Source organism: Ostrinia nubilalis, chromosome 4 (genome assembly GCF_963855985.1).
Source record: "Ostrinia nubilalis chromosome 4, ilOstNubi1.1, whole genome shotgun sequence".
Lineage (NCBI taxonomy): Eukaryota > Metazoa > Arthropoda > Insecta > Lepidoptera > Crambidae > Ostrinia > Ostrinia nubilalis.
Genome location: NC_087091.1, coordinates 10,144,080 through 10,432,437, shown reverse-complemented (window position 1 = coordinate 10,432,437; position 288,358 = coordinate 10,144,080). Strand labels below are relative to the sequence as shown.

The 288,358-nt window shown below is 35.8% G+C and overlaps 24 protein-coding genes and 2 long non-coding RNA genes across 33 annotated transcripts; 7 read left to right on the top strand and 19 right to left on the bottom strand.

Moving 5' to 3' along the window:
• Window positions 1-129: 129 nt before the first annotated feature.
• LOC135071120 (endocuticle structural glycoprotein ABD-4-like) lies at window positions 130-9,374 on the bottom strand. The gene is made up of 4 exons (XM_063964891.1): window positions 9,265-9,374; window positions 2,737-2,864; window positions 2,143-2,317; window positions 130-571 (listed from the first exon to the last, which is right to left on the bottom strand). Exons 1-4 carry the CDS (start codon window positions 9,268-9,270, stop codon window positions 473-475), a joined length of 408 nt encoding a protein of 135 aa, XP_063820961.1. The 5' UTR covers window positions 9,271-9,374; the 3' UTR covers window positions 130-472.
• A 12,990-nt stretch (window positions 9,375-22,364) lies between these two features.
• Window positions 22,365-24,481, bottom strand: LOC135071117 (larval cuticle protein LCP-22-like). The gene is made up of 4 exons (XM_063964888.1): window positions 24,375-24,481; window positions 23,810-24,057; window positions 22,907-23,078; window positions 22,365-22,591 (listed from the first exon to the last, which is right to left on the bottom strand). Exons 1-4 carry the CDS (start codon window positions 24,384-24,386, stop codon window positions 22,505-22,507), a joined length of 519 nt encoding a protein of 172 aa, XP_063820958.1. The 5' UTR covers window positions 24,387-24,481; the 3' UTR covers window positions 22,365-22,504.
• Window positions 24,482-37,479: 12,998 nt separating this feature from the next.
• LOC135071118 (larval cuticle protein LCP-22-like) lies at window positions 37,480-38,743 on the bottom strand. Its single transcript, XM_063964889.1, has 4 exons — window positions 38,638-38,743; window positions 38,321-38,430; window positions 37,949-38,120; window positions 37,480-37,651 (listed from the first exon to the last, which is right to left on the bottom strand). Exons 1-4 carry the CDS (start codon window positions 38,647-38,649, stop codon window positions 37,562-37,564), a joined length of 384 nt encoding a protein of 127 aa, XP_063820959.1. The 5' UTR covers window positions 38,650-38,743; the 3' UTR covers window positions 37,480-37,561.
• Window positions 38,744-42,177: 3,434 nt separating this feature from the next.
• LOC135071112 (uncharacterized) lies at window positions 42,178-43,783 on the bottom strand. The gene is made up of 3 exons (XM_063964882.1): window positions 43,684-43,783; window positions 43,156-43,460; window positions 42,178-42,804 (listed from the first exon to the last, which is right to left on the bottom strand). The coding sequence occupies exons 1-3, from the start codon at window positions 43,696-43,698 to the stop codon at window positions 42,261-42,263; spliced, it is 864 nt and encodes a 287-aa protein (XP_063820952.1). The 5' UTR covers window positions 43,699-43,783; the 3' UTR covers window positions 42,178-42,260.
• Window positions 43,784-46,142: 2,359 nt separating this feature from the next.
• Window positions 46,143-49,842, bottom strand: LOC135071504 (uncharacterized). Of its 2 annotated transcripts, XM_063965282.1 has the most exons (4): window positions 49,648-49,842; window positions 49,412-49,521; window positions 46,744-47,267; window positions 46,143-46,413 (listed from the first exon to the last, which is right to left on the bottom strand). In XM_063965282.1, the coding sequence occupies exons 2-4, from the start codon at window positions 49,427-49,429 to the stop codon at window positions 46,257-46,259; spliced, it is 699 nt and encodes a 232-aa protein (XP_063821352.1). In that variant the 5' UTR covers window positions 49,430-49,521; window positions 49,648-49,842; the 3' UTR covers window positions 46,143-46,256. The 2 variants fall into 2 exon arrangements, with proteins under 2 accessions (XP_063821352.1, XP_063821353.1); XM_063965283.1 differs by lacking the exons at window positions 49,412-49,521; window positions 49,648-49,842 and adding an exon at window positions 47,565-47,692.
• A 2,287-nt stretch (window positions 49,843-52,129) lies between these two features.
• Window positions 52,130-54,682, bottom strand: LOC135071503 (larval cuticle protein LCP-30-like). Its single transcript, XM_063965281.1, has 5 exons — window positions 54,590-54,682; window positions 54,345-54,388; window positions 53,928-54,152; window positions 52,939-53,109; window positions 52,130-52,786 (listed from the first exon to the last, which is right to left on the bottom strand). The coding sequence occupies exons 1-5, from the start codon at window positions 54,602-54,604 to the stop codon at window positions 52,306-52,308; spliced, it is 936 nt and encodes a 311-aa protein (XP_063821351.1). The 5' UTR covers window positions 54,605-54,682; the 3' UTR covers window positions 52,130-52,305.
• A 7,668-nt stretch (window positions 54,683-62,350) lies between these two features.
• On the bottom strand, window positions 62,351-63,997 carry LOC135071502 (larval cuticle protein LCP-14-like). Its single transcript, XM_063965280.1, has 5 exons — window positions 63,895-63,997; window positions 63,398-63,648; window positions 63,008-63,083; window positions 62,792-62,878; window positions 62,351-62,594 (listed from the first exon to the last, which is right to left on the bottom strand). The coding sequence occupies exons 1-5, from the start codon at window positions 63,904-63,906 to the stop codon at window positions 62,487-62,489; spliced, it is 534 nt and encodes a 177-aa protein (XP_063821350.1). The 5' UTR covers window positions 63,907-63,997; the 3' UTR covers window positions 62,351-62,486.
• A 2,470-nt stretch (window positions 63,998-66,467) lies between these two features.
• On the bottom strand, window positions 66,468-67,328 carry LOC135071501 (endocuticle structural glycoprotein SgAbd-8-like). Its single transcript, XM_063965279.1, has 2 exons — window positions 67,233-67,328; window positions 66,468-67,056 (listed from the first exon to the last, which is right to left on the bottom strand). Exons 1-2 carry the CDS (start codon window positions 67,242-67,244, stop codon window positions 66,676-66,678), a joined length of 393 nt encoding a protein of 130 aa, XP_063821349.1. The 5' UTR covers window positions 67,245-67,328; the 3' UTR covers window positions 66,468-66,675.
• Window positions 67,329-70,103: 2,775 nt separating this feature from the next.
• LOC135071500 (endocuticle structural glycoprotein ABD-4-like) lies at window positions 70,104-70,871 on the bottom strand. The gene is made up of 2 exons (XM_063965277.1): window positions 70,805-70,871; window positions 70,104-70,592 (listed from the first exon to the last, which is right to left on the bottom strand). Exons 1-2 carry the CDS (start codon window positions 70,814-70,816, stop codon window positions 70,218-70,220), a joined length of 387 nt encoding a protein of 128 aa, XP_063821347.1. The 5' UTR covers window positions 70,817-70,871; the 3' UTR covers window positions 70,104-70,217.
• Window positions 70,872-77,432: 6,561 nt separating this feature from the next.
• Window positions 77,433-89,138, bottom strand: LOC135071368 (uncharacterized). The gene is made up of 8 exons (XM_063965158.1): window positions 89,064-89,138; window positions 87,731-87,996; window positions 86,839-86,929; window positions 85,436-85,511; window positions 83,509-83,816; window positions 79,170-79,324; window positions 78,064-78,184; window positions 77,433-77,826 (listed from the first exon to the last, which is right to left on the bottom strand). Exons 2-8 carry the CDS (start codon window positions 87,994-87,996, stop codon window positions 77,641-77,643), a joined length of 1,203 nt encoding a protein of 400 aa, XP_063821228.1. The 5' UTR covers window positions 89,064-89,138; the 3' UTR covers window positions 77,433-77,640.
• Window positions 89,139-94,645: 5,507 nt separating this feature from the next.
• Window positions 94,646-95,947, bottom strand: LOC135071078 (larval cuticle protein 1-like). The gene is made up of 3 exons (XM_063964829.1): window positions 95,838-95,947; window positions 95,599-95,726; window positions 94,646-95,120 (listed from the first exon to the last, which is right to left on the bottom strand). The coding sequence occupies exons 1-3, from the start codon at window positions 95,844-95,846 to the stop codon at window positions 94,922-94,924; spliced, it is 336 nt and encodes a 111-aa protein (XP_063820899.1). The 5' UTR covers window positions 95,847-95,947; the 3' UTR covers window positions 94,646-94,921.
• A 3,224-nt stretch (window positions 95,948-99,171) lies between these two features.
• LOC135071367 (uncharacterized) lies at window positions 99,172-100,178 on the bottom strand. The gene is made up of 2 exons (XM_063965157.1): window positions 100,130-100,178; window positions 99,172-99,809 (listed from the first exon to the last, which is right to left on the bottom strand). The coding sequence occupies exons 1-2, from the start codon at window positions 100,176-100,178 to the stop codon at window positions 99,172-99,174; spliced, it is 687 nt and encodes a 228-aa protein (XP_063821227.1).
• A 2,042-nt stretch (window positions 100,179-102,220) lies between these two features.
• Window positions 102,221-107,547, bottom strand: LOC135071499 (origin recognition complex subunit 3). The gene is made up of 12 exons (XM_063965276.1): window positions 107,228-107,547; window positions 106,976-107,122; window positions 106,716-106,894; window positions 106,439-106,547; window positions 106,042-106,262; window positions 105,784-105,931; window positions 105,442-105,567; window positions 105,034-105,351; window positions 104,558-104,941; window positions 104,144-104,377; window positions 103,271-103,455; window positions 102,221-102,374 (listed from the first exon to the last, which is right to left on the bottom strand). Exons 1-12 carry the CDS (start codon window positions 107,252-107,254, stop codon window positions 102,278-102,280), a joined length of 2,175 nt encoding a protein of 724 aa, XP_063821346.1. The 5' UTR covers window positions 107,255-107,547; the 3' UTR covers window positions 102,221-102,277.
• A 1,878-nt stretch (window positions 107,548-109,425) lies between these two features.
• Window positions 109,426-110,514, top strand: LOC135071366 (uncharacterized). The gene has a single exon (XM_063965155.1). It carries the CDS (start codon window positions 109,426-109,428, stop codon window positions 110,512-110,514), a length of 1,089 nt encoding a protein of 362 aa, XP_063821225.1.
• Window positions 110,515-115,159: 4,645 nt separating this feature from the next.
• On the bottom strand, window positions 115,160-139,058 carry LOC135071077 (T-related protein). Its single transcript, XM_063964828.1, has 8 exons — window positions 138,828-139,058; window positions 127,162-127,323; window positions 124,235-124,355; window positions 123,678-123,821; window positions 117,792-118,068; window positions 117,472-117,588; window positions 116,793-117,132; window positions 115,160-116,619 (listed from the first exon to the last, which is right to left on the bottom strand). The coding sequence occupies exons 2-8, from the start codon at window positions 127,320-127,322 to the stop codon at window positions 116,382-116,384; spliced, it is 1,398 nt and encodes a 465-aa protein (XP_063820898.1). The 5' UTR covers window position 127,323; window positions 138,828-139,058; the 3' UTR covers window positions 115,160-116,381.
• Window positions 139,059-141,043: 1,985 nt separating this feature from the next.
• Window positions 141,044-147,167, top strand: LOC135071075 (uncharacterized). The gene is made up of 3 exons (XM_063964827.1): window positions 141,044-141,261; window positions 141,735-141,916; window positions 144,835-147,167. Exons 2-3 carry the CDS (start codon window positions 141,890-141,892, stop codon window positions 147,076-147,078), a joined length of 2,271 nt encoding a protein of 756 aa, XP_063820897.1. The 5' UTR covers window positions 141,044-141,261; window positions 141,735-141,889; the 3' UTR covers window positions 147,079-147,167.
• A 5,195-nt stretch (window positions 147,168-152,362) lies between these two features.
• LOC135071074 (uncharacterized) lies at window positions 152,363-169,373 on the bottom strand. Its single transcript, XR_010257204.1, has 2 exons — window positions 169,339-169,373; window positions 152,363-154,423 (listed from the first exon to the last, which is right to left on the bottom strand). It is a non-coding gene; the product is annotated as an uncharacterized LOC135071074 (long non-coding RNA).
• On the bottom strand, window positions 155,487-160,005 carry LOC135071073 (coiled-coil domain-containing protein 6). The gene is made up of 10 exons (XM_063964826.1): window positions 159,771-160,005; window positions 159,571-159,700; window positions 159,321-159,411; window positions 158,764-158,913; window positions 158,494-158,637; window positions 158,182-158,321; window positions 157,867-157,944; window positions 157,576-157,783; window positions 156,458-156,571; window positions 155,487-155,750 (listed from the first exon to the last, which is right to left on the bottom strand). The coding sequence occupies exons 1-10, from the start codon at window positions 159,793-159,795 to the stop codon at window positions 155,568-155,570; spliced, it is 1,263 nt and encodes a 420-aa protein (XP_063820896.1). The 5' UTR covers window positions 159,796-160,005; the 3' UTR covers window positions 155,487-155,567.
• LOC135071307 (basic-leucine zipper transcription factor A-like) lies at window positions 160,522-165,815 on the top strand. The gene is made up of 6 exons (XM_063965099.1): window positions 160,522-160,730; window positions 161,320-161,465; window positions 161,813-162,034; window positions 162,472-162,582; window positions 164,367-164,486; window positions 165,450-165,815. The coding sequence occupies exons 2-6, from the start codon at window positions 161,334-161,336 to the stop codon at window positions 165,813-165,815; spliced, it is 951 nt and encodes a 316-aa protein (XP_063821169.1). The 5' UTR covers window positions 160,522-160,730; window positions 161,320-161,333.
• Window positions 166,568-182,090, top strand: LOC135071072 (uncharacterized). Of its 2 annotated transcripts, none has more exons than XM_063964825.1 (24): window positions 166,568-166,633; window positions 167,487-167,666; window positions 169,526-169,708; window positions 171,063-171,158; window positions 171,238-171,857; window positions 172,414-172,508; window positions 172,612-172,760; window positions 172,841-172,963; window positions 173,101-173,203; window positions 173,370-173,484; window positions 173,635-173,739; window positions 173,820-173,886; window positions 173,965-174,090; window positions 174,377-174,464; window positions 177,477-177,571; window positions 178,005-178,206; window positions 178,288-178,525; window positions 178,644-179,113; window positions 179,190-179,308; window positions 179,494-179,603; window positions 179,862-179,958; window positions 180,091-180,213; window positions 180,303-180,474; window positions 180,564-182,090. In XM_063964825.1, exons 1-24 carry the CDS (start codon window positions 166,571-166,573, stop codon window positions 181,097-181,099), a joined length of 4,275 nt encoding a protein of 1,424 aa, XP_063820895.1. In that variant the 5' UTR covers window positions 166,568-166,570; the 3' UTR covers window positions 181,100-182,090. The 2 variants fall into 2 exon arrangements, with proteins under 2 accessions (XP_063820895.1, XP_063820894.1); XM_063964824.1 differs by having other exon boundaries at window positions 173,367-173,484.
• A 1,281-nt stretch (window positions 182,091-183,371) lies between these two features.
• On the top strand, window positions 183,372-185,228 carry LOC135071070 (programmed cell death protein 2). 3 transcript variants are annotated; one of them, XM_063964821.1, is made up of 7 exons: window positions 183,372-183,422; window positions 183,561-183,745; window positions 183,829-184,008; window positions 184,113-184,265; window positions 184,434-184,526; window positions 184,642-184,938; window positions 185,018-185,228. In XM_063964821.1, exons 2-7 carry the CDS (start codon window positions 183,563-183,565, stop codon window positions 185,168-185,170), a joined length of 1,059 nt encoding a protein of 352 aa, XP_063820891.1. In that variant the 5' UTR covers window positions 183,372-183,422; window positions 183,561-183,562; the 3' UTR covers window positions 185,171-185,228. The 3 variants fall into 3 exon arrangements, with proteins under 3 accessions (XP_063820891.1, XP_063820892.1, XP_063820889.1); XM_063964822.1 differs by having other exon boundaries at window positions 183,383-183,517; window positions 183,600-183,745; XM_063964819.1 differs by having other exon boundaries at window positions 183,404-183,745.
• LOC135071071 (transmembrane protein 242) lies at window positions 185,158-186,246 on the bottom strand. Its single transcript, XM_063964823.1, has 4 exons — window positions 186,091-186,246; window positions 185,891-185,992; window positions 185,632-185,768; window positions 185,158-185,369 (listed from the first exon to the last, which is right to left on the bottom strand). The coding sequence occupies exons 1-4, from the start codon at window positions 186,122-186,124 to the stop codon at window positions 185,226-185,228; spliced, it is 417 nt and encodes a 138-aa protein (XP_063820893.1). The 5' UTR covers window positions 186,125-186,246; the 3' UTR covers window positions 185,158-185,225.
• A 10,761-nt stretch (window positions 186,247-197,007) lies between these two features.
• LOC135071069 (uncharacterized) lies at window positions 197,008-199,799 on the bottom strand. Its single transcript, XR_010257203.1, has 4 exons — window positions 199,477-199,799; window positions 199,137-199,290; window positions 197,567-197,762; window positions 197,008-197,158 (listed from the first exon to the last, which is right to left on the bottom strand). It is a non-coding gene; the product is annotated as an uncharacterized LOC135071069 (long non-coding RNA).
• Window positions 199,800-199,897: 98 nt separating this feature from the next.
• On the top strand, window positions 199,898-201,387 carry LOC135071068 (tRNA-dihydrouridine(20a/20b) synthase [NAD(P)+]-like). 2 transcript variants are annotated; one of them, XM_063964817.1, is made up of 2 exons: window positions 199,898-200,074; window positions 200,241-201,387. In XM_063964817.1, exons 1-2 carry the CDS (start codon window positions 199,953-199,955, stop codon window positions 201,295-201,297), a joined length of 1,179 nt encoding a protein of 392 aa, XP_063820887.1. In that variant the 5' UTR covers window positions 199,898-199,952; the 3' UTR covers window positions 201,298-201,387. The 2 variants fall into 2 exon arrangements, with proteins under 2 accessions (XP_063820887.1, XP_063820888.1); XM_063964818.1 differs by having other exon boundaries at window positions 199,987-200,078.
• An 11,226-nt stretch (window positions 201,388-212,613) lies between these two features.
• Window positions 212,614-232,329, top strand: LOC135071067 (zinc finger protein 583-like). The gene is made up of 8 exons (XM_063964816.1): window positions 212,614-212,751; window positions 215,433-215,543; window positions 215,923-217,128; window positions 217,741-217,872; window positions 220,955-221,175; window positions 221,888-221,973; window positions 223,912-224,079; window positions 232,015-232,329. Exons 2-8 carry the CDS (start codon window positions 215,433-215,435, stop codon window positions 232,209-232,211), a joined length of 2,121 nt encoding a protein of 706 aa, XP_063820886.1. The 5' UTR covers window positions 212,614-212,751; the 3' UTR covers window positions 232,212-232,329.
• A 1,665-nt stretch (window positions 232,330-233,994) lies between these two features.
• LOC135071066 (PR domain zinc finger protein 1) lies at window positions 233,995-259,675 on the bottom strand. Of its 3 annotated transcripts, none has more exons than XM_063964813.1 (9): window positions 259,366-259,675; window positions 242,572-242,651; window positions 241,542-241,799; window positions 240,984-241,100; window positions 240,673-240,714; window positions 239,859-240,007; window positions 239,639-239,739; window positions 237,343-239,553; window positions 233,995-237,140 (listed from the first exon to the last, which is right to left on the bottom strand). In XM_063964813.1, exons 2-9 carry the CDS (start codon window positions 242,578-242,580, stop codon window positions 236,836-236,838), a joined length of 3,192 nt encoding a protein of 1,063 aa, XP_063820883.1. In that variant the 5' UTR covers window positions 242,581-242,651; window positions 259,366-259,675; the 3' UTR covers window positions 233,995-236,835. The 3 variants fall into 3 exon arrangements, with proteins under 3 accessions (XP_063820883.1, XP_063820884.1, XP_063820885.1); XM_063964814.1 differs by lacking the exon at window positions 259,366-259,675 and adding an exon at window positions 247,635-247,764; XM_063964815.1 differs by lacking the exon at window positions 240,673-240,714.
• Between the last annotated feature and the right edge of the window lie 28,683 nt (window positions 259,676-288,358).

Sequence of the window (288,358 nt, the reverse complement as noted above, 5' to 3'; positions counted from 1 at the left end):
GACATCAACATTTAACACGTGTATGACATTTGATGGGCAATTGGGATGCTAATCAACAAACAATGTCAGCTCCTACAAAACATTGTCATCCGAATCACTTATACTTAACTATCAAAATCAAACTTCATATTATTCGCAATGCTTCAATGGCACTGAATATGCGTTTATTAATAAATAATAAATAGTACAAACATTTTCTTTCCGCTCTATCATCGGTAACTATCACAGTTCAGTCATTGTATGCGTTCATTTTTATTTGATTTTTTATTGCTTTATACATTGTTAAGATTATTGAGTTGTACCGCTTTGATAACAACGTGTTAAAATCTAATTTATCTTTATTGTTAGACTTAAAATAATTTGGAATAACAAGTACTTTAAATTGTTTCTAAAGCGGTATGAGCATTCGGTGGCCGGTTCGGTAGGGCAATGCGGTCATCGTAGACAAGGTCAGGGTCACTGTGGGTCCGGCTTAGTTCCTCGAGGGTGGCGGTGGCGGCAGAGTGGCTAAGTAGTCCAGGGCCTTCTGGATTGCTGGCGGTATTGGCGGTGGAGTCGGTAAATGGGCACCCTGGAAAAAAAAAATTGAATTGAATTTTCTTTTCCCCATGATAAAACTTTAAAGCTCAACTGACTGAGCGAAATGTTATAAACTTTATAACATTTCGCTCAGTCAATGCACTATAAGTATATCTACACTAATAATTTGCTTCAAGAATAGGTATACAAATATTAAAATAATAAAAAGGGGAGTGTAGGCCAAATCTTCCAATGGCCTCTGGTGCATTAATATAAAGAGGGTCGTGCTCCTGCAGTGGAGACTAAATGACCTGATGATAGATTAAAATCTATTTGTGAATTTTTTACAGTTTTCTACGAAAATTACTTTTAGTTCACTAGAAATAAAAGTACTTGAGATAAATGTGAAAGTTTTTGAATTATTCAGCAGTAATATGCAGGTATTTTGACAGCAATGCCTCAATGCCTCATCGCGTGGTATTCACATGTAAGAAGCGTTGACGCATAGGCTCAGTGGGACATCGTACAGCTTTGAATGCTTATTTTATTACTAAGCAAATGTCTGCGACAAAAATAACACTGCGTGCCCGTTAAATATGTAGCTTTTGTGTCTGCAATTTTATTTTTAAAGTGGAAATTGTTAAATAAACGCAACTTCTTTGAGTGCTTATTTAAAAAAGACCTAAGTTATATCAACTACGCGTAAGTTGATTGTTTTTTGACACTTAAGTAGAAAGGTTATTAGTGTATTTTATCAATACATACATTTTGGTCCGGATCTCGAATTGAAACTTCATCCAATTTTAACATTTAAACTACAATTATAATAAAAAATACATAAACTTGAACTTTTATTGTTTTTGTATGTAAAAAGAGCATTACATTTAAAATTAAATGTCAATAGTTCGGTTAGTTCGGTATTTTTTGCTTTGCCTAAGTATGACCTTTACAAGGCAATAAGAAGATCTACTTGTCATTTGATATGATAAGGCTAAATGATATGCACAAAATCATGTTCTTGAAGTAATTAATCTTTATAAGACTGCCAACATAATTGATGGAGAACAAAAATAAATTAGACGACGCGACGGTTGTATTTATATTTTGTTGATTATTATTTGCGTTCTAATACGGTTCCTTAAAATCTGGATGGTGACAGCCGCCGCCTACACCTTGTGGTTTGCGGTTGCAGCTTCGAATCTCGTTTTATATTAGCCGGCTTTGCTTAGGTAGGTAATTGATTTGGTACAGTGTGGGCACAATCTATTTGTTACTTCATCATTTAAATCTCAGAGATGTTCAAAAAGATTCCCAGAGATGTGTAGAGTCGACAGCACATTTTTGTTGAAAACCAGTACCTATCAAAACTGCCTGCGATGCAGTGTCCATAATACTATCATAATATACTAACATAAGTATTTTGTTAAAGCGACTGCGGAAGACCAGCTTCTTGACATGCCCTTACAAGCATGTCAAGATAAATGCTGAACGGCCTATTGGCACCGTAGTGGCTTAGTAATTGTTTTTGGTTTTGTTGCATTGTTGTTGTTTTAAATGTACTTACTGTGTCAATAAACTTTTTCTATTCTTTCTTATGTTTTCTTATATCTTCACTATAATTACCTCTGGCTTAAAACCGTTCTCGTCGTCGGCGATGTAGTTCAAGTTGATGACGGTGCCGTCGGGCGCCGTGTAGCTGAAGCCGCCTTGCGCTATGATGACGTCGGCGGCGTCGGGACCACTGGCCTTCTTCACAGACCCGGTCTCTTCAGCTTTGATACCGTTCTCAGTCTCGTAACTGAAAATTGATGTTACAAAAGAACTTTAAGCAAGTATGTAGTGATACGATACGAGTTCACTTGTACGAGTAAAAGACAAAAGAACAGAAATGTATTGGATAAAAAAGTTTGGATAGGATTATTGTCCCGAAGCAGTGGTAGGGTTAATACTGGGACGTGTAAAAGTGTTTTTAAAAGCCTATTTGCAAAAATTTATGAGTATTATGTTTTTTTTTTTACTTTCAGGATCAGTGATCAGTTTTTCGATATCTTGTATAGTTTCGAAATAATCGAGTGAGATCACTTATCATTTCCACCCTGTAGGTATAGTGCTGAACAGTTTTCAACGACACTGTAAGTACTGTAATGTAAGGCCCTAACATCAAGTTTTACATTATTTCGAAGTTTTCAATACTGTTTATTAGGATAAACTGGTGACCTGTATCTATATGATCCATCGGGCTGCTGGTCGAAGTCCTGATTGATGATCGCGATGACCTGGTCGGCTGGCTTCTGCTGCGGCGCCGAGCTCACTAGCGCCACCACTCCAAATAAAAATACAACTTTCTGAAAACCGAAAAAAACTTCACTTACTTAACTTCCTAATACAATTTAATGATAAGCTTACTCGTATGTTAGGATAAAGCTTCCTAAACTTTTTTGACTGTAACGCCATGGGAACTTGCCATGTTTTCGCGACTCAACGCGCACATTTTAGGAACCCCCGTGTTAGGTGATAACTATCAAATTGAAAGTATTATGAATACCTAATTATATTACCTACTTTTATCTAATCTAATGTGAAATGTTATTTAAAACGCCTACCTAAATACTAAGATCATTTTTTCCGTTGCTGTAGCATGCAGTTTTGCATTAAATGTGAAATTATAACACTGATACTAAATGCCTCTAAAATAATAAGATTTAAACAAAATAAGTATTACCTAATTATTTAGGTACTTTACACAGAACTTTTTGCTGTATTATTTTTAGATGACACTATAAACTTTAGTCAGATTTATTAAAATTTAAACAACAAACGCCTGTAGTTATAGTTATGCAAAGATTGAACTAGCTACGAACAAACAGTTGTATCTTGCGCAGGAGTTTGCATAGCTCAGGTACATAATTGATACTTAGAGGAAATTGATTGTAAAAACCAAATAATAACATAATAAAATGAAGTTCAATTAGCATAAGTTAATTAATTTAAATTATGTTTTAATCAAAACTTTGATAACTTCTCGCAAACTTTCTTTCTTTCAAACTATTTTACCGTAAGAGATCCTTGCTTATTTTTTTTATTATTAGACGGAACCTACTGAAAAAACGACTGTAGATAGGTACATTTTTATTAAGTTATCTATTACATAATATTTTGTTCAAGAGATTTGAATAAGTATTAGGAGTCATCCTGTCCCAACCTTGAATCTGCTAGATACCTCAGCGCAGGTCAGATGAATAAGATATTTTACTAAATGTCATGCCATTTGCGCGTCCCACTTGTGGTGATTTAAGTCAGGCATGCGCGTAAACAAACACTATGTCCACCCGCTAATTGTCTACAGAACAAATAAAAACAATTAGCAACTCGGTCAACTCTGTGTCCATTTGCGGCCTTCGGGTGATCACGCGAGTCGCACGCGTCACCTTATTCTAATTGTGTCTAAATATTTTGTTAAAACAAAAGATTCTTAGACCTTGTTAATGAAGAATGTTCACTAATTTTGTTTTTTAGCTTTCTGTATTCTCTGTTGAAAATAAAAAATACACGTAAGAATTATTTCGATACGTCAATTAGTTTCCAAGATATTGAATTTTAATGGTGCGGGCGGCGGCCGGCCCGCCATTTTATGCGCGTGACGTCATAATACAGCGACTGGCTCAAATTTGTATGGGTGGAATCTTGCAAGCTGAAATTAGACCCACTTCCGGACAACTGATTAAGCTGAAATTTCGCATACACATGTAATTTGGATGACCATGCAATATTATGATGACATGGAGCTGATCTGATGATGGAGCTGGAAGGTGGCCGTAGGAACTCCATAATAAAACGACTTAACTCCATCGAGTTTGGGCTCGTTCGTTTTGTATTGACGAGTACTTCAATTCTATATAGTAATCAGGGTCTGATGATGGAGCTGGAAGGTACTTCGCAATAAAACGACACAATCGCATCAAGTTTAGGTTTGGTTCAATTTTAATTTCTATGATGGGTCTAGGTGTTAATATGTATAATATGTATGTATTTACAAAAAAAAATGTATTTAAGTATGTTTATATCCGTTTTCTAGTGAGCGGACACTGTGAATGTACGTCACGCGGGGTCACGTGACCGTCGGCGGAACTCGATATTTAAGCGAACTTTGAATGCCTATAAAATCATAACTACTTGGCCTATTTTTGAATGAAATAAAATCAAATGTATTTGTATATGTAAAAGCTTAACTGTAACAAAGGTTTCAAGTGATTTTGCATACCTAGTAACATTCTCAAATAACTCTCGATATTAAGTAAATGTGACCGATGTTCTGGAGACAATATAGGAAGTACAAACTCACTCTACCTTCTAAAATTTAGTCTTTTGTTTATTGTCCCTCTTCTAACTTATAATATTGTTTTCTAGTGCGCTATCACTGGTAGATCACACGATTACATTTTACGTCACTTTTATGATTAATACTAGTACCAACTTTTTTTTTTAAATCTCTTAACATGAACCACTCACAATAATTGCTGCATGATGACCCAAAGATTGACTGGGAGAGAACGCTATTTTTACTCTCGCCTTGTACCCTGTTCTACATGGAATAAAGTTTTCATAACTTCTTTACTTTTTTATTGTCTTCATAAATCTTGGCATTAGTAACATAATATCAACAGCCGTGACATGGCCTTAGCTCTAATAGTACTTATAGTAGGTTAACGTTACACGACACGCGCACGATAGAGTTACAAAGGTTGTTACGCATCACTGTTCATTATCATTAAGTAATCGATTATACCGGAATAACTAACATTGTAAAGTTTCCGTACCGAGTGTTATGTGAATGGAATTTCTCGAAACAAAAGAAATTAAATTACCATACAATATTATTTTTGTTCCAAAGAGATAAGCTTTTACTTTATTGGATAATTCAACGCCAACGCTCTGCTGATATTGTTATGGGGTACAGTCAGCGTCAAATAGTTCGTGACACCCAAAGTGACCAGAAAGTTGACAACACAAACTTATAAAGTGAGTGGTGAACTTTGTGACTACTTTGGGTGTCAGGAACTATTTGACGCTGACTGTACCAATAAAAACGAATCAAATATTACCATTATCCTGACAATATTACATGTATTATGAAATCACCAATTCTGCTTTCTTGTTACATCAATCCGATGCCATTGATAAATCTAAATCAATACAATGTTACGTTTTCATAACCGAATTCTTGAGATTCCTCTAAATCTTGTGTTAGTAAACTCTTTTATTTTAAATAAGGCGTGCATAATTTTCCCATTACCAACACAGTCATAAAATTGGTAACACTGACGACACAATACACTTAAACCTTTGAATAATTTATTTAGAGCTTGTAATCTTGATGTTTTTGAAATTTGTGACATAAAAATGTATCTGAATTCAAAAGATCACTCTTAATTTGCAATTTCATCTATCCCTTTGGAAATGTCTAATGAGGATATTATATTTATAAAACATCATTAGGTACCTATGTATATGTTTTTATACAGTTCACAAGACATCAGACTACTTTAACATTTTTGTCTGCTAAAATCTTAAAATCTAGCTTAACTGAGTGCTTTTATTGGATCTCGAAACGCGTGCGGATCTAATCCGCGTGTTGGCTGTCCGCATTTCATTATTTCATACATGTTTTTCCTATCCGTGCGTGTAGCCTGCGTAATTTTGCAATAAGTTCTTTTTTTAATAAATGTGCAGAAAATTAGATACTGTCATTGAACTGAATTGCGTATACGAGAATTAGCTCACACATATTTGTGTCTTTCATGGGAACCATTTGACGAGTGTCAATATTTTAATTACTAGTGGAACTGTCTCATGCGTGGTATTTTGAAAAGCCACACGATAATATGCAGATGTGGTACAGTGTCGCGGTATTTCTCAATAGAGGCTGAGATGTGGGAAAAGGCTGAATCCACAAAAAGACAATGTACTTGACGCAAAAACAAAAGATATGCGACTAATTTTCGCTCGCACGCTCAAAAAACGAACAGGGGCGGATTCGGTTGCTCCGAAAAGTTTAAACAATATTATTTTGATATGGATATTATTATGCAGGACTTAATACAGAATAATATTATGTATTGTATATTTTTTAATTGTTACCTATTCTTTTATATTTGTTTTAACGTAATATTGTCCCATTAAAATCCCATGTAAACATTGGTAGCATTACGTACAACAACATAAATAACAAAAATATGATAAAATTTTGTAATAAATCCCAAAAGCCAAACAAACGTTATAAACATAAGCCAATAAAACTAATAGCCCTACATTGCCGCAATAAATCACAAAACTTTTAATTTTACGATACCTACCTACAGTACAGACAAAAGAATACTAAGTTATTTATATGGCTATTTTAAATATCAATAGATTTAATTTATGTGTAATAAAGCTAATATTTCCAAATGTGAATGTTTTGATACTTGAATACCTAAGTTTATAATACGTATTATTAAATTAATAATTGCTATTCAGTAAGCTTTTGTTTTCTTTTTTCGTCAAATAAACTCCTAAGTAATATTGTATTAAATCTAGCATCTAAATATCCGATTTTTTAAATTACAATAATTCAATTATGTTATTCAAGTTACCCGAGAGACGATACTCGCTTATCACTAAGGTAAACCTTTAGTATTGTGCATGCAATAAATGCACGAAAGGTTGCATAAGATGGACCGGCGACGAACCTATGCCCTATGCACCTACTATATTGGTGTCCTTAAAAACTGGCTGCGTCTAGTGATGTACACTTGAAAATTATTAATAATATTGATTATTTTTAAAACATATTAAAATATTTTTAATTATCTTCAGGTTATGTTTTTACGTGTAAGATTTTAAAATATAGATAAACAAGTACCTACCAACTTATTTAACTTAGTGGGTTAGTAGTAGTTTCGCACGATTTTCCTTCGCACGAATGTGCGAAACGTCGCCTTTCAATAATATTTTTTTTTAATAGGCGTTTCGCCCGCATGTATCAAAAATATTAAAAACGGGTGCGAATTGACCCCTTTGAGAACTAGTAATCGCATTCGTGCGAAGGAAAATCGTGCGAAACTAAACTGCTAACCCAGCTTAGTGAGTCGTAATCAGAAGATAACAGAAAATATTATATCAATATAGCCTCAAGGATGGAAGGACAAATTTTTCACGAAAAAACTACATCAGGGATATCAATTTAACTGTTATATAGTTTACATTATCAGATTAGCCTAGGTATATGCTGTAACTCTTAAAGATCGATGGATAATGGATGGAAATAAGGTTTAAACTTATCACAAAAATGATAACACGTGCTTATCCCAAATGTTTATTTATTTATAATTTATGGCATTAAATTTTAAATAAATAAACCCGTGAGGAACAATACAGGTAGGTACACTTGTAAACGACTCCCATCCCTACCGAAGTCTACCGTATATTGATTTAAGTTTATTTGAGACGCAACCTCAGCTCTAACATCTTTAATTTCAATGGCATTTGGATGAAAAAGGCATGCCGATTGCGAGATTTAGTCATTTTCTCGACCATTCTCAGCAGGATACGACCTTATGGTAATTTTATTGCAGCTCCTAAAACCAGTAGTTGGTCAGTTTTCAATTACAACCGAATATTTTCAAAATCGGAAAAGTTTTATTACTTTATTTAACCAAATGCGTAACTCGTGTCAGAGGCCAAATAGGTCAACGTCTGCTGGTGATTTTCAAACCGATTTATAGTAATTTAATAAAACCATTCTATAAGTAGCTGTGTTATCGTCCACCCCAAGAAATTATTTATTTTATTATCGATACTAATATTATAAAGAAGTCGTTTGTGAGTTTGTAAGGGGAAATCTACTGAACTCTTTGTAAAATTTCTTTTAGCAATAGATATTTAACCGGAAAAATAAACTTTCCGTGACAGAACGAAATTTATGCGGGCGAAGCCTCGGGCATAAGCTAGTTAGTTAATATATTTCTAGCAATGGCTTTGTGGCTAACACCAATTTTCAAGAATGACTAAGTTTTTTTTCCTCATCTCATTTTATATTTCTTTCGATGTTCACATCCTTGCTGTATAATTTATTACCTGGTTGCTTATTTATATCAAGGTCGAAAACTACTTCCATGTTAAGACATTAATTAATTCTAGATAAATGCGTGACCCGATGCACATTCTTACATATATTTCAATTCAATAGTTTAATTAATGCATTTCGATCTCATAAATATTCATAAAATGTCTTCAAACTGAATCATCAACATTAGTAAATGCTTTAGTATATTATTACTTTATACAGAGTATTTATTGCAGTTAGTAGCAAAATTAGCACCATTTGCCTATGATCTACGACCTTATATTATTCCATGCAATAAAATTTGTATCCAAATAATATTTCGCTAACGTGACTTTTAAGACGGATAAATTATTAGGTGACCTTTGAAATCGCGTTAAGTTATTAGAAGTCTATAAATTATGATATTTATGAAATCTACTTTGGGCAGCTGACCGTCTTTTTAACAATAATTATGTAGGCAATTGTGAAACGGATGTTGCTTGAATGAATGATTTGTGATGATGTTTGACAACTCTGACATCCAATTGATTTGAATTGAAAAGTTCAACAGTCGACACGCTCCGATATTGAAAAAAAAACCGGTCGAAATCTTTTTCTATTTGAATTTTTATTTTCTAAAGAAAAACAGCTGAAAAACTCACCATCATCGTGAGACGTCACAAGTGCAGGGGTTGCGAACTGTCAATATCCCATGTGGCGCGTCGGTGTCGTGTGCGCCGGATTGTACCTAGAGCTGTAATCACCTGTCCCTTTTATAGAGACGCGGGTTTGTCTAGCCATTGCATGCAGCTGGGGGAGCCTGCATTGCACAGGGGCGGACTTAGGACACATATCGAACTGCATATTTAAAAAAAATATAGTGTTACTGAGACTAAAATAATATAAATTCTGAATTCGGTGAAAAACACTAAAAATAAAATATTCAGAAAATTGTAAGTGCACTTTCTTTTTCCTGAAACCTTTATGTAAGCTTTGTTCTTAAGCAGTGTTAAATTAAACGTATTTACTTTTGATACTACCTGATACTAGTGTACGTGCTTTATCATATTCGGATCTTAAACAATGCTAGTAATATGTGTAATTGTTCCATACCTGACTTATTCAATTAATACGAGTAAGTAATAATATGTATAATATTGTGTATATTGTGGTTAGGTTGACTGCAAGTAAAATAAAACTGCTCATAAAACTTTTCTAGATTTTGTTCTAAGGTTTGAATTGCGGTCTAGGAATGAAGCAAAATTCACAAGATTTCAATGCGGCCCTATATGCAACATTATATCTTGGGCACAATAGAATAGCTCTCAAGATTCTCGTAAAACAACGAGCTAACAGTTATAGTACACAGTTTATGTCAAATGCATTTCAGAGTGCGAAGACGCCACTGGGTCATTTGAATTGATTTGATGTTTATCATGCATCTTTACCATTTGATTACATTAGCAGCTAAATTTTCATATCAAAACTATCACTGGATAATAAGCATTCATTTTACATTAATTCTAACTTCATAACTATCAATTTGAAACCGAAAACCCTATATTATGGGTATAAGTAGGTAAACGTTTTAACTTTTTTTTTGGTCAATTCCTACTATACTGCAGCTTGCAATGATCAAATATTTGTGATATATGGCTCATGAGTCGCTGTCCAGTGTCAGCTTGCCAATGACAGATATCAATTGAGGAAAAAACGCCAGGATAGCGTCGCTCGCGCCTTGCTCATTCTTGCATATCATATTACTCGTATGTGATTTATTGTAAAATAACTATAAAATCATAAAGTATATCTATTGAATTATTTATCAAATAACCACACTAATATAGCTCTACAAAATTCATAATAAACTTTGTGTTTTCCGTCAGAGAATCAAATCCTGAAACTCCCGAATCGTGAAGGTTTAACTCTCTTACCACATAATCACGTGGGCATTATGTAAACAGCTTTCTTCCCTAACCTGGAATTTTCGACAAGATGACTACGACTACACAATATAACATTTTATTCTACGGCGATCTTCACGGCAGACATCCAACCTAATTAGTTGTATTGTTGATAGAATATTTGTTGAAGTAACTTGGCATACAGCTTATTAAATTTAAATGCTTCTATTATGAGAAAATTCACTATATGAATAGGTTAATTACAATAGTACGTATAAAGATCTATACATTTAAGATGACAATCATATAACAATGAAACCTAATTGTGCAACCCAACACGATAAAAACATAAATAGTCATGTGTCTGCAGCGAACTTACATAAGTGAACCAATATAGGTACGTAGAGTCTAATCCCAAAGAAAAAATGATCAGATTGTTCACATATTATATTCCGGTTCTTGCATCACAAATGCATAGCAATGCACAAACGCAATGTTTCGGCAGCCATTGCTGTCAATTTCGTAGGTTAGTTTTTCCTTACGAGCCTGTGAACGTTTTTCTTTACAAGTGTAACATTAATCATACAATTTATGGGTTTATAGCCCTAGAAAACGATCAATAATAGTTAGTGATTATAAAAGTTTACTATGCATTAATTCGTAATGAGTAGATTAAAAACCGTGCGACGTCGTCAAAGAATGATAATTATCATACTAGGGGTGATGTATGTAAGCAATTGGCTGTAGCTACCTGACAAACGATGTTTCATATAATAGGTACATAAGTGGTTTACTAACTTAGGTACTGCCGTTTATTGATAAAATGATGTGCGCAAGAGAGGTTTATATGAGAAAGATAGTTTTGTGCTTCATGAACTCGTAGAGAGCGTTACGAATAAATTATAGCACTTATTTACCAAGTTTCTAGTGACATTGATCTAATGAAAATTTTGTAAAATATGGTTGGATCAGATACCTAAGGAACAATATGACTGAAAAAGGAGAGGATGAATTGATGAGGACCCACAAATCCGCATAGAGCAGGAAAATATACTGCGCTGACCCCACGTGACCTGAGAAAAGGGCAGTTAAATGCTATCGATCGTACGCGCATGACTGATATAATTTCTTATCTAACAAAATTCCAAATTCTATGCAAAGCCTTTTCATATTTCTCAAGAAAAATTAAGATAATAGTTACGACGAAGGTTTTTTAAGCATACACCCATACGTAACCATCAATTTGGAGCAAGTGTAGTGCTCATAACTATGGACAGAATTAATGGGCGAGCAAAGTTCAAAATAATCACCGATTGATTGGAACGCTCTTGGAAATCACTTTGATATGATTATCGTGTTAAAATTGGATAATAGCGAGTCAAAGTCAAAGTCAAAAAGTCAAAATTTCTTTATTTGTTTAGACTAATAAATAGTTCTTACAAATCGTCATTTTGCTCTTAAGGAGCCTCTACATGTCTCATAATCTTTTTACCCTACCAGCGCTTCGAGACCAACATTTGGCAAGTGCTGAGAAGAAGCGCCGCAACAAACTCAGTCACCACTGTCTGCCGGTTAATATAAATAAATAGAAATAGTAGTAGTAGGTACATTCGATTCAGGAGCAGTTCACTGAATTTACCATGCATTCTTGTATGGTGTATCTTATAAGAATGGGTATACAAGATTGCGTGGTATATTAAACAAGGTAGTGACGTGCTAATATCTAGACTTACATATTAAGATACTAGTAGAAATGACTCGCATACATAAATTTGAATAACTTGGATTGACCAGTCCCCGAAAGCAGCGCCTGTTCACAGACATGACGAGTGAACCAGCCATCGCTTCACTCGACCATATTGGAGGGAATGTAACGACCCGCCTCACTACGCCACCACCCCAGAGACATTTTAGTGAGAATGACAATTCCAAGTTATCTCTTTAAAAAAAACTAATAATAAAGCTAAGTAACAGTCCAGATTGAGAAGCATGACACTATAACATTTGAGAAATTATTATTAGTTTATACATTACTTTCCATTTTAATTATTTTTAGTGCGAGCATGAGAGGACCATAATCCTACTCCCAGGATGACTTATCATTAAGAAAATCTCGAGTTGTATAATAGGCTTTTTTAAGCATGTGATCTTTAACTATACCTTTAAATTTATTATACGGTAGCTCTTTATATTTATCAGGGACTTTGTTATAAAAATGGATACCTTGTCCCATAAAAGTGGCAAACACTTTATTAAGTCTAAAAGCGGGTATAGCCAATTTATTTTTATTTCTAGTGTTAATTTGGTGAATATCACTTTTCTTTTTGAATTCATTAATATTTTGTTGAATAAATAGAATACAGTTTAAGATGTATTGTGAAGCGGCCGTGAGAATGCCAATTTCTTTAAACAATTCTCTAAGGGACGCTCTTGCTTTCATTTTATACAAGTATCTTATCGCACGTTTTTGCAAAATAAATATTGTTTCAAAATCTGCAGCTTTGCCCCATAGCATGATTCCATATGACATTAGGCTATGAAAGTAGCTAAAGTAAACTAAGCGAGCTGTTGAAACATCGGTTAATGACCGTATCCTTTTTATTGCAAAAGCCGCTGAGCTGAGCTTTCCCGCCAGAGTTTCTATATGGGGGCCCCACTGGAGTTTTGAATCCAGGGTAATTCCCAGAAAAACAGTAGAGTCTACCAGATCGATGGCATTATTATTAAGTTCTATTTGGGTACTAACTGTTTTTACGTTAGGCAAAGAGAATTTTATACATTTTGTTTTCTTTGCATTAAGTTGTAAATTATTTGTAGTGAACCAACTTAAAACTCTTGTTAGTGCATTATTTACATCGTCAAAGTTATTTTTACTTCTATCAATATTAAAAATCAAAGATGTGTCATCAGCAAATAACACGATTTCGCAAGAGTCCTTAACAAAATATGGTAGATCATTAATGTATATAAGAAACAAGAATGGACCCAGAATTGACCCCTGCGGAACTCCCATTTTCACAGGTGACCCAGAAGACAAAACACCATTTATGTCAACTTTTTGAACTCTAAAGTTTAAATAGGATTGTATTAAATCCAAAGCCGAGTCCTTCACCCCATAAAAGTGCAGTTTGCGAATTAGCGTTTGATGTTCTACGCAGTCAAAAGCTTTTGAGAGATCACAGAAGACCCCTAGTGCATTTTGAGAATTCTCCCAAGCCTCGAAGATATGTTTAAGTAGTGCAACCCCGGCATCGGTGGTGGAACGACCCTTGGTAAAACCATATTGTTCACTATGAAATAGTTTATTAGAGCCAAAGTGAATCATAAGTTGCTCCTGTATGATTTTTTCAAAAATTTTGCTCAGAGCGGGCAAGATAGAAATGGGTCTATAATTGCCAGGGTCGGTTTTACTACCAGACTTAAATAATGGCATTAGTCTACTATGTTTCATGAGGTCGGGGAAGATTCCCTTCTCTATGCAATTATTGAATATTATCGCTAACTGTGGGGAAATTATATCAATAATGTGTTTGACTATCTTGACAGAGATGCCCCAGATATCAGTTGTACTCTTTACATTTAAAAGATTAAAAGTTTTAGTGATATCTAAAGGAGTAATATGTTTAAAAGAGAAGTGCGAGTCACAGGGTGTCACGTGGGTTTTCAATATTTCTTCAGCCTCGGAGGGAGATGACTTTAAGTTGGCAGTTGTTGCTGAAGCTATATTACCAAAAAATTTATCAAAAGCTTCCGCTACATCTTTATCTGCAGATACCAAATTATCGTGAACTTTGAGAGAAAAGTCATTATCTCTTGGTTTTAGTTTACCAGTCTCTCGGTTGATAACGTTCCAAGTTTCTTTTATTTTATTACTGGCGTTCCCTATCTTGTCCCGAATATAAAAAGACTTAGCCATGAAGCAAACTTTCTTAAAAATTTTTGAATACTTTTTTACATGCTCAAGAAAAGATATACTATTATTATACTTTTTCATGCCATAAAGTTCATATAACGTATTTCGACTTTTGTATATTCCCTTAGTAGCCCAGTCACTAAACTTAGATTTGGTATTTGGTTTTAATGGCTTTACCGTAAAAACTTTGTCATGTTCGGTTTTAATACATTCGAAAAGGTTATTGTAAAGAGCATCTGGGTCTCCCTGCACATACGGGACTAAATGCAATTTATTTTCAAGATTATTTTTAAAACGTTCTAGGCGACTAATGGTTACAGGTCTACATACGGCATTTTTATTACTTTTATTATTTAAATTATTACAAATAAATTCTACTTTAATACCACAGTGATCTGACGTAAGATTGTGTATGACAGCTTTATTGTCAGGGACACAGCTAGAGAAAATATTATCTAGACAAGTAGCTGTGGTTTCCGTAATTCTAGTTGGTTCCTTAAATTGACTAAACAAATTAAATGACTTAAAAAGGGAAAGTAGTCTTACAGAATATGATGATGAGCTATCTAGTAAATTGACGTTAAAAGCGTGAATCATTACATCTGAGATGATTAGCGTGAACAATTTTACGGTGATGTTAAATATTATGTACATACCTATTGTTATATGCCATACAGGATCTAAAAGGTTAGAAGAATATTTTAAAACAAGATTGGTTTAATTTTAATATTATGACGACTTCAGTAGGTGCGCCCTATCTCCGTTTCAAATGTCACACAGATTCATGATTCATCTTATTAGAAAGATATACCTATTATGTTGCCTACAAGAGTCTTTAAAGGTGATATAATATTGGCGTCTATAATGCCAGAGACAAATAGTGTCAAAATTAACAGAATTGCAGATGGCGTGCATAAATGACTTGGATTAGCCCCTTCGTTCATTCGTTCGTTTCAGCTGAAAGATGTCCACTGCTGGACAAAGGTCTCCCCGAAGGATTTCCACAAAGACCGGTCCTGAGCCTCCTCCATCCTTTAGCCCCTAGAGTTCGGATTCCGCGATAAGAGGAGGCGCGGGAGCGGCAGGATTTCCATTTGTCATGCGCTCCCAGCCCGCTATCCGCCCGCTACGTCGCTGATGTTCGAACTCCGGCTATATTTTATTTAACGCAAAAAAAACCTGCTGCTCCCGCGCCGCTACCGCTGAAATGATAGTGTAAACTACGGCTCTTTGACTTTAATTTTGATAATGATATTAGCATTAGAGACAAGCACAATAACTTCAAAGGTCTGTAGCATGTTTGATTTGTGACTCTACAATAAAAATAAATATTTTGTAATTTATCCTAGCTTTCGATAAGTTTAACAGGTCATCGGTCCATATCTTAGACAATAAAACTATTACAGTATTGTTTTCGTACACAAAAGGCAATTATAGTAAGCGCCTATGCGAAATTCCACTGCAGAGGTTAATCTCATTAGTAGATGGGCGATTACAAGGATCTTTTGTGTGAAACCGTTTTGGTGCAACAAGTAGGTACCTACTTGTGTAGATTAGAAGCGTGCGATAATAAATTGATGCCAAATAACTTGAATCCTTTACTTACAACATAGAAAATACTTTCGCATTCTTTGTAACTGATGTAAATTATTGTGTCAAATCAAAGTTCAAATTCAGCTTATTCATTTTGTTATTATTATTCTTTTCTAATTATGTAGCTATGCTGTACCTATGTATATCTGCATGTATTGAATTACTTCTGTTATGTATTTAATATAACATGTTAGCTACATAATATTTGGACCATTGAATACGCACTGCACACTAAGATAAAAGAAAAAAGAAAAAAAACACGGATCTGTTAATTTTGAAGACTTAATAAAAAAATGACATGTCTATAAAAGGCGTATTCCGAATGTTGATGAATTTTTTATTACAAAAAAAAACCGGCTAAGTGCAAGTTATTTTTTTTGCCGTTGCTTTATGGTTTGTATATTATAATCTCCTCTCAGTATAAGTGGATACTTTTCATTTAAATCAACATCAAACGTAAAATTACAGATTTATTACAGATTCCTATCGTTTATATGCAAAAATAGCACAAAATTGTAATGAGTAAAATAGCTTTTTCATGCTAGTATTTTTTTAAACTACAACTAAATAAGAAGCCACATTATGTTCAGCTTGTGTCGCTTATAATTTTGGTAGGTATCAACAGCTATAAAATTGATACATCTAGAAAAATTCTTGATGTAAAATGCAAATATGAGAACTGTTTTACATATTTTATAATAGTCCTAAAAAATTAACGCTTACTTAGGTATTCTATTACATGATATAACAAATTGAGTATTTATAGTCAAATTAATAATTTAGTTGAGTTATAAATTAACAAAGATAACATTTTGAAGCATATCATTATGCGTCTAAAAATTGTAAAGATCTTATGAAGTATTCCCCCGCATTGGATCTGATGATGATATTTTACACGATTATGGTGGAGACAGTACACGCACGATATTTAGCAGAAGGCTGACATTTTGGTGCGACTGCTATCGGACGATTCTGTACTCGGAACTATGCGACCGTGTGGCATTAACATTACCTACATTTGAACACTAGAGGACACGGCATACCTTCGACGGCCAGCGAGTCCGCGCATCCTTTTGCGTTAGTTCGTGTACTTTATGGCATTTCATAATGCACACTGTCCGGTCGATGCATCGCGTAGTGCTAACTCAATCGAGCTAGTCCATTGATTATTCGAAAGGTGAAGACTAATCTAACGACACTTTCCGAAATTCCATTTACCTCATTAAGCTGGTAAAGGAACAAAATCATAAGACTCCATCTCAAAATAATTGTACCTAAACATATTTTGCAAAATAATCGAAAAAAAGATAGAACCTCATGAAATGAGGTTTTCCGTCATAATTTTCCAATATTGAAAAATGATCTTTAGGATCTTACCAATTCTCTCTTTCCAATATTGAAAAATGATCGTTTTTTCTTAAATAACTAGTTTCTTTGTTTTTAAATAAAATGTTGTGTTAATTAGTCTACTTATATTTTAAAATAATTCAATTCTACATCACCGGTGTTATACAAAACTGTTATGAATATGATATGAATGAAATGAGGAGCAACAATCTGTTGATGGAAATAAGTACTTGTACCCGAGTTGGGAAGATGGCTGACCCTTGCACTTTGGCATGCGCGGGCATGGCGCCGCAGTTGCATTAACCGCGGCGAAGCGGTTTGGCTCGCCCTGCGATTAATGCTCGGCATATGGTTAAACTCATGTCAACATTGTACAGTCAGCGTCAAATAGTTGGTAAACTGGCCAAAAAGTTGATTTATCAAAATTCCAATTAAAAAGCGAACTTATTGGCTACTTTGGGTGTCACGACCTATTTGACGCTGACTGTACCGTACAGTTTGGTACATAAAAAATATTACTGTATTTATCAACCTGCCCATACTTCGCACGGGTACAACAATAATTTACAATCCTTCCCCATGAAGCACTCTACCTATTGCTAAAAACTGCACTAAAATCCGTTGCGTAGTTTAAAAGATCTAACCGAACAAACAACGAGAGTGACTTGGTTTCATGCAAATAGTAGGCAGTAGCCAAACCTTTTCTTAGTCTTAACTCTAAATTGGCCTTCTCGTATCTCTATGATTTTAAAACCAATAAATAAATTCTTAATCTTAGTGCTAGATGAGTTATCCGTGAACTCCTTACTGACCAGACGGTTGAGGTAAACAAACTACTCGTAAATAAAAATTTGAGCTCGAAATCTTGTTGAGCTTAGAGAATTTTATAAAAAATTAATGCACAACATCAACTTACATGACAAACATATTCTCTAAGCTTATCGAGTTATATACTTTAATAAAATTAATTTGCATAATAATTTAGCAAATGACTTACTCATTCATTTATTCTAATTATAGTTTCGTAGCACTAAAGTGTCGAGCAGAAGATTCAATCTTCATTGCACCTTGTGGCTTAAATAAATGACGCTAAATCAATTTCAAATTATGCAACACAATATTTAACCAAGCATTTGGAAATGTGGTGTCAAACGACTTCATATTATAAAATTAGTTGCACGTTGTTAAACGGCAATCGCGACTTAACTAGTAGAAAATTTTGAATTATGTTGGATACAATTTTGATCTTCTTCTTCTTATCGTGTCGACAACAAACCTACACAGTGTCAGCCCAAAACCGCTACAAGAGTGACGTTGTCAGCAGCATTCATTAAATCCTCCTGTATGCAGTTGCTCGGGTACTCAGGGCACGACATCATTTGCTTCATCGACCGGGTAACAAAACCGCATCTGCACTCCACACACACAATGCTGGACAATTTTGATAAATGGTGACTACGTAAATTAATCATGAATATAAAAAAAAACTCAAACAATTTCAATGTCCTCGCAGTGTGAACTATTTAAGGGTACTTACACCAATTTAATTTTTATTTATTATCTGTATTTGTATTTATTACCTATGAAATAAAAGACTATGTATTTATTTTATACATCCATTCAGTATTGTTAGATGTCATTACAGTGAATGGGCTTATGTTTAATAATAAAAAGCTGCGTGTTTGTTGAAGGATAAAATGTTAAGGTCGCAGAGCGTCCGCTGCATAGTTTTACAGAATGGAATAGCGATGATCACGCCTTAGCTCAATGGAATTCTAGTTTCTATTAACATACAGTCAAGCTAATATATTATCTTTTTTATCTGCACATATTTTTAAATCAATGCCTATAGTCACACCATTCCGAAAAATAATTATTATATTCCATTCAAATTCCGACACAGATTTTTTTTTCAGAAGTTAATATCAATAAAGAGTATTTTGAACAGAGTAATCACCACCCAAGAACAAAGATAACATTTTAACAAAAAACAGTTTAACAAGACATGTTGATTTACGAGTAAGAACTGTATTATCACTTTTATTTTGTATTGTTCCAACCGTATGATATAAAATTATCTTCGCCCATTTACAACAAACATTCCTTTCAACAACTTATTTAAATTAAGGCCGTTATTATGAAATATGAACAACAGACGAACTTAAACACATTTATTTTGGGCAAGCTGTCCCTGGCGGCATATAAGGAATATTGAAACAGACGGCGCGCAAGCATTATAATTTAATGATCTCAAGCAAGACGATTTATTGAAGAATGAACTTGACATTGAACTTTATCATGATTTGCATAATAACTGGTCTACATTACAAATCTCTTGGCACCAGACATCATCAGTTTTAGCATTTAAAACATAACAATAAATTAAACTTTGTCATGTAAGTATCTCAACAAGTCTTGAGGCATCCTAAACCGTCGGAGCTCTTTATGTCTGTATGTGGAAAATCGTAATCTATTATTGAGAAACCAACCACTCCTTAACAATTTAATAGCCTTTTAAGGATGATCGGTAACTTTAATGCAAAATGGATGCTATAAAGAGCGTTCACCGATGACTCAAAAAAGAAGCAAGTAAAAAAAGCTTATAAATTTCTATTTATCGCAACAGGTAAGGTCAAATCGCAGATCAATCTTCTAAAACCTGTTGTTTATAGCATTTCAGATTGCGTAATTGTTGGATGAGCACAGCCCAGCCGCGTGGGCAGGTCCTTCATCTTAAGCCGGAGTAGTGCGACACCTATAAAAACCAAGGACATTCAACCAGGAGACCTGGCGATCAGACACATCAATTTACGATGTCATTAGCAACTAAATCACCGCTCAATAAATTATAGAATCGAAGATGTTCGTACTCAAACTAATTTCAATATCACAGTTTACCATAAAATCTATTGTTCACACATCAAAATGATAATAGTCATTAACGAAATAACTTTGACAAATAAGACATCGAAATGTCGATTGACCTTCTGATTACAATATTGTAATCTCCAATAGCAATAAAATAAATCTGTCGTGTCATCAATAATGTGAATATATGTAACATTCTTGAGTCATATTAAATTGCAAAGACATAGTTGTGTATGAGCGAAAATGAATAATTTTAAATGTAGGTATAATATCATGCATGATGATGCAGAAAGCATCATGAAAAATTCTCTCCAAATTAAACTACAATTAATTTTTCTTCACTTTGAAACATTTGCGTTGTAACTTTCACTATGGAAATTAACACGATGCTATTCCTTTTGAAGATTAAATTAAGGTAAAAGTAATTACCTACCTCTACTACATAGAGGTACTAAGCGAAAAACTTTCGGCACTTTCTGAAAATGCACCTGTTCAATCCCCTCATAAATAAAAAGTTACACACTTGTTGAACACTGTTTTAAAGTGACATTTCCATACTAAACATGACTTTAAAACACTGTTCAACGAGCGTGTTAGTTTTATGAGTAAAGTGGTAATTTATTATACTTAATTATACTTATTTATTACTATTCAAAATATGTACTTTATCTTTAAAAATGGAACTCCGGTAATTCAACCAGACATAAAAATCCACATTTTATAGACTTCTGCCAGCGCGCTTCAACTACACAGGAAATGGCGCGTCGTAGTTCATTGCCTAAGCTTTTTCTTAGGCGTGGAAGCTTTTTCACGTTATGACTCATCAAAGTCTTGTTTTTATTTTAAATGCGGCACATCATTAATCCTTATCTTAATAAGCTGTCCGTAAAACAGATGAGCTTTTTATAATTTAGACTTTATATCTACGTCTTTTTTTATTATGCTAAGCTAGTTTGGTATACTAAGGCTGAGTTGCACCAGCTTAAACCGTGACATTGACAATAACTGGTGCTTTTTGTATGAAGTTTGACAGATTTTTGACATTTGTCAAAGTTAAAGTAAGATGGTGCAACCCAGCCTAAGCTTGGTAAAGCTAGCTTTGTCTGCAACTTTGCACACGTGGGATTTCATTAATTTTCTTTTTTATTAGGTAAGTTATTTTATATTCACTACAAATATTCCGTACATTCAACAACACCATTTGGAATGCGGTAAAGAAATGTAAAAAAAAATATTTTACATCGGATTTAAAGTTTTCATGCATGCTTTTATGACCTTCTTTATCACAAAGTTGAAGGTTTTTATTTGAAACCTGCACATTAATGTTGGAGCAGCATTGTGTCGATTATTGAGCCCATAAAAGGAATGTCGGATTTTATAACATTGCCGATAATACAAAAAGCACTGGTTCTTTTGGATCAGTGTCATTGACGTCACGTATTAAAACCATTTAGGACCCTTGCGGTTAAAGTTAAGACAGTTAGGAACTTTGGTTTTTTTAGTTGGCATATTACCTTAATTTTAATCTTGTTTTGGATCGCGTACTTATCTACTAATAAAAAAGAGATTTTCTAAATTCAGGTAGGCTGTTATTTGTCATCTGTAGAGAGGGCTCTCAATCTCATTTAATCAACACGGGCTTAAATAAAGTAACATTCGTGAGAGTTTAAATTTCAAAATCTCTTCAAGGACTGAATTGAAAACTTTCCCTTTAGTAACTTTGTCAGGACCCCACAAGATATACAGGGTGTTAGGTAAATGGGTATATGAGCCGACACTAGCCCATGTTAACATGGTCATATAAATGGTATGGTGAAGTCAGAAAATTAATATCTTCATTTTAATTATTTTAATTTACATACAAATCGGATTTTATAAAATTTATTTTGTATGGAAATTTAAAAAATTAAAATGATGATATCAAATTTCTGACTTCACCATACCATTTATATGATCATGTTAACATGGGCTAGTGTCGGCTCATATATCCATTTACCTAACACCCTGTATACGATTACTTCAGATGCCTAGCCAATCAACCATTTCCTATTGAAGCTAAAATATTTATTTTAGCTTTAATTCGAGTCATCTGATGATAATTAAGGTTAAAATATTTAAAAGAAATGAAATACAGAAATAGGTGTATTTACGTTTAAAGCTTTATTATCTACATTTTCGTGGGATCACTCATATAATAAGTGGTTTAAAATTTAACAGAATTATCACAATATTGCACGACGGTGACCACAATCACGTGTCAGTTATTCGATGGGCGGTTTACTGCCTGGGCGCGTTTTTGGCGATGTACTCGAGGGCGCGAGCGATCTGGGCGGGCACTGGGGGAGGGGTGGGGATGTGGGCACCCTAGAAAAAAGAATTAAAAATTAGCAATTGAAGTTAAAATCTCATCCACCTCTTTTAATGGTTGGCAGGTTGGCTCATTGCAGACCAAACCTTACTATGCAGGAGTTGCAGTGGTGGGAAAGACAAGATTACCTCTACAAAAAGATATTAAAGAATCGATACCTTTCCATAAAATCTGATCTATGTTTTAGGTTCTAAATATCGTAAATATTTCAAAGAACGTAATACCATAATAATATGTCTTTAGCTAAATAATGGCTATCTTTATATTATTTTTAGTGAAACATGCTTAAACAGCAATTAGTTATTTTTTACCTGAGGCTGGTATCCGTTCTCGTCGGCGACGTAGGAGATGGAGACCACCTCACCCTCAGGGGAGGTCCAGGAGAAGGATCCCTGGGCTACATCAGGCACGACTGGGGGGTTTCCTCCGAAGTTGCGGGGGGTTCCCTGCTCTTGGGCGGCGATACCGTTGTCAGTCTCGTAGCTAGAAAAAAATAAATGGAAATATTATAAGAGAAGGTATTTTTTAACTAAAAAAAAGTACACCATTGGATGGAATGGAACCAAGGTTCGTTTTGTACATCACGAGGTAAGTATGTGTATTTGATTTATGCGAGTTTACGTTATCGATTTAAAAGATTGTTACTGCAAACTGCGGTGTTTGCATTTATTTCGAAGTTTTGTAATAAAATCTTTACTAGTTCTGTAAACAATTAGTTAATATATTGTGTTCCGTCGAGAATGGAACTCATTATAAAATGACTTGTAAAATTCGCCTGCAGGGTATGTTTCTATGAGCAGTGTGACCTTTCAAAGCGTCTCATTATATTCGTGTAAGATTTAAATCGATCATCGTAAAATGGTTTTAGCAATTTTTTCGCATACAGTGCAGTAAAACGTTTTATATTCTATTTTGTGGACGCGATATTATATGTAAATATTTTTATTTTATGAACGAGAGCAGTAAAAATGCGTTTTGTTTTTCGCCTAAATACATTTTTAACATTAGGGCATTGTCCATTGTGAAGCTTTCATTGTTACTGACACAATTAATTGCAAAGTATATACTTTACCCCCAAAGTTATTCCCTATTTGAACTCTGGATTAAGTTGTCATTTAGTATGGAAATGTCATTTTAATCCAGTGTTCATCCTAGGTGTAACTTTTTATTAATAAGGGGGTTTAGTTTTAAGTTTATGGAAAAATGAAACTCACAAGTAGCTGTAGCTGCCGTCAGGGTTGATGTCGTTTCCGGACTTCAGGATGTTGGCGTTCCTGGCGTCTTGGTTGACGACGGCGCGGACTGGGTTGTAGGCGGGGGCGGCGACAGGGACAGGTGGGGGAGAGGGCTGGTACCGGAAGGGGCTGGCTTTCTGGGCAGAACCGAAGGCGCTGGCGAAGGGACGTCCTGGGTTACGAAACTGGGCGTTCGCCGCAGCTACCACGCAGGCCAATACAACAATCTGAAGGGCGAGAGGAAATTATCAATCAGAACAAAAGCTTTTTAGTAGAGAACACGTAGCGGTAATTAACAGGAATTAATAATAGCGTTTATTTGCTCAAATGAGAAATGTATAAAATATCTTCTAACTTTTAATATTATGTATTTTTTATTTTATTTTGTTTTGTTTATTAGGACACCAAAACAATGCAAATAAATGCAACAAAAATCATTTAGAAATAAAAATATATTAAGGGAGTTGGATTTAATTTTGTTACTTGAGGGTGCAATACCAAAATGGGTATATTTTTTAAATTTGGTAAGTATACCAATACTTACAGCGAATTTCATTTTGAATTGCTAGCTTACTAGTAGCTTCGATGAACTAGTTTGAATGCGTGGAAAAAATTGTGCGCTAGCTTTATATATCATCGATGGATCCACCCACTTTAGGAGCCGAATTGCAATAACATTTAAATAATTTGACGCCGAGACTGAGAAGCGTTATCAAATAACACTTGGACCAGCTATGGTATTGACCATAATGTTTCATAAGGTCACTCTTGAAAACATTAATCAATTAGAATTAGTCTTCCAAATAAAAGATGCGCCGTTTTACTGATATCAGGCGGCATGAAATAATTTTATCGAGGTTAAAATCATTATCTTTTGAAACGTTTGTTCATTTTGCTATCGAAAAGCTTGAATACAAGTAAACTTCATATTATTTTGTTGCATTTTAAAAACACCTCTTAGATATAAACAATTTTACTTTCCAAATATTGAAACAATATTTTCTTTTCCATTCTTACTTTTTTTAACAATTTCAATACCCCGCGCGCCCCGCGCCGAGCGGTTGTGTTTCGTCAGAGCTCCGTGTTAAAAAATTAAAACAAACGTCTAATGTCGTATTTGTGAATTAATTTTTGTATAGACATGAAGTTAAACGTAATTGCCACCGAACTGTGATTACAAACATAATACAAATAACTCAGTGAAGTGATATTGACGGAAACAGTTTTAAGACCTACTCGTTTCAAACAGTGAAAGTGACGGTGAATAACAAAATCAGCTGTGTTGTGACTCAGTTAACAAATTAAAGGTCAACGGTCAACGAACATTCCGACGGACCTTTTTTGAACTACTCAGATCCAGATATAAAATTTCGCCAACAACAGTAAACGTCGCTCAGCGCACTTGGCAGAGCGCAGGGCTAACGCTATCAGGACCCAAGATCGAATCACGAGTACAACAAATTTTTTGTTGTTTTTTTTTCAAGATCAATTCATTGGACTGACAACTTTTTATTTATTTTTGGTTTTTTATTTTTATTTTATAAATAAAAATTAATCATGGAGCGAAAAAGTCAAAGGGACCGCAAGACAACCGTTATTTGTAATAAGTGCAAGTGCAAAAAAGCGAAGAATGAAACCATACTATGTTCGCAATGTAACAAGATATACGACTTTGATTGCATTGGGCTATCCGAAAAGCTATATAGACTCATGCTGGCAGAAAAGAGAGAAAAAATAAAGTGCAGAACATGTTCACAAGCGCCAAAATCAATAAAGTCAACAGCTACTACGAGCAATTCTAAAGAAGTGTCAAATTTAACGCTAAGAAAACCACTATCAACAACATTAAACGAGTCTACAGTGTCTACAAATACATCTCAATCAAGCTTACAGGACACTCTTATCTGTGACTCTTTAAACCCAAATGACGAAGTGCCTTCTGACGAATTTCCGATGGAACGTCTCTCAAAAAGTGTAGACTACACCTCAATTGACTTATCCGATATAGAAGATCTTAAGGAACAAATCACAGATCTTACAACAAGCCTCTTGACGACACAAAATGAGCTAGAAAACGCTATAATTGAAAACAGCGATTTGAAGGGACAAATAAATAAACTGAATAAGGAGATTAAATTACTAATGAGCGTCTGTCAGGCCTCAACACCAAAAATAACAGACCTACCCTCAATAGCCACCCCTACCAGAAAAAGTAAAGCAAGGCGATCAACACTATGCTTTTCTCCCAGAAATAAGGACAATTCTGCCATCACATCGGAAATAATCTCCGCCCTACAAACCAAAGTAGGTAAATTACAAGATCAGTTGTTAATGGCTAAGGAGGAAATAACAAATTTGCATATGCAAATTGAAGAACTGAATACCAAACTGTTTGTCAACGAAACTCCCGCCAAGCATGAAAATGTTCCACATCGTTGCGACGACATTGACACCAGGAGAGGCGCTAACCAGCAGCAAAAACTCTATATTGTAGGGACTCAGCAATGTACTGGACTGGCAACAGCTTTAGATAAATCTAGGGACAAATATAGATGTGAAAAGTACCAAATATCATCAATAACAAAACGCAATGCACCTACAGTAGAAGTTTTAAGAACCTGCCAGAACTTAGATGTTAGCGACAAGGATAAACTAATACTATGTGTAGGAGAAAACGATTGCGATCCAAAGGTAATAATATTTGAATTGTATACAGTATTAAAATCAATGAAACACCGTAATGTTATTGTCATGAATGTAATGAATTGCAAACATATGAATTGTACGATGTTGAATAGAGAACTAGCAATGTTATGCAATAGGTTTCCAAATTGTTATTTCCTAAAAAACAAGCAGTACTATAAAAACGTTGCATACGACACGTGTTATAGCCTAAACTTACTGATTGACTCTATAGATTATGACCAAAAATTCTTAAATTATGACTTCATAAGGAAACAAATACATAGGAATCTTAATAAAATGACTGAACAAACTTCCAAAATAGACCTCCACATAAGTCCTGAAAAACTACAAGAAAAACTTAATGATGATTTTTTTCGTGAAAAACAATAATAATGCAGTACATTTAGAACTAACAAACTCTGAACCTTTCATTGTGTTGCATCAGAACATAGCAGGTATTATCTCAAAAAAGGATGAATTACAAATAATCATTTCTGAACTAGAAGGCAAACAAAGTAAACCAGATGCACTATGTTTCTCAGAGACATTTATAAAAAAGGGACAGGAAAAGAACTTCATTCTAAAAAATTATGAACTAGTTGCCCATTATTGTAGAGAAACAAAGCGTGGTGGTACATGTATAATGTTGAGGCGGGGACTCCTCTATAAAGAGCTTACCTGCTTCAATAAATATGTACTGCCAAACATATTTGAATGCTGTGGTGTAGAAGTTTTAGCACACAAATTGATTATAGTCTGCATATATACTTCACACAATAAATATGCAAACACTTTCCTCACTAAACTTGAAGCAGTAATATACGAGCTGCTAAAGAAAAAACATAAAAATAAAAAAATAATAATTACTGGTGACTTTAATATAAATACTCTTGTATGCTCAAAAGCATCCCGCCATCTGACAGATATTGCAAAACAATTCGATCTAACTCTTCACATAAATCAACCAACAAGAAAAGGAAATTGTATTGATCATATAATAAGTAATATTAAAAACGGGGTGGGAGAAGTACTTCCATTGCAACTATCTGATCACGATACCGCGCAAATGTTAACTATACCTGTACAAAAATTGCCACTAGTTCAACAATGGTTTGTTTTTAAAAGGGATTTTAGTATCGAAAATCAAATAAAATATCGTAACTATTTAAGATCACTTTCATTTCTTAATGTATACCAAGAGGAGGATACAAATAAAGCATTCGATAATTTTCACGAAATTTTGTGCTTACTTTATAATTTATGCTTTCCGAAAGTAAGACTGAAGCAAAGCAACAGACCTCTTTAGCAAAAGTGGATAACTAAAGGCCTCAGGATATCTACCAAGAGGAAACGATTGCTACGCTTTGCATCTTATAATAGAAATGCTGACAAAACTGACAAGCAATTGTACTTAAGATATTCCAAAATACTAAAAAAATGCATATACAAGGCACAGAAAAACTTGAATGACAAAATTTTAATTGGTAGCCAAAACAAATGTAAAGCCTCATGGAAAATTATAAAAAGTGAAACAGAAACCCACCCAATAAGACATGGTATACCTAAAATAAATAATAACGGCATTACAATAACAAGTACACCAAAAATAGCTGAACTATTCAATGACTACTATATAGGCTTATGTAACAACAAATATAACTATGACAAGGAAATTAGAAAAAAAATACAACTCGACATTAATCCAATCACCAATTCGATGTTTTTAGAACCCTTAAGTAATGAAGAAACCTCTAGAATTATTCAATCGTTAAAAAAATCCAATGCATGTGGATATGATGAAATCTCCACAAAAATCCTACAATACTGTAAATACGAAATAACCCCTATACTAACCTATCTAATAAACCTTTCCTTTGAAACAGGACAGTTTCCTGATATACTGAAGCGTTCTATAGTTAAACCTATATACAAAAAAGGTGATAAAGCTGATATCGGAAATTATCGTCCTATAACGCTGATACCTATTTTATCCAAAATATTTGAAAAGGCCATGCAAGTTAGATTGATGAAATTTTGTGTAAAATTTAATATAATAAAGCCAGAACAATACGGTTTCCAAAAAGGGAAATCAACTACGCTTGCCTGTTTCAATCTTGTACATGAAGTTACTCTTGGTCTTGATGCAAAAGATTATGCTACTGTGGTATTTTTTGACATGTCCAAAGCTTTCGACCGAGTGGTTCATGACGTATTGTTAGACAAGTTGGAAAGATATGGTGTGCGTGGAAACGCATTAAAGTGGCTTAGAACTTATCTTGAAAATAGGTATCAATGTGTTGAAATAGCTGGATCAGACGACAACTCTACTTACAGGTCTACCTACAAACACAATAAATTTGGGGTACCCCAAGGTAGTGTATTGGGACCATTATTATTCTTATTTTATATAAATGACTTGCCACCTACTATTAGGCATAAGTGTATTATGTTTGCTGACGACCTTTCTATAATTATTAAATGTAATCCTGACATGTTGAATTTGTATGAATATGAAATTAATAAAACTATCAATAATGTAATTAATTGGCTAAATATGAATAATTTAAATGTTAATCTTTCTAAGACAAAATACATACAATTTGGTGTAAAAGGACGTAAGGAAATCAAAATGAATATAAATTATAGTAACGAAATTCTAGATAGCGTTAACAGTGCGCCATTTTTAGGAATATCGCTAAACAAAACTTTAAACTTTACATGCCACGTGGATAATTTATGTAAAAGAATAAACAGATTTGTTTACGTCCTTCGAAGACTAACAGGAATCACTTCACTGAGTGTATCATTAAGTGCTTATTACGGCTATGTAACCTCCATTATAAATTACGGGCTTATAATCTGGGGTAACAGCACAGATATACAGAGGGTATTTATAGCTCAGAAAAAATGTGTGCGAGCTTTATGCTGTAAAGGGCCATATGAACCGTGTAAGCCATTATTCATCAAACTGGGCATACTTACTGTACCTGGAATGTATATATTAGAAATCTTTAAGTTTGTAAGACAACATCCAGAACTGTTCCAAACCGCGGCTGAAGTGTACCCCAGAAACACAAGGTCTTCAGATAGGCTAGCTCTTTCCTTTTGCCCAAGAACTTCACTTATTAAGAAAAATTGTTACTGCATGTGTGTTGAGGTGTATAACAAAATTCCTGATGTATATAAAAATGGCCCTACAAAATTGATGGTGAAAAAGCTTCGGGAATGGCTGACTACTGTTTGTTTCTACAGTGTTCGGGAATTCCTTACCCGTAAATTTGCATGTTAAAATATTTTAACAGAATAGAGTCCTTAATACATGTAACATCAACAATAACCTGTACTTACCTATTCTTGCAAATAAATATCTTTATCTTTATCTTTATCTTTATCTTTATCTTTATCTTTATCTTTATCTTTATCTTTATCTTTATCTTTATCTTTATCTTTATCTTTATCTTTATCTTTATCTTTATCTTTATCTTTATCTTTATCTTTATCTTTATCTTTATCTTTATCTTTATCTTTATCTTTATCTTTATCTTTATCTTTATCTTTATCTTTATCTGTCATCGATAAGTTAATATTGCAATAACTTACATTAGACTAGCTGTTTTACGTTATTTTCTTTGAAGATACAGCTGTTGAATTTAAAACTGATTATATTATTACCTTTGTTATTATGTTTTGCATACGATTTGGTACTAATTAATTAACTAATTCTGCACATACCAAGAAATATTTATTGGAAGAAAATCACTTTAGTTTTTGTAAAAAAAATCCTAACAAGCAATGCTTGCAACTGCACCACCACAAACATGAATTTTCTACTAAGGGATAATATTCTAATTTATCGAATTAAAATATTACATAATTTTAACTTTAACCTTTCTCATCCTTAAACTTCCTACCCTGTGATAGATCTTCGTCTATATGAAGTTGATTGTACAATGATTTTAGTTGTAGGTTTCGTTCCCCGAACAATACAAATATTTGTGTATGAAGATAATAGTGTACAGAATAAAATTCTTTTTGGACCACAACAAGACATTATGATCTTGGTCTGCATCTCACCTGATGGAAAGTTTAATCAAGGAGGAATAAGAAGCGAGTTTCACCCAGAATCCTCCCGGTCACAAATCCCGATCAGACGACTTTATATTTCAAAGTCCATAATAATTAGTAATTTTCTTAACATTAGTAATGTTTTTTCCAAATGCGAGATATTATGTAATAAAAAAATGTGACTTTGTTTAATGAATTGCCTAAAAATTTAACCTGAGACTATCAACATGAAAATTAAATTATCTACGGTTGTCTTTTTTTTAGATTCTGAATTATTTACGATTATCAAACTTGGTATAATGTAATGTGTGAGTAATAAATGTAGCAGTTCTGATTCAAAACTTTTGCGTTATTATAAATATTATAATATTCTAAAACTAAATTAGGATAACGTAGCGACCCAAAGTAAGTCTTAGCCTCCGACAATAAAAATCTCTACTCTGGTCTGCGTCATCTCTCGTCATTTATGGAGATCGAGCAGTCTTAGACTTTGCTGGGAAGACTTCAAGCGGTAACTACTGGGACAACCTTATATGACGGCCCCTAGGTCGTCCCAATTACGCTTGCTTCGCCAGACGATCCCATTCTTTCCAAATGTCTGAGCCAGCTTCTATTCCGCCAATTTATTCTAAAATTCTACTTACTTATTTATTCTAAAATAACTTAGAATTATAATTTTGCATTGCAGTTCTAATTCCTACTCTTTCTCATACCTCTTTGTTCACTTCAATCACAATCACACCTCATGGCTTACCATGACGATGTTGTGTGTGATAATGTTGAGACTTTGGATGCAGTACGCTTACTGAATAAATGCCTATTAGATGTTTTGTGAAGACACCCATATTATTAGAAAAATATAAATAAATCTGAGGCAGAACCTGTTTAAGACCATGCGATTGATTCGAATGGAATTAAACACTACATGGATAATTATATATCGTTATTTTAATACATTCTTATTAGTCATTTCATCTTATAACCTGTTTCAAAACGGTCCGCGGTCTTTCAACTTTAACCCTAAACCTATTGAAAGGACATTGTCAGAAACCGCCTAAAAAACCGCCAAAAAACATTAACCCATCATAATTATTTTCTATTTTTTTTAATACATTAAGCACCCTTTCGTTCTAATGGACACTTAAGCATTGAAAAATTAAATAAATAAGTCTTTTAACGTTTATTCTATAATACTATTACAACTTCCGGACGTTTTGGTGCGTGGCATGGTCTAAAACCTATCAAGTTCCATAATTTTTGCCGATAAAATCTGTACGAGGCATTACCGTACTTTATTGCTGGGAGTCCATGTATAGTGATGTTCCTGCGGCCATCATAGACAATAAAATATCGATTTTGAAAATAAAATAAATCGATTAAACTACTTTGAAGACTAGATTTGCGTTAAAAGCTAAAAAGATATTGACACTATTACAAGAAGCTATCTAAAGTGTCCAACTGGTCGAAGGTCGTAAATAAAATAAAAATAATTAGGACCATAAACTGATATTAATGGTATCATAACTGTAAAAGTGTCAGAATCCGATGTTGAATCCAATGTCAGTTGAAGTGTGAGAAACATATATCAACCTAGTATAGTTGCCAGTCTCTCATAATCTATGCCAATGAGGGTTTTCGCGATTGAAAAATCCGCCAGATGGCAATACGTAGACGTGAGGTCCAAATGCTGCATGATTGGTTATTTTTGACATGACATTGACAGATATCCACCAATCATGCAGCATTTGGACCTCGCGTCTACGTATTGCCATCTCGCGGATTTTTCAATCGCGAAAACCCTCATTCATAGCACATTAATAATAGACCAAATGAACTTTTATAGATTGTGAAAGAGAAGATAAAGATTTTATTATTTTATTAAAATCTTGCCACGAAGTAGTTTTTCAGTAGAAACCAGGATTGGATAATCGCTACAGGCAAGTATCAGAACATTTTATAAATATTTTTAATCGATTATATCCTTGTGAATCGTTTTAATAAATTGTCATTTTACTTTTTCAATTAAAACTTTTTCAATCCCTAGTCTTGTCAAACTGTCATAATGTCAACAAATTATAAATGTCACGTCAGTTGACTCAATTTCAGTCTTCTGTGCGTTTATTGTATTTTTATTTCAATGAAATAGTGCTAAAGGGTTAGTACTAAAAGTGAAAGCCTTTTTTCAGAAAGAAAACCAATGTGGTGCCCTTATTATTCATACTGTTTGAAAGTTACAAGTCAGTGATACAGAGTTGCCGACATTATAACTCCGTGGTGATACCATACCAAAGAAGAAGTTTTCCTAAACACTTGTGTTATTTTTGTATGTGATCAAATAAAAAGGATTAATGCTACTGCTCAAATGGAATAACTTATCCCAAGAGACCGAATATAAAAAAAAAACCTCTCCATAGAAATTATCACCATCACGAGGATGTGAATTTTTTTGAGAATTTGATATTGGTCCTGTAAGAAAAGTAGTTGTATTTCAGTAGTAGAATCAACCCTTCTTGTTTCATCAGCAAGAGTAACTATAAAAACGCCCTGTAGGTAGGTATTATTAAGCTGAAGAGTTTGTTTAGTGTCAAAGACTGTCACACAGTGTAACTTAAATTGGCATATTATGATAATGAACATAAAAACTTAAATAAATATTTATGTTTATATTTTTTGTATTTATTTATTTTCCCAAAGCTTCACAGTGACAGCTGAAACAGCAATACTGTTGTAAAACTAAACTTGGAACAAACTGTTACAAATATTTTACAAATTAAAATAAAACCGCATGTTGCTTTACTTTCTCGTATAGGTAATAAATGTAATTAATGGCTAGATTATTAATGTTACTTTGTTACCCTCAATAGTGAGGAGATCTTATAAAATGGTAACCCTGATTTTCATTGTCATTCAAGTGCTCTTTCTTCGCATAGGCTTCTGTGATTTGGCCAAGGGCCACACACATTGCGATAACATTATGCGACATTGATTTGACAGCAGCGGAGTGAAGTCTTGCGACTATGCAAAATGATACCCTGTAATCGTAGCGCATATAGACATAGACGGGGCGGGGCACATAGCTCGTAGAGCTGATGGCCGCTGGGGCAGGAAAGTTCTTGAGTGGCGACCACGAGCCGAAAGACGTAGCGTGGGCAGGCCTCCCACTAGGTGGACCGACGATCTGGTGAAGGTCGCGGGAGGTGCCTGTATGCGAGCGGTGCAGGATCGGTCTTCGTGGAAATCCTTGGGGGAGGCCTTTGTCCAGCAGTGGACGTCTTTTCGGCTGAAACGAACGAACGAACGATACGTATTACCACTATTTACCAGACATTACTATTTATTGCATACTCGCCGGATTACACGTAGGAGCACGCGCGTTACAGCTTCGGCCTTGCATTATTATAAGATCTTGTTCCGCCCTTTTACGAACTTCCTCCGTGAGGATATCCCCGCCGAATTCTATGATGAACCTATCAAAAGTCATATTCTGCAATGTCAACCCACCACAAGGTGGACCGACGACCTGATAAAGGTAGCGGGAAGGCGCTGGATGCAGGCCGCTACCAACCGTGCGATGTGGAAGTCATTGGGGGAGGCCTATGTTCAGTAGTGGACGTCCTGTGGCTGAAATGATGATGATGATGATGAAATGAATGAAAATGACAAATCTTCGAACGTGTATAATACCGTGCCAAAGTAATCATATAATTTTGGCACCTTAATAACTATTGCCGTTTTTGTTGTAAAGATCATGCAGCGCTACTTGCGGATATTATTGGAAAGAAAACTATGTGGGCTCTAGATCTGAAGTCGCTTTAGCGAACACGAAGTGCTCATACAATGCGGCGTATTTTCTTCCAGTCTTTAGTCAGGACTTTAGTCGAATTAAAACCCCGGTTGAACGTGATATAGCCGCACTAGAATACGATGCTTTTTTGCATAATCGCAAGACTTCGTTCCAGTGTCGACCGAATGTTATCACGATGTATGTGGCCCAGGGGTTACCGTAGCCGCTAAGGTTTGAAACTTCTTGCTTAAAATATTGTAGTCTTTGGCATAGACTACGACGGTAGTCATGGAGATAGGAGTTTGTTATCTCGTGTCAGATGTAAATGGTGAAAAGAAAACTCATGATTCGTGTTATTTTTATGCAATATGTAGGTATTTTATAAAAGTGGAACCCCGAGTGATCTCCAAAACCCATTCTATTATTATATACGATTCGGCTTCGATATCTATAATACAATAGGAGTTTATTTCATGTGTCAGATGACAAGGGTGGAAACAACCTACGATTCATGTTGTTTATTTACGTGCAATATGTGGGCATATTATAAAAGTGGAATGCCGAGTTGTATTTCTAAAACTTGTTCTATTATTTTATACTATTTGGCTGCGACTCGGCGTGACGACAATACAAAACATTTTTCGCGAATCGGTGTTCATACATTCACTTAATACATTAGACGCCATGTTGTCATAAACGACATATTATAAAATCGCTGTGATTTAATATTCTTAATCATTAATTTTATGGCAAGTGTCCATCAGGAATCATTGTTCTTACACACAGAATCGTATTATTTCGCTTTCGGGTAGTAATATGTCAAAATTGTTGGTTCTTAGGCGAACAATGTATGGAGAACGAACATTGTCCTTTGTTAATTTCGCTTCATATCATTAAATTATATAAATAGCGAAAAAAGTTGTAAGCATTTCAATTTCTTTAAAAAGAATACGTCTTAAAGCTAGATCGTGTTCGGAAATGCATTATTAACTTTTTTCTATCAAAATATCTTCACTAATCTATTTAAACTTATCAAGCCGCTGATAGCTTGTAAAATATCAAATTTTATATAAATTATGGCCTCTGAAAATAACATTATCTACAAATGACATTGGGAACTTTTTGCCCCACTTTTCGAAAAATAGCGGACACAAACGAAACCTATCACAGATGATACTTAATAATATCCAATGAATTTCCGAGCATTTTTTTTTCTCTCTTATATGGGAATATTGAGAAAATGAAGTTTTAATATTTTATTTTATTTTACATTTAAACTTTTTATTGCATCTAAATATTAATAATACCATCACAAAAATACGCCAAATGACGTCTGTCGTTGTGATCTGTGCGCTCCCGTGTTTTTTAACTTATTACTGAACCAACTGATTGCTTTGTTACGGACATTATCGAGTTTGCTCTTTGATTGGGTTTCGGTTTAAAATGGATAGACAAAACCGTTTTCAAGGTGTGCCGGGCCAATCCTGAGGTCCCGGGTTCGATTCCCGGCCGGGACAATATAGAAAACGATCTTTTCACATTGTCTCTGGTTTGGGTGTGTTGTGGTTCGTCGTTCCCGATTTCTATAACACAAATGCCTTAGCTACTTATTTTGGGTTGGAGTAATGTATGAGATGTTGTCTAATATTAATTTATTTATAATATTTTATTTATTTATATTATTTTATTTATATTTTTTTATTTATTTATATTATTTTATTTACTTTTATTGGTTACTCTGCAATGCCAAACAACATAACATGTAAAAATATCAAATCATTTTAGACAAATATATTTTCAACTTAGACTCGTCATATTTCAGAATTCCCATATGTCACAACATAGCGCTTTAAGTGAATATACCCACAAGTATAAAGCTTTGAAATAAAATACGTTTCATCTTTGTCCGCTGTGGGGCATTTTCTCATAGTAAAGTTCCCAATGTCCTTTCTAGAATCTGTCTGCGAATATTCGCGTTTTTTTTTTTCAGCCAAAAGTCACTTCACTGCTTCGCATTGAATTCTTCATAAAAACATAGACACTCAACACATCTACCAAAGATAATGTAGGTAATAGGTATGTAACGTAACTATGATTTTTACAATTGCTTCACGTAGCCGTCAATCTTTTTCTGGTATTCAAGTTTTGCCATTTTACGGCTGAGTTGCATCATCTTACTTTAACTTTGACAAACGTCAAAAAGCTGTCAAACTCCATACTAACACACCGGTTGACGTTAAAGTTACGGTCAAAGTTAGGTGGTGCAAGTCAGCCTAAATGTCATACTCGTACATTAATAATATACTTACTATATCTACAACTAGTACATGAAATGTGTACCATTACGTATCTATTGAGATATAAATAATATTAACAAATTGAAAATTTTGAACTAAAATAATATTAGGTCTCTACATTTGCAATTTATTGTCGTTTTGTTTTAGAGATAACTCATATTTCCATACAAACAGTTTTGCTTTTTAAACCTATGTATCATTTTATTTATCCTAAATTATATGAATTTTATTAATTTTAATGTTGTGGTAAATAAATTGGATAAGTAGTTATATACGACAACCTTATTGTAAGACACCAATAATTCTTGTACTCAACTTCTTTAAAATAACCCCCAATTCTAGCCCTAAAAACTACGTTATAAATAACGGTAAATAATTTTTGAAGCTGTAAAATATGTCAATTGATTTGGTGTTTCAGCCACAGGACGTCCACTGCTGAAAATATGCCTCTCATGATTTTTAGACTGGCTGGTTGGTAGCGGCCTGCATTCAACGCTTTTCTGCAACCTTCATGTAGGTATTTTTTTGGGTTAGTATCAATCTATCTATATAAATAAAAATGAATTGTTGTTCGTTAGTCTGATTAAAACTCAAGAACGGCTGGGCCGATTGAGCTGATTTTGGTTTTAAAATGTTTGTCGTAGTCCAGGGTAGGTCTAATCGGTGAGCAAATAAGGAAAAATTGCGATGGCTTATTTATTGCCTTTAAGGCGGAACAGAGTTCGCGGGGTCGGCTAGTACTAAATAGACGTTGGGAATAATAATAAATACATCATTATCATCCGTCATACTTTTATTCAATGAAGTTGTGCATTAAAATACTAGTTACAATGATTATAATTAATCACTCTTTATCTGAATTTTAGTAACTTAGACTATATTATGTTACGTGTCTTATGTCTATTTCTTCAGCTGGCCGCTTCTAGCGAGGTAATCCAGGGCCTTCAAGATTGCTGGCGGTGTGGGGGGAGGCGTGGGGATACCCGAACCCTGGTGATGAACATACACAGATATTATTATAACAATAATTGTCGTGTCGACAATAAACCTACACAGTGTCAGCCTAAAACTCCGCCACAAGGGTGGCGTTGTCATTAATTCTCGCTACAATTTTCTCTTTAGACATTTATATTTTGAATAAGGAACTTTCTTTAGTAGTGGTTTTTATGACCGCCTATTTTAAGATGATGGCCTGCATCTGATTTAACAAAGATTACAATGAAGGAGAACATCTCCTCTTCGCCCTCTTATTATTTTCTTTAGATAACAAAAAAACAATAATCATACCGATGCCTGGTAACCGTTCTCATCGGCAATGTATGAGATGCTGTTAGCTTGACCGTCTGGAGTGTAGAAGCTGTAGTAGCCCTGGCTAACCACTGGGACTACTGGAGGGTTACCACCGAAATTACGGGGTTCTCCTTGCCCGCCCACGGCTATGCCATTGCTGGTCTCGAATCTGATGAAAAACATAAACGTCAGCTGTTTTAGTACAGATAAGCTTTTAATTTTTCTGCCCTCTCATAATTTGTTTAGTCCTATCAGCGATTTGATACAAACATTTGACAAGTGCTGAGAGGAAGCGGCTCGCCGCAACAAACTCACTCTACAAATAATAAAATGAATCATAAAAATATAATATGAAATGTGATAACATACGAAAATTTGTAGGAGCCATCAGGTTGGGCGTCATTCTCAAATTTGACGATTTCGGCTGCCTGGTCGGCGCTGTCTGAGGATGCCACAGCCAAGGCGGCGACTAAAACAATCTAGAAAAAAATTAAGTTATGACACGAAAAGTTAAATGTACGAGTAATGCCCAAGAAAATATATGTAGGTTACCATCAATGATTTAAAACTTTAATGGAGTAAAAACCATTTCAAGCCAAAAACGCATCTCTCATTCATCACTATCTCATATATCAATTTCAGTTAAATAAGAAAAAAATCCGGTCAATTAAATAAAAGAATCTTACCAAAAACTTCATTTTGGTACAGTCGACTTGATGATGTCCTGTTGACCGATAACTAACTGACTGATGAAAAAAATATTTTTTTTTACTTTTATAAGTTTGCGTAGTCAATTTACGCAACTTCGCATTATTATTGTTGTGCATTTGCATTAATCGTATTAAATTAATAAAGATGTGACATTTACAACATAACCAGATCAAAATGTTTGAAACGCAATTTTGACATAAATGATAGGATATGCTAATATAATTATCTACAAAAGGCACCATTTGAGCTATATGCAATATTTGTGTTACAATACCAACGGATGCGGTTGCATAGTTTATGCAAAAATTTTAAACATCTATTTAAATTGCATAAAACACTCATACTTTGACATTTGCCGCAGCAGAATTATATTTTTTCACGATTGTTACACCAATTTCAATGTCCCGAACAAATCAGAACGTTCTGTAGCGACTAGGAAATAGATGATCGATCATACCTACTTAAATATAATTATTTTGGAAACTGACACTTTATACCTGTAACGAGATTCACATCTGCACCCTCAGCTTTTGTAGTTCAGCATACTACGGATTTTAATTAATTAATTAGTCTATATCAAGTTTGAATAAATAATTATAATTATGAATACTTAATTGTTATCCTAAGTATAAATATAAAAACCAAAGTCCTGACTTATTCAGACACTGACTGTTCATCGTTCAGTCTAAACTTATTTGGTGAGACATAGAGTTAGTATACTTATACCTATCGTGTAATAATTTATACAACAATTAATTTAAATGCACCAGAAAACTTGGTGACTCTGTCTCCGCTTGTCAAAGGCTTTTATAGAAGCTCTTGAGTAATCATTTTTTTTATTAATCCATTTATAATATTAGTAAGATTACAAAAATGTCAGTTTCCAGTCCACTGACGTGGAAATCCATTATTAGCTTCGTAGCTATGAAATTGTGTGTTGTTTTATATTGGTTTAATTTTAATAATTAGTCAAAATTCAACCCCATGGAGACAATTTTCGGATAATAAACAAAGAATTTAAAAAGCCTTTTTTTAAGGAAAGACAAACTAAATACTAATGACTATAAATACTAAAAAATATTAATTTTCAGGTTAAGCTTTCTCAGGACTGAATTTCATAATACTAGAAGAATAGAGTTTGTTTCAGCAGAAAATAAAAACAAAAACCAGTGGTGTGGCACCACATTGGGCATAATTGTGGAAATACCATTGATTAATTAATAACTTAATGTAATACGTAGTCTTTTGCAAGTTCAAAATAAACGTTTTAGTAAATAAAAACGGGCAAAGTGGATTGAAAATTAAACAAGTAGTCCGAGGTGTTTTACGTGAAAAACTATCAGCAATTTAGAGACGATAGATACTCTAAGCATACTCGTACTTAGGGTGTTTTATCTTTTTTGTGGATTTTAATAACTAAGATAAACTCCTTTTTCAAACTAACTTAATGAACCGCTGTAGGCCGTAGAGATAGGTAAAAGCAGTTTAGGTATGTGCCAAACAATAACACTGCACAACAAAATTGCAACTTTTGGCTGATGATTGACTTTCATTACATGATGTTTACTAATTTGACGTCGCTGATTCTGAATCTGCCGTCCATTTTTTCGTAGCAGCTCTTGTTTACGTGTTATAGCTTTCACTCAAAAATTGCTAAATTTCAGTCTTAATTCGCCGACAGTTCAAAAAATGCTATGTTTTCTTTGTATAATTTAATATGGTAGCATTAAGAAGTGTTTGTGTGAATGATCTAAATCAATTTTGTTTCATTTGCGGAGAGGATATGTTTAAATAATCCGTTTAAATGTGACAAAGTTCGTAAAATTGGCTTACAAAAATTAGTTTGGGGACCCAGTGGAAATGAAAGATAAGCCTTGAATTCCGCAAAAGGCGTGGAAAAGATGCGTTGAGTTTTTACGTTTATAAACAAATAAGAATATGTGTAGATTTAGGTACGAAACCGCTATGATCTGAAAGGAACCCTTGAACCATCGCGACGACTGTTATTTTTATTTTTGAACAGAAATGGTATTAACCAAAAAACATTGAACTAAATGGTAATTCCTTGCATACGTTTGGCATGTAGACGTCTTTTCAACCCTAAGAAGTCACCTGAACCTCATGTTGATACTTCACATGAGGATTTTGAGGCGAAAACTGTCAGTGTGGTAGAGACTTTGAATGTGACCCGAAATTTTCAAAACCATGTAGCCAAGATGGTTTAAACGATTGTTTTAGAGATTTAGGATCTTCAAGTCTTCCGAAAAGATATGGAATGAGTTATTTTGGCATTTTAATTTATTTTTTGGAAAATCCGAAAAAATCTTACTATTCTTACAAATCGAACAACGTATGAGTCACTTACAAACATGTTTTTTTGGTTGGATGTAATATAAACATCGAATTACACTCTCTTCGCAATCACCTGAACAATTTTATCACAACTCTTAAGGATCTAAGTGAAGAACATGGCGAGCAAATCCACCAGGGCCTTCGTACGATAGAGGGACGCTATCAGGGCCACTGGAATGCACACATGATGGCTGACTGCTGTTGAATCATTCAGAAGAGCTGTTTGCCTTCAGCATCAGCAAGGAAGTCAAATAAAAGAAAGTTTTTTCAATATAACAACTTCATAAAATAGGATCATATCTAAAAAAAGAGTGTATTTTTACAAAAAGACCCAAGTGTCATATTTTTTTTAACCAGAGCTGATACAGACATTTCAATCACAGATTTGAAATCGTCATTAAAAATTGGACTAATATCATGTAACATAACCCAATCATCAAAAATGCTGTTGTGCAGTGTAATAAAACATAAAGTGCGCCTAATTTAGTTTATGTAAGTGTTAAATATATAAGAGTAAAAAGTTCAATCTATAGGTAGGTATAGGCCCAAAAATTTAAAAAAAACTCTGGAATCAAGAATTTGTCACTGTAATAATTGATATAATTTTCATATGAATCATTCAAAAATTACATTGCCATTAATCAAACTCGATATCTAGGCATTTGTTATTTTTCGTAGAGTTTCATAGCTTACTGATTGTGTTTCTGATGATCATTGGAGTAATTAGTTAGGTACCTTAGTTTTAACTGATAAAGATACTACTGAGGCTGAAATTATTTTTCCCTCTCGAATGTCACTTAAACCCGAAACTCACGACTTAGAACCTTCTTTTGAACGTGAGTTATTTTTATAGCTTTATAACGAGAACTGCGGTGTCGTTAAATGGCCCAGGTAAGGGCATAAACCCAAAACATATTCCGAAAAGGTGTCAGATTATGGGTATATTAAATTATAAAGTTTAAGAAGTTTAAGTAGTCAAAAGAATGAAAATAATCGTGCTTGTAAAAGTTTATTTTAGCAAATTACTGACTGCATGGTTTCATCTCGAGTCTGATCTTCTCAAATGCATGATAACTAACTATGATTTCTATTCTTATAATAAAGTACACAATTCGGAATCAATACTCTCATGATATTAGTAACACGACAATTAAACAACCATATAAATAGCTTCTCGTTTATTTTAAAAATACTGAATCGTTTCTTTTGTATTCATTAAATTAATAATACATCGTCAAAAATATTCTTAAGGTAAATGCGCGCCTCTGGGGTGGAAGCCGTTTTCGTCGGCCGTGTAGTCCACTCGGTACTTCAGACCATCGTCGCCCACGTATTCGTAAAAACCACTTGCTCTGGTTCCTCCTCCATTAACGGCGTCCACAACGCCTACCTCCTGGGCTGCAATACCATTTTCGGTTTCATATAAGTAGCGATAAGAGTTGGCGTCGACGTCGGTATCCTGCTTGATGATTCTGGCGTAGGCCTCGTTTGAATAAGGGTGAGCTTTAGCATAAACGGGAACGCTCACTGGTACTGCTTTAGGAGCGATCACGACAGATTTCGGTGCAGCCGAGTATACAATCGGTTTTGGTGTAGCAGAGTACACGAATGGCTTCACTGGAGCGGAGTACACTACGGGCCTAGGCGTCGACGCATACGCGATGGGGCTGACCGTCGATACCACGGGAGCTACTGAAGACACTACAGGGCTAATCGTAGACACCACAGGCACCACTGGAGGCCGGTAGGTGACAGCAGACAATGAAGATCCGAATGGGTATTGTTCGAAACTGAAATAGAAAAAACAAACATTAATCTCAACTCACTTAACTAATTACTATGTGTGTTAGTTTTGATTCAAGGTGTTTCAAGAAAGTAAGTAGTCATTATACTCGTAGCTACAAAAAAAGTTTGTGAGAAATACGAAAGTAATTCATATTGATTAGATTGCCTCAAATATCTATTAGTTTAAAGTGAGGAGTTCTAAAATAATGTCCCTGCTCATCTTTAATAGGCAATACGCTTAGATGTGAAATGTAAGCATCAAAACTCCAAAGCATTTACCAATTCTTTGACTAAAGTAAAAAAAATATTATCACGACTGAGTGTTCTAAAACCCATTATTATTCAGGAATAATTACCCGCTTTCGGCTTCATAGTTGACGAAGGGAGTCAATATCTGCTGATACGGAGTCTGTGCCTTAACAATGACTGGTTGATACGCGGAGTAGATAGAGTCGTATTTGCCGTTCGGCGTGATCACGCTGTCGAAATATCTGTTGTCTACGGTGCTGTAGTATTTGTAGGTCCTATCCTTAGCTCCGTAGTAGCGACCTTCGTTAGTGGGTTTGTAGCTACCGTCGTCAGTCCCATACTTTCCTGGGTGGTATTGACCGTCGTCTTCAGCAGTACTGAAGTTCAGCAAGGCCAATGCCAGAAAAGCAATCTGTCAAGAAAAACTAGAGTCATTAACCAAACTCATTAATACTATTCTAAAACACTAATGTCAGCCTAAAAATTAAAATGTATGACCCCAAAACAGTCCATCCAAAATCAGGATCGCAGATCAACTTTTTGCCTAAAAGCAAGGAATCATATTTTGTATCCAACAATCCGGCTTATCAAATCCTACAATTTGCAAATCAAACTGGAAAATCACTAAAACTCACCGCTACAGACTTCATGGTTATCGTTAAAGAATCGAATGATACAGTCCAACTCCTGCTGTATCTTTTTATACAGTCGTCAAAATCGAAAATGGAGTATTTATTGCAAGAATCTATTGAGTCGAATTGCAGAAAATGTAAATTTTATTTGTTAAGCTGGCATTCAGATCGACTTATTTGGATCACACGGTGATATATCGCCGCGACCACGCCCGAGCACAGAATTAGATCATAGAGGCGATCAGCCTTCGCTCGTCCTTCCGTCAACAGACTCATCCATATATTTCGTACATTATTTCGAAAAACTTGCTCGAGACAATACTTTATAGGTGTTTTATGGTAATATAGAGGCACACTACATCATTAGCGTTAATTTGACACAAATGGCGTTTTAATTCAATTTACAAAAGGTCTCACTAAAATCTATGAATTTTTCATTGTTATTGAACACTGCGTAACTTTTTTAACAATTCGCGAATTCTATAAATATTACTTTAAAATGTTTTTAAATTACCTATCGATCTATATAATTATCATTATCTTTAACAACGAATATCAGTCCAATATCTATAATAACAAAATGTTTACTCGTCTCTGTAAAAAAAAACTACGAACCTATAATAATATGTATATAGAGAAAAGGAAAATCTACAGGCTGTTCTTGTAAAGATTTTCACTAAAACCTAGTCATTTTATTATACCATCTCAGTTTTTCCTCAATACCACTACAAACTAAGTTGTTTCCCACTTAGGTTTCCCTGAATAACATTTTTGCAAAAAGTAGAGAATATTGCATGTATGTGAAAAATAAGTAAGAATAAGACTTGAGTGTACAATGTAGTACTACGGTACCTTTTATCATCATCATCATCATCAACATTTCAGCCAAAGAAGTTCATGTACAAAGATGTCCCTCAAGGATTTCCGCAACAACCGGTCCTGAATGTGGCAGCTTTATGTTTTCTACGAGTATATGCTTACTTACTTTGACATCTTAAGCATTGCAAACAAAATGTTGTAATTTTTAGGGACAACAAATTGAGAATGTTACTAGGTATGCAAAATCACTTGAAACCTATGTTACAGTTAAGCTTTTACATTTATAAATACATTAGTTTTTATTTCATTCAAAAATACCCAATAGTTATGATTTTATAGGCATTTAAAGTTCGCTTAAATATTGAGTCCCGTCGACGGTCACGTGACCCCGCGTGACGTACATTCACAGTGTCCGCTCACTAGAAAACGGATAAAAACATACTTAAATACATTTTTTTTTGTAAATACAAACTTATTATACATATTAACACCCAGACCCCTCACAGAAATTAAAATTGAACCAAACCCAAACTTGATGCGATTGTGTCGTTTTATTGCGAATTACCTTCCAGCTCCATCATTAGACCCTGATTACTATATAGAATTAAAATACTCATCAATACAAAACGAACGAGCCCAAACTCGATGCATTTAAGTCGTTTTATTATAGAGTTCCTATGGCCACCTTCCAGCTCCATCATCAGATCAGCTCCATGTCATCATAATATTGCATGGTCATCCAAATCACATGTGTTTGCGAAATTTCAGCTTAATCGGTTGCCTGGAAGTGGGTCTTAATTCAGCTTGCAAGATTCCACCCATACAAATATGAGCCAGTCACTGTAATATGACGTCACGCGCATAAAATGGCGGGCCGGCCGCCGCCCGCACTTTTAAAATTCAATATCTTGGAAACTAATTGACGTATCGAAATAATTCTTTCACGTGTATTTTTTATTTTTAACAGAGAATACAGAAAGCTAAAAATCAAAATTAGTGAACATTCTTCAATGGAACTATAAATATTTGTACCTAATATGACCCATGTTTTTTAAACAATTGAAATTAATAATAGATCATTAACTAAGATAGAACATAATATAACTAATTTAAATTAATTACAATGTAAGATATCTTAGTCTAAACGTTGATATATCATTCAGGACACCCTGTATAAATATGACTCCTGACTACCAGTTTGTATAGAATTGATCCTCTCCAAATTTCATCCAACCTTGCTCTACATTGTTCTCATCCGCATACATGAAATAAAATCGGATAATATTCATGATGGCAACATTTTTGGAATAATTGCCCATTGAAATGCAAAGTTACCATTTCGGGCCTACCTGTTCGATTCTCCCACACGCAATATCTCTATATATACCTACCATTATCCTTCTTTGACTTATTTATTCTGTGTTTTAGTCAGGCTTTGTACATAATACGCACTTTTTGTTTCCTATAAAATGTAGAAGTCTTGAAATACTTATAAGAAAAATATTTTTTCAGTGCTTTTTTGATAGTATCATATTATGATGATAATAGAGACGTAATAATTTAAGAAATAGGTTTTTTTCAATTGTCTGAATAAGTACATTTTTTTTATTTCTCTTAAATAAAAAATGAAACAACCACATCACTCTAGCTTACATCATTTTATTTCAGTATAAATATTTAAATAGCATTCAGTATACATTCAAAGGTTATACAATTTTCATAGGCTTTCCAATAAATTAATTTCAATTAAACAGTCATTATTCTGTAATTTCTACAACTCTTACAAATACTTCATATTCTAATTTAATTTTAGTGCTTAGTGAGTTTTTGACAGTATTAAGTATTTTAGATCCCTTATAGCCGTAGTACGTGCCTACTTTTTCCGATTTGTTTAATTCCAATCGAGGTGGGTACCTGAAACAAAAGAATTGTATTATTAAACGAGCATTTTCTAGCTCGCTCCATCATCGATCACGCCTACACATCTTGATTAAGATTAAAATCAAGAATAATTACAATAAAATACCAACTATTACAAAGTATTGCTCTATGACATTTATGATACAAATCGTAGCTTCGTTTGAAACCACAAAAAAGTAAGGAGTATTTTTGCTAACTCAAAATAAATAAATTGCATATTAAGTTACGTTTAAAAGTTTCAAGCTTAAGATTTGCAACTTTAAGCTGGTTCAATACGACTTCGCCCGAACAGTTCTGAGAAAGGTAATCACAATAAAAACTTACTGAGTCACAAATTCGCCGTCTTCTTGATTCGGTGACAGATAGTGGCATTTAACAGCAGATTCCTTATCAGCGTGCACTTGACTGTAATGATTTGAGCTTCCTTCAGAGGTTTCCCCAAACAAGTTTTCTGTTGACACATATTTGTCTACTAAAGCCTTTATTACTTTGTGAATATAGGGGTATCTCTCGGCGTAAATTTTATGTCCAATATACTCAATTCTTTGTGATTCATCAATGCCATCAGGACCGTTGGGTCCATTACCTCCGTAAGAGCCATCCCCTCCATTCCCACCGTTGCCTCCAAACCCACCCGAAGGACCTTCCTTATGAATGTATGGAAACGCTGGATATAATGTGTTTCTGTAAATATAGGTATATTTCCCCTCATCACCAGGGATGTATTTGCCCTCATCTAGCGGCCTATAGTATTTACCGTCATCGTTGACTCTATATTTTTTTGGGCTATATTTACCATCGTCGAACGCTTTACATTGTATAGCTACTACCAACAACAGGATCAACATCTGAAAAAAAACACCATTTTTAATTTGAGATCCAATGACACATTAATTTTTATTATCATTCTATTCGAAAAGCATTTTTACTACCAAAAAACCAGTAAAAGGATGTGAATAGATCAAATCGTCATTTTATCTGATTTAGTTCAAATACAAAATATCTTTGTGGCCTCGCACCCATAACTAAACGCAAAAAATATTTTACGACTTGACGACATACAAAAAAAATTGTCAGTTGACCGGCTTAAGATGATGTCACTTAAAAAAAATGGTGGGGAATTTCCCTTTGCCATCCCTTCTTACTTTCAACTTTGTTGCGAAGAGGTAAGCGTTAAATTCTTCAAGAATCGACCTTTTTCACTGTCTGATATTTCAACCAGATTTTATTGCCGCGTGCTTGGTCCTTGCACCTCACCGTTTTAATGATAAGTTGTCATTGAAAAACCGTAACATTAACTTTAGTGGGATAAGGTTACATATCGACTCTAACGGTGCAACAAAAAATGTGCGGTGATTGAACTTCCTTTTTGGGATTGGCAAATAAATAAATGATGCTACATGCAATACTTGGCATTTGAGACAAACGGCATAAGCAAGGATCCGTTACTCATTTTATGAATCACTGCTTAATCTTTTAGAACTTGATTTTGAATTGAAAAAATCCACTCTTATAGGTAGGAACTTGACGACTGTAAATTAGTTATATTGGTAAAGTCTATTTCTAAAGATGTCATCGGGTGACACGGTAGAGCCTCCGCCAAGTCGAGCAAAATAGCGGCCCGGCTGTATCTTTTTCTTGAAACAGCACAGGCCATTTTCGACCCCCTATAACTTCATTGTGGATAAAACAAGAAGCCTGAATCAGGCCTGTTCATCTCCGCGAGTTTACATCGAAAACAAAACACGCACGATGGCCCACCTACAGGATACTATTCGACAAGGCCTCACATACGAGCGAACATTGACTCACGCACGCGTATTCTTGTGTATGATGGAAGAAAATAAAGAAAATGGTGTACTAAATACTGTGCAGTATTTAACTGTCTAAATAATAATAAAAACACAGAGTGTACTTTTTTAAGTTGCCTCAAGACACTGAGAGGTAAATAAGTAGTTAATATTATTCATGATAATTCATGCTAAATCATGTATTTCCTCCGCCATTTTCCGCAGTTTGGCACCTCACGTCACATCATTTTACCGAAGTCAGCCCTATAGCTTCGGCGCAGTGCCGATCACTGACGTTTGTCAACAAAATGGTGCTTGACTCTTGAGACAGGCTAAATTACACCATATTGTTAATGACATTGAGCATACATTTTTTTAAATACCTTCGCGAAGTAAAACTTCTGTACGTAGTACTTATTATTATTCTGTGCCTGAATTTTAAGTAATTTACAATTAGGAAGTCCATACAATGTTTTCTTCCGAAGGTGAAAACAAATCGTTGAAAATTATTGCTTTACTTTCCTATATCGAGTACTGGGTATTGATGATTTTATCAATTGGTAAGTATAATATTATAAATAAATAAACTATCGTAACTATCACACTTGAACAAATATAAGTGATAAGTATCACTTCAATTTGATTATTGTTACAGCAGACAAATCACACAAAAATAGACTAAAGATATTATAACTTTCTCCTACAGTAGGATTCGAACTCGCTGCCTCTCTACTCGCTGCTACAAAACCTCTTTAAACCAGCAAGTCACACAAGACCACAATTTTTCGCACCCATTTCTCTCAAATAATCTCTACAAAACTTGCAATCGTAGTTTTGGGTTGATCAAGAAACAATACTCGATAGGGCCCAGCTCTCTCACTCTCTTTTGCAAAATATAAATGACATATTTCTGTAAAGCAATCTACCTATCTAAAATGGTTTACAATACACACTTCCTACTACCAAATTTAGTAAGTCACAAAGCTCTTCAAAACTAAATGTCATCATCACAAATTGATAGACACTTAAAAAGTTTTTATGATTTTATGTAGATTTATATGACTTAATTTACCCTGCTTCGTTTACGACTATTAACTCAATATCTCCTTTGTGAACGAATTTAAGAGAAGCGTTTTATTTTGTATTCGTATAATAATTCCTTTAAAGTAAGAAGCTACTAAATACTTATAAAAAAAACTCACTCTTGACGATTGCTTCATGCTGAGTGGCGGTCGATTCTTCACTGTTATCAATAAATCACTAAGAATCACTGTCAGTAGCTTCCACCACAGATTATCGAGTAGATCTGAAACTGGAACAGGAAGACAAGTTAAGCCTGTATTATTCAGATACAGAATAGCCATCAGCCTGAGATAATGGCGCTTCTTTTGCATCTAATTAACATTTAAACACTTAATAAATTAGATTTTAGACATACCGAATTGTGGAACTCCTATCAAGGTGTGACGAGGTCAGATTGAAGAATTAGCATATTTTCAAATTTATTGAGATGAATTGGAGCGTCAGCGGAGCACCTTTGGTCGCTCACTCGCACAGAATGTGCGCGGTCCTGTGCAGTGCCCGATTTGAGACGACCGACTGCATGAGAGTCGTAACTCTCATATGGAATGCGTACGGGATCCGCTTCACACATCGATTTGCATAAAACAAAAATGAATTTTCAAATGCAACAATATGTGTAGGCACTGCATTCCTGATGCCTTACTTTATTTACATTTAAATTGAGATGACACGGGTAATCTCGTCCTCAGAGTCGAGTTCCTAGAATAATGGATATTATAAGCAACTGGTAGTAATTGGTAAGATATTTAAGCGCCTATCAGTATTCAAATTGTAATGAAGATTATCTTTTATACCTCGTATGATATGATTAGTAAAGTATGATTTATTATCATTTTATCTAAGCAAATAAGATGGGTTTCTAGAATCAATCTAAGAGCACTTATTTCCTATCAGAATTTGAAAATAGAGTAACCTAAATGGTTTAAATTCAAATTAATTTTCTTAATTGTTATGTAATGACATAATCATAACCTGATTTAAGTTTTTTTTTCTGAATTAAAATTTATAAAAACGTAGACAATAAATAAATCCTTGTTTTTTCTTAGATGCAGTTTTATTATATCAGCCATGTCTTAAACTGAAAAATTGATATTTTTTCCTATCACACTGAAATATTAGTACTCGTAACTTAAATAAATGTCGAACTTGTTACGTAACTGTATTTATTCGATACTTTAGAAGGAATTATTTACCTACGAATTATTTTTTTAGTTAATGTTCCAACAAAAACAAAAGACGACTACACGTGTTGATTAATTGTAATCCGATAAAAAAAACATTTATAATTCAATAATTTATTCTATGACGAAACTTTAAAACTATTGATTTTATCTAAATTGAATCACTATATACAAAAAATAAGATATTGTTCCGTAAACTGGTTCCGCGTATTGGTTTGAATAAAGTTCCCACAAAACAGTAGCATTCGTTCATTGTGTAATATATTTTATTAACATGAATCGGTAACAGCATTCATTATGAATAAAAATATTGTTGGTATAAAAGTTTTAAAGATTTTTCATTACATTGTAATATTGTTCATTCATTGATAGAGCATAAGCTCTACCTTAAAAAGTTCTCAGTTAGTTCTCACTTAGGTTGGCCTAAAAAAAGACTTTGATTTATTATTTAATAGCTTTCCGCCCGCGGCTTCGCCCGCGTGAAATTTTGTCTGTCACAGAAAAACATTATCGCGCGCGTCCCTGTTTCAAAAACTGGGACAAAAACTATCCTATGTCCTTTTCCGGGACTCAAACTATCTCTATGCCAAATTTCATCAAAATCGGTTCTGTGGTTTAGGCGCGAAAGCGAGACAGACAGACAGAGAGACAGAGTTACTTTCGCATTTATAATAATAATATTAGTATAGATATATAAAACTCAGTCAAAACCTGTGCTTCAGACGAGAAAAGCTTAAAGGTTTAATATTAAGGCTGAGTTAAACCACCTCATTTTAACCGTAACATTAACATTATCCAATGCTTTTTAATGGGCTTTGACAGTTTTTTGACGTTTTTCACAGTAAAAGTAAGATGGTGCAACTCAGCCGAATTAGGTATATTATCTAATTAAATTTAAATATATGAGTGTTATTTCTATTAATAGCTCCTCACAATGACACATCGTCAAGCGAAGACAATACGTCAGTAATTCAGTATCCATCTTGATAATGCCAAGTCCGGGATGACAACATTCCATCTGATTATCAAAATTAAATGAAAACGATCTTTTTTCATACATTTTATCGTTTAACTGCCATTTTATACAAAATCCTTCTCTTGTAGGAGTGATTTATAGACTTGACAGAAACATTAACCAAATGAATAATTAATATTGGTTGACCAAGTTTTTTTGACATTTAGCCGTAAGATGAACCTGAACTATTATTTGTATTATGCATAATGTATACCTATGAGTAAACAATCTAATTATAGTCATTTCAGGAAGTATATTAGGTATATCATATTACAATATAATTATATAATATAGCAATTATTATCAGCTTGTTTTTTCCACTGTTTGATAGATAAATCTCATGATAGTGGTGTAAATAGGACTTAAGTGAAAATTAAAAGTTAAATTTTAACAACAAAGTTTTGTTTCAAAGCTAATTTCACTACTTTTGTACTCTGAACGCGACAGCCAATATCGACAGCGAAAATAAAGTAGGTACTATCGTTGTCATCATAGCTGAAATTCAATAAGCTTGTACTAAAATCAGTGTGAATTCGATTTCACATCATTTTAAAACTCAATGGCTCAGCTCAGTTTTTTATTTGGGATTGGTTGGGAGTGGATAATAGATATGAACCACCAATATTAAATAAAAATACTCGTTTATTTTTACTAGGTATTTATTTACAACTACGATTATTGCACAGGTCAGGTTAACTACTAAGATGATCGTGTTCAACTTAACATAGTTTAGTTTTGAGAACAAGGTACAACCAACTATTTACATAACTAATAAGGTCACTGGGCAAGACTTAAATCAAATAGGACTAGTTCTGGATTACTTGGGCAAGTGAGCGCCGCTGGGCTGGAAGCCGTTCTCATCGGCGATGTAGTCTACCCTGTAGGTGATGCCGTCAGGCGCGACGAACTCGTAGAATCCCTTGACTCTGATGCCTTCGTTTTCGTTGTCAATCTTTTCAACTTTGCCGGCTTCCTCAGCGAGAATCTTGTTCTCGGTTTCGTAGAGGTAGTGGTATCCCTCAGGTTCGACGTCGTTTTCGAAACGGATGATACCGAACTTGTAGTCGTAGTGGCCAGCACCAGAGGCGGCGCCGCTTCCGGCACTGCCGCTGTATTGCACGGGCTTGCTGGCTCCAGATCCAGAGCCCTTGCCGAAGCCAGAGCTGGCAGAGGCGCCAGCGGACGCGCCGCCGAAGGCACTAGCACCAGCGCCGCTGCCGAAAGCACCAGCTCCCGAGCCGCTGCCGAAGCCACCAGCACCAGAACCGCTGCTTGCTCCACCAGAGTAAGCGCCTCCGCTAGAAAAATAAGATAAAACAGTTAAATTTCGCACAGCGCCGACCGCGGGCCTCGTCATCCCTTTAGTCGTAACTTTCACATTATGTGGGCTACCATTTAAAAAGAGTTAAATGTTAATTTATATGTATATGTTCTCTAAGTTAAATCTTACCTCTTGTCGCCCTTGTATTTGCCACCGTCGTTGGGTTCAGGCTTGTAGGCTCCACCAGGGCCGCCGGGTCCTCCCTTGTCTGAAGAACCGGAGTAGAAGCCTCCGGGACCTCCCTTGTCGGAGGAGCCGGTGTAGAAGCCACCAGCAGCACCGCGGTCACCACGGTCACCGCTAGTAAAGAAAAAACATACAATTAAGAAAATCTCTACAAAAAAAGTCTGCGCCCTGAACACATTCACATTTTATTTTGTCCAACACAGCACCTCTTATGTAACAGACTAAACAAACCCTGTTCTATGGCTATTGAACCAAATATTTAGAGATGTGAACCAATGACCTTTGGTGTGTAGCTCGGATATCTAGAATACATTAGCCTAAATGCAGCGTTTCCATTTTCCTGTTCAACTTATACTTTCAATAGAAACTGGATCTTTATTCAATAATATTATTAGCTCTTTTAAGTAGGTTAATGACCAAAAACATCTAGAGCTTCTTTTTTATTCTGAACTCTTCCTTCGAAACGCATTCTTGAACAATTTAACATTGCGAAATTCCGGACAAGCCTATGTTCAACGATGGGCGTCCTATGTCTGAATTAATGTTCATAATAATTAAGATTTGAGTTTAATTCTTTCAACTGGGGTTTCAAGTCCCTATTTTAATTCCAGTCCCAGTTTTTAACTTTTTCCCCGAAATTGAACGCACTGGACACGGCAACATTAGTTACCACCAGCAACACTTCCCGACTCTATTTGACTGATAGATATTTAGCTGATAGAAACTGCTTATTGGGATTAAGTTATTTCTACGAGTGATATAAAGCGTAAATAGCGCAGCATTAAAGAACTTAGGTTGAGTTGCACAACCTAACTTTGACCGTAACTACATTATAACGATAACCGATGTTTTTTGTATGGAGTTTGACAGATTTTTTACTTTTGTTAAAGTCAAATTAAGGTGGTGCAACCGAGCCTTAAAGTATTACGTACTTGTAAGCGCCAGAGCCGTCCGGGACGTAACGTCCGGAGTTGTCTTTGCTGGGGTCGTAGCGTCCGGAGTTGTCGACGTAGCGTCCGGGGTTGTAGCGGCTTGGGTCGTAGGCGGCGGGGTTGTATCGGCCCGCGGAAGAGGACGCGGTCGCTGAAGCGCTGGCTACATTGTAACGACCAGCGTTGCTCGCGAATTTGTTGGAGCCAAACTGGAAAGGCTTGAACCTAAAAATACGAAAGAACACAGGTGTTTTCAGGATACACCATTTCATAGGACACAATTTAACTATCATTTGTCTTAATAATTTTTTCACACTTGTCTATGAACTAGGTAACTTAACATATCTAAAACTGTTGTAAATAAGTAAAGAGCTTTCTAAAACAATACAAACTAATGTAAAGCCACGTAGTACTTACGGTGAATCAGCCGCCAACACGGCTGACACTGTGACACAAAGTACCTGTAAAAATTAATTAGTTTTAGTCAAAATAAAGTAAATATTCATTCACATTTAATGTGACTGTTAGGTACTAATCTACAACTTAGCTTTATAGCTTTTTGTATTCCTATAATTCAGCTCGTTAGGTACTTTATTTTCCCAAATTATATAATTTACTGCATTTTATTTTAATTAATATCATCAGTGGTCCGCAGGACTCACCAGAAGGCTCCGCATTTCTGTGTCTGTCAAGTAAGGCTAACAGAGTGTTCTTTTTTTAACGTTATATTGCCTTATATACTGTTTTTCACTAATTCGATGTAAAACTAATTCTTCTATCCTGCTCGTCTCATTTATAATGTGAGATCTGACGCTTTATTCATACAGCGCATCTCAATCTTTGCCTCAATGAAGACTTTGATAAATAACCTCGGACATTTCAATGGCAAATTAATCCAAAATAATATTACAAGTAATTCTAATCCAAAAGATGAAATAATCCATTATAAATTAGGTAACAGATTAGATACCTCATCGGTTCTTCAAAGTCAAATATCATTACACTTCATTTTAACACCCTTTTTTCATTGGACATTGATCATCTTAAGCCATTCAAAACTTTAATTTTGCTTTAACATTACATCCGATTGTATGGTTTATTCCGGCAGAATACCATGGGCATTTTTTAGAGAATCACTCATGAATAATAATTTGCTAATGTTCATTCATATTTTTAGCTGAAACTGCGTACTACCTGTTGAAATCTTAAAAATATTTGTTTCAAATCCCCAACAATGTAGGTATGATTGTAGTGAATAACAAGCGACACTCAGACTGAAAACATAGTCGCAAACTTTATTACTCATCTCATCATATCTAAGACGGGTAAATAAATAAAATACATTTAAGTATCACATAGGATCACTGAACTACGTAAATAGAATATTCTGTTAAGTAAGTTGTCGCCGTCAATCAACAGCCACAGCCGATAATGCTATCCCGAACTAAGTTTCTGAAAAGGACTTATAGGTCCTGTACAATAATTTGATATTTTTACAAATTGAAAAAAAATCCTCCGTATTTTTTTTCTGTATTAGGTAAAGGTTGGTATTTTTATTGCAAATTATCTTCCTTATTTTTCTTTGGGCTTACCTATGGTAAGGCTAGGTGGATTGAAAAGTTTGTTATCTAAAAAGCATGTGACTGACTTATCAGAAGTTTGAGAACCGATCACTACTAATTAATTATATGATGAACCATTCTCACCATTAGTAGGTATACATAAAAATCGACCTGACCAGTCCACATACAACGTAGAATACAATGCTGATCTGTTGCCAGTCACTGTCGCCAAGGTTATCATGTCAAAAGTTTGTTGGTTAAATGTTATTTTTGTCATGTAAATCAGTTTTTCTCGTCTATCTTGTCATTACGTCATTGGGAGCACATTTTTATTTAACCTGCTTGGTTATATCCGGAATAGTCACTTGTGGCGAGACCTTTTGACTTTTGAATATCCACAGTTTACATTTTTGTCTTCAAATTGCTTTTAGCACTGCTATAAAACTCATTAAAATACAATGGCATATTGCTTTTGTATAAATATTTAATGGAATATTAGTATTTTTTGATGGTTAAACTGTTATCGTGGTTGTTTCTTTGGTAATTCTGTTGATTTTAAATATTATTTATTGCCTTAATAAAATCCATTGCCTACTAATCAATAGATTACACATTGAAAATTGTTTTAAATGGGAAATAAACAATCAATTTGATTTAAATGTGTTCATTTAGTTTGAATCAATCAATAGTATTTTGCTACTGGATATTGAATTTGTATTAATGATGTTTACTTTATCATGATACATCATCAATTTAAGATACATTTTATTTTATATTTATAATTCATTGATAAACGCTATTCAAGGCAAATAAAAACTTACCAGAGCTTTGTAGGGGTCCATGATAAAATCGAACTTAAAAGCACAGAAGTTGCGTATTAACTACGTACCGTCACAATATTGCTTACGGTCTACAATTGTATGCTTCTCGGTTCGATCTGCTTCTTATACTGGACCCTACAGTGCATCAGTTATATGATTGCCTATGTATATGTTGTGAATTGAAATCTGTGATGTGTCAATGCCAGAATTAGGTATATCTTATTTACTTAGCGAAACATTTTGTATCTTTGAATTTAAATTACTAATAGTCACAAATAAATGTACTATATTATTGCTTAATTAATCAGTTAGACTAGGCGCATATTGTGGCGCAGACCACCAATTTTTAGTTGGCCGATAGTTGTGCCCGATTTTAAATTGTATGAACAATCGGCCAAATCGAATCGGTGTAATGTGCGCACTTCCATACATGCCCATACTGATAAACTACCCGACTAAACTATCGGCTGACAAAAAATCGATGGTCTGCGCCTAGGCTTAAACAGAATCTAAATATTGAAACAAAAAAGGATCGAATATGATCTATTTTCGATTAAGCTAGGCCCCTAGGGTAAATGATCGCTTTAGAGCACATGGTTAAAGCAAAAATTGTCCGCAAAATAATGAAGATTAGCAATATTTAAGTCATAATTGCGCAATCAGTATGGTATTCCTAGGACCTAGTACTATGTATGCTATCTTGCTAAATAAAATTATCAAATGAACATAAACCTCAAATGTTATGAATGCTACTTTAAGTTGTAATATGCAAATGCAGGCTTGAAAAACAAATTAACACGTCTTCTTTATTACTCTTGTTAGTAGACATCCTCGAGAACTAAGTCATAATCATATTATAAGATGCCAATCACCAATTACTCCCACATTATTAAATTAACGCCTTAGATAACACGCTCGTGTACAGTATATTTAATAAATCAATGCTTATGCATGCTGGTATAATAACATTTATGTTCTCCAAATAATGGAGGTCAAATGTTTGTATTACTTTGGTTCTTTCATCCCATTGAAACTCACAACACCCTATAGATGTAACCTCTAATTATTTATTGTTACAGTGTGTATTTTTTTTTTCAATATAAACTAAACCTTGTAGTTGGATTATTTATTGTGCTATCATATACGTATGAATAGTATAATTTCGATTTATGGTAGATTATTTATTCACTGATACTAATGAATGAGTCATATCATAAGCCGAAATGGTTGTAACGAAGTGATGGTACGGAAAACCACGAGTATACACATAATATAACTTTATAGGTCTCAGTGATCACATTATATACTGTTGCAATCAAAAATAGTATTTACTAGCGGCCGCGTACGCGTGGATCCCGTTTTACCCCCTTAGGATTTAGCGGATGCCTACGTCATAACATCTACCTGCACGCCAAATTTCAGCCCGATCCGTCCAGTGCCAGTGGTTTGAATTTTTTATTTAGATTATTGTTTGTTTGGTTATTAAGGCTTAAGGCTGAGTTGCACCACCTAACTTTGACCGTAACTGTAACGATAACCGGAGTTTTTGTATGGAATTTATCAGATTTTTGACGTACACAGCCTAAGCTAAATTATTGGCTTGCAAAAAAAAAACAAAGTCAATTGCCGGAATTCATATATAAAATAATCTGCTGTATTGTTTAGGACCTCATACATAATGATCAGCAACTGAAAATGACGAGTAGCCATGATCTGTAGCTTGAACGACAATAAATCAACATTTCGACTTGTCTATTATACACTCGTCGTCAAATAAATCGCACCTCCCGCGACAAGCACTTTGAAACGTATGCATCCCCACTTCCCACCAATATTGGCACTATTTAAAAGCCTAGTTTTAAACTTGATCTCATTATAGGAAAGGTTTTTACCCCAAAAATGTGTCTTTAAAAGGATCCAGAGTCACTTCTTAAAAAAAATAGGTAGTTACGCTTGAGCCAACTTTTATGGCTATAAAACTGTTAAGTTGGGATTAATTGCTATCCATCTGTTAAAGAGGACACGTGTGATCATTATTTGGTTTTATAACCATAAAAATTGGTCTAATTGATCCCAGAGGTGAGCCCAAAGTGAGGTCTTTTTTCAAGTCACATTTATGGTTTATGTTAATCATTTATTAAGAAATTGAATGTGTTTTTCTTTAAGCATATTTATTGGGCTTTCAAATAACACCAATATTGTTGGGGCACTATGATAGTGTCAGAAGAAAATCTTTAAAGTTCGCGTCGCGGAAGGTGCGATTTATTTGATGTTGAGTATATTTATAATATGCATAGTTATATTAACATAGACTAGTGTATACCATTTACCTAACATCCTACTAGCTATATTTAATACAAAATACAAATACAAAAATCTTTATTGTGAATCATAAGTGAAATGGTGGCATGTTACAGTACTTGACTTACCTAGTACCTAGGTACCTAGTAACAATAAAATTGCCAGTTACATAAATTAATTAGATTTATCGTCAAAAAATTCAGATTTATTACAATAGCATTTATTAATTAAATAAGTCCGTAAAGTTTTTTTAAGTGAATTGAAATGTTCAATTATTCTAATTTCCTTTGGTAATCCTACTAATATTATAATTGCGAAAGTTTTGATGTCTGGATGTCTGGATGTTTGTTACTCTTTCACGCAAAAACTACTGAACGGATTTTGATGAAACTTTACAGTATTATTGTTTATAGCCCAAAATAACATTGTACGCGACGATCTGTGATAAACGAAATTAACGAACAAAAGCTAGTTTATTTATAATTTATACATAAACGTCCATGGCTTCGGGTGTAAATGCCATTTATCCCGCATCGGCGGGTAAACGCTTTACATTCGCAACCCACCAGACTAGGGCAGTAGATAAGACATTATAGACAGAATATTGACAGGTTTATTTAAATAAATAAAAATAAAAAATATGCATATGTTCATAAAAAACAATAAAAGAAGTTTAGATTTTCCGCTCGATTTAAAAAACTACGCCGTTATTCAAATTTCGCCCGGCATCTTATTAATAAGCTTGGTAAAAAATCATAATCTCTATGTCCGGATTTTTTTGTTATGTAGAGTCGAGTCCGCTTTGCTCTTGGAACTTCATCCGAACTACTAACCGGTTTTGGAAATGAGATGAGTAACTGACCATAAGTCTAGCTGTCCATTGGTGTGGAGATGAGAGGAGCGGTAGTCAAAACCACTTTCAGCTGCAAAAAAAACAGTATTTTATACAAAGTGTTATGATTAGTGAAAATTACTTGGAAATCATCAAAAATGTGTTATAAAACCATTTTAAAGTCTAATTTTTATACCATTTGTGCACACAACGTGATCACACCTACCTTAGGTACTTTGGCAAAATATAAGTAAAACCATTACTTTGTATGAAGTTTGGTAAAATTTTAAATCAGGCGAAAGCACTTTTGACTAATTATACATTATTTTACAGTCAAAAGTGGTTTTGACCAAGGGCGTCAGTCGAAACCACTTTTGACTGGAATAATCAGTCAAAAGTGATATTAACCAAGAGCATCAATTAAAACGACTTTTGACTGATTTTTGCAGTCAAAAGTGGTTTTGACCGATTATAAGTTTTGATTGTAACATATCTACTTAGTTGAAAAACTCAACGATATCTTGTAAAATCAACACAATATTTTTTGGAGATCCTATTAATATTATTATAAATGCGAAAGTTTGTGTCGATGTATGTTTGTTACACCTGTATTCAGAAACATTACTATGAGGTCTCACAGTGTTCGTGGATGCACAGGGTGACACATGAACCAATCACAGAGCTGTATTCAACGCTGTGCGTTCGATTTACTGCTTCACTTAAGCAAGCATCGTTTGTGAATACGGGCATTACTCTTCCATGCAAAAACTTCAGAACTAATTTTGATGAAGCTTTACAGTATTATTATTTATACATCAGAATAACATACAGGCTACAATTTATAACGATTGGTACATATAGGCTAGAATTTATAATTATCTGTTTAATGTTAAAGTCACGCGGGCGAAGCCGAGGGCAAAAGCTAGTTACAAATAAATTTCCAAACCGGCTCTTAGAAAAGACTTCAACGCGTTAGGATTTTGATTAAACGCCTGACGTGAATTTGTTAGTTGAAACATTTGACTGTGCTTTAAAAAGTTTATGATTAGGAAGGTACGCAGATAATAATGCCGAATAAGTTAACATAGAATTATGTACTGCTTTTCAACTGTTATTTACTCGGAAATATAACCTACCTCTTTTTATTCTCTGAAGGTTATTAAATAAATCTGTGGAATACCTAAATAATGTCAAAAGTGTTTTAAAAATTCAATTATTATTGCAACCTTAATTTTTCAATTTCACGTATAAAATAAACTATAGTCAAAATCAAGTCCAGTTTTTGTTCACTTATAATATTAGCTAATGCAATAACAAAATTTTCCCCCTGAAAAAAACATTTACATACATATTGTGTAAGATTGCACTGTGATAACGGATAAATAAAAAAAATTACCTACCATTTACAACATACATTTATAACATTAGCTGTAAGTTTTCAAAACAGCGGTAAAATAAATAAAATACACTACAGAATATAAAGTCGATTACGATTTCTCAATAAAGGAACCGTTAACCTCCATAATAATATATCAAAATCTGAAGTTCACTTGACTAGATGTAATAAATAAAATGTCTACTAAGGGCGGTAGAGCTCCGAGTTTGGCGCCCGCTTTGAGTACCTACGTAGCAAAGTTTTGCTTCACAGCGAAACAACGATGAATAATGATACAGGGAAGTAAATACTTCATATTTTGAAATACCTAGTAACTTCCAACTTTTCATATTATTTATTTAAAATTAAATGTAATTAAAAGAAAGCTATTTCCACGCTGCGCCATTAATAATTCTAATATTCGTATTTTTATATATTATTTCAAAATGAATTTGCGTAGAATAAGAAATTTATTTATAATATTCATTACATGTCAAACGATACAACAATACGATTACCGTACCTACCGTATATCTTATTAAAGATAATTTTAAGCATATTAAACTCTATATTTTATATGTAATTAAAGTAGCTAAACTCGTAAAACATAGCTAAAACACCTTTCACTGTAAAAAACTAGATCAAAATCAATCAATCTCTTTGGGAGTTCCCATCGTAGCTACGAGGTCATATCCACAATTAGTCAAACTTATAACAACACTCCTTTTCCAGTGGAGTTTATAAGTTTCTTCTTGCTAACGAAGTCTAAATAAAAAATGTGTATTAAATTATTCATCTTTATTTTAATTCTAGTTTTTTGATAATTTTCAACATTTTCAACTTAAATCTAAAAGATCTGTTCTGATCACATCAAATAATTACAACGGTTAATAAGCAGTAGTTCTGTCTCCGCCTTTTGTGAACACTATGCCAGTAGTTTTTGTATAGGCGCTTATCGCTTATGAAAAAATAGTAAATATTGTATCTTTAAGCTAATATTCACTTCAATTAATAAGTGAGGATTAAGGCAATTAATTTTAAAATGGAGGATCCAAAAATGTTGTTACTTCTGATATCTCTATCATCGTATTCTGTGAAGTATACGTCAAAGAAACGTCGTGATAGTGAAGCTCATAGCTAAACATAACCTCCCCTTGCACTTCCAGCGGTCCTAGTTAGATCCTAGTCAATATCGGGAAATGACTTTTCCTACACGCTTAAACGCAGTGTTTTCCTCTGAGTAGTTCAATTAGAAGCTTTTTTTGTATTGTCTGTTAAAAACCGCTAATATTTTATGTAACATTTATTAAAACGACGCCTTGTACTTTTCTATGACTTCTTACATCAAGTCAATGATTCGTATCGGCGGGCATGTATGTATGGTGTGTAGAGGGTCAAAATTGTAAACATCATCTTATATCTTTTAAACTACGCATCAGATTTTAATTCACTTTTCAGAAAAAGGTGATTCAAGTGAAAAGTGTATGTGAATACATAGCACGAGGTGGGTAGATAAAAACAAGAAAACAGTGTTGTATGGCACTTCTAGAACTTTATTTACTATCATAATAAATTCAACTGTTTCTTGTCCAAATTACTGCTTTCTCTTTGTCCGGATTCATTTTCGCGCAGGTTGTAGGCGTTCACGTGTTTTGTAGGGAAGAGAGCTCAGAACTTCTTGTCGAATTTCTTCTCCTCGTAGTGGTGGGTCTTAATGTACTCCAGGGCGCGGAGGATGCCCGCTGGCACTGGGGGGGCGGTGGGGATGAGGTCGCTCTGTAAAGAAAAGGTTAAATAAGTATTTAACAAGCACGTGATAATAATTTTCAAAGAAACTAACAATCACGAACGAGACCTGAGTTCTGTTTTGAATACAATGAATAAAGTTTTAATATTTGAGACATTATTTTCATGAATTTGAAATTTAATAATAATCTGAAATCTAAAAATAAGAAACTGTAACCATCTTTTACCTGGGGCTGGTATCCGTTCTCGTCGGCTACGTAGGTCACTGAGACTGGGCCCTCAGGAGACTGGTACTGGAATTGACCTCTGACAACCTACAAAGTATGCAAAAGAACAAGTAAATTCCACGAAAACATTTTAAGAAATGCAGCAGTTTAATACTCAACAAATAAAAAAGTACATTAATTAAAAAACGAATAAAAAAATCTTTTAAAAAGACAAACCAAGGTTTGGACACCCTTTTCGAGCTCCTTCACGACACCCTGGGCTTCAGCAGAGATTCCGTTGGAGGTTTCGTAGCTGAAAGTAAAAAAATATACTTTTAAAAGGCTATTCTAATCACGTTGTTTGGTTTTAGAATCATAATTCTTACTGTAATCTGAAATGAAAAGACTAGTTTTACTGCAAATAAAACCTAAATAAGGCGTAATAAATAAGTATAGGTATAGTTGTTGCAATTCACGAAGACGAGTGAGCTTTACATGTGTGGTAATGTTCGTTTTTTTAAAGTTTACTATAGTTATGTGCATTTACACGTACACACACAAGTAAAGCTCACTCGCCTTCGTGAGTTGCAAGAACCACAAGAACTACAATTAATAAATGTTAATTACGTGTATGCGTAGCTGTCAGGGTTCACTTGAACTTCGGAGCGCACGGTGTCAGCGGAGGCATCCTTGCCGTCGTTGACGTATGTCTTGGCGACGTAAGTTTCGGGCTTGGTCTTGAAGGCGGGGGCGGGGGCGGCGTTGATGGTGACTTCAGCGGGCTGCACAAACACTGAGGCGGAGGCCTTGGCGACATTGCTGAAGCCTGGGCGGGAGTAGGAGGCGGCGCTCGCGGCGCACACGCAGAAAGCCAGTACCTGAAAAATATACATAAATTAGATATAGGCTCAATAACTCTGTAAAAGAGATATTTTCGATTTACTTTACATCATATCTTAATAAGTTATAATATCTTTTTAAACATTAATTAATTAGGTTTGTAATTTCAATATGTTGTTTAATTCTATCACTTGATGATTAATTTATTTATTTGTTTCTATTTTTTTAAGTTAAAAAGGTTTTATGTACTTAAATTAAATCACTTCACAAGTTTGTGTACTCACTAAGAATTTCATGTTTGCTGAGATCTGTGTCTGTTTGATATCCAGAAACAAAGTAACCCAATCAGCAGGACATTCGTATTTATACGTTAACTAAAATAGGTAAAAAATCGTCTAAGTAACTTAATGAGGTTAATGACACAAAGACCTTGTCTAAACTCCATATCAATTTCTCGGTTGGACGTTAAACGCCGGGGTCCAACTATCAATATATCAGTCAACGACTTTTATTCGAGTTTTCGCCATAGGACACGCGGGTTCTGTACAATTATATATTTTTTTTAAATTCTCAAAGATTGTGTTGCGGCACTAAAAAAATTACATCTGAGTAAGCCATCCTTTTCCGAGCGGTATTTGGTATGCCATGGGAAAAAGTTTATACTTACTTCGAAATCTAGTAATACTATGCATACTGACAATAAAAGTTTAGAAGAATCTTAGAATAGCTATTAAATACCTACTTATATTGTGTAATTTACAATGTGTGTCGCCAAAATTATTAGATTCATAGATAGAAATATAGAGTCATTAAGTCAATTAAAATACCTGTAATGTACCTAACGAGCTATAATAACAACCATTTTTCAATTGATTTGTGATGCCAATTATTGGTTGCATTTTTGGTTGCAGAACTCCAAGGATTAGAAGTACTTAATGCGTCGAAGAAACATTAGATGGCGTAACTGTGCACTATTGATCTTGCTAGTAGCTTTTCAAATTTAAAAAAAAGAAGTGAAAAAACGAAGGATCCCTCATCATTTTGTTTTTAACGGATATGAAAAACTCATCTTAAAATTTGACCTTGAAAATAACTACAAGAATTTAGACGACAGGCCGTTAATTTTACACGTACCATGAATATCGGAGATGTGAGGTCCTCACGAAACTAGTTTTATTCGTCTAAATGTCAACGGCTATTATTACCTCCTCCGCGGGTCACTAGGGTCAAGAATTATCTTTGCAGACACAGGTTACGCAACATTTTATAGAAGTTTTGGCGAACTGAATATTTTTAATTTAATGTAGTTTAAAAACTAAAGGGTTTTTAAAATAACCTTTTCAAGGGCTTAGTTATTTTCCAATGAGTTAAATAATGTTATCTAACCTCTAAATGTTGAGTATTAAGGTACACCTTAGATAGATAGAGGTTTAAAATTAGTGAAATAGGTAGTAGATAGGTATAAAGTACGAGTTATTTAAGCGAAGGATTAAAGCCCGTTTTCACCATCAATCCCAAATTTTTAAGTGACCCCCATGAAAACAAAATTTCGGCTATGTGTTACCATAGGGGTCACTTAAAAAATTGGGTTGATGGTGAAAACGGGCATAAGTAGGTGTTTCTTTTAAAACTTTTGTGTTTGTTCTATTTGTTTGTGGATATATGTTAAAGCGCGCATACGAGTACAGCTTGAACAGACAATTCTTACAAACAGCTTATGAAACAACCTATGATGAATTTTTTGAATGATATGTTTTTTGTTGTGAAAATAAAGTGATTCCCCAGATTTTATATTATATGTTCTTAATAAATTTTCGAAGCTAGAAAAGATCATGCCCGTGGCTTCAACCCCGTAACTTTTGGTATATTAAAGGAAATCTAAATCACGTTTCATGCTATTTTCACATTATCTCTAACTATGAAATCGTTGTCTCCGTGGTACGAACCAATACTATATTTGCCCACTCTATTATAATTAATTGTAGATCCCAAAATATCAAACATTAGGATTTCAACTATTTAAGTGTGAATACGAAACAGGTAAGTAGATTTATTTTCGCATTAATTTAGTTTGGATCTACGTAAGTAATAATGACCATTTATTGTACGTCACACGCACTTAAGTAATTGTTCATCGTAATTCTAAATATAGCAGTTTGTTTTGATAGTACTGTAATTATAATTATTGAAAGCTGATTTAATATCGGCCTTGAGCATGTGCCCTTTACTCTCCGACAGTCACTGATGCTCAAATTGCTTGTTGACCTCTTTGGTCAGATCCACTAAGTTTTATTGCCCATGAAATATTTCCTTACTATAGATCGTTTTTCTGAACCCAACCTTGACTAAAGGGTAGGTAATTATTTTATTTTTAATATTATAAAACTGAAGAGTTTGTTAACAGACAAACAGACTTTAACGCACTAATCTCAGGAACTACTTTTTCGATTTGAAACATTATTTTTGTATTACATAGCCCTTTTATCGAGGAAGACTTTATGCTATATAACATCACCCTACAGCAAATAAGGGCGGAGCAGTAAAGAAAAGTGTTGCAAAAACGGGAAACTATTTTCATGCGTACGAAGTCGCGGGAGCAGCTAGTTAAATAAACGATTCATCAAAATTAATGGCAATTATAAACAAAATTAGTGTATTGATGTCTCTTCCAGATTCATTGACTGAAAAATCACGTATGTTTTCAAATAGCTAAAATTGTCATCTTGAATTAATTTACAGGAAAATCATATGTTGTCAAATTATTGTGATTCTCCAATATGATTTTTCAACACTCCAAAGGACTAGATTTTAAAAGATTATATGTATAATAGGGAAGGGAGAGAATGATACACAAAAATATCATAAAAATATTTACATTAGGTATAAAAATATGTGCAAAATTTGTTACAAAAGTCGTGTTGCTCAATAAATATTCCTTAATAATCCCACTAAGCTTATTTCAGATTATTAAGGAATATTATAAGTTAGTATTTAATCCTATTTTTCACATAGTGAATATGGCGGACTGTTGATTTACCAGTAGGTAATTTCGAACAGGATTGTTCTTAGCGCCTTCTGTTTTCAGGCTGGGGGGGAGCGGTGGCGAGGTAGTCGAGGGCGCGCTGGATGGCGGCGGGCACGGGGGGAGGGGTGGGCAGGTGCGCGCCCTGGGGCTGGTATCCGTTCTCGTTGGCGACGTAGGTCAGCTGGATGTTACTGCCGTCATCGCTGGGGTACTGGACCTGGCCTTCCACCTGCAGAGCGGGCTCCTCGGCGCCAACGTCCTTCAGAGATCCCTTCTCTTGAGCTACGATGCCGTTTCCAGTCTCGTAGGAGAACGAGTACGAACCGTCCGGGCTGATATCGCTCTCCTGACGAAGAATCGGGATGGGCTCCGTTTGGCCTTGAGGGGCGGCAACGGCCACAGCCAAGAGTCCCAAGAAAACCTGAAAAAATATCAAAAGCTTTTAACTTTCCGCTCCCGAACTTGCACTGAATTTGCCCTAGTATAATTTTCAGGTCAAAACACTGGTTTGCACAAATATCCGCAAAATTTTCGAAAGTTCGAGTCGTATTACACTTTATTGATATTAAATATTCAAACACTATCACTGACACTTACAATGGTCTTCATGTTTGTGTATTTGTTTGTCGGTGAAGGCACTAGACAATGTTTTCTAACGGTGTCATATCGGTATATATACGGATGGGTCACTGCGCCGCCTTCCACCTCTGGGTGGTATTGCACCACTTGGCACGTCAGAATAAATTCGATAAAATATGTGCGGGCCTACTGTAGTCATACGTTTGCGTGATGTCGACAACATCACAGTTTAATCGATAAGCACTGAAATATCATTGTATTGAGTAAGCAAGTTGGTTAGTCCTATAGACTTCTATCTATCCTATTATTTTCTTTGGATAAAAAATGTTTGTGATAATTTTTGTTATGTAAAATTATAAAAAAAAAAATATATTAATGTTGCAGTGATAATAAAAATTATTTCTTAGTATCTGCAATCTGCATTACAAGCATGTTATTTATTAGGAAGTAAATTATTCCTCTCAATCTGAAGAAGGGATAGTTCAATTTTGAAATTGGGACACAAATATTTTTATAATTTTGTCTTTGTTTCGTTAAAACATTGACTGTTCATAAAAAAGCTCAGTTTTTGTTTTAAGTTTCAAAAGCAAATTGAAACATTATTACTTACTTATGTATTACATTAGCCCAAAATCTAAATGAATCTATGTTTGTATCAAAGCATATTAAAAATGTTCGTTCTAAGAATGTACATACAACTAGGTACTTGTACAAATTATAAACACCGTCCAATATGGTAATTTCCATTATTTACACAACCCATCGATTCTACTAATTTATGCACTAATTTCAATGAAATATATGGTAAATGTCATAAAAATATGGTTATATGAGAAAACCGATTGGATAAACAAGAACGTTTAAGGCTTGAATGGGCAATATTATAATCAAAAACGAATAAAGTTTAGTCATTATTATAATAGAAAACTAATCAAAGGATAGCTTCCAAATGCGTTACACGATTAATTACAGTCTCATTTCAGCAAACATGCTACGCCTTTACAGTTCAGTGAACATTTACGTTTTTATGGAGAAAAATGTTGTTCAGTAGTATACAACAACCACATTAATATGAATGAAACATGATGTATGTGTGTATATTTGATAGGTTTTGTAAACAGGCGGCAATACGCAGAAATCGCCATCTTAAAACATTTCGCACGTCTGCAAACATCTACTTGACACAACTTTTTTATTTCATTACAAGTGTTTAATGTTTTCTTCATTGCTTCATGAGTTCATTAACATAAAGCTGACTATTCATGAGCTTGGAGAAAATACGTGGTAATGAGTTGCCACAATTAGGTCATAGTTCACTTCCGAATCACTGAAAAATAGCGTGTCTAACAAGGAGTGAATTTGAATAGATCTTTTTAGTCAGACTTTCTCATCAGTCAGCCCGCAGATCTTATCCTGCGTGGGCTGAGGTGATCGATACTTCATAATAATTGTGTACAAATGATATCTTAATCACCATCAGCCGCTAGAATTATACTGCTAGACATACCCTCCATAGAACAACTCCACTATACAATCGAGTAGCTCTAGATCTAGCTCTAGGCCGTTTTCAGTGACTTCCCGCAAACTACACCGATTCCACAGTGCGCTAATTGCAGTTTATAAGAGGTCAATTGTTTTTTTTTTTTATAAAAGAACAAATAATTTAGGGCACTATGTGTATTTCACGTCAACTTTTTTTTAAAAAGGAATTACGTTTTTCAAACGAAAGGTGCATTTTATGATTTTTGTTATGATTGGTTATGTAGGTATTACGAGGAAAGAAAAGTTTGGTTTATTGAGGCCATAGTAGATGTGACCGATAATAATTATGACATACCTAGTTACTAATAATGTGAAAATTAAAAAAAACACATACTATCTCATAACTTTTTATTTAATACCAAACAATATGTTTTGCTTTATAACTTCTATTCTTTAGTGAATTCTATTGTTGCAGATAACAATTTAACAAATAAGTTATATTCGATTGTTTGAGTACCTACTAACAAGCATGATTAACAACTTTAACAAGGAGTCAAAGTTACAAAGCTTGTTTATAAATGCTAAATGAACAATTAAACTATATTCGCAATAAAAAATTGGGGCAATAAGTATTAATATATTGAAGGCTTTACTAATATTGACTGTACTCAAAATATTATTTCACGTGTTAATGGTTTCCCATGTGATTAATACAACCATTGATGATTGTCACTGAACACTATTTATTTGTATAAATTAATAACTTACAACACGAAAATCATCAAAATTCTCTGTACAATGAAATGTTTCAGATTTTGAGTACCTACAATAAACGTTAAACATTCACAGGGCAGATAAATATGTACCATCCTAGACTGCATCTTCCTTAACACCAGATTGATCTGGTCAAATAAGTACTTGCCTTGTTCTGCTTTAAGAAAACTTGTCTGTTCCGCGAATTACATGTGATTAACAATTACTATTACTTACTTAGATTTGTGTGTGAGGGTCAAATAGCTTGTTTAGCTTTATTTTTTTATGATAAGCAAGCATGCGGTCAGTGGGCTGCTGGTCACGCGATATTGTTTAGAGTGGCTGTCAGATGGGATATAATTTAGTTTCTGCCACATGATATTCCATATTTTATGCTAAATCTATACTCTATACTAATATTATAAATGCAAAATGCGAAAGTAACTCTGTCTGCCTGTGTCAATGTAATTTGGCTTTGAGATAGTTTGAGTCCAGGTAAAGGATATAGGATAGTTTTTATCCCGGTTTTTGAAACGATATAGTTTTTCTGTCACAGACAAAATTCCACGCGGGCGAAGCCGCGAGCGGTAAGCTATAGTATACATAGGCGAGGTTTGAGGTTTATTTTCTTGAAAGGCAAATAAAATAAAGGTATAAATTGTATGACTTTAATATATTACCATTATGACAGTAATTGGTATAAAAATACAAAAATTTTATCACGATCACTATTGATTAGTGACTTTTAATTGAGATCCGTTGACCGAGTTACTGTGACGGACTTGGCTGAGGGGGGGCAGTGGCGATGTAGGCGAGCGCCCGCTGGATGGCTTCGGGCACCGGGGGGGGAGTGGGCAGGTGCGCGCCCTGGGGCTGGAAGCCGTTCTCGTCGGCCGTGTAAGTCAACTGGATGTTGCCGTTCTCGCCGGGATACTGGTATTGGCCCTGCACGTCCAGAGCTTCCACGTCTCCCACCTTCTTCAGTTCACCTTTCTGGTCCGCGCTGATCCCATTTCCAGTTTCGTACGAGTACTGGTAGGAACCATCCCCGTTGACCTGGCTGTCCTGCCGAACGATGGGAATGGGCTCTGTCGGAGCCTGAGGAGTGGCGAAAGCCACTGCGACCAGCATAGACACTAAAACCTGCGAACAACAAATTTGCACAGCTTAATATCACTCCACGTTTATTATCTTGCATCTCATCACATTTCAATATTTATAGAGCAACTTTTAAAATACACTAGATTAACATAATCTCAACTTGATTGGACACTTGATTTATAAGTTCACTAAACTTGACCACTGTCAAGTCAATCACGTAATCGGGTAAGCACCATGCTAAGTATCACACTTACAATAGTTTTCATTGTATCTGGTTGATTGATGGTTGAACCACAAAGGATGAAGGTGGACTGATAGTGACACATCCTGACGTTTTCAATATTTATAGTGAGTACCGAATAACCACCTCCCTAATTTCACAATTGCGATGTCGTAAAATCTATGAAATAAGTAAACAGATGCATTACCTCGGTCCGTATATGTCAACTAGGCATGCGACGTAATAGCTGTCAACAAATCTAACGGATTTCCATTTGTTCGGCACCTAGGTACTCGTGGCCTTAGTGCTCTAATGTTTGCATCCACTACAGTAACAACTAGCTGCGCGCCTACGTTGCTGCAGGAATGTTTGAAGATAATATTGGAGATGCTACAATATTTAAATGACGTTGAAAAAATATCTACTGCATAATTTTGATTGGCCTTTTTTATCTTCGGTGCCTATCAGGTTCTTGTATTACAATATTCAGAATCTTCCCATGTGAGCTTAGGTATTGCTCTCCTCATTACATTGATATTGCTTACTTTCGTATAAGAAGAAAGAAAGAAAAAATGTTTCTTCAGTAGTGGCTATTATAATCTAAAACTGATAATTAATCTACAGAAAGTTCAATAATGGATCTAATAGCCTACACACAGTTCTAAGATCCTTCAAGTTTATTGCCAGCAATAAAATGTGTTTCCTAATTATAGTCCGAAGAAATAAAGTAAATAATATCCATCAACTTTTTGTCATCATCACAAAATCACAAGGTAGACTTTTAATTAAGGCCTTACCAATTAACCTTCACACAAATAACGGACAAAGTAACTGGCTAACTTATAAGTATGGCGCTTCTGCTTAAGAACACCACTCGCTTGTAAGGGAACCTCATCAACTCAATAATTTTATTGAATTTATTCAGAATTTTTATATTTACCCAAAAGTACACACTTGTTAAAGAAAGTTACATGTTGTTTGGTTATCAAGTGGTTAAATGAGTCTTGTCTTGTCAAATTCTGCATAATACCATAATACTACTAAAGTTTAACTACGTATCTACTTACACATTAAATCATACACAACAGCCATAGAAGAGAAGAAGAACTAAATTGTTTAAAATAACGGGGATGTAGGTAAACACACCATTAGCTACACTACATTATGAGACTCTAGAGGTGAACTTCACCTCTAGAGTCTCATAATGTACTCACTCTAGAGGTGAACTTCACCTGTAGAGTTCACGACGGAACAATTTCTTCGGAAACACGCGAGAAACGAATAGAGCCGGCCAATGTCTAAGTTACAATTAAATGTTACTTGTCGACTTTGAATGAAAGTGTAAACAAATTAATTACATTAATTCCTTATATTGCCTTACTAAGCTTTACTGAAAATTCAGGTGCAAAAACAAGTATTCTTCAAAAATAAGTTTACTATGCTGCTCAATGACGCAATGACGTGCCTTATAAAGTCTAAAACAGTGTTTGCCCATTTTCAGCGTTACTAATGACTCCTAATTTAACTAAACTGTCAAAAGTCGCGGTGATTCGGGTAGCCCTAGTGATGCTCTACCTCCTTGCTCCGGCTTGACTATACTTTTGGGACACCCTGTATACATATATTTTTATGATCAAAAAAGTGGAATGCAAAAAGTGAAAAGATAAATGATTGTCTTTACTATAGAAAAAAACGCATTCAAAATTACATCAAAACCCGTTTCATATGTCTCATTGAATCACGTCACAATCTATTGTTGAATTCCCTGAAGTCATCAAGCTCTGTGACTTTTAAGTATTACTTCCAAGAAACGGCTGAGCGGAGCTTACATCATGAGGATATTTTGGTCGAAACGGAACCTATTTTTCAAAAGACAAAAAATGGCTTTATAAAGTTTCGTATTTCAAAAGAATAATTAAAGACATGAATATTATTTTGATTTTAAGATAAGTCCTTAATTACAGAAGTAGATATAGGACTTTACGATAAGCGCCAATACAATTTTATTGATTGCGACACTCCATTAAATTGAATGGGCATTGCATTTCTGTGAAGTGAATATTCATAGATATTACACGGCTATTTCTGGAAACGCTTGCATCAATCCGATTATAATGTATGTTTAAAGCTAAAATAAATAAAAATAATACATTTCCACTGAAAACCGTTTTCCTCTTCGAACTCTAGAAGGGATGACATCGTTGCTATTATGAATAGCAACCTCCCTTCAATAGTTTCCTCCAACTCTTAACATATCGAACTCTATATTACTGCTGCTTTTCTTTTGTCAGTTAGGCTGAGTTGCACCACCTAACTTTGACGGTAATTTTACTGGTAACCGATATTTTTCTTATGGTATTGGGGGGGTGAAATTTTGCACAATATACTATCTTTACATAAAGTATCGTTTGGCCACAGTTTCGAACTTCAGGCTTTGGGGGCACTTTTTCCAAGACTATCCTGCTACGCCCTTTAAAGTAAGACGGTGCAACCCAGCCTTATCCAATTTCAATGTGCAATTAGAAAACCTATTGTGACTACGTAGCTACGTGCCGTGTACTTACCTACCTCATAATAATAAACGTCGTAGTTGATACATTATTCGTAGCACAATATAGGTGTTATTAATTTAATCTTCTTGCTACGGACGCACACTACATAAATAGAGCTAAGTATTTAGACGAAATAATGTTCGCTGTCTTATCCAATCTAACTCATGTAATACCTTTTTTGTAATACTTGCTTTTTAACGAAGACTAGCTATGAAATGCATTTTATAATTTAGTACTTTTATTAGTATTAATTTAGTACAAAGTGATTTGTACAAACTTTATTCGTTACGAGTAGTACAGAAACCAAATTCCATTGAATGTGTGTAAATAACGGAAACGCTTTAAGCTAAGTAATAAGATGCACATACTGCAACAACTCACACTATGGAAGTAACTGATATGGCACGAATAAGTTACGAACTTTCATACAAATGAACTTGTCCACCTTGATGATTTTATTGGAGAAACCGATTTTTTTCACGATTTCGAAATTTCTCTTACTCTGTTATGCATTTGGTTAAGTAGCTTTAAGGACTGCTCCTTTTGATTTAAAATCCTACATTTTTTGTACTTTACCAGTGTATTATTCTAATCGCATTCGCATATTCTTGCGATTTGTTACGATTTATGCGAAATGCGAATGATAGCGCCGATTTGTATAAAATAATATGTTCATATAAGTTGTTACATTTGAGAAGACAGTCAAACATAGAATATCCACTGCTTGCAGGCAGTTTTCTTTTACTCCCAGTCTGTGACCTGCGTCCAGGTAGCTAAAATACAGCATGAAACTGCATCTTAATCAGATCATCGCTCCGACGTGTTATTGGATTTTACTTTAAGTTCTCTGTTAAAGCCTTGTATAATTTATCATACATTATAACTAATTCAAATAATATTTTTGTGTATGTAAGTTCGTTGTTTTTTGTTAATCTTAAAATACTTAAATTGTTATTAACTCTGTTTTCGATTCGATTTGTGTTGGTTGTCTCTTACCTGTTATTATTAGTCAATCTTAGAGCCAAAGCACACGATGCGTTGCGACGGCTCAGCGAAGCATCGCAGGAGCAGTGTCTCTGAGTCGTCTTACTTAGAAATATCTGTGGCGGGGCAATCGAGCGATGCGGCGCCGCGTCGCGCGATACGCCGAAATCTACGCGGTGCGGCGCCGCAACGCATCGTGTGCTTTGGCTCTTAGGTGTATGCCTTGACTTAGTAATTAAACATCGAAAGTATTCGTTTTCAATCGAATATGATTCGGTGTTTGCCCAAAATATCTTTGAAATGACTAAATGGATACAGTCAAAGGTCAATGCTGGTTTTGTCATCATCTCGAACATTCATGATCTACAATGGTTATATTTTTTTGAGATTGAAACCGAACTCTATTTGAGGCTTAAGACTTAACTTGAAACTTCAGTAAAGAATTTCACTAACTTTTTATTCAATATAAGTATTAGATTTCTTTGACATATCATACATTTATGTGAGCTTCCAACTCGTTTGGATTACACGCCGCTCAACCGCGTCGCCATATTCACGTGTTCATTAGCATTTGAACTCCGATCGAGGCATACTCTTACAGCCTCAACAAGATAAATGAACAGTGACTGCTGCTCGTTTTCCTCATATGTTATCTGTGACACAATCACACTCGGTATCAACATCGGCCTGAACCGCCTACATTGTGTAGACTTCGATCTGCCCGTACTACGAACATTATGCAATTTAATAGACATCTATGAATAGGTATTCAGACAACAAAGGATTTCTCTTATATCTGTTATGTAAATCTCCTCGGAGGCTACTTCACTCAACAGATGTCTAAGCAAATTTGGGTAATGCTGCATTAAATTTTATTTGTTGGGAGTGGCACATGGCTGTGTGCTATTACAATTGATGAAGTCATTTGATATTTAATCAAATTGCATGTACTCATGCTCAGTACCAGACAGCATATAAAATTAGCTTAAAAGTATGACCAATATTGTTTTTCACACCTCTACAATAAAATATTCAACGTATAATAAACTTTGTCTTAGTCAGGCCAACATGATGCGCAATTTAATTTATTTTCAAGGCTGAACGAAAACAAACAAAACTACCGACTGTTTGTAAATGAATTATTCAACAGAATATGTTTTTCAAATAAAATGATGTTAAAGTTCTACACCGCCTTTGATCTTGGTCAACTGGTTAACAAACATGTAAGAATGTTTTAAGTACCAATAAATTAAAAAATATTATTGTGTTTTCAACTGAAAGTATGGATTTCCCCTTGGCTATATCAATACAGTCAAAATAAAAATATTGTACACTTTCTCTAGCACTATGATTAACCTGAAAATTTCTGAAGGTACTAAGCAGTAATATGAAATCTAAGTATTTGTTCTTTCAATTTCTTTTCAATCTTAATAGTAAAAACAAAGAAAGAAATCTTATGTTAGGATTAGCATCTCATGGACCGTTTGTATGTGGAACCTACGTTCGTCGTTCATATTGCATTTTGTTCTATGTCAAAAATTACAAGTTTACAGGAGATTAAAAAAACAGCGTACGGGAAAAAATATTTTAAGACACCAAAATGTTTTTTAACTAATGTTTCCTAAGCAGTTTGTTATTTTTAATATGAATATAAAAGTCTTCATAAATAATTTATATTTTGTTAGATTTTTTTTTGAATTTTTTGTCATTGAACAAATTGCAATATGAACGACGGTATACAAATTTCACAATCGCCATCAAGCCATCAGCACACCATTGATTAATTAATACTAATCAACGAGAATATGATATAATCCGCAACTGGTAACGCAACTGTTGTACCGATACAAAAGGCGATTGCGATCCGAAATCCGTTGGCAATAGACAAGAAGTAGACAATCATTATTGAATTATCGCCATTTATTTCTCATATGCGTAAATGAGGTGCGCGAGGTTTATGTGGCCGCGCGACCTTGACACGCCGGGGGAAAGTGGACCGACCGGTCGTTGGGCAACCGGGGTCGACCCCCGCACTCCATCTGCTTCGAGATTCGGAGACTCCTGCGCATGTCGGCGCATCAGTGTTACCAGATTGCTGTTCACGAATGCAGGATACAGAATAAGGCTGAGTTGCACCACCTAACTTTGACCGTACTTTAACAATAACCGGTTTTTTTATAGAGTTTGACGTTTGTCAATGTTAAAGTAAAAGCATTTCCAAACTGTCAATCATTGTTCATTTTACTAAGCCTTTCTCTTAGAAAGAATCATAAGCTGTAGGTATATTGGTAACTTATTACATCTGAATTGAGAAATGAGGTGTAACAAGCTACGCAAATATGTTAGAGCTTTTTTGCACGAAGCTGCTGAGCTTTACCGTCTCACGGAACTGATAATACCTTTACAGAGAAGTTTAAAAGTTTGATAAAAACCAATGACATCATTGACAGTAAAACTATCTAAAATAATAAAAGTATTTCTAATATTTTTTCAACCTTATCGTAACGATGACTTCATACTCCATATCTGAATTATGACTCTGAATCTTCATTAAAATCTCAACAAGGTTTTATTTCAAATTAGATGAAGTCACTATTCGATTGCTAAATCAAAGCCGCTTATGTCATGACATGATTATTTAATTGTACCTATGTTTCATTGATATCAACTTCTTCAACAATTTTGAAATAACCAAAAACAAATTAATAAATGCCAACTCCTAATTCAGAACTTTATGATTGCATTTCTTGAAACTCGATGTAGATTTAAGAAATCTTTGTTACTTGATGCGGAAAATGTGGTTACCCTATTCTGGGCAAAGGTTCAATTAACTTTGACATGTGAACTTGCAATTGCTAATCATTAACCGATCACAGTTAGATAAGTAATTGATGTACACATTTATCACACTGTAATAGTAAGATATAATTGTATAGTACATCACATGGAATGTACATTTTTATTGCAGAATCATCCAGTAAAACTACATAAAGATGCGTGTGTTAGGTTTGATGTACTGTCATCCATACGTACGGTCAGGGTCAAGTTGGTTAACTTAAACGCTAGGTTTTGCAAACCTGCGTACATTAAAGAAAGATTAAATTCGAATAATAAATAATATATGTATGATAATCAAGGATACCTTTTATTTTATATCACACATTACATTAACAATAACAATACAATTAAAAATATTTCACAACTCTTATTCTAAGGGATAACATGATATTTTTTTATTTTTTCGTTTAACACAAACATTCTAATTTGCTATTTATACATTTATTCTTTGAGCCTCTTTACTTTGTTTGTTCTTCATTGACTAAGCATTATAGATCTATTGGTGGTAATATTGAATGCCGAAGTTCTTGGGGCTAGGTTCATTGCGTTCGTTGGGGGGTGGCAGAGTGGCGAGGTACTCCAGAGCCTTCTGAATCGCTGGTGGGGTGGGGGGAGGAGTGGGCAGATGAGCGCCTTGTGGTTGGAATCCATTTTCATCAGCTAAGTATTGAAGCTGAATCACCTGTGTCAAAATTAAAATTAAAATAAATCAGGAATTTGTATTATAAATCACAAGATCTAGTAACTTGAATCAAATTGTGAATAAGTACCTAATATCTAAACTTAGATAAAGATGTTGCCGATATGATATATGAAATGAAAAAGCTCTCAGGCGTTACCTACATAGACAACTTTTCTATTGCCGTTAAAATAAATGTAGAATTTATCTTTGTATTGGTTTAAGTAAACAAATTAATACCTGGCCGTCAGGGGCGGTGTACTGATATTGTCCTTGGGCAGTTTGAACTTCCTGGTCAGGCACTCCTTGGTTCTTAACATACCCTTGCTCTTCGGCTGCTATTCCATTGCCAGTTTCATAGCTAAAAACAAAAAGAACGATGTTCACCAACTAAATAAAAAAATCTATGACATTTTATTTATTAACAGAGATTTAGATTGTATAAAATTTTTATTCATTCGATAAATTCAAATAAAAATAGTAACATATGCTCCTCATCAAATACTAATGTTTCACTTTGCTAACAGCGGCTTTGCTGTGAAAAAACAAAACGGAATTCCATCTGTAGTAGAGATTAGAATTAGAAAAATATTGATCTCAGTGGAATTTAACACCAATATTACATCGTTTCTTTGTTCTAAGAAGTCGTTAGTCTTTGAAAACTTACTATTAATTAATGTAGAGCTTTTATTTTGAAATTAGTTTCGGACTTAATTCTATAAGTTCTAATTTACTCAATCCATAAACCTACTTACTTATTTTTTTATGTATTTACTTATAATACTTACTCGTATTTTAGAACTCAAAAAACTCAATTTATTTTACCATATAAAAATGTTACTATTTACCAACATGTAGAAATTATTCATTTTGATTAAGTAATTGTTTCTTCCTGTCGTAAATGTTGATTCGTGAGGTATAAAAATAAGTTACACTCACAAGTGACATACTGAAAAGGCTGTTATTAAACTAAAACAAGGTATGTATAGTACATAAATAATTCTCCTCTACATAAGGTGACTACAATACAAATCTATTTGCGTAGTCCCGCAGTGAACTATACCTAAGGCCAATTTCACACGGGTCGATTTTAGACAAGACAAGACGTATCACATTCATAATTTCTAGTTGACATGACAAGTAACTAAAATAAGCTGTGATTATGGTAATATAATTAATATCTGCAAGGGTTTTAGTTTTTTGATTTTCATTTATCATAGAAACTACAAAAGAGTGGCTCTTGCTTCCAAGATTTGTTTTCGGTCTCTCTTTAAACCTAGGCGTCCCAACCTCACATGAAATTGAGATGAAACCCTGACAAAATCAAAGAAAGTCAAGTAGCTTACCTCCATTTATATGATCCATCAGGGTTGATGACCTGCTCCTGTCTGATGATGGGGATGGGTTCAGTGGTGTACTGCTGCTGCTGCTGCTGCGACTGGTATGGCTGGAAACTGCTGACGTCACCTCTCGCTACACCCACCAGCGCAAGAACTGCCAACTGAAAACAAATAAGTAGGTAAGTAAAATTAGACTATTCGTTAAATTAATAAATAAATTGGAGATCACGATAAACACACTTGATGCTAAACTTACTAGAAACCTCATCTTGACTGAACTGCAGTTACAATAATAAGCTTACGAAAGCAGACTATGGTATGATGCACTTCGAATTCACCCCTGGTATTTATACGAAAATTTTTGTTGCAATTACGCATCGCTGCAGATTCCGTGAGTATTTTATGAGATGTACGCGACACGAGACAGTGTGGGGAGTCCCTTATTGAGCCTTAACATTGTACACAGAAACCGTTTGTAATGAAATACTGCAACAAACGAAACAAGACCTTAGGCTTCATTCGTAAGCGTGCAAATCCAAAACGCAAATAATCAAAATCCGACAAAAATCCATATTTCTGTGTCTGCGTAAGTTGTGTTATATACGACACTCTAAAAATGTCTGGAAATGACATTCCTCCAACATGATGTCTAGGTTAAGGGAAAACAACGAATATTTCGTCAGATCTTGATTTCACCGGCGACTTGTTGAGTTTAATAAAGAATAGTGTTTAATATACACATTTGTACTGTTCTGAAATCAATGAACATAAGATTAATAGCTTTTGTTTAAAAGGAGAAAGTTTTCAATTATCCATTTGCATACACGGTGCATAGTACTCGTACTTTCCATAAAGTTCATTTTGACAAAGATTTTTTTTAATTTATGTATTTATTCATTATAATAAGTAATGTTAATAAAATTACAATCAATGCATTCCATCTAAATAAATGTAATTTTGCATTGATTTTGCGTCTGCAAAATTAGTTATGGCATAAATAAAATTGTAAAAAAAATAGAGCTTACTGAAGTGTGGATTTTCAAAACAATTCAAGAGACAAAAAAAAGAGGCTTGAGCTTGAAGCCTGAACTCCATAAACTCACTAAATTATTACCCTCCATTTTGCAGTAGGGTATTACAGAAGTCAATTTGTGAATAAAACACGATTTTAAAGTCGAACGCGTCATAAAATGATGAGGGAGGATTACTGATATCGTTGGGTCAAGTGCATCACATGCATGCGAAAAGCGACTCTCTGTCTAGCGGTTGAAGGTGGTTAGTACTCTGATTAGGGACTATTGTACAAGGCTAAAATGTATAGTATTAGATTTAGTACTTAGTTATCTTTTAATATTGCGTAGTCTTTCAGCTTGGAAACAGCGGACTCTATAGATTCACAGTCGATACTTTTATAGATATTACTTTCGTGAAAGGATACATTTTTAGCTACTTCCAATATTCTATTTCTAGCTAGTAAAAATAACAAATACTCAAACTTGGTGCATAAACAGAAAGCTTCCAATGGATCCACAAACCAGTTACAAGCGTACGTGTGTGACATACTTCAACAAGGTTTTTTATATTATTGAAATTACATCATCGCCTCAGTACACATTAGCAACGTCTTACATTTTATTATTGTGTTGGAACAAGTCTGTCTGATTGATGATTTTTATTTTATTGTAAGTACAGAAATTAAAGTTTTTTTTTATCCACAACGAGGAAGCTTAAATCTCCCTCCAGATTTCATAAAATATCAAATAAAATTAAAAAATCAGGACTCATTGGAACCCACCAGAAAACCCTCCCTTTGAGCTGGCTGTAGGCGATAAATCTATTTCCTAGTTTATTGCTCTTATTAAGCAATAGAATCGACATCACCCAGTTAACTGCAGAGGGGGGTAGGAATTTTACATTGCTCTAAAGATTTTTATGGAAACCCCAAATGACGTCACGCCTAAACATTGTTGACAAAGCTCGGAAAAATACCAGCCTCAAGCTGAGGTTAAGCATAAAAATACTGTTAAAAATAATTATAATTGCGTGCTGTTGTGGGATAGCATTTCATTATCCTGATCAGTAACTGGGAGTCTAAGGAGAGTTATGTGCTCAGAAGTTGTCTAACGGGAGTAATGTGCTCTTAAGTTGACTGTCCCTTCTAGAGAAAATGATCAAGGGGTCTGCTACCGTTTCCAAGTCGTTTTCCCAGGTTATGTATAAAATAACGAGTACAGGAGTAAAGTTATACAGGAGTAATGAAGTACCCATAAAAAGTTATCTCAACGTAGAACCTCCCCTTAATGAATGATTAAGAACTGGTTTTGGTGTATCGACACAGAGTTCAATTAAAATACATTTAAATATAAACTGTCAGCGCCAGAGTCGTCTCACAGTATATATTTTAACACTAGCGGCCGCCCGCGACTTCGTACGCGTGGATCCCGTTTTACCCCCTTCATCTATCTTACGCGGTTTAGATTTTTTCATACAAATGTTTTTCCCCGCTAACTCCCGTTCCCGTTGGAATTTCGCAATATCCTGTTGTAACTAAGCTTTATGTTTACTAAGATACCTGCATGTCAAATTTCAAGAGTCTAACTTAAGCGGTTTAGATTTTTTCATACAAATATTTTTTCCCGCTAACTCCCGTTCCCGTGGGAATTTTGCAATATTCTGTTAACTAAGCTTTAAGTTTACTAACATACCTGCATGCCAAATTTCAAGCGTCCAACTTAAGCGGTTTAGATTTTTCACACAAAAGGATTTTCCCGCTAATTCCCGTTCCCGTGGGAATTCCTAAGTATACTATAACCTGCCCAGGAGTGTGAAGAATAATTGTACCAAGTTTCGTTAAAATCCGTCAAGTAGTTTTTGTTTCTATAAGGAACATACAGACAGACAGACAGACAGACAGACGGACAGACAGACAGACAGACAAAAATTTTACTGATTGCATTTTTGGCATCAGTATCGATCACTAATCACCCCCTAATAGTTATTTTGAAAATATATTTCATGTACAGAATTGACCTCTCTACAGATTTATTATAAGTATAGATAAAGCCGTACATTATGTATCCCAGACCTTTAATTAACACCCCTTATGAAACCGCTTTTGTATTAAGTTTTTCTGTCGACTAATTTACGTGCGTGAAACTTAATTCTTTATTACCATTAATAACTTGTTATTGACATGCGACTACGAAGAACATCGCACGGCATTGTCCGATTCGAAAAGTTTATGAAACCTATAATTTATAGTAGCGGACACGATTTGTAAAGGACCTGGTTGATTTTAAAGCATTAATATGCTTTTTGATTTCACGGAGTATGGAATTGATTTCGTGGTTCGGAATTCGTCAGTTTGAATCATAGTATGCACTTTTATTAATGTCTGTATTCGTTGAATAATGATTTCCACTTTTTTTACTTCAGTACCTAAATAAGATATTAAGTTTTTGTTTAAAAACGGATTACACTTATAAATATGTAGTTACCTACACAAAATTTGTATTTTTGGAAAACATTAATCGTTGTTGTTTTTAAATAAATCAATCAATCTTAAATATACGGACATCATAATAAAGGTCATCTCATCAACCAAATTCATATTGTATCAAATTGTAGACGAGCGAGTACGCCATATGAGTGCTACAAACAATCAAGCTACGAGTAACTCGTAACGTGTCTCTTCGTTTACATCGACACAAAATATCGGCACCGTAGTTAAGAAGCTCGCTTTATATGCAAAACGCGATAATTATAATGTATGGGGATGCGCTTGAGCAATCTTTAATACGTCTACGTAATTTACGTCTCTACTGTCCACGATTATAATCTGACAATATCAATCAACAGATTTCATATTCGTAGTAGTGATTAATTTTTATAGTAAATGAAATTGTAAAATTTTATTTTATTTTTTATTTTCATTTTATTTGGGCACTACACAGCACAATATTATTTAATTCATCAGTTTTTAATTATGCCTTAAGCCTAGGCGCAGACCATCGATTTTTCGTCGGCCGATAGTTTAATCGAGCAGTTGATCAGTATGGGCATGTATGGAAGAGCGCACATTACACCGATTTGATTTGGCCGATTCTTCATACAAATTAAAATCGGGCCCAACTATCGGCCAACTAAAAATCGGTGGTCTGCGCCTAGTATAAAACTTTATTAAATGTGTTTGATAAATATGAATTGAGAAAAGATAAGTAAAACCATGTCTATGCTAATAAAACATCGATTTACATAATTGATACCAATTTAATGTAAATTAACACAATTGAGTAATACTATCTATTTTACATGCATTTGTATTTACAAAGGGTTGTTTTGCTTATTCTTTTTTCGCTTCTTCTTTAGCCGCTTCGTTGAGCGGTATGGCGGGGCGGAAGGGGTTGTATCTGTTATAGTTAGGGTTGTATCTGCCGTCGTACTGTTGTCGCGCGTCGTAGGGGTACCGAGGGTCGTAGGGGTAGCGAGGGTCGTAGGGGCGGTTGAAAGCGCCGAAGCGGTTGTTGTAGTAGGGGTTGTTGTATCTGTTATATTCTGGGTCGTAGATGCTCCTATTTCTCGCGTCGGCGAACGCTGGGAGAGGGGGTAGGGCTTTGCCGTCAGCGGGGATATGCACTCCTGATGGACGGAAACCTGGAGAAGGGTTGCTAATGTTAATATTATAATATCTATACAGTGTGAGTCACGTTAAAGTGTAAATATGAAAATAGATAAAACTAGACCTATATTTATCGACAAAAAAGAGGTCAAAATTTTTTTGAGATTTTTTTAAAAAAATTTATAGAATTTTTTTTCTTCCAATTACTTATTGTAAAGAAAACGTAACAACTTTTAAACTAAGCGGTATATCATGATAAAATAAAAACAGTAATAATGCTAAATAACAGGCAATACTGAAAAAATACATAAAGTACCCAGAAAATGCCAAAAAATAATAAAAAATGAGACTTTTTGAAAAAAATCTGCTTAAAAATTCGTATTTTTTTGGTCATTTGATAAATTTCTCAAAAAAATGCCCTATAACCGGTAGTTTTTATTACTTTGTATTATTTTTTATCGTATTGTCTTTGTAAAACCAAAAATTTCATGTCTCTATCCCTATCACAACATTTTCTATGATCGTTTGAACAAAGGCCTGCCACAACATTATTCTCCGCTACAGGTAAAGACAATTTGAATTTTAACTAAAATGCTTATTTTACTTCGAAATCTTTTGTTTTTATTTGAAATCTAACTTGTCTTTATCAAAATTACTAATCTAGAGCTATTTTCAGTTTCGTTGTTAACGAAGCGTTGAATGGCGCGCCCGGAGAGGCTTAGTTCAAACGATCATTGCAAACGTTGTGATAGAGATAGAGACATGCGATTTTTGGTTTTACGAAGGTAATACAATAGAAAATAATACAAAGTAATAAAAACCACCGGTTATAGGGGCATTTTTTGAAAATATTATCAAATAACCAAAAAAACACGAATTTTTAAGCAGATTTTTTTCAAAACTTATCATTTTTTATTATTTGTTGGCCTTTTTTGTGTATATTATGTATTTTTTTAGTATCGCCTGTTATTTAGCATTATTACTGTTTTTATTTTATCAGGATATACCGCTTAGTTTAAAAGTTATTACGTTTTCTTTACAATAAGTAATTAGAAGAAAAAAAAATCAATAAAATTTTTTAAAAAATCTCAAAAATTTTTTGACCTCTTTTTTGTCGATAAAAATAGGTCTAGTTTCATCTATTTTCATATGTACACTTTAACGTGACTCACACTGTATTTATAAAAGCGAAAGGACACTGATTGACTGATTGACGAAACTACAAGTGCTAGGAGTCGCAAATTTTGCATGGGTCCTTTTAGATGCTCACTAAGACGGGGATTTTGCAAAATTCAACCCCTAAGGGTGTAAAACGGGGATTGCAAATTGCCACGCGTATGAAGTTTCGGGCGGCCGCTAGTTTCTACACAAAATACAGATGACACCATATCAAGTATCAACCATTAGTTGCACTATGTACAATATTTTAACCAAAACATCTTTACTGTTTAGAGTCATTAATTCTGGCTAGTAAAAGTATTTACAACAAACACAAAATATGCAACCGTATCAACAGCCTACTCCTTTCGTGCTATTTTGAAGTTAGTTGAAAAAATAGTGAACTTTTCTTCTACGCGGCCTCTACTTTATACAAAAGGCTGTGTCTTTATGACTTTCTAAACATAAAGCTTAAAGTTTGCATACGTATTCTTACCATTTTCATCAGCTACGTAGGTCACCTGGATCGGGGTGCCTTCAGGGGAAATGTATGCGTAGCTTCCTTGAACGACCTGAAACAACAATTTAGTATTTTTCAAATCTTTTTGCATGATTATCTGGGGGCACGGCAGTGCCCCCACCAAGTCGAGCAAAAAAGCGGCACGGCCGTACCATCCTTTTCTCGAAGCAATTCAGGCCATTTTCGACCGCCTGTAACTTCGTTGTGGATAAAACTAGAAGGCTGAATTTTCATTAGCTATGCAGGCATTGTAAAGACACGGTATATTTAAAATTTCATTCAATTTGAACCAGTAGTTTAAGAATTATAACGGGTCAAAGTTACTTAATTTTGTCACTCACTGACTGACTCACCGATCATCAAAATTCTAAGGCACTTCTAGCAGACCTAGAAGCTTCAAATTTGGAATATAAGTAGTGTTTGGTGTATGAATCAAGGAAAAACTAAAATATTTGGGGGCACGGTAGTGCAACCGCCAAGTCGAGTAAAATTTTTCAATTTCGGTCCAGTTTTCTAGATACATAACTGCTGTCTACAAAATACAAAAAGAAATGAGATTTGGGGGCACGGTAGTGCAACCGCCAAGTCGAGTAAAATTTTTCAATTTCGGTCCAGTTTTCTAGATACATAACTGCTGTCTACAAAATACAAAAAGAAATGAGATCCCATCAAAAACAATACTTGTCAAAAAAACCAAGTCTCGCAACTCAGTTGTTCTACGGTAAAAAGTTGTGAGATCCATGTAATACCAAGTCCAGGCCAGGAAATCTTTAACGTTTTAGATAAATATATTGACTTGGCCATCGCATGAAAACACGTGTAAATTAAATTATTTAGTGCGATGGCCAAGTCAATATATTTATCTAAAACGTTAAAGATTTCCTGGCCTGGACTTGGTATTACATGGATCTCACAACTTTTTACCGTAGAACAACTGAGTTGCGAGACTTGGTTTTTTTGACAAGTATTGTTTTTGATGGGATTATTCGTAAGATAAGAAGTCAGTAATAATAAATAAATTAAAATCTTACACACAGACAGCATTTATTGTACAGTCAGCGTCAAATAGTTCGTGACACCCAAAGTAGCCAAAAAGTACGCAACACGTCTTAGTTACAGTAGGAATTGGTTGGTTGTGTTGTCAACTTTTTGGCCTCTTGGTACTAAATTAATATAGCATTATCTTTCTCTCTTGTTAGGTTGAAACCTTAGGGCGAAACATAAATTGCGGATCATAATTTTAAATATTCATAATACAGGGTGGCCCTAGTTTAGGCTCCAGATCGCACACTCGGAGTAACAATTGTTATTTTTATTACTTTAATGTAGTACCAGAATGAGTGTGATAAAATAAACTATTTTATTATTACTATTCATACCTGAGTTCCCTGAGGCTCCCCGTTGTTATCAATGTACGCGTCTTTCAAGTATCCAGCTTCTTGCGCCTGCTTGCCGTCAGCAGTTGTGAAGCTAATGACATGGAAAGCAACATATTAAAGTATACAGAATAAAAAAGATGACCCAGAAAGATAATCTTTTGCGGACATTTCTGGTTTTATAAACTCATAATATAGTAATTAATTATGTCAAGAATACTATTGTTTTGTATGTGGAGATGTCATAATAATGCTTAATGGACCTCCGCACTAACTTGTTAGAGCATACTAACAAGTTTTGGTGGGATAATACTCATTGTTTGAATATTTTCAAGTCAAAATACATTATAATTATTTTACACACTTATTTAATTACTAAGGTGCAAAAAGTATCTTAGTCTTTAAATGAATGTGCTTTCAACTTCTCGTTTACACTAGCTCAAAATTCTCTAAATGAAAGATTTAATGAAATGTTTTATTCAGCGACACAAAACAATAAATAATATTGAGTACCTACATATTATATTTTTATCATACAAAATTATCTGCTTTTAGCATTCGACCCCTCATTTTTAATTGCCCAGAGCGTTATACTTTATAAGATGCACAGCATATTAAATAAAACTAGCAGTTAATAAAATAACAGAACATTATAAAGGCGCCAATAGATACATAATATGGTATACAAACTAAAATAAAAAATATATACTTAAATGACCAACCGAAAAATACAAGATCTAAAAACTGAAATAAAACCATAGGTACTACAATAAATAAGTGGAAATTATTTCCGCTGCCTTTCAGCTTTCACCAAGGATCTTTATTTAGTACTTTAAAGTTCAATCAAACTACCTAAGATAAAAAGAAATTCCAAAATAATATAAAACCTCCATACCTGAAAGAGTAAGATCCATCGGGGTTGTGTTCATTAGAATAAGTCAGGATGGGGATAGCTGGTCCAGCGGCGTTGTTATATTTGTACTGGTTGTAGTAAGGGTTTAGGGGGTTGTTGATGCCGCCTGGGAGGAAGGGGGTGGGGACTGGAAAGGGGGTGGAACCTAAAGGGGGGATGATGGCGGCCGCTGTAGGGGTGGGGTCAGCAGGCCGTGCCACGCTCAGCGCCATCCAACACGCCAATACGCAAAGTAATAAGCGGAGCATCTGTAATGAAGAATTTTTGTTATATTAAGGTACATTTATTGGTAGCTTCTTTAACTTTTTGTAAAGGCCCGTCAAAATAAGGTTTGTTGATATGTTAACCACAATTCTAAAGCACAACTACTCTGCTCGCAAAAAGCACAATGTTTTCTAAATAACTGAAAAAATTGAATTTCAGTTAGTCTGAAATTAATTAACTCTTCATGACTGGGGACAAAATTACATCTGAACTAAAGGAAGTTCTGATGTTATTTTCAAAATCAAAATTTCGAAAAAGTAGGTACTCGTGTCAATTAATCGATGTCTTATACCATATTGGACAATGGATGAAAAATAAAAAAGTATTTTTTATAAAGTAAACAATCCAGTACCATCTTATTTTTACGTCAGATATTTCTATAGGTATGACAAAAGTACCGAAACAAAGTTTAAAATAAAAAGTTAATCCAAAAATGAATTAAATTATTTCATTGTTTTGGTTTCAATTACGTTTTACCTACTATAAAATGATGTTAAACAAAAACTAATCATAGCCATATCTAATCACAAAAAGTAAGTGAATTATGATAGGAATTTGCATATTTTATAGATCTACATACAAAACAACTTAATCAAAATCACAATAACACATCTTAATTAGTATTTACAAAATAACTACGTAACTCTGAAACTCCATTGTTTAACGCCATAAACCTACTAACATTGTTTTAAATACTTTCCGTTCTTTTTTAATTGAGGGACATTTTGGTGACACAATAACAACTAATTCAAAATTAATTTAAAAAGTATAATAAAAATAAAAGCAGACCTAAAATCTGTAATAAATAAAAATAAAACAAAATTACTTTAAATAATGAATTTGGTTAAAATTATTACTCAAACTTTTGTCAATAAAGAACTTGATATTACTTAATAATTAATATGCATTATTTAGAAAAATGACACATTTCTCTCTAAATAAATTTTACAAATTTACTTATTTTTTTGTATTTATTTTTTTGTTTTCAATTCACTTTTTTCAAAAGCACTATTATTTCGCCAAAATATATTCTCGACACTGTTCTTGTTACCTTAATTTTCTAGTTCAGTCAAATCCGACTGCTCACGTTGTACCCAAACTGCTACTGTTGGCGTGAGATCCGAATATTCCATTTATAGGTAGCAGGGTTGCTTTGTGCCGATATTTTTTCGTTGTGCCATCGTTCAAACGTGAGCCTCATACACGTCCCTTCTACCCACCAGTGGTTATTAACCGAGTTGTACATCTCTTCAAGCTCGCTTAGCACGAACACAAGATGAGACTAAGACATTTAGCAATTTCGATCCCAAAATTGCTGTAAATGTTACAACTGGTACACAGTTTCACTCAATTATGTTGAAGAAATATCTACGGCACAGGTGGTCTTTATAGGTATGAGATTCCTTGCCGAAATTGTCGTAAATGTTACGGAGCATGCATTATCGACAAGTATCGCGATGAGCGCTTGTTACCGATAGTTCAATTTGCAATAGTTTTGTTTGTATACCTGATAACTAGAGGATGGTTATGGCAATGTAGAGCTTTAGAAACACGAGCATTTATGGTGCAAGATGCAGTTTAGGTTTGACCCACATACCTATTTCCAATATGGTTAATGACTTTACCGGCCACAAAAGACAACACATACCTACTGCTGTAAGTCTCATTTGAGTCACATTTATAAGATGTTTTACATGCGTATTTTTATTAATCTAAAAAAGACGACTAATTATTATTGATAGTTATAGTTACTAATTATGAACAAAACTTTACATCATATTTCAAATTGACAATAATAGCTGTGCAGTGTGATTTTTCTATGGATACCTACTGTTTTTCAGCTGAAAATAAGTGTAATAATTGTTAAACACGAAACTACTGTATAAAGGTTGTGGGAGGAGCCTGGATGCGGGCAGCGCAGGACCGTTAATTGTGGAAAACCTTGGGGGAGGCCTGTGTCCAGCAGTGGACGTCATTTAGCTTAAACGAACGAACGAACGAAACTACTGATAAATCCGGTTAAATAAATAATTATTGTTATAAAATATGGTTAAAATAAAATATTTTTAATCCATTAAATTTTGACCTTCCGTAAAATAACTAGAGCATTCAGAAGTCTTGATCATACAACAGATAAATCGATGGAATTTTAACGCTTGATTGTTATCAATATGCTCTACTTATTTGGAAATAATGTTATACCAAAAACAGTTAAAGTGACCAATATCGCCTATTAGCTATCAAGGAGGACAAAAGCTTTGTCTTTGATAGCCTCCACATCAAAACAACTGATTAACAATCTGAATAACAATTAGATCTCGCTGTTACATCTCTGTCATTATTACATACACATTGTGTTTTTAATAGGTAGCAAACTAGCTATGTATAACATTACTAATTATAATTGACTTTTTGCGGGCGGCTTAATTAAGTTACGGTATCAAAGAACGGGCAGATTGTGTATAGTATGTATTGTTTTTATCGGACCTGTAGGCATGCACTTCGTTATTTTAAATTAAGCTCTGGTAAAAATTAAAACAATGTCCATTGTCGGCGGTCTGTATAAATAACCATGGTTGCATAATGATAGTTACGATTAGACATAGTTGTAGCACATTATAGCGGAATATTTATTTAAATATTTATTTTATAAACAAATTATACCTCATTTAATTTGTGGTAGGTCATAAACCCCAAAAGTGGGTGGGATGGGTTGACATAAACAGGGACACAAAAGTGGGTTCATCGTAAAATAAACATTTGAAAAAACTGTCTAAACTACGAGATTTATATTACTGTAATACAAAATAACGAGGCCATAGACATATTTTTGCATACGCATTTACTACAGAATATTGCATACGCATAACAACAGAATTTATCGTTATTAGTGTAATTAAAGATGTAAGCAACTGCGTTCCAGATAGAACACATCAAAGCTTACAATAAATATAGTGTTGCCATTTTTTCCATTTCCTAAACCCACTAAATTTTAATCCTCATAAGACCATTGTAGTGTTTAATTAGTAGGGGAATGAGACATTTCAGTAATAAAAGGGAATATTAAGGCATTTTATAGTTACAACCTAAGTAAACATCGCGTTAGTGAAGTGTACAATGAAAAAATCTACAAATAAAATTAAAATTCAAGCTCCCAAACAATCTGCATTAGGTATTATAAATATGATCTGGCAACACCGAACCGGATGCTCATTCTGATTTACTGGGTAAAGTACTAAATTATGCACCTATTAATGGTTAACGAACCCTAAAATGCTCGCAAAATAATCATCACTGTAACACTTGTAACACAAATTCTTAGCCTTCTTAAAAAGTATACCTATTACATTTTATGCTCAGTTTTTTGCCATATGGAGGTACAGTCGTCAGCACATCAGATTATAAATTTTGATTTAAAATAGCACCTATTACGACCACAATAAGTGCTACATTAATTTGTTTAACGTGCCGCCAACCGTACCCATACTTCTATGCAAGCATTATGTATTATTATTACGCCAATATACGCAACGATCTAACATTGAAACTTTTAATTAAAACATCTTCTATTCCAATGCGTAAATGGCTTTCATAAACTTTTATGTAGTAAGTTACAGTTTTATTAAGCTATTTGAGTCTAAGTCATTGAATAAAACTACTCGTAAGATGTTAATAATACCCATCTCAGAAATTGCAGACTCGCAATTTTTTTGCCAAGAACTTTGTTAGATAACTCACATCATTAAACAAGCGATTTATCAAATGATCTCCATACGAAAGCTCTTCCTTGCAAGGTTACAAAAAGTAAAGTAGGTACAAGACACATTTTAAATTTTCTGCCATTTTATTGCTCAGGATCATTTTATTATTACAGCAATAAGACGGAATTTATGGACTAAGTTAGACAACAATCAGGTACACTTATGTTTCCTAAAGAATATGAGCGTGTCATCGAGGTAACTTAAAGTTATACTGAAAAGCTAAATAAATTGCAAAAAATATTACAGCTTCATTTATTACTTTTCTCCTAAAGTAGCGAGGGTAAATAGGCAAGTCCTCCATCTAGTAAATTAGAGAGGGTAGTGCTCCTGCAGTAGAGACTAAATGTTCTGTTTGTTGACGATGAATTTTCTTTCTTCCCGTCCTTAATTTAAAAATAATGGGAAGATGATCAAGTATAATACTGAATACAACCTTCATTAAAGATTATAAAGATCATCTGTTTATTATCATATGTTCATTAGCACTCATTAGTTTTTTGAAGTCCCATAATGATTATTAAAATATCATTTCGGCTTTGATTGAAACCTTATACCGGATCCGTTTTTTAATGAAAATCGATCATCATATTGATACAAATACAGCTTTAGCCTCTATAAATCATCGAAATATAATTTTCACATCCTTAATGAATTTTTAATATTTATATCTAAAAATTAATTATTATAACAGGCATTCAATATGATTATTTGTGATTTATTATTATTACTAATGGCATCATCGACTTCGTTAGGAGCCCGGCTGACAGATCACGAGTAGAGTATTGAGTAATGTGAATCTTTTTTTAATTAATTAGCATTGATATGATCTGCATAAAACATAAATCCATCTAAAATACTATGTAGCCAGTATTTATTAGTCAAGTCGGAAACAATAAAATATAATACACTATACTTATAAACAAGCCTTTAATTAAATCCTTGTATATTCTCCCACGAGCAGATGCTTTTTGTAATCTTCAATAATAAACGCAGTTTACATACTTTTTTGTGGCGTAAAATACGTATTTTTTAGAATTTAAGCTATGTACTCGTAATTTGATGGTAATGAATGAAGTCGTCCACCCCTCCCATTTCCGATTCCATATAACAGCACCGCGCGCTGGCATTCGTACCAGTTCCATCAACATTTGCATAACAGAAGCATTCGTAAACCCATAACATGCACAAACAATCTTGTGTTAATGCCAGCCTCTTGCCGCAGCTCGTTAGGACAATCGAGCTTAAAGCTCTTCGGGGAAAGACATAAGTTAGACTGTTATTATTAGTTTTAAAAATCTCTTAGCTTTACTTTTTCTCAATAGAAAATAAACATCGACACTCGTATGCATTAAAATAAGAGTAAAAGCGTAGTAATACATATCGCCGTTACACCTCGTAGTTTATTAATCAAAATATTTTTACCTTAGCTCTAAATTAATTTTAGATAGGTACTTTTTTTTATTTCGTTGCACCACCAATCAACTTTATAAAATCTTTTATAAATCTGTCAAAAAATGTATTTCTATAAATTACACCAGTACCTATCTACACGTAATTATAAATTTCATAGACCTAACTTAAAAAGCACTTCATTCAAGCCCTGAAAAGTGAATTACTCTTCAAATCAATCTTTGAAACTGAACTTTTAACTGAAGTATAAGTTTGGCACATTGACAGTTTCAGTATGGGGGACATAATGTCAAAATTATAAATAAGGTTACCTATTCTTCAGTTAAAAGATATCTGACAATTGAAAAATCAGCCCTAAGTAATTTGCGTTCACGAACTAGTGACATCATAGTTTGCCTTTGCCATCCAAAATCTATGGGATAGTCTTGTTTTGCCTGCTCTTCAGTATTATTCAGAACATAGGAGTTCGAAATTAAGTTAAGGTTCGACTTCCCTCTAGTGCAAAGCGGATGACAGGTAACAAAGGTTTATGTAAAAAAAAATACATAGTCTGAAATAGTACCTAATTACTTTTTACAAGTTTGATAGTCTCAAGGGTTTAGTAGGGTAAAATGCGCATTTAGTAAAGCTCTAAGCTGTTTAAGTCTGTGGTAATTACTAAGTACCTACCTACTTAAGCCCGATTGTGAAATCGTACGAAGCGCTTATATTCAAGCTTGTAAGTGGTCAAATACTGCAATTAATTCGTATTTTAATAATTGAGGTTAGATGCTTTCGAGCTTTTTTTTTTGTGTGATTAATTTTGTTATCTAGAAGTAAATACCTATTCCAAACATCAATACTTCCTAGTTTTATTATTTTAGCTACCTACGTTCTAATGATCTACATTAATTCTCAATTACAAGTAAATGTGTAATACTCTACACCTAAAGCTTATCATTTTTTTATGTCAATTTCTTGATGATAGAGTCCTTGATTGATTCTTTGATTGTTGTTTTAGAAGTTAGGTCTCCCAGTAAAAAGTTGGTTCATAATAATTATGGCCTTATTAAAAATTACTCAAGTATTTAAGTAATCTTGTGTGGTCCTATTTGTGAGTGAATTGGGAGTACCCAAAATCTATAAAAATAATGGCCAAAATACATAATTTTGAAGTCTATTGACATAATTATTCCAGATTACATACTCAACTATCTTGAGTATACTATCTGGGGGCACGGTAGTGCCTCCGCCTACCGTGTACCCGCGTATATTACCTACTCTATTATACCAAACCATAAAGATGGTAGCCACCATAACTAAACAAGTCCTTTACATCAATAATGCGGTTCTATGGGAGCTATTACATCTTCCTAAATGCCAAATTAATACTCTATTGAGTCATGATTATACTCGTACTTATTATGAACATTTATGGTTTGGAGATAATGGATGGTGTGATGAATAAAAGGAAAAGCAAACATTTTATTTATGCCGAACTTTTATTTTACGACATTCCGTAAAAATATAACAAAAACGTACAAATGTAAAAAAATATGGCAGTGTGCATCAAATAATAACGTGAAACAAGAGAGGCGTTTGATGCTTCGCCGTCCCGCGTTAATGGCAACAACTCTATTTACCTATGTTATATTTGTAATACAAACAACACGGTTGGTTTTGCTGGCGCAAACCGAGCAAACTCAAGCCGTGTTTGGTTTCGTCGAGTATCGGTTGGTCCATAGTCGTTGGTAGTTGTTTACTTGGGGATGGAGGGTCCTTCGGCGTGGAAGCCGGTCTCGTCGGCGTAGTACTGGACGGTCTCGGAGACGCCCTCCTTGTTGGTGTAGGAGTAGGATCCGCGGACAACAACGACGTCATGGGGCTTGTTCTCCTCATCGACGGCAGACTTCAATTCTCCCTTCTCTTGCCTGGAGGTACCATCTTCGGTTTCGAAGCTGTGGACAGAGAATTGATTAGCACATGTTTATAGAGGACACATATTTATCAGATCTTAATTATATATGATAATGTTAACCATATTCATACTACTTTACCTATCATAACTAACTTTGCATGCGTGATCTAGCTTTGCTATCTTCATGTCATAGTAGGAAAACCCTGGTTCAATATTTACGACAATTTTATGCTAGACGCGCGTCTTGTTTGTAAATGTCCGAATAATTTGAACGCCGGTTTTTTTATCCAAGTCAATTTCCCTTATTCTTTGGGCCGAAGTCATGTAGATTAATAAATTAATCTATGTAAGAATTAAAGTAGCTATTACAAAACCAAATTAATAATTTGAGAATATTAATAAGAATTTTCCTAAGTGGGTAGGAATGGCTTCAGAGCGATTTACCAATCCTTTCCCGGATTAGAACTCCTTACAGCATTTAACTGCTAGACTATCATAGTATAAAGTTGTTTAATTACCTGAATTGGTAACCGCCTTCGGGTTCCTGGTCGAACTCGCTGCGAAGGATCTTCACAGGCTCGCCCTGCACGGGGGTGGCGGGCGCGGCGGCGGCCACGGCCAGGATGGCGAGAGCGACGCAAACGATCTGCACAAACAACACTCCATTTAGTGAACAAACACACAATATCCTCTCATTATCCCAATAAAATTTTAATTGAATAATTTGCTAATATAATAAAAATCAGGAAACACCTACCAATTTCATTTTGGAATTTTTGGTTGGTTTCGGATGCTACCTGATGAGCGACTGATGCCTAAACGCTCGTGTCAAAATCTTTTATACATTTCTCCGGCAATCTATCGTAATGTCAGGCACGAACAAACATACGATGTCGATATTCCGGCTCCCCGGATTCGGTCATCGCGCATCACATGCGTACGCGCGGGTTCATACACGTCGCGCACGAGTCATCTTCCATGTGTGAGTGTATTATGTACCTACCTACTTTATCATAAGCACTTTGAAGGTTTTATTTGTGATTATTTATTTGTTCGTTTGTCGCAAAGCTCTGTCGTCGTAAGGTGAATTGGGCAATGGTGTCATTGGAAAAATCTTGTCACTAAAGTCATTGTCAAGTACTTACCTACATATTTCAATCAAAGACTCATGCGACTCTACAAAAATACCGACCCATTCAAGTAACATTACAGGTCCTACAGATAGATAGCTTTATGTGCAGTTGAAAGTAAATTGAAACTGAAGCCCGGATTGATAAATGAATAGATTCAAGCCAGGTCCTGGCTTGGTACGGGCCATATGATAGATTACCATGACAATGCCTATTACAAAAACTTAAAGATAACCTCTCTAGGATACTGGAGTCCACAATGTTTGGCAAATCAAATCATATTAATAAATAAGTACTCGAATAATATTGCAATTTGCAATAAGCTTTACCAGTGACCTTTGATAAGTAATAAGTTTGAACTTTAGATACCTACTTACAAACATATTTCTCTACATAGTAGGTATTCTTTTATATTTATTTGATAGGTCGTACATTTACCGCGATTTGCAAAAAGCGCTAAATAAGAGGAATGTATCGCCAATTTTGTAAATATTTTAATTATATTGATATCACTACCTTAGGTCGCTACCTCAGATCATAGAACTCTTTCTATGATCTGAGGTCGCTACATTTGGGGTCCCCTACGCGACGTAGGTTCGAAAAACGTAGTCGCGAACGACGCTGTTTTCACTGCCTTCGATTTGCCTGGGACTTTGATTTGCGTATTTGTCATATTATGTAGGTATAACATTATTCAATATTTCGTATTTAATTTAAATGTATAAAAAATATTAAATGTAAAAATAATTTGGCAATTTCCATACTATTAGCATCTCAAAAACTTTGTTTATTGCAGAGAAAAAAAAAAGAAAATAATCGCGTCCAAATAAGCTTTCGAACCTATACTTATGAGGCAGTGGAAAAATATTCGCAACAGCGTTCGTCGCTACAACTTTTTCGAACCTACGATTCCCAATGACCCATAGGAGGGTCCGTATTCGTATTATAATAAATTGGGAGATTAGACCGACTTATACAATTCAATATTTTTTAACACAGAGTTAAGAAAATAGAACCTGGTGGAACATAATACATAAGAAGCTATTAAATTAATTGATGTATAAAAAGTTAAAATTCCAGATGAGGCAGTTGTGTCGGTTAGGTTACCTACCTACACTAGATTTAGCCAACGGAAAGGTCAAAGCTTAAAAAAATTACCCAGCGTTAATAGATATAAGTAATTTTTTGCAGAAACGCCAAGTGTGAACCGATTAAGTCATAGATCGGGGTCCTCTATACAAGACTTGGACATGAACGCAGTAGGTACCGCGCTGATCTCATGCTTTGCATACATTGCATGAATTATATTTTTTACTAGCGGCCGCCCGCGACTTCGTACGCGTGGATCCCGTTTTACCCCCTTCATCTATCTTCCGCGGTTTAGATTTTTTCATACAAATGTTTTTTCCCGCTAACTCACGTTCTCGTGGAAATTTCTCGGGAATTCCTTGTTGTAACTAAGCTTTTAATTTATTAAGGTACCTACCTACATGTCAAATTTCAAGCGTCTAACTTAAGCGGTTTAGATTTTTCATACAAAAGGATTTTCCCGCTAATTCCTGTTCCCTTGGGAATTCCTAAGTATACTAACCTGCCCAGGAGTATGAAGAATAATTGTACCAAGTTTCGTTAAAATCCGTCGAGTAGTTTTTGTTTCTATGGAACATACAGACGGACAGACAGACAGACAGACAAAAATTTTACTGATTGCATTTTTGGCATCAGTATCGATAGTTATTTTGATAGTTATTTTGAAAATATATTTCATGTAGGTACAGAATTGACCTCTCTACAGATTTATTATAAGTATAGACTAGGGCGACCGCCCGCTACTTCGTAGGTACGCGTTGGACCCCGTTTTACTCCCTTAGTGATGAAGTTTCGAGTTTGTTTAGGGGTTTCCCGGAAATTATTCGAACTTTTCTCGCCGTAAAAACCATCCTTGGACTTCAACGAACATTTAAAAAAAGAATTGGTAAAATCGGTCCAGGCGTTGTTGAAATATGCGCTTACCAACACATTTTGCGATTCATTTTTATATAATATACTAGCTGTGCCTGCGACTTCGTCCGCGTGGAATAATGACTTTGGGTAGGTAGGCACTTTTAATAATTTAGTCTAATTATTTCACAAATAAGCCAAACGTGCGTAAATACTTAAATAAGCTATGTATTTAAAGAAAACGAAAACATATTATTTAATAACATAATAACTTAACTCTTTTTCGCATTAAAAATAGCTTATGTCCTTTCTCAGACTCTGGGCTGTCTGTCTGTGTACCAAATTTCATTAAAATCGGTTCATACAACCTTTTAACCCCTTACAACCCCTTTTTAGCAATAATAAGTAGCCTCTGTCCTTTCTCAGGCTCTAGACCCTATGTACACAATTTAATTCCTTTCATCCCCCTTTTAACCCCTTACCACCCCTTTTTTGCAATAAAAAGTAGGCTATGTCCTTTCTCAGGCTCTAGACTATCTGTGTACCAAATTTCATTCAAATCGGTTCAGTAGTTTTGACGTGAAAGCAAGTACTTATACAACCTTTCATCCCCCTTTTAACCCCTTACAACCTCTTTTTTGCAATAAAAAGTAGCCTATGTCCTTTCTCAGGCTCTAGACTATCTGTGTACCAAATTTCATTCAAATCGGTTCAGTAGTTTTGACGTGAAAGAGAGACAGACAGACAGAGTTACTTTCCCATTTATAATATTATAGTATGGAAGTATGGGCATGTATGGGAGTGCGCACACTACGCCGATTCGATTTGGCCGATTCTTCATACAATTTAAAATCGGGCACAACTATCGGCCAACTAAAAATCAACGGTGTGCGCCTACTTTTAGGATGAACATTCTTTCTTCTGTTTTCTCTCTGACGAATGTCCTCTTTTCTCTTTGACGAAAGTTCTCTTTTCTCTCTGACGAATGTCCTCTTTTCTCTTTGACGAATGTTCTCTTTTCTATCTGACGAATGTTCTCTTTTTTCTCTGACGAATGTTCTCTTTTCTCTGACGAATGTTCTCCTTTCTCTCTGACGAATGTCCTCTTTTCTCTTTGACGAAAGTTCTCTTTTCTCTCTGACGAATGTCCTCTTTTCTCTTTGACGAATGTTCTCTTTTCTCTCTGACGAATGTCCTCTTTTCTCTTTGACGAATGTTCTCTTTTCTATCTGACGAATGTTCTCTTTTTTCTCTGACGAATGTTCTCTTTTCTCTGACGAATGTTCTCTTTTCTCTCTGACGAATGTCCTCTTTTCTCTTTGACGAATGTTCTCTTTTCTCTCTGACGAATGTCCTCTTTTCTATTTGACGAATGTTCTCTTTTCTCTCTGACGAATGTCCTCTTTTCTCTTTGACGAATGTTCTCTTTTCTCTTTGACGAATGTTCTCTTTTCTATCTGACGAATGTTCTCTTTTCTCTCTGACGAATGTCCTCTTTTCTCTTTGACGAATGTTCTCTTTTCTCACTGACGAATGTCCTCTTTTCTCTTTGACGAATGTTCTCTTTTCTCTCTGACGAATGTCCTCTTTTCTCTTTGACGAATGTTCTCTTTTCTCTCTGACGAATGTTCTGTTTTCTCTGACGAATGTCCTCTTTTCTCTTTGACGAATGTTATCGTTGTAATTTGGCTAATGAGTTTCCAGAAATCGCAGTTGCCAGTTGACGCCAACTGGTGAGCGCTGAAGGAGTAGGAGGACTCATCATCATTTGCTATCATCAGATTGACGCCACTATCGAGTGAGGTCTTATTATCACTCGCCCATAGCGCCAACTGGTATGCACAATTAAGGAAACCCTCATTAACTCTAGTATAATGTTAATCATATGTATAAACAAACAATAAGTACTGTAACGTTTCATTACTATCCGTTCAGTAGTTTTGCGTGAAAAATTAACAAATATGTATCTATTATGTACCTCGTTTATTCCCGATGTCCCCCACTATTTGTCCACCACTGGTGGACATCGAGAAAAAAAGTTGCAATGTCCACCAGTGGGGGACAGCGCTACTGAAATTTTCCCGTTGGGCCCTACTGGTGGACACTGAGAAGAAATGTGTTGCTCTGTCCCTCAGTGGTGGACATCGAAACCAAAAAAGTTCCGTTGTCCCCCACTATTATATTTGTGTTCATGAATACAAACAAAATATAATAGTGGGAGACAACGGAACTTTTTTGGTTTCGATGTCCACCACTGAGGGACAGAGCAACTCATTTCTTCTCAGTGTCCACCAGTAGGGCCCAACGGGAAAATTTCAGTAGCGCTGTCCCCCACTGGTGGACATTGCAACTTTTTTTCTCGATGTCCACCAGTGGTAGACAAATAGTAGGGGACATCGGGAATAAACGATGTACCTACCTACCTACTATGTCCTCTGTTCTAAGGATTAATGTTTATTATTTACTTTGTTCGGTTTGAGTGTCATCCATCCGCGGAACCCTAACAATATCAATCGATAGTTAAAACTTGTCTCCAGTCGTTATGCAGACACAAATAAAAGTGATGATCTTAACCTTTCCAGAGGTCGAGACCAACTATTTTGTGAAATTATAATTCAAGGTCAGCAGGTCTAACTAGATGTTTAATATAGGTAGCTAATAATTACACAGTGTCTCTGTATTATTATTTGAAGATAAAACTAGAGTTTTATTACATGTCTCAGCGAGAATATATTTAAGTGGTGCCCCAATAGATATCGAACTTTTGACCGCGACTCCTTGACAAAGCAGTAACGTAACTTTTTGAATGAGGTAACTACACAATATTAAAGTCCAGCTAAACACTGTGACATCTTAATATTATGTTACTTGTAGTAGAAGCGATTTAAAATCGTTCGTTCGTTTCAGCCAAATGACGTCCACTGCTGGACAAAGGCCTCCTCCAAGGTTTTCCACAATGCACGGTCCTGCGCTGCCCGCATCCAGGCTCTTCCCGCGACCTTTACCAGATCGTCGGTCCACCTAGTAGGAGGCCTGCCCACGCTACGTCTTCCAGCCCGTGGTCGCCACTCGAGAACTTTTCTGCCCCAACGGCCATCGTCTCTACGAGCTATGTGCCCCGCCCACTGCCACTTGATTTTAGCAATTCTGCGAGCTATGTCGGTCACTTTGGTTCTCCTGCGGATCTCCTCATTTCTGATTCGATCACGCAGGGAAACTCCAAGCATGGCCCGCTCCATCGCCCTTTGGGTGATCTTGAGCCTTCTTATGAGGCCCATAGTAAGCGACCACGTTTCGGATCCATGATTTAAAATCAAAATAAATAATTTATTAGCTTTTTTAAATTATAATAAAGATGTTACAACCAAATAAAGGTCCATATTATAGATCTACCCATACAAATATTAAAAAAATAGTCATAAATTCTCTAACAATTTCATTAACCACTCTATCAAAGATTGTTTGAATATATTTCCATGAAATAACTTTTATGTTATTCGGAAGCATATTAATATCCAATGAAATGCTTAATAAAGGTAAATACATTTTTTTATAAAGATATCAAGTAGGTTTATATGTATTCAACTTTTAGCTTGGTACTCGTCTTTCTCTCTTTATTTTTTGTATCTAAATATGTATTAGAATATCCGGGTTAAATGTTCTTAGTTAAACACAAACAAAAATTTACCAGGTGCTATCGATACATAACCAATTTCGTGTATGTATGTCCACAATAATAAATCTTTGATTTTTCAATCGTCGGATAACTTTTAACTGAAGAATAAGTTTATAAATATTATTGACAGTTTCAGTATGGGAAATATGTCAAAATGACAAGTTTATTCTAATTCGCTCGCTAGAATTATATCTGTTTTATTCATTCCAAAAACTTTAAGTTTTCAAATAGCTACACTAAATAACACATCAAATAATGATGACGATGAGGTTACTAAAGTAGTTCTTATTACGAGTGAATTACCATGGAGTTAAGGTCAATGTGTACAGTGTAACCTATGTTATGCTGTTGCAAAACAAATAAAGTCTCAAAAAACATAAAAGTTAAAACAAATTATCTCTAAAAAAAGTTTATTTCAATTGAATAAATAAAACACACAAAAACATCGCATCACCAAGTAAGACGCATCACGTGATCCGTCTTTCTCTTCGACGACTTTATGAACCCGAGAAACTGGAGCTCTGCAACTGCTCGAGTGAAGCGTATTCTGTGAACAAAGCACACGTACATAAATAAATATTGTGACTAGGTACCATGCCTATTAGTTAATGAATATCCAAAACATATGTAATTTGTAGGAGCTGGTGTCTCCAGTTAGGAAATCATGGTAACCATTGAACTTTTAGTCAGATTACTGCTGATACGCTTAGTGACGCATTTCCATATCGATGTATGATGAATAGCAAGGCTTTTATAGGGTTTTAGCCGTGGACATAGTCCATAATGTCTGAATAAGGTCTGAATGTTACGAGTAAGGTCTGAATAGAGAAATAGATCCATTTTCTGTTCTGTGAATAGATCTACAAATAGATCTATAGAAATCTTAAAGGGGCTAAAATAGCAGAAAGAAGTTAGGACGAGGAACTGTAATTTTAACACTGTTGTTGTTGTAGGTCAATCAATCGTAATGGATAAAAGAAAATCAGTCAAAAAACGCGCGATAAAGAAAAATGAAGATCAGAATCCCACGGACTTTTATTAGCTTATTAGTTGCTTTCTTTGGAGCTAGATGGCGCTGTGTGAAATTGTCCAAAGATATTTATTACTAGCGGCCGACCGCGACTTCGTATGCGTGGATTCCGTTTCATCCCCAGGGGTAAAATTTTTCAAAATCCCGTCTTAGTGGGCATCTACGTTCTAAAAGGTACTCCTATATAAAATTTGGGACTCCTAGCACTTGTAGTTTCTGAGATTTCGTGATGAGTGTGTGAGTAAGTCAGTGACCTTTCTATATAGATATAGATGTTTTTTTTTTACAAGTAGGATATAAGTAGTATATCCGTTAAGTTAGCACCTTTATTACAAGCATATTAGTTGCTTATTTTGGGGTTAGATGGTGCTATGTGAAATTGTCCAAAGATATTTATTTACTATTCAACTCACTGGACAGTGGAGTCCTGGTGGCGCTGCTCGTCGTCCACATCTGGCTGGAGCACGGCGGCGAAGGCCTGCAGCCAGTCGTACAGGTTGATGTGCTTGCCGCACTCGCGGTGCAGCTTGTACGCCAGGCACACGTCCGGCAGCGTGTCCGTCACGCTGTCCGGCGACGCCAGGTGGCAGCACGAGCACTGAAATTTGACAATATAGATAAACTACCACGAACTGTCCCACCCTTAACATTGACAGGGGGTGAAACCGTCAATACCGGATCGTTGATTCTGATTTTTGCCACGTTGGACAACCATATAATATGACATTACCGGAGGACGCTAATATCAATACTGGGTTTAGTTTTCGATCTTTGCCACTTGAAGTTTCAGAATCGTGGGACTATACATATTTCAGACGTCAGAAATCTGTTAACCTCTATACAAAACACACCGGTTATTGTTGTAGTTACTGTTAAAGAGATGCAACTCAGTCTTAAGTTGTTTTTTTATAACAGCTGGTTATTCTTTGTTTTGTAATATTCAACATTCCAACAATATAAAGCTCACAAAAGTACCAAATGTGTGACGAATTGATGATACTAATGATATTCCCCTACTGAATTGTGAGGAGCAACAAACTATACTTACAATTTTGCCATTACAAAATTGCCAGATTCACTGTATGAAACAATGAATCCTGCTTTTTTATGACATTAATAGAATAGTGACATCAATTATACCATAATTACGTAATCACACGTACTAGCCCCCTTACTAATAAAAAATTACACACTCGTTGAACAGTATTTTATACTAAACTTCACTTTAAACAAGTGTTCAACGCGCGTGTAAATTTTGTTAGTAAATAGGTAGGTATTTAATTTACCTGTAAATAGTGCACTGGATTGCTTAGAGCTGTATGAAGGGCTCCACGCGGGGAACCCACGATCTGTTTCCTAACATTTCCAACGTCAGTGAAGAACAGTATTTCATGGAACGTCTGTGTGTGAGGCGGCATCAATCCTTTGGTGAACATCTCCTCCAAATAGCTAACGAATCTGGCCCGGACCATGTCGTATTCTGATTGGATCTTATCAACTCTTGTGGCTTTGAGCAGTTTCTGAAAAGATATTAATAAATTGTTGACTTCATTTTTATTTCGAATAAGCTAAGCCTGTAAAATCGTTTATTAGTCCAAGAACTGTCCCATCCAGACACACCATTTCTTTTCTCAATACAAATTAAACATTGTTTTTTTTATTTTGCACTGCATATAGAACAACTACATAACATTATTTACCTCTTTTAACTTGTACCTATTTCCTGGGACATTTTCTGGACTATTTTCAAAATCTTCCGATTCATTGCACAATACTGTAGCTTCAGTGTTTGCATGTTCAATCTGTCTTAAAAACATGAGCAAATGTACTCTCACGGTTTTGACAAAACCTTCACCCATATCATTGTTCAAGGTAATATTATTGAGATTATTTTTCGTTGGTGTAGATCGTAGAGGTTTCACTGGAGAAGATATTTGCAGTGCAGAGTTTACTACTTTCAGCGCAGACTTAATGGTATCAGCTAGTTTCACTTGAGATTGAAACTGGATGAGTTGCATGCATTCTTTAAATGCAAGTGTACTTGTTATACATTCTACAGCACATTTTGTGTAGATTTCTCGAACCTGTAAATAGAGATAGAGAGTATTTATTTTTTTATTTTGTATGGTTAAAGTAGAATTACTTATTTATTCACTGTCATCAATATGAAACTTACCGATTTACCAAGAATATTCTTTGGAATGTCTTTGACAAAGACTAATAGCAGTCTTACACATAAATAAAAAGTGAACAAATAATCATGAAGTTTGTTCATTTCCTTTATCAAAACTTCTCTGAAGAAATTATCATCTTCAAAAAGGCCAATTCTTGTTTCGCAGTCTTGTTGAGCCTCTAGGAATGGTCTGAAAGATGGTAGCTGCCTGATGCTTTCGAGATCATCTGAACTGAGATTCATCACAGCCTCTTCAATGTTCTCCCTTTCACAGCATAATGATTTGACATTATCTCCGTAATAGTGATCCATCATACAATACTGTAATAGAATTAGAGTATACATTATATTAATAACCTTGAATTAGGTTTCGTTAACAAACCATAGGTCGGTACAATAGCCAATACATACTTTTATACTCTGTATCAACCCAGTCACAGAAAAATCGTAGAACAAGAATACGTCAGTTAGTAACTCGAAAGCTTTACCCGACAAATGAATAGGGCTAGTATGTGACAAAAATATATCTTCTAGAACCTGCAAGAAAATTTTAATATTACTGGCAGATAATGCCACCTGGCATTAAGTCCGCCACTGTACAATTGTATGTGCAAAAGTGTAAATAAATAAATAAAAATATTTATTGCTAGATCAACTAGTACAAAACAAAAGACAGACCTGACATTACATTACACACTAACAATAAAATATTTATATTAGCTGTTTTGCAAGTAGGTAACATAACAAACTTACTTGATTCATGTAGACAGGTGATGAGTGGGAATGAAAGACTTTGATCCACAATTTTGAAGACACATGATATGGGAAGGACTTGTGCAAGGCTGACACAGATGTGGCCACTCCAAAAACAAACACTATTGGGATTGACGACACATAGGAACTGAAAGAAAAGAGTTATTCACATTAACAATAACATAGACAAAAAGAAAGAATAACATGCATGCATAAAGATACAGAAGCTGATAATAATAACTTGAAATCATCAAGTACCTTATAATCATCACAAAATCCTGTAGAACACTGCAATTAAAGCTTTCAAAGTCTGGAATAATGACTACCAGTGATCTACTTGAAGTTTTGTGCTTCTTCTTCTTTGGTGAAGCATTTGTGTAATGAGCATGGTACCAACTCTGTAATACTTTCATGGTACATTGGTTTTTCCTCAATTTCTTATATATAATATTATCTTTGAATTCTTCATCATCAAAATCCTAGAAACAATTGGAAATTCAGAAAATTATGTAAAAACTACATTAAAATAGACATACAATGAATGATACAGCACTCCTCAAAATATGAAAGAAATAATGCTTTCAGCCTGTTTCAGTAATCTGTTTAAGTTATCTACTAAAGCAAATAAAAACAAATGTTGCAAAATGTAACTAACTAATGCTTCATGTCCATACATCAATTGCCAGACAGTGTTTTCAACTAAATGTTTCAATGTAGGTGCATCTTGTGAATTGACCATTGCTATGTGTGGGGTCACCTCATTCCTGCAATTAAAAACAGGTAATTATTGTACAATTGATAGCATTTAACTACTTGTATAAACCTTAAATTAACAATTTTATAAAATTTGTAATTGTTTACATTAAACTTTGCATATTAACAATCTTGAGTATAATATGAACAATATTTACAATCAGAAGGGATGTGTTTACCTGATTTTGTCTATTAAAGCCTTGAATTGAGATACATGATCAGGCTGATTTACTCCAGTCAACAGAGTGGCACTTGGTATTATGCCTTCCAATCCATCAGTCTCACTGTCTCCGTAGAAGGATTTGACATAATTGACAATATCGTTGAGCAGCACACTGTACGTTTTTTGGTGAAGTTCCTACAAAGTTTATTAGATTGCATTATAACATAATAATATCTTTTTAATTAATCAAAATGTATACAATTATTGTATACTTACTCTTATTTCATTTTCAATATAATCCCAGTTCCTCGTAAATGTAGCATGCCAAGAACTCTTTTTGAAAAACTTTTCATAAAGCAGTTTTTTAGGATGCTTTTTAGACGCTTTTGTTTTGTTCAATCCATTATTAAACAAAAAGACTCCCTAAAATAGAGGTTTATCATAAATAAAGAAAACTAATTTATTTGGAACAGAAGAGTTTGAGTTTTTAGTATAATAAATTTTAGATGTCGTAATTACAAGACTCACTTTTGAAACGGATACTGTCGAATCCATGGTATCTAATTTTCACTTAAGAATAGGTTAACAACAGCACAAAACAGGTTTTGTATTATCCACAATTTAACTGGTTGAGGGAAATGAGGGGAAATGCCGTCTCTATGCAGTTTTAAGGTTAGAATTTCTGCAATTTACGCACACATTTAGGTTTATGAAAGAGACGCTTGATTGAAAGTGTGATTAAAGATGATGCTGGCTAATAAAACAAATGTTATCAATTAAATTAATAACAAAAACAAAGCTTTTGAAATTCTATTCGTCGTAGAACTTTTTTTAAATTTGACAAATGATTGAACATCAAACATAGTGATGAGAAAGAAACAATAAACACACGATTGGTAATGTAATCGATTATATGTTTGTTTATAAATACAGTATGTATATTAATGTTTTAATGAATTAAAAAAAATTCGGTCCTGTAAAATTAAATCGCCATTTAATCGTAGCAGTAGGTAGTAATATTAGTCTTACTCCGGCACTGAATCAGAGTCAGAATCAGAATTTTTATTTGCGTAAAAAGATGTTACAGATTAATAAATAAAATATCTTAGTCGAAAATATTATTGAAAAACAAAAAACTCTACTGCGTAAAAAAATTAACTGAAAAGATAGAAACCAAGACTATTTAAGCCGGGTCTCCAGTCTCTTGCCTTACATGTCCAGAACTCATGCTAGATTCTGTGTTTTTTCACGTTCCATGAAGGGCCCACATCACCCCATTTCTTACCAAGGAAACCTATTGAACATGACGTCTAGGCGTTCACGTCACAGGAAATCGCAGTCTTACTTGTATGAAAAGCTTTTATTTTCTCAACGTAGAATCAGACTTGCTTCTTGAATGGTTTTGCCCAGGCACAGCAGTGCAGCATTTCGTGACAGTTTTCGTTGTCTGCCACGAGATGCTGGAACAATATAAATATACCACCACTTAATAAGGTGTTGTCCTAGTATCGGATCTTTTCATGACAGATATACATATTAGGGTTACTTATTAAAACTTACAAAAGGAATCTTAAACGTCTAAAAAAGTTGTGTACATTATATTATTATAATAATATTTCGTTCTTTTTCTTGGGACCTAATCTACCATTTATTAAAATATTATGTATAAAATGTGCGGACCGGGGTTCACAAATGCAGTCTAACTAAGGCACAAGTTTTTTTTGTTGGTGACACAATATCTTTTAAAAATCGATTTTCATCTATTTTGATATACCCAGTGTCACTTTCACAATAATTAATTATGAATCTAATCTAACAACCCTACCTCTACCTAACAGGAGAGCTACCCTCGGAGATAACATCACCCCATGCCCCATAGAGAAAAGTAATGCATCACCCCACCATGTACCTCGTCAGCGCAACCACGACCACTCTGACAAGAGTGCCCGACTAAGAAGAAGATAATCTAACGACACCTCTCACGCTGAAATCAATCAAGCCGTTTAGACTACAAAACTGTCTAAAGTGAATTGTAATTAGCTATTCTATCATATCACTGGTCTGAATTTTATTAGCACTGCAATTTGTTTTACTCGATATTTTATATTAATCGAAAACTTTATTTTTTCTCCATCTACTCCCACATCACTAAAGCCATTGACTTGACAGTGACAGGAGGTGACAGGTTTAATTTTGACAACTATGCAAAATTGGCGCGTAAGAGAGACTTTTTTTATTTGGATTATGGCTTCATGCGGTTTGCACATTACCTTTAGCCAGTGTCACGTAAATTATATTTCAAGTAATTAGAATTAATAATATTATTTTATAACAGTATTGAATATTTTCTATAAAAAATAACATTGATATTCTGGACACTGGTGTGCAAACCGCAGGATTGCCATTAAATATAGAAGGCTTTAAAGCTTACAACGCGAACTTGCAAAGTTGCGGCGGATTTTCTTGGTGGATTTTCTTTTTCGTTCCTTTTTTTTTCTTAAATCTCGTTACCTCGTTTTGGAATAAAAAAAATACTTGATTGGCAAATGCGCATTGGTCAAGCCGCGGGAACTTAAACAAAAAAAAACTTCTTGGTGGCGCGCACAGATACATAGCGAAAAAGGCGGGAAGCTCTCGAGGCGGGAGGTTCAACTTTTTCTTTGCGAGTTTAATAAAATTTAATTAAATAGTTAATCTAACAGTAAATTAGCGGCTGTAGTGGCGAGATGAGTTCTGACAGTGGGGGTAAAGACCCCAAGCATAATACTAAGAAGAGAAAAGTAGATGAAGTACAAGATGATGAGTCTATACATGCACCATACTACAAGAAGAACCATATACGTTGTTATCCTGATAATTCTCCAGGTTGTATATTTCCTGTATACATACAAAGCACAAATGACACTGTAAAGTTTGGAAACAAGGACCCTATCTACCTAAATAGCATTTTTAGTCGGTACAACAAGGGAGTCAAAGAAATAAAACGAGTGAATGCAATGCGGTATGCTGTTATTTTTGATAATGCAAAGAATGCTAATGCGTTACTGTTTAACTCAACATTCTTGTCTTCTCATGACATCAAAGCCTTCATCCCTGCGGCAACATCAGAATGCATAGGAGTTATACGATACATTCCCACAGATCTTAGCTGCAAACATCTATTTGACAAACTTCTCAGTTCACAGGAGATCCTGGCAGTCAGAAGGTTCACGAAGCGCACTCCTGAAGGTATCATCCCATTGCAAACTGTATCTCTGACCTTTGCAGAAAATGTACTCCCCGAGCATGTTAACTATGGTCTAAGCATTGTACCTGTAACTGAATACATTAAGCCTGTAATGCAGTGTTATAAATGTATGGCATTTGGTCATACTACTAAATTTTGTAAAAGGAACATCGTATGCTCCATATGTTCACAACCTCACTCATACAAAGAATGTACTAACGCAAACAAACCTCTATGTGTCAATTGTAAAGGCGAGCATATTGCTGTGGCAAGGATTTGTCCAGTTAAACAACAGAAAATTGAAGAAAACAAATATAAAATAATGAACAAAACTACTTTGGGTTCTTTCTTCCCAACTTTAAACAAATCTTTTGCCAAAGCAGTAGGTTCCCGACCTCTACAACAAAATGTTAAAGACACGAAAGAGATTAAAAATAAAAACTTGTTGACTGATGTTATCAATAATGATCTAATTATTAAAGCTATTGTTGATACTTTATTAACTTTTTGTGACAAAGAAAACAGCTTGCCAATTAATTCCTCTAATATTAAAGAAATGTTTTTAAAGAAAGTTTCTCAAAATGGATAGTAAATCTTTAGTTATTGTTCAACACAATATTCAGAGTCTTAAGCCTAAGACTCCCTTCGTAAGTGAGCTTTTAATTACACTCAATATTGATATTTTAATTCTCAATGAAACTTGGTTAAAATCATCAGATTCAGTAAAATTTAGAGGTTATAAAATATTTAGAAATGACAGTGACACTGGTTACGGTGGTGTTGCCATTATTTGTAAAAACTCTCTTTTAACATCAGAAATTGTTACAGCATTATAATGATAGAATCCAAACATTAGCCATTAGTGTAAAAGTAAATCGTAATAGTTCAATAACAGTTTTGGGTGCGTACCTATTGTCCTCCACGTCCTGGTCGTTTTCCAGTAAATAATTTAAAAAATATTATTAGTTCTTTACCTTCTCCAGTTCTAGTAATGGGCGACTTCAATGCCCATCATACAGCATTTGGGTCTTCTACAAACAAGCCAAGAGGTATTCAGATTTATGATATGCTTGATGAAATTAATTTGTGTATATTAAACGATGGTCAGCCTACCACACTAAGCCGTCCCAATCATTCGGCATCAGAAATCGACATTGCATTCGTATCTCCTTCATTAGCAGCTTCAGCAGAGTGGTCAGTTTATACAGAGGATACCTTAGGTAGCTATCATTTTCCTACTTTAGTTAACTTAAATTATGATTGTGAAATATACCAAGATTCCTGTAGTTTTGAAAAGTTTATTTACAAAAAAGCTGACTGGTTAGGCTATACAATCAAGTCTAGAACGATTTTTAATCATCTTCTTGATTATCCAGACCCGCTCTTTGCTTATGCAGAATTTTGTGACTTATTAAATACTTTGAGAAAAGATTTTATACCGATACACACTTATGATAGTAATAATAGACGCAAAGTTTATAAGCCTATGCCATGGTGGAATGAAACTTGTTCCAACGCAGTTAAGGAAACTAAATTAGCTCTTCATATGTATAGACGTCATCCAACAACAGAAAATTACATTATTTATAAAAAACTTAAAGCATCTAAAAGATTGATTATTAAAGAACAAAAGATAATCAGTTGGAAAAAAATGTGTTCTAGTTTTGATCGTTGTACACCAATCAGCAAAATATGGAAGTTCATTAAAGTTTTTAATAGAAAAGCTTCAAAGCCTGACAGCAAAGATGAAGAATTTTTACAAGATTTTTTTGATAAAATAGCTCCTAATCATGATTCTGTAGATACTGACCACCTCAACAATTTATTTGTTTTTAATGATTTTAATATACATTTGAATTCACTTTTTTCTGAAACAGAGTTTAATTTTTCTTTAAATTCTAAAAAAGACACTTCTCCAGGACTTGACGATATTCCGTATATTTTGATTAAACGCTTAGACCCTTCAGCTAAATTAATTTTGCTTAATATTTTCAACAATTTGTGGTCCGCTGGCTTAATACCAAAGTCATGGAAAACTATCGCTGTAGTTCCTATTCTCAAACCGGATAAGGATCCTAAATATGCTGATTCTTACAGACCTATTTCTTTATCTTCTTGTGTAGGGAAAATTTTTGAAAATATGTTAGACTAGATTAGAACTTTTTGTGGAATCTAGATTAATTATCCCTCACGATCAATTTGGGTTTCGTAAAGGCCGTTCTACATTAGATAGTCTTGTAAAGTTCACAGGTGATATTCAAGAATCTTTTTGTGATCACAGCTATTTATTATGTACCTTCTTAGATGTGAGTGGAGCGTTTGATAACGTCAATCTTTTAACCCTTGTTGAGATTCTACATAGCTTCAATATCCCAGGTAAAGTGTGCAAATGGATTTTTGATTTTTTTTATTCACGTACCGTTTATTTAAAGTTCAACAATGTCCTTCATGGTCCAAAATTAGTTTATAAAGGGGTTCCTCAGGGGGCCACCTTATCACCCTTGATTTACTTGCTGTACACATCTCAAATACATAGGTTTATTTCAGTTCCTAGATTATCGGTTTTGCAATATGCAGATGATATTGTGTTGTACACTACTAATAGAAATTTATCACTTGCCGAATTTACTATTAATGAAGCTTTACGTCAATTATATTTGTATTATAATGTTAAGTTGAAACTAGATGTAAATCCCACTAAAAGCTCGGCCATGATTTTCACTAAGAAAAATGATTCTCAGTCTCGTGACCATGTAAATATTGTATTTAATTCTGTAAATATTCAATTAGTGGAAGAAAAGAGATTTTTAGGTATTATTTTTGACTCTCAATTAATTTTTCATTCTCATGTGCTTAAAATTGTAGATAAAATGCAAAAAACTGTAAATATCATGAGACACTTAGCAAGTGTTACGTGGGGAATGGACCCAACAATTTTAAATATGGTCTTTAAGGCAATAGTTAGATCTCATTATGACTATGGACTTATTGTTTATGGGAGATATCTAAGTAATTTTTTGTATCGTAAGCTAGAAGTCATTCAAAACAAGGGATTAAGAATTATAACTGGAGCTTTTTGTTCAACTCCAATAAATACCTTAGAAATAGAGTCCGGGATTCCACCAATCTTAGTTAGACTTAGATATTTAACAGAAAAGTTTTATGTTAAGATTTTAAGTAATAAAATGTACTTTAATTTGTATTACAACAATTGTCTTTTGCAATGTGAGCATTTAAATGAACTAAAAGAAATTTGTAAATGCATAGACCATAGGGTAAATTGGGATCTAAGTACATTAGAAATTCAGACTAAGATACCAATGGTTTGCTTGAAGAAAGTTAATAACAACTATGAGTTTGTCCAATTTGTAAATAGCGAAAAGGTTCGGCATCGGAAGATATACACAGACGGTTCTAAAACTGAGGAAAACACTAAAGCAGCGTATTATGATTCAAGAGTTAAGTTTGGGAGATGTTTTACACTTGATAAGAACGCATCAATTTTCACAGCGGAAGCCTATGCAATATATACTGCATTGCAATATATTGGAGGAATAAGAGATGAGAATACTTTCTTGATTGTTACCGACTCCTTGAGTGTCCTCACTTGTCTTCAAAACACTCATATTCATTACAAGACCAACATCTACATAACGAAAATAAGAGAAATATTATTGAATAATGATTGCAAGCAAATAGAGTTTATGTGGGTCCCCTCGCATTCTGGGATTACTGGCAATGAAATAGTGGACAGATTGATGAAGATAGAAAGTCCATATAGTGGCGATTCACGGTATCCAGCGCCCCCTGTACCCATCTCAGACTATGACTCCATCTTGAAAACCCGTATGTTCGATAATTGGCACGAAGAGTGGAATATCACTAAATTAACCAAAGGAAAATGGTATGGACAAATACAACAGAAACTTCCAAGAAAACCATGGTACTGCAAGTCGCAAAGTTCTACCTCAAGAAGTTTCATCACTACAATGAATCGCTTACGACTTGGACACGCAAAATTTCCAACCCACCTTAAACGGATTAAAATGGTCACTACAGATAAATGTGAATTTTGCCAGGCAGATGCGGCAGACTTAGACCATCTTATTCTTCAGTGCCCAGCCTTTAATTTGGAAAGGCTTCTGCTAGTGGATGGCTTACTGAAGATCTATCAAGAAGATGAAAATATTCCCCGCCTCTTGCCATCCATACTAGCGAATGAAAAGACGTACTCACATATTTACCAGTACATTGTAAATACACATATAAATTTATGAAGACATTTCAACTAAGATACAGAAGAACAGAAATCCATTGAAAACACTCAGAAAGTACCTACTCATGAATGAAAATACAATGAAAGAAATATCTCACTAAAGATTTGGCCGTAAGGATACAATCCGAAGCCGTTAAATCTGTTTAAAAAAAAAAAAAAAACACAGATGCATAGCGGGAATGTTTAAAAGTTTTTGTTTTTAGGGTTTCGTAGTCCCTTAGTTTCGTTATGTCTGTCTGGCCGTCCGAGCTTTTGCTTGGAAACTATTGGCATCAGAGAGCTGTAATTTTGAGGTATGTATATTAATCACCACACCGACAAAACGGTAGAATAAAATAATATTATGTATTAAAAAAAATTTTAGGGTAGCTCCCACATTACCCACATGTAAAGTGGGGATGAATTTTTTTTCATCTTCTACCCCATCGTGTGTAGTATCGTTGGATAGGTCTTTTAAAATCTGTTAACACGGACTACTACGGAACCCTACACTGCGCGTGGCACGACACGCACTTGGCCAATTTTTTCTCTTTTCATCGAATAGATCTGATCTAGTCTAAATTTATCAGTCTAATGGTGTAATAAATAGTGCCTATCCATTACAATAATGCATTGGTGGACGTAGTATGTACATGAATGAAGTAATGAAAAAAATAGTACCTGTATGTATTCTGTGCCTGTAATGAAATATCGCTTCGCATCAGTCCGCGTGAGGTCTCCATACTGTGCCCCGATTACGCTAATTTTTAACGTCTCCAATACAGACGCGCTTCTTCGATTCTGCGATACGGATTTGTCAAAACAGCTGACGTCCGGGCACGTTGAAGATGAAATTTTTTAGCGTAATCGGGGCCCTGGACATTTAACTTACCTTCACTCTAACAACCCACTCACAGGACAATTAATAGCGAAGACAATAATAGATTCTTATTGGTTAAGAATTTAATAAAAGGGTAAATAATATAATACACGTAACAATAACGTTTTATTGTCAAGCTCCTCATCAAAAAGGACATTACAATTTATTACTGAACAAGGCAAAGTATTGATTTTTTCTTACCTTTTACGTATTAAAATGAATTGTTAAGATAGTTTCCTAAATATATGACAAATTTTACTATTAGCGTATAGACATTACATTATTATTAACAATACTTATTTACAATTAAAAAGCACCTATTTGTCTTTGTAAACAAACATAAAATAGAAAATCATGTGTTTATTTTTAATAACTATCGATACTCATTTTTCTTACAAATCATTTTTAACTGAAGTAAGATAAAATGCATGACTGGGGACGAATTAATTTACCATTTAATTTTGACTCATTACCACTGTGAAGCCCAAGACAAAACACCGCGACCGTGACAAAACCAACAATGCTATGTAAATAAATACTTCTTACTCATATCCACTCGTAAAATTTTCGCAAACTTGTAAAGAGACTCGATTTTTAATCGTCATACCCAGATCCCTGTTGTTGTAATGGAGAAGTTTCCGATTTTTTTTTTATTTTAATAAAACTTGAAAATATAAGTAAAACTAATAATAATTGTAAAAGAATCATGAAAATATTTCTACAAATAAAGAAGTTACTGAGCCCCAAAGTTGCGCATAACAAATATTTCACGCCATTTGATCGGTGACGTCACGGCACTCATTCAGAGTACAAACAGTGAATCACCCCTGGTTCAGTCCGGATGACAGATCCAATTTTAAAAAATCTAGTAGTTTTTAATATTTCAGCCAGGGTCACTCAAGCGATTATTTCTTAGTAAAATTTAGTAATCTTTTTTGACAGGCCTTAAACAAAAAGAAGAAAAAGACTTGACATAAAGTGTCATTCTCAACAACGCGGCCAGGGGTTCTAGGCAATGTGGTTTAAACTTATACAGGTCACGGCTCCGCCTGTTTGAGTTCCGCGAAAATATGTAGGTAATTTAAATAATTAATTTCTCAGCCATTTTTTGACGGATTTAAAAAAAAACTTCACCGACTTTTTAGTTTTGGTCTTTATTTTAATCCCATTCAGTGAACTATAATGTTTTCAACATTACGAAACTTCTCCATTACGATACCTCACAGCAATGAAAGTCATAAATAGGTACTTATTACTCGTACCATGTCAACAGAAAATATTTTTAAATTATTCCTTTTTCCTACTTTTAAGAAACTAGAAGTCACTGTGGTGGTGACCGTGGAGATATCGTGGGCTCCTCGCAAGGGGAGTGTCTTTCTTCTTCTGCGTTGAATTTATACTCTCTCTCCTGCTGTGGATGTTCCGAGCTTGGAGGTGTTCCTCTGCCTTCGCCCCCTGTCTCGAGAGTGGATCCAGAAGGGTAGGGCATGCCTTCTGCACCGTAAGCTATTTCGCCTGTACCCACATACTCGGTTGGCTGGTAGCTGTAGCTGTTCAAGCTGGAACACAAAAATACATTTGAATTAAATTGTTTTTAGTAGTTTTAAATGGACTTATTGATTAGGCCTTTTACAAGATTATTTTAAGCATCTAAGTTTCTCTTAAAAGTTGTAGTACAGTTTCTTATCAACATTCATTCATTCATCATGAAAAGCATGATCAACAATGTTACCTATTCGGCCAGTAGGAAATATCTTCAATGGCGTGGTGAGCGTAAGGCGCGTACGCATGTTGGTAGTACGGGGAGTGGTGTTGACTCGGAGTTTCATACTGCAACGGGTACAGAGGAGCTGGCCCAGTCGCGGGTGCCGCTGTGCTTGTAGGCGGCGCTGGAGCGTATTCAAGAGGCGCAGGGTACGCGTGAGGAGGGGTGCGGTATGGTCCAGGAGAAACATTAGGCTGAGGCGAGCTGCTGCCTTGGGCCGAGCTCCAGTAGCCACTGCTGCCGGCCCAGGTGTAGCTACTACTGTTGGGTGCTGCAGCAGCTGTCCGCTCGGAACTGCTGTAGGTCGCTAAAAAGGAATAAATAAATTAGTAAACAGTTTAAAAAACTTCAAAATTACAAAGAGATTTACAGCTAAGCTGCATCCATTGTGACCTGGTTATTGGCTGTTAAAATACCAGCAGAGATTGTAAATAGGTAGTTAGGACTTATACTTTAAATAGCATAATTAAGAAACGCAGAAGTACATTCAGAACAGCTTTAGAGCCACCGATTCTGCTATAGCATTTGCAGTTTCGTTCGGTGCCAGTTGTTTCATTCATATTGTCAATCTCCAACATCTCTTTAAACTATTTCTTTCTGTTTTTTACGTAAGAATGAATGATCGACTGAGATGTTTGCTACTTACAGGGCGGAGATAAAGTCCTCGGCCGGGACGGCGGTCTCGGCGGGTACGGCGCCGGCCTCCGTGAAGCCGCGTTGCCGCTGCTGTACAGCGACTGCGATGCTACAAACCATCCACCGACTGTAATACGGACGATCCAAATATTCCAACAATTTCAAATAACAATAACACTAATTAAGCCTTTAAGATATCATTAATATTTTTTCATCATTATCATCATCATCATCTCAGCAGCAATAAGACGTCCACTACTGAACATAGGCCTCCCCCAATGCTTTCCATGTTCCAATATTTTGTTTTTGCTAATATCAAATTCTACTTACATTGCGGATATTGATGAGGCGATGAACTTTGTTGAGGGTAGTGTGTCCCAACAAAGTCCCTTTGATAATATCCCTCAGGCCTTTCCTTGGCATCCAAGAAGGCTTTTGCGAACGGATTGTATTTTATTTTCAGCGAAGTGACCTCCTCATTCTGGTAAGCAGTTACTGCGATGAACTGCGTCTCGGGGAATGGGTAGGTCATGATGCGTCTGAGATCTGTCCCAACTTTCACCAGGTGAACCCTCGGCTCGTATTTGTGTAGAGAGTTCAACATTATCTGAAATGAACAAAACATTGATTTATTTTTTCAGTCTCGGTGTAGAGAAAAGGTACAAATTCCGATATCAGCTTGGATGCCAATGCAGAGAAATAAAGATAACATATAGAAACAGTATGTCTATTGATCTAAAAGAAAAGATTACATAAAATATACACACATCATTTTCTAGCCCTAGTGCGAATCACAAGAGAAAGAAATTAATTTCTTCAAGTAGAAGTTCTCATAAAATATGTGTAATGTAAACATAGCGCAGAGACAATAATTATTACAAATGATAGTGCGTACAGGCACCCGCTAAACAGTTGGTAAAGCTACAGATTTCACACCGACCCGTCAACATATGGATCTGGATTCATCTGATGTTTGCTCTCATGTTCATTCGCACCAAATTCAACCGTGAGAACTGGCTTCTATGAAGTAGCGGTAGCATAGAAACTGTAGCAGTGTAGCACCTTCTCATCACAGGTTTCTATTATCGGAAATTAGTATTCTGTCAATACTGTGAACTGATTATTCAAACCACGTTAGAAAGAACGGTGTGAATATGGAGCAGCCCATTAATCATTTGGCTTGATTACGTAACGAAATGAAGATCATGTTCAAACAATTAACCTTTAACTATGGACGTCGGGTCTCTGAGGCCCACCCCCCTTTCAGATTTCTCGGTTTAAACACCTTCCCGCCACGTGTTGCTCTCGACCATCTCAGTAGCTTCAGTTTTAACTGTGTTTGGACCGAGGAGGCATAAAATTGTGTTTCCCGGCACTTATTACGTGAGTAATGTAATAACCATTCAAAAATTTTTCCGGGTCTGGGAGACCCGATGACTATAATTTCCATACAAACATACTTGTATGAATGTGACTTGTCAACTATATTTTTTTTATATTATATTATTATAATCTTAAGTAAATTGTTCTAGTTTAAGAATACATAATGGCAAAAAGTATCTGAGTACATCAACTATATAAGGTGTTATTTTTTGTACTGATCATACTTTACCAACGCATCTAATAAAATCATACAAATACAACCCAAGTGTTTTTAAAAAAAAATTCAGGCTAGTTTTCGAGTAAAACGACAAAGAATGTTTCGAAAAAAATAAAAAATAAATCATCCTTTGAGCGCGGTGAGTATTCGTTTGTACGCACTATCGTAGTAGCCGGCCGAGGGCAACGACCACTGCCACGTGCCGCGCCGCGTGAGTCGGCCATATTGATATCGCTGCCAGTCGCTCCGCGCCCACAGCCCGCGCCGAGCCGCCGATCGGCATGCGGGAGCGCAACAACATAAATAATCGTCCCAGTCCGTCCAATGCGCCCAAACGTATTGCAGTGTATGTGTGATTTATTACAATGCCGCGCTTGATCAATAACAAAACGCAGGTGAAATTATGTTTCGGGCACACTAACTGGCCGACGAGAAACATTGACGAGTCGAAAACCTTCATACCTTGCTTGTTTGGAGCCGCGCAGCGCTTCAGGGAGCGCAGCCGTATCCTGACTTGACGAGATTCCGTGCGCTTCGAGGACGAAGTTCTGGATTTCAATTTCAATCACCGGCACAGTGCTGGCGGTACCCAGATGCGAGCGCCGCAGACGGCGGCTTTTGCGTAAAAATACGGAATGCCTTATCAAGGAGTTGTTGCCAGAGGGCCACGACCGCGACCTAGTTCTATCGATGGTTATTGCGGAAGTCTACCTAGGTACATACCTACAGTGTGATTTGGACAGATGAGTGCTTGTTTACGCGAAAGGGACTTTTTCCGTAAAAAAGTTAGTGCGCGAATTGTGAATACAACATCCGACGTGGTGTCTAGTGAACAGCAAGCAAGTGTGCAGCCCGAAAGCATTACCTCAATTCGATCGTGGCTAGATTAGACAGTGCAAGACAGTGTTTACGTGAACATTCAACAAAGGCTTGACGTTCAAAATGTATTGTGATTAGTGTAATAATAACCTAGGAACTTTAAATAACAACATTCAAAATAGGTAAATGTGTGAATAAGTAAAATCAATGAATCTAAAGTGTGATGGCAAATCATAATTTAGGAATTAAAACCAGGAAAATTGATCAGTGAGTTTTTTTTACAACACCTATTCATATTCAATATTAGGGTGCATTTCCACTGAAGCGAAGCGAAGTAGTAATAGGTATGTACCTATCAATTTTTTATTACGTCTCTAAATAAATTGCGTAGGCATTACGAAACCGTAGATATTGAATTCCAATTTCTATCCTTTTTTAAATTTCTAGTTTAACGCGGATGATTCGCCTCGGTTCGTTGGAAAAGTCCCCCGCTATTACACTAATGAAAATACACTTATTTACCTACTTATGTAGCTAGATTTTGTTTCTCCCAGCGCGTAGTACCTATTAACATGACGTAACATCGTACATTACATACTCACGAGTGATAATTTTTGGTAACGTAGGTTTAGTGTAATCTAACCTTTATGTGTGTGAACGTTGAATGAATGCGCGCGGCCATTGTTCGTACTCGTATGAATGAAATGAGTAAAGAAAGAGAGAGAGGCAGTGAGTGAAGACAGGATGGTTGTAAAAATAATATCTTTTTTTTGTTAGGAAAAGTAAAAACAAAAACTAGCCTGAATTTTTTTTTAAAAACACTTGGGTTGTATTTGTATGATTTTATTAGATGCGTTGGTAAAGTATGATCAGTACAAAAAATAACACCTTATATTATTAGCCCAACTACGAGTATCTAAAGAACATTTCAGGAGTAAGGTATTACTTGTAGACGATTCTGCTTTTGAGTTTAGATGTCTTAGAATTCACCATTGCAGCAGATTCCGATTCTGAATGGTGTACATTTTGCCTACTAAAGCTCTCAAAGAAAGATAACACATGCCTGTAGAAATAACACTGGTCAACAGTGGTTTTGGTGCCAAGGAACTGTATATATTTTTTGATTAAGGACCTTATACTGGTTGCTTTAGTAGCAAATTTGTTGATTTCCTACGTGTGGTTTTCTAGATTTTGACGTGTATAGAAAAATACAAAATTTCACCAAAATCAGCGTTTATAATATTTTGAAGTGCTTAAAAACTTTCTTTTCCACGACTTTTGTGAATTAGGTGTAATGGAACTATCACGTTACATCCTCCAGCAGTAATCAGCCATCATATAGCTATCCCATCTGCCTTGGTACCTCTCTTCCAATGGTTTTTAGGTCTTGATAGCATCGCTCTCCCTGTTCTTAGCTATAGCATGCTATAGTGACCCAAGATTCTCTGGGAATTGGTCAAGATGACTGTGGAGATAGTGCCCTTTGATTTAAATTATTACATCCTGAGTTTTTAGGGCATGTCTCACAATTTCATAGTAGTTACTAGTCCTGTGATTTCGGAAAAAAAATTTAGTAATTTCAACGAACGAAGTCCACGTAAATCGTTCCAAACGTCCATCAAAGTTAAGAAATCAGTATCTTTTATTAATATTCTTATTTGTGGGCCATCAAAAATTTACTGCTTTAACCTTTTTTTATGCTCAAACCAGGATTTTTTTTTGTTTTTTCCTCACTTTTTCCACTCTGAACTTCATGTTATGGCTTCTTTGACCATTGAAACATTGCCTCAGTGTTCACAGCATATTATACAAACAATTTCGGGTATCCACGGCTTGAATACAACCACAATTTCCGACTTAAAGTAAGAAAAATAAGCACTTTTTATTAAAATTTTGTCTAAATTTTTGAAATTCTTAACTGTGTACACATCACAAATGTAACAAATTACATTTGGATCGTTGAGGCAACTTCTTGGCAATGCAGACATGATATTAAAATAAACGTTATAAAAATATACCGATAACATTACAAACTGTGCAACCAAAGTACCGATTAAAGCTAAAATTTAAAACTGAGGGTAGATCAAAAACTACACGTAGGAAAAAAAAAAGAAAAATATTTTTATTATAACTAATACACACCTAATAATAAACTATCAACAGAATCTCGGCACCATTTTAATTTTGATTTTTTGTTGACCAGTGTAATTTGTCTTTAGTGTTCTAGGCCACTGTGTATAATTTTAGTAACTTTAACCCTTGTCAAAATTTTTATTTTATGTCCTTCAGAAATTCTGTTCATGTTTTTATGTTACATGGTTATTAATTAGCAAAGAAAAAAATATTACTTTCATTTATTAATGATCGACTGTAATCAATGAGCCTATATGTGATGGCAAGTCAATTTACCCTGAAAAATGTCCAAGTTTTTAAATTTGCAAAAAAATAATTAAATGATGGTTAAAATTTGATTACATTTACTACTAAATCCTTTATTAATAGTTATTAGATATACAGTGTGTCCGGGCATGTAGTGATCAAACTTTAAGGGCGTAATCTATGGACAATTTTATCGATGAAAATACTTCAAATTTGGGGCCTGACCCATTTCTCGAAAAATTACATCGATTTAAGTTTTTAATTTTTAGTTTACACCTCTTCTTTAAAAAACAAGTGAAAGCGTGGGTAGCTTAACATTAATAGGCAAATATTTTATATCATGCGATAGCCAATAAAATTATCTATTAGTAGAAGAAGAAAGCAGACACAAGTTTCATACATTTTATGGGAGTAAGAATGGATTTAATTAGAAAAATACATTACTTTTTTCACTTCTTTTTCAGTTATTTTCCAACACAAGAAAAACCAGGTCGTTAAGGTATGTTTTATTTGCATTGTATTTTTAGTATTTGAGCTATTCTACAAAACGAATGTAAATTTATTAGTCTACGTCTATTAGTTTCGACGTAATTGTTGAACAAAGATACCCCTTCCCAGCTGTTTCCATAGTAATCGGAATAGGTTGTGTGATTCTTTCAGGCAGTGCATTTTCGCATGTCGCGTGCGCTATGGAAACCGCTGGGAAGGGGTACCTTTGTTCAATAATTACGTCAGAACTAATAGACGTAGACTAATAAATTTACATTCGTTTTGTAGAATAGCTCAAATACTAATAATACAATGCAAATAAAACATACCTTAACGACCTGGTTTTTCTTGTGTTGGAAAATAACTGAAAAAGAAGTGAAAAAAGTAATGTATTTTTCTAATTAAATCCATTCTTACTCCCATAAAAAGTATGAAACTTGTGTCTGCTTTCTTCTTCTACTAATAGATAATTTTATTGGCTATCGCATGATATAAAATATTTGCCTATTAATGTTAAGCTACCCACGCTTTCACTTGTTTTTTAAAGAAGAGGTGTATACTAAAAATTAAAAACTTAAATCGATGTAATTTTTCGAGAAATGGGTCAGGCCCCAAATTTGAAGTATTTTCATCGATAAAATTGTCCATAGATTACGCCCTTAAAGTTTGATCACTACATGCCCGGACACACTGTATATCAACTCTTTAATAAATTCAAATTGATTCAGATATGAAAATAAGAAGATTGTTAGATAGGGGTCTGTGAGACCCGACGTCCATGGGAGTGTGATTATTTTTTCACGTCCATAGTTAAAGGTTAAGTATGGTATATTTTCAGTTCCTATGTCATTATTTGATGAGTGACTTTTTTCGAAACATTATATGAATCAGACCGCATTCAAACATTAAAATTAATGACGTGTTCTTACCTGTCCATTCCCATTAGTTTTATTAGTGAGTTTGACTTTGGCGAATGATATGGGCTCCTTCATCCAATGTGCGCCAAAGTTAGGGCTCTCTGGATGAATGTATATTGCATTAGAAGGCGGCACTTCGGCTTTACCTCCAGGTATCTATAAAAATATATAGTATAACATTCATTAAATTCTTATTAGATTATAACAAATACCAACTCTGCCTAATCTTAGTATTTATGACTAGTTTAGCACATAGGTATTAAGTAGGTATTTTGAAAACCAACATTGTAAACACATAAATAGGCGGTTGACTCGTAAGGTGCGTCGTCATTCATTAAAGCTATTTCTTAGAATGGCCCCATTTAGTGCAAATCTGATTCAAAAATAATTTAGATATGAGTTACGAGTATACTGTACTCAGGGCTTCGTACTCATTTTAGATTCTACATCGATTAACCACACTAAGCTTTGAGTTATAGAGAAATTAATGTACAAAGTCCTTATCCTACTTCTAATTTTTTCTTCCTAATGTTCTGAATCTTACTTTTCATAAAATGTAAAATACCTACCCATTCGCCGTTTACATATTTCCACCGATGTGAATCTACTTGAACAAATTCTAGCAATACTGTGTACATGGCCGTTGGGTCCAATCCGCTTGCGGTCACCTTCACTACTGGAAACATTCGCCTGAAACAATAAAAACGTGTTTTCTAGATAAGTTTATACTGAGGAACCAATACGTTTTAAAAAATTCCTTTCAGTTGTAAAATCTACTGCGCTGGTAGAAAGCACAGTTCAATAAAAAATTTAGTATTAGAGCTTTTAAAGCTCTACAATAACCCGTGTCGATGTGCTCTATCTCCATCTTTCTCTCTCTTTGGGAAATAAATTCTTATGAATTTTATTGGATTTATTTTATTTAGTTACTTAAAAACGTAAATATTTTACAATACAGAAATAACTACACTACACTTGTTACAGAAATCCTCCTGGTTCAGGAGCAATAGCTCAGCTTGTATGAATTTCTGTTCTGCCTAAAATATGGGAATCTCGTTATTCTTGCCTGCAAGTAAGTGTTATTTTATTGGAGTTTTAACTTTATGACTACAATAAAGCATGATTCATAAGTGCACCGATGACGAGTTGTGCATAAAAGACAATGATACAAATAAGCCTTGTCAGACCATGCTGCATGTGTCAGGGTAGAGCAGTACGTCGTATCATTTAGCCACCCTGCGTTAATGAGTGGAGCCTACAGTGTTAATAGCTGAAAACTAGCCGCCCGTCAGCGGCTGTTAGCACTGGGCTGTGGCCAGGCCTTCCACACCGGCCGTACCCTCATTTAAACCGATTCGTGCCTTTGCAATTTTTCACGAAAAATAAAAAAGCAATTTCCAAGTCAGAAAACCGTTTGGGGTGAACGTCAACATTAAATCTCCGGAAATATCTTAGGGTTAAGTGCCTATATCAAGCGAAAGTGTAAGGACAACGAAACCTCGAGACTGGCATGAACGACACATTAGATAAGGATTCTATGGTTTTAGCCAAACCATAGTAATATTCAATAATTATTATGAAAACTATCCTAAGAAAATACCTTCGATTATAGGCGAGAAATACAAGAAATAATAAACAATAATAATAAAATACGAGAAATAATAGTAATATACATACACACCACGCCTTGTACTATTATTTCAATCTTACTGAGGAAAGTAAGGACAGTTGCTTTCTATTATTTTTAACCGACTTCTTTTAAAATTGTTTCGCACGCATGTTTGAAGCGAGTCACAGGCAACCGTTATTTCCGGATTCGCGGAAAACTCATCACACGTACGAGTAGGTTACACACATGGTGGGTAAAGATAGTGCCACTAGTGGTCTAAATTGAATAAAATATTTTTGATTTTGATTTCAGGGATAACGGATTATGGTGTAAGAATCAAATCCGTTCAGTACTTTCGGAGACTAGGTATTCAATGTAATCGTACAAACAAATATCGATTGTTCTCTTTTCTCTTCGTTTATACCCACAAGAACGGCTGTAAGCTGTGTAATTCTAATGGCAGAACAAAGTTGTCTGAAATTGCTTGGAGGAAAAACCTTTTACAGCATAATACCTAACTAAAGTAAAATTACCAATTATTATTCTGAATAATCTGCCAATAATAATAAATTACAAGTTAAAAGTGCTTAAGTTTTATTAAGATAATTTGCCTTGTCCTAGTAAACTTCATAAAGATTAATTTTATGGTAATCACGATCAATATAACACCTACGACTTTTGTAAAATTAAATGATTGAATCATTCATAAATTACGTACATGATAATGAATAACTATGTATTTTTTTATACTGAAGATTCTATTGTAATGTCTATTACAGTAAAATTGTTATTCCCAAATATTTTATAAAAATTACCTAAAGTCATAGTGCCTATTTTTGTCTTAAGTCTTTTAGGATAGATTTTGGTAGTTTAAAAAAGCCTGCAGAAATTTTTTCCAAGTATTTTACTAGGAAAATCTGTAAAGGCTCAGTCAGTCAAACAGAGATCTTTCTCAACAACAATAATAATTCTTCAACTTAACCTACCTACTTGGTTTCATAAAATAGGAATGCAGGTGTGCTCATTCTGTTACAATGTATTTTATTATCTTTTATATTAAAGTTATGTTTGCTTCGTTAATATTTTATTGCAAATAATTTTACTACCAACTAGATGCTTTGTCCGTGATTTCGCCTACAGATACATAGGTATTATGTTTTTTTACCGCAAATGACGATCCTCTTTTACTTGTTGGGCAAGTAAATAGATTAATTACATATTTACTATTTTCAAGCAATCCCAACTATAACATAATAATAAAGGTAACGGTTTTTGTAACCAAGGCACAATCCTTGGATTTATGGTTACTGAAAGCTTCGTGCAATATTCATCAGATTTTTTGCCATTTTCTTTAGTAGGTAAGTTATTAAATAAGTAACATAAACTTTTAAAGTCTGAGACTAAATATACTACTTTGTTTGATAATACTTTGATAGAAAAAATTCATTCGTCCGTACGGATGATGGAAATTACTGCAGTACGAATTAGAACCCGTATGCTCTATATGGCTCTATGACTCGTAAAGAATAGAGATTAAAATTATTTTATTTAATTTAAACTAAGATTTAGCACTTACTCGTGTGCTTGTATGTGAAGTTTTGAAATCTGATCCTTATCCTCCAACAACAACAACTGGTTACTTACTCGTACTTGAAACTTACGTTTTTTTTAATGACAATTTCTTGTGTCGTCCCAACACATTATCTACTAGTAAAGAACATTTTAATAGAAGTAGGTACGAGTAACACTATTTTCTATACTTATTCTCTCATTATCTCCCGTTCTTGGTGATTCTGGCCCACATCTTCTTGTCCGTCCAGGTCACATTATGCACAACTAAATAGATAGTTGTCAGATGTGTATAGTCTATAATAATTATTTCCTCACCTCCCATTCTTGGTGACTATCATCTCGTTGGTGAGGGTCTGGAACCTGACCCACAGCTCCCTGTCATCCAGTGCGACGGAGACCTCACGCTCGCGGCCGCCGCGCGCGCCGCCGCCGCCCACCGTCGGCTCTACCGCGCTAAGGATGTGCGATGCCGCCATCCTGAAGCAAGAGGAAAATTGTAAGTATAGTGCTAGTTTTATAGCGTGATTCGTGCACCAAGCGCTAAGATGCTCGCTACGATATAATTTTATCGAGGTATTTTATAGATTTTATACGACTAAAGTACCTTAAATCTTCAGTGATATTTAAAACTCGTGCGCATCATACCCTGGCTGATTGTGAGATACCTTACGATTTGATTAATATACATAAATAACTTTTTAAACTGCATTTATGCTATTCTGTGTTACAGCTATCTCGTCATTTCTAAATATCTAGAGAAGAAAGCTCTACCTAGTAATATTACTTACGAAAAATAAGGTAAACTTAGGAACATTATTTTGGTCTGGTTGCTAGCACAAATAAATACCATATCTTTACATCAGAACAAAAGGATCTTTGACTAGAATTCTTGTAACGCAAAAGACCAAATAAAAGAGCTTGAAAGCTTTCAAGCATCTTCAAACAAATAAAATGTGTGTTCATGCAATAAAAACTGACGTTTTTTAAGTTTTCCAGGAACTTTGCTTGTGATATTACAGTACCGACCTCTGCGTAATGTGTATTTTTAAAATCAAATGAAGGGGACAAAATACACAAGGCCACCGATGCCTACCGAACTATAATTTTAAGCAAACATAGTTCAATGTGTTACGAAACACAATCTCTACTAACCAAACGGAAAGCATCACGAAATCTGAATGCAAATAAGCCAGATATTTTATTGTGAGTTTGTCCAAGGCACGATCTTCGAGTCAGTGTTTATTGTGCCTATTATCGCTGGCTACGTAGGTTCAACGTCCCAATACCTTAACTATCTTCTATCAGAAACGTGCCCCTTTTTCTTATAATTTATATAAAATGAAAAATATTAACAGTGCAAATTTTCAGGCGTTTTGTTACAAAATCGTAAGCTTATTTCGTAGACATCTGCCTGCATGCATAAATTTTACAAATCAAAAAATATTCGCTGAAAAGTAAGAAATATTCTATTCCTGAAAAGACCTTTTTGTCTGTCAAGCTGGTAATACATACCTAGTCACCTCATGGAGGTTTATAATAACTCTACTATTTTCTTTGTGATAGGTACATCACTTTAATGTTATGATGATGCCTCATGTTGCTGAAAATTGCATGTATTTTATGATGGAAACTAGATAGGCAAGTATAATCTCCGTTGTTGATTAGTTTCTATAAAATGTATCTTTCAAGTCTCTTATGGTAATTGTTTTGTACAAAAACTTTAAAGTAGCCAGCATAATAGGCTACAGCGATGTGTTCAAAGGTACGAGGACACATTAAATGCGGATACTTTATTGAATATTGTTATTTATTGTTGAGAGGATGGTACTTGTAATTCGCTTTATGTTCGACTCAGAGAATGACTATGAAGGTCCCTATCGTATTCCAACAACATTTTAGTTTAAACAAGAAAGCATCCAACATGTATGTATAAAAGCAAAGTAATTACAGCGCTGGCCCACTCGTCCGCAACGTCATTATTCATCGTTTTACGACTCCATGAGGTATAAATATTAAACTTAAGTCGTATAGATGAATTGCGAACATTTTCTTTTTAATAGCGAGGTTAAATATGATGTGCGAGTGTGGGCCCCGGTTTCAGATCTAACTTGGCATCGATTGAGGCTCGCTACAAAATAAACGAAGCGTGCCAGCCGACACATTGTAAATAGTTCTTGCCTTTTAATTATGCGCCGGTAATGGCGTCCTTTATCTATCGCCGCGCGGTAACCCTTGTGATGAGCAAGGTTCACTTGAGGTAACTCAAATCGATCCCTGGTCGAGGAATGTCGCTTAATCGCTGTGCAGTGCCGACGTTTTACAGATCCCTATAAAATATCAAAGATAACAACAAGTGCCTCTGACGACTGCCACGAATGGGACCCGGGTGATTGGAGGTTTATGACGTTCGCTTGATAAATGTAAGCATTATGTCTACCGAGCCAGCGCATGGCTGGGCATATTGGACAATTCCCGCGCGCGCGGCCGATGCGAGCCGAGAGGTGCTAATGATCAGATGCAAGACCGACCAACCCGATATTGAAACCATTGAAACAATACAACCAGTGTTGTCTTTTCCAATTTCAAAGTTTGCGGAATGGCTGCGTAATGAAGGCCAAGAAGGCTATGCAAATGGAACGATGCCGAAAACTCAAGTAAGTATTTTTAATGGTCTTGCGTCATCGTTGTTTCAAACTTGAATTTTCATTATCACTTGGCATGTATTCAACGTCAGCCTTGATATGTTAATCAAACAATAGACTAAAAACAAATAACGCTGGACGATCTATAAGATTCGGCCTCTCGTAAAAATTGATATTCCAGCCACTATTTATTCTGATTACCTACTTACATCGATTAACTTGGAAACTTCGCGGAAAACTACACGAATATGTATCATTTGCAAAGCCCACACAATTATATTTTTACTAGGAGCTACGAACGAACGAACCAACGACGCAGCTTCGGGATCTTTTATCTTTTCTACGTCTCTACTGTCGCGAAACTCTCAAGTTGCTTTTGTTTCAATTTTTCATAAAATTCAGAAACTACTTAGGTTTGAGCAATTTACAACCTTGAACTACCTTTTATACATATCTACCATGGATCCATCTCTATTCATTAGGTACTGGCCACTTCTCTCACTTAAGAATATCCGAATGAAAGTTTCCCTAAATCGTGTGACTAATTCATAGTCAAATTACGAATTATAGTACTATTTCACAAGATGGTATTGTCTAAAAAAATAATTCCAAAGGCAATTAACTCCTGTCGGCTTTTGATAGATTTTATAAATCGACTAGGTGGCAAGGGTTTTAATATCAATGTAAATATTCAAATTCGGAAGCTGATAACCGCAATCAAAGTTCTTTGGGGCTACATTTCAATTAAATTTTATTCCTCAATTCTGTGGTTGTCATAAAACTTTAAAGTTCGACGAGTAAAGCCCATTGAGAAACTCCGAATTGATATTAATTCAAATAACTTGGGTTAAAAAGTCAGGGTTTTATGTGAGCTGTAAAAGTTTATTGTAGGGCTTTGTGGCGAACCGGACGCGGCCGATGCGCACTCGGCGCGGAACCTGCGCCGGCGACGCTTTGTCCGAACACTCACTAATCCCTTGTAGTTATTGTGGGTCGCTGTACCATATTGCATATTGCCTAGATTATTGGTAAACACTTATTTACATGGATCCATAGAAAAATGCTTTTGCGATGACGTCATCCCACAGTCACGCCTCTAATAAAGGTTGAGCATGTCATCAGGTACACAGCACATCAAGTTGGTAATAGGAGGTTTATGCAGTTGTATTATGTATGATTTTGTATCAAAATGTACTTATTAAATTACTTATGTCGTGCTATCAATAATAACTATTTCATAACGTCCAGTTAAGACAAAGTTATTGAATAAGTTTATAAAAGTAGACTACATACCAAGTTTTAAATTCAAATTAATTATGCTGTTCGTACCTATACACGTATGGTATAAACCTCAGATCATAGAAGGGAAGTATAAACCTATAATGATGACCGTTTAATAACACATTGCCTCATCAACAAATCAACATTAATTAATTAATTTAAACCTACTTTGCTACATAAATATTGACCGCATATTCATGAACATTTCAAATTAATACTTAGTAAAGAAGTTTCAAGACTTCCGGCATCTAAAAAGTTCTGTGGTAGCTTAATTTCCTAGACTTTTCTTATTCTTTCTAGTCCAGTCATTTGGTAGTTTTATATTTTATATACCTGGAAAGTTTTCCGGGAGTCATGAAAATTGTTATTTATAGTTAGGTATATACAGGGTGGAAACGATAAGTGATCTCACTCGATTATTTCTAAACTATACAAGATATTTAAAAACTGATTACTGATCCTGAAAGTGCTTCACGAGCTCTTTCAAACGATATCAGTAATAGGTTACACAATTAACTGGATCTATCCGAAAATTCAATGTTTTCAGCCTCCATACTAAATGTATGCCACTATGCCAGCCACATAATATTAGAAGTGTTAATTTTTTTATTTTAAATAATAAACACTTAAAATTAACTCGTATTGCATTCTTATTTAAAATTATTCATGGAAAACATTGGTTTTAAGCTTTACTTGCTATAATATTATCGAGACATGAGTGCCATGACTGTGGCAGTACTAAATGTATGGAAGCTGGAAACATTGAATTTTCGGATAGATCCAGTTTATTTTAGAACTTATTATTGGTACCGTTGGATAAAGCTTGTGAAGCACTTTCAGGATCAGTAACCAGTTTTTGGATATCTTGTATAGTTTTTAATAAACTGTGGTTTTACTAAATGTATGGAGACTGGAAACATTGAATTTTCAGATAGATCCAGTTTATTTTGTAAACTATTATTGATACCGTTGGATAGAGCTCGTGAAGCACTTTCAGGATCAGTAACCATTTATTGGATATCTTGTATAGTTTAGAAATAATCGAGTGAGATCACTTATCGTTTCCACCCTGTATAGATTTCGATGTGCTCTTTACGAATTTCAACTTTGCGACCTCGTATGGTTGCCGCTCGCGCCGCCATATTGGAGAAATGCTGCCTAATAGCAGTTTTTCTTAAATGTTTCCTTTTGGATTAATTTTATGACAAAACCTGCTTAGTACCAAATGACTGATTAATATCCTACTGTATTTACACCTATCCAATAATTTTACTTGCTTTGCCTTAAACTTTGTATTACATATACATTGAAATAAAGGAAAAACCATGCACCTGAAACAATAATGTCACTGTGCATATTAATTAATACGATTAACTACTTAGGTAGTTAGTCACCCGCTTCAGTACAGCCGCAGCCGACTTAATTAAAGAATGAGGATTTCTTCACATGTTCGGTATAGTCGCGCCTACGTGTGATACATTTATTTTATTTTACTGCGGCACTGCGCGTGCGATTCGCTGACCACCTGGCCAAAGCTATTTTTAATTTAAGTCCAATCAAAAATTATTGCCACAATTCGTATCTACCTAATAATACTAACTTTTACCTGCCCAGCCAATTTTATTTAGATTGTAAATTCTCTTTGTAGGTATTATGCTATTTAACATCCAGTAGGTTTCTATTTAGTTTTAAGTGAAAAAGTAACTGACTGACAAAGTCCGTCTATCGTCATAGATCGTCATTAACTTTCGTGATTAATCAATCTTTTTTAATTAATCTAGAACTTTACCACTTATAGTAATTGAATAAAGTCTAGCTCGTAGTTGTCTAAAATATTTAAAAAAAATGTATTTTGCTTAATCTTCTTCAGACAGATAGAAGGATAACCATGTTTTGATATAATTGAATGAAAATTTAACCTGAAAAAATACTTTGCACATTTTACGACATTTTTAAACTACGAGTTATCATACATTTTTTACTAATTTATTGCCGAACTCGGGTCACTGCCATTTGCGATGAATGCGAAGTTTAAAGTAATAAAATTCATATGGGCTACAATTTTTCGTGAATTCAAAGTCCGCGATTAAACTAAACGACATTTTAAATTTTATCCAAAGTGGATTAGTTTAGTAAGACAGTTTTCAGGCATAAATTAATTTTCTTCAGTCATTAATTTACTTTCTTCGGTTTCTTCTTTGGACAACGCAATTAATAAAATTGTATTATAACAGCCAATATCAATACGGTCTTTAACATTTTTTAATCGTAGAATTTAAGGGTCGTAAGTTTTTTCTACAAAACAATATAGTCGCATTACGTTTGCCTTATGTTTTATTTGCTTAAGTTTTAAATAAATAATGTAAAAAGGAAACAATTAACATAGGCTTTTTGTGTGAATATGTATTTATTTACAATGCAATTTTATTTCAGCCGTGTGTAACAATCCGCGCCACTGACGTAAGCCGCGGGTGTGTAATTTATCCAAGACTTTTTTGAAATCTTCAGTGGCAGATTGGTAAATGTCGAAAGCTCATAGGGGAAGGGGGGGCATGATGGGGTATCTAAGCAAAATAATAAAAATACAGCTTAATCAATATGTTTATTGGCCTCATTAATTTATGGCACGTTACGTCATTAATCTAACTATGATTTGGTACAGTCTTTGGAGAATCAACCTATCACATTTTTTAATAATTAATAATTAATAGGAACATTATGAAAAACCATCTTGCCCCATACTATGGGGTATGATGGGGTAACGGAATTATGGCATGATGTGACAAGCTAGTCCTCACAAAACAAACAAATATGTATTTCTTCCGGATCTTCATCGTCCACGCCAGCACAAGCGTTGTGACTTGTGAGCCCAACGTCCACAGAGCTGGCAGCCTACCCAAGGTTCTGATGATGTCAAAAAATTGTTGTTTACATCATTGCAATATAAGCATATGGCATCTTCATCGTTGCTCTTGTGTTGTTTGGCTGAGGGTTTGGTCTTTTGTTTGTTTTTATGATTCTTTTTGAGGCGAGGATTATACCCCATCATACCCCACACCCAATACCCCATCTTGCCTCATAAGGTCGCTCTGAACAAAAAAATAAAAAACGAATAAAATGTTTGATGGATTCCTGCAAACAACACACTATATCAAAATAAACAACATTAGTAACCGAAGATCAAAAAGACATAAATGGGGTGATCATAATTACCTTACAATGTTGACGTTTAACCTACCAAAAATTAGATCGACTAAACACTAAAACAGTTTTTCGTTTGTGGACACAAGACGCGTGCACTCCAGCTCACAGTTTCTCTCACACTAACCGTCGGTTGAATGAGGCTTCCTATTGGCTTAATGTTTTACATTCACAAACGTCTATTTTCGTCTATGTGTGCGGTACCCCGTCTTACCTCGCTACCCCATCATGCCCCCCCTTCCCCTACTGCTGCAAAAATTTCGCATTCGGCTCTAATGTTAGCACTAAGTTGTCTACAGTCTAAACTACTGCACTCTGAAGATAAGAATAATGAATTTTCTCTCCATAATGAGCCTTTGGCTCTGTTTGACTCATGCCCGAAAACGTCAATTTTTTTTCATAATAATAATATCTTCATATCACCAGATCATCTTTTATAGATGTAAAGGTTGGTTGCAAACGCAAAGTAAGCTTTTTACCTAAAGCTCAATAAACTTTTTGATCATCATGAACCAACATTTCCTTCAATTCATAACAATTTGGTTTTTCTTTACTCTTGCTGTTTTTTAATGTTCTAAAAGCGTCTTTTCCACTTTTACTACGCAGCTCTCAAAAACGCACCGCATTATGCATCAAACAAATCGCTAATAGGCCAGTAGAATAAGACATGAAAAGTAAATTTCAGGTTTGATTTATTATTTCGTATAATGTCCTTAACATACATGTACTAAGCCATTGGGATAAGTAGAAATTACTAAATTACCTGCTGTGTGGACGAAGTTATAATGTACCTAACAATTATAATGTTACCTAAACATAACAGTAAGATATGCAAGTTATCATCTGACAATCTAATTTTTTAAACTAAGTAATCTATCAAGGGTTCTGTACCTCTAGTAGGAAAAACTTTCGAGTTCGTTTCGTTGCGTATTCAGTGTCATCGAAAAATTTTGTATGAAAAATTAAACAGCGCCCCCTATATTATAGCCGCCCTAGGGGGCGCTGTTCAATTTTTCATACAAAATTTTTCGATGACACTTTGAATACGCAACGAAACGAACTCGAAAGTTTTTCCTACTAGAGGTACAGTTGTAAGTAGTATCAATGAAACAAGTTTAACCAAGAAATGCGGTGTATAATGGGTTTACCTATAGCATAATTTCTTATGATGGTGAAAATATTGAGTGCAAAAGACCTAAAATTATGTGTCTCTATTTCGCGGTACTTGTGTATGTTCACTTAAATTAATTTTAATCAATTTGTCTTACGTTTTATGACGCCAATCTTAAATCTTAAAGGTAGGCCAATATTAACTTAAAGGTTTGGCTGGCCTCGTTTTATCAAATTTAAATACCAGCTCAGTCATTTACGGTTTAACAAAGTGTACATGTTCATTTTATTTCAACTAACTTTTATGGTCGTAAACTTTGGCTTGTTGTTGTTTGTTCGTTGAAAGAGAACAACATTGTACCGACTGAAAGCTAAGCTAGTTTTATGATATTACACCATAAGAGTATTTCTGCATTAACGGCCCACAATATTTGTATTAAGAGTTGGTTGTAAGTTATCATAATTACTCATTATTCGATATCTAGGTAAGTGTGTATAGGCTTTAAGGCGAGAGTGAATAGGCACTTACAGGGCAGGTATGTACCATCCTAGACTGTATTCTCACTTACATGAACATCAGGTGCGATTGCAGTTGCAACTTCTTCTTTGTTCTGCATAAAAAATATCAGCGCTATGGTTTGTTAATAGGATTTTAATATACCACTTAAGTTTTCTTTTTTAAACCTTATCTTCGTAATCGTAATCCTACAATTTATATTCATTTTAGTTTTGTACTTGATCAAACAAAAAGGGTAGACAGATTCTATTGCTCAAATGCAACAACTTTTCCCAAGAGACCGAAGTTCAAATATCGTACTATCCTATCCTACCAATATTATAAAGGCGATAGTTTGTATAGATGTCTGGATGTAACTCTTTTATGCAAAAACTACTGAACGGTTTTTGTTGAAACTTTGCAGTTATAATACTAATTGTTTATAACCCAGTTGACAAGTATGTCTACCTCGGACAAACGATCCAGCTAGGTAGGTCCAATTTCGAGAAGGAGGTCAATCGTCGAATCCAACTCGGCTGGGCAGCGTTCGGGAAGCTACGCAACATCTTTTCGTCCAAAATACCCCAGTGCCTGAAGACGAAAGTCTACAACCAATGTGTGTTACCTGTGATGACTTATGGCTCGGAAACGTGGCCCCTCACTATAGGCCTTATACAGAAGCTCAAAGTTGCACAGCGTGCTATGGAGAGGGCTATGCTCGGTGTTTCTTTAGGTGCAGTCCTGTTGTCCCCCCTGCTTGGCCCCCCTGGGGGAGCCAACAGGATTTCGAAATCCTGTTGTCCCCCCTGGCTAGGGGAGACAACAGGACTAGATTTTCAATCAATGATTTGAGGACTGTTGTCCCCCCTGGCAAACATTATTTAAAAGCCATGTATTTTTATAACATAATTTGTGAAATACTGAAGTACTTGACTGAATACCAAATTCCCAAAATGAGTGAATACCTAAACGTTTGTTAAATAATAATTACCATTTTGATAACGAAAAAAATAAGGTTGGTGCCGGTACTTACACCTACAAACTTGAAATTTGGCAGGTAGGTTCCTTATAGGGTGTAGACATCTGCCAAGAACGAATTTTATTTATCTATTTATTTAAGGATAGGAAATAATACGAAACATTTAATAGGATTTTACGAAATTCCACACATATGGGGGTAAAACGGAGTCCACGCGTACGTAGGTACGAAGATGCGGGCGGCCGCTAGTTGAATGATGAATCACTGAGCAATTAATTTGTTGAATATTATGACTAATTTAAAATTATGCAGTTTTAGCGTCCTACCTACTAATATTACAAATGGGAGTATGGAATAGTACCTATAGATGTTTGATACTCTTTCACGTAAAAACTACCTACTACACGGATTTTAGTCAACTTTACATATACAAGAATATTAAGAATGAATTTAGATAAGAAGACAATATTTTTTATACATGAGAATAAAAAATATTGTCAAGCATTATACTTAGCTTTTGCCCACGGCTTTTTCCGCATAAAATTTTGTCTGTCACAGAAAAAAAATATAGAGCGCATTCCTGTTTAAAAAACCGGGACCCGGCACTCAAAACTATCTCTTTACCAAATATCAAAATTGGTTCAATGGTTTATGCGTGAATTCGTAACAGACAGACAGATAAAGTACTGTCGCATTTACTCGTATAATATTATTTAGTAGGGATAATTTATAATGATCTGTTAAAAGCATGTAAAGCAGATTTTGGAATAGTCAGAAATATTACCGGTACCAACAACTTATATTTCTTTCGTTAACAAGATGTTAACTATTATTTGACATACGTTTAGGTATTTAGTTTGTCAATATAGCATTTAGTCAGGTAGGTACTCCAGTACTTCTTAAATGTTACAAAAATATATGGCTTCTAAATACCCAATGTTTGTCAGGGGGGACAACAGTCCTCAAATCATTGATTGAAAATCTAGTCCTGTTGTCTCCCCTAGCCAGGGGGGACAACAGGATTTCGAAATCCTGTTGGCTCCCCCAGGGGGGCCAAGCAGGGGGGACAACAGGACTGCACCGTTTCTTTACGAGATCGAATCAGAAATGAGGAGATCCGTAAACGAACTAAAGTCGCTGACATAGCCCGACGGATCAGCAAGCTGAAGTGGCAGTGGGCAGGGCACATAGTAGGTACGCAGAACTGACGGCCGATGGGGCAGCAAGGTTCTGGAATGGAGGCCACGTACCGGAAAACGCAGCGTGGGACGTCCACCCACAAGGTGGACCGACGACCTGATAAAGGTAGCGGGAAGGCGCTGGAGGCAGGCCGCTACCAACCGTGCGATGTGGAAGTCATTGGGGGAGGCCTATGTTCAGCAGTGGACGTCCTGTGGCTGAAATGATGATAACCCAGATTAACATAATAGGCTATAATTTATGCCGATTTGTGACACTAAATTTCATGCGGGTGAAGCCGCGGGCAAAAGCTGGTTTAAAATAAAGTTTTCAATTCCATACAAATTATCAAATAAGTTATTTAGGGGATGTAATTTTTTTTGAGAATTTGATTTGCCAACTTCGTCCATTGATCCTGTAGGAAAAGTGGTTGCATGTTGCATTAGAACAGTAGAATAAACCCTTTTTGTTTCAATAAACTTTTACACCTTTTTAGAGTTCCGTTCCCAAAGAGTAAGAAGACTCCAATGTATGTTTGTCTGTCACCAGGCTGTGAGGCTATAGGTATCTCATGGACGTGATAGCTAGATGTGCAAGCTAGTGTGAAATTAAGCATATCCCTAGAACTGGAACTTACTTAAATATCCTTAAAACTTTAATAGGATCTGGATGAAAATCTTACAAAAGATAAGTAGGGATCTGTAGTGTCTATGCACAAAGGTAGGTAGGTAGGTAGGTAAAGCTAGGTACATTTTATAGTTCACGATAATCTAAGTAAACTATGTTTACTATGTTTGAACGAAATAAACATTTTTTCTCTCTTTCTTTCTAAACCTTTAAAATAATAATAACATAACATGCATGGAAGATGTATCAGCAATTAGTCTCATTATACCTACAAAATATAATACAAAAGTAGTTAAAAATTAAATAACATTAACAATACCTAAGACAAATAAGTACTAGGATTTGTAATTATATGTACTATAGTTTTGACATCTAGAGCACATGAGATGTGTGATTCAGAACTGCTGCAGGGAACTGTATGGACATAATATAGTGAAAAAAATATTTTCTATTCTACAAAACTTACCTATCTTCAGGATTCGATTTGTCCACAATTTTATCCACTTTCACAAACACATTTAACAATCTAAAGTATTTAATTCACTGCACGTTTCTCACTGTCGTGTTATAAAACTTGTTACAAACAGTTCATGTTTGATTAATTATTATGAGTCAATAAAGTTAATGGCCAAATATTATCTGAAATTGGGCACCCCTGTTTGTCACATCACAAATCAGTGCTTGCGTGCCAACTCCGTGAGCAACTACCGCAAACTCGACCGCACTACACTTCATTAGCATGTATACAAAATAACATACTTACTACCTCCTTCTCCTCATTCACTAAATTCAGTCTTAAATTTTGTTCATAAGAATCACATTTCATTGGTGATTCAAAGCAGGTCCTATAGTAAAGATAACGGAAAATCGATCTTATGAAGACTGCTCTAAAGCCTTCTTGAGAACGGGTGGTTTGAATACGTTAGTCAACCGAAGCCCCGCCTCTACCATATTGACAAATAAACTGATTGGTAGCAGACGGCACGCTCTGTCGACGGACTCCTGCGCAGCTTTTTGAGGCGTTTCTTTTAGAAATGCTCTTGATTTCTTCTACTTTTTTATAGATCTGACTAGGTACTTTTTATAGTTCTTTACTTGTAACTGTTTTTGGTTTATTAGATTTTGCACAACATTTTTTGAAGGACTTAATATATTTTTTTATTTTAATTGATATGACTTTGAAAGATATTATTTGTAACAAATAATAAATAACTATTTAACTATCTGTTTTTGCATGTAAATATCCTTTCTATGTCATAATTTTGTCTTAAAAAGATATCGAAAAATATTTAGAATAGGCACCCAAAAATTGTCCCTCGTAACGCAGCTACTTTCCATACAAAAGACATCTACGCGTTACGTTTTTTGTCGTAGCAAATATAAAATAAAAATTAATTATGTAGTACATCGGTACAGTTTTCTGGTTATGCTGCATGTTTTAATTTGGTGCATTAGTAATAGAATGTTACATATTACAATCTAGAAATTATTTCAACTCCTATTTTATAATATTATTTGTTGTTAGGGGGTTGGAGATGCAAACTTATGGAATGTTAGAGTATTCTTAAAGATAACACATATCTTTAACCTTTATTTCCTATCAAGTTACGCGAGGTAAGAATAAAACTACGATTATTCATCGAAAGAAACTTTACATAAGTTTTAAAAGTATAAAAACTTTCAACTTTTTTCAAATTTTTATGACTAAATGAAGAGACACGGAATTGCCATCGCTGTTTTATCAAAATGAGTTCTGAAAAACAAATACTTTTCTGCTTGTGTGTTTCTTGAATAATAAAAGCCAGTCGATATAGGCAGGATGATGCACCACCGGAGGAGAGCTAGCCAGCATTCCAGCGCCGCCTCACCTCACCCAGTTACGGTCCGCGCGGGTGCTAATTGGTTAAGGAAACCTCAAACAACGGCGGGCTCAACGCTCTCCACAGAAATGTTTCATTTTTAAACATCGACTCGACCGTTATAACCGATCGGTACAATGAGTGCACTCTAGGTACCCTGACAGTATTTTACCTCGTCCAAATGAACTCCCATAGCGAGCGTTAAGTATACCTTGAATAAAAATATTTTGAATGCCCATTATTTTAATAATTGTATGATAATAAGTCAAACTGAGGAATTAATCGCTAAATTCACATCTATTAGGTGGGTAAGCTTAGATGAGTAAGCTTCTAGGGTTAATAAAGCTTAAACAAAGCAATAGCAATGCTCTTGTAGGTATCGAAGTACTATTTACTATGAAAATGTTCCAGGCAACGGATATAATTAATATGCCTCTATCTGTTTTAAAACAATACATATCGTATAATTTTAACAAATAATCATGCACTTACTTAATTAAAAATTTAAATTGTGGGGGGATAAAAACCGAAATATGTGGCGTTATATTATTTGAAAGTTCTTGATAATATCAAACACTGATCGTTATACCTTCGAGTAAGGTACATAATAATATTACATTGCATAGCTTTTTTCAATGTACTAGACTAGACTATCATTTAAAACAGCTAATGTTAATCTACAAGAAAACTTATGCAAATTCTCAGATATTCATTGAAACATACCCCCACACAGGAGAGTCACACACTCAGATCGAAGGACCATGAAGGGGGGCCAGGTATATTTTGAAGTAAAAATGCGAAATAATTTCAACAGACATGGTCCTGGATCGAGCCAGATTATTATTGCAATCGAGAAACCGCTACGAGGATTTCACGGAAAGCGCAGTTATTTGCATTGGGGATTGCGCGTCGTCAAAGAGTGGTCGAGGTTCAAAGTTCAACGGATAAAACGCGTGAGCAAAGTGGTATAAAAAGTGATTAATTTTAGGACCCAGCACTCTAATAAGGTATATTTTAACTGTAATTGTAAGGATATATCAGGTTAGTAATCATTAATGTGTATTTTATGCAAAATTTGTGAAATAATGACTGTGTAACCGATTTACCTACCCGTTATAATTTAAATGTAGCAGTGTAGATACATTTGGCAATCTGTTAAGCTAGTTAAATCTTATTATTTTGTTAATACATTCGCAATTAAGTGCCGAATAATTTATCTAGTATTTGTTTTAAGCCAAATTATCATTATTTTAACACTCACTGTAACGGTCGTGATTTTATAGGTTATAATTCCACTTTATATTTTCGTATTTATTGTGAATATTAGTCTCAATAATAATTTCCAATCATTGTAATTTAATTAATTTATCCAAATTCCGTATTAATTGTTTTTATATTTTCTAATAATTGCATCTATTCCACACCTCAATTCACTCATTTGTTATAACGTTCTATAGATATTGTATAATAGTACTAAGTACATAAGTAAAAGTTTTCAATTGTATACATTCCAGGATGACAAGTGAATTGAAAGTACCAAGCCGACCTCAGTCTCCCAAAATGATGGACGATAAGGACTTAAAAAGGATACGTGGAAGCATAAAAGGTCGTCTCACTGCATTTTCCAATCATTTGGCCGGTTTGGAAGGATCCTCGCTAAGTTGTCAGGATGCCAGGGAGTTACAATTGCGAATCGGTAAGGTTGAACATTTATACGATTCATACGATGAGGTGCAGTTGAAAATTGAGTGTGCGTGTGATGATGATCTGCAAGTTAGTGAACGGAATGAGTTTGAAGGAAATTATTATCGCGTCCTTGCCAAGGCACAAGAAATTCTAGACAGTTATCGTAAGTCACAAGATAAACTAGATGCGCAATCAATCGGTAGTCGTTCCAACAATCAAAAACTTGTTAAATTGCCCACGATACAATTGCCAAAATTTAGTGGCTCATATGAAACTTGGATGGAATTTCACGACACCTTTTCCAGTTTAATTGACAATAACGATCAAATTGATGAGGTAAATAAATTCCACTATTTAAGGGCATCTTTGGAAGGGTCAGCTGCTGTGGTAATTAATTCCATTGAGTTTTCAGCTAAAAACTATTCTGTTGCGTGGAAACTCTTGTGTGATCGTTTTGATAACAAACGTTTATTGATACAAAATCACATTTCAGCTTTATTCAACATTGAATCGATCACAAGAGAATCCTCGATTAATTTAAAGGGAATTATCGATCAGGTTAATAAGAATTTGCGGTCCTTAGAATCCCTAGGAGAACCTGTCGATCATTGGGATACATTGTTAATTTATATTATCACAAAAAAGTTAGACTCTAAAACATATCGTGAGTGGGAGGAACACAAGAGTTCATTGCCTAATGATAAGCCAATAAGTCTAGAATTCTTGCTTAGTTTTATACGTAATCGCGCAGACTTACTTGAGACTATTGAACTATCACAAAATAATATCATGTCAAAGAGCAAACCTGCAACTAAAATAAAGGCAATGGTATCTTATCAGAGCAATCAAAATAATGATTCGAATGCATGTTCACTAAAACCATGCCCTAATTGCAGTGATAATCATTTTTTAAACAATTGTCCTAGGTTTCTTGCATTGACTAGCGAAGCACGGTATAAGTTACTGCCTAGTTATAGGATATGTTTTAATTGTTTCCGTAGTGGACATTATGCTAATTCATGTAAGCGTCCTGGTTGTAAAATATGCAAACGCAAACACCATACGCTCATTCACATTAACGAGATAGGAGCATCAAAGCAAATGTCTACACCTATACCTATAACTAGCGCCCAAACAGCTGATTGCGATAACGGCACTCGTACAAAAAACTCGATGCCTACAGGTGCGCATGGTTCGAGCGTTGCACTCTCGGGAAGCGTCTCCGCCGCATGCGACGCGTCAGATCAGTGTGAGGTTTTGTTGTCGACTGCATTAGTAAAACTGCGAGACTGTTATGATCGCGAAGTCGTCGCTCGCGCCATTTTAGACAGCGGCAGTACGTCGTGCCTGTTGACCGAACGGCTATTTAAACAATTAAACTTGCCAGCTGATCGCACTGATAGAATCGTCGTAGGTATAAATAATAAAACATCGAACATAAATAAAATGTGTCGTTTGCCTATTACGTCTTTGTGTGAAACTTATTCAATTAACTTAAATTGTTTCATTCTTCCGTCGATCACAGATAGTGTTCCCGGGTGTAAAATTAATGTAAGGAATTTAAACATTCCGTCTGATATTTGTTTAGCGGACCCTCAGTTTAATTCGCCCGCCGCCGTTGATATGATCATCGGCGCTGATGTTTTTTGGGACATTTTAGGCTCGCAAAACATTAAGTTAGGTGATGGAAAACCAATACTTTATGAAACTAGACTAGGATGGATAGTCTCCGGCCCTGTTAGTCGCGGTCGTGTATCTGATTTTCCACACATTAAATGCAACTTTACTCAGGTTGATCCATTGACTTCACATTGCACTGAAGATGACATTCAAGCCCAACTTACGCGGTTTTGGCAGCTCGAAGAAGTTAGCCCTCAGTCATCTCATTATTTTCCAGAGGAGAAGCAATGTGAAGAACATTTTGTAAAAAATACAACTCGCCTCTCAGACGGTAGATTCTGTGTTAGGATCCCATTAAAGCAAACACCAAGCGTGTTAGGTGATTCTTATCAGCGAGCTAAACATTGTATGTTATCATTAGAACGTCGACTCAAAAAAGATTCGTTATTTAGTAAAATGTACAATGACTTCATGGTAGAATACGAATCGTTAGGTCACATGACTGAGTGCGAACCGATCACATCGGTCCCTCATTATTTCATTCCTCATCATGGAGTTCTTCGTGAAAGTAGCACTACGACCAAACTTCGCGTCGTATTTAATGCAAGTAGTCCAACCACTACAGGTGTTTCATTTAATCAGCTTCAAATGATTGGGCCTACAGTTCAAGATGACCTACTTTCAATCCTTCTACGATTTAGGCAGCATAAATATGTGATTGTAGCAGACGTAGAAAAAATGTATAGATGCATAGAAGTCGATGCCGTAGACAGACCGTTGCAACAAATTATTTGGCGTGACCAAAATCATCCCAATTCGCAACTGAAATGTTATGCTTTGAACCGGGTAAGCTACGGCACCGCTAGTGCTCCATTTCTCGCTACTCGTTGCCTAAAACAAATTGGTCTAGAATGTAGAGACTCTCAAATAGGTGAAATCATTATCCATGATTTTTACGTCGATGATTTCTTGAGTGGTGGTGATGAAATTGAACAAGTTTTATACATACGTAATCAAGTAACAGCTGAGTTAGCCTCTGCTTGCATGCCTCTCAGAAAATGGAAGTCCAATGAGCCTCAATTATTGCCTAAGACTGATAAGTCATCTCCCGATGTAAACATTTGTGACTCTGGCGCCGGTAAAACACTGGGCCTCGGGTGGCACTCAGTTTTAGACGAATTTTACTTTCCAATCAGTTCAATAGCCAAAGGAAACACAAAGCGTGATATACTTTCTGTAATTGCCAAAATATTTGATCCATTAGGCCTTCTTTCACCTTGTGTCATCCCCATGAAAATTCTATTACAGAGACTATGGCTACAAAAACTGTCCTGGGATGATGAGCTACCTGTGGACATACACCAAACTTGGACGGAGCTGGTCCAAGGCCTCCCGGGTCTAAACAGCTTACGCATACCGCGACGTGTTATCTGTGATTCAGCTTCGCGGCTGGAATTACACATTTTCACAGATGCGTCTGAGCGTGCGTACGGCTCCTGTGTGTATGTTCGTAGCATTAATTGTGAAGGTGAGGTCTCAGTCCATTTATTACTTGCCAAGAGTAGAGTTGCTCCAATCAAGCCGACAACAATACCACGCCTCGAGCTATGCGGCGCCGTAGTGGGTGCTCATTTGTACGAGAAAGCAATTGCTGCACTACGATTGCAAGTCAACCAAGTCATTTTTTGGACAGACTCAATGGTCGTCATTGGTTGGCTCAAAATGTTGCCTTCGAAGTTGCAACCATTCGTACGCAATCGCATAGCCGAAATTTTAGACAAAACCGGTCACTGTACTTGGCGACATGTTCCGTCTGAAGAGAATCCCGCAGATTTAATATCTCGTGGAGTTAGCATAGAATCTCTTCAGTCGCTTAATTTATGGTGGCACGGACCAGATTATTTAAAACGCGATCCATCGCACTGGCCTGCAACCCCAACAGCGCCTAGTACAGCCGGTGATTTGCCTGAAACTCGAAAGGAGGTAACTTTAATTGTAAACTGTGAAACTCAAAGTAAATTTATTGATTTTAGTCGTTTTTCGAAACTTTCTAGACTTCAACGCACTGTGGCTTATGTGCTTAGATTCATAAATAATTGCAAAAAGGGAACGATGCGAACAACAAGCTTCTTAAATGCTTGTGAATTAGATGAAGCACTAATTGTAATTTTAAAACAATCGCAAATGCAATCATTCCCAGAATATGATTTATTAATGAAAAATAAGGATTTACCTAGTAAAAGCCCACTAATTAAATTCAATGTTTACTTAGATGATAATAATTTAATTCGCGTTGGTGGTCGTTTAGATAATTCAGAATTTTCATTTGAAAAGAAACATCCTATCATTATACAGTCCACTCATTTAGTAACTAAATTAATTTTTGAATATGAACATAATAAATTGATGCATGCCGGCCCTCAACTACTATTGGCTACCATCAGGGAAACTTACTGGCCGATAGGCGGCCGCAACTTAGCAAGAAAATGTTATCGTCAATGCGTACGTTGTAATCGCATGAAGGGTAAGACTTTTAACCCATTAATGGGAAATTTGCCGCAGCAGCGACTTCAACCAGGTGGATACCCATTTGATAGTGTAGGCGTAGATTATGCAGGCCCTATGGCTGTCGCTAATCGCACAGGCCGTGGCTGTAGACTCACTAAATCGTACATTGCAATTTTTGTATGTTTCACGACCAAAGCGGTACACCTTGAGCTAGTGGGTGATTTAACAAGTAATAATTACCTTCTCGCGCTGCGCAGATTCATCTCACGCAGAGGAAAACCCTCTCACATATTTTCAGATAACGGTACCTCATTCGTAGGAGCGGTTAACGAGATTTCGAAATTCTTGAAAGGCAATTGTGATTCATTGGCTTCGGACATAGCGCAGGAAAGTATTAATTTTCATTTCATACCTGCGTATAGTCCTAATTTTGGAGGTCTCTGGGAGGCTGGCGTTAAGTCAGTTAAATTTCATTTGAATAGAGTGCTGGGAAATTGTAATCTTACGTTTGAAGAGCTCACTACCACTTTAGTGCAAATCGAGGCGATACTTAACTCTCGGCCACTCTCTCCGTTGTCATCGGACCCCGCAGACCTGACGCCACTCACGCCCGGCCACTTCCTCATCGGCCGCCCTCTCACCGCCCTGCCGAACTCCAGCTACGCAGACTGCCCCATCAGCATGTTATCACGATTTCAACGCATTGAGCAATTACGCCAACACTTTTGGACGAGATGGAGCAAAGAGTACATTGCAGAACTTCAGCAAAGAGCCAAATGGCATTCATGCAAGTACTCCCTAGAAGTCGACACGCTTGTTCTGCTGAAAGAAGATGGACTTCCACCTCTAAAATGGAAACTTGGGCGTATTGTCAAAGTCTTTCCTGGTGCCAGTGATGGGATCTGTCGAGTTGCTGACATACAGACTGCAAACGGCATCGTACGGCGTAGCTTCAGCAAGATTGTTCCGTTGCTCCCAGAAGAAGACGTTTCGGTTGAAGGACGAGCCTTCAACGCGCGGGGGCATGTTCGCGATCGCGAGTGATACCCTATATAAAAATTGTGACATTGACAGTGGTGCCAACCGTCGTACACCCTATATTTTAAGTTTCTCTCTCTGCCTTGTGGAACCGATCAGTACTCCGACACTCTCAAAAAGTCAAACTGAGGAATTAATCGCTAAATTCACATCTATTAGGTGGGTAAGCTTAGATGAGTAAGCTTCTAGGGTTAATAAAGCTTAAACAAAGCAATAGCAATGCTCTTGTAGGTATCGAAGTACTATTTACTATGAAAATGTTCCAGGCAACGGATATAATTAATATGCCTCTATCTGTTTTAAAACAATACATATCGTATAATTTTAACAAATAATCATGCACTTACTTAATTAAAAATTTAAATTGTGGGGGGATAAAAACCGAAATATGTGGCGTTATATTATTTGAAAGTTCTTGATAATATCAAACACTGATCGTTATACCTTCGAGTAAGGTACATAATAATATTACATTGCATAGCTTTTTTCAATGTACTAGACTAGACTATCATTTAAAACAGCTAATGTTAATCTACAAGAAAACTTATGCAAATTCTCAGATATTCATTGAAACATACCCCCACACAGGAGAGGCGGGTGATAGAAAAGCCTTTTAAGTCGACAAACTGCGACTATTTAAACTCAGTCCCTTCTTAGAAACTACTGAACTATATATCCTGTCCACTTGTTTGAACAAAAATCCTTTTTAGATCTTGCTTAAAACTCTACCAAAAGCTTTTTGGAATATTTGTACTTTTTATGTATGGCACATTCATAACTACAGTTCTATTATGGTTCTAATAAGCTGATACTTACACTTACATTCTCATGTCTATCATACGGATCACTGGGCTTTATTTTAAGTTTTCTAAGCTAAGCTAAAAGCTTTAGAAAATAAGTAATTCTTATGTAAGGCAATCTAAACATGTCTTATCTATACTAATATTATAAATTGTTTGTTTACTTGAACGCGCTAATCTCCGGAACTACTGGTCCGATTTGAAAAGTTCTTTCAGTGTTAGATAGCCCATTTATCGAGGAAGAACATCACGCTACGATCAATAGGAGCAGAGCAATAATGAAAAATGTTGCGAAAACGGGTTTTCACGCGTACGAAGTCGCGGGCACAGCTAGTTTTTAATAATAGACGAAAGAAAGTAGAAAATACTAATAAATAGATCTAAAAGATCCAGTCGCTGGTGAATAGTGTGCGAAGTACTAGGTAATTGTATACCGAATTATAAAAAGTGTCTCGGTCGCAGGCATCGGCCGCGCCCGCGCGTTCTTCGCGGCTTGTTTGTTCGGAGCCCCATGCTAACTCCACCGTTTACACACTACGTGCTAGCAGGGCATGAATTAACTTTTCATATAAATAAAATTCACGCTACTCTAACCTCCTGAAATTAACACCTCGGCGTAAATACTATTTAGTCTCGTCATCTCGTGCCATATCTGGCTTCCGTGGATTGTTGAATGGCCGTCATTTATGACCTACGAGATCACGTCGGCGGCCACGTTTAATTGGTGTCCAAGGATTATAAAAATAAATCTGAGGCGAGAGCCGACTGATATGGTGAGTTTAGCGATAGCGTACAATATACCGTTGGCACTCACAAATTTTTATGCTCTCACTAAATTTTTATCTACCCGAGCATGCAACTTATGTAAAGTTACTCGATCATCAGTCACTCGCATCATTGTTTGTAAAAATGAAATGCTACATTTTTTATCACCTACACGTTAATAAGGTGCGGTTTTAATGCAGTTTCATCGTTTTAAATTTTGGAAAATTTTGTTTTCATAGCTAACTGAAAAATTCGTGTTTCAAACCTTCAGCTGCTAATAAAGTATTATATTTCCCTAAATAGACATTATTTTCTACCAAATATTCACCAAGTTGTTAATATTTAACACACTACTAATAAATATAACAGTGCTAAAATTAACATATAGAAAGAAAATCAACATTTACTTACGTACGTTGGACATTTTACTTGCCCAGATGTACACCTACCTACATAACGTAGGTATACTTTAGGGTTCCTCATTGAAAAGTAATTTTGGAAAAAAGCAATTCAAATATATTTTACTTTCTATCAACATAGGTAAATAAAATTATTATTAATTTTCGAAAAAAAAACGTACTTATACGTATTTATCATCTCAATCTTTTTATGTTCCACATCTTTTCATGTAACATGTTACTAAATTCAAAGGTTTTAACTTTTAAGTTTCTAAACGTAGGTAATGTTTAAAATCCTGACAGGATAGGCGTAATTGATTTTGATTTTTTTAAGTTATTATAAATTTTAAACGTACAGATGTTATAAAATGTACAGAACCTTAAAATATAAAAATTACAGCCCCATATAGTGCGGCAGCGAGCGTTGTTCCGACTCGCGTTTTCTGTTAGCTCTACCTACTGCCTGCCTCTACTTTACGATTCTGTACGTAAACTTACAAACAAGAGTCGTCGCCGTATCCGCCACACTCGTCCACTTTTGTTTGAACATGTTCTTAAACATGGTGACATGAAACGTGTTCGATAATTATTGGAAGGATCAATACGCTCGCCAAGCGTTCGTCTTACTCAAACAAGCTTTACGACGAGCTCGCCTCGGCCAGCGGTCTACGTTTCTATTTGAATCTAATTTCAAGCGTTTATTTGACTTTGTATCCGAAACATTTAAATATTGGATTTGGTAAAAAATACAGTTTATTGGTGTTAAACCGTTTGGACAAACATTCTTTTACGTAGACTCAAATACCTGTACGACTACATACCTGCAAGATAACGTATTATGTAGCTTCAATAAAATTAAAACAAGTTAAACTAATAAAGAACGTAACGTAGAGATAAGTTAGAATAGAATTCAAAAATGATCAACTCAACTAACTACCATACTTGGTAAGTAGTCTTATAATAAGGTAGGTACGTATAGAACAATGTCTTTATTAGACATAGCTTCAGAGATAAGTAGATACCTAAGTTACCTAGTTGATATTCAATTTTATCAAAGAATGAAATAGTTAAAAAAAAATCCCAAATGTACCAAGAAATTGATACAAAATAAAATGTGATCTAAGTACCTAGGTAGTATGTATAGGTAATTCATAAATTAATCCTAACCGATCGGTTATTGTAAGTATGCACTTCTTCGCGTTATAGATAGACACAGCGGCTGTTATATTTTTGTACGACTTATCTACTCATACACTATAATAAAATATTTTAATAAGCGAAACTCGTCGTGGGGGGCATTATGCAAATCACTTTACCTGTAGCCCAGTCGAAGACAAATATACCTTTTTCTAGCCAAAGCACGGTTTGCTTAGTTTTACGATGCGTGTGTAAAACTCGATTATTCCATATCCATTGAAGTTGCCGAATGGCGACAAACCTAGTCGACATTTAGCAATGCTCTTACAAAGTTGTTTCTCAAAAAATTTATTCAATAGGTATCAATTTTGAATTAGCTTTAATATTTTCGGCACGTGTCATAAAATTAGACTATATGGCGGCTTTTATTGGCAGGATTGTAGACGCAGTTGCTAGAAAATACGATAGATGATGAGAGTATATTTATTTTGTATTTTATACCTATGTATTTTATTTTTTGCTATGTCATTTGGCAGAACTTGAGCACAATTTTTACAGCATACGCGTATTTCTATTTTTATGTTAACCTTTCAATTATTATTAGAAATACGCGTGCTCTGTCAAAATTATCCGCATCTCTAGTGGAAACTGTATTGGGCCAGTTTTATTGCACCTTTACCTACTTATCGACTGATAGTAAGAGCCCGCTACACATTATTGCACCACTCATCTGGACACTGTTCAGCTTACGCAACTTATGTACGAGGGGCGGCTGAAAAGTTTTGAGCCTAAGTATCTTCAAGTGTTATTATTGACTCGCACTAAATTTAATTAATTTGCCAATAACCTCCTTAGTATATGTACAAAGTTTCATTTCATTAGCGTCATCACGTTTTTAGTAATTAATTCGTAAACATCATCATGTCTCAGTCATCCGCGCAATGTATGAAATTGAAGTACACAGTTGTCATAAAATGCCTCACAAAGAAGAAAAAAACGCTGACGGTAATATTTGGAGAGATGTCGACAGTTTATGGGGAGTCTGGGCCTTCATTTGCCACCATGAAAGATTGGATCCGATAATTCAAGCATGGCAGGGAATCGCTAAAAGATGACCGCAAGTCAGGGCGGCCAGATTTCGCCATTAACGAATCAAATAATGAAAGTTAAGGAATCTTGCTCTAGAGATCCGCAAATGAAGCCGTGACAGATAGCTGAAGCCATAGGCATTAGCAAGAAATGTATCGGCGATATTTTTCATACTTATTTGCACATGAAAAAGGAGTGTGCGCGATGGGTGTCAAAAATGCTCACGCCACTCGACAAACAGCATCGAGTCACAACTTCGCAGGAGTTTTAGGACATCTTTGGCCATAATCCTAGCAATTTTTTTTCTCACATTGTCACTATTGATAAATAATAAATCCGGCAGTACGATTCAGAGTCAAAACAAGAGTCAATGCAATGGATTGAAAAGGGAAAACGCCGCCGCGGAAATTCAAAGCGGAGCGATCGACACCCAAGCTCAAAACCACTATTTTTGGGATTGTGGAGGAATTTTATTCATTGACTACCTACTTAAAAAAAACTACAATAAACGGGGATTATTTTGCTGTACTGTTGATAAGAGTGCGTCAAGTGGTTGTCGAAATAACAAGAGGCAAACTGGCGAAAGGAAATCTGTTATTGCCAGACAATTCGCCCGTGAACACCGCGCATGTTGCAAGGCTTGCCCCGGGTAAAACTGGATTTCAAGAAATTAATCGCCTACCACACAGTTTAGTCCGGATCCTTAGCTTTTTTTCCTAATTCTCAAATTGGAAAAATGACCTACAGGAACGAAGATTTTTGAGTGACAAAGAAATGAAGGCGGCGTTAAAGGCTCATTTCGAAGGCAAAGATTGCGAATTTTTTTTCAGTGGGTTAAAAGCTCTTTTACACAAATGTAAGAAGTGCGTTGTAGTAGAGGGAGATTAAATAGAAAAATATATTTTTTATACTTTTCTATCGGCATTTTTAATACCCTAGGCTCAAAACTTTTCAGCCGCCCCTCGTAGTACGGCTCAGCTAGCTTACCATTAAAAAAACACAAATTATCTTCGAGTCTACATTACTTTTTTAATTTGGTAAACTTATGTGTATTAGCAGTCAAAAAATGACGGGACGCTTCGATGCAAATAAAAGACAAAATTATTAATGCATAATATACTTTTTTATTATAACATTGAAAAAAAATATAATGTTTAAGTGAAAATTTGCATAATTGAATTGAATCCAAGGGTTCATTCACTACTCCCATAAGTGCATCGAATACAACAATCCGCCCTTGAGGGCGCAACATTCAACATATCATACATCCTACCCTACGAACATCGCATGGAAGTAGTGAGAGGGACCCAGAGAGTGATATATCGAATAGATTACAATCATAACTTCGATCCTTACACCTCTCGCGGGTGAATTTACACAGCCTATAATAATAAAAACCCACTGCCGCAATTTTTGAAGCCTGGATACATCTCAAACATCATTTATGTCAGAACTAGCTATGACTATCCTAATCGAATGTTACAATATCGGTACATCGACCGCAAACGCCCATTACCTTTTACAATAACATCATTCACAATCAGGATAGGCTTACTTTTACAACTATGTTAACAGTAAAGTTAAATTGACGCTCGCGTGAGCTGTAGTAGGAGGGACTGAGCGTGCCAATACGGAGGGCAGTGAGCGTGTGCACTAAACAGGCAGGCAATTCTTTACACCTAAGGTGACCGACTCATCGTCGCCAACTTTAAATGCTAGTCCACCTACCTAACTCACACAAAACAAGACCATTCCTAATTCTATCTTTTCATTCAACAACAAAATCAACATGTACACAGAAACTTAACATAATGATTTATAACGACCGGATAGAAATATGAAATCTTATCCCCACACTTACTATAAGCCCTGAATTATTAAATATTAGATTATGAAATAGTATATATCTTTTAATTGCCAGTGTTTTAACTGATAAAACAGATAAAGAATTGCATACCTGTTCGAGGACGCAACGACATAGGAGCACGACTATCGTTGTAAATACATTGCAAATACCAGTGATAATGTCTCGGGCTGCTTAGCAGTAGTTCACAAAATCTCATTTCCAAAGCATTTAAATTTAAAATTTCTCATCAAACAAAAAAAAACACTTAGCCAATATCAATTAACCTTCACACAGTAAAGCTTTCTTTACCATCCGGCCCTCGTTAAATCGATCACAATATTCCAAAAAATTTACATGAATAAAGTAAGAGGATAAAAGACGAACTCGAGTACTAATATTTTATACAATAATCTCAATTCGCCCTAATTACGTTTTACCATCACAAATAGAGAGACAATATCTAACATGCCGAGTTCGAACCTCAAAATTGATTTACACGAGGGCCGATGACTCCAAACTCAGTCCAAGGGACGATCGAGATCACCAGTCTACTAAATCGCGTATACTGTCCGCGAGTAATCGAGTAGCAATCGAGCAAAGTGGCGGAACATAATCAAATACTATAATACAATATATTGCATTATACAGTTTTGGTTCATTTATAGATAGATCGCATCTCCCATCTAGTGAAATCAAGCAGCAAGCTCATTCAATCTTTCAAGTTTCTCACTTGGATGCATAGTAAAATGAAACAACACTGTCAGCTTTTTAAGTTCAGCTTCTTAGTTAATAAAGAAAAAATTAGAGATAAGCGATGCGAGAAATAGTCCAAAAGCGGATTGATTTGACCAAGCTGGCAACATGATGAATAAGAATCGAGAACAGTTTTACGATATCGATAACGTCACCTCACTCGATTGACGTCGACGACTAGCGGACAACGCCTCAAGCTCGCCGATACCTGACGCTCGGTCGAGGATCCGTGCTCATAGGTCGGCCCCTCATGCGGGTCGTTGCAGACTCGGCCTTCGCGTTTCCCTAGTCACGCCGCGCGGGAGAAACGCGAATCGGGCGCAAATTGAACCACCCGTTTTTAGCAGTGTGGCTAGACTAATCCAATGACCCAATTCTCTTCATCAATTTAGATTTTAATAACTTGATTTCGACTTTCCTCGCATAGTAACAATGAGGGTTTTCGCGAATGAAAGATCCGCTAGATGGCGGGACGTGGATGTGGGGTCTGACTGCTGCGTGATTGGTGGATTTTGACATATCTGTCAATGTCATGTCAAAAATAACCAATCATGCATTTGGACCTCGCGTTATCATGGATCATTCCACACCAATGTCTTTATTAATGTTGAATTGGTTTCTTGCGTGCCGTTTATAGATTGCAACACCTTCAGTATTAAAGAGAGAAGATTATGTGTATAATATGATAAAGCTACAGATATTTTAGTAGGGCATTAAAGGTTCTAGATTATATTAGTAAATACTTGTAACAAAAATAAAATCATGCATAAAACTAAAATAATAATCGAAAAACATTACCGCACACCGCGCCTGCTAAAAACTGGGTGGTTCAGTATTTTTTAATCCATAATTTTTCACGCAATCAACGGACGAGTCCATCATCAGTGTCAACGCCGCCGGACACTCAACGTCAAAAATAGATGCCCATAAAATTACTAGATTAGTCTCGACTAAAACAGTGCCGACAGAATTTTCGTAAAGTACCAAATATCACCTCGACTAAAATATCAGTCGACGGGTCGATTACAAAGAATTCGTCGCATGGCGGAAGGCAGTATTTTTACCGTGGAGTGTCACGTCACACCGCGGCGCCCGCGCTTCCTTAGAGCGCTTTCACATTAGGGCGTTTAGTAGCGCGACTGCAGCGTTTTTATAATGTGAAGGCATGCATCCGCTGTCACATAGTATGAAATTTTCGGCAGCGCGTCTGTCGCGCTGCTAAATCGCCTAAGACTAGGCGCAGACCACCGATTTTTAGTTGGCCGATAGTTGTGCCCGATTTTAAATTGTATGAAGAATCGGCCAAATCGAATCGGTGTAGTGTGCGCACTTCCATACATGCCCATACTGATTAACTGCCCGACTAAACTATCGGGGGAAGAAAAATCGATGGTCTGCGCCTAGGCAGTAGCGGCGTAAGGGGGGGGGCGGTGGGGGCGGTGGGGGCGGTCCGCCCCGGGTGCCAAGCATCAGGGGGTGACAGAGTCGCGCAGATTAGTACTCACTGACGCATCTGCATGGCAAGGACGGTCGTGATGTCATGACAGGGGGGGGTGCCATTCTGGGGTGCCTTAGGCTATAATTTATATTATGACGGGGGAGGGGGGGGGGGGGGGGGGGGGGGGGGGCGGTGCCGCCCCGGGTGCCAACCTATGCTACGCCGCCACTGATCGATGGTCTGCGCCTAGGCTAGATGTGGAAGCGCTCTTAGTCCTTGGAGGAGGTGTCCATGGGGCTGGAGGGTTGCAGCAGGGGCGGCGCGGGCGCGGCCAGCGGCAGCAGGGCCGCGGGCGGCGCGGGGCACGCGCCCGGCTCCAGCGGCGGCGCGCGGCCCAGCCCGCCCATACTGGGCACTGCGGGCTTCACGAACCGGTCGCTGGGTCGCCGCGACTGCAAATGTAGATAGAGATTGTAACGTCGACCGGTCGGACTGGGATGCGCGCCGTAATATACTCTTATCGACGTCAAAATGCCATACAATGCAAAATCGATAAAATGACGTGATATCCGCTTATCGCAGCGCGCATTTTAGGCCTGAGACTGTAGACTAATGCCCGTTTTCACCATCAATCCCTAATTTTTAAGTGACCCCTATGGCAACACATAACAGGAATTTTGTGTTCATAGGAATCGCTTACAAATTAGGGATTTTACGAAACCCTAATTTGTAAGTGATTCCTACACTAAGAACCGATACCATACCATATTCGAGCGCGTCTCGTGTGTTTTCTTTTTTCAAGCAAGAGCTGAAAATCAGTGTTCTGCTCTTTTTAGAGCAGTGTCTACACTGCGCTCTGCTTTAATGCATTTTTTGCTTTAACGCTGCTGTCATAATTCATTTTCGACATTTTGACGCTGTAGGCCATACTGTACTATAGGTAGATCCGAGTGTCCATGGAACTAAGTGATATTCTTTCTCACTTACTCCTATGGTTACTCCATATAATGTAGGCGTCAAAATTAGTTCTCGGGCGGGACACTCATAGTGGCGCTTCAAATTGGCACACCAAATTAGCTATCATTGCATAAGACAGCCTGTAAGGTGTGTATAGAGGTCAGGTGCTTAACCGACATTTATATTGGTATAGAGTACAAACCTGCGAGTTGAGATGCATCGAGGGCCGCGGCAATCCGGTGCCGGGCAGCAGCGGCGGCGCGTACGGCGACAGCGGCCGCGACCCGCCCGGCGACGACACGCTGCGGGACCGCGCCTGCCGTCAACCAACACAGCATTAACATCGTCAGAGATAGTCGATGAAGCACATGATGTGCCATGCGTGCCCAAAATTGCACGCAGGAAGATTTAGGGAAAAGCCACACGGTGCAGTGCGGCGCCGCAATAGCACCGTCTCGCTCAATCGAAGTGCGGTGTGCCTGCGGTGCGGCGGCGGAACGCACCGTCTGGCATATCATTGATTTTTATATGCAGGGCGCCGCAGCGGCACCGCTCCGGCGCCTTGCCGCGACCGCACCGCACCGTGTGGCTTCTCCCTTAATATGCTACTGACAACGCCACTCTTGTAGCAGTTTTGGGCTGACACTGTGTAGGTTTGTTGTCGATATGACAAGAAAAACATCGTCATTTAGTGCTTTTTTCCTGCGATGCGGATTTCAGTACTGGTTACTGGTACGCTGCTGGTTGCACGCAGGACAAAGATATCGTATTGTGTGCCCGCAGCCAATCCGCGTTACGCGTGCGTGTAGCCCGCATAATAGGAAAAACATGTGTAAGGAACCGCACGCAGAAAAAGGCACTTAGTCTCTACTTCAAGAGCATGACACCCTTATAATAAACGGAAGATTTGTCTAGACAGGTTGGGCTATGTAACAAGAAAGATACGTCGACAGTAACACTCGTCAATAGGATACATATAGGATCATTGACATTCTTTTATTGGGCAGTCGAAATGCGACTGCCCCGTAGATGTCAATATCAGGTCGCGAACTCAATTGACTGACAATTTGTGATTTCAAAGCTATTAAAAAAGGCCAATTGAAACCTGACTCAATGTTCAGTAGGCCTGGAAATATTTGTTATCCCTTAGGAAAACCATTCCATCAACCATTTACTAGTTGATACCATTCTCTATACTACAGAGTCTATAGCATTCTTAATTTGCCTTATGCATTTGGTAACCTCACGGAACAGTTAAATGACCTTAATTAGAAATTTCTAACAATGCTTACGCAGTCAGAAGTACTTAAAAATACTCACACTCAGTGCTTCATTGAACTGTCTCTCCTCCTCCATTTCAAGCGACGATTCACTTTCAGAGAGATGCCGACACAGCGCTTCACGACGTTCAACCTCCTGCTGTAGTTTCCGTTGCAGGCGGAGATTTTCTTCCCTGATATGCTTCTCTTCTAAGGCGAAACGATGCATCTTCTCCTTATTCTCATTCTGTGATACAGCCAATTGGTTCCTGAATACGAAAAAAAAAACAAATATTAAAATAAGCATAATAATTATTTATATTTTTAATTAAACAAAACAAAGATTAATTACCTTAACTTGACAACCTCTGAGCGCAATGTTTGAATATGATTGCTAAGATTGGATGCAGTGTCTCCATTACTAATGTCCCTGAAAAAACAAGTGATTGATGTGGACCACACACAAGTACCATTTCCATGTGTCATACTAATTATGTACTCAATAAAAAATAAAAAATTGTTAGCCTATATAATGTTATCTAACAGTGAACACTTATTATGTAATGCCAATATGTTTATTATGTATTAAAACTACCTATTTAACGTTTTTGCTATGAAAGGAATGGCTGTAGTGTTCAAGTATTGTGTTGATAAATATTTAACATACCTAGGACTGGCTGGGTCCGACACAGGCTGATCCAACCTAATTTGAAGAGACCTTTTTTCTGCTTCAAGCTTATCCATTCTTTTCCATAGCCTATTCACCAGAGCTTCTTGCTCTTGTTCTAAAGTGTTTTCTAACTCGACCTGTAATGTACATAAATATTTTTTTAATTCAGTCAAATTCTACAAAACCTAACTTTCTCTTGTCTTAGCAAAATTGTAACATAAATATAAATTGATAACTTTAAAAAAATATTATTAAAATAGTAGATTTACTGAATTATTGTATACGAAGTTATGTTCAGTTCATAAATACCTTTTCTCTTCGGAGTCTTTCTAAATTGGTTTGCTTTGCAAGTGTCTCTGCTTCAAGTTTCTCAATTTTTCTCATTAGTTTGTTCACTAGACATTCCTGCTCTTGCTCAAGAGTTTGTTCTAGGCGACATTTCTCTTGCCGCAACTATAAAAAAGAGAGAATTATGCATTTTGCAGTCTTATGTCTTAGCCTGGATTAAAATGCACAATGTAAATGAATTTCTTCCCAATTTTAATCAAATAATTAAACTGATTAAAAAATAATACCTACCTGGTTTAATTTTCTTGAGAGATCATTAGTAAGACACTCCTCTTCCCTTTCATAGTGATGTGCTAATGTTTCCTTCTCTTTCTTTAATGCTTGAATTTTTTTCAACAATGTATTGGAAATGTATTCCTCTTCTTGCTCAGCTTTAGCTTGCTGTAGAAAACAAAGATTTTTGTATAAAAACTGGTTTGATAATGTGCCATATAAATTAAAAATTATAGAGTACTGAAAGTAATTCTAACAGGGCAGCCACAAAAAAATATTGAAAATTAAAAAAATTAATAATATCAAGTCGCCTTGAAAATGCTGAAATATTTGTTACCAAAAGTATGAATGAAGATATTACAAAATCTTATTTGAGAAGTTATGGGCTTCCAATTCATTTCCTATTGTAATTTTTTTAGACAATTATATAACCTATATTTATGTCCAAGGCAATTTTAGACAACTACACAATTTAGGTATTCTAACTCATAAAAACAACTGAGGATAGTTTTCTTTGGGGAATCCTGCAACCAAACCTATCACAATGCAGATCCACCATTGCAAAATATACTCACTATAGAAACTGAAGCCTGTCTCAAAGCTCGATTCTCTTCCTGCAATGCTTTGACTCGAAGTTTATAGGTATCTACTTCCACCTTGAGAACTCTGTAAATAAAATATATTTGATAACACTAGGACTGATAGTTTAACAATAATTAGATTCTAGTTTGAATATGTAGGTACTTCAACAGCTTATGTGGTTACATGATATCTTAATAAACAATATTTTAATTGTACTACGAAGATGATGATAAACTTTATTACCTATTTTGTTGCTGCAGAGATTCAATCCTTTTCTGTAACTGATCACGCGAAATAGTGCTCGGAGGGAGCATTGCGCCGCCGTCAAGTGAACTAGAGTCACTTTCCGAAGCGGAATCAGCCATCTTATTTCCTAAAACAAATTACCGTGATTCGAACTGAACCAAAAGGGTTATTTCAAAAGTGTAGTGATAAAAGTTTACCTGGAGAAATCACAGAATCATCCATTTGCACGAGTAATGAGGACGGCAGTCAAACGTCAATATGAAGAAACAAATATGCCTGCAAGTCCTTAACTGCAAAGGATGACTTTACAACGGCTAAATTAAAGACAAATCAAGAATCATACGAAAAGCGCAATGCCAATAAAATAGAATACAACACATGAATTTTCTAATTTTCGACTTCAGTGATGATGATCACAGATTAGACATTAGACAGATCACTTTTTTTTTAATTCTCTTTAATGTAGTGTTACGGACCTGCTTTAGGCTTATTAAGCCAATATAGATATAATCGAGTAAAAAGAATAGTGATGTCCAATCGATTATCATTGATCATTCAATTAAAAAAAATATTTTTAAATTCAATCAAGAAAATTATTTTCAATTCTTTTACAACTTTTTACTCTTGAATCTATAAAGTCTAATTATTTATATTCGTCAATACGCTTCAAGAGGAAATAGAGGAGTGGCCGTGGCAACGCAACGCAAGAACACTCTTTAATGGAAGAAAATTGTTTAAACTTTTGGATTTGTTTTGGTTTCACTCATCAAGTTCAAGTTCAACATTTCAAAAAGTTTCCAGCCCGCTATTTTGTATTTTGAACAATACTTTCAAACAATCGACAACACTCCTTTCATTATTAAAAACTACTAAATCCTGATTGTATTTTAGATATTGCTACACAGCTCCAAATGGTAGGTGCAACTGCTGCAACACCACCAGAAAAAAAACATAATCGTAAAAAAGTGACACACACGCCATAATGTAAATTGCTTCTAGATTTGGCGTTTGAGTTAAAAAATCTACATTTTGATGCTAAAAATTCGTTTAAAATGTATACAAACGACATCTAAAATGTCCCTAGTAAATATTGGTAAGAAGCAAGTTCAAACGATTTTCTTACTAGGTGTGAAATCTTCGCCTTGAATACTATTTAGGTTGGTTCAAATGAATCGAAGCCATTTCGATAAATTCGTGTAAACGGTATCAGAGAACCTTCCCTTCTTGTTCTTTATGTGTTATCATAACTAGAAACATGTTTACTACGTTTAAAAAATAAGTGATAAAAAGGCGATGGTCGGGTCGTCGCCATTGAAGTGTTCGTACGGTCCACGGAGTCATTGTAAAGGTGTACTGTGTTCAGGGTATATGGCATAATAACTGTCATCGCAACGTAAAGGTTCGTCGTAACTTCGATCCAGTGTCCATCCTTTTGAAGAATTGAAAGTAAATGGTTTTGGTGGAAATACATAGTGATTAGGTGTAACCAAGCCATGTATTGAAGTTTGGTATGTTGTAAACAAAACGTAACTGTGCGAGTAGTACGAAATTTTTCTTGAAATAATCAGTAAAATCACTTCCATTCAAGTAAACAAGTCCATCCAAATATACCTACTGAATTGGTAATCCAAGATAATATTTCTAGAGCAGTGATCATCTGTTTTATAGGTACATAACAGGGTGGTCAGCCAAAACTGTCAATGAGTATTAATAAGTTTCTATGCATTTACAGTTTCTTTATTTTAGGCTAAGTGTTTGCAATGGCTCAGTTTTACCAGATAGTTGGACAAGGGCAATCATTCACATTAGAGGATCTTCAAAGATACTGTCCAAACATATGCTTGGATGGAATTATAGTTAACCAAGATGAACAACAATATGCTCAACAGCAGGTAAGTATAAATAATTCAGCTGTCTATATTATTCAAAATAAACCTACTGCAACTAATCTCAATTCAGATATAACATGTCCCTGTTATCAGCAAATCTTGGCTTATATGAAACAAATGTATTTGTGAGAAGGAGACCTGTTGTTTTCCTTCTGAGTTGACTTTTTCACCTTGAAACATAGAAGATGTAGGTATTTCAGGATTTAGTATGGTTATTCGATTCGATGTTGATTTATTACACTGCCTTGAACCTGAAACTTATTTAAAGACAGTTGCAAACATAGTATGTACCTAACAGAGTGTTTACCCGATAGGTTTTTTTATAAATACGTCATTATTATTTTGTATAGGTTGTGGTACAACAAGCCGACCAGCCTAATGATATCATAGTGAGTGAAGGAGTGCAACAACAGCTTGTTGTTGGTGATGGCTTGCAATATCAACAACAATACATCATCAGGCATGAGCCCCCGCCTCCACCTCCTCCGAGACCTGAGTTTCAACAACAACAACAGCAACAGCAGCAGAACCAACAACAACATCAACAACAACAGGCCCTACATAGACATCAAGTAAGTCTTAGTTATTTTTCATGTAGTTCAAAGCAGGGCTGGCATTTGTCTGCCCTCATGTAAAATAATGTAATAAACCTTTATTCTAAAGTAACAAATGAAGATAGAAGGAATCTATGTCATTTATTTATAGTCCAAATCATTTGTATTTAAGAATGATGCTGTGTCATCCTTCAAGTGTTCCTTTATTTTGTGTTACGAAGTATGCATAAAAATAAACATGCTTGTTACAAATATCAGCCCTACTTGTTACTTTATAATTATTTTTTATGATCAAGTTTGTGTAGATTGCTTGTTAACTTAAATTTTAAGGGAAAATATAATTATTCTTTCAATGTAAGAATTGGCTGTATTATTATAAAATAATGTAAGTGAAAAATGTATGCAAATGATTGCACTTGATAGCAGTATATTCTTTATGGAATATTTATTTGTAGGTTTACTACACATCCGATTTACCTGTGGATGCTCAGGTTGTGTTGCAACAGGCTCAACAGATCATTGACGCATCTTTGATGCAACAGTCATCTCCACAGCGCCCTCAACATGTATGTCTGTTGGCTCAATCATTGTGTATTACATATAAAATATAACCAGCAATTATGTTATAATGCACTTTAGGATTATAGACCTTAACAGTAGAACTTCCTTCATTTAATTTTATGCTTAGCATGAAACTACTTGACTAGTTCGGGCGACAATAGTTAGACTTTTTTGTTTTATTTTTTTAATATCTTTGGACAATAATCAAATGTAATGATGGAAGTAATGATTGCATATTAAATTATTTGTGATAATATTATTAATCAAAGTGATTCAAAATACTTTAGCATTATTAGATTTATTTGGAGAATCTAAATAATATTCGCTTGATAGCTTTCCAATACTGGGTCAATATTTAAACATGTTTTGTGCTACTAACCGTCTTTGTAAAGTTAAAAAGGCCTACTAATACATATTGTTTATTAATACATAATAATATTTTGTTCATATTTATATTGATTTTTTTATAAAATTGGGATAACACATTTTAATGTTTGACTTCATAAACCTATTTGTATGATTGGTATTTTATATGGGGATCTTTTATTTTTTAAATAAATATTGTTATGTGGATGTGGTTGAGTAGTTTTTGTAAATATTATCTTTTTTCCATTTCTTTTCTAGAGTACTAAATAGCTTAGCTTATGTTTCTCAGTGGTGTCAATGTTCATAATACTTATTCTACTGACTGACTGGCATACTTCAGATTAATTTAAATGTAAATACAGTGTCCCAAAACAAATTACTTTTGCTAAATAATTGTTGTGAACTAACAATTTTTTGTGTTTAACTTAGGGAGGCAAAATTAGCTTGTTTTTAAACAACCTTTGGCTTTTTATGTCACAAGTTTGTTTTTGATACCTAGATAAATTGTACATAACTTATATCACTGTTGGGGGCTATGCACTACAATAAATGCATAATTATACAGGTGTTCATTATGGAGGAAAAAAATATCTGTTTATATTTATTGCAGCGATTTTTCTGTATGGCTTCATATATGCATCAGGAAAAAATGTGCTGAAAAAATGCGGAAAAATCCTGTTTTCATAAAAAACAGGAGGTGATTTATAAATTAACTACAGCTGCAATGTTTACTATTTTAGCCACTCTGTCAGTTCTGTTTTTCTGATTTTATTAAAAATGTAAGATTAAAACTCTTTGATTATTTGAGTATCTACTATATCTCAGGTGCGATTGTGGTCAAATACCTGCCTTGTTATGCATAAAAAAAAAAATCTCGTCAAATATCTCTAAAATGGACCAATATGTATCATTATCATCCCTGTTGCGATTATGGGACGCCTTGTATATTATTACGTGGAATGAAAGAAAATTGCATGTTATAGTTATAATTCTGTGATTTTTAATATAAATAATGGTGCAAATAACTAAATTATGTACATGTAACAAATTCAGCTTAATCTGGAAGGAATGGTGTACGTAAATAATGTCACGTTGTATTGCTCACCCATAGGCCTTAGGCAAAGCTTACATGTTTATTAAAATTGTTAGTTTCAGGCAAATTTTTTCAACATAAACATTAAAAATAAATTAGTATGAACTCAATTGAAACATTTAAGTAACAGCCTCCTTTGTTCCCCTAAAAATTAGTATGAACTCAATTGAAACATTTAATTTACAGCCTCCTTTCTTCCCCTATGGGCATTATTGTCTTTTGCTTACACTCATAGAGACTGCCTCAAAGTTTTTCATCACATGTGACATAATTTAAAAACCATTTCATTCCAAATTCGAAACCATAGAGTGCATAGAGTTCTTATAACAGCAGTTGGTGACGCCGGCGCATGTTCTGTCGCAGCCCACCGTCATCCACCCGGCGCAGCAGCCCCCGCCGCAGCCGCCACCTCCGCCCCCGCCGCCCCCGCAACATGCCCCGCAGCAAACCGTTAGTATTACTTGCTAATAGTGTTTAAACTCATAAAACTTATTTATTTATGCAAGTAGGCTTTTAAAAAGCACTTTTACACATCCCAGTGTATTAACCCTACCACTGCTTCAGGACAATAAATGGGCCAGTGCTGAGAAAAAGCAGCGCAAGAAACTCAGTCACTATTGTCAGCCGCTTTTTCAAGGGCTTCTTACACATTACAGTTTTTAAAATATACATACATACTTATATTTATGCGAGCTAACCAGTTAAGCATCCCAAACATTTTTATCTTTTAAATAATAATCGACTTTATAGTAGCCCTTTTACATTCAAGTACTTTTAATATTTATGTGCTTTGAATTTATGAATGGGCAGTTCTACAACAGTTTGAGGTAATTTATTAAAGAGCTTTATTGTTTGTATGTAAGTCATTTCTGACTAGCAATATGCGCACGCACTCTTCATAGTCTTCGTCATCGATATAGAATACAGTTGAATACTTGTAATTGTATGACCGGTGTTTCGTTACAAGATCGATCAGAAATGAGAAGATCCGTAAACAAAGTCGCTGACATAGCCCAACGACTTACCAAGCTAAAATTGCAATGGGCCAGCATAAGTCGCCCACAAGGTGAATCATAAAAGTAGGAAGGCGTTGGATGGCATTAGAGGTGGCCTATGTTCCTATATGTAGACGTCCTGTGGCTGGAATGATGATGATAAATGGTGTGAGGAGTATATTTGATTAGAAATAAAGAGATTTCTTTCAGTGCGATGATGTGGACAGCTTTTTGGGTCGTAAATTGTACACGTCGGCTACTCGAAACGACAATCAAATTACCCGCATACTGCAAGGCCCTTGTAAACACAGATTGAGACTAAATGTATCCATGTTAAAAGCTGAAATTTTGTGGTCTATTTGATAGTGAAATAATAGTTTTGTTTAACACAATAATAATGTGTCTTTCACATTAATAGCAGCAACAACAGCAGCAGCAGCTCTCGCGGGCGTCGCCGCAGCTCATCCAGCACCTGCAGCAGCAGCACCAGCAGCAGATCCACTTGCAGCAGCTGCAGCAGCAGCAGCAACAGCTGCAGCACCAGCTGCAGCAGCAGCACATGCAGCCGCAGCAGATACCGCACCAGCAGGTGGTGATGCATGCGGCCTACATCAACCAGGCTGTGAGTATACTTCATCACATTAGCAGCAACAACAACAGCAGCAGCAGCTCTCTCAGGCGTCGCTGCAGTTCATCCAGCACCTGCAGCAACAGATCCACTTGCAGCAACAGCTGCAGCAGCAGCACATGCAGCCGCAGCAGATACCGCACCAGCAGGTGGTGATGCACGCGGCCTACATCAACCAGGCTGTAAGTATACTTCATCACATTACCAGCAACAACAACAGCAGCAGCAGCTCCCTCAGGCGTCGCCGCCAGCACCTGCAGCAACAGATCCACTTGCAGCAGCTGCATCAATAGCAGCAACAGCTGCAACAGCAGCACATGCAGCCGCAGCAGATACCGCACCAGCAGGTGGTGATGCACGCGGCCTACATCAACCAGGCTGTAAGTATACTTCATCACATTACCAGCAACAACAACAGCAGCAGCAGCTCCCTCAGGCGTCGCCGCCAGCACCTGCAGCAACAGATCCACTTGCAGCAGCTGCATCAATAGCAGCAACAGCTGCAACAGCAGCACATGCAGCCGCAGCAGATACCGCACCAGCAGGTGGTGATGCACGCGGCCTACATCAACCAGGCTGTAAGTATACTTCATCACATTACCAGCAACAACAACAGCAGCAGCAGCTCCCTCAGGCGTCGCCGCCAGCACCTGCAGCAACAGATCCACTTGCAGCAGCTGCATCAATAGCAGCAACAGCTGCAACAGCAGCACATGCAGCCGCAGCAGATACCGCACCAGCAGGTGGTGATGCACGCGGCCTACATCAACCAGGCTGTAAGTATACTTCATCACATTACCAGCAACAACAACAGCAGCAGCAGCTCCCTCAGGCGTCGCCGCCAGCACCTGCAGCAACAGATCCACTTGCAGCAGCTGCATCAATAGCAGCAACAGCTGCAACAGCAGCACATGCAGCCGCAGCAGATACCGCACCAGCAGGTGGTGATGCACGCGGCCTACATCAACCAGGCTGTGAGTATTCTTCTTCGTCACTACACTCTTGGCAGTGGTCGTGGTCGTCACACCTGGTTTGGTGGCAAGCTTCACAATCCGTCGGCATTCCTCCCGCTTTGCAGCCTTTCTTGTACACTCGTGGGATGGACCATAAAGTGCGGTTTTGCGGCTGTCAGTAACAAATCAGTAACTCTCGCGAGTTTGTGTGCCCCCCCCACAACATATCCAGCAGCAAATCCACTTGCAGCAGCAACAGCTGCAGATCCAGTAGGTGGTGATGCACGCGGCTTACATCAACCAGGCTGTGAGTATACTTCATTACTACAGCAAATCCACCTGCAATAGCTGCAGGTGCAGCATTCTTGAGTTCAGTTTGTTAGTGTCATTTTACAATATTAGAGGAATTTAAGCGTGTAATATCATAAACTCGGGATAATAAGCAAGGAGGAGTTGTGGTAACATCGCTTATGTAGGCCTTAAAGAATCGAAATTGAGATCAGCAGGAAAACCAAAGTAACTGTCTTAGCCCCCAGATTTTTCAAGCTTAAATGGCAGTGGGTGGAGCACATAGCTCTTAGAACTGATGACCGTTGGGGCAGAGAAGTTCTCAAGTGGCGTTGTCGGGCCGGAAGACGTAGTATGGGCGAGCTTCCCATTAGGTAAAATGAACTGCCATTTGGGCCTCTTTCCCACTGGACTTTGGGCACGTGCCCAGGGTCCCGTGACCGAGGGGGCCTCCATCTGCTCAAAAGACCTTTTTCCAGATAAGGGCCCTTGGTCCTTAAGTGCCCAGGACCCCTAGTAGGTTAAAGACGGCCCTGCTGCCATTCAGCTAATTCTCCAAAACTGACTTAATATTATAATCTTCCAGGGCACGCCCACCCGGCCGGCGCCGCCGCGGATCCTGAACCAGGCGCTGAGCAGCCCTGGCGTGACGTTGGTACGCACGCCGGTGCGCACGGTGCGCCCGCGCAGGCCCGCGGCGCGCCCGCCGCTGCCCGCCGCGCAGATGCAGGTGCCTGCCAGGCTGCTGAACCCGCAACATTCACAGGTAACATTTTTTTTAATTATTATTATAGCTTTATACTCCACATTTTTACAGTTTCATTCAATGAGGGCTATCGTTTTAGCGCTCACCAGTTAGCGCCACTGTAGAGTAAGGTCCTGTCACTTGCTAGTAGCGAAGACAGTGGCACCAACTGGTGAGCGCTAAAGTGGTAGGAGGACTATCGCATTTGCACTCATCAAGATGGCGCCACTGTAGAGTAAGGTCCTGTCAATCGCCAGGGGTGCCAACTGTTAAGTATAAAAACGATAGCCCTCATTAATCTGTATCTCTTGTTTGTGGCCCCACTTGGGTAAAAGCCTCCTCCATCTTTTTCCACCTTTCCCTGTCGCTGGCTATGTGCATCTAATTTTTCCCTGCCTTGTTTGTTATGTCATCGGCCCATCTTTTCTTCGGCCGTCCTACGTTTCTGTTGCCTTTTGGGCCTTGCCATTTTGTTGTTTGATAGGTCCACCTCTTATCTTTATATCTTGCCAAGTGTCCTGCCCAGTTCCACTTCTGTTTTAGGCTAAATTGAAGAGCATCTGATAGTTTAGTTTTCATACGGATGTCTGTGTTTCTAGTCTTGTGAGTCTGTAAGACTCACAGGTAAGATATGTAGTGAATATTCATCATCACCATCATCATCATCAACCCTTTACAGTCCACTGCTGGACTATGAGCCTCCTCCACTATAGTGGAGGGTTTTGCCGTAATCTCCACGCTTGGCAGGCGGGTTGGAGATCGCAGTTTAAAAGATCGATGTTTTTCAGAGAGTGCTGCTGCCTGTTCTCTGTTTGATCACCTCTTACGACACACCCGTGAATATTATTATAGACAGTAATCCTTTTAGAGTTCGTGTAGATGTCACTGTTCCCGCGCCACACATACAACTTTGCTGACGCTGCGAGCCTGCATATTTTTGTCAGCTTTTGCTGGTTTCGAATCGAAAAACTAGCAATGTGCCCTATAAACAAGCCCTAATCGCGATGAAGTTGTGGATATGGACTTTACTTCTTTACGGAGAAAATGGTCGGATCTTTATAAAACATTGTGATGTGATATAATAGCTAATACATTATAAAATCCAAATATCTCATAGGCTACAAACAATAAGACTATCGAAATGAACGTAGATTTTACTCACGATTCATTTACGTTCGCGTGGGCGCAGCAGGCGTATACAGAGGTATTTATTTTCGTTAATGGGCGTGGCTACGTAGAGACGTAGCCACGCCTATTAATGAAAATAAATAAGTGGCTACAGCGTCACGGGCGTCTCAACCAGTAAATGTAGTCTCCCCCTTCTCTATATCCCTTGAACGTCTTCATTAGTAGGATGACATCTCTTATTTATTCGAAACATAAGGATCGAGTAACTGAATTTATTGTATTTTAACCTGTAAATGTACATTTCAAAAGTGAAGTAATAAAATACTACTTTATCGAACAAATAATAAATAAGCTTTTAAAAAGTATCTAGCCACGCCTTTCATACTTTCACGGGCATGGCTACAGCACGGTTTAAAAGTTAAATTGAAACACAATGAGGATTTTCGCGATTGAAAAATACGCCAGATGGCAATACGTAGATGCGAGGTCCAAATGCTGCATGATTGGTTATTTTTGGCATGACATTGACAGATGTCAAAATCCACCAATCACGCAGCATTTGGACCTCGCGTCTACGTATTGCCATCTGGCGGATTTTTCAATCGCGAAAACCCTCATTGAAATGAATTGGCAGAGAATGCCAATAATGCCAATGCCAAGAAAGTTCGCGATATGTACCAAACTACCAACTTTGTTGCATTAAAGTATAAATTAATAAATAAACACCTAACGTCCAACCTTAACCCTTACAGGGGCAGGTGGGGTCACCCACAGTGGTGGGCAACGGGCGGGGCGCCGTGGGGACGGGCGGGGCGGTGGTGACGAGCGGCGCGGGGCGGGGCGCGCGTCCTCCCCGCCCCGCCTCCCCGCGGGTGCTGAACCCCCACGCGCACCCGCAGCACCGCCCGCCCAGACCTAGGACGCCGCTGTTGCAGGTAAACCTGGCCGCAGAGAATAGTCGGCCGTTTGGTGTAGTGCAGTGGTTCCTGACCTGGGGGTAAAACGGAAATTCAGGAGGGGTAACACGGGATGGCACGAAAAGTATTAAAATAGCAATAAACAAAATAATAGTACGGTCAACGCGCCAAACTTATTTAGCAAAAAATTGCGTGGTGGGGGTTTATTTGGCCGTTGTAAAATGTATCGTATGCTTTCGGTTACAGAGAACATTTTACGATGGGCAAATTTACTCCCGCCACGAAATTCTTAGATTCTTTAGAGCCCCAGGAGACCGCCGGCGGTCTCGCGGTGGCGTGCCACGACCGCGCAATGAAATACTTTAAAGTTTAGCTAGGGGTAAAGTCAATTCTCATACTTGTTCACAGGGGTAGTGACATTAAAAAGGTTAGGAACCACTATTCCGGAGGTTGCGGGTTCGATGCCCGCACAGTACAAACATTTGTGTGCATGAACATATTTGTTTGTATTGGACTGGGTGTTTTCTATGTATAATATGTATGTATTTACAAAAAAAAAGTATTTAAGTATGTTTATATCCGTTGTCTAGTACCCATAGTACAAGCTTTGCTTAGTTTGGGACTAGAAGCGCAATGTAAAATGTCCAAGGATATTTATTTATTTACTTAAGAATACAGTTGAGTCAGCTGAGGGCTTCACAGATCACAGAAACTAAAGGGAGATGTGACAAGGGGGCGTGGCCGGTGTCGAAGCAATATGCCCAAAAACAGAACACGTTGCTGCAGACGTCATTATGTAAACAGTTTGCATTGCTTGCGTAGTACTAAAGATTATTCGAACGTTGAGTACTGATACCGCAGTGGATAATGAGCACTTATTTCGATTACTTTGTTTGTGTCAATTTCTAATGCGACACTGAGTTTCGAACTCGGCGCATTAGTTGGCATTTCTCTATATCTCTATGGAGGGCTTAGTGTGAGTTTACATCAAACGTCGTCGCTAGCGAGCGCGTTAAAAAATATATGAAGATTTTAGTTCTTGAAAGTTTCCGCTAGGGGTGCTGTACATCCGTCATACATTTAATGTCACTTTTTTACGCAGTCGATATCGAATGCGTGTGACGTAAACTCACACTATGCCCCCTGTTCTTCTTGTTGAAATCAAGCTATACACATTCAGGACATTTATTTATTAAGTTTATAGATGCGATATTGCAAAACGGCTAGTGTGCCATTGTGAATGCTTAGATAAAATAAATTACTGTATGGGACACTCGTTATTCTGAAAGTAGCGACATATTTTCATCATAACATAACACCATTTATACTTGAATCATTTTGAAGACATTTTCATCGTATTTCTTTTCTTTAGCAACCTCAACATCAACTGGCACAGCAAATCAATCAGCAGGTTCATCAGCAAGGTCACCAACCACAATTAAACCAATTAAAACTCACCCCTCATCAGGTATTTTCCATAAGATGCCATTGCTTATTATTTATATTCTTACAAAGTTGATACTGATATAAATATTTTTTCATTACAGCAACAAATTCTCCTGAATCAGCAAAATCAATCCCACGGTCAGCCCACTCGTATTATAACGCAGCAAGGGACCATCGTGACCCAGAGCATGCAGCCGCAGATAGCGCAGCAATCTGTGATGCAGGCTCAGAACAACGGACCCATGCCCCAGCAGAACGCCACCGCTGTACAGCAGCGCTCCTCCCCGCACCCTCAGCAAGTGAAGAAAGTTGTCGTGCAGCCGAATAACGCCAACGATATGGACGACCTCGAGGAGAGTATCACTGCGGCGATACTGACCAAGCACTCTGTGAACGAAAACATGGGTAGTCCTCAGCAGTTCCATACGCCACCCCCGCCGATGCGACAGAATCACAATCCTGGCACCGTGAGTCAGCAACACCAGCAAATGACGTACGCGCCGCAACACGGGTACCAGCAGCAAGTGACGTACGAGCAGCCTCACTTGCAGCAGCATCCGCAGACGCTCAGCCAGATGCTGTTGGAGCCCGACTCCCTGGAGGAGGAGCGGCAGTTGGTGACGCTGTCGAACGGGCAAAGGATCACGCTGGCGGAGTTCAAAAGGATGCAGCAACCGCCGCGGACGCCCACGCAGCAGCAACAACAGCAACAGCAGTCAAGGTAAAAAGTCTAAAATGTTTGATTATACTTTTTTTAAGAATATTTCTTTTTTATATTGCACAAATTACTAATAATCCCGTTAGCCCCTCGTACTAAGCTAAATATTCTTGCTCATAATTATGACACTGGAATAAACATTCTAGTCTTTGAGATTCTCTCTATTTTTCAGTCAACATTATACAACAAAGCCATTCCATTTTAATACATTATTTTTATGTGATCTAGTAGAAATATTTCAAACATAACCAATAGGCTAGTTTCCTAAAAAATTTTTTTTAGCCCGTAATGTTTAATATCAAAAAATATTGGACACATATATTTTTATTTGTCAATCTAACAAATAATTACATAGTTATGGTGCGTTGAAGTTCCGCACGACGTCAAAACGTGCGGCACTTTTATGCACGCATTGACGTCACGGGCCTCTTCTTATGAACTTTGGCGCGCTTTATACGTGTAGAGTATTTTTTGATAAGTTAACTGACGGACTAATTAAAACTCTTGCTTTTTGACCCAGGAAACATCCCTATTATCATAAGTATGCTCTTCTTTCCAGGGAAACTGGTAGACAAACATTAGTGAGAAGTAAAGAACAGCCAAGGCCAGTGCAACGAGTACCACCTATGCAAACACAACCAACACTACCACATGGTATGTAAATGATGCATTTCTAATAGTATCTGATAATATAATGTTTTCTTCTGCAATGATCATTTAAGTAATAACATCAAAGTTATAATGTCAAATGTTTTAGAAAACAATGAAAATTCATCGGGGCCTTCAGAACAGCAGTCAGAACCGCAGTCTGCGAAAATGTTAATTTTCCTTCAAAATGGAGAACAGAGGCTAATAACGTTCACTCTTCCTAAAGAAAGTTGTACCCTTCAGGAAGTTCTAGAACAAGTATGTTGTTTTATTTTTCATGTCATGTACAAACAATATAATGGTAAACTTATATCAAATGCTTCCTTCTTATTTTTCAGGTAAATGTACCATTTTCGGAAGACACCCATATACAATGTATGCAAAATACCAGTAGTGAAATAGACTATTTTGTGTCCGTTGGCTCTACAACCAGAATCGAAGAAATGTTAGAAAATCATCCAGTAAGTTTATATGACCATTATTATTCTTATACGTTATATTCTATTTTACTTAGATTGTTACTAATACAACTAGAGATCTATTTAAATTCACTAAATTTTTTCAATATGTTATTTAATCAATATGTTTTTGTTTATAGATGCTGATTGGTGATCTTAGTAGTAGAAGTTCCCCCAATGTATTACCCACACCCCAAAGTAGTGATATGTCAACTCCCGAGAAGTCTATGTGTCCAGAAAACGGTACGTAATTAGTAAAATAAACTGAGCTTAAAATCCGCGATGTTTAAGCCCAACACCGTAATTTGAACCTTGTCTACTGGTATTCAGGTCAAAAATTCGTTCGAAACTTAATGCCGAACTTTAATCTGGGTAAAATCTTACTTATAACAGTCACAATTTTCAGTAGGCAACAGTCCTGAATCTCCTGGGCAGCGGTCGCCGCCTCCCCGTTACGTCGATGGTATGCTGGCGCTATGTAAGTGCTGTGGCTACACAGGATTTGACTTCAATCGATGTCAGAGGTAAAATAACAATTTATTTATAACTAAATTATTTCATAAAAATTAGCGGTGCGGAATAGGTGTGGTTGGCGTGACAGCCACACCCGTCTGTTGCTACCTTGAGAACTAATCCATAAATCAAACATGCTATATTCTACAATTTCATTTCAGATGTAAACGAGTGTTTACAGAAGAGCCGAAAAGTGTTCCAATAGCAAGTAAGAAAGTAGAACAAAAAAAGAAAGAACCAGAGAAAACGATTTTAGAAAAACAAAAGTAAGTTCATTTTGTTTACTTCGTATTCTGTCATTTGCTATGATAACATTCAAATAATAATACTTGTCTTTTCATTTCAGCCCGTGTGGTGAAGGTATAAAGCTTAACTTGTTGAAAACAACTGTAAAGACTGTTAATAATAAAACTGTAAGTAAATTATTATTATTGCGATAATGTTTATGAAAATGTCTAAAGGATGAGCTGAACGTTTTTTTTTTTGTTTAGCCTGTTCAAGAAAAGAAAACCACCCGAGTAAGAAAACCCAGAGGCAAACAACCTGAGCCTGAACCAGTCATATTGACCTTAAGTTCAGATGAAGAAGATTCAAATAGTTCCATGCTGAGCAATCAGGTAAACTGCATTTACAACAATCATACTAAAAAAAATACCAGTATCATTTATTAGCAACATTTGCTTTTTCTGAACATTCCACTTTCAATTACTTTAAAAAGTATCATAAAAATAGAATCAGTGGTAAAATTAATTGATAGATTTACCAGCCCCCTAACTCTTCTTTCGTTTCGTAAGAATTAGGCTAACCCTAACTTAATAAGTAGCCAGCCATGTTAACATCGGCCAATATTAAATCGGACTCAAACCTAATTTGATTATTTTAAAACCAATTCTTTTTTTATAGCATGAACAATCAATAAATATTAAGGAACCATCTCCCAGTGAAATCGAAGGTGGTACACCAGACAGCGGTATCGCAATGGACCATGACGGTAAGTGGTAACACAATTTAATTCAACTTCTTTGATATTTTAAATAAATCCCGTCTCTTACGCCCGATTCCCATATTCAATCCAAATCCGGATTACAACTGTCAAATTGAATTCAGTTTTAGATTATATTTCCAAAATTTTCGATGCGTTTACACTTTAATATTGTTTAAATAGTCTTATAAACAATATAAAAATGTAAAAACATCAAAAACCGCAGTTATTTTGGCCAAAAACATATTAAAATTTGACAGTTGACAATCCAAATCCGTATAATTTGGATTAGGATTGAATATAGAAATCCAGCATTAGTAAATAGAGATTTTTCGAAATCTACAAAATTATCTGTCCTAAATCAGTTTTCCAATGCTTATTCTATTCTATTAAACATCAATATAATTATTTTATTTTAAAAGTGGCTCAAAGACTAATTGTTTAAAATTATGGTAGATAAAATATCAGAATTAATTTTTTATTCAAACTAAGTAACTGAAACTGTTTGTCTCGCTAAAACTCGTGAGTTGCTGGACCGATTTATCTAATTTTGGCTTGAAATTTAAAAATGTGAAAAAGAAGGTTTGAAACGGCGAGAATAAAACAGTTTAAAGTGTATTTAAAAGAAAGAAATAAATATAAAAGTTCGCCGGGTCTGATGAATGTAAAGTACTATGTTGACGAAAAACGAGACGAGTAACCGCAAACAAGCATTTTTGTTCGATTCATTCCATCAGGAATTATGATCCTTGTTTAGCTATAGGCATAGCCGGGTCAGCCCTAGCCCGCACACCGAAGTATGGGCAACGGACGGTTTGGGGAAGGAGAAACTAACCGAGATGGTGTTTACACTACTCCCGCATAGTGTACACACGGCCACACTTAACTATCCATTTCCGTTTTTGCTCTCGCTCTAATCAAATGGTGATTCTTTGCGATAGAACGAGATGACATGACTGGCAATGGGCAGTTAACACTGTTGCCGATAGTACTTGCGCCATTTACATTTTTGATCTGATTTTGTTTTTGACTAAAGGGCTTGCACCCAAAGCCGTAAAACAAATAAAAACGAGATTAAAATCGCAGAGGAGACGTCATAGTCAAAGCTCAATGGTTATGGTCATTATTTATAACAGATATCGTATTAAAAAATATTCGATTAAATAAATCGATACATTCAATTGAACAAAAAAAATCAATATTTACATTTTTGATCTTAAAATCTACCTGCGCACATCACTGAAATCGATTTGGAATCGTTGTAAAAAAAATCAATATTTACATTTTTGATCTTAAAATCTACCTGCGCACATCACTAAAATCGATTTGGAATCGTTTAAAAAAAAAGTTGTTTATAGCCTGACCAGGAACATAAAAACCTTCGCCATGTTGCGGAAAACTAATGGTACTAATTTCTTTTAATGGCAACAGTAACTGAAAACTTCATTGACATGTCACATTGCATGTCAGTCTATTGCTGTCAAAGTGTAAACAAACTTTATTTTAAATGTGCGCAATTGGTTTTATGAATTAAATTGCTAAAATATTTTTATAGTCGTGAAAGAAAAGTGGTTCACAATGTGTTAAAGTATTTGTCGAAGAGAAATACTAAGGGTTCGGACAATATTTTCATTGAATAATGTTTCCGACAAAGGTTGTCAAATTGACTGACATGTTTATCGTATAGTACAGTCCACTATGAAAATTAGCTGTGGTTTGTTTCAACTACCTATTTTAAAATTTTTTGTCACTTTCTAAGTGTTGAATTTTATGGGATTGGAAAAGAAGTACCGAGTTTGAAGCGTTCATGAGCAGACATTGCAGTTGAATATTCAAGTTCTGAATTTGATTATTGATGAATAATAAAATAAATTCTACTAGCTCGATTGATGGTTTCATTTAATTTATTTAAATCAGGTTACCTATAATAATATTTTTTCGTTAATTTATGAAAATATCAAATTAGCACGTAATCCTGAATCCTGATACATAAAGTTAGCCTATTAATTTAACACAGGTACGACTGTACTCAGTGTTGCACTATCAAATGCAATTGACGCGCCTCTATGCCAGGGTTTTTATGTTCCTGGTCAGGCTATACATTTTTGATCTTTCGTAAAAAAGATAGTATTAAAAAAAACAAATGGAGACTCCCTTTAGGGTTATGGCCACTTTTTATCACTAAATGAATCGTATAATCGGCCATAAGAAGAGAAATAGCTTGTTTTATTTTTAATAATCGATTTTTAGTATCGATAGATTTAATTAATAATTCCATTCCATTAGAGATTTAATTTTATTTAATAAATTGATACCGCATTATTTTTAAAAATTTATATTAGCTTTTTAATTCGAATAGATACATCGAATAATCATAATTAATGCTTGACAAAAAATAATATTTTTATGATTATGAAATCGGAGATAATCGATTCTATTTGTATGCACGGCACTATCAATCGAGTTTCCCAAAAAAAAAATGGCTGACAATCTGACATTTCAGAAGACATCTTGTTGTCTGTGCTCATGTCGTCGCAATGGTTCTCGTGGTTTTGCGATTTATCAATTTTACTTTTGCCAGATTCTAAGTAAAAGTTTACAAAATGTATAAAGATAGTTTTGGTGGAAATAAAGGTAACTGTTACATAGATATATTGCTATTTATGAGTAGACCGGTTTTTCATTTGGTACACGGTGTGAACCTGTCCGACGCATAAATCTTTCTGATTTCATTGTTTTATTGATTATCCGCAATATTTTCTTGACCATTTAATTTTCTTAATGTAAACCTTCCTAATATACTCCTTTCAACTAGTTTTAACACTCTAAACATGATTCCTTGTAACAATACAAGAGATGTAGTTGTACTAATCATGAGAAAAAAGCATGCTCCTGGTGCAGATAGATCGTCATGTCATGGTCACCACCCGACAGTGGTCTAAATTTTGAAAGCAAATATATCTGCCAATAACTTCAAATAATATGAAAAAAAATTACAGTTTTGTTTTTGTATTTCATTAGATGGCAGCAGAGATGAAATTATTCAGCCCATTCTCACTTCACTCAACTGCAGAACAATAAGAATAGGCTCTTACAGATACTCTCCAAAAGAAAAGGTATGTTATCTATATACATAAATCACTTCAAAGTATGCGTAATTTTGTATTTGTTTAAAATACCAACACATTTATAATTTTGTTTATTTTAAAGACAAGAAATGAAAAATTGAACAAGTAACAACATTCATACAAGAAAAAAATATATTATGCAGTAGTTATGAACTAATCTACTTTGCATGCTTTTCGCGGTTTTGATTCACACATACACATCTTCAAATGTACCTATTGGAAGAAAGCACTATTGGCCACAGTTCCAGCTACCCATTTCTGTCTTCTCTTGGTCTCATAAATGGTGATTCTTTGCAATAGAACGAGACGACATGACCTGAAATGGGTAGCTGGAACTTTGGCCGATAGTACCTAGTTAATTAATCTTATTCCTGTATTTGTAATACAAGCTTTGCTTAATTATTATGCAATAATATTTCAGGTATACATATCATGTAAAGGGATAAAAATTGTTGCACCATCATTGAAAAATGAATCGAAAGATGTGGCTCTCCAAATACAATTGAAAGAAGTTGTAAGAATACTTGTTCATTTCGGAAAAGGACTACCTGTGATTTTTTTGTATACAATGAGCAAGTGCGGAGCGTACATTAGAAAAGCTCTTGATATGTCAGAAGAGTCAGGTAAATATGAAATATTTGAATTTATGTTTAACATAAAGTTTTCATGAGAACAAATTTGTAATTTTATTTTGTTTTCAACAGGTCCATATTACAATCCCATGTCTAAAATAGATCCTTTCAAACGAATAACACTATTGCCTGAGAATATAACAGAGGAAGCAAAAGTGGCCTTCAAATCACTATTTGGTAAAGTAATGGACGAACTAAACGCTCGAGAAGCAAATGAAATCTTAGTTAGGACATGTCCTAAAGAAAGCAGTAGTGTCACGAAAATGACTACAAGATCACTCAGTGCTTCCAGTGCATCTGGAGCTAAAAGGTAATAATCTTAATTTACTGATAGCCATTATCAAAATTACTTTATTGTCAACTTGCCAAGTATAATATTCATACTTCCTAAGAATCCTGGTTTACTATAATTATAATTTTTATTACAGCTCCAATCCTGCAGAAATCAGACAAATTCTAATATACCCCCCTGGTAAGGGTGGCATTCCCATAAATACTGAAGACTATATGTGCCTAGCTCAAGATCAGTTTTTAAACGATGTTATTATTGATTTTTATTTAAAACATTTGGTACATGATGTTCTAACACAAAGTCAGAGAGAAAAGACTCATATATTTAGCACATTCTTCTACAAAAGGCTCACTACAAAGCCGAGTAAAGTGAATAAAAGTTCCAATCCTCTAGAATGGGACAGCAATCTAACAGCAGCTCAGAAACGGCATGCAAGAGTCAAAACTTGGACAAAGAATGTCAACATATTTGATAAAGACTATATAGTAGTTCCTATTAATGAAAATTGTCACTGGTTTGTGGCAATAATTTGCTTCCCAAGTCTTGATGGTTGTCGAAGTATGATCGACAATCGTACTGTTACTCCTCAAGAAATAAAAAAGCGTGGTAATTATAATTTTATATTATGTTTGTATTGTAGTCTGAATCAGTCACTTGTTACATAAATTTTGTTCATTTACAGAGCGCCGGTCATCTATGCAGATAGGTAACACAACAATTACACCATTGACAAAACAGGAACAACTTACATTAAGTTGTGACTCAGATAACCTTAGCGAACGAGATGAAGCAGAAGCAGAGGTAAATATAATACCCAAGGCCACATACATTCAAAGAGAAGCTCAAAGGGTGTAATTCTGGTTTATTTAACATTCATATTCACCTCAAAATTAGTCATCCTTTGAAATTCCCCTTTATAATACGGACAGCTGCTGTCTGCTGTTGCTAAGATATGAACCAAAAACTAACTGAAAATACCTTTTTAGGAAAGTGATTTAGACATGCAATGCGACTCTGATGAAGAAGAACCTGAAAAAACTGTTGTTGAGAAGAAACCTGAAGTGCAGGTTATTGGAAAAACAGAACCTATAAAACAGTAAGTAGCTTCCTGAGGGCTTAGTGTGAGTTTACATCAAACATCGTTACTAGTGAGCGCGTCAAAAAATCGATGAAGATTTTAGTTCTTGAAAGTATCCGATAGGGTCGTTGTACAATCTGACACATTTAATTTCATTTTTTTTACACAGTCACTAGTGGATGTAAACACACTAAACCCCCTGTTAAACATCAAATTGTGCTAATGAGACAAAAGCAATGAATTTGGTGTATTAACTCATTTTTTCCTTGTTCCCAGACCTTGCATACTTATTTTTGACTCATTGGCTGGTGCCTCAAGATCCAGAGTAGTCGCAACATTACGCGACTATCTAACTTGCGAATTTCAGGCAAAGGTAAAAGAAAAACTGTATTCTTTCACTATGTACTATTTTTATTATTGTCTGTAATTTTCTTGAACTATTTTCTTTGTTATTTGTTTGTTGATTACTCATAATTACACAAATACCTATTACTTCTTTTTGCAGGTTTCCCAAAGTAAAGTTTTTAACAAAGATAACATGAAAGGAAGCTGCCCTAAAATTCCCCAACAAAACAATTTCACTGATTGTGGCCTATACTTGTTGCAATATGTTGAACACTTCTTCAAGGTTTGTACTATATGCCCAAGTAATAAGTTTACTAATTATTGTTAGCAATCATATTACATATTTATCTTTGGCACATTTTTTTTTTGCAGGACCCTATCATGGATTATGCTCTTCCCATTAAACAGCTGGCTAACTGGTTTGATGAAATAATAGTAACGCGAAAGCGAGAAGAGATCTCAAATTTACTTAAAGCCCTGATGCATAGATATAATCCAGATTCGCATTTGACCTTACCTGATATAACATTCCCTACGTTAAATGGTATGAATTTCATCTTATGTAATTAATTTACCATATGTTAATTTCTTCTTATAATTATTTTACCTTCTAAACAATTATTATTTATTCAGGTAAATTAATTGAAACTGAAGATCAGCAAGATGAGGGATCAGATGGTGATAAAGGAAGTTCAAGTAAATCTCATAAAAGTGATGGAAAAGAAACTGAAGTGCCAACACTTACATTTGTGAAGCAAATATCTACTGGTGATATATTAGTAAAGCGTAACTTTGCTGATTCCTCTGATACGATCCATTTGCGGAAAACTATCAGACTGTCAAGTGATGCTGAAAATAGATCTATGGTGCAAATAAAGCCAGAGTTCATCAAAAAGGGTGATAATGAAAATCAAATATTAATACCAATAAAATTCCCCACAAGTGAATTGGTGAAAGACATTCAAAATACGTTAATAGTTAATAAGCATAATAAAACTTTGAGTGATAAAAAACATGGTGTTCACAATCAAAATGTCACCAGCTTAAACTGTATTCGACAAACTGTTAGTGAAAGTGATAGTAGTTCATTTCTGAAGTCAAGAAGAGTAAACAAACTTGATGATGTTATGAATGAATCCAACAAAAAATTCAAACGGAATGAGTGTTAAAACTGTTGCCTGTCCATATACCATGTCTATTAAATTATTAATAATTTAATAAAAGTGTATAGTTGTTTCATGGACTTGTAAATACTAGTTAATGCTATTAATGTATATTAAACTGTATTTTATAAAATAATGTAAAGTTTTAAAATTTTACTCATGTATAAATAACTTCAACAAATTGAAAGTAAATTAAATACGTGACTATCTTTCTTTTTGTTATACTTTTTGTCCTCTATTCCTTAAAGCCAAACCGATTTGCTAAACTAGTTTGGTCACAAGAAATTTTATTAAATACTCGTAGTCTGTCTTAATTTCTTTACAAAATACCATGTTTTTCATCTTTAATATTTCTAATTTTTTTGATATTGGAAGCTAATATAACTTACACGAACTGTTTTGTCCATAATTTCTCTACACTGTATAACATGTATGTGACCCATATCGCGAATTTTAATGTTTTTACTTAAAAAACCTAATTGAATTATATGGAAATATAGCAATTTGACTCAATATGATGTCCAAAGTTATTTTTCACTAGCTTTTGCCCGCGGCTTCACCCGCGTGAAATTTATTTTGTCACAGATCGTCATAAATATAGCCTATGTTATTCTGGGTTATAAAGAATAATACTGTAAGGTTTCATCAAAATCCGTTCAGTAGTTTTTGCGTGAAAGAGTAACAAACATCCAAAGTTTCGCATTTATAATATTAATAGGAGTAGGATTATTCTGTACATTACCTAAAATAATTATAATACTATCAAGCTATACCGCTTATCAAGCAAATAAATGAATTTTGATTTTGATTTTTTGATTTTTTACTTGTAATAAAATACAGATGTAGAATTTTTTTTTTAAATCTTCGAGGATTTATCATTCCTTGTGGCCAAAGTAGTTGGGCAGTTCAGTTTGGCTTTAGGAATTAGAGGCTTTTTTTTAGTTTGGTTCGAGTTATTGATTAAGTATAGGACAAAATAAAGTGAAAATATATGATATTTGGCCATTTTTTTTCCTTTCCCATTTCACTATCAATGCAAATGACTCGGGCTTGTGCATAACGTTGCGCGACGTCGACTCGCGTTTGTAGCGACTGCGATACATGCGTAAGTCGGAAGCAGCATAAAAGACTTAATGCTCCTCGGCAACAACCCCTATGACTGTTATAAAAGAGCTAGGTTTACCTTCACACCAATATTCAATATGCGAGTTGGTTTGGTAGCAGCTACAAAGCATAGAGAAAAGTAATACATAGGAAACTACAAAGCTACGTCTTTGCCAGGGAAGCCTCTAGTTCAGTAGCGGCGTAAGGGGGGGGGGGGGGGGGGGCGGTACGTTTGGTATCATTATAGCTGATTCGTACATCTTTCATTTTCGAATCGGTAACCCGAAAATTCTGGGGGCTACCAGACCTGATCATTCTGGGGTGCCATAGTCCCGAGGGGGGGGGATTGATCGCCCCGGGTGCCAAGCCATGCTACTACGCCGCCACTGCTCTAGTCTGTGGCTCTAGTTAACTTTCCACTTGAGCATGGTCAGGCGAAAAGCAGCTCATTTGGTCGCTCAAGTGGAAACGCCTGAGTACTCAAGCTCAGGATTTGCTACACCCGGGAATCGAACCGACTATAATTGAACTCGTCATTTCGAAAACGGCACGAGTCACACTTTTTTTAAATATAGTTTTGGCACCATTTTATTTATTGAATTAATAAATTTAATTTCAATTTTTATAATAGGCAAGTGGCTTGCCCACTACAGTGCACGCAATGGTCCTAATCATAGAGAAAAGTAATACATAGGGTCCTAATCTCACTGCAGGAGTTCGTGTTCGATCCTGTTACCAAATACAAACAAGTCGACTCCTTTCCACCAAAGCTGAGAGGAGAAATGTGTTTTATGGATAAATAAAACTTCGTTACGTATTGGGAATAGCGTAACTCAGCAAGATATAGGTATTATAGCCAAACGAAGTTGTCTAGTAGTACCCATCCATAGTAGTACAAGCTAATTACAACTATCGGACTAGATGGTGGTGATGGTGCAGTGTAAAAAAAAATGGAGATGATAAATATCTGCCTGCTGCCGCCGCCTCGTTCCTCGTTTCCCACTAGGGAAGCAAGGTGGAGCCACAAAATAGCAGCAGTGAACTACCGATTCGAAAATCAAATAATACTAAATCGATTGATTACCACTATGCCCCGTACTAATCGATTAACACTATGCCCCGTCCCTACTAGGAGCTGTAAAAAAAGTTTAAAACATCTGTCAAAATTGTGACAGCTTATCTAACACAATACACAATTTACACAATCTAACATGCGCATTTTGAGGTTATAAATCTTATTTTTGGTTTAACTTTGATTTAATCATGTTGTTCACAGTATTTTTCTCTTAATGTGGGTTAGAGATTTAAATAATAGTTCAAGTACTTATTATCTACAACTATATATGTGTTTGTTGTACAATAGATATGGCAGAAAATAATAAAGTAGATATTGGATTTTTAGAGGAAAAAAACAGCTGGCAATTACATCCAAAATTCTTTCCTAGTAAAGTAGGAGGCAAACCGGCTTGGTTAGATCTGCAAAATTTACCCAATCCTTCTCAGTTAACTTGTAAAAAATGTAGCGATCCTCTTATTTTTCTGTGCCAGGTAAAATTTTATTGTTTTAACTTTTGTACCTATGACCAAGCTCAGTGAAGCTAAGCTAATTAATGTAATTAATATATTTACAGATTTATGCACCATATGAAGAACGGAATGACACTTTTCATCGCACAATATTTATTTTCATATGCAGAAATGGATCTTGTTGTAGGACGAATAGTTCTGAAAACTTTGTAGTACTTCGTTGTCAACTTGAGAGGAAAAATGATTTTTATGCATTTGAACCATATGATGAGAACATAGAAGAGGTAAGTAAAAAGCAACTGAAAATCATTAAGGAAATGTAAAAGTTCACTGTAAATTAATTGTAAATAGATGTTACTTATTAAAAAAAATACTACTGTACTTGCAGGAATTTCCCATGGATAAATATCCTAAACTATGTGATGTATGTGGTGCAAAGGGTCCTTCACACTGTTCTAAGTGTAAGAAAAGCTACTACTGTAGCAGGAAGCATCAAGTGTTAGATTGGCAAAAAGGTCATAAAGGAACATGTCAACAGCAGGTAATTAAAATCATCACCATTTCAGCCAAAGGCATTTAGAATGTAAGTGTATGATCTCCCATTCATTCATTATCATCTAAAGGTCGTCCGACTTCAAGTAGTGAAGTGTAGGTACTATGTATTTACATTGTGTAATTTTGTTTACAACACCAATCCTATTATTTACAGGAAACAATAAAGTTACCTTATTTCACCGTAACAGAAGCCGGCAAGTCAGTATTGTTTAAAGAATGGGACTTGGCTGTGGATGAAGAAGATGAGGTAATAGGTTTTGAAAAAAAAAACTTTTTCTTATAAATATTAAATGTAGTGATATAAAATAGTAGTAGAACTAAGTAACGGTGCATTCTAATATTGCAAATTATTAATTCTATAGGCAGAAGTTTCTGATGTTGATGTAGACAAAGAAATGGATAAATTGAGGAAAATGATGGAAGAAAAACGGGCTGGAACTCTTAGTAACATAAGTGAAGATGAACTAGAACAATACTCTGGTACAGTTCCAGAAGATAAAGTCTTTAACAAGTTTAATAAAAGGATAGCGAGACACCCAGAGCAAGTACTAAGATATGACAAAGGCGGAACTCCATTGTGGATAACAGGAAACACAGAGAATGTTATACAAATACCCATCTGCCAGTTTTGTGATGGAGAGCGACAATTTGAATTTCAAGTAAAGTACCATTCTTTTTTCATGGATGATTGTGATGGATTTTATTGACACGTGACAATGTATTCCTATTTTGTTTCAGATAATGCCACAACTCCTCAATTTTATAAATGTAGGAATTGATTTTAACAGCATTGACTGGGGAATATTAGCAATATATACCTGCAAAGCTAGCTGCAATGCAGGCCCTGCTTATAAGGAAGAATACATGATAAAACAAGATTTAAGTAACTAAAATTGTTTATTTTACTATTAATATTTATACACATCAACAATAAACTATCTTTTCATTATGTGCCTTTCTTCTTTCCATAGTCTTCTGATATATAAGTTAGCAAATCATTTAATCCGCTAAATTCTGTCCTTGATTGAGGTGGATTGTTCTTTGGTAATGCAGGTAATAAGTTTCCCATTTTTATTCTGAAGTCTTTGAGCTAGAAACAAGTTGAATAATTAAAATAAACAATTATAAATACATACTACAAACATTATAATGTAATTATGAACAGCTCTGTAATAAAATTGATCGGGTAGCAAATTGAGGCCATGACAGTACAGCCTAATTATTAACTTCTCACTATGAAGAGGTAAGGATCAGTTTTGAAATAGAATACAGTTACTGAGTTTAGCCACCCAGGCTCTCATAGCAATTTGAGAGTTATTATATTATTGAAGAGAAAAATCATACAAACATACATTTTTAGCACCAGATAACTTGTATATTCCATAGCACATACACGAGGTTCCTGCAATAGCATATAAAGTGCCCCAACCAAGGGCTCTTAGTGCAAGTATAGCACCAGCATCTGCTAAATCCGCACCACCATGTAAGCCTGTTGGGTAAAAACGATAATACTTTGTAATCTAGGGCTTGTTTACATTAATAAAACTAAATAGTATATGATATTTTTTTCATTTTAGTAGGTACATAGGCAATAATTCATTTCTTGTTTACCTTTACTGAAAAATTTTGGATCAGTTTTCTTAGCAGCTGAAAGGGTAGTGCTAAATCCAACTACTGCAGATATACCAGCAATTGATGCTAAGAATGCCCCAGCTATAACAATTATTTTAATTAGTTATTAAAGTAAATAAAATAAGTATGAATGAACATTCGTGCGAAATTAACAGAGTAAAATTGTTTGTAATAGGTACCCTTTATCCGCTGTAGTCTTTCTTCGTTTTCCATGGCTACTAATAAATTATTACTCTTATTCAATTCATATTTCGCGAACTGGAGGTGTGCTGGAGGTGAGGAATTACCAATTTTTTTCTCCTCACAAGTCGCAAACTCGCACCAGTATATTTGACCAGTGTTGCCAGTCGGGTCTTGTCAGAAATAACCAGAAATATAAAAAAATGTAACCTTTTTGAATGAAAAGTAACCTTCATACGGGGGAGGGGAGCGATTGTGTAAGGCTTGGTTGTTCATAGATGGAAAATTAATACAATTGATCATCGATCGTTTACCTAAATTCGAAATTTTGACCATTCCAATTAGGCATGGAAATGATTGCTATTTTTCATTCATTTTCATTATATGAAATGATGATTTTTTTTCATATGATTTCACATGCGAAATTTCACAGGCAATGATTTTTATTCGCAGTGTTTTAATGTAGCTCTTTCATATAATGTGCTACTTTTAATGAAGTATGAATTATGATGAAGGATTGCTAATTAGCTAAAATATGAAATGTAACAATATCTGTTTCATTTATGTCCCACAACAAAAAACAAACAGTTTCACAGCACATTAATAACCGCGCGACTAATGAAAATCATTCATTTCATCTGCCTGCTATCTAATGAAATCACACGAATCATGACAAGGAAATCTAAACCTTACACCTTTGAGTTTAAAGTTCATATTTAAAATGCCCAGTTTCGTCCGTCATCACATCTCTTGTCCTTTTCTAACACGCACATGATCAAATCATTCCTTCTTACTCGCTCGGTCGCTTCGCAGAGCTGCGCTCACGAACTTCGCTCGAATGAATGAATGAAATTCATGTGATTCGTGATTTCGTTGACTGTGAAATTATAGCAGTCTATGTGAAGTAAAATAGCAGGTGTGATTAATGAAATTCATTTCATATGATTTTTCACCTGCTATTCATGAAATGTTCCATGCCTAATTCCAATGAAGACCGAAAAGTGACCGGTCGTATAAAAACGTTTCATGGATTTTGCGTTTTATTATCGAAAAACATTCACTAAAACTCGTTTTTTTTAACAAATAATAAATCAAATTCATGTTTAAATGCAGTTTATGACATAATTTTTAAATTGTCACTATTAATATTTTTTAAATAATAACCTGTAAAAGTTAATTCTACAATTTAGTAACCAATGCAGTTCAAAAGTAACCTTCTGGCAACACTGTATTTGACATTCACCTACATATAGTTCCAAAATACTGGACTGTCCTATCGATGACATTGACAGTGGGGCGCCACCGTCAATACCGGATCGCTGGTTCCGATTTTTGCCATGTTGGAAACCATATAGTTGAACGATGGTAGCGCCCCCCTGTCATTGAGTTTGGCGGGACAGTTCAGCGTGGGTCATCTATAAATAATAAATTCACACAATCTGACAATCTGTGATGTGATCTGACAGTGATTTGACATGACTGACAGCTGATTGTCACCATTGACGTATATAATATGGACCGGGCACATGAGAATGTCTCCAACTTCCTCATTGGCCCTAGAGCAATTCCAAGTATACCATCAATAAAAGCCTAATTAGAGTCATCAAACCTCTCAGTCATTCAATTAGAGCCATTAGAACTTCATATCTATGAGTTGTTTTCTATGTGTAAGCTGAGGACACGTGTCTCCAGCTGACACATCTGTATCTTCGTAAATATTTATGCTACGATAATGTATTATACCTCAAAAATTACAGTCGAATCCAAATAGTAGGCTTTCCACTTTTCAAGACTTTAGCTCAAATACTGTTAAAACCACGATCAAAAAACTATGTGCGAGCTGGAGTACCGTGTCTCCAGCTTACACATCTGTATCTTCGTAAATATTTAAGCTACATCAATGTTTTATATCTCATAAATTAAAGTCGAATAAAAAAACCCGACTTCAAATCTTTCAAAGCTTTATTTCGAACCGTTTTCGAACTACGAACCGATACGTATGTGTAAGCTGGTGACACGTAACACACGGTGGATTATTAAAACCGTATAAGTTAGAGTTGCGTTTTAAAGATCAAATAATTCGTTATAATTAAAGTACACACGAGACATAATTTCAAATCTCTAGGCCTCTTAGTTTCAGAATTAAAAGCCAAAAACTATTTTCCCGCCAAATAATTCAAATAATATGGGTCGACTGCGACGTTGCCGTTCCGTGCGTCCACTAGAGCAGTCGAATTTGAACCTAAAAACTAGTACTGTTTGAATCATTTTTATTTGTAGTTTAAATCATTTAATTTCGATTATAAGAATTTTAGACTAGGAGCCGGCTGATTTGTGTATTGAGTACTTAATAACCTATATTTTATTAATAAGAAAAAGCTAGGTAAAACAAAATTATATTTTAATATACAAGTATAATAAAGAACTTGTTTCCAAAGACTCAAATATTTGTGGCGTTTCTAAACGCAACCACTTTAATTTTTATTTAAATACCGTGAAGTCCCACGATTCTGCCACGTCAAGTGGCAAAAATGGGCAACAACTATACAGGGTGGAAACGTTAAGTGATCTCACTCGATTATTTCTTAACTATACAAGATATTAAAAAACTGGTTACTGATCCTGAAAGTGCTTAATGAGCTCTTTTAAACGGTACCAATAATAAGTTACAGAATAAACTGGATCTATCTGAAAATTCAATGTTTCCAGCTTCCATACTAAATGTATGCCAGACACACAATATTAGAAGTGTAATTTTTTTAATTTAATAATAAATACTTAAAATAAACTCGTAAATTGTATTCTTATTTTAAATTATTAATGAAAAACATTGGTTTTAGGCTTTACTTGCTATAATATTGTCAAGAGATGAGTGTCATGACTGTGGTAGTACTAAATGTATGGAAGAAGGAAACATTGAATTTTTGGTTAGATCCAGTTTATTCTGTAACCTATTATTGATACCATTGGATAGAGCTTGTGAAGCACTTTTAGAATCAGTAATCAGTTTTACGATATCATATGTAGTTTTTAAAATAATGTGACTTTACCAAATGTATGGAAGCTGGAAACATTGAAGTTTCGGATAGATCCAGTTTATTCTGTAACCTATTATTAATACCGTTTGATAGAGCTCATGAAGCACTTTCAGGATCAATAACTAGTTTATTGATATCTTGTATAGTTTAGAAATAATCGAGATCACTTATCGTTTCCACCCTGTATTTTGCTCTATGGTTACAAACAGATTTTGCATGACATTGACAGATATGTCAAAATCCACCAATCACGCAGCATTTGGACCTCGCGTCTACGTATTGCCATCTGGCGGATTTTCCAATCGCGAAAGCCCTCATTGAATTCTTCTTCTTTTGTTGAAAAAAAAAAAATTAACAACATTAACATCACAAATCACAATCACTACTAAGACATCACAAAATAGACGAAACACAGCATTTTGTACAGCATTTGCACAGAATTGGCCGTAAGGATCTATATCCATAGCCGTAAAACTTGTATTAAAAAAAAAGATGACAGTTGACTACAATATTGAGAAACAGTCAGTGTTGCCAGAAGGTTACTTTTGTAACCTTTTAGCTGATTTTTGAACTGCTTTGGTTACTTTTAGGTTACACTAATGAAAACGTTACTTTTAGGTGATTTTTCGGAATTTGTAGAATTAACTTTTACAGGTTATTCAGTAAAAAAATATTAATAGTGTCAATTTACAAATTATTTAAATTGAAACGTGACACTCAAAATGTTGATGATTTCCAATTAATTTTAACACTTTGTATGAATTTTGGCTGATTGGTAAGATAAGAGTCGAAGATGAAAGTTGTTAGTACGAATCAGCTTTATGAATCAATATGATAATAATATCAATCGCACGTGTGAGGGTTACTTTTTTTCTATTTCTGGTAATTTCTGACAAGACCCTACTGGCAACACTGGAAACAGTTTTTTTTACAAAGTCAAACAAACACACAACACATTGGATTTATCGTATTTGTGACTTGTGATATTAGTGTTGCCAGAAGGTTACTTTTGTAACCTTTTAGGTTACTTTTGAACGGCATTGGTTACTTTTAGGTTACACTAATGAAAAGGTTACTTTTATAGCCCGACCGGTGGGTCTAGACAAAGTGCAAATTATAATCGCAAACCAGTCGAAAAGTGGTCGAAAAGCCCCTTTTTTGTATGGAGTTTTGACGGATTCGATTTTCGATTCGATCAAAAAGTGCGTTTTGTCTAGGGGGGCAGGAACATAAAAACCCTCGCCATGTTGCGGAAAACTAATGGTACTAATTTCTTTTAATGGCAACAGTAACTGAAAACTTCATCGATATGTCACCTTGCATGTCAGTCTATTGCTGTCAAAGTGTAAACAAACTTTATTTTAAATGTGTGCAATTGTTTTTGTGAATTAAATTGCTAAAATCTTTTTAAAGTCGTGAAAGAAAAGTGGTTCACAATGTGTTAAAGTATTTGTCGAAGAGAAATACTAAGGGTTCGGACAATATTTTCATTGAATAAGGTTTCCGACAAAGGTTGTCAAATTGACTGACATGTTTATCGTATAGTACAGTCCACTATGAGGTCCACTATGAAAATTAGCTGCTCACTCTGCCCGGTGAAGCTGGAAAAGCTCCTCCAGCTACCAGCGCGCGTCCCTTCAAAAAAAAAAAAAAAAGCCGGAAACCTCCCCGACCCGACCGTGGATCACCAGTATTCTACTACACAGTAAAGTATAGGGTAAGGTGGGGCACAATGTTACAATGCATATTTCTCCGTCCCTTTCTATTAGTTGTATGATGTTCAGCGGCTCAGTTCAGCAGCTCTTATGAGCTTGACAAACGTGTATACCAACATCATACAACTAATAGAAAGGGACGGAGAAATATGCATTGTAACATTGTACCCCGTGTAACATTGTGCCCCACCTTACCCTACCTAGGTTATTAAAAGTTGATCGATCTGTGATAAATAATTTACCTGATTAATTAGTTTTATGAAGTAGGAATTTTATTTCATTAGTGATACCCGACAAGAACGTAGATCATCGGATTTCTAGTAAAGTGTATCTACCTTAATTAGTAAAAATGTTAATTGATCTGTGATAATAATCGAGCTGAATAAAAACGTTTTTGATTGTTATTTTAGTATTTCATTCTAGCTATTATATTTCCAAGAATAACCTGGTTTTGCCATGTCTGAATACAGTTTTTTTTTTCGGTTTCGGTAAAACCGGTTTTGTGACCCCCTAAATCCCACCCTTACGTTCATATAAAAAGAATGTGCGTAATCTATACGTACATAAGGCACCTAAAATAATAGAGAGGAAAGAATTGATTGTATTGAACAATGAACCGTCTCAGCTATAAAAGACCCACTAAACTGAACTGTCCCACCAAACACATTGATAGGGGGCGCCACCATTGTTCACCTGTACAAGGTTTCCCAAAAAGTAGGTACTGTCAAGCCGAAGCCCAGAGGTAGAGTATCACTAGGGCTACCCGAATACTCGATTTTTTCAAGTTATTTATAATTTTCAGATGATATGATAATGATGAAAATCTTTATCATATTTCAAAAACTGGGATAAAATCTATCCTACGTCCTTTCCCGGGACTCAACCATCTCTATGCCAAATGTCATCAAAATCGGTTCAGTGGTTTAGGCGTGAAAGCAAGACAAAGTTACTTTCACATTTATAATCTATATATCTATTATATAAAAGAAAGTCGTGTTAGTTACTTCGCTTATAACTCAAGAACGGCTGAACCGATTTAGCTGAAAATTGTCAGGGAGGTAGTTTAGAGCCAGGAGAAGGACATAGGATACTTTTTATCCCGTTATTTATTGCCATTAAGGCGGAACAAAGTTCGCCGGGTCAGCTAGTATTAGTATAGATGCAATGTTTTTGCCTCGATTAAATAAAACATTGTGATCAAAATAAAAACTTATTATCAAAATATTTTATAGGTTATTAGGTACTCAATACACAAATCAGCCGGCTCCTAGTCTAAAATTCTTATAATCGAAATTAAATGATTTAAACTACAAATAAAAATGATTCAAACAGTACTAGTTTTTAGGTTCAAATTCGACTGCTCTAGTGGACGCACGGAACGGCAACGTCGCAGTCGACCCATATTATTTGAATTATTTGGCGGGAAAATAGTTTTTGGCTTTTAATTCTGAAACTAAGAGGCCTAGAGATTTGAAATTATGTCTCGTGTGTACTTTAATTATAACGAATTATTTGATCTTTAAAACGCAACTCTAACTTATACGGTTTTAATAATCCACCGTGTGTTACGTGTCACCAGCTTACACATACGTATCGGTTCGTAGTTCGAAAACGGTTCGAAATAAAGCTTTGAAAGATTTGAAGTCGGGTTTTTTTATTCGACTTTAATTTATGAGATATAAAACATTGATGTAGCTTAAATATTTACGAAGATACAGTTGTGTAAGCTGGAGACACGGTACTCCAGCTCGCACATAGTTTTTTGATCGTGGTTTTAACAGTATTTGAGCTAAAGTCTTGAAAAGTAGAAAGCCTACTATTTGGATTCGACTGTAATTTTTAAGGTATAATACATTATCGTAGCATAAATATTTACGAAGATACAGATGTGTCAGCTGGAGACACGTGTCCTCAGCTTACACATAGAAAACAACTCATAGTTATGAAGTTCTAATGGCTCTAATTGAATGACTGAGAGGTTTGATGACTCTAATTAGGCTTTTATTGATGGTATACTTGGAATTGCTCTAGGGCCAATGAGGAAGTTGGAGACATTCTCTTACCGGGCACATGAAGCTAAAGATAAAAATGGAGGCCATACTTGGTACGACAACTTAGTCAAATACCTAGTTATCTCTATCTCGCTCTCTGTGGGCCGACCTCTCTTTTTAGTGTGGACTGTAGTATTGCTATCTCCTTATTTAAATCTCCTAGTAAATTCTTCGAAATAGCCAATTCACTAACCAAATCAGAAGTTAAACAAATAAATAATTAAATATTTGAACTACGATTACCTAGTTAAATTAAAAATCACAAAATTGTCGGCCGTTTAGGCTTAATGTGTTGGCGAATCAGGGAATTACAATTCCAATTCCTGGGGAATCGGTACCATGTGGCAACATCGGCCCAATCCGGTCCATCACATGGCGGTTGCTTACTATTTTGTTTGTTATGCAGTTAATTTCGTTTGAGATTTTTTACAGGACATAATCATTGTTTTATCACAAAAAATGGTGCAAAATTTTGTAGTGCGTGGTTGCGGTAGTACGTGGTGTCCTGGAAGTGACTTAAGATTCCACGCGTAAGTGTTTATTTCGTGATTTCCGACATTGGATCATTGTAAACATTTTTCGCAGTAATTTCTTCCTAAAACGTTTTACCAGTATTTACACTTATCATTTAATGATACCAGAAAGAAAAGAAGTACCAGAAAGAGAAGAAATAAAGATTTTACATTGAGTTTCATTGACTTTGAGCAAATTTATATTTTTTGTTTATTTAGAAAGAGAGAGTCTGCCCACAGAGAGCGAGATAGTGATACATAGGTTGTGCTTCAAGTAGGTATTCGGAGTGTGGCCTCCATTTTTATCTATAGCTTCATGATGACCGGAAAAAAATAAACGTGCTCGATACAACACTATCGATTTAACGCGCACCTCACTTGAATGCAACTTTTGCCCCTTGCATTCACCCACACACCTCCCCACGTTCGCCCTATGCATCCCAACATTCCCAACGCGGTAAAATTTGTAAAAGGGAAAATAATATAATGAATGAATAATTTATTTTTCCTAAAATAGCAAAAGTGGTAAGCAATTAACTTGATCGGCTTAGTAAATTCATACAACCATGCAAAAACCCAGTCGAGCTCGTTTATTTTTAGGCATGCCCGATCCATAGTAATGGTCCATCCACAGATACGTCCGCTCCATATTACTTTGCTCTATGCGTCCACTGACTATTCCTACCTCAATGGATACGTCAGTGATCATTCTTGTCAATGTCTTGACACTGGTCTTGTGCAGTGTTGCCAGAAGGTTACTTTTGTAACCTTTTAGGTTACTTTTGAACTGCTGTGGTTACTTTTAGGTTACACTAATGAAAAGGTTACTTTTAGGTGATTTTTCAGAAATTGTAGAATTAACTTTACAGGTTATTCAGTAAAAAATATTAATAGTGACAATTTAAAAATTATGTCATAAAGTGCATTTAAACTTGAATTTGATTTATTATTTGTTAAAAAAAATGAGTTTTAGCGAATGTTTTTCGATAATAAAACGCAAATCCATGAAACGTTTTTATACGACTGGTCACTTTTCGAATTTAGATGATCAATTGTATTCATTTTCCATCCATGAACAACCTTACACAATCATCGCTCCGCACCCCCCCCCCCGTATGAAGGTTACTTTTAATTCAAAAAGGTTACTTTTTTTTTTATATTTCTGGTAATTTCTGACTAGACCCGACTGGCAACACTGGTCTTGTGTCAATTTGTCAGGACTTTTTGGCGGGCTTTTGAACGCACTAGGCGCGATTTTCGAAGCCAATTTTGTATTTTTCTCTTTTTGTGTTATAAATAGTTATCTATCTATTGGAAGTCGTTAAGTCAACTTAAAACTCGACTATGCCGGACGGGGACGGTAAGGACCCGCCCAGGGGCAAGGAAAAAAGGAAGGCACCAAACAGAGATCACACCTATACGAGTGCAGATGAAGATTTCTACAAACCGTACGTAAAACCAGGGTATAGAAGGCTATTCGCGGAGAACACGGTGAGTGGCGAGTTTTCTGTATTTGTGGAAAGCACGAAAGATAATGAGAAGATCGGGAACAACAATCCCATCCTGACTACCAACCTTTTCAAAAATGAAATCAAGGGCATTACCAATCTTAAAAGAATTAACGCCAATAAAATATGTGTCACATTTTCCCAGTCTAGTAATGCCAATAACTTCCTGAAAAACGATCCCTTCCTAACCAAACACCAACTCAAGGCATACATCCCAGCCACAGCAGTAGAAACAGTCGGCGTGCTTCGCTTTGTACCCACTAGTATCAGCAATGAGGAACTTTTTAAGAAACTCTCGTCATCATACGAGATCATAGGTGTACGTAGGTTCACCAAAAAAGACAACGGCGAAATAAAGCCCTTCCAATCTGTGTCTATCACATTTTTATCAACTGTGTTACCCGAACATGTGTATCTAGACCTTTTTAGGTTCAGAGTATTCCCATACAACGCTCCATTGTTGCAATGCTTCAAGTGTTTCAAATTCAACCATGGTGCTAAAATTTGTAAATCTGTGCAAAAATGCTCAATATGTTCTGAAGAACATCATTTTTCTGAATGTACTTCAAATAAAATAGCCAAATGCATAAACTGTCAAGGAGCTCATCTTGCGATTTCACGGGACTGTCCTGTCAAAAAACAAAAAATGGAAGATAAAAAAAATAAATTAACTTACGCTAATATGGTCTCCAGCAGTGCTGCGGCTACTAAGAGTAGCCCAGTTATCAAAAACTACATAAGCGAGTTTCCTCTACTGGCTGCTCCTAAAACTAACTTAAAATCTATTGCATCAAGGAAGCCACAAGCTAGCTCGATTTCAACAGCGACCTCTTCCACTTCAACTAACTCGATGGAAGTTAAAGAAAAAGAACCACTTACAAATGAACAATTAATAGATGAAATATTAAACAATGATTTTATTCGCAAGGGCCTTGTAGGCGCCCTTGTCGCTATTGGCAACGAAACGAGGGCAGTCAATAGTTCTATTATACAGGAAATTCTTATAAAAAGTTTCAAAGGGCTTTAAATGGATAAAAGTTTCATAAGAATCTCTCAATTTAACGTCGAAGGTGTTATTAACAAAAAGCCATTACTTATACAATTTTTGATTGATAATGATATTGATATATGTTTGTTAAACGAAACATGGTTAAAAGAAAACAGTTCTTTTCGTATTCATAATTACAATCTAGTTAGTAAAATAGGTAAAGAAAAAGAAGGCCGGGGTGGAGTCGCCATCCTAGTCAAAGACACTTTGAAATATTCAGTAATAGAGCTTCCCTTTTATGATTTTCTACAACCTGTAGCTATTAATCTGCGAACTGGCATAGGTAATTTAAGTATTCTATGTATATATTGTCCACCACCTAAAGAAAATAGATCAAGATTCAATGGTAGCAAACTGAAACAGATTATTAACTTACTACCTAAGCCACTTTTGCTATCAGGTGATATTAATGCTCACCACATCGCATTCGGCTGTGCTACTAGTAACGGTCGAGGTAATGAAGTTTACAATATATTTGACGAGAGCGACCTCTGTATCCTCAACTCAGGGGCGCCAACCACTGTTGGTAGATCTGTTCATAATCCTTCGGCTATTGATGTAACATGTGTCAGCCCTTCAGTAGCTCCATTATGTGATTGGAAAGTTTATGATGATCCAATGGGAAGTTATCACTATCCCACTATAACAGATATTCAGACTTCTGTTGATAAATATCAGATAGGTGAACCAGTACACAAATTTATTTACAATAAAGCTGATTGGTTTAAATTTCATACTGAAACAGAAAACATGGTAGGTAATATTAATTTAGATAATACAGATCCATTAAGAATTTATGACGATTTCTATAATCATTTGATTAATATTAGAGACAAATGTGTACCTAAAGTAGTCAAAACCTCTCCCAATTTAATGAAAAAGCCTGTACCTTGGTGGGATGATGAGTGTAATAGTGCAGTTAAAAAAAGTAAAGATGCTTTAAATTTTTATAGACGTAATCCAAGCATTGACAACTACATTGCGTATAAAAAATTAGATGCTGCTAAAAAACTAACTCTTAAGGAAAAAAAGAAAACAGGTTGGAAATCTTTATGTGAATCTTTTAATCGATATACTCCTGTTAGTACAGTATGGAACTATATGAAGAGGTTTAAGCGTGTTTCAATTCCTAAACTGCCGAAGAATGATGAATGGATTCCCTCTTTTTTTGAGAAATATTCCCCTGTATCTCCTCCTGAAAAAGAAGTAAATAATTCATTATTGCAAGCATATTTCTGTCAAATTGGTAACGAAAAAGCAGCTTTTTTATCTCAACATTTTTCTTGGGAAGAGTTTATGACTGCCTTGAAGTCTCGTAGGAACACTACACCTGGTTTAGACAATATTCCTTATGAACTTATTCGTCGCCTACATAGTAATGCCAAAAAACTTTTACTGTACATTTTTAATTTACTATGGCAAACACAAGTCATCCCAGACTCATGGAAGACTCAGTGTGTCATCCCTATACTTAAACCAGATAAGCCTCCTGATGACTGTAACTCTTATCGACCAATTTCTCTGTCCTCATGTATAGGTAAAGTATTTGAGTGCATGTTAAAGACAAGATTAGATTATTATGTCGAATCAAATAATATCTTACCAAATGAACAATTCGGATTTAGGAAAGGCCGAAGTGCAGCAGAAAGTTTTACAGCATTGGTCTCAGACCTTAGGAATTCTCTTGACAGTCACTCTGCTACAGCTTGTGTCTTCCTTGATGTACAGGGCGCGTTCGATAACGTGGTCCCCTCAATTTTAATAGCCATCTTATGTGATATTGGAGTACCCGGGGTAGTCTGTAAATGGATTTTCAATTTTTTGTATAAAAGAATAATGTATATAAAATTTAATAACATTTTTCATGGACCCGGATATGTATATAAAGGCACAATGCAGGGCGCTACGATCTCGCCATTATTGTACAATTTATACACTAGTCAAATTAATAAGTATTTAACACAAAGGGATATAAAATTTTTACAATTTGCTGATGATTTATTAATTTATACTGTAAATAAAAATGTAAATACTGCTGTGCATAGTTTAAACCTAGCTTTAGTTGAAATTCATAATTTTTATTCTGGTAAATTAAAACTTGATATTAGTCCCAATAAGAGCGGCGTTATGTTATTCTCGAAAAAATATAATGAATGTAATTCTAATATTTATTATAATAATAATCCTCTTCCATGGATTCAGGAAAAAAAGTTTTTAGGAGTGTGTCTAGATAAAAAACTCACATTTGAAAGTCATATAAAGCTTCTCATTCGCAACTCTTCTAAGGCTTTAAACTTATTACGCTCACTAGCCGGTGTAACTTGGGGTTCTGATCCTAAGATTTTATCAATGTTATACAAGAGTTTAGTGCGTAGTCATTTTGACTATAGTACTTTAGCATATATGAATAGTAGCCCAACCCTATTAAAGAAATTAGATGTTATTCAGAATAAAGCACTTAGAATAATAACAGGAGCTATGTGTTCAACACCTATCAATGCTATGCAATGTGAAACATGCATTCCTCCTTTAGTACTGAGACGTATTCAACTAGCAGCAAATTTTTGTCTCAAACTAATAACTTCAACTAACAAACCAGTACTAGATAGAATCATGCCACCCTTATCTTCCCAAATATGCTCTACTCCTCCTCCTCCAATTACAGGTAATGAGTTAATATCTGGACGCACTCCGGGCTTACTAAGAATTGCATTGTATATTGATTCTCTCACTGTAAATATGTATAAAGATAAGCCATGGCCCATGTACAAAGTTAATTATGAAGATCTTGTTGTAAATAATTTCACCATTTTAAGGGAAAAGATCTCCAATCAAATTGATCTTAATAAATTTCTAAATAAGTCTTATTATAAAGTGTACACAGATGGTTCAAAGAAAGAGAACAGTGTAACCTCTGCATTTTATGATCCACAACTTAAACTTACTCAAAGTCATAAAATTGAAAGCCACTGTAGTATCTTTACTGCAGAAAGTTATGCTATCCTCTTAGCACTTAAACATATCTGTACATGTAATCCACCATCTGACAATATTATTATTCTAACTGACTCTAAAAGCGTATTACTAGCTCTGGAAAATAACTCTTGTAAATATAATTTGAATTATATAATTTATGATATTAAGAAATTAATTAACAACATATATAGACTTACTGGTAAGACACTGCTCTTCCTTTGGGTACCATCGCACCGTGGCATCAGGGGGAATGAAATTGTTGATCTGGCTGCAAGGAATGGCTTTGATGTTGACCATGCTACGTTGTTGAAGATACCTCACACTGACTATCAAGCCGCAATCAGTCAAGACCTGAAAAAGATATGGCATGAGTACTGGACTATTACTAGTATGGAAAAGGGAAAATGGTATGCTAAGATCCAAGAAAGCCCGCCCGCCAAACCTTGGTACCATCGGAGGAATGAGAATATAGATAACAGGAAGTTCATAACCATAATAAATAGGCTGAGATTTGGCCATTGCCACGCTCCCACTCACCTGAAGAGGCTTAACTTGATTCCGAGCGCTGAATGTACATATTGCAATGAAGAGCTTGCCGATATGGAACACATAATCCTGAAATGTAGAAGTTTTGGAATCCAGAGACTGGTCATGATCGATGACCTTCAATCTATTTGTGAACGTGTACCACAGTCGTTGGACGAACTCCTCAAGGATCCGAAACTTTTCAAACCCTTATATACTTTCGTGGTTTCAACTCTGGGAACTATTTGAGAAATTGAGAAGAGTAAGAACTAAGAAAATATCAGTGAATCACAGTGAATCAGTGAAGTGAAGTGTCAAACACAGTTGTCATGTGTCAAATTCAAACAAAAGTTTAACGGACTTCAAAGACTGGCTTAAAAGGGCATGCACCCAGAGCCGTGAAAAACTATATTAAAAAAAAAAAAAAGTCAATTTGTCATAAAATGTCAGTATGATGTTGTTGTAGAGCTCCTCATGTAGTAAAAAACATGAAAGTAAAGAAAAATATTGTAGAATTATTCGATGAAGCTAAGACGTATAATTCTTACGTTAAAATATGTGCACCAATGGTCAGATACAGTAAAGTTCAATTCAGAACACTTGTAAAAAAGTGGGTAATGTATTCTAACCTAAAAGTGTTGTGGTTTATCACCGTAAATTCAATGCACTACTTACTATTTTATTGCTGAACTAGATCTTATTTTGAATCTATAATGGAAAGAAAACCTGATATAAATTTAAGTATAATGAATTGTAAATACATTATTTTGTTTCAGCTATGGCACTGAACTTACCTTCACGCCTATGATATTAGCCGACTCGTTCTGCCAAAATTCAAAAGCTCGGACTAATGAGTTTTCCACAACAACGAGTGACTCTCCATTGATAGTTCAGTTTGCAGCAAACAACGCTCTTGATTTTGCTGATGCATCCAAGTTGATCTATCCTTATGCTGATGGAGTGGATTTAAACTGTGGTTGTCCACAAAAATGGGCCATGAAAGATGGTTATGGATGCGCTTTATTGTCTAAACCAAACCTAATTTTTAATTTAGTCAGAGAAGTCAAAAATAGCTTATCTCCTAATTTTAGCATATCAGTTAAAATAAGAGTGTTGGATGATTTAAAAAAAACTATAAATTTATGCCAACAACTAGAAAAATGTGGAGTCACCTTTTTGACTGTACATGGACGTACTCCGCAGCAAAAAACTGGTGATAGTATTAATGTTGCCGCTTTGGAAGAAGTGTGTAAATCTGTGCAGGTGCCTGTGGTTGCAAATGGTGGTATTAAGACCTTGCAAGATGCAGACACCTTATACAATGCCACTAAATGTAATGGTGTTATGGCTGCAAGTGGTATATTAACAAATCCAGCTCTATTTAGTGGAGCGAACAGGACTCCACTTAGCTGTGTAAAGTTGTGGCAGACTTTAAAAAATAAGGATAAACAAAAAATCACATTCCAGTGTTACCACCATCATTTAGTATTTATGCTTGAGAAGGTATTGACTAAACAGCAAAAACTAGTATTTAATCATCTATCCACTTTTGAAGATGTAGATGAGTACATCAATAAATATCTCTATGAACCTAAGAGTGATTTCAATTATGCATATGATTTAGATGATTTCTTAGTATGTGATTTTCCTGATGAAATAACATTAAAACATTCACATAAGTGTAGAGGATGTAGCAAAAGTGTATGCTATTGTACCTGTAGTAAATATGACTATGATGCCACAGATGGCAGTTTTTTTACCTCATACATTGAAACAAAAGATTCTTCAGATTATATGGATTCTAACATTTTTAATGAGTATGATTCTGGGTAATATTTAATGTTTAGTTTGGTTTAGGATAATACATTATTTTTATATAATTTTACTGTTATATTTAAGAATAAAATTGTTGTTCTTATTAAATATTGTATCATTTTTGAACCTATTGTTAAGTAGGATACCTTAATACCTGTAGAATTTCTTTGGTGATATTCTGATTGTTAGGGCCCTAAGGGGCCGTCCATAAATTACGTCATCGATTTTTTCAGATTTTAGACCCCCCCCCCTACAATCATCCTATCGTCATTTCTTAATGACCCCCCCCCCCCCTTCTCCCAAAATTGACGTCATTACAAAATTAAACCACTTGGTTATAGAATCACCTTTTTTTTTAATAGATAGAGTGATAAGAAGGTTTATACAGTGTGAGTCACGTTAAAGTGTACATATGAAATTAGGTGAAACTAGACCTTTTTTTTATCGACAAAAAAGAGGTCAAAATTTTTTTTTGTTTTTTTTTAAATTTATAGAATTTTTTATTACTTATTGTAAAGAAAACGTAATAACTTTTAAAATAAGAGGTATATCCTGATAAAATAAAAACAGTAATAATGCTAAACTAGCGGCCGCCCGCGTCTTCGTACGCGTGGAGCCCGTTTTACCCCCTTCATCTATCTTACGCGGTTTAGATTTTTTCATACAAATGTTTTTTTCCGCTAACTCCCGTTCCCGTGGGAATTTTGCAATATCCTGTTGTAACTAAGCTTCATGTCTACTAAGGTACCTGCATGCCAAATTTCAAGCGTCTAACTTAAGCGGTTTAAATTTTTCATACAAATGTTTTTTCCCGCTAACTCCCGTTCCCGTGGGAATTTTGCAATATCCTGTTGTAACTAAGCTTTAAGTTTACTAAGGTACCTGCATGCCGAATTTCAAGCGTCTAACTTAAGCGGTTCAGATTTTTCATACAAAACGATTTTCCCGCTAATTCCCATTCCCGTGGGAATTCCTAAGTATCCTATAACCTGCCCAGGAGTATGAAGAATAATTGTACCAAGTTTCGTTAAAATCCGTCGAGTAGTTTTTGTTTCTATAAGGAACATACAGACAGACAGACAGACAGACAGACAGACAGACAGACAGACAAAAATTTTACTGATTGCATTTTTGGCATCAGTATCGATCACTAATCACCCCCTGATAGTTATTTTGAAAATATATTTAATGTACAGAATTGACCTCTCTACAGATTTATTATAAGTATAGATAACAAACGATACTAAAAAAATACATAAAATACCCTGAAAATGCCAACAAATAATAAAAAATGAAACTTTTTGAAAAAAATCTGCTTTTAAATTTGTGGTTTTTTGGTTATTTGATAAATTTCTCCAAAAAATGCCCCTATAACAGGTAGTTTTTATTACTTTGTATTATTTTCTATCGTATTACCTTTGTAAAGCCAAAAATCGCATGTCTCTATCCCTATCACAACATTTGCTATGATCGTTTGAACAAAGGCCTGCAACAACATTATTATCAGGTAGGGACAATTTTAATTTTAACTAAAATGCTTATTTTACTTCGAAATCTTTTGTTTTTATTTGAAATCTAACTCGTATTTATCAAAATTACAAATCTAGACCCATTTTCAGTTTCGTTGTTAACGAAGCGTTGAATGGCGCGCCCGGAGAGGCTTAGTTCAAACGATCATTGCAAACGTTATGATATCGATAGAGACATGCGATTTTTGGTTTTACAAAGATAATACGATAGAAAATAATACAAAGTAACAAAAACCACCTGTTATAGGGGCATTTTTTGGAGAAATTTATCAAATTACCAAAAAAACACGTATTTAAAAGCAGATTTTTTTCAAAAAGTATATTTTTTTATTATTTGTTGGCATTTTCTGAGTATTTTATGTATTTTTTTAGTATCGCCTATTATTTAGCATTATAACTGTTTTTATTTGATCAGGATATACCTCTTAGTTTAAAAGTTATTCTTTACTTTTTTTTACAATAAATAACTGGAAGAAAAAAATTCTATAAAAATTTAAAAAAAATCTCAAAAAAATTTTGACCTCTTTTTTGTCGATAAAAATAGGTCTAGTTTCACCCACTTCAACCTCTTAGTTTAAAAGTTATTCTTTACTTTTTTTTACAATAAATAACTGGAAGAAAAAAATTCTATAAAAAATTAAAAAAAATCTCAAAAAAATTTTGACCTCTTTTTTGTCGATAAAAATAGGTCTAGTTTCACCCACTTTAACGTGACTCACACTGTATGTATAATACATGAAAGTACCACGGGCGAAGCCGGGGCGGGCAGCTAGTATTATGTATATCGTCACCGTCGTGGCAGAATTAAATAACTGACAAAACCAAAGTTGCGAGATATTCACGTTTTTGTGTTTTTTTTCGTTAAAAATGGCGATAACTTTTAAGGGTTAAAATATTTTACTGTCGGTCTTTTGATATTTTATACAGCAAATTTACCTTTATTAATTCAATAGTATTCGATGATGTTACTTTGTATTATTTTAAATAAAAAAATAAAAATGTAATTATTTAGTTTTGCCACAACCGTATTTTACAACTAAGTTGCAGTTATTTAGTTTTTGTATGTCACTTATTTAGTTTTGCCTCAACCAAGGTATTACAAAAACGAATATTTCCATTGAATAAGTACACTTGTTTAAATTTGCCACACTTTTATTGACCTAAATGTTGATTTATTCATTTTATTTTATTTGTTTTGTCAATGCAATTTTAGTCAAAATCTGTAAAATTGTTAAATGATACTAGAATATACCTACTTATTTAATACTTATAAATTTTTAACAAATTGGTATGGTAACCATCAACATCAGATTCCTATAACATTGAAATACAATTGAAAGAGCCAACATCGAAATGAATATCAAAATTAAAATAATCCAAAAACAATAAAACTGTAATAGGGATCTCTCCCTAGGGATCCATAGGGATTCCTTACCCTCAACGTCATAGCAGAACGACGTTCAATGTCTCTGCAGATCTCCGTTGACGCTAAGGCACATCGGCAGCTCAATAGACAGATATGGAAGTCCTTGCAACATGATGTTCGCAACTTTAATACAAATCGTATTAAAGAGGCGATAGAGCGGAACCAAGGCTCGAAAGTGTTCGCAAGAGACTACTCTATTGGGCGAAGCTAGCTTACGAAGCTGAAGACTGCGGAAGGTAGTGTAACGTCAACAAAAGCCGAGGTTCTGGGTGAGATTGAAAAGTTTTATGGACAGCTGTATACCTCGACGAAGATGTTGTGGATATCAGCATTATCAGCCTATATGAGATTAGGATGGCTCTCAAACACCTAAAGAACAACAAGGTACCGGGTGATGACGGAATAACCTCGGAGCTTCTGAACGCGGGTGGAACATCGATATTAAAGTCAAGTCCTTCAGAGATTATTTAACTTCGTCTTACTCCAGGGAACAACGCCAGAGGCATGGAACAGAAGCGTGGTGGTACTCTTCTTCAAGAAAGGGGATAAAACCTTGCTGAAGAATTACTGACTAATCTCACTTCTGAGTCATGTCTACAAGCTGTTTTCTAAAGTTATCACGAATGATCTCGCACGTAGGTTCGATGACTACCAGCCTCCCGAACAAGCCGGTTTCTGAAAAGTATCGGTACATATCGAGGTGCTGAAGTGCTTATACACGCCACCATGTTGGTCCGAGTACAGGAGTAGAGTACGAGGGCGATTCCTCTGCAGCGAGGCATGAGGGAGATGTTATATCTCCGGAACTCCGAAACTATTCACCGCTGCATTGGAAGACGCTTTCAAACTCCTCGAATAGAAAGGATTCGGCATAAACATCAACGACGAGTACATCACTCACCTTCGGTTTGCCGACGATATTGTGTGGTCAGTGCAAAATCACTGGAAGACCTCGGCACAATGCTCGAAGACCTTAATCTCCCAAAAGGTAGGCCTTCGGGTGAACAACATGGAAAAACGAAGCTTTTGTCAGTTTTGTCGAATGTCTATGTTGCGCCCTCCTACCCAGTTTCGGTATCCAGGTCCAGAGCTCGAATCTCGAGATTGTTGACAAGTATGTCTACCTAGGACAAACGTTAACTAGGTAGAGAAAGAGGTCGAATCCAACTCGGCTGGGTAGCGTTCGGGAAACTACACAACATCCTTTCATCCAAAATATTTCAGTACCTAAAGACGAAAATCTACGATCTGTATGTGTTACCACTGATGATGTATGGCTCGGGAACGCGGCCTCTTACTATAGGCCTTATAAATAAGCTCGAAGTTGCACAGCGTGCTTTGAAGAGGGCTATGCTCGGTTTTTCTGTACAAGAGACAAGGCACATAGTACGCAGAACTGACAGACGATGGGGCAGCAAGGTTCTGGAGTGGAGGGCATGTACCGAAAAGCACAACGTGGACTTCATAAAGGTAGCAAGAAAGCACTGGATGCAGACCGCTACCAGCCGGTCATATTGAAAATCATTGGGGGAGACCTATGTTCGGCAGTAGACGTCCTATATGGCTGAAATGATGATAATGATGAAGGTAACTATCCAGATTCAACATCTGAGTAATGAACATTGAAATTAAAAGTAACATTTAAAGTAATGTTAAAAAAATAAAATAAATCAAAAACACAATTGTACGATATTTTGAAGCAATGTTTCGGATTGAGTTGTGGCAGAATTAAATAAAGTCACTTGTTGACTTTCTTAGTACAAGTATTTTGAAGCAACGTTCGCAGTGAGTTGTGGCAGAATTAAATAAAGTCACTTATTCAGTTTTGCCACGTAAATTCTACAACAAACAGAGTTGTAATTTATGGTCAATAGTTTCACTAAACTGAAGATATCTTTGGAAATATCATAGATATTGCCACGAGAGTAAGATCAAAATATAGGTAACACTTTCTACTTTACAAAAAGTGGAAAAAGTGGTTTTTGCCAAAAGTGTCAGTTATTTAATTCTGCCACGACGGTGACGATATGTAATATTATTGTTAGAGTATTTTATCTGTAGTTATTACTGTATTTGTGTACATCTATGTTGCATTATGTATGTTTATTATGAGTTATTTTAGTATTGTACGCGCCTTAGGCCCGGTTTTTTGATTCGCAGTTAAAATAACCAATAGTCTTTGACAGATGTCAAATGACAAGTGGTTAAATATCAGAAAAAAATGTTTTTCGAACAATGGTTAGCTTGACTATTAATACATTTTTAAACTATCAGTTAACATTTTGTTAATATTTAACCATTAGTAGCAAAATTTAACAATTTGTTATTTTAACTACGAATCAAAAACCCGGGCCTTAGCCGCCTCTCACTTACTAGGTGTGCTGGAAGAAATTTATTTTTAGAAATAATCTTTTTGTACGTGAACAATTAACTATAAATAAATAAATAAGAATGACGTCAATTTCGAACCCCCCCCCCCCCCATCTATCATTTACCGTCATCCGCAGACCAACCCCCCCCCCCCTAATTTAGAATGACGTAATATATGGACGGCCCCTAACGAATATTAGTAGAAATGAATGAAATAGCGGACTGTATAAAAATAGGTGCTGTATTCTCGCCAGCCTAATTTACAATTCAATTATCTTAGACTACGCGGTATTCGTGTGACGACGGTGGTGTCCCAAAGGCGAGTGTGTGACCCGAGCGCAGCCGATGATGACGCTGTCGGCCCGAGGTGACGTTAGTCATCGTACGCCGCCCGCACGTCTCCTCCCGCGCGTTGTTGGGTTCCCAACACTGATCTTCACTTATAAAGGCCTTATAAATACGCTCAAAATTGCACAACGTGCTATGGAGAGGGCTTTGCTAGGTGTTTCTTTACGAGATTGAATCGAGAAATGAGATCCGTAAAAGAACTAAGGGCGCTGACATAGCCCAACGGATTAGCGAGCTGAAAGTGGCAATGGGCAGGGCATTTACAGTACGCAGAACTGACGGCCGGTAGCATGGGCCGCCACCAACCGGCCATTGTGGAAATTATTGGGCCTATGTTCAGCAGTGGACGTCCTATGGTTGAAATAATGATGATGATGTGGGGAACCATAGGGTCACACACAGGCCGATATTATTTTGTGCCGAGATCGAACACGAGTCCACGGACGAAAAGCGATTTCGCGTCCGAATGAAACAGAAGAAACCAATGCAGCAATGGCATCGAATAAATTCCACCTACTTATTACCTACTACGCCAACAACGCTCATACACGAGTAAAACGTTGACAGATTAACACTAGGTAAGTAACTCTAGGTTTGTTACCACAATACGATTAGGAGGACCCGCCTGGCTAGCTACCACCATCTTACCTAAGTCTGTCGCCATAACAAACCGCCTCTGTGGTCTAGTGGTAAGACCACCGGCTTCAGACGCAGAGGTCCCGGGTTCGATTCAGTTCGGCAGTTAGAGGTAAGATAGCCAGTTCCTCTGTGGTTGAGGATTCCGGGTGAAGCTAGCTTCCACCTTCGGCCTGATCATCACTTACCATCAGTTGAGATACAGGCGAAGAGCTTCCTCGTTGTGGATAAAATAAAAATAAGGGAAGAGATGTTCAAAGTGCGCGGCTGCCCTAACAACAACCAACATGTTGAGTTGATAGATTCAAAACTGAAAACCTCAGTGGTCCATTGCATTGCTTAGAAAGTCGAACTCCCTTGATTTCCAAAATTTCAAGGGACCAATGATTGGACCTACGTACCTAAATATTGCGTAGGTAAGTTGTATATACAGGGTGGCCCAGAAAGATATTCACTTTTAAAAATTCAAGGAAAAAAAATCTGTGTAATTTTGTAGAACTTTATTCATTACAATTCAAAGAAAATGAAATGAAATTTGTTTTTAAATTTACCTTTATTAAATTACATCATCCAGGAGATTTCCTTGACGCTTACAACATTCGATCAACATGCATCAAAATCTTGAAATGCGTTCGTTAGAATTACCTACCTCAAAACTTATTTTCCATTTTTTGACGAATGTTCAGCTTCAGTTGCTGCATGGTTGTTGGATTATAAAAGTATACTCTATTCTTAGGGTAACACCACAAAAAAGAGTTTTCTGGGGTGAGATCAGGACTTTCTGGTGGCCAGTAGATGTCACACCTGCCTGAAATTACTTTTTTGTGGGAACATGTCTCTGACCATCTAAATGCTCTCATTTGAAGTGTGACACGTAGCCCCATCTTGATGAAACCAAGTGCTCCTATCATAGCCTTGTGAATCATGCCACTTTGAAATCAAGAAGCTTTTCAGCATGCCAGTATAGCGCTCTCAAAAATTAATCATCTTTTCGATGCAACAAACCAATTAAGAAGGGGTGAAATCTCATTGCCACTAAGAAGCCCTAATCTCATTCCAGCAGACTTCTTTTTGTGGGGTTACGTTATGAGCAGTGTATACTGTAATAATCCAAAAACTCTTCAGCATTCATCCATCCTGAATCCATTTCGAGGTAACTCTAACGAAAGTTTTCCAAAATTTTTATGCATGTTGACCGAATGTTGTAAATGTCAAGGGAATCACATGTACCTACGATCAAATCTAAAAAAGGAAGTAAATTTAAAAATAAATTGCATGAAATTTCCTTTAAATTGCAATAATTAAAGTTCTACAAAAATGTACAGTTTTCGTTTCCTTAAATTTACAAAAGTGAATTTTCTTCTGGGCCACTCTGTATAAATATTTTTTCAGGACATTGCAGGCTTTTTAGAAAATAGAAACAAAAGTCGTCAGTCACTAAATAAGCCATGCTGCCGATGTAGGTAGTTATAGCAAATTCATTCAACTATGAAAAGGATTGTTACCTTTTTTATGTACCTACCTTCAACGAGTTTCACCAGTACTCATAATATAGCGGCTTTCTACTAATATAGATCTTATCTGTTAATTACAAAGCGACAAAGTTTCTTCCAAGAATACATGTGTCAACGAATTTTAACTCTAATTGCCGCGTACAAATTATAAGTTCACGTTATTAAGATCGTAAGCATTTAGAATGTCTATTATGATCCGACACATTAAACTACATAAACGTACTAATGTAGTCATTTATGTGAGGAGGATGGGGAAAGCTGAAAATAGTAGGTAGGTATCTCTAGAAAAGTATCGATATTCTACAAAATATTGTAATATTAATAAATAAACGATACGCTCTGTTAAATATACCAAGCAATTAGTTATGTATGTTTTCAAATCAATTTTGGAAACACACACATAGCTACACCGTTTGCTCTCACAAACTCACTCTTGCACCCTGGAATTTTGAACACTAATTTATATCGTGTAACAAGACCTGAAACAAATTACTTTTTCTTTTTTATATTTAAATTGATTTAATTAATTAATTATTATATTATTTTATTTAATTTAATAAAAATAGGCTGAAAAATAATATACACCACTAAATTTTTATCACCGAAAAAATTTTAACAGGTTATGTAGAAACGTGTGAAATATTTAATATAAAGCAAAAGAAAAAGAAATGTTTTTCATAAAGTTAATTTTTTTATTAAATTTTCTTTAGTCCTTATTTTACGCGTCACAGCTTTGTCACTCCGCTGCTCGCTAGCCTCTTACCTACGGGAGGCACCTATAGTTGCCAAGTCAAAAGTCACTTCTCAATACGGGTGGCATCTATTGTTATTTTGGCAAAGCCAATACTAAATCACGGTTTACGACAAAAAAACAATAAAATTGCAAATTAAGTGTAAAATGCGCTTGTAATTATGAAACTACATTAGTTGCAGAATATAATATTCTAAATTTCAATACCGTAAGTCTCATACTTTTTAAAATATCTTGATGTAAAGTGGAGCAAACAATTTTATAGGTTAAAATACCCCGTATTGAGAGACGACTTTGGGTTTCCAAGGGCCCGTAGGTAAAGGGCTAGAGTAGTCGTACGCGCTCGCACGTTGCATCGATCTGTCTGTCTCGCTCACGCCTCGACCACGCTTCCAGTGTTATTATTACATACTTAGCTATCTTAGACCATTTTGAATTCTAATAAGTGTTACATAGTGCTAGCGACGGGTGTGTCCATAAATTACCAATTTTAGGAGGAAATTTTGAGTCACTTTATTTAACTTCTTTTTTTGCACAAATGGGATCAGTATCAATAACACATTACCCATATTTTTTTTTTCGGTGATAAAAATTTAGTGGTGTATATCTAAAGTCATAATTATATTTATATTGTCAATTAATGTTAAATTAATATGGAGAGCGGGAATTTTCTACCACAAGTATTTATTTACTTAAAAGAATTCCTCGATCGCAATATAGAAATGTAAAACTAAAAACACCTGGAAGAATAAAGAAATTTGAATTTTTGAAATTTTATAATAAGTAGGTAAGATTTATTTAGGTACAATATCAATATGAGTTTGCCAGGAAGTCAGGTAGTAAGTACGAGTAAGTAACCTACCTATGTTATTTTAATGAACTTTATAAATAAAATAAAATAACGATAATTAAGTAGTAGTTAGGTACTAAGTACTTACCACATTTTCATGTTCCATTTCCATTTTCACCCAGTTCACCCTTTTTGTAGATAATGGGAACATACGTGTATGCAGTAACCACATTAAATACTTAATTACCCAAGAGTCTTGGGCCAACCCAAGACTTTAAGAAACGTCAAATTATTAAAATTAATTTAAGTACCTACTATGAACATATTTTTATAAGTAAGTAGCTTTTGCCCGCGGCTCCGCTCGCGTTTTCGTTCTTTCACAGAAATTGTTCTCGTCGAATCGACCCGATAAACCATATAAATAACTACCCATGTTGACTTTCAGACGTTGTCACCCCATTTCCCCATTTTAGGGATGAATTTTGAAAAAACCTGAAACACGCGTTTACTGGGCTTACCTACTTATTCCTGTGATGTTTGGAATACAACGTGCTCCTTTTGATTGATCTAGGGTATTAAGTATTATGACCACAACAAGCGGTATTTCGGTATTGTTTGCCTCCTGTCCCATAAAAAAAACTAGGTATCGAACTGCATTCATTTTTTTTTTCAATTCTTCTTTTTTTTAAGTGTAAGTAGCTAAAGTAGTATAGGTACCTACTAGTTGCTTAAGTCAATTCTTTACACTCTGAAAAAAAAAACATTTTGGTCGGTCACAAAAATCTTTACCACGCGCGTGTTCTCTTTCCAAAAAACCAGGGGGTTAACTTTTTAACTTCCCTGGCTATTAAATTATGTCTAAGTACCTACGAGTATACCTTTCATCTAAATCGGTTCAGTGGTTTAAATGTGACAGAGTATCCACATTTTGAAATAATCACTTGTAGTAGGAAGGAAAGGAAAATTGGAGAATTATTATGGCTCTTAATTGAAATAGTAGAAATGATGGTCGATATCATATTATACTTAGGCTTACTTAAAATGCTGCCATCGTTTCATTCTGTTTAATACTTGATTGTGTTTTAAATTAACCAAGATTTAATGTTTAATATCCATAATGATGTAGCCAGTTACCATTATACATCAAATTAATTATGCTATAATCTGTAAGAATACGCATGCTCTGGTAAATAACAGTGGTTCTTGAGATGTGATGTGTTCTTGAAAATTGTCAAATGTAACACAATTAGAGGTTTATAGGCAACAAGTGCCTACCATTAGCCGTGTCATTAATTCGGCAGTATAAGCAGTATGTACAGACAGGCACATGGCCTACGCACAGAAGCACAGAATAAGTAATAGTACAGGTACAGAAGGATTACTCCGCAAGACGATTTAAATAAATGCGAGTCTTGCTACGACGCGATACAGTGGAATTCAGCTCGCACAGCACTACGTACCTACAATTTTATTCACCTACAAGTTTTGTCTCTTTCTATCGCGTGCCTCTGAACTCTTCTTACGCTGTTAGGGTTGCTGTCTAGTGAAAAAATAATTAATCTACTTATTTGTAATGAGGTACGTATGTAGGTAAGTATGCATTCATTATGGAAAACCTTCATAGTAGGTTAGGTTCCTATACTATCCTAAGAATTATTGATTACCTACATGGCCAACATACCTTTCAGCATCTTTGGGAAGCGAAAAAAAAAGATAAATCCGGTAGATTACTTTTCGAATTTAAACACCCGAACGCCGCACAATATTTCTTTCTCTTTATGTCCATTTTTAAATAATACTTCGATCATAGAATTATAATCATACAACAACGCACGCCAGCGTCCTGACGGGCGCGCGCGTGACACTCGACTGATATAATACCCGCCGGCGGGGCGCTTCGCTGTAGGTAATTATCGGATGTACCGCGCGGAGTGAGCCAGGCCTGACAGAAGTTGCGGCTCTCGCGGCCTACGGTCAGTAGGTAGGACTCGCGCGCTCAGCTATACGGCCTCCGTGGTGCGCTACGCGATGTCCCGCGCTTTTTAGTCTGTGCTGCTACGGCGGGAAAATATTGCGAAGTGGAAACTTGCTGATTTTCATCGCTTGCGGTAAGTTATTCATGATTTGTGTTTAATTGTGTAATTATTTTAAATGTATGTAGTTACAATGATATTAACATTTTTTTTTATAATGCACTTCAGGATGTTAATATTGTTTGAATGAACATTAAAGGTAAAAAACTTAAAACATTATAGAAGATACTTATCTAGTTCTGTATTTTACATTTATTAATTTTTCAGTTTCACACGCCTTGTAATTAGATTTCTACAAGGCATTCTTTTTTACCTGAGTTAATTCTACTTATTTGAAGGATTTTTTCATTGATTGAGATTAGATGATATTAATTTTTGTTCATTTATTTTATTGCACATTTTTTATACTTAGACGTTTATGCACATTATAAGTCAGCGGTATTTCAGATTTAAAAATGATTATCTTTGAATGGCACCTATAAAGTTTTTAGCCGCAGTTTAGTAGGTCTTAAAGAAATTATTATCACTACATATTTCATAACAAAGTCGCCTGTCTGTCCCTATGTATGCTTAGATCTTTAAAACTACGCCACGGATTTTGATGCGGTTTTTTCTTAAATGGTAGAGTGAATTTAAGGTTTTTATCATAATACATACCCGTGCGAAGCAGGGGTGGGTCGTTAGTTATTATTAAAATGTGTTTAAGTTACTTACTGACGTTAATAAGTAAAGAATAGCAAGGAAGAAACAATATTATTATTCGAAATTTCAAATTACACACTAAAAATAACAAATATTACTTCCAATTTTGTACGTACATTAAATAATGTCTGTAATTACTAAATAAAATACATTTTGCTTTTGTTTAACAGTTCTAAGCATTAATTTAAGAAACAAAGAAAAACTATTAGTTATAGGTACCTACCTACCTAGGTAAGGTTTCGTAGTCTAGGTAGACTATTAAATACCAAATAAATCTTATGGAACAAAACAAATCGATTTCGTCAATTCAAAACATTTTACACCTCATACATGTATATAGGTACGAATTCATCATGATAAACTTTTATTAAATACTTGTTATGAAAAAGAAAGTCTAACTAAGCTGCAAGTGTTTGTATCGGGTGTAGCGGCTAAGGGTAATAGAGCTTAAATGAATTAACTTCGGTAATTGATTCAAAACGCTTAGATTTAGAATATAGTGTAAATAATTGGTAATGTAAGACAGTATTATTGTTAACAAACATTCAACTTTCTATTGTTATGCACATTTTCTATAACAACTTTGAGCGTGGCTAATTTAGGCTGTTTTAAGTTAAATTGCATATCTTTGGTGAAAATAAAAGTTCATTTATGAATGGTACAACTAACGTACGTTAATAGGCTTAGACTAAATAGGGTATTAAATTGAAGTGGAAGGGATAGGCTATAATGGTGTAGGTATTTATCGATGTTCTTGTATAGGTAATTACTTACAAATGCAAAAGAACTCCACCTGTCCATCATTTTGTTTGTTTTCATACCATATTAGCTTTTGGAATCCTTTTGGTATAGAGATAGAACTTGAAATAAGAACATTACTACCTTTCGTTCTGCAACAGATAAAAATCACTGTGAAAAAAAAAACCGGCCAAGTGCGTGTCGTGTCACGCGCAGTGTAGGGTTCCGTAGTTCTCCTTCGTTACCACAATATATTTCAGGAGCAAGCAATTACTTCATCTAAAGTCACATTTAATATTTTATTAGGTATGACATTTTATAATACATGATTAAAATGACTATTACTCTCAAACTAACTGATCTATCTTAACCGCTATAGTTTTCCTTGAAAGTTCAAAAAAAGCACTACTATCATGAATTTTTTCAGATTTTTGAAGCCAACAGTTTAGTTTTTAGAGGGGGGGGGGATTAACTTCAGCAATCAGTAAGTAGTTATTATTATGAAGGACCTAAGCGTAGTATTGTAACAGATTAGCTAAATACTACCACTATACAACTATGGAGTGGGAAGGAGTGATATTGCTGATTATTGCGAAATATTTTGTCGAAGGGGTGGGAGAAGTAGGTGTTGATTACAAAGTAGTCTTCTTCAATGGGCGTTCAAAACGAAGATGCTTATGAAACACCTCTAAGTAAGTAAGTAATTTACAACACCTCAAAACTTGTCATGCATGCATGTAGTAAGGTTCTCAAGAGTGGTACGTCACAGTGAGATGAGTCTCCCAATTTTGACCATGTTTGATCAGATCTATTTGTTCTAAACTTTCACGCATAGTGCTACTTTAAAAACGTTGACCTGGTCGCGTATGTGTTTAGTTAATTTTGCCTTACTGGCGTGAGACGGGACGGGTACAGGACGGGTACTGCGCATCTGTTTGCACGCGGTCGAAAAATTATTAAAAGTGTGCCACAGCATGGCGTGTTTACACACGTCCGAGTTAGCTCTGCACCTACTAAGTTTAGGTGCTCCAACAAATTACATAGAAAATGTTACGAGGGAACCATGAAATAATTTCTATAATTTTGCCTGATAACGGCATTTATCCACTTGTTATTTTGCACGCCTACTTTCGTTTCATGTCTAAGTAGCATCAAATTGACCATTTATAGTAGTTGAATCAGCTGAATTGTTTTATTGAATCTTCTCATGTTACATTTAAAGAATCTAGCTGTTTAACACACATTACTGGTGTGATGAGTAATGATAATCCTATCTAATCTAAAATATAATATAAGCATTTATAATTTTGTGGCAGATGTGCGAATGGTTGTCGAGCGTGGAGTGGTGCGATGTGCGGCTCTCCTGTGGCGGTCGAACCTTCAACGCACATAAAGCCGTGTTGGCCAGCGTCAGCCACTTCCTTCGGGTAATTATTGCAATAAAACACAATTTAATAAGGCCTTAGCAATACAAAAGGATGCCAACAAGATGTTTTAAACAGCAATAGTGCCTAATCATCGTTTTCTGTCCGCAATAAAATTAATTAATTGTTATCTATAGGTGGGAACTTTTAATTGGCCTTACTTTAATTAAAAACATTACTGAATGTAACACTTAACTGTAAGTTTTCCAAAAAATTGTAAAATAAAATAAATAAAATAAATTACAATATTTGCCACCACCAATCTACCTCTTGTCTATGACTTGGCTTTTATTACTTATGATATTGACCGTAATAGATTAGGTAATAGATGCCATTGGTGTTTGTTTACTAAATTAAGTAAGTACTTACTTGTTGTTTTCAGAGAGTTCTACTGTCTTGCCCACAAGAAGAAACGCCGACGTTCATAGTCTTGCCTGAATTCGATCTCGACGCACTGTCTTCAGTACTGTATTATGTTTATAACGGGGAAGTCATCGTCAAAAAACAAAATCTACTTAAGTTCCTTGATGTCATTAAAGCACTAGAAATTTTTATTGACCAACAATACTTACAAAAGATTCGCGATAGCGTTGGAGACCTAGAACTGGGTCTTTGTACGTATCGTAAAAGTAAATGGTCAAAAAGAGTGTTTAACCTAACTGTTGGAAATAGTAATGAACTCGAATATGTTAATATAAGGAAAGGAGAGCAGCTACAGGACATATGGTTACGATATTCGCAAACAGATTCAGATCTCGGCGATAAGCGAGAACGGCTTAGTTGGAGTGATGTTCAGCCTTCTTTAGACAACCCACCAGAGTCATACCGAGACCGACAAAGGAACTCTTTCCTACGTGATTTATATATCGAGACATATCCTCAGAACGGTAATGTTAACGGTCTGACGGGCGGCGTGCTAGCAATACCAAATGAACGCTATCGTGCACCGACATCTGTTCTCCTGACGAATGCAAATGGCAAGCTTCCCAGCAGAACTGACGACACGCTCTCAGAGATATCTAGGAAAACAACTGAATACACATCCTATAAATCCAACGCCACTCGCACTCCACAACTTTGCATACAAGATTGCGCTCGACTGTACAGCGATGCCTGTTCAAAAATGCACCATAATATGGGTTTATTTCAAAGTACAGACTTGATAAATAATAAGAGACTTATAGATAATAGCTACAATTTGAGTGCACATTTAAAGAATCCTTGGTTAAGTTGTTATCCTTCTCAATTAAGTGCACAAAAAGTGCAAACAGGAATTCCGAATAATCTGTCTATGCCTAAAATGATCATGCCTTCCTTAGATCTCAGTCAAAATAGATCGCTTCTGGATTCTAAATTAACTGCACATGCACAGCCATTGACACCAGAAACACTGTATAGTAGAAGTCCGAGTAAATTATCATGTAAATATCCCATAGCTAAAGACAGTACCGTCGGAAGTAAGTCATTAAAGGAACCAATTTTTAATCAAGTGCTAGATAGTCCGTGGTGTCCACGATTACCATACAATTACAAACCATTCCGAAGAAAACTCAACAATGAAACGGAATCCGAGATACTAAAAAAGAAGGTATGTAAAGTCGCTAAGATAAATAATATAATAAATAAGATAAGATAAATAATGATTTTAATTAGTTTACATCACTAGATTTAGTTACCTAAGGGGTAAAAATCGGTAAAATATGCTAATTATGCTCGTTTTCACCATAAATCTCTAATTTTTAAGCGACTCCTATAGTAGCGGTCACTTAAAAATTAGGGATTGATGGTGATTTATTTTCCCCACTGGGCTTCCAAACTAACTGTAAACTTTTATAAAGCTTGCTATACCTACATGCAGTCCATTTGGAATGTTGTAAATAAATACACCGGTGAATGCATCTGATTAGTTTACGCTTTTGTCCATTATCACTTTTTATTTGATTTTCACTGAGATGTTAATAGAAGTTGTCGCTGTAGTATGGCCCACACTATAGCCATAATACAACTTTTAATTTCTGTCGTTATTCGATTCATCATTTTCGGCAAGTTTGAGCGGTTGATGGACTTTTCAATGGGGCCAAAAGGTGGACATCTTGTTAATTAATCATCACCTGTTAATATTTATGATTTGATTGTTAAAACGTTATTGTGTATTGTAAATAAGAATCTTCTGTGTAACGTTTTGAATATTGGTTTTTAGGAGAATGAGGAGGCCATTGTAAACGATAGTAACAATAATATTGAAGAATCTTTAATACCAAGTACATGTAACAAGTTGGAAAATGTTACTGCCGTTACCAGAGAAGAGTTCAAATGTAACTTGTGTAGCCAGGTAAGTGTTTCATAAATTGTATTAGAACTTATGTATAAGATATTATAAATAATTTAAGTTTCACGTAGGTACCTATCGAAAAGCATATTTGTTTGTAAGAAATATTGTGCCTTGTATTTCAATTAATAAAATAAACAAACTGTCAAATCCAAGTAGGTAATAATGCAAAGGAAAGGATAGAGATACACACACAAGGTTAGGTAGGTACTTACTTATATAAGTTATAGAGCTATTTTCGTTAATGACGGAAGAAAATTTGGTGTAGCTGAAAAGCAGCGTTGAAGCTTTTCTTGCAATAAAAGCTGAGCCACTTTTAATTGCGTTTTATGTCTAGTATTCCGTAATATTAATATCTTGTTTGTTTTGCTCCAAAAGCAATAACAAAATTTTGCATTTAACTCTAATTCTAGTAGTGATACTAATAAATGTCAGTCTCACCTTTCACTTCCGATTGCGGTATGGGTTGTTAACTTCTGTAAACTATCGGCTGTCTATAATGCTAGGAGAGCCCTAGTAGCAGTTGTTATGATAAATGTCGCTCTACGCATAAAATACATGAATAATTTAACTGATTACATTATTTGAAAGCACCTTTAAAGTAGTTAACCTAAAATAATCTCATTCGTCGTGCCTGATAATCGAACGTTTAGACCAGTCTAGACGATTATATATATATATATATTCGTCTAGACTGGTCTAAACGTTCGATATATATATATATATATATGCATAACAAGGCAGGTATTTGACCACAATCGCACCTGATGTTAAGTGGGATGCGGTCTAGGATGGTACATATTTGCCCTGTAAGTGCCTATTCACTCTCGCCTGACTCTACATATATATTTTTTTAATTCTCTTAAAACTCAGCTCAAGCTTTATTTTAGTTTTAATGTATGAGCTGTGAAATATTCATTTCATAAAAATATCTCTGCCCTCCTCGATAAAGGTTCAATTATTTTGGTACGGTTTAACTTTTTAGGTCACAGCACAAAGAAAAGGACGGATGAAAGGTCTTATCGGAAAACACTCTATAAGTAAAATTTGATATGAATGATTATGGAATAGACAGGGTTTTTCTTGGAATTTAATCATATTGTTAAAGATTAGGAAATAAACGTAGCGTATTTGCATAATACTTAAGGCATCGACACTTTGTATGATCATGTATATTATTACTGCAAGTACATATATTTAATTCAAAAGCTTCGCAAGCTTTCGCCATTTGTCGTGAAATTGCGGGAAACAGCATTCACATTCATGCGGCCGTTTGCATTCGTCTATTGAATGCTTGGTAACTGTTATTTTTGCTGCATATCATTCAGCGGAGATAAGAATATTGTCTTCAAAGGTGATGCCTTTCATGCAGTTGTTTACTCGACGTGCCGTTTATTAGCACCACAACCTACCTTGAGAAGTTAAATTGCTGTACGTTTATGAACCTCGGTAGAGACATCAACTCTTGATTTCTAATTTTGTGTATCGTTTCATTGATCTTTAATGGGGTCCATATTCGGTTGCATAAAAAGTATTGTCATAATTTAAGAGTGCATAAAGTTTTTTGGCATACTCATCATTTCGCATAACGTTAATACAGTATAAATCATAAGGCATAATATTTTTTGCCATAACCACTTTTATTATAATAATATTTTAGTATATATTTTTTCTGTATTCTTGTTTTTTCATAACATTTATTGGCATCTAAACCAATGCCATAAATATTACCATTCATAATACAAAATACCATAATGTTAACAAATATGAAATATAAAAATGTTATTCATATAAAATATAAGTTAACAAATATAAATAGACAACCAAGTATGCAAACAAGCATGCAAGCAAGCAGCAAGCATGCAATCAAATAGCAAGCACGCAAGCATGCAAGCAAGCTGCAAGGAAGCAAGGATGCAAATAAGCAAGCCTACAAGCAAGCAGCAAGCATGCAAGGAAGCAGCAAGCAAGCAAGCATGCAAGCAAGCAGCAAGCAAGCAAGCATGCAAGCAAGCAGCAAGCAAGCATGCAAGCAAGCATGCAATCGAGCAGCAAGCGCGCAAGCAAGCAGCAAGCATGCATGCAAGCAAGCATTAGGATTGCCTTATCTCCGGCGCTGCGGGAAGTGCGAGCGCAGTACAGCGAGCGAGGACCGCACTCCCTCTGCGCCTCCGGCTTTTAAATTACACTCTAGTATAGGGCAGACTAGTACCACGTGGAAGAGACCACGGCCAGTCGGGATCTACATAATTCCAGACCAGGCAATTAAGCTTAATGTTGTAAAAGAAATGTGGACTGTATAATATGTGCGTAATAAACGATAAGAGGGATTCGAGATCAAATGTATTTTCATGAGCTTAAGTTTTCTAAGAGACAGGACAAAATTAGGAACAAAAATGACAATGACACAGAGAATTTAGTTTTTACAAAATAGGCCGAAAGAGTACTCGTATAAAGGTGGAAGGAAGATCGCTCGCAACATCACAAATACATAATTAATTACTCTTCAATGTTGGTTGCTTTTATAGACTTTAAATGTTATAAATAATTAAATTATGTTTATCGTATTTTATTCAAAACAAACTTTAGGAATATAATAATTATGTTATTTACATTTATGATTTTTTAAATTATGGTATTGAAAATTAGAGAAAGTTATTATTATGCCTAAGAAACCATTATGCATTTAGAAAACTATGCCAATCAAAGTTTATGCGAAAAAACTTTATGCCAATACTGTTATGCCAAACTAAATTATGATGAAAAATATTATGCGTCTGAAAGGGCACCCTCTTTAATGTGTTAAAGAGAAGTAAAACTAATGAAAATTAGCATTATGAAAATACTATATCTATCTATAGGGATGAAAAACTTAATACAAGGTAAACAAATGAAAAAGTAAGTGAGCTGATGAAGGCTTTTACAAATGTAATTTCAAACAGATACTTAGATTTTTATAAAGTTTTTAAACTCTATTAATTATGATACTAAAAGTTTTTAATGGCAAAGAACCTAAATTTTATCAAATTTATAAAAATAATACTAATATTAATAACAAATATTTTTATTTTCCTATAAACAACAGGTATTCACAACTTCCGAATCGTTGGAAGTCCACACGAAGCGTCACACGGTGGTTGCGCGGTACTCGTGCGCAGAGTGCGGCAAAACGTTCTCTCAGCTGCGCAACTTCAAATACCACATGTCTGTCCACCGCGGTACCAGGGAGTTCGCAGCAACCTGCACTGTGTGTGGGAAGTACTTCAATGATAGAGGCTATCTGAGCAGCCACATGAAGATACATAGGTACGTCAATCTTTGTAAACTATCAGTTGGCAGCGCTACAGTTGATTGAATTTCAGAGGTACTTTACGTGGTTCACTCTAGACATGTCACGGTACCCACTCTTGGGTGAAACTTACAGCATTTTTTTTTCTGAGCTGCGGTGGACTCTTGGGCACCAACAGATCGGGACCTGTGCACTTTTAACTTTGTCATGTTTTCAACTGTAAACTTGCGGTTTAAGATTTTTCCGAGATAAGGAAACGAATAAGGATATGTGAGGAATTTCCAATGCACGAAACCAACTCCTAATTTCAGATTTATTAGAGTTAACTTTATCTTTCCACAATGAACGGTCCTGCGCTGCCCGCATCCAGGCTCCTCCCGCGACCTTCACCAGATCGTCGGTCCACCTAGTAGGAGGCCTGCCCACGCTACGTCTTCCAGCCCGTGGTCGCCACTCGAGAACTTTCCTGCCCCAACGGCCATCGTCTCTACGAGAGTATCTCTTTATGGATGCGGGCAGCGCAGGACCGTTCATTGTGGAAAACCTTGGGGGAGGCCTTTGTCCAGCAGTGGACGTCATTTGGCTGAAGAAGAACTATATCTTTCAAATTATGTCGTTGGACTTACATTACATTTACCCGTGCAAAAAAGATCTGCTTGCCATAACCATTACACAGGTTACTTAGCGAATTCAATGTACTTACCACTAATTTAACAAAACTGTTTTCAGAAATCGCAAGGAATACAAGTGCTCGCAGTGCCCGAAGTCGTTCAACCAGCGCGTCGCATACAATATGCACGTCAGGATCCACACAGGTAGATACCATCTCATCTGCCGTGAGCTCGGTAATGAAGCTATCTCCTTTACGACGTGGACCCACTCGACTGTATCTATAGGTAGCACATACAGGGTGAATTTGAAAACAGTGTCCAAATTAGGAGCGACTCAGCATCAGTAACTTAATTGATTACGTAAAGAAAACATTTTTTTTATATTTAATTATTTTTATCTAATGCGCGAGGATTCAAAATTGTCTCACGTGGATAACTTACTTCGTTCAAACACACAAGTAGTTAACTGCAGAGCTCATAGACATAATAGTGCGCGAAAATATACCATAACCTTTAAAACTTAAGTTGAGGGCATGCGAAAAATACAACGATTATTAAAAGTAATTAAGATAAAGTAGGATTGCTAAATTGTTCTATCGAGCTTATTAAAAAAAATGGATATTAATTATAAAAACACCCTGTATAGGTAAACACTGAGGCAGCTTATGAACTTGTCATGGAGGCGACAACAAAAGTGCAGTCTGACAGTGAAGTGTTGTCGTCTGTACATAAGTTGGTTTCCTTAGATCCTTGTCATACTGGCTTACGCAGACTGCATATTACACTAATGCCCGTTTTCACCATCAATCCCTAATTTTTAAGTGACTCCTATGTAAACAAAATTCATGTTATATGTTACCATAGGGGTCACTTAAAAATTAGGGATTGATGGTGAAAACGGGCATAAGGTAAATAAATGAGTATAAAAATGATAGAAACCCGTTTTCGAAGGTAACTAGGTAGGAAAAATCTTAACTAAAGATTAGAACCATTCTGTCCCTGAAAGTTACCCGAATTCATTATTACCCCCTATGAATATGGAGGGACAAATTACGAGTAGGCATATTGAGTCACAATTGGTACATTTTTAAAACCATAATTATGTTTATGAGAATTTTATGAAGTGTTTATTGTGATGACAGTTTAATACTAGGTGTGAGTGTGGCACACCCACACTCTACTTTTAAGTTTTCCATTGAACGTTTTTCTATACATATTTTTTCAAGTTCCATGAATGAAATTCGTATGTTTTTAGTTATGATGGAAATTCGTGAAGAACCTACATAATTGGTAACATCTCTTTTCACCTTTTATAATAAGTATTCTGAGTAAAGATTTATGGTTCCATATAGCTGTTATAAAAAGTTATATGGCAAGGGAATTGGTAGAGATGCGATGAAATCTAAGCTATTTCGGTCGATACCGACAAAACTTCTCATTATGAAGTTTTTTAGATAAACCAATTTCAGATTTTTCTTATATAAATCTCCGATGTCAGAGACGGGACTCATTCCAACTCCAAGTTACTGCTCTGAAGTCTGAACAATGATTTACAAAGTCATTTGTTTACCCAGACTTAGTATTCAGTGATTTTCACGCGCTAAGCCTCCGTCACTCTAACAATATTATTTTCTTTCTTACGGCTAATATCATGCGGTTCGGCTACATTGATACATTCTTTAAATTTTCGTATTCGAAAGAAAGGAACCAATGTTTAGCACATCACTATGTATTTTGATAAGTTAAATTATGGGTAACAATATATTTAAAGTATTTAGGTCATTGATTAATTAAGTAATATGGGCATGCGAATCAATATTTGTCTGTTGCCGGTTTTTCGATATCTTGCTTGGTTTATTGGACTGTAAAACGACATACTTACCTTTACCACACTGATTGATACTTTAACTCTATAAAACTTATAAACCTTAATTAACTGATACCACAGTTGTTTATTGCTATTGATTAAGATTTACCTAATATACATATACACCGGATGGTATGGTTTATCAAGATAATAATATTTCCCATTCATCCGTATCTTTTTCAAAAACGGTTTTTGAGTTTTTTCAGCTAATGCCGTTTATAACATTTTATAACAAAAAGATCTAAATGATAAAATGTAATAATCTTGGTTTTCAGGTGTAAAACCCCACGTTTGCGAAGAGTGTGGAAAGGCGTTCTCCCGCAAAATGCTTTTGAAGCAGCACCAGAGGACCCATTCCGGAGAGAGGCCGTACGCTTGCCCGCACTGCGATAAGCGCTTCGCTGACAGATCAAATATGACCTTGCATCTTCGGCTGCACACTGGTGAGTATCAAACATTTGTCTTGTTATTTTGTCAAAATGATCAATATTGTTGTGATATAATGCTTGCAATTCTTCGATATAAGTTAGGGCTGATTTCTTTACAACTAATCTACAGCAGTCATAAGTGACTTTTTATTATTGTAACTATGTCTAAAAGTCCTTACTATATATTTTTATTTATCATTTCTACTGTACGGTGTATTTTTTCTCAATTCGGTGCTAAAATTTATATTTATTTTTTTAAGTAGTTTCAATACAAAAAAATAAATGTTACTCCATTCTGAATGTAAAAATAGCATTGTCACTAAATATTGTGAAGTGGTTTATGAGAAATGTTAAGCATCGAATTGAGAGAGCACCGAATTGAGAAAATGAATCACGGAATTGAGAAATGAATCTCCAAATATAAAAATCGCTCCGCAAACTTAGAATTGATGACATTATGAAGAAATACCCAATGTATTTCAATAATAAATACTTAAAACGTTTTGATATCTGATTGCTGGTCTATTAGTTAGATGGTTCATTTTAGGTTTATGTGTCTGAAATACCAATGGAATAAAACAAAAATCCTAATCAATATGTTCAATTTTTTAATAAGGAACTATAATAAATTCTTAATTTTATATATTATTTTAATTTTATTTAAATAAAACAAATAAATACATAATACAGGGTCTCTTTGTTTATTTATTCTTAACGTTAAACATAAAACAAATATTGCAAAACCCAAGAGCTAGATTTACCTGACACTATACCGAAGATATTATATCGGACGTCAGTTTGTACACGATTAAAATGGCACTCAAATAGCTGAAATACAACAAGGCACCAGGTGTTACGGCATTATAGCTGAGCTTCGCCGGTACTAAAGGCTCTACAGAAGCAGTTCAATTCCGTCATTCTTGAAGTAAAAAGGCCTCCGGCATGGCACAGAAGTGTGGTGATAGCATTATAGACTCATCTCACTTATGAGGCGTGTTTACAAGCTGTTTTCGAGAGTCCTTACGAATCATCTCGCTCGCAGACTCGACGACTTCCAGTCTTCCGAACAAGCTTGTTTCCGAAAAGGCTTTAGTATTATGGTACACACACAGGTACGCTACGGCAGATTATACAGAAGACCAAGGAGTCGCGATATCGGGGATGATATCGGAGTCATGGCCTCCGTAGAGCCTTTCAACAAGTGGGTCTCAAAATGAACATGGACAAAACAAAAATCATGTCAAATGTCCGTGTTGCACCCACTCCTCTAAAGGTTGGAGACTACACTAGAAGTTGTTGACAATTTTGTATACCTGGGACAAGAGTCCAGATAGTTAGGTCCAACTTTGAGAAAGAGGTCTATCGCTGAATTCAACTCAGCTAAGCATCGATCGGGAAGCTTCGCTATTACGTCTGAAATACCGCAGCGACTTAAGACAAAAGTCTTCTACCAGTGTGTGTTGTCAGTGATGGTGTATGGATGTGAAACTTGGTCGCTTACTATGAGCCTAATAAGAATCAGAAATGTGAATATCGGCAAGAGAACCAAAGTGACCGGCATAGCCCGTAAAATTGCATAAATCAAGTAGCAGTGGGCGGGGCACATAGCTCGTACAGATAATGTCTGTTGGGACTGAAAAGTTGTCGAGTGGAAACCACGGACAAGTGAGCAGGCCCCCACTAGGTAGACCGACGATCTGGTGAAGGTCGAGGGAAGAACCTGGAAGAATTATTTTAATAAGATAGCAATAGCAGTGTATTTTTTTGAAACCTCAAATAAATAGTTTTATTGTCTTCTGTCCAATGACTGGTACGGTCCAATGATTGGTAGTTCACCCTATTATTATGCTCTATTGATTTCATTATTATTTTAAGTTACACAAACAATTTATAGCACAATAAAAGTATCTATTTTCATTTAATATCAATTCGGTGTACGTGTTTTCTCAATTCGATGCCCCATATTCCGCGGAATTGAGATCCACGGAATTGAGGAAAAGTCACATTTCATCAAATTACTCGAAAGTATTATAAATTACAACGATTTCTACCAAACGTAATGGCAGATATCAGTTAAATACTTAATTAATTCAGCAGTAATCTCATTAAATACTTCATGAACATTATTAATGTCGCACACCGGTTTGAGAAATGACCAGTGACCAAAAATTCTGAGTGATTTCAAACCTCTGAAAAATGCTCCTCAAAGTGACTGATCCCTCTTTTATACTGCTCGACCACTCGAGTGCAACTGCTAGTTTATGGGAATCAGGCGTGGGTGTTCGTATTGTGCGTTGTTAGTGATATAGGAGCACAAAAGTAAAAATCACGGAATTGAGGCACATACGTCGGACAAAATTTAAATGTGTTACTGTATTAAAACCCAAGGACTTGCAATAAAGAAACTCATTTATATAGCTTTATTAATTATCCTGCTTTCGCCTCCGAGATTTATTTTACCGTGTAGTACCCCTGTACGACAAGCCAAACCGCACACAATATTCAGCGTAGTAGTAGTAAAAAACAAAAGAGCGGGCAACCCCACCCCTACCACGCTGTGGGCTCGGTGTCCGAGCGGTCTCATTCCTTTGTGCGCACGCGCAACGACCGCACGCAGTATAAGAAAAATGCTTAAGTGACGTCACCAGGACGTTTTTACCGACAAAAAACGTAATTATTTTAAGTTGTGCAGTGTAGTGACGAGAATTAGACCCAACACAAGGTTGGTTGTAACAACTATTTTGTGTAAGTGCTCGTGCATTTTTATTATAAGCGTTGTGACACGACGCGTAACTTTGACCCATTTTTAGCTCCAAGTTAACGCGCGATGTTAACCAGTAGCCATTTTTTGCTCCGAGGTAATGCGAGATGTTACCCAGTAGCCATTCTTTTGCTCCGAGGTAATGCGAGATGTTACCCAGTAGCCATTTTTTTTTCTCCGAGGTAATGCGAGATGTTACCCAGTAGCCATTTTCTGCTCTAGCGAGTTAATACGAGATATTAACCAGCAACCACTTTATATTCGGTCATTTTTGCGGGTCATTTTTTAACCAGTAGCGTTAATACAAGATATTAACCAGCAGCCACTTTATGTTCGGTTATTTTTTAACCAGTAGCCGTTTTTTGCTCTAGCGAGTAAAAACGAGATATTAACTACCGAGATAGCCAGGTATTGTAATATTATTCACTTTTACGAGTTAAGTATCTTCTTTTCGGCCATTTTTAAAAGCCGTAAAAACAGAACATAATGAGCTCATACAGAAAAATGTTGCGTTTTTACGAAACTACCCACATTAAGAGCTTGCCTTCTTGGCCTTACACCTTATGAACCATCAACCGTCTTGGAGCATGATGACCCGGCGCCGCGGACGCACTCGCCCCAGTCGAGCCTCCGCCTGCTTTTATAACGACCGATGACCCTGTGGCCATACACATTGTTCAATGCTACAAAGGGTAACTGAATAATTTTGTTGTTTCGTATTTTTATACATTACACCAATCGATATTGGTCTAAATACAAAGGCTAGTAAGAAAGAAATAAGTATCAGATCAAAATTCAAAGTGCATTTATGTAGATTCATTACTTGCTATTATAAGGTCAGAATAAAAGATCCTAAATAAACCTTAGGCCGGTTTGTTGACCGAACCGAGTCGAAGTGGAAATAAATGCCTACTTTATATATGAAGTATGACAATATGTCGTGTTTTCTATGCAACGACTCATATTAACTGACATTGTGATTGTGAGTACTTATCAGTCTCACATTTTTTTTTGTTGGAAACTTACAAAGATCTTTCTACATTTCCGGTCGGTCGACCAATTACATCGACGGTCGACAACTATAACTCATTATAATCCTCTAAAACGGGAAAAGAGGTATTTATTTGATATGACAACTAATCCAGGCTGCTGCACTGAATATATAATTTAAGCTTTAGCCGTTCGCATAACTGTGTGAATCGAGGCTTTATACAGAGGCCGTACCGACAAGCTACGCCCTGCTGTATGGTATGATGGGCTAAGACCTATCACCCGCCCGCGGCGCAACCACGCCGCCTTCCACAAGCGCAGGCGCCTTTATTTACGCCGCAGCGCCGCGCCGCCGCCGCCGCATGCCCAGCGCTGCCAGCGCAACGCGGGAAGCGCCATTAAAGACCGACCAGAACACCAAGGTAACCCGCGTCCCTAGACGACGCGCCATCTATGTACAGGTATGTGCTGGCCGCTTAAAATATTTTTATTTTAAATGCAATGTACATATTATCCGGTTCAGAATTTATTGTACCGAGATACCTATTCGATTCCCGAATCGAACCCAGATGATTTTTTTCATAATCATCATAACCATGCGAGTAAACATAATTAATTATACAAACAAATAATTATACACGTCGGCGCAGAGACGTTGATATTAAGAATATTCTTAATCGCATCCGTCGACACGAGTACATTCTGAGATTACCCACTTGTTAAAAAAAAAAAAAAAAAATGTTCCTTGATGGTGGACTTAGATAGCGTTTATATAAGATGCTAAACAAAGTTTATGTGGTTTAAGCACTTCAAAAGGGATGATATTTTAGCCGCAATTAAACTTTTAACAAAAGATTCATTTATGGTTTAAAGAAACTTATTAATATAATATGTTTATTACATAAACACGATAGCCATTGAAAAGCAAATATAATTATGGTTTTATTTTAACGGATGTTTGTTTTGTATCTGAACAAACAGGCAACATTTTTGTTTGTCTCTTTGCGGCCTTGCTTTAGCCCTGATATTTTTAAAAAGTTTATTTTTTTATTCATGACGTCTCACCAGCTTGTATCTATAAATAATAGATAAAATCTAAGAGCTACCTTAAACTGTATCGGTATCGGTACATAAGATGATGTCATTTTTTCTTGTATTGGAAAAACATTATTATGTAGGTTTGTACCTACTAATCAATGTATGATTAATGCTAATAATACTATTGATAGTCTTACAAAGTAAGGCTTCATCATCATTATTATTATTTATTTACTAAAAAAAAAAAAAAAAAGGTCAGTTTTAACTCCATGTACTGTTTTACAATTGGTTCGTATAAATTATTTATGTATAACGTTAGAATTCTCATAAGAAGAGATGCGACATCATGAAATACATTGAATCATTTCTTATCTTGCTAAATCTTTTAGACAAGCAAAGTATCTAATTATGCGTTAAAGCGATAATAACTATGTCTTTATAAATATAACACAATAATAATTACATTGTAATCAATGTAATACAAAATTATTGACGCATCAAAAAAGAAATCGGGCCGCTTGTAATAACAACCGGACTAGTGGACTTTGGTCAGTCAAAGAACGAATCAACCACATAAAATAAACTATGTATTATGTAGGTACCTACCAGTACTACCACTACTTGTAACCTTCAATTTAGATAGGACATTTTTTAATAATACCAAAAAATAATGCGATATTATTTTACGAATCGATAACGCTGCCACAAACTCATAATAATGAATGAGTCTTTCTTCCCTTTCTATGAAGTATAAATTGAGAATTAGTATTTTGTTATTTTTTCTTAACATGATTATAAAAATTCAATCATCACAGTCATAATACTGAAGCTGACTGAATCAAGGTGTCTGAATAAAGACACGGAGTAGGAGCTTGGTTTAATATTGTCTCAGAAAATGTTAGACGCTTTGGTTTCAGTACATGACATAAAACTATTTTTTGTTTCTTGAACTTTGTTTGATATTTAGTCATAATTCATATTTTATCGTCTGGCGTAGAGATTTCTACACGATTAACATGAATTAATTCCAATTAATTCGCCTTAGAATGGCGACCATTTTTTTTTAGACGTTAATACGTTTTTTCACTAAAAATAAAAAAAATAAAAAATAAAAATAAAATAGAATGCCGGGGCAACAGGTACATCAGTAGTACCATATTGCCCATTTAAGCTTACCTTTCCTTGGCAGTGAGTTTTGTATTTGGCAGTCGTTGATCAAACAAAACGTACCAGACTCCGCTATACACTCCGCAAATAATAAATAAATTTTAATATCCTTCTTTCGACATTTTACACTACGCTCCTAGTCCCAAACTGAGCAAAGCTATGGGTCCTAGACAACGGATATAAACATACTTAAATACCGTTTTTATATACATAAGTACATATTATACATAGTAACACCTAGACCCATCACAGAAATTAAAATGTATCAATTCAATTTCTGCCCGGCCGGGGATCGAACCCGGGACCTCTCGGCATAGTAGTCCGTTTCGAAACCACTACACCAAATGACTGACAAATAAATATTTTTACAATGCTCAATTACATCATTGTACCTACCTTACTCTATTTGCTTAGCATATTCTAAAGTCGGGTGCATCCTATAATAACATTAAATAACCACCGCTTAGCAATATCGTTAGTGAAATCATATAATTTATTGAAATATATAATTATTTAAATAAATATTATAATTTATTGGTCAGGTTTCAAGAATCAAAAGATTGCTATTAAATAGTGCTATTAAATAGAAACCAAACTTTTTCCTCGCAACAGTGTTACTTGGAATCCAAATTAATACTGTTTTGGAATACTGGTCAAACTGTATCCAAATAAATTAATAAGTTTTAATTAACCACATTATTTATTTATTTAATTAAAATGCAAGTGAGCTTATGTTTTACAACAATCAGAGTGTTAGCCTTGCAGTCACTGTGATCGATTCGGTGTTAACCACTACCGTCGTCAAGCTCAGTTCTGAGATGAAACTGGATAAATATAGGAAAGGAGTGTCGACACGAGGGCGTTCGGCCCACACAGCACGCGACACGCGGCAGTATGGCCTGCGGTTTGCGCCGCTGTCAACGTTGACACAATTAGCCAGTGTGCTGGATAGACAGGATGCTCTGTCAACTGTCTTGGCAACTTTTTACAATCAGTAGTCGTACTTAACAGTTAATAGAAGTACAAATAAATGTATATAATAATACTCTATAATGAACAAAATCTTGTTGAGACCGTGATACTTGTTATTGTTATGAATAAGTGATGCAATACGATTCTAATACAAAAATATTGCTTTATTATGTATTTAGTACATTGACATTTACTCTCTTAACCATTTAACATGGACATTGATCCATGCTCTAAACATCTACACGGTAAAATAAATCTCGGAGGCGAAAGCAGGATAATTAGATGATCAAACGAACTTACCAAGTGAAGTTCGATCTGAATTATCCTGTTTTCGCCGAAGAGATTTAAGGTCCCTCCCAACCCGAAGATTTCTATATCTTCTTCCCTGGAGGTAAACGTCAATGTCATCTCTTCTCTAAATATAATGAGACCGCTCGGACACCGAGCCCACAGCGTGGTAGGGGTGGGGTTGCCCGCTCTTTTGTTTTTTACTACTACTACGCTGAATATTGTGTGCGGTTTGGCTTGTCGTACAGGGGTACTACACGGTAAAATAAATCTCTTCGGCGAAAACAGGATAATTCAGATCGAACTTCACTTGGTAAGTTCGTTTGATCATCTAACTATCCCTTGTTCTGTGAATGTGGGTTTCATAATGGGGAAGTTATTATTTCAAAAGTTATAAAGCAAAAACGAGTAAATTCTGGAAACCGGACACTCCATTTTAGGCCAAATTTCGGCCGTTTTTGAACTTTCGGATTTTTTCAAGGCGAGATGTAAAACCTGGCGGTCTTCTAAATATGCTCTCCATCAAGTCAAGAGTCCTATAAATACGTGTGATTTTTTTCAAGTCCGTACTTCAATTTTAAAGGTACTTTTTTCGCCCCAGTAGGTCGATCGGTCGACCCCGTAGAAATGCCCTTTTACATGTTTAGATTCTGTAAAGGAGGTCTTTTAGTTTGTAATTTTGTGTGTGTTGACATAAACGGACCATAAAATAATAAACTTTTAAATTGTTTCAGGTATCAAACCATTCTCCTGCACGCTGTGTCCAAAATCATTCACTAAGAAACATCACCTAAAATCGCACCTGAACTTCCACACGGGCGCCAAGCCTTACTCGTGCCCGCGCTGCCGCCTCGCCTTCACGCAGTCCTCAAACATGAGAACACACCTCAAGAAATGTAGCGCGCCTGAAGACAGTGCTGCGTCCACCTAACGACAAAGAGTCGGCCATTTTGAAAATATTGGCACAGATTATTTATTTTTATTGATACTGTAAAAAAATAATAAAATTAAAATTAAATTAAAATGCTGGGGAATGAGGGGAAAAACAATGAGTATTTTTTTTTTCGTTAATTGATATAAAATAACCTTAGAATTTGGTATGTAATACTTAGCGTCCAATGTTGTTCACTAAGCACGTGATATCTCACCTGAACTTCCTGAAAATTGAAATTGAAGGGGGATGGGGGCATACAAGTACCTAAACGTGTTTTATTTGATCGATTTTTCAAGGTGTAATTTGACTTTGCAAGATGGTACGAAATCCTTTGTATTCAAAGTCGTTCACCAAGAAGCACCACCTGAACTTCAAAAGGGAAAGAACGAGTTTCTTATTTTGATCAATTTATGGAATTTATTGAATGTCGTAAAATTACTTTATAGTTATGATGATATGGAACCCTTTGCGTTCAAAATCATTTACCAAGAAGCACATTATATTTTTTCGTAAATAATTTGTATTCTTGTTCATAATTTCCTGTATTTATTTAAGCCTGAAATGCTACCAATTGAATTCTAAATATTAAATCTTACGCAAGTTAAAACTATAGGCAACTATTGAATGAAATACTTGACACCACCCATTTTTAAAGAGCGTGGGCCGACGGACAGGATTATTAAATGATGATGGTGTTCTTTGCGCAGAAAATTCTAGGTTTCATGATTCCACAACAGTCTTTTTGTAAGTTTGCTTAACGGTGTCGCTCCTACTGCTGTTGACACGGCAAAGAGACTTTGTAAGCTTATTTTGCTATAGAGATGTGAGAATATTCCTTTTTGATAATGCGAATGCGAGCTACTTTGAAAATATAATCCAAGAAGGTACCTATATGTTGGTACTTTTACCCTACACTATTAATTTCACTACGCGACGTTAAGCCAGTTAAGCTAACATATAAACGTTTAGTTATGGATATCTGTTTATAACTGTTTCATCATTACCTTGGCTTTAACTAATATGCAACATGTGCCCAAACAAAACACAACACAACGATTACTTCATATTGCATTTTATTTACACGTCAACAGCGATTGAAAAGACTACGAGTAGTAACCAAGGTACTTGTTTACTGCAGCCTGCAGTTGGAACTTAAAAATACTTGAATAGGTAGAGAGATAAGATAGTAGGTACCTACGAACAATAGAAAGTTTACAGTCACTGAGTAGGAACGTTTCTAGTCTAGTCTAGACTATACAGGTCGGAACTGGTTACCTTCCATGGCGATGTATTTAATAACTGAGGTTTGATGTCAGTTTATATAATATTTATCGAAATTGCGAAATATTCATCAACCATAACCCTTACCTACTCACTTTGCCAACGCTTTTCTGTCAAAGTAGGGTTATGTTTTTTAAGTGTAAATATTATCTCTTTTTTTCTCTACTGTCTACTGTTTGTACCTTTAAAGGTTTTAAATGATTTCTTTCAGGTGACATAAATTTTATAATAATGTCACATTTTCATTACACATTTAGTCAAACCAAAACCAAAGCAGACAATTTAAACAGAGTGTTTGTTTTGTCAATTATAAGTACCTAGCGGGAATTGAAAGTATTTAAAAAAAAAAAAATACGCTGTCATGGATTTCAGAATTATGTGAGGTTGCTTTGCGAAGAATAACATTTTGTAACGAGTGACCAGACTTTCGCTTCCCTGCTTCCAACTTTAAATATAAGCTATACTAGGTAAAGATGTTGAATATAATGAAACCACGATATATTTTTACTCCTTTTAATGGATTTGGTGTTTTGAAACAATCATTGATCAAGGTGTACAAAATTACAGGCCTTACAGTAGGTAAGTTTCTGGCGCATTAAATTTACATTGCTCATTACAAGGTGTAGGCGAGTCCTTTACATTATAAATACTGTAGCTGAAGTTATCGTGATACATACATTTTTATTATATTGCTTACTTTGCTGTACTGTAGTTAGGTATTGTACTTATATTATGTATGATCTATCTTCCTTAGATGTTATTAATTTTATACAAGACTTTTATATAGTTATGATGGTATTATGACTGATTTATTACAATTTAAGAAAATACCGATTAAAGATTAACCCATCATTGGTTTATTTACAGAGAAAATAAATAAAAAGGTAACATATTAATCAAATTAATCCAATGTCAGCAGACCGAAATTACATATTGAGTGAAATATCTTTACAAATATTTAATTTAAATATTAACATTGTGTTTTTATTTTAAAGTTGTGCGCGCGGGAACTGATTTTATAAGTCTGCTGACAAGTATACCAGTAAGTAAGTATAGTTCTTGCAACTCACGAAGGCGAGTGTGTACGTGTAACACATAACGATAGTGTAATGTCTATCAAAACTTTTGAAAAGCCAACAGTAGTGAGCCACCACACAAGTAAAGCTCACTCGCCTTCGTGAATTACAACAACTATAGGTAGGTAGATATAGATTGACTAAGCGTGCAGCGGACTTACCACACAGATACCTCGCAAAGTACATATTACAAAAAAATATAGCTATGAATAATATAAGGAATGGCGAGAAGTTCTTACGATTGATAATAATTTACGATATTTCTATCAATTCACTAAACTTATAAGGAAGTTTGGTTTAAACAGTTACCAGTTTAACAATACCTAGGTATATTGATATTGATGTTTGGAAGTACATGATATAATAATGTAATAGAAATATTATTACAAATTCTGTATTTATAATGATTACAGTAGCAAACAAGTATTTTGATTTTGTAAGTATAAAGTACCTACTTGAAAGTGTAAATGATAGAATATACTAAACAGATTAAGAAACTAATTTTGCTTTAAATTATTAAACCTGACCAATTCACCAAGTTTTTGAATTCTGATTTAATTAAGACTAAATCAGAATTATTGACGGGAAAGTCAGATTTACTGAAAATTTAAGAACACCATTAGTTGTTAACAGAATTATCCATATATTTTAGCTGATCGATCATGTGACCAGCTCTTTTCAGCAGACACCCTTTGAACCCTGTACATTACCTTTACAAATATATAAATTCTATCAAATACCAAAGACATTTATTAAGATTATGACAACGAAAACATTTAAGGTACGTAATAAGGTACAATAGCCACGAGGAAATACTCAAGTTGTCTTTGATTGCAACTTTATTAATTTGACTAAATTGCTCATCAATTTAACGAAAAATATTATTCAAAGATTCAACTCTCTTCCTACTTGATACCAAAATTAGCACATAATTTGTGCGTATCAAAACAATAGAAATAATCTGAATAAATCCTCCTAACATTTTAATACAAAATTGGCTTTGTAAATCGTAGGTATAAAATATACAGGTAATAAATCTACAAGGGGTTGCATGTAAAAAACCTTAATCGTACGAACAATAGAAATATACAAAAAGCTATCGTTTGGTTTTACATCACGTATAAGCTGAATCTTATTAGTCCAATAATTTCCGCGGCGCTCGACGCTTACACATCATGCAAACCATCGCTTACGCATATATTCGCCAAACATTACATTATATTTATCTCAGCCTTTTCAAATAGGAGAATCATAATTAATTGAAATTTGGAATATAAAATAGTAACTAGTAGACTCGGTGTAATTAATATTACATGTAGTAAATAGTCCGTCTGTCCGCAGAAGGCTGGACGCTGCGACTACTAATCTACGATGTGAAGCACCATTTGTTCTAGCGTAGGGATAATGTACACAATCCGTGGATTTAAATCTAAATATCATTAGAATTAACTTGACGCACATATGCGCTTACTCTCCGAATTATTCGTTAGGAACAATGATTTAAAATACTATTCAAACTTTTTAGGATAACTTAAAATATATTAACGTGCTCATTTGGCACTTAGCACTAATTGTTTGATGTTTTTGTATGTAATGTAACATAACTTGGGTTGATTAGAGACAAATAGGTTAAAGAAATTATTGATGACGGTGAAGAAAACTTTGTAAATGGCATGGGTTAGCCGTTCTTTGGTGAAATTTGAAAAATGGTTGTGCTTGTGGATGTTTACAAAGTATATCCTCAGAATATAAATAGAAAAAGTCTATTATAATTTTCAATTACATAAAAGATTTAATTATGTTACAAAATGCTTGCTTGCACGTCGTATGTGTAATCGGTATATTTATTTACATTGCATAGATTTTTAAATTAAATAAACTCGATGTCACAAAAATCCTATTTACAATAGAATTCTACTTTAATGTATAAAATTGAGCATTATATAAACAAGGGCTGCTGATTTCTTATATAAAACTATGCAAATGCTTAAAATAATATAATACATCACCCGTAAGGGTCTAAAACTACGTAAGTACTTAGTACTTATTAACGTCGCATCGCACTTATTATAAACCTATATTTTACAAATGTACAACGTAAAGTTCGTATCGTAATCTCATAGCCACTCGACACAACGAGCTTGTCAGCTCGTCATCGATCGTCCTTACACAAATACTTTCGTTTGATCACAAAACTGGAATCACATTGTGCGGCGGGGAAACTCGCGTCCGACGGTTGCCTGGCACGGCCCGGGAGGTGGGTCTCAGGTACACTCGATGATGAGGGGCTGGCTGGACTCGATGACGCTGGGCCGCGGCTCGCCGGCGGCGGCGTAGTGCTGCGGCGGGTCGTGGTCGGGCGGCGGCGGCGGCGGCAGCGCGCGGTACTGCGGCGACAGCTGCGCCGTGACCAGGTGAGGCGTGGTGGTGTGCGCGTGCCCTCCCAGCAGAGCCTCGCTGTGCGACATCACTCGCGCCCCACCGTTGCCCACCAGCCCTCCCTGCGATGGAGAGTGCACCTCGTATGCCTCGTGCCCCTCTCTGTCGTGGCAGTCTTTGTCGACGGTACCTGCAAAGTGCACGCGAAATTGAAATCGGCCGCGTTCAGCGAGAGCGCAAGTGAAAGTTGCGGTTCACCTACGAGGAGAAAGTGCAGCGCGCTGCAGTTACTCTCGCGACTACGCTCGCGTATAATCGTCTACGTAATAAAAGTGTTAAAATATATAGAGAAAAAAAAACTTTTACTTTTATGCAAATTAAAAGTAACATACCTATGCATTCGGTGTTGGCAGCATTAGTGATCGCCAGGACTTCCTCAATGTTGTTAGGCTTGCAGCTAGTGGTCTTCCAGTGTGTGCGTAGTCCAGATGCGCTGATGTACTTTTTGTCACAGCCTTGACAGACGTACGGCCTGTCGTTCGTATGCAGTCTCTTGTGAAGTTTCAAGTGTACAAACTGAGTGAATTTCTGCATACACAAGTCGCACGCATAAGGCTTTTGTCCTGAATGTAAGCGTAGGTGAGTCTTTAGATTCGATGTTGATGAAAATCTTTTCTTGCAAATATCACATTGGTGTGGTTTCTCGCCGGTGTGTACTAGGTGGTGTTTTTGTAGATGTGCGAGCTGAGTGAACGATTTGTTGCACACGTTGCACTTAAATGGTCGCTCACCTGAATGTGTTCTCAGGTGAACTTTAAGATTAGAAAGCTGCCCGAAAGTTTTGCAGCAAACATTGCATTCGTAATGCATTTTTCCATCTTTCTTCTTTAGTGGGTACGGTAAACTTCTGTACCCCCGCGAAGCTTGTGAGTTCGGGCTGATTGGCGCCACCATTAATCCACACGAGCCATCCGGGCTCATACTACCGTGTGGAGGTATTATTTGACTATTCATGTTTGAATTTTGTATCAAACTCAATTGTGAACAATTTTTCAGCGTTATAACGCTCGTTGATGATGGATAGTGATGATTATTTTGAGCGTTTTGAGATCTTTCATATTGATGCGAAGAAGTTACTGTAGGTGAGTATGTATTCGGTGGAGATCCTAGTTGTGTGATGATAGTTGAATTTGGCGGTGAGTAAAGATTATAATAATTTGGGTAGTGGCTTTCATAGCGGGTTTCCCGAATTTCCCTAATTTCTCTAATCTCTCTTATTTCTGTAGTATGTGGTATGGAGTGCGGAGGAGACGATGAGTACACTGAGGCCGCGGCCGGCGCGGGTAGCTGTTGAGGTAGTGGCAGCAGAGACGGTAATGGAGTTAGGTTTGAACTTGAATCCGGGCTACATGCGTTGCCATATCTTTGACTTTTCTTGTATGAATATGCCATTTCGGTAGGCGAAGATGGTGGGGGTGTAGCATTTGGTTGCCTTCTGCTAGGATCGTTATTATTTGTGTCGATACGATTGCCAGTAAGAATCGTTTCCAAAATCCGCGTATCGGGGGGTGAGTATCTCATGAAAGCCGGTTGCGGAGAAGGTGATAAAGTGCCGTCTTCGTAGTATGGTTTATTGACTGGTATTATAGTATTTTGAGACGGTTCAAGTACTATCACCGTTGATGTAGCGGGGTCTCGCCGTGGAGGTGACAGATTTTGTGGCGTTGTATTGGCAACTTCTTCGGCTATCATTAATTCTTTTTCACTTTCACAATCCATGTCTTTGAGGTTTTGATACTGATACGCTCTAGGCATTTTAATTTTAACTTTCCTATATTCGTTGCGATGCATTTCTTGGTCCATCTTTTGAACAATAACGGTTTCTTTAGGTTCATTTGTTTTGTTCGAACAATCCAAGACATAATTTTCAACATCAGAGTCGCTTGAATCTTCGGGAGGTGTGAATTCATCATGGTAGCCATTGCTATGGTACCCCTCGTCTGATCGCACCGAACCATCATTGGGTGTTAGTTGCGGTTCATAATGAGGCGGCCCACAGTGGGTTAGGCTTGGAGATTTGCTTCCCAATTTATCTTGATGATGATGATTTTGCGCCATAGGAGATGGTCCGCGCATATCTCTAAGATGTTGGTTTTGAGCCGGTGACCTATTGCTGTATGCTCTGGGATTCTCCATTTGATGTATAACAACATGTGATGTGCTTTCTTTGTGTTGAATAATCAGAGTTGGATTTTCGGAATGTCTGTGCATTTTCACAGGTGATGGTGGTTGCATTAATCCATTTGGCGATAGCGGTGTTTGTTCAGGAATAATGGGGCTTTCTGGTTTGTTAGAAGAAATATCAGTTCGAACAATTGTTCTCTCATTTTTGCTTCGTGGTTCTTCACGGGAAATTAAATTAGAATTATCAATAAAAGGTTTGTCAGTCGCTTCTCGTTTTCTTCGGCGACTAGGAATTTCAGCTTCTAATAACTCCTTGGCATTTGTTAAGCCCAGAACATATTTCATGTGGTTGAATGCGATTTCAGGGTGAACGGGTGCTGGTGGCAAGCCATAAGCTTTTTTGATAGTTTCTTCTTTGCCTTAAACAAATAATCAAAATGTTATAGTATCTGAATAAAAAAACGGAAATAATTGCTAAAGATAATGTAACATGTGAATACTTACAGATAGAATAAGTGGCTCGTTCAGGATCGATGTCATAACCGAGCCTTGTTGCAAAATCCTTGCAGTACCACACCATTAGCTCTTCGTTGGGCATGATATCTCTGTGAAAATAATGTGCAATTAGTAAGTGAAATTGTGAAGTGAATTGTAATTATGTGGTGCTACAGTGAAACAGTGTGACGATAACTAATCTGAAAAAAAAAAGTGAAAATTGTAATACCTTATCGTGTAGAAGTAAATGTGTTCCTGGTGCTGGCAGGCGACGAGGTTCATCACGGAGAGCGAATACGCTGAGGCCACGTATCGCATCCAGTTCGCGACGCTCGTGTCCGACCCATCCAGGTAATAATAGTCGCTGTCTTTGAATATCTGCAACGATCAATAGGCCTAATTTAGGGACGGCCTAGTTTTAAGGTCGAATCTTAAAATAACATTCGTATTGATTCGTTTAGCCAGTTAAATTGTATGTAAAACAGAATGTATTTTGTGTTATTATGTTTGTTTTGCCACCATTGCTGGTATTAAAGTAATTATCGTAGTTATATCATTGTGGAGTGCACACATGTCGCCGCTCACGTGGCACGTGCAGGATATTTACAATGCGCGTGCAGCTGATAGCTGCCGGGAGTCAAGGTCGAGATGCAATGTCGCCACTAGTTAAACAAGCAGGAAGATAACGAAGGACTAGGAGTGGTAGGTTAATTGTGATGTCTAGCTCAGTAACACGTATGGCTTCAAGTAATTGATTCGAGTTCACTTTATTATGTTGCTGAAGCTTTGAACTATACGGTAGTGAAATAAAAGGGATAGTATTTTAACTTACGAGATTTATACCATGGTTTTAATCTAGTATGTTAATTATCAATGGCTCTGTGTTTGTAAGGCAAATGCCTAATGGTAAAATGTGCATGAAATTCTAGCAGACATGTTATGAACACTACGTATGTAATCAATTTTCAAATATGCGCAAAGTTAAAACAAAGCGACTAATTTCAATATGCCACCACCATTACGTAATGAAAACCCAATCTCACCTTAATATTTCCGTATGTGTGATGTCTCACAGTTTCCTGTACCTGGCCCAAAATAGAGAGGAATCGGTTAGTTAAGAAAAGTATAGTGCGTAACATAGCTTGCGTATGGGTATGTTCAGCATACGCGGTATGTTAGTTAGGTCGCTATGGGGGCTGCTAAACGTAACGAGTTGATGATATTTACAAGCCTCAACCAAAGTATGATAGTGGGAGTATGGGCCTAATGCAAAAAGCGAAGTGAAAGTGTTTCCTTTTTAGTCAAGGTGTAAAAGTATGTACAATTTTTTACTACAAAAGCTATATTAACTCACCCTCCAGTAGTATCTCCACGAAACTTTGTCATTGGGTTTGTTGGGTGTCCGCGTGCCTTCAAAAGGCCCAAAGCGGGTACCGCGGGGGATCACTCCGATGCTCCACACACCTTCCGTCTGTAAAAAAAATAAATTCTACTTAGGATTTAATTAAATAGTAGGGCGCGAAATGATTGTTTTATGCATCTTTTGTTTACACTGACTGTGAATAGATAGGCAAGTTGAATTGCATAGATAAATAATTGAAGAAAAGATAAGCTGTTTAATCAGATAAAGTATTATGTATCCTATTTCTTGTTTACAATTTATTGTAAACGATATAAATAAAGGTGAACTAAAATTTATTAAGACACGGTAATCATTCTTTATAACATTGAACTTTCTGAAGCTACGATGTAGCATCGTAGCATTTTCGTAGTCACTACGCCGTATTTTAAGTAAGGCTCAATTTTGCTCCGATATATATTTTTTAAAAGAGCGGGTACCAATTAGATGGAATATTTCAGGGTCATGAAATGATATGATGTGGTTTTCTACACTTAGTCGTTCGTTCCTTACCGGTGTGTTAGGAGTCGATAATACTGCAGACGGTCTTAACGCCAAACTTCTGGGCAGGGTCCTCTCGGCCCTGTTGACGGTGCCTCGCTCGCAAGGCACATCGGGCACGATGTACACGGTGAGCCTCTCGAACTCCTCCTCGCGCATGCGCGTGACGTCATATGCGCCCGCGCCGGGCACCGCGGTGGCCGCGCCCGCGTTGCCGGGGCTGTTGGTACGCCCGACCACCGTCGTGCTCGGGACTTCTTCGCTTGTTGACTGTTTGGTGGAAAGCAATCCATTTATTACTCGATAAATTGCGTAGTAAAAATAAAATAGGCTAAAAATAAAACAAAAAAAAAACCTATACGTTACGTGCATGTTATAAACAATTTCGTGTACCGTTTGCATTTGTTTTTACAAAACAATTGCGTTAATTAACATATAATTAGCAAAAAAGTTTCTTCTTGTTTATTTTAAGAAGTTTTCTACAATCTACGAAAACCTTCAGTTAAAATAGCAAAAGCCACCAGTAGGTGGTTTTCTTGAAAAATATGCAAACAACGTCGCGACGGAATGCATTTCCCCTTTACACCCGCATGCATTGTGTCTGCGCCGCGCCATTTTGAGGGCTAAGCGGTTTGGGAAAGAGTTTAGTCTCGCTAAGTGGCGGCGTTCGGCGGCGCTCGATAAAGGGGCGGTGCGACTACTGACCCAGTTTTGTGATGAGTGCGCACTTTCAACTGCGCACTGACTTCCTCTTTGGCTATTTATATTTCCCACAAATTCGATTGATCCCTTAAATTTTTTAGCACCTCGTTTTAAACCGGGACTAGGGTACATTTATTTAATTTTATCGGCTTTTCCGGAATTCAGTGTTGAAAGATCTTTCTTGATAACTAGTGTGTATAGCTGACCAGTTTCATTAATGACTATGGTAATTAAAAATAAACTTAGTTTTGCGATAGATTTTTACAATTAATTTAAATTAAAACAATATGAAATTGATTAGTTCTTCCAATAGTAATAAAAATCTAATTATATTACTTACCAGTCTCATTTTGACGATATTTTTTCAGTTTTCAGATCAATTTTTCATAATTCTACTATATCCTTTATTGTAACTTGTACCTGAAACAATTAAAATTTACCATTAGTTTACATTATATTGTGATGTATAAATGTTGATTTTAAAGTGAAAAAGTCTGTACTTTTATATGAAACTTAAAAAGAAAATACAACACTGAAGATTGTTCGATGAAATTATTTTCAGTCCAAATTAAAGTTTAACTAATACTTTATTCTCATTCTCGCTCACATGTATATAATATCCTAATATTTAATCATTGCAATAGCTAACAGTAATAAAATATGTTTTATCTTTTATTACTCTATATCCAGCTCAATACAGAAATTGGAAGAGTATGAGAAAGTCAAACATCTCTTACATTTACTTATTGAAATAAACAACACTAAATTCTAAAAGAAATAAATTCCTAGGAGTAAAGTTGTAAAGTTCTAAATCAAAAATTATCACCATTTTTGTTGATGCCGCATTGAGTATTTGCCAATTTGGCACCGAGCGTACGAAATCACGGAAACAGGAGTTCGTCACTGATTTTGTACAATTCTTAGTGGATGGTAAACAAACAACTCTAGCTGCTAGAAAAAGGCTTGGTCTTAGAAGAATAAATAATCATGTTTGTAGACAGGCAGGCCTCTACTACCAATGTCAATGTTAGGTCTTGCATACATAGTCAATGAAAATCAAATGAATGAAATTATATTCCTAAATGAATCCAACCTCCGTAAAATCCTAGCAACTCCTAATTTGCTTAATGTAACTAATTTTCTAAGCCCACATCCGTGAAAAAGTACGTGGGAATAGGTAATTGCGTTCAGTACACCTAAGCCTGTGTAGGCGTAAGAGCAGTTAGCTTCCCCCGCGGTACTGCGAAGGTACTGTTAAAGATATTGGTGTTGCGCAATGGTAAAGTTCAACACTTCGTTGCATAATTGCGGAAGGCGCGAGCTGGGGCCGTCGACTTCTTTCGATGGGAATGAAAAATTTGTTATCCAAACCGGGTCCATTTGACATTCAAATGCTTGCGCAAGCGCCGCCCGAGCGCTGTATTGTAAACATTATGCACTGCATTTGTAATAGCTTTACGTATGGTTTTGAAATCACACCCATGTTCGGTTTGTATTTAATTTTATCATAAATATTTCAGTAGCTGTAGTATGTTCGATAGTATAATTGTTTCGCTCGTAAAATATAAACTTCATTACTTAAATTAAAATGACGACAAATTAATGTATAATGATAGCCAGTTGTAAAAGATAATAAGTGGTCAAAGGATAAAACCTAGACTCCCTTTATCTCTACGTATATTGTATGTAACAATAATAACAATGTTCTAATGCCTTTACCAAAAGTACATCAACTAGGAAGATCACTGTGTAAGTAGGTAGGTACATTGTGTTCTGTTACATAATATGTTTATTGTTTATGCTAGTTTATTTATTGACGAATAAATATGGCGTGTATTTTATTGCTGTAATCAACAACGCTTACACTGCCATAACGTATTAATTAGTAATAAATAATTTAATTAATATCATAATACATAACATTTAACACTTCCTGTACTGGAAAAGTTTCGGATACATATTATTATGGTTTAAATCATACAAAAAGTGAACGTTTTCCTTTGTTCCTGTGGAAGAAAACATTCATATGAAATGAATGCCAGAATTAATGTCAGACAATGACGTGTTTTCTCTAAGTGAAATCAAAATCATTGGTCTAATAATAAATACCGTGATGCTAATCTCGTGAATTCACATTCCTATATCCAAGTATGGCCTTGGCAAGCAGCCGAAGATGAAATTTACCGGGTCTCAGCACGGGATCGTTATTTATAATTATTATTTATTAAATATACAAATACATAAATTTTATATGACAGATTAATTATGAGTTGCCTCAAAATAAATGTATTCGAATTTGGGTAAATAGAAGAGAGTTACGCAGTGATTTCTGCTGAAGATTTTTCACAAAAGTAGATTTTTCACTAATTTTCATAGTGTTTTCAAACACAGCCTACAATAAACTAAGCACTGTAAAAGTTACTACGACGTAAAAAAATACATAAAAAATGTTTGTAATCTAATTTCCGGGAAAAATAATAATGATGCTCAAATTCGGAAATTCGGGATAATAGTCATCTCAGTTCGCATTTCACAATGTATTGTCATTCTATTCTGTATATGAAATGTAGAGATCGTCAGAAATAATGATTATTGTATTTAGTCTATAAGAAATCAAAAGTGGAATACGTTGCACTTGCACTGCATTAGTAACCGGGCAACTTTCTTGGTGGTAAATCTAAAAATGTCGCATGTGTTGTCGATTGCGTAAGGGTTTGTTTATGGGCGAAGGGGGGTTGCCGGCGAGAGGGGGGAGGGGGCTGCACGTGACTGCAGTTGCGCAATGCGCCCGCGCAATGTCACTCGGTACACGCGACTTGTGACCGCGGACGCTTGCCCTTTCCGGCTCTTACTTATCGGGCGGGCAATTAATAGAAATGGAATCTCTATGAGCAGTTAATCTTATCTGAAAATGTGTGGAAACTTTTACAGGATTTCAGTCAAGTTGATTATACTTTTGTAAATAAAACTATGACTGTAAACACAATTTGTAGAATGACAAAAATATTTCACATTTGTAAGGTTAATAATAGGATATTCACATAATACATATAGTTAATTAAATTAGATTTGCAAATCTTGCATTATTTTCATAAAATATTTGTTGACGCATTTTTCTGTAATTAATCTCTAAAGTAAAGGGTTTTGGTTACAAGTTTCTTTGCGAAAGGGTAATAAATGTTTGTAATAGTGAACTGAGCAGGTTAACGATCTCTGTCGATCTAGCCAGCAGGTGTATAATTAAGTAGTTACCGCGTACAGTCGGCTCGGTAGCGCACCGCTGCGCTACGCCGCGTGCGCATCAGGAAGAGATTTTTAATGACGCTTTTTATCGCTAATCCTTTTTGCTATCTCACTTCGCATCTAATAATCATCATCAGATTGTTAAATGAATATGGAACTATGCAGCACAAACAAGAAAATTCAACGTTAAGATCACATGTCATAATTAACGTTACATTCAGAAAATGTAATTACGGATGCTACATTAACATTTGGTTTAGTTTGGATAACATAAAAAACTTAAATAATTAAATATTAATTGGTAAAGCAAATAAAGAATTAAGTGTAAAACAGTGGCTGTTTTCTACTAAATTGAAAAATTCTTTTATTATTATCCAATGTATCCGTCAGATAATATAATCATTAATTTAAAATTAATTATAATTACGGATATTTAAAATTAGAAATAGAATGTTTGAAATTTTAATTAGCTGATTTGCAAAATAGATGAATGTCGCTTACCAAAGGAATCTAGTCTGAGAGTTCAGCGTTGCAAAACCGCGCGTTTGTAGCGCATCGTCGCGCGCGCGGGCGCATGAGGAAGCAACCTTGGCGCGCGCGCCGCTCTTGAACTTGCCCCGCGACGTATCGCGCGCACTCATACTTGCATTATGCACATTTATTATATTGACAACATTATGCATGCATCCGACACGTAATTTTTTTATGCGCATTCAAATTCGTGAGTCAGCGATATTAATTATAGGCAGAATTCAATATAAAGTGAAAACAGTCTCAAATTATTGCTTTGCTTGTTTATTTAAGTTTACTTTGTAACATGAGCATGTTACATAATAATAAATCTATACATTTAGACAAAACATGATAAGTTTATTATCTCTACACATAATTGAAACCATTTATTAATTTATGATTCACATCGACATTATTTTATATTGTTCTGTTTTACAAAACAATCTATTAGGTTTAAAAAAGGAAATACATAAAAAATAAAGTAATAACATATAAATGATTGAAATTAAATTGAAATGTATAATTTAAAAACATTTTATAATTTAGGTATAACCTGTAAACTCTTATGGATTTGTATTTAATTCTGAAATCAGGATGCACTTTTGTACCACTGTAAAAATTGCCATGTAAAAAAGGCCCTTTCCTCCTGATGATGATGATGATGATGATCCATCCGACCGATTTCGGCCATGGCGACCACTCCGACTCCTATTAATAGGAATTAAAGGGAGCTTACATAACAATTAAAAATGAAGCTACCTCTTTTCATTACTGTAAGTAATTTAAGTTGAAATACTTATTTCGGTTCGTTATTATTTTATTTTACCATAAAAATAGATATAAAGGAATATCTAAATTAAATTTAAAAAGTTTGCCTGATTATTTGATTAAACAGGAATGTTTTCCTGTTTTTAAATGAGATTTTTGCGCACTTAGATAGATTAAGCAATCATGTGCAAAATTATAATATGCATTTTTTGCATCCTTGAGTAAGGAATAACGAGATCTTTGTGTAACGTAGAACTTGTATACTTGGTTAAATATAGAAGAGAAATAAATACAGTAATTATGATAAATAGAGGCACAGAAATGTGTCTACATGCTCCTAGAACACTGATAAAATTATTTATATGTATTAAACATGCAAAATCTATGCAAGGTTGGTTGTTGGGAATGTCATTTTGGATTAGCAGGATTATGCATCCGTGTATTGAATAGCCCACGAGAGTGCATCGGGAACGCTAACCTTGCGGTCTAATAATAATGTAATACGTAGATCTTTCCACTGCAAATAGACGCCGGTATCGGCTAGATAACGACGTTACATATTATTGCAAACGCGGAATTGATTGCTTTGATACCATCTCATCACTTCATAACACCACTTGAGTTTAATTTAATGAACAATAAATGCGGGATTTGGCGTAAAAATGTAAACTGCATAAGACACGGAAGTGCATACGGTTACTTTGGGATGGTAATGAATTTACTATAATTTAGGTTTAATTTAAAGAAAACCTAGAAGAACGAACTGAATTTCAAATGAAAATCTGAATTAAATGACACTGAAAATATTTCATAAATTAAAATTCGGATTAGATGATTACGGAAATAGGTAACACACAACGCTTAACATTAAATACTTACAAATTTCGTATTTCAAGGCATCTCCAGTGTTCAAAACTAATCCTAGACGCGTTTAGCGAACGTGCATAAACAAATGTATCGTCTCTAGCTCGCATCGGCCTACGAGGCGACGTCGAGCGACTTGAGGTACTCCAGGAGTATGCGGAGCGCAAGCAGCGGGACGAGAGGCCGCAGTCGGCGCCGCCGTGTCATGGCGGCGCGGCCGGCGCAGCTGCGGCTAGCTCGACTTGGCTCGGCCGCGTCAGCGCCCACGCTCCCGCTCGCAGCCAGCCACGCGCCGTGCGAGCCGGCGGAGCGCGGCGCACATTATGCAAGAGCCGACGACCTGCCCCACGTCCACCCGCGTCGCACTAACCCGACGTCGCTGAGCCGTCGCTGAGCCCACCGACCCAGATGCACTTTTACGACGCCGAGAATGCAATCGACACACATATTCGCGTCTCGTTCCGATAAACGCATCGACGACGAAAGCGACCTGTGACGGAGAATGCGGACGAATTTGACAGCAAATGCAGTGAGTACGTCACGTTCGCGCCTACCGCTCGCCTATTAGACGAGAGCGGGACGGCGCAGTGCGACCGCGGGCTGCATTCAAGTTCATTACTTCCGTAGTGGCGGCGCGCGCCGTGACCGTGCTCCCGATCCACGCTCGCACTATTGACGATCATCTCGCCCGCAGCCGCGGGAAATGCAACTTTCCGTATTTCCCATACAATTTTCCTAATCAGTTTCTTCAATTAATGAAGGGAAACAAATGCTTCAGAGGAGATGAAAATGTTTTACCTGAAAATAATTTACTACAGTCAACTCCTAATTAACGAGAAAATGATGTATCTTTGAACTAGAAAAAGTCATCAGTCAATCGTATAAGTCATGTAGGAAATATAAAGGTAATTAACCATTCAGCATAGTCCCGTGACGTGCCATAAGAAGAGCTAATTAAAAAAGTTCAAAACAACGTGCGAGCGAGTGGCGTGAGAACGGCAGCGAAAGCCATGGCAGGGCGGGCGGCGGTCGCGCGCCTCCCCGGAACACGCTTTCACTCTCGCGGGTCGTCGACACAGCCTGCATGCACCCTTACTAGCAATACTCGAAACCAACCACTCCGTATTTGTGATCTCGTGGATGCACTGAGCGAGCAAACGGTGGGATGAGATATTTTTTCGAAACGATAGGAGCATTGGTACGGGCGTCGCACCCACACCATCGCCGCCTCGCCGCACCCTGCCACCTACCATTATCCAATATTGATTTCACTATTTACAGCCTGTAATCTGTTAACAGCTGCAAACTGCTCGAGCTCTGAATAAAGGCCCGTCGCCCGCCGGGCCCGCCGTCGCCATGCACTTTGTTTTAATATTGAATAGATTTGTTTAATGCATCCTGTTCTAAACTGTGCAATCTCTGCATGCTTTATGCGGTTACATGGGATTTGTCGCCATGGTATTTGTTGTGTCTTCCGTGTTTGAGATCATAGAGAACAGAACAGAGATTCCCGTTTGGGTTTGTGATAATTCACAAACGGTTAGAAGAGTGTACTTAACTCACATTTTTGCAGTTGAAATGCTAAAGTTACAGGACTCTTTGAGTAAAATTATTCTAAAATTCAAAACTTATTTTTCTGTGTATTTATAGTCTAATAATTAGTATTTTTCAAAAGTACGTGCTATTAGAGAAGTGCACTGCCCTAACTCTTCAACTAACGCGTTAAAAAACGTAGTAAGTGAGCAAAGTCTGGGCAATATATTCGCCCCCCTTTCTTTGTCACCGGAGCAAGTGCATCCATCTGAACCCGATTAGGGCGTCCCTTCGGCGCGACCTAGGATAACGTCTGGCGTCGCTCGTCCTGCGACCTACCCTAATATCCTGTGGATGAGAACTGACTGAATGAATTTTCTTCACGTTGAATTAAACACGTAGTTACTTTATTGCAAAATTTTCATCTTTTTATGCGATTTTTGCATGAGTAATAAAGAAGCTGATATTGATAAAATTGAAATAAAATAAAATGGATGTAGATTGTAATCCTACTGTATTTTAGCAATTGACAATTCTACCGTAATCATTCATTAATAGTAATTTAATGAAACTTTATAGTGTAATTGATCTTACCTACTAAGTATTAAAAATATAATAAAATTGTACAAGTTATAGTTACGAGCTACGATAAATAGTTTAATTTGATACTTATGGTTTATTTTTAAATTGCCCATCCAATTTTTTTCTCAAAGCTTTGATTTTGAGTGTGTGCACTGTGCACAGTGCAGCCACTAAAACCAATTAAGGGCATCAACCTTTGAATCCCAATTACGGCCCCCTCGTGGGCCGACCTAGGACAACCTGCGACCTACCCTAATATCCTGGCAGGCCCATCGCTCCAGACGTGCCTTTGCCTTTGTTTTGTGTGCCTCACCGATTTATCGATTACACAAACTTGAGGAAGTGTTATACTTATCTCTGTTTTTATTAAAGTTAGTAATTAAAAAAATTGTAAGTACTTTATAGTCGTTTGATTCAACTAAAATCTAATTACTTATAGATTTGGTTTGTAATGAACTGGGATTATTATTTTTTACCATTTAGTTAAGATTTTTATCTCATTAGGTATCGACTTAAGTAGTTATAGAACCACTTATCGGAGTTTTATTCGAATATTTAAAAAAATAATTTTATAACAATTTTATTAAAAAAGAAATTTTGTCCAAATCATTGATTAAATGCATCATTGAAAGTTATTAGTAAAGTACATTTAAATCTTTGTCAAACAATAAATACGAACTAATTAACGCACTACATCTATTAGCTTAGTACACTGCAAAGCTCGTCTCCAATAAGAAAGTAGTTAAAAAATGAAATCATCCAATTGGCCCTCAATTAGAGCGTGAAAAGCGAAGCGCATCAAAGAAAATGCAGTTTTCCATCGGCGGAGGCTTGAGCGGTATCAAAACACTGGATCTTCCGGGGTGAACGGCCGGCCGCTAGCCCCCGCCTCCGGCTTCGCTCGTCTCGCCCGCGCGCGAATAAATCGCTGCACGAGTGTACGAGTGCGAGTGCTCGGTGCGCCAGTGTGCGGCTGGAAATGCGTTCGCTGCAAGAGTATCGGGGGTCGTTGACATCCCGCAAAATTTTATTCGCCGCTTTACAGGAACTTTCGAAGATAATTTTCGAAGGTTTTGCAAGATGGCAAATGTGCTAACGTCGGTGGTCAGAAGTTTGCAGGTGCTCTCACAAACTTTTGTATGCAACACTTTCCGTTTCTCTTGTTCCAATATGACTGAGAACATTTCGTTTAGCTATTTTTTTTAAATAATACGATTTCATTATGTCTACCTCTTATAAATTAAACTTCACGACGATTTTGATACATAAAATAGCAAGAACAAGATTCTATTCTTAGAGACAAGAAAGTCTGTACAAGTTTGAAAAAACATTTTATTTATTTATTAGGGATATCAACAGCTTACAGATTGCAATGTAACAATGTAAACGTGTTATTTAATGTTATTACAAAAAACTCATGTCCTTTAAAAATATAGCCTATGATTTCATTTAACGATAGCACAACAGTCTTAAAATTGCAAACGAAATAAAAAAGTGCGTGTAGTTTTCAGTCGTAGAACGTTGTAGTCTTTACTAATTCTAAATTAACTACTAATGCTAAATTAACTTTCTAGCTATTACTAGTAAATTCAGAGTTACTATGGATAAAAAGTCAACGGATTTGCGCAGCCTAAATTTTCGGGGCTCAATCCATGGTTTGGTGTGCAAGGGTGCTATTGATCCTATTTAGTATAAAGCGCGGGTCTCCTCTATATCTGTAAGTGGTGGTGCCCGCAGTGCAAACTCGATTTCCCCCTTCTTGGGGTAGGCTTCAATACTCATTCATGCCTTTTCCCGTTCCCGCGAGTGCACGCGCATATCTCGTTCCCGCTCTAGGCGCTTCCGTGTTGTGCCAGCTACATACACGCATGCACTAGACCTAGCCCAATGCAGCGAATTTTGCGTAGGGTCGATGTCCTCGCCTACATCTGTACCAACCTACTGCTATACCAACACAACCCCATGGTTCGGGATCGGGCGATTCTAATTTTCTAGAGCTCAACGTTATTGCTCAAACTTTAACTATCCCCAATTTCACTTTTAGCAAATGTGCAATTTTCTTTGTCGGCCCGTTGCCTTAATTGTACAATAAAAAAACATAAAAGGACCGAAACAAAGACCATCCGCCTTTAATGGCCAGTTTTGGGAATAGCAAGGAATATGCGCTAAAATGCCATTTGCACAAATTGCGGAGGTTTTTTTAGCGAATTGTCTATTTGGGACTTTTTAACGGACATTGCGCATTGAAAACAATGAGCAGTTACGTCAAAAAAGTGCTAACGGCTCAGGACAGTAAAATAGTTAAGGACAATAGAGCGACCTTGTAAATTGTGTAAAAAGATGCATTACTTTTTTCGCAATGCCTGTTCTTGGAATTGTGGAATGGTGGTTTTAAAACTGTAATAGAAGGCAAATGTAAATTTACAGTTCCAGTAAATGTAACAAAGAAATTGCGTCAAAGGTTTTTTAGTCTGTGTTAAAAAAGCTTTTATAATAAGTAGTAAGCGCTTCTTATTTACTCAAGTCACTGAAATAAAAATAATGTATGGTTTAAATAAATTGTGTTGCAAAGATGGATCTCATCAAAAAACTTGCAACGAATTCTACTTAGGTACTTTCCTAATATGGCTAAACTTACTCGCTAATTTTTCTAAGTACGATTTTCTAGCACCTGTAGGTGTAAGAATTTAGTGCATAGAGGTGTGAAGTACCATCTAGAATGTAGCTAGGGTCAAAACCCGCGTAGTATGTCAGCGTTTAGTATTCCGCGGCCGGCGAGTGCCGCCTAACGGGACCCCGTCTACACAGGCCTTTACTTTCATCGATCGGGCTAACCACATCGCCGGTTTACTTTCCTTTGTTAGTTTTGGCTTCTAACGCTGTAAATATGCCCGATTTACTTAAAACATTATAAATAAGATCAACCAGTCAGATATTAGGCTTCAAAATACAACTTTCAGGAGGTTGTTCAATGTAATTTCGAAATGGGGACGTAGATTTATTTTACATTTCTTCTGATTCATAGAAATCCAAACCGTTCACTACAACTTCTTTATACCAAATACATTACATATTGAAACGAGTGTTCGATAATAATGAAAGTATTTTGGTACGGGTATTATAAATTATGATAATCTGTATAAACAAGTGAAACTCGTAATCCAAACCATGTGTGTTTTGTTTAATAGAAGGAATAGTACCTACTGCACAAAAGACGACACTCAAAATATACCGGTTCTGTAAGGAGCTTAATATTCCAAAACCACACGACAATATAGCGAGCTGATTATCCACGGTTTGCAACAAAAAAATATTGAAAAGGAAGGAGCAAGTGTTTGTAAATCGCAGGTAGAGCTAGGCCGGGACAACAGCCTTTGTGGGCACCGTTACTCGCGACCGGGCTTGAATAAGAATTATGATCCGTCTCTATTATAGCGTTAGCTGTTATGAACATATTTATGCACCTGCATTTTTTATTTGTATATTTAGGTAGAGGGATTTAGGTGATCATAAGGTTTGATGACATACCATGCCATCTTCATCACTCTTCTTATGATTAGGCATTATGAGCAATCAAAATGATATTATGGTTTTGTAATTATATTAATTTGTAACGTTTCGAAAGATTCAAGGCAATAAATTATGGCGATGAATGGCGCCAAATATTTATGAAAAAGGATGTCAAAATTACATAATTACATCAAACAAAACAAAACAGATTTTTTTTTAACCTTTCAGCTGACACATTTACCAAATCTTGATAAAGCATAATATTAACTTGTAAACGCATTATAAATTGTTGTGTAGGTACTCTATCTGTAGTTTACCTATGCATTTTACTTTAGTAAACATGACTAAAATGGTATGCAGTAACAATAAGTTAACAAACCTTTTGGTATGTTACAGTTTTAAAATGATTGAAACGCACCATTAGTTGGGCACGTCATGCATATGTGAGGTTCCCAGGGGCAAGTAACAGGTATTATTTATCAACGTATAATGTTACGTGCGAGCCTCCGTACGGTACCCGCGGGCGACTACCGTTAGGTCGTGTCAAAAAAAATACGAGGGTGAAATCAGAGCACGGGGCGTGATAGGACGTCGACGTAGCCTGGGAATGTCTGATAGACGTGTTAGGTTGGCGTCGGCGATGTGTAAAGTGCAACGTTGCTCTGGTAGAATTTGCGAGTAGTTTTCAGGATTACACCGTTTTTTACGAGCTTTTTCATGTTCAGCCCTAGTTTCGCTTCATAATTTGATTCTTCTTCTTGTCGGGTCGACAACAAACCTACACAGTGTCAGCCCAAAATCCGCTACAAGAATGGCGTTGTCAGTAGCCTTCATCAAATCTTCATAATTTGATTATAATTCTGAATTTCTTTATCTATCAATCGATGAAAAAAAACGCAATCTATAGTGCTCAAGTCAACAATGGAGGTAATTTGCGTTTTGCATTTACACTACGCTTGCGTGTTTCTCGTGAACTCAGATTCACACGTGTTTTCTAATACCCTACAATTTGCATTATCACGTTGAAATGGTCGGTGACTAACAAACAGTTTTCAGGGAAACATTGAAGATTCAGGAATAATTACTTTGAGACATTTTTCATGCTTGTTGGGACATAAGCTCAATACTAGGATAGAGCTTAAGCTCTAACTAAAGCCCCATAGGGTAGATTGTCCATGAAGATAGATCAAACAATAAAGGTGAACGGTATTCGACGAATATTATATTAGGTGTGGAAATCGTAGGACGTAGCCACAGGAAGTCCAGCGGCATACATAGCTGCGGCCGCCTACTTACATTTATGTCAGCTCTACTGTTATTGGTATTTCTATGACACTTTGCACTTCCTGTAATAAGTTTGTAAATACATCATAGAATCTTAATGCCAAATTCAATGACATCATGTTTTTCAGTTTTCATGTTACTAAGGGCAGTTTTACAGTAGAGTCTTCTTACTAATTGATGTTTCATAGCTAGCTATAGTTATCTAGGTTGCAGATTTGATAATATTAAATGGTTATGAAGACAACATGGCATCTGAATTCTAATCTTGGTCTAGTAATAGTGTTAGCTAAGTTATGCAAAGAATTCTTGTTGTTTGATGTCGGTGCCAGTGACCTGCACCTGCTTTTACTGTGATAGAATTAAGTGATAGGAATTTTGTCTCGTAAGGAAATTTTGAGATATCGAGTAAAATAAGATTATGGACACCAGAAAAACTTTTACTCAGTTACTTAGCATAATTCAATCACAGTCAGATTCGAGGACGCATGAGTAATGCATACAGGAAAAAAAGTATCCAGGTTAATCATGCTGCCAAGCCTCTCGTTTCAATTTGCATTCGCATGACAGTTGAAGATCGTTGCACTAAACGGGTTCTGCATTTATTTAATAATAATAATAATAATAATAAAAACGTTTATTTGAACCAAAAGTTACATTATGCATGTATTACTATGCAAAAGTTACAAAAAGTGGCATGATAATCGGGGGTCCCATGACTACTAAACTAGGTTACAACCTGTATCTTAGTAGCCAGTGATTCCTCAACTAAGATTTAAATACAATGACTTGGTCCGATTGGTTAGTCTTTTAAAACAAAACCAAAACTTTTAAAACAAGAAAAAGAAGACTTAAATTTAGTAAAACAGGGTTACATAACAATTAGAGTACAAACGAATGAACGTGTTATTGTGTGAGAGTGAGTGTGTGAGAGTGAGTGAGTGAGTGAGAGTGAGTGAGTGAAATTATCAGTGTGTAAGTGAGTGAGGTGTGCAAGTCTGTGCTGAGTGGTAAGGTGGCAACTGCATAACCTGATCCTATGTAAGAAGCGATTCGGTTTCATTATAGTCTAACGAAAGAAGAAATAATTTAACTGCTCTCCTGAATTCATATCTGGTAAGTGGGTAAATACTTAAACGTTTATTCACTTTGTTATAAATTTTAGAACTTAAGGCCTTGAACTGACGTAGAGCCCAGGCAGTTCGACCAATAACCCGAGGACAGATCGGTGCTGCCCGTCTCTTCGTTGAGCTTTGGTGTTCAAATGGTAAGGATGAGTGCCGTCTCAGGAGCATACCAAGAATCCCCAATTGCCTGACTGTGAGCACATTACAATCGGAGTATAATTTATCTGTGGGATAAATTCTTTTTTGCCTAATCATAACTTTGAGAATAGCTCGCTGTGCCCTCTCTAATTTTAAAAGTGTGGTCTTTGGGGCTCCACCCCATATTGAGACACAGTAGGAAATTATTGACTGACATAACCCATGGTATATTGTTAATAGTGTTTCCTTTGGAGCACAATTACGTAAATTTTTGAAGATATAAATCAGTCTACGGACTCTCGTAGTTACTGTGCTTATATGGACATGCCAGTCAAGTCTCTCGTCAAGATAGACTCCCAAGTACCTCACAGCACTTACCAATTTTAGTGGCTTACATTTACATGGACTGGTGACAACGTAATCCTCGTTCTGACAAGTATGAAAAGTGAGGCCATCTGGTAGATTGTCATTATTAGAAGATTTAGAAATGTCATAGCGTATTACCTGGGTTTTATCTAAGTTAAGGGTCAGAAGATTACGTGTCAGCCAATTTTTGACCAGTTTCAGAGCCTTGGAAGCAGTGCTTTTGGCAGATGTCCAGCTATCGCCATAAACTAGGAGTGCCGTGTCATCAGCGTACGTAAAAATGCTACAATTGTTGATTGACATACTACACAACTCATTAATGTATATAATGAATAGTGTAGGCCCCAGAATACTTCCCTGCGGGACTCCATAACAGATTGGCTCTTCATCGCTGGTAATCGCACCAATTTTAACACACTGAGTTCTGTTCGAAAGGTAGCTGGCAAAAATGTCCAGGGCAGTACCTCGGATACCGATGCATTCGAGCTTAGTGAGTAGGATGGGGACAGAGACTGTGTCGAATGCCTTGGAAAGGTCGAGAAAAATGCCAAAACACTTCTGCCTGTCGTCTATATGTGTAACAAGAGTTTCTACAAAGTTGGATACAGCATCTTCTGTTGAGGTACCTTTCCGAAAGCCATACTGATTAGCTGACAAGAGTGAAAAGGTCTCCAAGTAGTTGGTGAGACTGGCATTAAGATAGCGTTCTAGGATCTTAGAAAGGTTACTCAAGATCGAGATTGGCCGGTAGTTTGATACACAGTCTCTGTCGCCACGCCTACTCTATTTGCTTAAAAAAGGTTGGAATCTTATAGGTGAGGTAATGGTGACTAATGAGCCGATCGGTAAGGTCGAGGCGAGTCACTCGACCAAGAAAAAGGGTGTTACATAATGGGTGCGTGCCGCTCGGGGCACGATGCGAGTACCGTTGCCCGAACAGGTTCCACGCACTCCCCCTCCCTCCCATGCGCGTGCGCTTGCTTACAGACCATTTACTTTCTATCCATCAAGGACTGCCTTGGATTGCTCTTCCCATGTGACCAAAACAACTGACTGTTGACGGCATCCTATTGACATGAGTTGCAACTACAATGCAAAATGTCATGGACTTGTTTTAAATCTTACATGTGACGTAAGATTTTCATTTAAAATAGCAACGTACGATGTTGTCAACCATTTAGTACTATGACTATTAAACAAAGCATAATGTGGTTTTGTGGCTTTTCACACACTGAAAATCATTACAAAAGTAAGACAAATCATCGCCATTTACTTGCGTCACCAATTCCGAATCTTAACTGTTTTTAATTTGCGATTAAGTAAAATTGACTTTCGACTTTATGGTCTGTGGCGTAAATGTTAAACTTGAATAAGCGAAAGCGAGCTGAGCCGCGAGCTCACCGCGGTTCAATGACCGAGTTTTCACGGGTTTGACAGCCTGTTGTTATATCATCGGTCGTTGTCAGTGTCATTGCCGAAACCACGGCCGCCAGCTCGTGTGCTAATTTGCATCTTTTGCGCTTCGCATTAAGCTCAATTTCCTCTGCACATTAATAGTTTTTTTTCATTTGTTTTTTTCAGCATTTCAGCATTATATATAAATTATGTACTCTATCATCTTTGGAGTACTTGAAAATAATTTAAGTATGGGAGTGGTAGATAATTTTTTGTTGCGTTTTTTCTTGTTTTGGTTTGTGGGTCTTGTTTTGTTTTCTGTTCGGAAAATTTCTGGTTATGGTTTGACGGTGAAATAGTTCAGTGCTTTTCTTGAATACAGAATTAGTTCCGGGGATTATTTCTTTTCTACAAACATACTTTTAAGTACTTAACATAATCTGGTCAGATTTTACATAACTTAGACATTAGGAGGAAGGAAGGTTTTAATAACATTGTAGAGTTTACTTCATCGTAAAAAATAAAGTGCCATTATTAGGAAACAAATGAACGAGCAATTAAAAATATCAACCTATAACTTTTTGCAGATCACCGCGCAACTGAAACAAAAACTAATGGTTCCCTATCCCGAGGAAAGGGTTGTAAAAAATCGACGTGGCCTGCTGAACCACCACACCATTGCTAATAAGGCTAAAACGAGACTTTCCACTCATGCGCAAGGAAGACGAGGCGTTACGTAAGCGTGTAGGTAGATCACGCGCTGCCTTGAAATTGAACTCTGGAAGTTCAAGGTTCGGTTTTTGCGCCCAATAACAATGGTCTCGTGTGTGTGCGTGACAGATTCACATATATGTACAGAACTAGCAAAATTAAATAGACCCACCCCGTGTATAATTATGCCGAGAGCACGGGTCATCATATACTGGATAGGTGCGCTGCATTTTTTGTTGGCAACAATAAAGACGTAGGATGCTCCAGAATTATTATGTAGTTCTTAGAAACTAATCGACTTATGTGCATAGGTTTGGTCTTCATCAAGGTCGACACAATGTTTTGTGTGTAAACGTCCAACTTCTTAGCCATATTCGTGTTTGTATCTTAATTGTTTAGAAGTAAATAAACTATCTTGTATTTTTTCTCAATAAATTCTAGGCTTGAGACTATGAATCAAATATAGACAAAATAAAATAATGACGCGTCACTGACAGGTGATAAATCGTTTTGCTTTAGTTAATTGTTTCTCGATCGTCTGTTTATTGATTTTGTAAAGAATTCGAAATTTGATCTAATTATAGATCAATGCTCTCAGGGATATAATTAGACACGTGGTGCAATTATTTCAGCTGTGAAATAATTTTAAAACATACGTATTGCATAAATCTATCAGAATAAATCAAATATGTACATTAATTTACATTTTGCTGGATACGATTTTAAAATCTCTGAAAGTAAACTGAACTTTAAAAATATAAAATAGTTTTTGAATAGAATTTAGGTAAACAAATAATCTGTATGTTTATTGTTCAATAATATAGCAGTAAATTAATATACATAAACTTAATCAGATATTATTCCAACCTAGAAACAAACAATAGACACTATTTACACGATATAGGTAACTAGTGTTAATTAATCAGTAAGTAATATAATTAAATTAGCGTTAGGTTAGTGTTAAGCTTGAAACAAATATTGATTAACTCTGGCTTCAGGCAGACGCGCCTAGCGCGTTGATGTCTTTTGCAAGAAGACGCCCAAGAAAAAAAGACAGCTTAAAACTACACCACCACCTTATAAAAGTAAACAAATATACTAACCACTGGCACCAAAGCAATCCAGAACAGCAGAGCCTGAGTAATCCAATTTGATAAATCCTCGGTCAACGTTATGTCACTAACTCTAATCACTTAAAAATAATCCACACGTCACATATACGGCCACTTAAAAATAGGGGTGAAGTAAAATAAGTCTTATCTTGAGATCTATGTTGCTTTCAGTCTAGATAAATGCAGTAGTGACAGTCGTATTAAAGGGTCATGGTGGAGCTGAGCGCGACACGGCGTGACGCGCCGACGCCTCCGGTTAACTGATAAAGTGTGGCTCGGTTCATGGTCGGAGACGTCCTTCCTGCGAGCAGCCGAGAGCGATGCCTGCGCCCGCGCACCGCTCTTCCGTACTCGCCGGGTGAATGAACTGCTGCGCGCGAGCGGGACGCAAGAGGTGCCTCCCGCTCCCACACCACCAATGCCATGGCCGAAGCTGACGGTGAATTTTTACTATTCCTATCTCGGCATGGTGATCTAGAACGAGAGTATTTGTTTGTGTGCAACAATGGTGCTGATGTGGAAATTCAGCGAAAAGTATTCAATATTAACATTGTGGGCGTACGTCATGTGTGGCGCGCTTATGGCATTCATTGCGAATATTTGAGTAGCCCCAACTTTACATGATATATTATAAAAAACGTTTTCTTGTTCTTGACTAATTATATACGAGTAGGTGTCTACTGTTGTGATAAAAACTTTATATTTTTCATCGATTTAATAAAGTTGTCACTTTTTATACAAACAACAGAGTATTCTACATAGTTTCCTAATTTATAAACTTTACATGTCTTAGGTAGGTTGTAGAATTATCCTATTTTAAGAATTTGTGTAAACTACACAAACATTCTGTGAATCGTATTTTTAGTTTTCATGTTTTTTTGGGATTAACTAATTTTCCAATGTTACATAACGTAGCATCACGTGGAAAACCAAACAACATTATCCTGACAGATGAGTTGGCACGCGATCGCTCAGGCTGATGTCATTCCGATAATAAGGTTCATGCAGGCTCTCTGCTGTTCGAAGCACAATCTCTTACGAAATCACATTTGTTACAATAACGCCGAGGATACGAAAAAAAAGGCTTTTACAGTTAAACCCCTAGGTACAGTGATTTGGGTCTTTATAATAATAAAAACACATATCGCGGCATTCGATCGGGAGATTCGCTCTACCTGCTAAGGCTGGCTTTTTTCTGAAAGGGTGCGCATTATAAGGGCGAAATGTAAAAAATCTAACGGTCCCCATCCACCCGAACACACATTGCAGGGACAAAAACATGACGACAAAGGAAACTATTGCATTTCTCTTGATTTAAGTACGTGCGATTGAGGATGAAAGTTGCCCAAATAATTCAGCTTGAAGTAAAATATGTCAGACACAAAATAGTATTTTAAGAATATGTTCAACATTTTATCAAAAATATAAAATATTTATTTCATTTTCGACATTAGAAAAAGCCTTGCAGCATCATTACAATGCATGTTTTGAAAAAAGTTATCCAGTAGGTGGTCCTATTAATGGTGCTACTTTCTTCATCATAAATCAGTGCCTCAATAATTTCAATGAGAGTAAGGAGCGGACAAAATCGACGGACACTAAAATACAATGAGTATGCTAATTTTTCTTTTAGACCCGCATCGAGTCATTATTCCAGCTTCGACCCGCTTCTGAGTCCGGGAAAAGAAAGATTTTTATTGCTCAGTAGCTGAGATAATAAAAGAAAGGGGTGAGGACTGTTACTCTTTTGTTTTTTTAGAGATTTAAAACTGTCTACGGTTTGTTAATAAAAGTTTTGTCACCGATTTCTATTGATTTATACATTGGTAGCAGTCTTTTGTTATGATAATCGTTTTCGCCTTGAAATATAATCCTTTTTTTTCTACTGATTACATTCACCGTAAGGGTACAGGTTGAACTATTGTTTTAGGATTAGCTTGGTTAAGTCGTAGTTTTAGTTTACTATTTCTACAAACTTAAGCATGGTACTTTACAAAATGTTGGTGTCAAATGACATGGTAGATTTTTGTCGCAATAAATATTCGAAAAGCAATGTTCAATTACTCCGCTGCTGCGCAAAAACTTAAGGTAGATATTTGCAGTCCCAAAGTAATTCATCGTATGCCAAAAAAACAAGCAAACGCCCAAATGGCGGTTGGACTCCCCCCCACAGGACGCGATCAGCACTGGGATCAACGTCCTCGACCTTGAAACTAGATGAACTTACGTAACCGCCGCCGCAGGGCACAGAGCCTCCACCGAAATATTTCTCGAGTTTTTGCGAGCCCCCACAGATTATACCTACCTACGTATAAAAACACTGGACTGGTTGGAATCTGAGAGCTACAGGTACATATATAATATTGGAGGGTAAATAGCTTGATACATTTTAACCTATTTGATAAACTATTCAGTTTCTGTTTTAAAGGCTTTGACGATTGACCTCAAAATATGTATCCCAATAAAACGTAACAGAAATGGTTAATATATGTATGTATGTTGTAATATGAGAAGAAGTAAATATGTGAAACAGAGCACATAGAGCAATGATTAGTTAAGTAATCAGTAAACTGGCTATTCATATAAAACTTATATAAGATTTTTTATTTATTTACTTAAACAACTTCCTTGATGTTTTCATAATAACGACATTCGATAAAGTGAAAATGATCACTGTCGCGCAAAAAGCACATTGGTTTCTGGAAGCTTGCGTTTAGAGAAATAAAAGCTGCGAAGGCTTGCTGTCGCGTTTGCGCGCGCGCAAAAAATATGACATCTCTACAGGACTGGTTCCACCGAGTATGGTCATTAGATAAGTACTCCGAGTAATAAAGGTAGCAGGTAAACCACGTACGCAGGTTGTAGCTTTTACGGAAATGTTTATTCTGTTATGTTTTCTTAAAATTCTGCGAATGTGATGTGAAGGCAATTCTTTTTTAACTTTTACTTGAGGTTTTACGCGGTCAATTTACTTGTTAAACAAAACAAACGCATGTAGGTATGTGCCTCTGGACCCAGATTCAATTTTGGGAAAAGAAAAATCTGAAAATTTCTAAATATTTTCATGATTTGGTGCTTTGGTGCAAAATGCTTGCATGATTGTTTTGTTGTAAAAGAGTGGAATTTCTAATAAAAACACATTTACTTGCTTTAAAAGATTTCGTGAACATGCTGTACTAATAGTTAAGTCTGTATTTCCTTTCATTGTGATTTCATGCCAATGTAAAAGTATATTACAGTTGCTAAGTAGTAGGTTAAAACTGTGAATTTTTATTATTTACCGAATTAAATGCACAAAGGATGTTTTTCTGTGACTAACACCTGTGAGTACGACAAACAAGCCACAGATTTCCGGGTCACAACAGGGAAAGCTAAGCAGCAAATCTTATTTCATGCCTAAGACATTTGCTTGAAGTCTTGCTTAGAGAAACAAACCCAACAGTCAACTATGTTTTCTTATGACCACATAAAATCCTCCAGTCTAGAGAAAAGAGACTGTTAAGAATACAGTTTTTGTAGAGTTGCCCTTTAAAATATTTCTTTAGTTGTGTTCCTTCATATTTTGTATGATAGCGTGATCATTTGCAAACCCAGCAAAAACTTAGGGAAAGCGTCCATAGAAATAAGTTTACCACAAGGAAACTTTTCATGAATAAAAATATTTTTTAGAACATAATAGAAATAAGTGCACTTATTTTAAGCGCAGGTAAAGATAATATTTTTATGCTGATAAAATGATTTTAGCATATGACAATGTATGGACTTCGTCAGCATATGGTCTGACGCGTTCAAGTCGTTTGTTTGGCCCAGTAACACTCAAATTACTGAGTTTTATTTATATTCGCTTCTACTCGTAGTTGTGCTTGAGAAAATAAAAGCAAATATTTATATTATTTTATTAATAAAAAAAATTGCAAGTCCTTTATTTAAATTATTTTAACAATTAACTACGAGTAAATTTTTTAAAGTACCCATTTGTTAATATTATAAAGGAAAATAGATTTTCATTATAAAAACAAGTGAATGTGAAATTTTCATAATTTTCAATACAAAAGAAGTAGCACAGTGTGCACACGAAATAAATTTTCCCGCCAATTTTATAATTATTGAAACTAACATGGAAAAACATTAACATTTAAAAAACTGTATTTATTTATGAGTATGAAAAGCTTTGTCTGAAATGCGTTGTCAGATAACTTAATATCTTTTAAGGACTCTGCTAAAAATACCTCCTAAGACCTCTCTCCTCCATAGATACACTTATAATTTCGTACTTGCAGAAATAAGTAATGATGTTCCAATGTAAGTTTAGAGCGAGTTGCTTAGCACGATGATGTCATAACCAAAAGCAAGTGGTCACAAAAAACCTATTGTGTAGAGTCGTGAGACGAGCTAGCTAGAGTGGACGTGCGTTGAACTCCGCAGCGTAGAGTCAATGTCTGCTATTAGCCAATTTATAAGATGCTCTAACGACGAATTTGGTTTGTTGAAAACTTAAGGTTGTATGTAGAGTTGGAAGTTATTGCCGCCTTCCTAGGTTGTACCTACTGTTTCGCAAACTGGAAAAATGCCTGTTACGTTTACGGGATTGAAACAATGGTTAATGGCAATGGTAATGTTACCAATTTTTGAAAATTAATTAAATTCTTGCGGTATGTATGTATGGTACATACCTATATCCATATGTAAAACATAAGTAAAATATTGTCATTCTTTATTGTTACGCCATGGCTTTGCTTTGGATTATTGGTGAAATAGTACTTCTAATATTACACAGTTTATCTAAAATGTGCCACGTGGATTACGTATGTAATGAAACATTGGCAATAGCTTCAGTTAACTGATTTTTTACATCTAATAATGCTAAGCTAGAAAAAGTAAAAGACCTCATTGCCAGATTTTTGTTTCCTCGTAATGGTTACTTAAGAAAAAGGTTACAATTGTTATCCATAAAACACCAATGAGTGATAAATTAATGTAGCAAACTTTACGGTAAACTGGAGTTTATTTTAACGATGAGTCGTTAAAATTACAGTCCAACAATAAAGGTTGCAATAAAATTGAGCAACTATTTGTTACACAATTTTGTACAAAGTTACGTCTACAGCAGAGTTCAGGTATGCGGTAAATGAATACCTGGCAATTTGGGGTCATTAACCATACCCATTATTAGTTTGACCTTCGATGTATACCCAGTCTTTGTTCTCCATAATAGGTCTATTGCGGAGATAAAAATATGTTTTATATAAAAATAAACTAGTGCACGAAAACATCAAACTAAACACATACATATTGTGCTATTTCATTGTATGCTAATGTGAACTGATCACATTAGAAGGCCGCAAAAAACTGCAATTCATAGGCTTTTTATGCCCTAGGGTTAGGGGAACCCATATTTCTTAATAAAATATGTATATTGAAAGTTGAACTACTAATCCAGTTCTGAAAATTCTTTTACAGGTAGAGAGCTCCACTTTCCGGCGCTAAAGTCCTATGACAAACGGAAATTCACACAGGCGTAGCCGCAAGCCTAATAATATTATGGTATGTAATTTTAATATACTTACATTAAAAATGAAATTACTTGTTTAGAATTTGAAAAACCTATATCCCTTGGCATATTTTTTAGACACACATTTTAGTTGCAAACTTGTTTGCTTGGTATCTTTAACTATGTTTTAGATAATATTGTTGTGCCCGCATGATTGTTAAGGTGTTTGACATTACAAAGAGTTTAAAAGCAAAATTTAAATTAGTACATTTTAAAGTAAAAGAACGATTTATGTTTTGAATCTAACTAACATTCTAAAGTGTTTGAATTTACTTAAATTCATAAATCTTTGAAATTACTACTATTTTTCGTTTGTGTTGTTATTAAAATCGGCTTTAATAGGCTCAAGCAATTATAACGTCATAGGTCAGAACTAATTGTTAATGGACAAGTTTCAAGAAAACATTAGATTTCACTGAATGAGATTAAAATATAGACCAAAACTAAAAAGCCGGTGAAGTTATTTTTGAAATCCATCAAGAAATGGCTGAGAAATTAATTATTTAAATTACCTCCATATTTTCGCGTGGAACTTAAAAATAGGCGGTGCCGTGATGTCACCACCCCTAACGCATTGCCGAGAATGACACTACAATGTCAAAGTCTTCTTTTTCTTTTTAAATATGGTCACACAATTTTACTAAGAAATAATCTTGAGTGACCCTGGCTGAAAAATTAAAAATTACTAGATTTTAAAAAATGGATCTGTCAACAGCACTGAACCAGGGGTGATTTACTGTTTGTACTTCGAATTACTGTCGTGACTACTTCGAATCAAAATGGCACGAATTTTGTTATGCACAACTTTAGGACCCTGTAACTTTTATATTTGTAGAGATATTTTCATGATTCTTTCACAATTATTATTAGTTTTACTTATATTTTCCAGATTTATGAAAGGAAAAAATTGGAAACTTGTCCATTGAATAAGGCCATAATAATGATTTAATAAATCAGAAAAATTGGTCAACAGTTTGATTTAAGATACCGCGTAATGCGTATTAGCGATACGAGTATTCTAATGATTCTGTGTATTTATGTAAATCTTTACTACTGAATCTGAAATTATAATCATGTACTTTCTTCCAAGGATAGTAGAATTCCTAGTAATATTTAGCAAGTCTGCTATTAAGCTCATATAAATCATATAAATTCAGAATTCTTTTGGTTGTTGTGATGATATTCTGGAAACGTCATTTATAGCGATTTTATAAAGTAGTAAGATAAATGTTTTATTATATACTTTTCCATCTTTTTTTTTACATACCATTTCGACCTATATTTAGAAACCATGTATGGTATGTTTTCATCATACCAATAAGTATATTTTGAACATAGAAAATAAAGTGAGTACTTGGTAGTATTTTTTCCTAAAATGACATGTAAGTCTGAGTTACACCATCTAACTTTAACTTTGACAAACGTCAAAAATTTGTCAGACTCCATACAAAAAAACCGGTTATCGTTATAGTCACTGTCGAATTTGGTGGTGCAACTCAGCCTAACGCCCGTATTCACAAACATTACTATGAGGTCTCACAGTGCGAGTGGACGCAAAGGGTAACACACGAACCAATTTCAACGCTGTGAATTCGATTTGCTGCTTCACTTAGCAAGCATCGTTTGTGAATACGGGCGTATGTCTTCAGTGGCCTTTTTTAAATACACAGTTTTTTTTTAATCTTGACTGCATTGCAAAAAAAAAGTTAAATAAGTACCTACCAAAGAAATGGTTTTTCCTCGATATTTTTTTATGAAATTTTCATGATTTTTCGGTCGGGTCACTTGTACCTGAGGAAACGTGAATAATTTTCAAAATCCAAGGTCTACTTAGTTTTGCAGTAATCACACTGCACTGTAATCACATTTCATTTATAAGGCATTTTCATTTATCAAGAGCCTTACATTAAATTTTTCAATTTGGCTACATTATAGAATTGTGAGTGGTGTATCTGACGTCAGATGCGTGCCGCTTCCAGACTAGATCAGATTTCGATAAGTAGGTACTCCAGACACTGGTAGACGATATTGTACAAAATCAAAAATCAAAATCAAAAGTTTTTATTCATTTTAGACAACTAGTGGCACTTATGAAATGTACCTACTCGTACGTGAAATATGCTCTTAAGACGTTGATATGATTAAAATGTATTTCTATATTCCAATATTGTCATGTCTCAAAAAGCACAGCTGTCGACTATCAAAATGTCTTAAATATGTTTTTTGTAGGTGAGTGGTTTTTATTATACGAATAAGTGCTTGTCCTATTTCTAAAGACATTTAACGCGGTAAAGTGATGAGGATTTCTGCTTGTCATGAAACTGTTTATTTCAAGGACTACAAATATATGCCTAACTGCTAACCATCCAGTTAGGGTATGTTTATAAGCTCTTGTAATGACAGTAGTGCATCTCTTCCATTCCACTCTGGACTCTGACCACGTCATGGTTGGGATGAATCTGGTGTAGTGTTCTGAAAAAAGAAAAGATAGAACGGAGGACTAGTACCGTCAATGTTTATTTGCCCTCTTATTAATATGACTATTTAAAAAAACCAGACAAATTAACGCTCCATTTATCTTAAGGTTACCCTTTGCACTTGACGTTCATCGTCAGGTTCTATTTTGAATCGGACGGAAAATCTATGTACAGTCGCGGAATGAAAAGGTTCGTCACCTTAGTGTCGGTTTGCGCTTGCACTAGGTACTGTAAGAGTCAAACCTGCCAACATAACAGTGCAAGAAACAGAGCTGCTAACATTGAAATAAATATGACGTTTGCTAACGAATAAGGTTTTGCTTGTTTAATTTTCTATCCCATGCAATGTTACAAAATGTAGTTTTTTTTTATTTAATAGAAATAATAATGGCAGGTTGAACCAACAAGAAGGTTTTAGTTTATCAATCATAATAATCTTCTTGACAAGATACATCGTCAAACAACTTTGATCTGAATAATTTTGAACTTTACTGACGAACAGTTAAAGATTATTTTCTGTAACTCGAGATTATTCTGTAACATAGTTTCAAAAGGTAATATGTGCTCGCAATTCGTTGAAGGAATCAATTTGAAAACTGACGGACCTTTTCATTCCGTGACTGTACGTAAATTAAATTGAGTTAATAACCACAGATTTTCAGAAAGCCTTAAAGCTTAGCTGAAAAACCTTATCAGAAAGGTCGAAGTACATAACTTAGCACGTTGCAAAGAGGGCTTTGCTCGATGTGTCCTTGCCCTTGCATAATCGCTGGTAAAGGTTGCCATTGCAAATGGAACATCAATCATGGCTTTGCGTTGCAGAATGTACTGTCAACAGCACGTCAACGTAAACACTGTGGTATCTTACGTAGTTGCGATACGGGCGACTTTGCAACGAAAATGTATAGCTTGATGTGCTGTCGACTGTACATGTGACGACAAATATGGACGGTTGGTATTCGAAGATACGCGTCCTCCCTTTGCATCCCCTTCCGAATGTTCAAGACTGCATACCTCCTAACCATTTCTGTCTTTAAGAAGCTGCTTAACATAATAGCAAAAATCATACCTTAACCATTTTACCTTGATCGTCTCGATGACCTACTTAAAATATCAACTCGTCATCTCCATTGAACCCATATTATATTGAAACGCCAAATATTGATCTGCAGTCAAATTATCTAATCTATACGTAATTCACCGTGAAAAATTTTCAAGTGGCATCGTTAGGTGTACTTACATAAAGCGTAATTGCGAGAAAATGTCGAACTCGCCTAGTTTTCTATGTGGCGGCGGAGTGCAGAGCGGCGACTTCAACTGCGGCGACTGCGTCGAGTCAAGGTAAGTGTGCCGACGCCCGGGTATGACCTACTGGCGCCCCCACCCCGCTGCGTTCTGCACTCGCGAAAGTTCAACGAACCTACAGCAGAATTCTTACAGGCATATGCGACTGTTACATTACCGGAAAGCAGCTGCAATCACCCACATCGCGGCGGCAACGACCGCTCCCGATCACAATGGGATACGATTTTTTTCGCCACATATCAACTACTTACTGTGCCGTCATCGAGTGTAGGCGTCATTCTGATCCACTATTTTAATCTAACACTTAATGTGATCCATTCAGGACATAAACAATAGCACGGAATTTAAACTACCATTTTTCACCATTATTAAAAACCATTTTTACTTGCAACAATAGATGTGAATCATGCTCTGATTTGTGTTCAATTTATTTAATTACATGAAATTCCTCAGCTTAGATTTCAATTTATACTCAATTATCGATGTTCAATTCATTTATTGCACAAGTAAAAGTACAGACGGATTCAGTGCGTGATATATTTTCTACCGATTACTATGTAGGTGTACAATTCGTAGAAAAGGACTAGTCGCGACAGACACTAATAATTTCTCTAATGTACTTCATGTCTAACCTACAATCGCGTTTTTATGGGCGATGCGTTGAAACCAGTTGCAATTTCTTGTAGTTTTCTTAGTACATGCTCACGAGTCGTACGGTCATCTGTGAGTAAGAGTGAAGGAAAGAAAGGGGCTTTAACCGAAACACGCGGCGAATTATGTTAATTTTGTTTATTATGTCACCGGCGCGGTTTCGTGAATCACGGCTCGCCGGCCGGCGCCCGCGCTGCACATACGACACGTATTTGCCTACACCGTTATTACTTTCTACTAGGGCACGGACTTTCCAGAGCTATGCTCGAATTTGTGTTTACGGCTTACGGGAAATATAACTATTCCACAAATTGAACTCGTCGACGCTTAGGCTTCTATTGTTCCTGAATAAATATTTGTACTATTTTATATGTATAGATAAGGCAGGTGAGTTAACGCGAATTAACTGTTCTCATAGATGACTCAAAGATACCTGTATGGATCTATATAGCTGACGATGCAGGACAGTGACTCATTAAACAACACGTTAATGTAAAATTCAAGATACGGGGAAAACCACGTTTTTGGTGTCAGAAATTATGTGAAAGGATTTACTTTGAATATCAAGCTTCAGTATAGTTTTTCTTCTAAAATTGACAGAAAAAAGCAACTAAAACTGAAGAACCCTGAGAAGTGTTTAGAGAGCATTGAAGTAAAATGTGGATAAAATTAAAAGAATGCAAAGTGCAGTTAATTGCTTTGAGTTAATATTCTAAAAATAGCAAATCTATAATTGTGGCGATTAATTATATTATAAACAATATCTTATAATTGTTAGTGTAAGCGAGAGCGTGCGCAAGCGCCGGCCGCGGCTGTAACGGCCCAATCGGGGCCGTTGAACGGCTGGCCTTATTCCGGCGAACTATCGCAACTGAGAAACGTACTTTCATTGTCACCGCACCACCGCACCGCGCTGCAACAGCCTTATTTGTCTACATCGATCGCAGATTTCTAGCAAGGTGTAAAAGTTACCAAGAAAAAACCAGCACACATCTCTGGGAAGATTGTAAAGCACGCAGCCTCGAGAGGTTAAGCTTCAACCATCGTCATGTTCAACCACACGAATTGGCAGTGTTGCAGGTCACTGACCCGCTTCATGTAATAGGGAAAGGCTTGTTCGGTGCTCGAATAGACGGCAGCAGATGATGTTTTGGCATATGTAACTATTTATCGAAGAAATTAGATTGAGGAATATGTAGATTGCTATTTATGTACCCGTTATCTAATTGCTTTAGTACAAGCTCTGCTAAGTTTGATGCTAGATAATGTGGTTGATTATGGTCTCTTTTGGTATATTTATGTAGTTAGTTGAGCAATTTAATATTATTTATTAGTTTGCGTTGGGTTTGTAAATACTTCGTCATAATTTAAATCATTTCCAATTTCGTCAATCTTAATATAGGCATAGGATGCGACGACTAGACAAAGATTGTAGTCATCCAAATTTACTTTTAGTTACAGTTCTATCTCGCGAGAACATCATTAGACGTAAGGTCAGATACGGTATAAGATTGTTGCAACAATAGAGCAGGAGTAAGCTACGAGCAGACCAATTAACCCATAGACGTTATTTGTGTTGATTGATTAAAATGTGCGAACCGCTATTTTGTGTCATAACACAAAAGCATAGCGTGTTTTGAGAGACTGTCTTTGTACTTCTTCTATCGTGTGGGTTGGAAGATCGGAGATCACAACCCTGGTTAGACTCTACGAGCCGCTATATTTGGCGAACAAGAGTCTCTCGAACCGACATGTTGCACCGTGTGACGGGAAACTAGGGAATTCAGGGAAAATGATACATTCAGAGGGAGAATGTAGATGAATAATTGAGATCAAGAGAATCGAACTCTCTAACAGTATGCTGAAAATATGCAAGATGGCTAAATTAATTTCATAATTAGCAGTCGTGTATCTACTACAACGCCTAATCAGGCTATGGCTTTAGTTTCATTACATTTTTTTTTAAATCGCAAGTAAATCTTAGGTTAAGGTACTTTCTTTACATGTTTAATAGTTAAATGTACCTATTAATTTAACATATTTGCACGTAACTCAGTAGATAAGTAAACTTGTTATTCTTGTTTCATAGTGTCAATTAGTAATGAATTCGTTTAGAAATCGAATGAAAATGTGCATAATTAAAGAAAGCCTTGACCTGAATTTATTTGTTACGTAATCCATTTGAGGTATAATTTAGCTACAATGGAAATTCGAAATGAAAATGCATTTTACGGTTTATTAGTGTATATTTGTATATTATTATGAACCATTGATAGCTCTTAGAGTTAAGTTCTAAAATTTATGTTGAATGAGCAGTTTGACAAGTTTAATTTCTTTTATTTGATGTAATATTGATGTGTTATTTATTACCCGTTCATTTCATGACCTATTAGGTATCTAATTCTAGGACTATATATCACAAATAATCCACAAAAATGGATGTAATGTAACTCCAACTAATAGGTACATTACATTCAAGACTTCTTTCTCTATTAACGTGTTAATATTTGAACTACAAAGTATTTACTGGATATTGCTGTCATCTTCTTTCTCTCACGTTGCGACAAATAAAAACCTCTCCACAAACTCTCCACAATCTCCTCTCGCTGATTTTGTAAAAGGTGACATCTATGGCGTTTCAGTGGTCTGCGCTACGAGCTACGGCGCTGCCATTGACCCGCGTGTCAAGTGCAGGCTGCATTCTCTGATCAATTATACAATGCGAGTGCGACTGTGCCGTTACATTCTCGCGATCTCAATAAGGACATATCTATGTGCAATATTAATGGGTTTTGCATGATGTCAGATGGTTCCAACCGTTTTATTTTATTTGTACCTAATCTATATTTCTGGCATTTTCTTTTACAGCGACGCGAGACAAATTTAAGTTCAAGTTCTTAAAACAAGTAAGTACAAAAATGCAAAGTGTTTCCTTATAAAATTGTTTATTTATTTTTATCGGAACTAGCAAACTCACATGTTATAATTTAAATAAAACCCCGCTTTGCACGCTGATTGCCTGCCCTTATTTAAATAAGGTAAGGTAATTATCACAGTTTAGTAGTTTTTTTATGAAAACAATTTCCGCTTTTAGAATCGAAGCCTAGAAAAAAGGAGGTAGAGAATGAAGGGTAAAAAAATTAAAAAGTTTGATATGTTTTATTAAGTATTTTTGAAGAAGACACGAGATTCAGATTAATGTTCATTTAATTATTTGAAGGTTAGGATTGTACTTAATTCCTCGCTATATTTAATCGTATGGTCTTATTGCAAGTTCTATTAATACAAGGGACTGTTTATTGTTTGAATAAATTAAGTATGAACTCGTTTATATTCACCCCAATATGTGGTTAGTCATACTAACTGTGATATCACTGGACTGGTTAATAATGTGATGTAATCTACCTAGAGTAATAATATAGGATAGGTACATAATCTTATGCATTAGGTCCAGGTTATGAAATGACTTCATTTTTAAAATAAAGTCTTAATAATTGAAGTAGAATAAATAATAATGTGAGAGTCATACTCTTTTGTCTATAGGTAGGCGAGAGCTAAATTACGGTTGTATCTATCATTTGTTAGCAATTTTTCTCAAACGATACTCGTTCCAGCCGACACCCGCAAGTAGTCGCATGTTTCTCATTAAGCTCGAGTAAAATCAACACGTTTTTCCATTTCTCTCTAAGTTCGTGTTGGTGAGTGAAAACCACATCGCCGCGCGGACGTCATTCCACTTTTCCGAGGCGTCAGCGGCTTATAACGCGACCAGTATGTCGTGGACTGCGATGATTCTGCGCTGCCCTCTTCTGGCGAGCGATCACATACCACCCAGGGGGGGAGGGTAGGCCTGATGATGCTGGCGGGTCTATATCCGCAGAAGCGAACGACGCTGCGCCGCCACCGATGCATTTTCGCCGCTGCACTGTGCAGTAGGTAAGTGTGTCAATGCACTCTAATCCCCCCTTCTCTCCGCAATCACTCATGACAAGTTCAGCTCGTCTAGCCCTATGTGGCACAGATCTGGAAACAAAAAGTGCAATTAGAATAGGCTTGAGAAAATCACTTTAATTGAAATATTAATTTTGCGTTCTTGAGTATACCAATCGGTGGAAATGAGGTATTCTTTGAATATTTCAATGAAATGAAAGTTTATAGTTACTAGAACAAAATAGAAAGGTTTCCTTGAGTGATAACGAGTATTTCTAAGATATTTCTACATTTTCATCTACAAATAAGTACTGAGGAATTGTTTAATATAATAGGTGATAAATAAATTATACTTTCATCAAATACGTAGGAAAATAAGAAAGAGCAGTCAATTGGAATGTTCACATTTTAAATTATATCCAAAATAGTAGGTACCTCAAAGAAATATAAAAGTATTTGTGGGATGTGGCTAATAACTCCAAGAATGCGATTGACGATAGGCGGGTATCGAATGTCCATCATCTGCGTAAGACATATTAACTATTGCACATTTGATATCTGTCATAATTGTCATAAAACTGAGATATCGTGAGACAGCCGGGTTCGTTAGCCTGTCTCGTTTTCATTGGCACATGCGCCGACACGGCTGAAAGAGCGTTTACACGCGGCGACTAGAAGCGATTGGATTCTTTGGCATTCCAGAGTCTAGCTGAAAAGCGTGTGCAGGCATAGAAACCACGAAGCCTACATACTTTCTAGATAATTTCTGTGTGGTATATAGACGATCTTGTAGTATTTAGCTGATGATTGAGCAGCATAGATATAATGGCAGTTCACTCTTGCAGTTACAATTTATCTTACGTCCACTTCAGCGGACTGTAATAAAAATGGTATAATTTCCATAATAATACCATCCTTAGGACCCCATGCTTCATTTGGTTTTGTAACTGAAATAAACACTCAAAGTATTTCAGTTATTTCAGTGATGGTGTGTAAACGGCCTAATGCTTTCATGTCGCCGCGGCGCGCACCCATCGTTGCACTTTTGGATGCGTTCGGAGAAAAATTCTACGGAGCACACGTTCTACATCGACGCAGTTTCTAATTTTCTAGAAACTGCTATTTTAGAACGATGATCTATGAATCTGTGCGGTTTTTTGCGATAGTTTATTTAATAAAGAAATAAGTTTTTAGGTTAATGATTAAGTAAATATTATTATATGCTACATTTTCATTATGAAATAACAAAGTATGGTAATTAGTATATTTAGATTGGATTATATTTATGCTGAAATAGTTTTATATTTTAATAGCGAGAATGACGGATCGGCTATTTTTGAAAACCTATCATGAATTTATGTCCTGACATATTTTAATTTATTTCATTACTGTGATGGATTTGAGCAGTACAATCATACTCGTAGTAGGTCATAAAATCATTCTGTCGACAAATATCTAAATCTCTTTGATTTGACTGTCTAATATGGAAAATCATACGAAAATAGGGGATGGCATTATTATTGGAAGTTTCTGTTTGAGTTGTAAAATTATAATGAAGCCCTTATTATAACGTATTTTTTTTGTTCATACCATTTAGAAACTGCCGATTTGAATTTAGAGTTCTACAAAATTTAATTTGATGGTATTTTGAATTGCTCGTAAATATTAATTAAACCCTATATCAATCTTGGTACATTACAATAATAAGTTGCCAATTGAATATCAATCCATTTATTGATTTCCTATAAAAATACCAGTTGGGGTCGCCCTCTGGTGGTGGCGCGAGCGCATCGCATCGAGTTTCCTATCCGTATCTAGGCGAGTGACAGTAGCGACTTGCGAAAGTGCACATAATTGGATCGGCGCTTTAGAAAGGGGGTTATGAGTTTGTAAGTGCAACGAACCCGCATGCATTTCCCCGGGAAGATGCGGTTTGCGCGAGCGTGGAAAGCGCGGTTCCAGGAACCTGCGCCCGCGCATCTTGAATGCGCGGGGCGCTGCTGACGCGAAACTGAAATGCGTTTTCGTGGGGTGTGTGTGTATGTAAATAATTATCGGCAGTGTCGTTGTTAGCACAGAATAAGGGGATAAGAATGATGTTTTTTAATTGTTCCATGGTAATTTTAGTTAAATCTGAAAAAGAAAACGCAAATAACACCTAATATGTACTATAATAATTTTAAAATTGTTTACACAGCTTGTAAAACACGTGTCAAATTTGACACTTGGTTGGAGGCCTACAAAACAAATTATGTAAATAAAATATTAGTGTTACAAATCCATACTTCAAATGTTTTGGCTATAAAATTATCTCTCTCACGGGATAATAAATAATAATAAAAAATGCAGCATAATACCTAGTTTAAAATATTATATTCCGGTTATGTTAAACTTATCTGTGTGCCTTCAACAGACTGGAAACTGAAATATTACAATTTGAAGATTTAAGTTTATAACCTTTGTTAATGGAATACATTTATCAAAAACCATAAGGACTTAATAATATCAAGCAATGTGCATTTATTATCTAAAAAACCTATCACCTGGTGGATGTTGATCTAATTTAACGAGTGTATCCAAAAAAACTATAGCTATTATGCTTATGATGCAACTGTTCTCCTATAAACGTCGTGTAACGGGGCCAAAGGGTTACAGGGCCATATGCTGCGCTCGCGCCGGATATGGGTTAAATAATCACAGGCTTTTTTTGCGTCCCATTAAACCCCTTTCTTTGTCAGCAAAGTAACAGTACCTTTCTGACGAAAAAATCGACATTTGCACGCATGGGCGGTATGTTAATTGAATCGCTTCAATCGATACCACCACAGAATTTGTAGACCGCCGACGTTTTTTTTGACAATCAAAACATCTGCTTATTACGACCGTCTTTTTCTATTTCCAGTTACATTTGCATCTGTTACGTATACACAACTTTACTCATTACATTCTGCATTGTTAGCATACACCGTTAGAAATTCGAAACGACATTTTTTACTAACCGCAAAAACCTCCCTGGACATGATAACAAAAAAGTACGGTTCCCTTGAAATTGTATTTAAACCTCAAATTGGTTACAGTGAAGAAAAATGGCCAGTCATATATCATCCAGGTCTATTGTTCTAAAAGGACCGTTTGTTCTGAGAAATGGGCTTTACAATAGTTCCCGTTTTACACTGAGAACTGTTAGTCTGCAGCGGGCGGTGTGACGGTAAAAGTGCATTTTTGTCAAACTGCAATGTTGCTCGTGACGTCACACGCGTCATGGAACCTCCCGTTATGCGCACAAAGGGTGGAGGAACAATGGACTTCCAGTTTGACCACAAAGTAGCTGCTGGCTACATATTGTTTTTAATGTGAAGCTGTAAATCAAACCCGTGAATGAAAGCTCGAGAATTTTTGTATCGATTTTTTTTTTAATTTTATTTAAAAGTTTTTTGAATTAATATTTCAAATTATTAAAAAAATATAGTGAAAAGTACATACATCATTCGAAATACGTGGTCCCATTTTTGGATTATGACATTTGAGTTAAATGAAATTATTGTATGAATTATTTGCACTATGTAACATTAGTATTTTTAATGTTTAAAAATAAATCTACTATAGGTACCTAGTTAATACCTACATAATTATGGACAGCTATTGTTGAATAAATTAGGAGTATTATAAGAACAAAAAACGGATTGGCAAACTGAGCCTAGCAAATGAAAAATATGTTATTAATCTTAGGATTATCATAACGGTAAAACCTTTAGAATTAACAAAACACCTACACCAACTAAAATCATAACGACTTTAAGATACCTCAAAGTCACTTTACAGTTATCAAACGAGATATTTTGACGTTTCAAATATTTCCAACGCGTCCCGAAGGGTCCCGGCGTAACTAATTGTAAAAAAAGTTGGGTCCAAAAAGCATCGTCATTAAAAGTAAATGCATGGCTGGCCGGAGATTAAAAAAAAGTGAAAGAAAGGAGAAGTCCCGTTAGAATCCCGTCCCGTGTCCCGCGGTGCTAGGATAGATGTGTGCGTGGACGTTTCACTTCGTCCATCATTAATCCTAGGTCAGGAATTTGGTTTGTTTACGAAATGCACTGAGGTGCAATTGCTCCAACAGCTTCGATTGGTATTTGTTAAGCATTGACCTAGGTAAAGTAAGGCGATGTCTTTTGTATGTTTATAAGCTGTTTTTGCTAGTTTCTGAAATGACTGTTAGATTTGTTAAAAATGTTTAAATGTTGTTTCAGACGTTGACAACACCAATTCCAACTTTGAGATATTGCCTATTTTAAATTAAAATGTAATTCGTAATTAGGTACCACTCATACCACAGAATAATAATAAAATAAGTAGGTACCGCTCATACGTCTACACATTTAACTTTGTGAAAAATAGTTGGCTTCTGTAAGCGCCCTGTGCAAAATAGTGTTTTAGTGCTTTCAGTGTTGTCTTAGTTCTAAGTACAAGTACAATAAACAAACATATTCAGTTATTGTTTACATTTCCATCAAACTGTATAAATCGAAGTGCAAGAATAGTAAATGCATAAGGACCATTATGTAGTATATTTGCTTTTATAGAGATGGTAACAGAGTCGCAATCAATAAAATGCAAATTAATGTGCATTTTCCAGATTACGTGCTGCGGTTTCCACCCGCATTAAAATATTTATCACGTTTTGAGATGTGATGTCCTATCTCTTTCGTTCCTTCGAGTCCTGCAGCCGGCTGAGGCAACGACCTTTTTATGTAGGAGATGGGAGTATATAATGCCCTCGCTTCCTGGACAAACTGGACTTATAGTCCGAGAGCCTGCGATACACGCATCATTTCATACATGCATACCTACTCGTAGGAATCATTGCGCTATGGCTATGTAGAGTTATTCAGTCATCGGTACTTTATCTGATGCTGATCATAATTCTTTCCTAAAGAGTTCTGCATGAAAAAGCTTCATTCTATCGTGATTAGGTCCATCAGGCATGCGAACGTGGGCAGGATTGCTCGTCATAAAGCAGTGCATCTTCAACAAGAACGTTCTTTTCAACCGACTTCAAAAAAAAGGAGGAGGTTCTCAATTCGACCCGTATGTTTTTTTTTTCTATGTTTGTTACGCGATAACTCCGCCAATTATGAACCGATTTGAACAAATCTTTTTTCGGCGTATAGGTAATACCTCAAGGGTGGTCCCATTTAAATTTAATAATAGAAAAAACAACCCCCAAGGGTGGAAAATTGGGGATGAACTTTTTTATACGCAATATCTCCGCCGATTATAAATCAATTTGAACGATTATTTTTTTGTTGAATAGGTATTATCAAAAGGGTGGTTTCATGCGAATTTGAAGAAAATATTTCACCCCCAAGGGTGGAAAATTGGGGATGAACTTTTTTATACGCAATATTTTTAATTTTTAGTTTTTTTTGTGTTCACGCATTTGAAGTCGGTTTTTTTTTTTAAAAAGTTAATTATGGATTCTTCTTTAGGCAATGTTGAGATAGTAATATAACAAGCTATCTATAAAATGTAGGTAGGTACCTAAATATAATAATAGTTTTGGATATAATGTCTCATTACATCAAGTAAATGTACAAATATTAGCCCTCAGCCTAACAGGATTCCAAAGAGCGCCGCGAGGACCTTTCATATTTACTTAACACAGGTTTATTTTCGAAGCCATAAAAATCTTATCCCGTCTCCGTATTACAGCCAAGAACTGGAATTCAAAAACACGTTATTACACGAAATGTTAATTAATTTATTCAATCTATGCAGCGAGAGAAAGTTTTAGATTCATTGTCGTTCCATTATGTATGTATCTGCTCAATTCTTTGTTTAAAATTTCATAATACCGTGTCTTTTTAGTGGAGTGGAGATTTCTGGCAGAATATTGAGGATTTAAATCGACGACGTAGTCTACACTGAGCCCATGTCAAGTGACTGTTAGTGAAGTTAGTCAGGTATTTTCATACAATGCTTAATATTCGGTACAAAGGTATGCGCAGATTCAATCGATATTTGGATCAATAATAATAGATAAAAACAATTTTTGGTGAGAATTGACAATTTCATAAGAGGTCCATTAAGTTACAAATGAAATGAAAGAATTAAACTTATATTACTTGTAAACAAGTAAAATAAGGATTCATGAAGTTAAGTTTAGTTTAGTTTGATCTTTATTTCTTCTTGTGTGAGTGTGTGTTTATTTCTGGTGCTAGGCTTTACGAATGGCCATAGGCGATTTGTTGATAAAACACAATAATTAGTACATGGTAATTTTAGAATTTCTCTTCTATTTATATCGTTTGATAACTTTAGCAATTTTATGATGATTATTAAAGTGTTGGGTTAGACATTATAGATTTAAGTTACAACGAGTTTTTGCAAAATGCAAAGTCGTGTAATAATTTCAGAATAGTTAGGATGAGTTGCACCACCTAACTTTGACCGCAACTATGACGATAACCGGTGTATTTTGTATGGAGTTTGACAGATTTTTGACGTTTGTCAAAGTTAAAGTAAGATGGTGCAACCCAGCCTTAGTATTGGTCGCCTCTGCTTATGTAAAAGGTTTAAAGACAAAAAATGTACCCTCATCCAATTTAGGAGTTGTCTATGACCGGAACGCTAAAATGTAACTAATTTTATACTCCCGTTTTATTCTAAATTTTTCTAGGTGGAAAGCGAGAAAACATTTGTTTAATTTACATATTAGCGTAACCCGCAGGTTAGTGGGTAGACGTTAGCCACTCCAATTTTATGTAGTTCAACTATTATACTAATATTGGTAACATCTTTGTGTTATATTGATGAATATTTTGAAAATGTTATTATGTAGAGTCATCTCTTCTCGTCAGTCCCTTGAATAAATTAAGCCCTTCACATTTGCACAGGATGTGTTTGCTTTGTTTTCTATTGCTTACATATTGATGATAAGAATTTATTCAATTCTCTTTTGAATTGTCTTGGTGCAGTTTTAGCAGCAGTGCGCGAGCGCAGCGGGCGGTGCAAAGAAAAGTCATAGTGGTATAAATTAATATTTTTTTCTAGAAAAGTGGCGCGTGCTAGTTCCCGTGGCCACCGCGTGCGACGCGCGGCGCTGCAGTCACTCGCAAGCGCATTGCTAGTAGGAAAGTTGCTTATGACGTCGGTAAGTGTCACATTGAACCATGGTGAACCGCGAGCCAAGTCTTCCGCGGTGGCTGGCCTACTCACCAAATTGTCATTCTATCAATCCGTCACCATGACTTTATCTTTGCGATCTGACAGGCACAGTCGCACAGTTTATAATATGTCGTTGTCTTACCGTTGCGCCATTAACGAGCATTTTGGCCATCGTGATAGATGGTTTGTCAAACATACTAAATCATTACAGGACATAACAACAACGATCTTGGCACTGCTCTACTGATTGACAGTCTAGATGACAATCATATTGTAATACATATGTTTATTTGTGTGTAGGAGTATTTTTTGTTCTAGCCACGAAATACAAGCTTGCAATACTAGCTCTGACGGGTCAACGACCTATGAGCTATGAATTAAGAAAGGCTGTGTCTTTCAATATAAGAGTAACATTCATAATTTTACCAACAAACTTGACTAGTCTTTGTTTTATTTATTCTGATTAAAATGTTTTAACATGAATATGACAATTATATTTTGAAATTCACAATTACAATAAATGCTCATTAAGTTAAGCAATCTCAAGCAAAATTCTTGCAATAGTGTTTAAGTAATTCATAATATCTCTCTACCAAAAGAATAAATAAAATGAAATAAATAGATTACCTCACATGATTCATGTTAGTGAAATAGTCAAAGGCCCACAATTTAGGCGGGCGGCGCGCGCGCGGCGTGACGCGAATCGTCGACCTCTTGTTTTGTAACGCCGCGGTGGCGAAATAGAGGTCATTGACAAGGCCTAGCTCGCGACTCGCAACCATCATGCCATCATAGAGCGTTCCAACAGAGCTGCCATGGGCAAACACAGGGTATTAACACTAAAATGGCGCTCAATCGGCGATAGAGTTACAGCGGGAAAAAATGTGCTTGCTTGTTCAAACATTGACAGTTGGTAGCATTTGAATGCCGAAATACTTTATTGAAAGCATATAATTTGCTTTTGTGTTTAATTGCAACTATGTTAGCAATTCAGCCTTTGATATTATCTTCAATGATAAACTTTTAAAATTACCCTATTTGTAGAATGTTACATGAAACACGTAACCCTTTTCAAATAGGTATTTGTTTAAAAATAAGTTGTAAGAACAGATTGATTGATCTGATTCTTTACATAATTTCACCGCACTGGAACTCCAAAATCGAATCAGAGTGTAAATACGCTACTGCGTACTGCCGGCCACCGGTAGGGTCACTGAAACGACGCCGTGTACATTTAATTTGCCGCGCTTTTTTTGCCCGCTCTATCTCGATTGCCGCGTCGCTGCTCATTTTCTCAAATTTCTATCCCGGATGTAAATATATTAGAGGCAAAAACGCAAAATTATAAGATCTGGTATAACGCTCTCATGTTTTTGCACTTACATTTCCGGGCTTTGTATGGTTCAACCATCCGTTATGATCTTTTCGCACCATTTTCTGACAAAAGGGGTATTCGACAATGCACGAGGGAAACAAAGGATTATGTCAAAAGTTTTGACTAGTTTGACATGATTTTTCCGTGAGGTGTTAAATTGATTATTTGTTGTTTTTATTGAAAAATAGTATAGATAGAGGGATAATGGTATCCTAGCTTGGTGATCCGCCAATGCGGAATGGTGAGCATGTAGGCGTGGGGAGGGGGTACGCACACCTCGACGCAACGAACGAAACGAAAATTTGTGGGGTCAACGAACGCGAGTGGCCGCAAACGTCAGGTTGATTCACTTTTCATCTACGCTCACTTCGCAATGGACATTAAAACTTCTTTATTTTTAACAGCAAAATGAAAACTCACTTTTCGGTAATTACCTTCGCGCATTTGGATAATTTTGGTCGGTTCGCGTGAAAAGTTATGTCACTGATTTAATTTGGACGTTAATTTGAGACTAGTTGATTGTTTTAGTTCACATTCTAATTGTTTAGGGATGCTTTTTGAAACTTAACAAAATAACCTAATAATATTGTCGATTGTAGTCAACGTGTAAACCAAAAGAAACCATTAGAGAGGTACTTGATGGGTTTGAAAATGATTGACAACAAAAATTTCAGGGAACTAATTTTGCTCGGGGTAGTAAGGTAACTCTAAATAGTCTTTAGGTTTATAGGTACCTATTCTTTTAATTTCAGTATGAGGCTGTTTTGAAATCAATATAGCTTGCTCACATGAAAGACAAGACTGAAAAATATAATATCGAGCATTTTGAAACTGTCTTCTAATCTCTAGTTGTATTGCCGAGTGTCGTAATGCTCGATCGAATGATAGATATCGTCCGAATCGAGGGGAAAAAATTACAAATAGCATTATCACTTGTACAAATATTGTGAATATTTTAACGCAGTGCGGAGAGCATGAGTTTTTACTTTTATCGAGCTCGGTGGGGTCGTTGAACCGCGTTTGGCACTCGTGAGTTCGCGGGCTCGCGGCTCTACTGCTGCGCCACGTGACTAGAGCTGCTTTGCTGTCATCCACAAAAAATATACATAAATCTACACCAATTTTAAATATGTGTGATGTGTCGGTTTCTTAATCTGTTTTTAAGGTTGTATCTGGAGCTAAGTATTCTCTCCGATCTATATCGAGATTCTTTCACTTTTACCCAGATATACTTTCCTGAGGACTGTAATTTATTCTTTTGATTAGATATTAGGCAAGAGATATATCGTTTATGAATCAGATCAACGCTAGTGTTAATCTAAATTCAAATGTTCTCGGTCAATATTTTATTTCGTCATGTACATATACGGAGATCGAATACCAAGTTTGATTTTTATGATACTTGATATACTTAAATGACTTCATTTAATTTCTGATCAGATATTGCATATTTATTTTATTTATTTATTTATTTTATTTATTTATTATTCATTATTGAGCAATTACATATTTGATCCAAATAGCGTCCTAAATCCTCTTAAGGATATATGCTATATCTAGACACATAAAAGACATATTCAGCGTACAGGCTTCAGATTCCAAGATTTCCAAATCATGGAATCTACTCGTAAACAGGAACTTGTATTAGTGAATCTCAAAAAAAATAAACAAATTATACATCATGATCGAAAGCTCTTATAAGTCATGGATTCGATATTTTCGTGTTTCATGCATCATAAACATACTTATGAAAAGTGGTTCTGAATATGTTAACTTATTTATTTAAATTGTTTTGCTTCCATGATTTCGGGGGCAATGAAATACGGCGAGGTGCCTCTTGTGAAAGGTCACCACCACCGTGGTTTGCCCTGACACGTGTAGGTATTGTGTGACATGGAAAGTCAACTTATTTTTTTTAATTAAACAACTTGAAAAAATCGAACTGCCTAAGGCGGGAATCGAACCCATGATCTTTCGCTTGCCGGGCGACTGCTCTTCAGTTGATGTTTATACGAGCTTTAGTAAAAAAACAAATAAAGCTTATACAAGTTTTTATTTTTTCAAGTTATTTATTATTTACAACAAACAAAGCTACTGAATGTAATAAAAAATACATATGAATCATGTAGGTACTTAACTTCAAAATCTATTGGGTAAAGTAATCGTAACAAAAGCATAAATTATTTTCAGAATTTAAGTTTTTGTAATATATGTACAAAGGGTAAAACAACAAAGCTGACTTAGTAAAATAATTATTCAGATACTCATAATTTTAATCTAAATCGAGCGTGATAATGATACGGAAACGGATAACTACCTGAACGTATGCAATTTTGATGTGCAATTTGCAGACTTATTATAACTGTTTATTAAAAATCACAGTATAACGTGCGCAAACAAAGCAATAAAATAAATGAGAGGAACATGTTCCACATATCAAAAGCACAAAGCGTGAGACTCAAAATTTTACAAGCTCTTATTATCTTATCAAAGTTGTGATATTTTAAACTGGTGGGAGCAGAACTTAACATTTTAAAATATCGCCAAAAATATTATTTTTTTTAGACAGAACAGTTGAGTTGAAACATTATTTTTCTTTATATTTTTTGTGTGGACTTCAGTCATCAGATAAAAAATAACGAACGGATAAGGTATACGAAATACGACGACTGAATATTAAATATCATTATAGTAATAATGGTAGCGAGGCAGTGACGACATTTCATTGTAACATTATTTTATTAAGATGTACTATTTATCTGAAAACAAAGGTAATCGTTCTCGTCGTTCTCCTTTTAGCCAAATGACGTCCACTGCTGGACAAAGGACAAAGGAATAATTAAAATAATAATATTTTTTATACTAATATTTTTTTAACAATCGTTTTTAGGAATATTTTACAGACCAACAAATGACCTAAGCAAGTCAAGTAAATACCAGTAGCTAATTTTCTTTAGAGGATAAAGGTTTTTAAATAATATTGTGTGACTATGCAAATGAGTTGCTACGCAATGCGTCGTAGTCTTCGTAGTCAATCACGCGCAGCCGCTCGAGTGCTCCGCGCACGTTGATGTCGTTTGTATGAGCTCGGAACGCGTCCAGCTGGTTTTTAATTTTGAACAAACATTTGAAAGTAATTGCCAAATAATATTCAAATTAACATAAATCTATAATTGGAAGTTTAATTATGCATTGGTAAAATCGTGCAATACAAAAAATGGTGTTACAAAAACTCGAACAGACGTTATACACGTGTTTAAAATGACATTAAAATGTCAATTAATAACTTTTTGTATTATGCTCATAAATGTTAAAATATCTCCAATATTTGATATGACAACGATTTCAAGATTGCGAATTAATTTTTTATAACTCATTCAATTTCTACTCACGTTTGTGTATGAAATGTTCAGTGTTGGTATTTTAAATTGAATAAACAATAAATAACTTTTCTTCCTGGAATAATGTGTTCATTCATAACAACGCACATTATCATTTCAATTTATATTCAATGACGTGCATTAATTTTGCATTCTTCAAGTCATTTTAACAGCCAAATACCACGTCCAGAGGAGATTGACAAAAATGACACGTTTCCTGACGGACTTGCATTAGCACATAAAGCTTACGAAGCATCGTAAACTTAGAAAAGAGGATCGCGGGACGAATCACAATCGCAATTCGGCTATTTTCGGAGGTTATTTGGTTAGATGCATCAAGGCATTGTTATGTTATGCCTTTTGGAATAAATAAGTATGGCGCAAGCATATTTAAGGCGATTAGAGTCCTCAATGACCTTGGGCGTTTGACCTTCACGCCGCGAGCAACACCCGCGTACCCCGCACCAAAAACTCCGATTTGACACCGATCAAAAATACACGGGCATAGGTAGATACAGAATAGAAGCTCTTTCTTCATACATTACTGCCTATTATTTTAAACTTAAATTGATTAACCTTGATGTCGGTGTCATTTAACTCAGGGGTAAGGTATTTAATAAAAATAACAAAATCCATGAACATTTTGTACGGGATAAAATTTATTTTATTTTTTGTAAATTTTCTAATGCTTTTGTCGGTTCAGTCGTTCTCGAAATTTGAACAAACCCGACTTTATTACAAGCTTTTATTTAGCTTGCAATTTATGATGTATGTAGGTAATTACATAAATGTTTGTTCGGGTGGAATCTTGCAAGCTGAATTAGTTAGACCAACTTCCTGACGACAACTAGGCTAGATGACAAAATTTCAATTATTTGTCCGTCAGACAGATAATTAGAAAATATTAGACTCATATTTTTTATTTTCTTTCATAATTAAATAATAACACTGCTACATCGAGTTGAAATGGCGCGATACGCCACGCTTGAGTAGAATTTTTACTCAAATGTGACGTCACGCGACATTTCAACTCAATATGATACTGTAATTATTCGATTATGGAAAAAATTAAAAAATATGAGTCTAATATTTTCTAATTATCTGTCTGACGGACTAAATAGAATTTCGATTTCATTACCCAGTCATCATCCCTATTGGAACGCATTAGTACCTAGTATTGTCTATGGCCTAAAAAGCAAATGTTTCTGCTTTTGTCTACTCTGTGTCACTTATGAAGAATAAACTGAAAATGTATTTGTCTTTTTATTAGAAATCCTTCATCAATTGATTGAGTTAAAATTTCGGATATACATGTAATTCGGGTGACAATGCAATATTGTGATGACATGGAGCTGATCTGATGGTAGAGTTGGAATGCCAGTGGCCCCATAGCAACTCCGGGATTAAACGATTTCATCGAGTTTAGGCTCGTTTGATTTGTATTTATTTATTATTATACCTACATAATTTCATTACAATTTTCTAAAAATGCACAAGAACTTAAAAATCTTGAAAACGGTGATATTTTTACTGGGGTCAAAATTGGACGTTAGGGAGACCATGGCGAGGCCTATCGATGGTTGAAGGGTTATCCATTGTTTTTGGGACACCCTGTATAAGCAAGTACCTAATGTTATGTAAGTACGCTACTTTGAAAATCATGAGTTTTCAATTCTCTAAGGTAAACTGCAGGGTCTGATGATGGAGCTGGAATGTGGCCATAGGAATAGGCTAGTTTCTTAAAAAAAGACTTTTGGTCCGTCAATTTTACATTATCAAAAAATATTGGACACAGGATATTTTTATTTGTCAATTAAACAAGTAATTTACGAACATATGATGCGATGAAATTCCGCGTGACGACACAAATCGCCACATTTTTAAGCATGCCTTGACGTCATGTGCCTCATCTTCTGAACTTTGGTGCGCTTTATCTCTTTAATCATAAGTTTAAAAAAGTGAAAAATACATTATTTTAGAGTTTTTTTTGGTAAGTTCACCGGCGACGGACTAATTCAAACTCTTGCTACTTTCTTGCTTTATTCACGAAACATCCCCATTCTTCGAAATTATTACGATCTACAAACGGAAAATCTCTGCTACTACGCCGCAGTAAATTCCCCATCATAAATAAATTTTTTTTTTTAAAACAAGCTCTTGTATGCTACTAATTTTGGTTTAATGACATGCTCCTAAAATTCATCACCTTATAGGAGGATTTCAGTTTTTATCTGCGAAACTTTTTAATAAACGTTTCATGGTTTGGTAATTTAGGGAAGTTTATTTGCACTTAACATGAAAAATATGGTATCAATGTACTGAGTATCTATGCATCTTCAGTGGCAACAACAAGGTCTACTGAGTACCTATAGTCTACTAAAGACATGAAATAGATTAATTTCACTAAAAATTAAAACCAACTCCAAAACGAATCACCAAAAGGTAGGCTGCCACCGACTCCGAAAATGGTTAATTTTGTAATCAGTATCCAAATTTTTTAATAAGCTCTATAGAACAATTCAATACCACTTTATCTTAATTTTTTTTAATGTGACAGGAAGCAAACGAGCAAACGGATCACCTGTTGGTAAATGATTACCGTCGCCCATAGACACCCGCAGACCCAGGGGCGTTACAGGTGTTATTTTTAATTGTGGTATTTTCGCGAAGAAACATATTGAAAATCGAATTCTAATAAGTATGAAAAATATAAATTGTTTTCTTCACGTAAATCGATTAAGTTACAGATTCTGACTAGCTCCTAATTTGGATACTGATTGCAAAGGCCTAGTAAATAAATAACATAATAATTTTTCTACTTGTATTTATCTAGTGCAGTTGTTTTGGAGTCAATTATAGTTTTTTTACACTAATAGATTCTATTCAGGTAGAAAATAGCGTCTGAGCGCGTCATAATTCAATTGTATCATCTGACTGCACGTACTCTATGAACAATTCTGACATAAAATCTATTGTCGAACAAAAGCTGGGTTGCACCATCTTACTTCAACTTTGACAAGCGTCAAAAGTCTGTCTAACTCCATACAAAAAACACCGGTTATCGCCAAAGCTACGGTCAAAGTTAGGTCACGTCAGGTGGTGCAACTCAGCCAAAGAAAAAATTCATTTTGATCGCTAATGTCAGTTTGCA

Coding starts and splice junctions, on each gene's coding strand:
- LOC135071504 (XM_063965282.1), bottom strand. Junction 46,414..46,743: donor GACGGCGAATTTGTGACTCA/GTAAGTTTTTAT, acceptor CTTTTGTTTCAG/GTACCCACCTCGATTGGAAT.
- LOC135071503 (XM_063965281.1), bottom strand. Junction 54,153..54,344: donor GTGTTGGCGGCTGATTCACC/GTAAGTACTACG, acceptor TCGTATTTTTAG/GTTCAAGCCTTTCCAGTTTG. Junction 53,110..53,927: donor GACGGCTCTGGCGCTTACAA/GTACGTAATACT, acceptor TTTCTTTACTAG/CGGTGACCGTGGTGACCGCG.
- LOC135071112 (XM_063964882.1), bottom strand. Junction 42,805..43,155: donor AACTATGAAGCCGAAAGCGG/GTAATTATTCCT, acceptor TTTCTATTTCAG/TTTCGAACAATACCCATTCG.
- LOC135071502 (XM_063965280.1), bottom strand. Junction 63,084..63,397: donor CCTGACAGCTACGCATACAC/GTAATTAACATT, acceptor TTTTACTTTCAG/CTACGAAACCTCCAACGGAA. Junction 62,595..62,791: donor AGAACGGATACCAGCCCCAG/GTAAAAGATGGT, acceptor TTTTCTTTACAG/AGCGACCTCATCCCCACCGC.
- LOC135071075 (XM_063964827.1), top strand. CDS start 141,890: ATGCCAGGGAGTTACAATTGCGAATCG. Junction 141,917..144,834: donor GGAGTTACAATTGCGAATCG/GTAAGGTTGAAC, acceptor ATTCTATTACAG/AGACTATGGCTACAAAAACT.
- LOC135071078 (XM_063964829.1), bottom strand. Junction 95,121..95,598: donor GAAGGCGGTTACCAATTCAG/GTAATTAAACAA, acceptor CTCTGTCCACAG/CTTCGAAACCGAAGATGGTA.
- LOC135071071 (XM_063964823.1), bottom strand. CDS start 186,124: ATGGAAAACGAAGAAAGACTACAGCGGATAAAGG. Junction 185,993..186,090: donor AAGACTACAGCGGATAAAGG/GTACCTATTACA, acceptor TAATTGTTATAG/CTGGGGCATTCTTAGCATCA. Junction 185,370..185,631: donor AGTTATCTGGTGCTAAAAAT/GTATGTTTGTAT, acceptor ACTTGTTTCTAG/CTCAAAGACTTCAGAATAAA.
- LOC135071067 (XM_063964816.1), top strand. CDS start 215,433: ATGTGCGAATGGTTGTCGAGCGTGGAGTGGTGCGATGTGCGGCTCTCC. Junction 217,873..220,954: donor AATGTAACTTGTGTAGCCAG/GTAAGTGTTTCA, acceptor TATAAACAACAG/GTATTCACAACTTCCGAATC. Junction 224,080..232,014: donor GCATCTTCGGCTGCACACTG/GTGAGTATCAAA, acceptor AAATTGTTTCAG/GTATCAAACCATTCTCCTGC.
- LOC135071120 (XM_063964891.1), bottom strand. Junction 2,318..2,736: donor GATGGATCATATAGATACAG/GTCACCAGTTTA, acceptor ATCAATTTTCAG/TTACGAGACTGAGAACGGTA. Junction 572..2,142: donor AGAACGGTTTTAAGCCAGAG/GTAATTATAGTG, acceptor TTTTTTTTCCAG/GGTGCCCATTTACCGACTCC.
- LOC135071117 (XM_063964888.1), bottom strand. Junction 23,079..23,809: donor GACGGCAGCTACAGCTACTT/GTGAGTTTCATT, acceptor ATTTTTTTCTAG/CTACGAGACTGACAACGGTA. Junction 22,592..22,906: donor AGAACGGATACCAGCCTCAG/GTAAAAAATAAC, acceptor TCTTTTTTCTAG/GGTGCCCACATCCCCACCCC.
- LOC135071118 (XM_063964889.1), bottom strand. Junction 38,121..38,320: donor GATGGCTCCTACAAATTTTC/GTATGTTATCAC, acceptor GTTTTTCATCAG/ATTCGAGACCAGCAATGGCA. Junction 37,652..37,948: donor AGAACGGTTACCAGGCATCG/GTATGATTATTG, acceptor GTTCATCACCAG/GGTTCGGGTATCCCCACGCC.
- LOC135071499 (XM_063965276.1), bottom strand. CDS start 107,254: ATGGATTCGACAGTATCCGTTTCAAAA. Junction 106,895..106,975: donor ATATTGAAAATGAAATAAGA/GTAAGTATACAA, acceptor TAAACTTTGTAG/GAACTTCACCAAAAAACGTA. Junction 103,456..104,143: donor ATCCAGTGCACTATTTACAG/GTAAATTAAATA, acceptor GTCAAATTTCAG/TGCTCGTGCTGCCACCTGGC.
- LOC135071070 (XM_063964821.1), top strand. CDS start 183,563: ATGGCAGAAAATAATAAAGTAGATATTGGATTTTTAGAGGAAAAAAAC. Junction 184,266..184,433: donor AAGGAACATGTCAACAGCAG/GTAATTAAAATC, acceptor TATTATTTACAG/GAAACAATAAAGTTACCTTA. Junction 184,939..185,017: donor AGCGACAATTTGAATTTCAA/GTAAAGTACCAT, acceptor ATTTTGTTTCAG/ATAATGCCACAACTCCTCAA.
- LOC135071077 (XM_063964828.1), bottom strand. CDS start 127,322: ATGGCGGCATCGCACATCCTTAGCGCGGTAGAGCCGACGGTGGGCGGC. Junction 123,822..124,234: donor AATATGTAAACGGCGAATGG/GTAGGTATTTTA, acceptor ATATTTTTATAG/ATACCTGGAGGTAAAGCCGA. Junction 117,133..117,471: donor GAGGACTTTATCTCCGCCCT/GTAAGTAGCAAA, acceptor ATTCCTTTTTAG/CGACCTACAGCAGTTCCGAG.
- LOC135071368 (XM_063965158.1), bottom strand. CDS start 87,996: ATGCTCCGCTTATTACTTTGCGTATTGGCGTGTTGGATGGCGCTGAGC. Junction 83,817..85,435: donor CTACGTAGCTGATGAAAATG/GTAAGAATACGT, acceptor ACCCTTCTCCAG/GTTTCCGTCCATCAGGAGTG. Junction 77,827..78,063: donor ACACCGCCCCTGACGGCCAG/GTATTAATTTGT, acceptor ATTTTGACACAG/GTGATTCAGCTTCAATACTT.
- LOC135071366 (XM_063965155.1), top strand. CDS start 109,426: ATGAGTTCTGACAGTGGGGGTAAAGACCCCAAGCATAATACTAAGAAG.
- LOC135071068 (XM_063964817.1), top strand. CDS start 199,953: ATGAAAGTAAAGAAAAATATTGTAGAATTATTCGATGAAGCTAAGACG. Junction 200,075..200,240: donor TTCAGAACACTTGTAAAAAA/GTGGGTAATGTA, acceptor ATTTTGTTTCAG/CTATGGCACTGAACTTACCT.
- LOC135071307 (XM_063965099.1), top strand. CDS start 161,334: ATGGCTCAGTTTTACCAGATAGTTGGACAAGGGCAATCATTCACATTA. Junction 161,466..161,812: donor AACAATATGCTCAACAGCAG/GTAAGTATAAAT, acceptor TATTTTGTATAG/GTTGTGGTACAACAAGCCGA. Junction 162,035..162,471: donor AGGCCCTACATAGACATCAA/GTAAGTCTTAGT, acceptor ATTTATTTGTAG/GTTTACTACACATCCGATTT.
- LOC135071072 (XM_063964824.1), top strand. CDS start 166,571: ATGCAGCCGCAGCAGATACCGCACCAGCAGGTGGTGATGCACGCGGCC. Junction 172,964..173,100: donor AAATGTTAGAAAATCATCCA/GTAAGTTTATAT, acceptor TTTTGTTTATAG/ATGCTGATTGGTGATCTTAG. Junction 179,309..179,493: donor GAGATGAAGCAGAAGCAGAG/GTAAATATAATA, acceptor ATACCTTTTTAG/GAAAGTGATTTAGACATGCA.
- LOC135071066 (XM_063964813.1), bottom strand. Junction 240,715..240,983: donor CGTGGAGATACTACTGGAGG/GTGAGTTAATAT, acceptor ATTTTGGGCCAG/GTACAGGAAACTGTGAGACA. Junction 239,740..239,858: donor ATTTACTTCTACACGATAAG/GTATTACAATTT, acceptor TTATTTTCACAG/AGATATCATGCCCAACGAAG.
- LOC135071367 (XM_063965157.1), bottom strand. CDS start 100,178: ATGTCCACCAGTGGTGGACAAATAGTGGGGGACATCGGGAATAAACGA. Junction 99,810..100,129: donor GGACATCGGGAATAAACGAG/GTACATAATAGA, acceptor TTCGTCAAAGAG/AAAAGAGGACATTCGTCAGA.
- LOC135071073 (XM_063964826.1), bottom strand. CDS start 159,795: ATGGATGATTCTGTGATTTCTCCAG. Junction 159,412..159,570: donor TCTCTGCAGCAACAAAATAG/GTAATAAAGTTT, acceptor TTTTATTTACAG/AGTTCTCAAGGTGGAAGTAG. Junction 157,945..158,181: donor TCGGACCCAGCCAGTCCTAG/GTATGTTAAATA, acceptor TTGTTTTTTCAG/GGACATTAGTAATGGAGACA.